Consider the following 288,358-nt stretch of genomic DNA (forward strand, 5'->3'; position numbering starts at 1 on the left):
AGAATAACATATTATGAAAATAATATGTGGAAAATAAAATCGATTTTATTACAGCAGTGCTGCCAATTTTGATGATTGTCAATGTACTTTGATAGGTCTTCTAAGAATAAAACAATTGTGTTTCTGTTGTGCTTTGAGTGTGACGTGGGGACTTACTAAGTAACTCTATGAAGGCGTAAGTTATTTTTCATATTAATACTATATTAGGACTTCCGTCAGGACGTACTTTTACACAAAAAATTCTACTCATATCAATTCCCATCAAATTTAAAAAAAATTCTTTAAAAATATACGGGAAAATTGATTTTATCATATCTGTAAAATTGTTGCTCCACAAATAACTTGATTTTTTCCATCAGGCTTCTGATTGCTTTCGAAGAACAAGCCTTTTTTGAAAATAGAAAATATAAATTGTCGAATTTTCCAGCCAATTTCTTACAATAATTGATTTTGATAACTTCAAAAAATCGACCGATCTAATCGTTGTTCCATATTCGTTTGAAATTTAATTATTTTGGAGAATTTTTATAATCACAACATTGAACAATACTAGTCGAACGATGTGCAAAAAACCGATTGAAATTTCATTGATTAATAAGAAAGATACAGCATGCACAAGGTGTCCACTTTATGAAATGAACAGTCCTTATTGATAATTTCATGAATATTTAGATTTTAGCGAAATTGTTCATTTACTAGATACAATCTGTACAGATCTGTTAGTGAGTGTTAACACTAGTAGGCGTGGGCTATCAAAGCTGTGACGTTTCAAAATTATTCAAAACAGTAAGATTGATTTTCTCAAAACTTGTATATTTCCGCGCACGATTTAACTTCGACAAGCTTTTCTAAGATCGTATTGAGCTCATAATTGGCCACAATACGCATTGTATTGAGATTGGTACATGTATGGCAGGGCATACCATTGATACTTCGCGTTCCTGCAGGATAGAATAGACCCCTTTGTGTAGTCCTTAGCATTCTGCCCAGAAAACCATATCCTTACCTCCTCGCGGTATTGGCCGGGGTATGAGTAACCTTAGAGAAGCTCGGGTAACCAACCCCGGTGAAACTTTACTCGTATGCTGACAGGGTAGGGGGGTTCGCTTCTTCAAACCTAGAATGTCTGTAATCCATGTCAAAATCAGCTCACAACACGTCTGTTCCCCATAAAGGGGCAGCTGATCATCGTTCGCGTACTTAGAATTAGTTCCGCTTCCCCGTTGCCAGATTCTGGTCGTTGTCATTGCTCACAATCATCCGGTAGCGTGGTGGAGCTCCTGACAATGTTCGGATAACATTCCGAAATGAATTGTGAGAGTCAGAAATCTCGATTGATCACTCAAAACACATGGAATTTCAAACGAAGCACTTACCAGGGATAATTTGTGGACGAGTCATTTATATTTTGATGGAAATCTCTATTACTGCACCAGTTTTTGCAAAAACCTATGACTTATTTGTATAATGATAATCGTTCGCACAAAGAAAAATCAAATACGAAAAATGTTGGTATCGAAGCAGCTGTCAAACTGTTATGCAGGAGTATGTGTGAGGTGTGAAAATATTCACTGTGCAAAAATTGTTTGCACAGTAGTCTAAAAAGGTGCAAAATGCTCAATATCAGAATTTCGTTAGTGCTAATCTGAAAGAGAGCAGACATCTCACCGACAACTGGCTTGTTTTCTTGGCTTCTTTGATTTCTTCTTCTCATGTTTGGGTTGTGCACAATGGATCAGAGAGCACAAACTGGGTCAAAACCATTTTCACATTCCATTTGCTATCAAAAAGGTCATAAAATTTAAAAATTTCAATATCAATTTGAGTCCAATTGTCAATGTTTAAATAATCAATTATTTTATATGCGAGATCAAAGGAAAACAACCTGAATTTTCAATCATACCCTGTTTTAGTTTGGCCAAATTTTGACGGTTTTTCACGCTCTGCCCTTCCAATGTGCGGTTTTCCAATAGAAATATTAGATATAGAACGCTAGAGGCGCTGTTACGTCCATACTATGGTTGTGATGGGAATGAATCAACCACAGTAGCCTTGAAGCCCCAGGCACAATGTGAGCGGCAGCACGGTACAACGGCAAAACGGCAAGCCCATATTGAGCTACACTCTACTTGTCAAGTCAATGTTGAAAAGGATTTAGTCAACACTGGAATGATAAGTAAAGTGTAGATCAAGATGGGCATGCCGTTTTGCCGTTGTACCGCGTTGCCGTTCACATTGTGCTTGGGGCCTGATTTTCTCTTGGCGCGACCCACCGGTACTCAAAGTGTCAAAACACTTGTTTTGTTTTGCATCATATCTCGATGTGAAAAGAGAAGTGGTACGAGAAAAATACGGAATGCAAGTGTAACCGAAGCTAATCGCTGGAATACTTAGAAAGCTAATCGCTGGAATGAGGAATACACAATGTGAAAAACTTTGAATCAATCTCCGTAATGTTCCATTGACTAGAGTTTTATACATTTAGAAGCCTCCGTGTGACCGACTGAACGCTTCCACTTGCTGGCGGTCTTATGTAATTTGCTGCTACATAGTTTTACCGAGTATAAGAAGACAGAACGAATAAGATTCATAATACCTATTCGGTAACTGTTCGGAACACATACACGTAATAAAATGGTTTACATTTGAATAAAAAGTAAGAGGTTGTTTCCGAGATACGACCGCCAAATTCACGTTGGATAACGTTAATTTCTTCTATTTCCTGGATAGGAACCGTCACGAAACTATGAAAGATTTCTATTGTTAAGAATCAAATCAATTTTCACACTATTTGTTGCATGTCAATTCTGACCTATTATGGACGTTTTGTGTTATTATTTGTTTGGTTCGGTTAACACTTCAACAATAGAACTGGTCGACGGAAGAAGAAGCATGAGCGGTAACTTTTGCTCTTGAAACAAATATTCTGGTTGAACGTTAGATCCACGCACATTTTTGGTTTCCGCTTCCCACTACACGGAGCCAAAAATTTCGTACGAATTCCATAAGAGAACGCTTGTGAATTGCTTTCTTGACTGGGTTTCTCTCTTTCATAAGATTCTTATGAAACATAAAACGTCCGATAATCACAAGAAATTCTTGTCGTTGTCATTAGAGATCTTATGAATGTTTCTCTTTTCTTAAATTCAAAGAGCGATTCTCTAAATATATAATGGTCCTAATGAATTTCATAATTGAAATCTATGGTCCTTCATAACATAAGAGTATCTTATGATGTTATACTCATTTGTATTATGAACGCAATTATCGATGGAAGTTCACAAGCATTTCTTTTGAGTCTCATTAGGTGCTGCTTATGTCTTTATTCCATTATAAATTCGTATGAAATTTCTACGTATGATAGGAAGTTGACTCTTTTTTTGTGTTACTAATCATTGTCATACGCACACTTATGAATCTCTTTCGATAGTATAATGTTATTGACATCGCTCCTCGTAATTCACAAGATTTTCGTATGAAATTTTTACGAATATCGTACTCCATTAGATTGTCTTATGAAAGCCAACGATCAATGCGTATGATTACCAAAAAGAATTTCTTATGAAATTATATCTGTTTATGCTATGAGTATTATTTAATAAGTTTTTTTTTATGGAATATTATAAGATTCCTGAATGTAAAACAGAATACATCTTGAGTCGTTATTCCATAAGAAAATCTTATGTACCTCATACGTTCCATTTCCTCAGTGAATAACATAATATTATCGATAGGGATTCATAAGTGTGCGTACGACAATGATTAGTAACACTTGTGATCAAAAAACACGTAGGAATTTTATACGAAATTCTAATGGAATAAAGACATAAGAAGCAACTAATGAGACTCATAAGAAAAACTTGTGAACTTCCATCGATCAATGCGTTCATAATACAAATGAATATAATATCATAAGATACTTTTATGAAGGATCATAGATTTCAATTATGAAATTCTTTAGGATCATTATGCATTTAGAGAATCGCTCTTTGAATTGAAGAAAAAAGAGATTTTCATAAGATCTCTAATGACAACGATAAGATTTTCTTGTGATTATCGGACGTTTTGTGTTTTATAAGAATCTTATGAAAGAGGGAAACCCAGTCAAGAAAACAATTCACAAGCGTTCTCTCATGGAATTCGTACGAAATTTTTGGCACCGTGTAGTGGGAAGCGAAAACCAAAAATGTGCTTGAACGTGATTGGTTTGATAAGAAAGGGGTCAACATTATACGATTTTTCAATAGTTTGTTGCTAATAATCAAAAGTGGTCTCCATTTGAATCAACGCGTAGATCAATTTCCGATCGATTGATGGATAAATATCAAAAATCTATCGATAAATGGCTGAGTTATTGCGGTCGAAACCTGACCCTTTTTCGTTACATGCTCAACTTTTCGTTTTTTGGAATTGTACCCCTATATGTTGCCGAAGGACGTTATCCAGCGTCAAAACACATTTGTTAGAAAATTTTGGCACATTAGTCAAAGAGGCTGACCGTCGTACTTGTTTTCCTGCATACAGTTGTTTGGCATTTTCAACATGATGCATGTAAACTTCAATTCGTCAAAACCTTATAACAGCAAGAAAAATGTGCTTTTCTATGGAAAATAAGACATGCCTCGATATTTACCCATTAATCAATAGTTTAGTCATGAAAATCAATAGTTTTCATTATTGGAGTCGATTCGTAGAAAGATTTCCAATCGATTGATGCAAGAATCTTGAAAACCTATCCGGGCGTTAGCATGCTATTAACAGTCAAAATCTAACCACTTTTCGTGACGCGAGCGATTTTCGTTTTTCTAAATTGTACCCCAGTATGTTGCCGTAAGACGTTATCCAACGTCAAAAAAAAAACGTTTATTTGCTACATTTTCTCTTCGCCCAACCATAAATAATAAAAATCAAATTGGAATGTGCAAACATAGAAACATTTGATCTTCACGGTTTTCAGACTTCCTTACATATGGTCAAACCGTAGCAGACAAAAACTTTTTCCTGCAGCAGGTTGAAAGAACTAGGAGCAAAAGCTAATCCGCCATCCGTATTGTCTTTCATAGACATCCTCAATCTATGCGATCCAGTAACAGAGAGATATTCGTTTGTGTATTTAAATTGCGCTCTCTGCAATAATAATAATTAATTACCTGTGGAACGGCACCAATTGAAGATGTTTTCCTTTGCACACGAAAAACTTTTTTTTCTCAAGTTAACACGACTCAAGTACGATGGCAAGAACTATGACAGAGATTATGTTTTGATTTCGAAAACACGTTACTATGATTGAATTGAAGAAAAATTTGACACTTTGAGTACCACCTCTGAAACATGCAAACTAGATGTTGGTCACAACATTTGCAGCGACATTAGCGGTCTAATTTTTATACGTCTATTGGTTTTCCAGTGAAAGTTGATGACAGGTTCCCTTGACTTTTGGGAGCTCGCAATCTAAGCCAGCTGTCTCCTCTCTCTCAGGTGCTAATCAAAAGTTAGTCCTTCAGTCCATTGACAGTCATGCTTTACAGACGTGAATATTTGAAGCCAACATTATTCGTCTATAACGTTGAAGTTTCTGCATCACTGATGCACATGGTCTTATCCACCGATAGAGCCGAATCCACGTGGTCCAAGATTTTTGACACTAGAGCTGGCCAGAATACCTGGGGAGCATACGGAAGCGTGGCCGCTCGAATGTCACAATTCTTAGACTGAGTGAGTTCAGCAAGGGAGGATCTGTACTGCTACCTCAACGCGTCGCTGGTTCTAAAAAGCGAACAACCATACAAAAATACGACCAAACAATGGTGAAGGCGTAATCAATTTTCTCGAACATTCATTTTAGGCATTTAGGGTGATGTGCTAGTATCCATCGTATTAAGCATTGGTCAGTGAGAACTGAAATTTTCCCAGTATTGCAGTGCATGATGCTGATACAAACCGATGCCAAACAATGCTTTCTCGAAACGGCTTTAGCATTGTACAATAACATTTTGATAAATCTTGATCTCTTTTTGGAAATAATGCAAAGAAAATGCATCTTACCGTATTCTCAGTCCGTCGTATCGTTTTCAACTCCGTCGCAATCAGTTTCCAGATTCGTCTCACAGCTTACGGCTCACTGTGTGTATTGAATGGTTAAAACACAACATATCAACGCTATAATAAAATAATTTACTAGAATATATAGATCTACGGGCATTTCCCTCCATTCTTTCAGCATGATGGAATATACTAACTTCCTTTAAAATTAATTATTCGTCCTCAAAATTCAGCCCAAACATATGAACACAATTCCTTTTGACCATACAATAATGGCATTTGCTCACAGTACAGCGAAAACAACACAATCAAAGAAACCGTATTTTTACGTCGAGCGTCGCGCACACATTGATGCGTACAAGCTTTTTTACTCAGTACGACGGATTGAACTTTGTTTACATTCTCAATTATACGCGGCGGTTGTGGAAATTTCGTAAAATTTGGTGATTTATTGATTGGAATGAAATCCTTCAGTGAAGAAGTACGAAGGTTTTCCATAGTGAAAATAAGTGCCTGGCGAAGTAAGTCACCCACGGGGGCGGGAAGAAACTTGTGTTGGAAAGTGGTGTGGCTCAGTCGATCGCTAAGCATTTCTCTCAAATCGTGTTCGTCCATGCGATTTCGGTGAAAAAGTGCAAAGTGGATAATTGAACTGAAGTGATTTACCGAAATACAGTAGTTTTATTGCATTTTTGGTGTACTAGTGTACAAACCATAACAGCTTTCACAAAATTACACTTGGATAATGAATCTATGTTGCAGGTAAGTTTAAATATCCGCCGTAGTGGAACATTTAAAGTTTGATACGACGAATAGTAGCGCTTACGACGAAGTAGAACAAAACCCTAGTAGAATTTTCTGATTAAATTGGCAACAACGCACTACAGTAGCGCGTAGTAAACAACTGCTTGCAAACAATATCTTTCAAGCGCATTTATTACCTGTAATTTAGCGAATAATTATCTTTACTTTTCCACGTTAAGCCGTAAAACTGGTTCTGGACTTAGGTTGGCGGCTATTCAATTTTACTCTCATTCGACAGCCGCCCTTGATTATTGGAGTGTTTATGGATGGATAAGTCAATTTGTCGATGTTTCGTTCTTCTCTCCCTTCAAAAGATCATCTTTTTCATTCGAGGGCTGGCTAGAAAACAAGTGTTTTCTTCTTTTAGCCTTCAATAAATGGTATTATGGTTCATCTAAAAATGTAAGGAGCATTGCATCCGAAATAAGCGATTGTTGCTCGACTCTATAGTAAGTATCCATTGTTTTGATCTAGGCAGACCAATTTCTTATTGGTTGTTTCCTTGATGTTTCGCACATAAAAGCAATTCCCGACTAAGGAGTGTATCGAAAAGTAGTCGCAAACTTTCAAAACAGTCTCAAAAATAATGGGTTGAACCTACAAACAATTTTTTGATCAGAAATGCTTTACAATGTATTTAAAAATGATGATGTGGTGATATTGTTTCAATAAAGTGGCATTTTGCATGATAATTTTGCAAATTACTAACAGATGTCGATGAAAATCTTGCACACCTCTGAAAAAATTGATATGTTAATAAATGTGTAAAATTTTTAGAAAAAATGATTTTTGTTTATGCTAATATATTCTGTGCCACAACTCTCATGACATAGTGTAAAAAATATTTTGAAAAATTCATTAACAAGCATATGAGAGCAAATACAAAAATCGAAAAAAGTCGATTTTGAAGCACCTTGTTTTTTGATTTTTTCTTTCTACAGTTAATGGTAATATCGAACGATTGTAATGAATAAAAAGTTGTTTTTTCATTGAAAAAGTTTCTTTGCATATTTCTGAAGTAATGTAAGCGAAAAATGTTGTTCTATATAATTGCCGCTGTATATGACAGAGCTTCAAAAGTTGATTAAACAAAAGTGACTTTCTAAAATCGACCTTGTTCCAATGATTGAGCTTTTTTAGAGCAATAATTTTTTTTTTTGGATTTCTTTTCACGTGCTGGGTGAAGTTAACATATTTTCTGATAGAATAAGCTTTTCATCCTATTTTGTTTGATATACATTTTGTTCAATACAAATCATCGAATCTTCAGAAGACACTTCAAAAATGTATTTTTGTGCAAGATTTTATTTTCCATGCTTTATAAACCTTGTTGTATTTATATTATGACTGCATATTATTCAATATTTTTATAACTGCTTTAATATTTTATGACATGATGAAAATTTGCGCGAAAAAAGCTTTTAAAAAGATGAAATATTCTTTGAGATATACCGTTTTGAATGTTTGCGACTACTTTTCGATACACTCCTTAAAGGGTGTCCACGATGAAATTGCCACACTATGAAATTGCTCTAACTTTTTAATCGCTCGATAGAATTTAATGAATATTTGGGTGGATTTAGTTTATTGTGCATTATTTACATCCTGCAAGTTTTGAAGTCCTGTGATCAAAACTCGCAGAAATGGAGTCGAAAGAACAGCTCGTGCGTGATAAAATCTTGCGCATTCATCACGAGAACATGGATCTATCGCATCGTTCAATCGCTAAAACATTGGGAATCGCGAATTCCACGGTGTCGCGAGTGATTAAGCGGTTCGAAGAACGATTGACCACCGATCGGAAGCCCAGAAGTGAAGGAAAAAGTATTCCGTACAACACCAAAAATCACAACCGCGTAGTTGGGACCTTCAACCGAAACCCGAACGCCTCCGTTCGGGATGTGGCTAAGAACCTGCACTTAAGCAAAAGTTTTGTCTAGAAGGCCAAAACTAAGGCTGGCCTTCTAACGTTCAAGGTAAGACCCCTAATCGCGACGAGAAGCAGAACAAGTCCGCCAAAACCCGTGCCAGGAAGTTGTACCTCAACATGCTGACGAAAGTTGAATGCTGCATCATGGACGACGAAACATATGTGAAGGCCGGCTTCAAACAGATCCCCGGCAACCTGTTTTTCACGGCCAAGGATAAGTTCAGCGTTCCGGAGAATGTCCGCACTCAAAAGATGTCCAAATTTGCGAAGAAATTCCTGGTTTCTGCATGTGCGGGAAGCGGAGTGCACCTTTCGTGACCCAGGACACGATGAACGGACAGGTGTACATGATAGAGTGCCTCCAGAAGCGGCTGCTTCCTCTCCTGAAGGCCCACAACGTCCCAACAATCTTCTGGCCGGATTTAGCCTCATGCCGCTACTCCAAGGACGTGCTGAAGTGGTATGCGGACAATAAGGTCAATTTCGTGCCGAAAATGTTCAACCCTCCCAACACTTCGGAGCTCCGCCCCATCGAGAAGTACTGGGCGATTATGAAGCAGTACCTTCTTAAACGACCTAAGGTAGTGAAGACAGTCGAGTAACTGAAGAAAGTATGAGTTTACATGCAAAAAACTGTAGTTACGTTGTGCAGAATCTTATGGCCGGGGTTAAGGCCAAGGTGCGGACATTTGAGTATGGACTTTAAATAAAATACGAGTAAAATGGTAAAATGAAGTTTAATAGTTATTTTTCAATCCCTGAAAATTTGATGGCAATCGGATGAAAACTCGAATTTTGCGAATCAATTTTGTGTGTGTCAATTTCATCGTGGACACCCTTTAATGAGTTATTTTTTGCGAAAATATATTTTTAGTTGATCATCGTTTTCGAAGATGCCAAATTTTTCATTACTGGACTTCAATATATGCGAATAAAATATTTGCCGACTATCCCCATCATGAGAATGAATCCCGAAATAAGAAGGATTTAGGCGCATAGCTTTCTTTGGATTTAATCAGTGGACTGATATATAAGCGAATAAAATTTGTGCCCAGTAGTGCCATTTAAGTGATTTCCGAAGTAATAAGTTTCCAGGCGAATAGGTCTCATTTAGTTCTTCAACTTTGTCAAAGACACTAACTTTGTATCCAATCACTGGATTGAGATATAAGCAAATAAAATGTTTGTCTACTAGCGCCACCTTGGGAGAGTTTTTCAAACTACTTTGTTTCTAAGCGAATAGATCCCATTTAGTTGAACACTTTTGTCGAAGATCCCAATTTTGAATCTCATCGCTGGACTGAGATATAAAAAAAAATTGACCGCCAGCGTCACCTTGTGAGTGTTTTCCGAACTAATAAGGTTCTAGGCAAATAGGATTCATTTAGTTGATCAACTTGATCGAAGACACCAATTTTGTATCTCATAATTGGACTAAGATATATGCGAATAAAGTTTTGGCTCACTAGCGCCATTTTGGGAGTGTTTTCAGAATTTATAAGGTTCTATGCAAATAGGTATTATTTAGTTGTTCAACTTTGTCGAAGACACCAATTTTGTATCTCATCGCTGGACAGAGATATATATTGTACGGTTCGAGGAAACCACAGTTTGAAATCGTCATATCTCAAAACCCAGATAATATAGAAACTTGGGGTTTTGAGTATAGTTGTTCTGGAGGTGAAGCGCTATCTGATGGTACCTCATTTAATTCGGAATTTGATTGCTAGGTGGCACTTGTGGGCATGGAAGTTTTACTTTTGTTTTGCAGATATTTCAGTATCCTGACTATTTAGAAGGATGTCCTCTTCGGCAAAGTTGTTTAGTAAGTTAAGGACTATCATTTTTCGAGATAGTTGATTCAAAATTTTGCCACTAGGCAGCGCTAGTGTGCATGAAACTTTTGTTTGCAGATATCTCGGGAGCCTGACCACTTAGAAAGATAGTGTCTTCGGCAAAATAGTTCAGTAGCTCAAGAGCTATCATTATTTGAGCCAAGAAATAGGATATTTTGCCACCAGGCGGCACTAATCAATTGAATTTAATGGAAATTGAATCAACTAGCTCAAACAGTGATAGTCCTTGAGTTACCCAACAACTTTGCCGAAGACGCCATCTTTCTAAGTGATCAGGATCATGAGATCTGAGAAACAAAAGTTTCATGCTCACAAGCGCCGCCTAGTGGCAAAATATCGATTTTTTGGATATAATAATGATAGCCCTTAATCTACTGAACAATTTTGCCGAAGAAGTCATCTTTCTAAGTGGTCAGACTCCTGGGATATTCGCAAAACCAAGGGTGTTGTACAAAGTACAACGTAGTCGCGCGTTACAAAAATTTGCGCGACGACCGAAAAGTTAAAATGTTTTTGGAATTTTCCAAAATGATATTCCATAGATGTTTTTCACAGTTTTTCTAGTAGTTACTTTAGCAGATCTTTCAAATATTCCTACAGGAGTTTTTCAGAAAAAACCTTCAAAGGTTCGTTTCAGAATTTTCGAACCAACTCATTAGGGGAACTGTGGGTAAAATGAACAGGCTTGTGTTTTACGGTAATTATAATGAAAATCTATGCAAAATGCAGCACCACCCTAAATACTCAAACTAAGAAACAACACTAAGGACAACCCTAGAACAATCAGGAGCTGTCAAATGCTTAAAAAATAAACAAAAACGAAGTAGGTCTTTCAGTTTCCGCACCTGATGTAAATTTTCACTTGCAGAATTTAAGCTTTTTATTATTATTATCGGTGAAAATCAACTAACCTGCGTAGCACACCATATCTTTCAAGCATTCCTGATTAGCTGAACGAAATTGTAAGTATTTTTATCTTCTACATTCCCAATTACAATCGATTTCGTGATATTGGTTCTTCGGGGGTAAAATGAACCACTCGAAATGGGGGTAATATGAACACCGTAAGCAGTGCGAATAATATCTACCGGTTGAATTTCAGATGCCGAGAGTTTACCGGAGAAAAACCCAAAGGCAGACATGGACAGACATCCAAATGGCCGCGGATAAACGTGCCGTCAACTGCGGAATGTCCGTGAGGTCGGCGTCGATCATGTACCAGATTCCGAGAATCACTCTGGTCAGGTGGATTAAATCGCCCCTGAAGAAAAAAGGCTTAGGTTCAAAGAAAGCTGTATTTTCAGTGGAACAGGAGAACGAACTGGTGCAGCACATCCTGGATTTGGAATCCCGCTTCTACGGAATTAGTATGCAAGATATGCAAAAGTTGGCATATGAGTTGGCCGAGAAGAACTATACCGTAATTTCGGGTGAAATTGATCACTTTTCAAGGTTTTTCTTGTCCGATTTCTATAATGTTGACAGTGTCAAACAACTGAATGCAGGAAAACAAGTATGAAGGTGAGCCTCATTGACTCGAGTACCGAAATTTTCTAACAAATGTAATTTTAGTGCTAAAAAATATGTCTAAAATCAAAAATCGGGAGATCTCATTTCGGGGTGAAATTGATCACTTATCAACGCCATTATTGTTAGTTTTCAAAACAACTTTACATAATAGATTTGAGCTCCCTGAATCCGAATATGCTTGCCAAATTCTTAACAATACAATATTTATAGAAATAATGAATGTTTAAATTTCAAGAATAACGCAGAAGACGCCTAAATGTATGCAATTTCCTAAGGAATTTCTTGATATATTACAGAAATTCAATTATTTCAACCAAATCAACGAACTGGTACGAGTTTTGGTTATGAAATCTAGTTTGGGGATATATCTCTAGTATCCTCACAAACTTTCAGGATTATACCATGTCCAAATCCTTGTCTAGACCTAGAAGTTTATTGATGTTTGTCAACACTGCACCGTACAAGATTTTGAAATTTTACATTATTTTCATATAAATAAACATTTTTGAACGCAAAAAACTTCACAACAAACATTTTGGACATACTTACGACAAACAATGTTCATTCACTGCAGGTTACATTGATATTTGTGCTCCATTAGGAAGACATAAAATCGAGTGACACAGTGATCAATTTCACCCTACTGATCAATTTCACCCGAATTTACGGTATCCCGCACCCGTTCAACCACAAGCTCAAGATTGTAGGGATTATGAGAGGCTAGAAGCAAAATATAGTTGGAACAAAATATGTGCGAGGGCAAACGAACTGTTAAGCCAGTATAGAAAAGCAATGCAATTTAAATCATAGTAGGCAGATATTTTAAATAAAAAAGGATTCAGTTTGTTGATGTATTTCGAGAAGAATAAATGTGTTTTGATAATGATCGAACAAGTGCGTCAGTTATTTATTAAAATTCATTTGTAATTTGAAGAAAATCGTTATCGGGAAAGTGTTCTCTAATTTGGAAGGATGATCGGCTCTATAAGAAGGCTGGTCACTACAAAGATGGCAGGAAGAAATTGGGTGGATGGCTTCCTGAAAAGAAATCCAGTTCTCTCGTTTCGGAAACCAGAAGCAAGATCTGTAGCCCGTGCAAGAGTTTCAACAAAGTTTCCGTAAATGCTTTTTACGATCTTCTCAAGAACACTTTGGATAGCAAACAGTTTCCGCCATCACGCATATTCAATGCTGATGAAACCGGAATAAGCACGGTAGGTTTATATATGTATAATAGTTTTCTCAATAAACTAACAACTTTTCCCCTATCGTAGGTTCCACCGAAGAAACTCAAAATTGCCGCCAGGAAAGGGAAGAAGCAAGTAGGGTCAATAACTTCTGCTGAAAGAGCGGTTTTGACCACTGCCGTCATGTGCATGTCCGCGACAGGACAACATCTACCACCTTATTTGATCTTTCCCCGAGTGCCCATGCACGACGCTCTGAAAAAGGGAGCACCAAATGGCACAAAATTTAACTGCAACCCTACGGGGTATATGACCAGTGAAATTTTTCTCGATTGGTTCGATCATTTCATCGAAAATGTTAACCCATCGGAAAAAAAACCCTGCTCTTTTCATAATTGACGGCCATATCTCACACACAAAAAACTTGGCGTTTGCTGAAAGAACTCGTTCACACTTTGTCACCGTTCTTGTGCTGCAATGTAGTAATAAATTACAGTCATTGGACGTAGCTTTCATGGAGCCGTTTAAATCCTATTATGCACGTGCATCAGAGGATTTAATGCGAATATTTCCTGGCCGAGTGATTGGTCTGTACGATGTCTCCGAAATAATGAACGATGCGTTCCTTCAAGCCGCTTCAGCCACTGTAGCAATTAGTGGCTTTCGTAGAGAGAAATCTTCAATGACGAAGATTTCGCTCCATCTGAGGTTACAGATCAACCAGAAACGGTCACAGTAACGTTGATTACTCTGACGACTCCGATGGTGGTAGATGAGTCAACTGTACAACAGGTTACCCTCCCGATCGCTTCTGATATTGGCGCATCATCCGTAGAAAGCAGGAGAATGCTGATGAATCCTCCATGGACAAATCTAACCCTCCATTAGCTGTCCCAGAACCGATTTCTGACACTTCTCCGAACTCGTCGTTCAACGTCACGCCATCTGATATTTTGCCTTTGCCAAAAATGTCCACTCGAAGAGTCACAAAACGGAAACGCAAATCAGAAAAGGCAGTGGAGCTAACAATCGAGGACTGCCGTCAAAGCCTGGCCACTGCTGAAGCAACCAAGACAATCAAGATGATTAACAAGGATCGAAAACCACCGAAGAAACGGAACAAGGTTCAACGATTGAAGGAGAGCACCGAAGACACCTTATGTGAACTGTGTGGTGTTTGTTTCTCCAACTCAACCGATGGCTTGGGTTGGAAAAAATGCCTCCGTTACTTAAAATAAGTTTCATTTTACGTGCAATACAACCGATAAGTCCATTTGTCACCTCTGCGATTGATTTACATTTTTTAATTCGTGCGTTATAAATTGTATCCGAATAAATCAATATGATTCCTTTTCCTGTTCTTATCTTATTTGAATTTGTAACCGATTTTAAATATATGCCTTCTTATCTGTTGAATCGACTTATGAATTTTTATTTACTGAATTATAAATTGAGGGATTTAAACAATATGAAATCACTGTACTATAACGATTTTAGTTGAATCCATGATTAATTTTCGAATGTTGTTCGTTTTACCCCCACTGCATGTTCATTTTACCACCAACATATGTTCATAATGGGGGTTATGGGGGTAATCCCATTACATGTTCATTTTACCCCCATCACATTGACCCTGTGGTAAGAAATTTTCAATGTTATAATAATAATGATATAATTATATTTCCATCGCAATATTTTAATGTATTACTTAAAATAAACATCCTTCTTCAACTCTGAGCCATTTAGAAAAAATCTAACAACTCTATAAGGAAGAAAATTCAAAAATTGCTTAGGGTGTTCATTTGACCCCCAATTCCCCTACAGATTTTTTTTCAGAAACTGCTTTAACAATAACTGAAGGAGTACTCAGTTACTTCTTCAGTTCTTCCAAACATTTCTCGAGTATTAAGTTTTGATATTTTCAACCCAATACTTATTAATCGAATACAGCATATTTTGTGCACCACCACCAGTTTTTTCCAGAGCGAATATGCGAATCAAAATATCAGTTGGTATCTTCATTGTTCAAAAATCATAAGATGTGTTCTGATAACTAAGTATGATGCTAAGTATGATGAGAAATATTTCCACACGTTTATTTGCATTTTCGCACTTATAAACACTGACCACGCAGTACTGTAATAAAAATACACTGTCTTCTTTTTCTTGGCATTAAGTCCTCACCCAGACAGAGCCTACTTCTCAGCTGATCGATAAGCGCTTCCACAGCTATTATTGTAAATTTTGCACCTTATCGAACACGACGATTTGTAATCGTCGCCGGTGAAACCGTCGCCAGCCAACCAGCCGCTGTGAATTTGACGTTTCACTAGTCTTGCCAACATAACGGAACATCACCTGCTTTGATTTGTTTGCTGGTGACGATTTGATTGTTCTGTTTGAAAGTTGGCGGCGCGTTTTGTTGCCCATGAAACAAACAATAACTGAGAGTTTTCTTTGACAAACTTGCCATTTTCGCATTCGTATACGATTATACTCTATGCCCACGGAAGTTAAGGAAATTTTCATTACGAAAAGATCCTGGACTGACCGGAAATCGAACCCAGACACCTTCAGCATGGTTTTGCTTTATAGCCGCAAACTCGAACCACTCGACCAAAATAGATCCACAAAATACACTTCATAAACATATATAAGAGGGTTTTTTTTGGATTTAGTATCCTTTTGAATAACATTTCGAATGCATGGATTTTACTCAATATTGTAAACACCATATTTTGTTTAGATGTTATCAACATCAAACTTTCTTTTTCCTTTTAAGTTAGAGCAATTTAGATTTTTTTTTAGAAATTTAATCCAATTTAAAACTAATTTGTGGCTGTCAATCTTTACTAATAAACTGTTAGAACTCGATAATCGCGCCAAAATCACAACAAGTTTCTTCCATTTAAAGTTGCTAGTTTGCAGGCTAGTTTCTTAACACTGGTTCATCCTGATTTGAAGTTGGAACATGATTTCGCTTCTACACTATCTAGGTACGTGGCGCTCACGGCTCTCCGCACTGCTGCTATTGAACCCTAGTTACAATTGCACGACGAGATTCCACACAACTTGCTTGCTTCAGAGTTCAACGAATAGCTTGTTGTTGGAAGTTGCTTGCCTTGCTTGAAGAGTTTATTTTTTTATTTTCTCAGACACAATCTGGGAGGTTTTATCTTTGTCTAGCACGTGAACGAAACGATGCGGGAGTTGTTCTCTTTCTGGCTTGCGTTCGAGTATTCAAGTTGGTGAGTTGAGTGTCAGGGTTGCCAGAAGATATGAAATTGTTTCAGATACTCAACAACCTGAAGCTATATTATACATTATTATTTTCGTTTCAAAGCTATCTGAAAAAAAAAAACTATCTTTCAATTAAAACATTTATTTTTCAACGGTACTATCTGGCAACCGAACCCAAACCATTAGCGTGAAGCGTAGTCGTTTTATTTTCCCATTCGTCTCACCCTAATAGCAAGCTCTAATTTGAAACGCAAGCGGCAACGATGAGCTCGCGAGAGTGACTGTGCGATGTTCGTTCGGTTCGGTTTCGGTATCAAATTCAGCGGTAAGAGAAGGAGAGAACGCGTCGAAGCGTGTATTTTACGAGAGTGTTTAATAGCCAAAACCAAATTCAGCCAGCGTACGCTGAAGCTGGTAGGGTTACCATCCATCCTGATATAACAGGACATGACCTGTTATTTAGTGCGACTTCGAGCGTCCTGAATTGTTTTTAATACTTTGGAATATGTATTAACTTTCCTGATATTTTAATTTATTTTTGAAATAACTCCAATAAACATGTTATAAACTTATGCGACTATAAAATAATTCGCACAGATAACAGATATGAATTCTAGAGCAGTAATTTTTTGAAAACCCTTATAAAGATTCAAACTGAAATGCGATGAAAACACTAGCGTCACAATACAATGTGTTGTACCTCTTCTTCTTCTTGACATTAAGTCCTCTCTGAGACAGAGTCTGCTTCTCAGCTTAGTGTTCTTATGAGCACTTCCACTGTTATTAACTGAAAGCTTTCTTTGCCAAAGTTGCCATTTTCGCATTCGTATATCGTGTGGCAGGTAGTATGATACTCAATGCACAGGGAAGTCAAGAAAATTTCCTTTACGAAAAGATCCTGGACCGACCGGGAATGTGTTGTGTCTATCTGCGGTGAATATGTAAATGTAGATAAGTTTATTATTGTTAAGGGAATTTAGCCATGATATTGCCACTTGTCTTGCCATCTGAAATGGCAGTTAATTTTCTTACACATTTCAATAACCGGACTTGAACGTATGTTATCTGTAGTGTTTGTAATGTACAGTATATACTACAGTATAATATTGCATAACAAATCATGTATGACTTGAAAAATTAAAGTTTGATTCTTTGTTTCATTCTACGTCAGCAATGTACTACTTTTGTCTTGAAACGAACATTTTCTTAATTCTCCTGAAAATTTAACCAAATTTTGATCTAGAAATTTGGTTGCAAATTGTTTGCAAATACGATATATCTGAGACTCTTGTTCGTGAAATAATAATTTGTCTTTTTCCTACAGAAAAAAATGGACCGATTATATTGTGTTGTTTGTTTTGATTTTGAAACTCAGCCAAATGGTAACCCTAGTTGCTGCTGACCGTGGAAAACGGTTGGCACCTTTAAAGAAGAGCGAGTGAAGCGAGCGAGCGTGTAGGCATTCCTACGGCATCGGACTTGAAGCTTCGATGCTGTCATACACGAGCGCAACGGAAAGGTATAGGAAGGAGCGAGTCTCGGAAGGGAGAAACATACGAAGCTGGCGTCTGTTTAGATTTTGGCGGGATTTTTTTGCATGGTGTATGAATGTTTTTTACAGCTATGTGCGATTAGGAGTGGCGTAAGGTTAAAAGTGGAAATAAATTAGCTACCAGCTGATGTCACGGTTTGTGGAAATGATTTCAAATGTTGAGCAATTAGGTGTAGGTAATGCATAAGCAGCAGATGTACTGAAATAAGCTCAGAATGGTAGAAATGTGAATGATTTTTTTTTGCATTTAATGTTATGATGATAACTTAATGAATTATTGATCTGACGGCATATACATAACGATAGTTCATTTATAAAGGATAAGATAAATCCAAGTTCTCTGAAGATTTATCCTTCAATGGAGCCGGTAAAGAGCTTTGCGTATTTCTTAAATGTAATACGCTAAACGTGGAATGCTTAGTCAAAACGCTTTCACCATGGCCGCGATACCCTCTCATTGCTCCATTAAGGGCAATGCAAACGCCCCGACGACCCAAGGCCGGTGATTCGTTGTGATCGATACTACTCAATTTAGTTCCTGACGGTGAAGCTAGCCTACTCCGATGGAGAGTTCCCCGACGGCGGAATATCTCCCGAAATTGGTAACGTTAAGCGTTTTTCTTATTCTGTTGTTGACCGGTAGAGCGCTGAAGTTCGGATGGGGATGGCTTCCGGTACACTGGCGCTCCAACGACTCGAGCCGATGACTCGCTACGCTCAGAATAATCCCCGACTATGGATCTATCCTACACCGACCAAGATCTCTCTAAACGGCGGAAGATCTCCCGAACCGATGTTATCCGGGCAGATGCCGAGGTCGGTCCTGTGATTCCAGCGGGGGAAAACTCCGGCTAGCAGGCGCTCCGACGGCCATTTGCCGGTACTGTTTCGTGATCTTCTCAGCTAGTCCCCGACGGAGGATCTAGCCTACTCCAATCGTGGCCCGACGCCCTCTGCTCGCTATTTCTGTTGTAGCGACGTCATGATATGCGTTATCACACGTGTACTTATGTGTTGACACACTTTCTGCACGATATTGTCGGGGTTTAAATCTCCGTCGCTGCTTCCGAGCATTTCGTTCCGCACTTCCATGTATCTTGAGCAGTCAAAAACTACATGTTGCGGTGTCTCCTCGATGTTTGGACAGTGTGGCGACTCTGCGTGCCCGAATCTATGGAGATACTTTCTGAAACATCCATGACCTGATGGGAACTTTGTCAGGTAGAAGTTCACTTCTCCATGCTTCCTATTCATCCACGTCGACAGGTTCAGGATGAGCCAGTGGGTCCATCTTCCTTTCTCCGCGCAGTCCCACTCATGCTGCCACCTTGCAATAAATCCGACTCTGGCCATCTTCCGTACGTTTCTGACGTCTCTTCTTTGGTAGCACTCGATATCCTCCGCCAAAGTGATGCAAATGGAGATCATACCAGTTCTAACGCATACAAAATCTGACAATATCGTTATATACGCACTCGCGACTCGCACTACCGACGCCTCGTATTGCAGCTTGTACCGCCTAAGTTTGGCATGATTCTCGTTCATTGCCTTCTCGGACTTTTCGCATGCATAATCAACGTGTCAGTTGAAATTCAGCCGATCGTCGATCATTACTCCCAGGTGCTTCAACACGCGCTTCAGTGCAATCACATACCTTCCGACGTTGAACTCCATCAGCTGAACCGCCTTGCAGTTGCTGACTAGCAGGACCTCTGTTTTGTAGTGAGCTATCTACAGTTTGACTCCGCTCATCCAGCCCTCGATTGCGTCAATTGTTTCCATCACTGACATTTCCACTTCTTCCAGTGTCTCGCCCATCACCGTTAGTGACACATCATCCGCAAAACCAACAATCTTCACCTTTCTGGGTAGCCGCAGTGTCAAGTCCGTCGTACATCCCGTTCCAAAGAGTTGGACCCAAAATTGAACCTTGAGGAACGCCCGCTGTCACTTGCATTGACTTCCGCCCTTCATTTGACTCGTACACAAGGATTCTGCTCTGGAAGTAACTCTTCAGGATCTTGCAGAGATAGACGGGAACCTGCATTCTGTGCAGTGCTGTGATGGCCTCCCAGCTGGCGCTGTTGAATGCATTTTTCCCATATATCGTGACCACGGCGCAGTATCGATTTCCTCTTCGTTTCTGCTTCGACGCCTTTTCGGCACACTCGAGTAGTGCTCGAATTACGTCTACCGTCGATTTGCGGAATCCAAACTGCATTTGCGCAGCCTGTTAAAGATGATTCTTTCTAAGAGCTTTCCGAGCGTATCAAACTGTGGACCCATCGACCATCAACGCTATCAACAAGCTTAGGGGTCATGCACAAATTACGTCACGCGTCGTCGTCGTCGAGTCAAGCGTGACAAGCCTTACAAAAACTTCGGAGGACTCATACAAAAAACGTGACAAAAGGGGAGGTAGGGGGTCAAAAAAGTTGAAATTTAGCGTGACATAATTTGTGTACCATCCTTTAAGAAATTTAAGTCTGCTGGGAAGCACACCCTGCAAATATAATATTCATCAGGGAACTAGATGGATGTCGACTACTACGAGGAAGACCACAAGTTCGCTATACGCAATAAAAGAAGCCTTAAACGTTCAGGGCAATTGGGTAGGTACCGCCCAAGACCGACGAAGACGAATCTCTAATACACTCGATAATGGCCTGGTGCTATGCTGTTGCCATCGAGGTATCAAGATAGATAAGGAACAGTCCATAAAACACGTAGTCATTATTTTCGAATTTTCGAACTTCATGACTATGCTTCTGAAGCATTAGAAAAAGAAATATTAGAAACAACGAGCTGCACTCTTGATTACCAGGCCTTTTGAGCCTTATCATAATTTATACGATAATTCCACACCAAAATATTCGAGTCCCAGTTGCCTCCCTTCTTGGTTGTATCTTACACTTGCCAAATTCTACAGCTCATAACCAACGCATGCTTCCAACGTTTAACTCCTTTTGTATTCTATGTTCGTCATCGATTTCAGGGAGCTCATAGCTCTTGCAACACTGCCACATCTTCCGCTACATGTGAATTTATTATTACAGCGTTACTTTTGAATCGTCACGCTCCAGACAACACCTGCCATTGATTCAAATGTCAACTATAACATTCATGTCACTAGTCTTCTTCTGTCTGACATTACGTTCCTGATTCTCGTGAAAATTTCCAACACGATAAAATCCTCGATTGGTGTGATTCTAACCCAAGATCCTCAGCCTGGTCTCGCTGAAAAGCTGCGCATTTACTGCTACGGCGGGCTCGTGTTACTAGTGTAATAGGCAAATTAATCGATGTTTACAAAATCCGTACTCTGAATTAGGGCTAACCCTCCGCACTGCACTTCTTAGTGCAGGGTTGAACAACGAGCACAAACGATAATCAAGCACGAACGATAATCGGCAAAATTCTAACTAAACGAATTTTTCGCCAGAGATCTTCACTCAAACACCTTTCATAGCTTTAGCTTTTATCAACTTAAAAATTCTGAAATATGGATTCTCATATTAGAATAATTTAAATTATCGACCTGATTTTTTTTATTACCCGTTTATCCCACATCAGACGACATTTTTAGTCGAAAGGTCAATCTACCCTGTGTTCGCGTCGTCAGCCGACTTCAACCGAAGCAAAGATATTTGAGCTTTTCATCATTCTGCGTCACCTTGGGAAAAAATCTTCAAATCCACGTATGCTACACACAATCGGCGTATTCGGCCTGCCTTCGGCTACCCGATCGAGATGCAGCCGAAAACGAATTCGAAAAACACCACACGCGAAGCTGGGCAAAGAAAACGAACGGAGGCGAACCCACCCGAACGGGCAAAGAGTGGGAAACGAACGAGGCACAAAATGGATTTCGGCACCGAACCAGCAACGAGCGTGAAGCATTCGTGTGGCTTCGCTCGACGACGGCAGCACCGACATCGCCGTAGATTGGACGACGAAAAAGGAGGCGCGGTCATCCTAGGCGGGGTTGATAAGTTTTTCCCTCGCAGCGAACGATGATAGCTCGCTCGGTACTCTGGTTAGTCGAGTACTAGTAACCAGCAGGAGAGGTCGTGTTTTTGTCTCGATTTTCGCCTTGGTGGATTGAAACAGCGCGTGCTAGACTTGATTGTACCCGAAAGTTACTGCGTAACATGTGTTTTGGTAACAGTGCGTACGGTACGGCAATTGATTGCGAACTGTAATTGAAACTGTGCGTGCGTATGTGCGTGTGTGTGTGACACAGTGTTGCCATCGTTTTACGATTTTGGATTATTAGGTACGTTGATTTTCCTCTTCCGGATTACGACAACCAGAGGAGATTGCGGTAAGTTGATCAATTTTCTGTTTTGCTTTCCTCTGTCGTATTTTAGTCGTGATGGCACACTCTCATCCGAGTGCTCTCCAGCCGATTTCAGTTCGCTGTTTCGGCCAAGTTCGGCGGGAAGCAGCCGCGAGATTATGCTTGATTCAATGTATGGGTGCAAATGCGCACGTACTTTCGACACGTGATGCGCTCGGATCGATGTCTGTCTGTGGTGGGTGAATATTTGATTCGGTTGAATGCGTGGTTTGGATTACAATAAAAACAGGCAGGAAGGGTAGAAAGAAAACTCGCGATGAGCGGCATATTTTCGCTTTAATATTGCTCTCGCTGCATGTTGGGAATTTGTACGCGGAATGTTTCCTCTTTTGGAAGCAGGGAAGTATTATTTTGATTTGGCCACCATGTCGCAGCTGTACTTCAGTTTATGATGACATCTTTTTGGATAAAAGGGGTTGGCTTTACTTTTGATGCGGCTAAGTTCTACAAGACATGATCACCCAACAAACATTTTGGTTGAAAAAGAGTTGAACAAATCACTCTCAAGCAGATTTCAGCTGAATAAACTGTTGTTTAGCTATTAATGTTACTTGAGCATGCCATGATACGCCACAAAGTTACGCCAAAAAACTCGATCCATGGCTGCTAGCCGTTCCAGCTTTTGCGACTTTCTGATTACTGCGTTAACCGTAGAGTTACGCAAGCTCGTGATTCATTCTGCTCCTCCATACGCCATTCCCACATACTTAGCCAAATATGGTGAGCCCGGTCCACGTCTCACACCCGTAGATGACTATCGGTAAAGTTTACTTGACCTTAAGCTCTTGTGGAGTCCATAGTAAGCACGGCTCCCGGCAATGATACGTATTCAAATTTATCTGTTTCAGCTATTATCTGACATTACCAATATTGAGTATGATTGACCACCCGCATTTGATATAACGGAGTATCAGAACAGATGGACTTACAGAAAATCAACAGACGCTACTAAGGGTTAGCACACAACAAACATTTTTTGCTAAATAAGAGTTGTACAAATCAGTATCAAGCATAATTCAGCTGAATAAACTATTATTAAGCTACTAATGTTACTTTCGTAGCCTCCTCAATGTGCAAGTACTGTTGCTCTCATTAGAATAACAAACAATAATGGCGCTGGTTGCGTTATTGCAGGTTAATTTGGGGTTGGGAAGGAAATATTGATGTGTTTCTTGCTTTAAGGAAGTCCGCTGCACTTCCACAAGAAAACACTGGGAGTTGTTAATCAAGTGGGAATCACCGCCATCACAAGCATTCTCTTGATCAAGGCTTTGGACCTATACTTCTGGAACTCAAGTTTTTTTGGACATACTAAGTTCTAATCGCCACTGTTGATGTTGCAGAGGTAGTACTTGACTGAAGTGTTGACGATTCTACAGTTTAGTTTACGAACCAGGCAGGGTGGTGTGCTAGTATCCATCGTATTAGGCTTTGATCAGTGAGAACCTGCAATTTTTTCAGTATTGTACGGACAATTCTTTCCCAAAAAAGCTTTTACAGTGTGCAATATAATTTTGATAAATGTTGATCGTTTATTGGAAATAATGCAATGAAATCATTACTTGCCGTTTTCTCTATTCGTCGCACCGTTTTCATTTCTATAGCAAACAGTTTTCAGATTCGTCTCGCAACTAACGGCTCACTGTGATATGATGAGTGGTCAAAATACAACATAGCAACGCTATAATAAAATGTTTTACTAAAAAATACAGATCTATGAGCATCTGCTCCATTCATTCATCATTATGAAATATATTAATTTCCTTTAAAATTCATTGTTCGCCATCAAAATTCAGCCCAAGCATATAAACACAATTCCTGTTGACCGAACAATCATGACAACTGCTCACAGTGCAGCGAAAACAACACAATCAAAGGAAGCGTTTCCTGTACGACGGATTGAACTTTGTTTACATTCTTAATAATCCAGCTTTTTACGCTAGCTATAAAACGACTGGGGGTGATTAGATTTTGACATTTATTTGCTACTGATTTTATAGTTTGATCTAAGTAGGCTGTAATTTGAGATTGTTGATTCGACTGGCAATAATTTTCACTCGTGCTTCCACAGCATTTGTTTTGCAGCTAAGTTTCATTCGAATATAAATTCTTAAAATTCACCATTTATTAACAACTATTATTGTACAGTTTTAGGCATCATCAAAAATCCTGAAGCTTGTAGAAAGAACAAATATGACAGAGCCAAAGGCACAATATTCTACCAATAGCAAACTCCACTAAACAACAGTGTTGTTTCATCGTTATGTCTATTTGCCATCTCGACGTTTTTGCTACCACGGACAGCTGTCTTGATATAACTAAAAAAAATCGCATACAAACCACAAGACTTGCGAATTAAATTGTAAGAAAAAACATAGAAAAATTCGTAAATACACCATTCAGGTGGTCAAAACCTGGTCAATCTCGATTTACAGCTATATTATAAGCAGCGACACACATTGGTTATTCTTATATTACGTGTCTTTTACCACGTCAAATTCGATGATTTCCGGGCATAGGCCTTTTCATATGCTTTTCCTTTTGCATTTCCATTTGCGTTGCACAGAAATGTGATTGTTCATATGTTGAGTACAAGGAAATACGCAAACGATGGTACGGAACCTAGCGGGAAATATCTCAGTAATAGCAGCTTAATAGGTATCAGACTGTTGAATTTATTATTAAATTATTAGAATAAAATAGTATTCCCGATTGGGGCTTACCGAGGAATTGTTCAGGTTAGGATGTAGAAAGATGAGGAAAGGTGTTATAAATTGCGTTGCTAACAGGACCGCTTATTATTGCGAAATCGCATATAAAAGTGCGAGATAACGTCGGATCGGTCATCGGATCCGGAGTCATAATACGTCAATTGGATCCGGGTTCATTATATGTCTCAGTGAACGAACCAACTCAACATTTCGAGCGCATTACAGTCAGGTCTCCTATTAGACACATGGTTGGGGGGCGTAATAGGAATCTACGTTATAGGAGACCCAGGGCTTATGGGATTTCATCACTTTGGGGGAGTTGTTGAATATCTCGTATGCCAAAAGAGATAGCACAGTACTGTCTTCGGCGAAGTTTCAGTGCTAAGTACGATCTACCTTTAGAAGTTGAGGATCATCCTTTTAGTTGAGAACTTGGCCGGTAGGGGCGCTTTTTCTGATTTGCACTATATGAACCATGAGGGATAAGAATGCAAAATTTTGTATCATATGATATCTCTAGATCCTGATGTTTTGGAAGGTTGGTGTCTTCGGAAGAGTTGTTCAGTAGCTCAAGGGCTGACATGCGGTGGTCATTCTGATACGGAATTATGCCACCAGGCGGCGCTAGTGGACATGGAATTTTTGTTTTGCGCATAGCTCAGTAGCCTGACCACTTAGAAAAATGGCGTCTTCGGCAAAGTTGCTCAGTATCACAAGGATTAACATTATTTGAGCCTAAAGTTTCGAAATTTTGCCACTAGGCGGCGCTAGTGAGCAAAGAATGTTTGTTTCGCGCATAGCTCAGTAGCCTGACTACTTAGAGAGATGTCGTCTTCGGCAAAGTTGCTCTGTATCACAAGGACTAACATTATTTGAGCCCAAAGTTTCGAAGTTTTGCCACTAGGCGGCGCTAGTGAGCAAAGAATTTTTGTTTCGCGGATAGCTCAGTAGCCTGATCACTTAGAAAGATGGCGTCTTCGGCAAAGTTGCTCTGTATCACAAGCACTAACATTATTTGAGCCGAAAGTTTCGAAGTTTTGCCACTAGGCGGCGCTAGTGAGCAAAAATTTTTTGTTTCGTGGATAGCTCAGTAGCCTGATCACTTAGAAAGATGGCGTCTTCGGCAAAGTTGCTCAGTATCACAAGCACTAACATTATTTGAGCCGAAAGTTTCGAAGTTTTGCCACTAGGCGGCGCTAAAGAGCAAAGAATTTTTGTTTCGCGGATAGCTCAGTAGGCTGATCACTTAGAAAGATGGCGTCTTCGGCAAATTTGCTCAGTATCACAAGCACTAACATTATTTGAGCCGAAAGTTTCGAAGTTTTGCCACTAGGCGGCGCTAGTGAGCAAAGAATTTTTGTTTCGCGCATAGCTCAGTAGCCTGACTACTTAGAGAGATGGCGTCTTCGGCAAAGTTGCTCTGTATCACAAGGGCTAACATTATTTGAGCCGAAAGTTTCGAAGTTTTGCCACTAGGCGGCGCTAAAGAGCAAAGAATTTTTGTTTCGCGGATAGCTCAGTAGCCTGATCACTTAGAAAGATGGCGTCTTCGGCAAAGTTGCTCAGTATCACAAGCACTAACATTATTTGAGCCGAAAGTTTCGAAGTTTTGCCACTAGGCGGCGCTAAAGAGCAAAGAATTTTTGTTTCGCGGATAGCTCAGTAGCCTGATTACTTAGAAAGATGGCGTCTTCGGCAAATTTGCTCAGTATCACAAGCACTAACATTATTTGAGCCGAAAGTTTCGAAGTTTTGCCACTAGGCGGCGCTAGTGAGCAAAGAATTTTTGTTTCGCGCATAGCTCAGTAGCCTGACTACTTAGAGAGATGGCGTCTTCGGCAAAGTTGCTCTGTATCACAAGGGCTAACATTATTTGAGCCGAAAGTTTCGAAATTTTGCCACTAGGCGGCGCTAGTGAGCAAAAATTTTTTGTTTCGTGGATAGCTCAGTAGCCTGATCACTTAGAAAGATGGCGTCTTCGGCAAAGTTGCTCAGTATCACAAGCACTAACATTATTTGAGCCGAAAGTTTCGAAGTTTTGCCACTAGGCGGCGCTAAAGAGCAAAGAATTTTTGTTTCGCGGATAGCTCAGTAGCCTGATCACTTAGAAAGATGGCGTCTTCGGCAAAGTTGCTCTGTATCACAAGCACTAACATTATTTGAGCCGAAAGCTTCGAAGTTTTGCCACTAGGCGGCGCTAAAGAGCAAAGAATTTTTGTTTCGCGGATAGCTCAGTAGCCTGATCACTTAGAAAGATGGCGTCTTCGGCAAAGTTGCTCAGTATCACAAGCACTAACATTATTTGAGCCCAAAGTTTCGAAGTTTTGCCACTAAGCGGCGCTAAAGAGCAAATAATTTTTGTTTCGTGGATAGCTCAGTAGCCTGACCACTTAGAGAGATGGCGTCTTCGGCAAAGTTGCTCTGTATTACAAGGGCTAATATTATTTGAGCTGAAAGTTTCGAAGTTTTGCCACTAGGCGGCGCTAGTGAGCAAAGAATTTTTGTTTCTCGGATAGCTCAGTAGCCTGACCACTTAGAAAGATGGCGTCTTCGGCAAAGTTGCTCAGTATCACAAGCACTAACATTATTTGAGCCGAAAGTTTCGAAGTTTTGCCACTAGGCGGCGCTAGTGAGCAAAGAATTATTGTTTCGCTGATAGCTCAGTATCCTGATTATTTAGAAAAAAAAAGTTTTCAGAAAAGTTGTCTAGTACCACAAGCACTAACATTATTTGAGCCGAGAGTTTCTAGATACAGTTATGTCCCGATTTTGTCAGCCCCATGTTGCATTTAGGGTTGAATAAAACGGGAAAAAGCTAAAATCGGGAAAAAAAATTCGACTACTTTTTGTATTTATTCTCATCTAAAGACTTCGTTTAATATTTTTGTTGATGTTTAAGCGTTTTTTTATATTTTTGTATGACCCTTAACAATATACAAGATCCCTAACGTAACTGCATTCTGTGACAACTGTGAAACAAAGTGAATTCATACTTAGGATGATGTCACACCTGACTTTTTACAATATGGTTGTACCTAATATTTCCACATTAAAATAATGTATATTTTGAAGGTTGACAAAATCGGGTCAAAAGGGTGTTATAATCGGGGGTAGACAAAATCGGGTCTTAAAAGGTGCTAAAATCGGGGGTAGATAAAATCGGGGGTAGACAAAATCGGGGGCAGACAAAATCGGGTCATTACTGTATTATAAATACGAAGAAATCGGGAGAAAAAGTTTTTTTTATAGAATTGAATTATCGTTATGAAAAAGAAGGTTTATATTATAAAAATATTCAAACAAAAGTGTTGTGTAACTGAAGAGATAAGGCCAGTCCTAGTAATCTCATTAAGATTATTAGCGAATTGATTTCCCAATTTATAAGTAATGACTGACATTCCAACCTAACTTCATTTCTATCCAATCCATATCTTGGAAAATGTGGAGTTCATACAATGACGAAATAAAAATAAAAATACATATTTTTTCTTTGGTTCATATAAATAGCTAACGACCACACATTTAAGTAGTAAACGGATCCTCGCTCTTTCTCATGTCAAAAAATTGATCAAAAATTCTCCAAATCCGTCGAAAATACTAGGAAACTAGCCACACTTTTATCCGAATGTAAAATATAATGTATGTATTTTTCTCTAGGCATTTTTACTTAAACGTGACCATGCCAGAAAAATCGATAGCCCTTGTCATACTGAACAACTTTGGTCAGGCTACTGAGCAATCCGCAAAACAAAAAATATTTGCTCACTAGCGCCGCCTAGTGGCAAAATTTCGAAACTTTCGGCTCAAATAATATTAGTCCTCGTGATACTGAGCAACTTTGCCGAAGACGCCATCTTTCTAAGTGATCAGGCTACTGAGCTATCCGCGAAACAAAAAAAATTTGCTCACTAGCGCCGCCTAGTGGCAAAACTTCGAAACTTTCGGCTCAAATAATGTTAGCCCTTGTGATACAGAGCAACTTTGCCGAAGACGCCATCTCTCTAAGTAGTCAGGCTACTAAGCTATGCGCGAAACAAAAATTCTTTGCTCACTAGCGCTGCCTAGTGGCAAAACTTCGAAACTTTGGGCTCAAATAATGTTAGTCCTTGTGATAATGAGCAACTTTGCCGAAGACGCCATCTTTCTAAGTGGTCAGGCTGCTCAGCTATGCGCAAAACAAAAAATCATTGCTCACTAGCGCCACCTAGTGGCAAAACTTCGAAACTTTCGGCTCAAATAATGTTAGTCCTTGTGATACTGAGCAACTTTGCCGAAGACGCCATCTTTCTAAGTGGTCAGGCTACTGAGCTATGCGCAAAACAAAAATTCCATGTCCACTAGCGCCGCCTGGTGGTGTAATTCCGTATCAGAATGACCACCGCATGTCAGCCCTTGAGCTACTGAACAACTCTTCCGAAGACACTAACCTTCCAAAACATCAGGATCTAGAGATATCATATGATACAAAATTTTGCATTCTTATCCCTCATGGTTCATATAGTGCAAATCAGAAAAAGCGCCCCTACCGGCCAAGTTCTCAACTAAAAGGATGATCCTCAACTCCTAAAGGTAGATCGTACTTAGCACTGAAACTTCGCCGAAGACAGTACTGTGCTATCTCTTTTGGCATACGAGATATTCAACGACACCCCCAAAGTGATGAAATCCCATAAGCCCTGGGTCTCCTATAACGTTCTGGTGTGTCTTATAGGAGTGAGCGTAATAGGAGTGCACGTTATAGGAATGCGTTTAATAGGAGACCCGACTGTAGTTCGAAAAAAAAATGCTGTCAGGAGTCGTCACGGCCGCGTTTATTTATTAATTTCAGTAAACACGATTAAGCACTCTTTTCACAGGCACAGTTACAACCAAAACCCTAGTAGATGAGTTTTAACCAAACCTGAAAGAAAAGAACCATTAGTATACAATAAGAAAATAGAAATTTTTTTTTCAATTTTCTCCAAACCCAGCTAACAACCTAAGACAACAACACAACAACATAAGCGTTTCTTTGACAACATAACAATAACTAAAAATCGCAAAGCTTACTGCGACCCAGCTATAAAAATTATAGTGTACGCAAGAGATGTCAGAAGGGGGTGATTCAAAGTTTATAGCAAGCTAGCGTAAAAAGCTGGATAGGCGTTCGTTGAGGAAATGTCATAAAATTTCGCGAATTATAGAAGTTTTACGAAGTGTGATTGGAACGAATCCCTTCAGTGAAGAAGTGCGAAGATTGTCCAGAGTGAAAATAAGTGCCCGTTGAAGTAATTCACACAGGGGGCGGGAAGAAAGTTGTATCGAACAGTGGTGTGGCTCAGTCGATCGCTAAGCATTTTACTCAGATCGTGTTCGTTCATGCGATTTCGGTGAAAAAGTTCAAAGTAGATAATTGGACTAAAGTTATTTATCAAAATACAGTAGTTTTATTGCATTTTTGGTGTACGAACCATCACAGCTTTCATAAAACTACAATTCGAAAACGAATGTTTGTTGCAGGTAGGTTTGGATATCCGCCGCAGTGGAACATTTTATGTTTGACACGACGAATAATAGCGCTTACGACGAAGTAGAAGTTATTCCTATTCCAAAATGCGCAAGACCATGAGCCATTTTACGAAGCTGGTCAAATGACAGGAGATATGAGAGAATTCTCGCGTAACTTTTCAAAACGTCCTAAGTAACAAATGTAAACAAATCGAGATTATCATTGCAAATCATTTGCGTTGCACCACTTAGCAGCACACTAGAACACTCGTTCTGATATATTAATAACAAATTAATCTATTCAAAGCTTAACAAAATGACCAATGTTCAAAACTGCATCGCTTTTAATCAATTGTTACATTGGACCTTTGATCAGAGAACCAACCACATGTCCTATGTAACATTTATGAATAAACACGATTCTAATGTTACATTGGACATTCCTGAATAAAGCTTTGGAATGGAGTTTAAAAGGTAGAATGATTTGTAGAAGCGTGTCTGAGACACTACTTAGATGCATAGAATGCCATAATAACTGCTTCTCAATCATTTCAGTCGATATTTTCAGAGTCGCACTGCCTCGCAAAATTGAAAACGCTCAAGTGACAAAAAGAGAATGAGTTACACAAAACTGTATTTTGGTCTTTTTGCCAAACCATGTTTTACCGTTTCGCTGGATTGGATCAGCTGCAACATCTCTTTTCATATTATTAGCGCATTGTGTGCATATAGGGGAATGATATTGAGCACAAGATTGAGCATCATGATGTCATTGTATCAATCTGATTCAGATGCATGGTCGATCAAGCATATAAATATACTTCCCGGCAGCAACACGAGCAACGTACATGCGCGACTTGCTCACACATATTTGCAGAGCGATCAATCACCGAAGAGAGGAGAAGCTGTATGTATTTGTTAGACGTGGGCTCCTTTCTCGAGTTCCTACAACAAGATGGACGGCGTCGTCATCGTCATCATTCCCCACCGCAACTTCTTGTTTCAACCGACGGCTGGTGCTGATTGCAACACAGCCGTCACCACCACCACGTCATGCAGTGGGAAACTCTCACATGATCATGTGGGCGAAACCGTCATAAAAACGGGGGGAAAATTGAGGGAGAATCAGTGAGAGAGCAAAATGTCCTACATACAGCTCAACGTTTCCCCTCCTTCTGTTGTTACATAGGACACATAGACGGATGGGAAGAAGTGATGTCGTGGGATTGCATGAATCAAAACAAAGCACAGCTGGTGTCTCCGATTAGCACACCGCAACAAAATGTCGATTATCAGCTTATTGAGTGCATGTAGGGAAATGATATTAAGCATCATGATCTTATTGTATCAATCTGATTCAGATCCAGGGTCGATGAAGCATATACATATGCTTAACGGCAGCAACACGAGCAACGTGCGTGCGCGACTTGCGCACATATATTTGCAGAGCAATCATTCACCGAAGAGCGGAGAAGCTGTATGTATTTGTTTGGCATTGGTTTCCTACAACACAATCGACGGCGCCGTCATCGTCATCATTTTTCACCGCTATTTCTTGTTTGCGCCGACGGCTGGTGCCGAATGCAACACAGTCGTCACCACCCGTCGTGCAGTGGGTAACTCACACACGAACAAGTGTGGGCGAAACCAGCATTGAAACGGGGGGAATATTGAGAGAGAAACAGTGAGAAAGCAAAAAGTCCCAAATACAGCTCAACGTTTCCCCTCCTTCTGTTGTTACATAGGACACATAGACTGGGGGGAAAGTGACGGCGTGGCATTGAATGAATCAAATTGTTGTTGTTCGTGAGAGAGTTTAACCCGAAGGTCATTCGTCTCTTCTTCAAATGAATAAAAACAAAGCACAGCTGGTGCCTGCGATTATCACACCGCAACAAAATGAGCAGTTCAACTTGAATGTTGAAGCAGTTCAACGCACGTGGATACAAAATGAAATAAAACATGATTGTTGTGTGCTCAAATCAAAATATCCGATGTTACTATAACTGAAAAAAATGACAGAAATGAATGTCCAATGTAACAATTGTTGAAACAGAACGACCTATGTGATTTATCCTATGTACATATTTTTGGTCAAAACGTCCTATCTGATGTTTTTATAGATTTCAGTGTAATTTCCAAATAAATTGACAAAATTCCATTTCATACGTTGAACTCTATTACACTGCTTCCCTCTACAAGCAACACAGTGGGGAAAAATTGTTTCATTTTGATACAGTTTCAAAATATATTTTCACAACCTTCAAGCTCGATTTACTCGAAATGTGTGAATTGTTAGATAGGCCGTTTTGAAAAGTTACGCGAGAATTCAATCATTGTCGTCAGTTTTCGCGATGATGATGGTTGATGACTGTGCGCATTTCTAGCGTAGCTTGTCATACAGGTGAAAACTTAAATGGAGAAAAATTGTTAAAATATTTATGATCCCAAAAGTGCCTTTTTATGTGCCATATGGGTAACAAAGAGGTAGCTGATACAACAACTAGGTGTAATGTTGCAGTAACGAACATTTTTGGATTTTTTTTTGTCATTTTCTCCATGTCCCCGTTTGGTAAGATGAGACGTTGTTAAAAATTACGCTGGATTTAATCCCAGATCTCCTGTCAATTGATGCCGTTACGGCGATCAGCTGTTCCGAAACGTCTCGTAAAATGGCTTATTCAAAGCTAGTCTGTTAATCTTTGTCTCAAGCTGTCATGAGTCTGAGCACCCTGTACAAAAGGTCATCGATATTTTTGATGACCGTCCATTTTTCACTCGCAGTTTACTCTGGCAACAGCTAACAGCTGATTTTGCGCGATTTTATGTCCCATAACACAGCGAGTAGCACTTATATTAGTGTACAAAAACAAGCTTGTAAATTATCTCCAGTAAGTGACTCAACCATGCACATTTTCCAATATGTTGCAAGTCAAGCGAAATGATTTCACAACTTCAGTAACGAACGCTGGATGACCTACGACGGGACGGGGTTCAAGTGAAATTAGCGCTTCGTTTATAGACGGAAGAACTCCGCCGAGATTTCCTCCAGCTGTCAGTCAGCATGTGATTCTAATTAGCGCGCATTGCCCAGCCAAGTCAGAGCTGCCTTTGGTAGAAGCGCAATGTATAAACTAGCTATCGACTGAGTGGCAAAAATGCGTGACTTGTTTTAACGCGAGCGTCCATCGATCTGGTGCTAATTAGCGATTTCAGGCATGGGCCGTGCATGGTGTGGTGTAGGCAAAGCGGTACATGTGAGAAGTTGGGCCAATGTAACAGTTTGGTATTACATGATGCAGTAAAAAGTGCTTTATTTAATTAATGGTGTTTTTCTGTATGGCATTACGTCCCTACTGGGACAGGTCCTGTTTTTCAGATTAGTGTTCTTATGAGCATTATTAAGGTGAAAATGAAACAAAGCCATACCTCAAAATTCAATTCGATGGTCAATTCAGCTGAAAACCTTCAGCATGGCTTTGCTTTATAGCCGAATGAAGGGCCCTTTTAAAGATAAGCGTTATGTATTTCTCTATGACGATACTAAGCAAAACGGTGTTGATAGTTATTGACAGTTTTTTTTTTTTTATTTATGCATGCTGTTTCAAAGAATTACAATTTATATTTTTAAAACAAGTACTGACATCCTAGCTATCGATTGCACTTGATAGATTGTCAAAAGATTTATTCTGAAGAGATTTATTACACTGCGGAACACGTTTTTGTCTCCAAAACCAAAATACCGCTATTCACTTAATTAAGGGTTGCTGAATAAATTGCCGTTTTCAGAAATATCATAGCACGTCTAGTTTTATAGATATTGACTGTTGAAAATGCAAAAAATGACTATTTCAGCCAACTTGCATGCAAGTTTGCCAGCTTGTAAGGTAATTTATTGGCTTAGTTTGCCACAGAATTCAAACTTTATGTGCATAACAATACTTATCATCAAAGTTTGTATTACTTTCGATAATTAAAAGTTATTTTTTGATGGTTTAGAGAATTGTTGTATTTTGCCATATAGAAGAAACGAAGAATTTTGTATGGAGACTGCAAGCATGTTGAAAAAATCGGTTTAATCGAAATTTTATCGCGCAATTTCAATCAAATTATGTCTGAAATGAAAGCTCAAGTTCTATTTTGAATGTTTGGTGGATTAGATTACAAAAAAGTATAATAAATTGTACTTTAAATTTCATGTAAACATTAATAAAACCAGTGTTTTATACAACTTTGGCGACCTGTAGCTAAAAATTGTGACGTGCTGGAACATTTCTGAGAATGGCACCAGATTCAGCAACGCCAAATCTACTAGAGACACATAATTTGATCCTTGAGACACGCTAAAATGTAATTTTTGTTACGCTGTGTTATTTTTCATTTAATCGTAAGTCGGTTTCCTGTTTTGGGGTAACTTTGATAATGGAGTATAAATCGAACAAAATTGAATGCAATACGGAACATTTATAGGGCATTGCATACCTCTAGGCGTTTAACGCTATATAGAAAATTCTGACTTAGATTACAACAATGGTCCCAGTTTGTAAAAATGGTTTTCGCTAAGAGATTTGAGACCGAATTCATGTTCTACTATAACTAGGCTGTCAAGGATAAGTGACGAACTCATTTTGACTTTATCAAATAGTGATCGTAGAACAGATTGTTTGTAAGCGTTGCAAAAGTGCTAAAATCTTGTAAATTTTTAACCCGTATTGGCCTGAGTGAAAGCAAAAATACTAAAACCCTCACCGCTCAGTGAATTCCTAATGGATTTAAATGATTTTTTGTCAGTTTACTGGCCCACATATCTAGTTTCTAGAAGTGGCCAGAGGAACTCGGAAATATTCCTGTGGCCGGAGTTATTCCGGTGGGTCCCTGGGTCAAGTCGGGTAAAAAACGGCTATTTTTTGACATGCCAAGTTACCTTTATTTATTTGCAATGACAATCATTTTAATTTGCATAAATCATTAAGATCTGATATTCAACATTATAAATGAAGAGTTTTGTACCATTTAAAATATACCGAATGTGGACATTTGGACGTAATGCCTGGAAGAACCGGCTATATATTTGTTGGATACTGAACCGTTTCAATTCTCGAAAAATAGAAATCAAACATAATTGTGCACTATAATGCGTTCCCATATGCTTGGCACAGATGTTCAGATACAAATCGGCCACTTTATCGTAAGTTTGAGGCGTCCCGGGACCCGAAAATGGTCATTTGTAGGATCAATCAAATGCAAAACTCATAGGTATCCAATTCAATCGTTTCTCAAAAGGTTTACAATGATGCAATTTTCTTAAAATTCCGTAATATAGTGGCCACATTATAGCCAATTCCGCGGAAAATATCTGTGACTTCAAATTTGCCTACTATTCTTGCCTATTCTAAAATAATCAACGCAAAGGTTCTCTAGACTGAATAGCCGAAAAATGCCCTTTAAAAAATCATTTGAATCCATAGAGAATTCGCTGAGCGGTGAGGGTTTTAGAATTTTTGCCTTCACTCAGGCCTATACGGGTTAATATTTGCATATAAATCCTCAAATGCACTTGATTCCAACGAAAATAGCTTTGACATGAAGGGCCCAGATAGCCGTAGCGGTAAACGCGCAGCTATTCAGCAAGACCAAGCTGAGGGTCGTGGGTTCGAATCCCACCGGTCGAGGATCTTTTCGGGTTGGAAATTTTCTCGACTTCCCAGGGCATCAAGTATCTTCGTACCTGCCACACGATATACGCATGCAAAAATGGTCATTGGCATAGTAAGCTCTCAGTTAATAACTGTGGAAGTGCTCATTAGAACACTAAGCTGAGAAGCAGGCTCTGTCCCAGTGGGGACGTAACGCCAGAAAGAAGAAGAAGATGAAGTGTCATACTAATTCTTTTCACTTTTGCATTCGTTTTGCTAAACTGATTATCAGGAACTTGAAGTTTCTGGTTACTAGCAAAAAGTCGTTTGGATTGCCGTATCGATAGCCGATAACCAGAACATCATTTACACTGGAACCTTTAACTATAAAACGGGGCTCTTGGCGTGATTTTTTTTCGTTAATTATATTTGTGCATCGAACTGTGAAATTTAATTCGCACAACGAGATTTACAAAACATACTTTGAATCCTTTGTTACGGAAATTAAAGTGTGTTTCAATAGAAAAAAAAAGAAAAGTTTTGATATTTTCGAAACTTGAGTCTAGGTTAATTAGCCCGGACAAAAGGTGAGCAAACCTCTGTCCCAGCTCGGAGAGGATCCTTTTTTCCTTTAATTTAATACATAGCTGAAAAGTTGGTACAAACTTTGTGCAGCTAGTTAGCTAAGAAATTCAATTAGGCGATGTGAGTATCTTATAACTTCACTAACAATAATATCTTAATTCTATTCCTTAATAAATTTTCTTTACTAGTTTTCAACCCTACATGTTTTTAGTTTTTTTTTAAGTTCAGTACAATTGTTTCGTTTCAAATGCTGTTCGGTAATAAATTGTTATTCATTGTTCCTGCATGAAAAAATGTGTCTAGAAGCTAATTCAGTACGAGGTCTATTGGTATAAAACCAATTTCTGTTTCTGGTACCATGTGAATGTATATTGGTTGATGGTATGATTTCAATATTGCTTTAAATTATTCCATTCTTGATCTTTTAAATAATGAAAATCACACTAAATCTGTACAGATCACTCAAAGATAAATATTTATAGGTATAAAGTGCAATAGTTAGACTCGATTTTCAAGAACTTTCAATACATACAGATGTGTGCTTGCTGTGGAACCCCATATCCAATTAAATATGTCAAATGAGAAAAGATATAAGTACTGTAGACATCTACAAACTTGTTTTATAGCAAAATTGTACGGCGATTTTTTTTCTTTACCTTGTTAACCCGCCTAGGCCTGAGTGAAAGAAAAGAAAAAATAAAGCACTCACCAAGATAATTTGTAAGATAACCTAAAGCTTCAAAATTTTCACTAATACCCGAGGAGAAACAAATTGCTGCTGAATACCAAGCTGAGCTTTTCCAAACTAAATAATTTTTAATGCTGACTACCTGATTGAGGTATGAAATAGCCCTGCATAATAGGTAAAAAAACTCAAATAATATCTTATGCATATTTTACCAACACCAAACTGATATTTGGATTAGGTATTGCAATACCTCAATATCACATGTTGAATACCCGAGAAGGAATAAAAAACTTGCAATTATCTATGAATACTATATGTTGGAATCATACCATAATTAAGTATTGTTCAGTAGTCAAAACCTCAGTTCGGTATTACAATGGTGTTGGAAAAAATGTTTAAAACAATTAAACATATTTCATTTGGCTATTCTACTGCTATTGAGGACTGCTGAAGGTATTGAACTACTATTGAACCATTTTACTTTTGTATGAAAATCCATAAGGTATTATTTAGGTATTACAATCCTTTATCTAATTATTAGTTTGGTGTTTGTAGAATATGCATGAGATATTATTTGATGTATTTTACTTCTTATACAGGGCTCATTGATACCTTATTCAGGTTGTGAGCATTGGAAATTATCTGTTATAATCAGAACACCTCAGTTTGGTATTCAGTAGCAATTTCCTTCTGCTCGGGTAATAATTTAAAAGTGAAATTTTTCAATAGTGGTTCAATACCTCAAGCAGTCCTAAATAGCTTGCGAATACCTCAATGAGGTATTTTTAAATGATTTAAAAATATTTTCAATACCATAAAAATACTATCTAAACTACTTAACAATGCCTGATTAAGGTATGCTACCAAAATATGATATGCACAGATAGTTGCGAGTTATTCGTTCCTGCTTGGGTACAGTAATAAGAATATTAATTTTGAAATGGTTACCTCAGTCAATTACTCTTCGTGCATAGCAAAACATTTTGCTGTCAAATCTTCATAACTCGATATTGAAGCGACTATCGAGTTAGTACAACACAAATCTGTAAATGCAAAGGTATTAAAAATGTTTCTCTTTCTCTCCTATGGGAAATCTGAAAACAACGGTGCTAATACCTGTCAAAGTTGACAGGTACTGGCACTGTTGTTTTCAGGTTTTGTTGAAGAGCGAAAGAGAGAGAATTCCGCCGTGAAGTGGACTATTGATCATGATAATTATTTTTCATTTGTTTGCCGTCATATCGGTCTATTTTGCTCGAAGTAAAAGGGAGCATGGAGAAGAACGCAATGCCTTGGTAGTGTAGTTTGAAGAACACGCCAAGCCAAAAAGAAGGAAGTCTAAAGCTATTCTGTTTCGTATGGTATGGCCTCTTTAAGGCGAAGTAGGCTGTCATTGAAATTTGTATGTGTCGTTTATGATTGTTGCTAAATCACGTCATATATTTGAAATAAAGATAATTAATTTTTATTGCACTTACGTAGCTGTAAAATTATCAGCATACTTTCTAAAAGTCAGCGTAAATAGTGATACTTTTCCAGATCAATGTTAACTATGAGGAGTCCTCATAGTTAATATTGATCTGGAAAAATTGTCATTTTTTTATGTTGATAAAAACGGAATAACTTGTTGACAAAATCGGAATGTGACAAAAACGGAACATACCTGTAATAAAATTTAGTCCTCAATGAAGACTAAATTCTAGACTCAATGAGGACTAAATTTTATTACAGGAATGTTCCGATTTTGTCAACAAGTTATTCCGTTTTTATCAACATTAAAAATGAAATTCAGATACTTTGCCGCATAAACCACACAGATATGGGCGAAAAAATTCTATACCTACTTTGTCACGCCATGCACCTGATATCCAAACAACCAAGACAAACTCGCCAGCTGTCACTTGGCATTTAAAAATGGCGGAATAGGAAATCTGACATATTGGACTAACTCCCTTCTAGATACCTTGTGCCAAACAGTGGTCAGATTTTATGAATCATGGCAGAAATTGAACATTTTCAATTCTTCTTCTTCTTCTTCTTTCTGGCGTGACGTCCCTACTGGGACAGAGCCTGCTTCTCAGCTTAGTGTTCTTATGAGCACTTCCACAGTTATTAACTGAGAGCTTACTATGCCAATGACCATTTTTGCATGCGTATATCGTGTGGCAGGTACGAAGATACTCTATGCCCTGGGAAGTCGAGAAAATTTCCAACCCGAAAAGATCCTCGACCGGTGGGATTCGAACCCACGACCCTCAGCTTGGTCATGCTGAATAGCTGCGCGTTTACCGCTACGGCTATCTGGGCCCCAACATTTTCAATATTTTACTAATTAAGTCATTAAAAGTGTTTCTAAACATGATTTAGGATTGAAAGTTCTTTTTTCAGCTGTCACATCTTTTGGCTCTCATAGAGCAAAATACTAACAAAAATGCTTTTTTTCATTCATTTTTGGCTCTCAACCTTTTCAAAAATCTATCGTTTAGGCAAACTGAGGCAAGAAAAATTTTCTTCCATAGATTCCTTAGTCTAGAAAGCGCGTTTTAGCAAGACATCCTCGTGGAGAGTGGTGGGGAGCGAGTTTTACGGTATAAAGAAGTTCTTCTTTAATTATTTGAAGTATCTACGACACGAAGTGTTAAATAAATAAGGTTATCGACATTTTAATATAAATTTGTCTCCAGAAAAGCTGAATCTATATTAGAATGAATTATCGAGCAGAAAAAACTAATAATCTGAAATCCAAATGGTAACAGATTTTGAAAAAAATTAATACGCAACTAATTTGAAGCAATAAACAAAGTTTTTGTGCATGAACAGCTATTTAACGTCCGAATACGTAGATTTTTTTTCTTTTTAAATTCTTGTATGTGTTCTGATATTATCTGCTGAATATTTCACTTTGCTTTTCAACTCAAAAGTAAGTGTGGAAAATGTGTTTTTATCACTGGACCTCTCTGTGCATGCTAATTCATTTAAACTATCAACAATAGATTTTACAACCAAAAAACTCAAATTTGGGGATGCTTTTTAGTTCAAAAAAATTATCGGTTAAGGCATTTCTCGTTAAGTGAGCGTTTCAAATCCCGGCCAGGCGAGAATGTTTTCCGGTTGGTAGTTTTCTCGACTTTACAGGGCGTAAGGTATCTTCGTGTGACTATAAATGCATAACAGATTATACATGTTGCAATGAGAGCTCTCAGTTGATCTGTTGATGTGTTTATGAGAACAGTGAGCTGAGAAGCAGGCTCTTTCCCAGTTGGTAACTTATGAGACAAAAAGAGAGAAAAAAAAATAAACGATTGAAATTTTCTTTAAAAAAATAATCTGCTTGATACACCTTCTCGTTTTCGTTTTTTACATCTCAAAGTGCATAGTACATTTATGTGATTATCTTTCTTATATTTCATAATACATCTATTAGAATATTAACCAAAAGTAAAGCTTTAATTATTAAGGATTTATCGCAAAGTCATACTTATTGATTGAGACTGCAAATCAAATTCCATTACGAACCTATACGATTGAAGGATCGAAAGAGGAACCTAAACATCAATAGTAAATATAAATAGTACTTTATTGTTAAAACTGCCATTTTCTAATCAGATTTGTAAAATATTTTATCTAAAAAAAATATTCCGTTTTTGTCACGGTCTGTTTTTATCAACTGAAAATATCCGATCGTGTTGATAAAACGGAACATACCTGTACATTGAAACTGTGAACTGCAATGTCAACATGGCTGCCAAAACAAATGACCGGCTACTTAGCCTTAACATCTAATCCAAGTCCTTCCGCCGTTCCCGTACGGTACCTATCCATTTAGTATTCATTGCTTTCTTCTACATGCCCCTTCTTACTTCGAGCAAAATTCGCGACTACGAAGATGCTGATGTTTTCTTCGGTTTTCTGTGAGAATAACAAGGAGAGATATATATTTTTTGCTTTTTTCTTTTACACACACGATGACAGTTTCTTACGATTCTTGTTTTGTGATTTTTTTTTGTTTCGTAGTCGCGAATTTGTAGTAAAAATATGGATAAAAACACAAAATCTGTGCAAATGCGATTCAAGGGGCCATCGAGTAAGCCATGAAACCCAACTTTTACTATGGTTCTTTAACTCAATATTGAGATAGGAAATATCGAGTAAGGAAGAGTTGTCTGTATAATCATTCAAACATCTTTGGAAAAATCTTAAATTTGTAAACTTCAAAAGAGTTCTCTGAAAATAATTTATTTTCTACTGAGCCAGGAAACACTCCACAATGATGTCTTTGGTAAAAGTATAATAAAGAACATGCTACAAAATGAAAGTTTAAGCCTTTTAACTTTCCAATTAATCTATTCCGAGTATTTTTTCTCGTACTGTGATTGTTTAACTGTAGAATTGCAGATTTCTTTACGTTTTATTATTATTTTCATTAAGTACAAATGATAGTTTTAATTTTTGGTTGTGAAGTGTTTAATTCTACGAGAAAGCTTTGGATGCGCCACATAAACAACAGTAAACAAATTCTAGTACTTATTACGAAAAAAAAAACTTGCTTGGGCAAGAGTAAGACCTCTTGGTCGAGAACATAGTTTATTTCTCCCGCATCTAATTGTATATTATTGGTTGTAGTATACTCAGAGATTAAATTCGGATAAAATGGAGAGTATCTTTCAAAAGACAATTTACACCGTCTTCAGCCATAGGCTGCACAGACTGAACATAACTTACATTAGACAACGGACACACGGAACGACCAGTGGACCAATGAAGAATTTTTCGTTTGACCAAAAGTTTTATCCGACTGGGCGAGAATCGAACCCACACTCTGTAGCACAATACGCATAACGACTGACGCCGCTAACCGAACGGCTACGAAGCCCACTTTCACTTATCGCTTTTCGTAACAATCATGATCCGCAGCACATCATGAGAACCTGTTTATCATCAACTGCTACAGCTATGATTGAATAGGGTCCTAAAGCCCTGTCTCAATTTTAGTGCCAAACGCTTAAGTTTAGGCCAAAAACACATGTTTACTCAATTTTCTAATGTTTTCCGTTGGTTTAAGCCCGAAAAAACATTTTTTTTAGATTTTGTCACATCCTTTGGCTTAAACTCAAATTTTGGGTGTATTTTGTTCTCCGTGTCCCTTACGAAATGTCAGATAGGAACAACCCCAGTGGTCGATCTAAAACCCCTGTGGTGTTTTTGTCGACTAAGCAAACGTCAAACATGATCAAAAGTGTCAAGGTTCATTTATGGACCAAATTTTTAAATTAAACTTTAAACATGATATAGCCATTGTTTGAGCGGAAAAAATTGCTAAAGTAGTGACAGTAACATGCTTTTTCGTGTTATTAAATAAAAACAAGATTTCATTAAAAATTTTAGGACCCAATTAGGGGACTAACGCTGAATGATAAAACCCTGGGAGGGAGAAACCGATACAAAATTTATGTACGTCAAGGTGAGCCGAGATTTCTGCTGTCACGAACTGTCACTGTGAGCCCGGATCTTAAAGAGTGGACAAACATGAAAAAGCGCGTAATTTATCAAAACATATTTTTGCATTTCATCCAAGTTGATAACAATCCGTTGAAAATCAATTTCTGCACGTCCAAAAGCAACGTCACGATAGCACCTTTTATTTTGATTGAATATAAAGTATTGAAACACGCATTTTTTGCACTTTTCCAATAAAAATGAAAATAAAATGCGCAGAAAACTATGGCCCTTTTCCCATGTTTGTCCAGGAAAATCGAAAGTGCACAACAAATGAAAACTAGCGATTTTCCCCAAGCCTGCCTTGATTGTTGTTGGGGAGCTGGAGTTATCTTGCAGTTTAGAAAAGTTTTGTTTCGTTTTTCGTGTGTAGTATCTGTGCCTCCCTCCCAGATAAAACCCATCTAAACAAGCTCCAAACCTGGGGTCACTATTGCTATCAGATGTTTGGGGATTATTTGTTATGCCAGGGAAATAAAACCCTAATCTCTACAGGTGAATGAACAAGTAAAATGGGTTTATCATCGCTCTCTCTCTCTTCGGAGCTCACGTTCGCTGCTGCTATTTATCAAGCTTGCCACAACTTGCGAAACTTTGCCGATCATGGACCGATACATATGCGATGTTTTTCTTCGCTTGCTTTCATCATGCTTCAAAATCAAATGAGAGCGAATTCTGCAATGCCTGAGCATTGTTGTCCCTACCGTTTACGGAGGCGCCTTGCGTGGATTGCCTCGTTGTTGAACTTGCGATGCACAAAGACCGATAAAGCATGTAACCAGTTCCAGTGATCTGCTTCCTCTTTGGCCATGACGGACAAATTGTAAGAGCGGATCTTAAGATGACCGATGACATTGTTTACAAGTTTCAAGAGGTACATGATTTTTTTCCAACACAGTATCTAGTATGGGCCTTTAGTCTTATGAGATGTTTTTGATTGGGTTAGCGTAGTTTCGAAGAATTATTGATTTTGTTCCTGGTTTTATAGAATTTGTGTTAGAGAACTCATCAAGAATAGCATTGCATTAAAAAAATTGCTTATATTTTGTTAAACAAAGAATGGAATTAAACAACTTTAATGGTTGGGATTTGATGACCTAGATGTAGATATTTAGATAGCAATCAAAATGATTCGAAGTTATTTCCGAAATGACGGAAAGTATTTTATTTGTTTTTTTTTTTAGTTAATTCTATTTATTGTTTTAATTCGTTTGTTAACCCAAAAATATCAGCGAAATATTTTGAATTTGACGAAATGAAACTTTACTGAAAAACATAAATATCGCCTTATGCGATATCGTACTATCCTGTGGAGTTTCGTTTTGAATGGTATATGATGGAATCGTTCGAACTATGCTCTGGGAGTAGTAAAACATTTCTAGAAAAATCCATCACCCTCAAAACTCATCCCGTTAAGTGTCTCAAGGCGTGAAACAAAACAGTTGTTTACATGCTTTCCACTTCCATAAATCATTCCCGATCAAGATCTTAAAACCACAGCAAACATAAATCGAAACAAATTCCACTTCGGGCGTTCGGTTATTCCCAGCGAGCCCTTTTCCCAACCCATCGTCATCCCATCCCACCGTCGTCCCCCTGCTGTCGAATCCCCTCCGGCCTCGTGTAAATTTCGCCACCTGTTCTGATCAATCAGTTTTCCTTCACTCCCGTTGATGACTTTTTCCGACTTTCGACTTTCCACTCGCACTTCCCGCCACTCGCTCATACTGGTCTGAACTGAACCAGGCGCTGGTAGTACAGTCGCAGCACTTCGCTCTTAAGTGTATGGGTGTTGGTTTTATGTTTATTTGTTCTTCGAATCAAGCACACCAACTTGACTTCAGTCAGCACACGACTGCCGCTTGACGACGACTATGGTGAAAGCGAGTGACTACCAGCTGGGTGTGCTGCTCAACAACGAGAGTGTCTTTTCAATTGTAAAGTGGCTCACAAGAGAGTACCTCTGTATGAGAACCGGAGCCGGAGATTTTCCCCCACTGCCAAGATTTTCCTGCAGTCTGTGGGGGAAAGAATCTGCCGGATCAGGGAATTTCACTTGAAGTGATTTTTCAATTTTGTTGCTTCGACCCGTCGTCGCATCCACCCAGATTCCGTGAATGCTTGAACACGGAAAAAGTTTTCACACCCTCATCCAGTCCTTCGATTGAATCGGCGTCGATGCTCCGGTTTCTCTAAGTCCACGTTTGGCAAAAAGTTTTTGCGACTTGGTATAGAAAATCAAAAACTGCTCCGTGATAATGAAGCTTACCAATTATCATGTTCCATAAGTATGATGTGTGTTATTTTCGCACATTATAAAAAATCGATTTTGTGCGGATTTCTTTTTATTCTTTTCAAAATTCACGACACACATAGAGGCCTAGTTTAACGGAACATTGAGAAGTTATAAAATAAGCAAACATAAAAAAATCGCTCTCTATAACAATCATGATCTGCTACACATCATGCGAGCATTTTTGTTATCTTCTGTTACAGCTCTGATTTGATCGGGGATAACAGTGCATGATAAAACCCATCTAAATCATCTCTAAACCTTGGGGCACTATTGCTACCGAATGTTTGGGAATTGTTCATCCTGCCAGTAAAAAAAAACCCATACCTCCAAAAATTAATAAGCGAGAAAAACGGGTTTTATCACATAAAAGTTAAAGTGACGACTTCCTTCGGAAGGGCAGTAAAGCCGTTGGTCCCGAGATGAACTAGCCCAAGGCTGAAAATCTCGGTTATGAAGATATATACATATAAAAAAGAAGATAATGTGATCATCTATCAAGACTCACAAAAATGGCCAAAGTTCGCCCGCACTATATATAGCACGAGCTATCTCAGTCTGTGATGCATCATTCTGTTTCGGACTAACGTTCTGCGCAGACGTGTTTTTTCGATTCACGCGTTTTTTCAAAGTTCGATTCTTGTTCGTATGCGAAGTGCACTTTTTCGCGATTTCGCGTACCCGAGAGTGCTCCCCGGCGCTAACATACGTGCTTGGTGTGGCCAACGAGAAAGCCATTCTGCAGCAGCAGTCCAATCGCGGCCCATAGCATTTGCGATGGGTCGCAACCGCAAGCAGAAGGCTTATTCCGCCTCGATCCCTGCCCCGCTGGACGACAACGGGCAAACAAGTGCCCGAAGCGAGCCCGCAATGAAGATGCCAACCCGGTAGCTTACAACAGCAGGTTTCTTGCAAACAACCAGTTTGCCTCCCTGCCAGTGGACCAAGTCCCCCAGAAGGCGAAGGTTGCCCCCTGTCCGTGGCGACGACGGACATCTCAGCACTACGGTCGGAACTAGCGGCCCTCAACATCAAGCCGCTGTTCAAGCTGTGCCACACCAGCACGAAGGTCATGTGCGACTCTCGTAATGACTACGACAAGACCGGCATGCTACTGAAGGCAAAGGAGTGGAATTTTACACCCACGATGCCCCCGGTAGCAAGCCGATGAAGGTGCTCATTCGAGGACTTCCGGAATATACTCTGGAGGCAATAATCGAGGAGATGGTGTTAGCCGGACTAAAGCCGACGAACGTGTTCCCCATCCGGCGAGTGCAAGGAGGAAGGCTCCGGGACAATTTGTACCTGACCCACCTGGAGAAGGGTTCCATCACCATGGTGGGCCTGACGAAGGTGAGAGCGCTCTTCAACATCGTGGTTGAATGGGAGCGCTACCGCCCAAAGAAGAGAGACGTGACGCAGTGCGACAATCGCCTCGCGTTCGGTCACGGGACGAGGAACTGCCACATGAAACCCCGCTGTGGCAAATGTGCCGACAACTTGCCAACCAATGGAGGAGGGCATCGAACCGAAGTGTTCCAACTGTCGTTCCAACCACGAGGGCAGCAGCCATAATTGCCCCAAACGAGCGGAGTTCCTGGCGATCCGCCATCAAGCATCCGCCAAGAAGCAGGGACGACAGGCCGGCCACCCCCGCCGCTGACTGAGGAGCACTTTCCGACTCCCCGCTACCAGGTGCCCAATCTATCATCGCTTCCACCAACCTACCGGCAGGCATCCCGCCAGTCGTCCCCCTCCGTTCAGCATCGCTTTGCGGCCTCCGCCGCTGCTCCAACAGTGCATAGAGCGCCCCCTCCTAGATGGGAGAATTCTGGACCCAGTGCTCCCGGCACTCCTCCTCGCGACGACGGCTCCCTGTAAAGCAAATGTTGGAATACAACCAACAACACTTTCCTCTCTAAATATGGCCCGTGAGGCCATCACCAGGATTGCAAACTGGAACGCTTGTCCCCTCAGAAACAAAGATAGTGAGTTCGTCGATTTTCTCGAAGTGAAATGCATCGACATCGCTATCATCACGGAGACGCACCTCAAGCCTGAGATGAGCGTCACCATTCCCAACCATCGACTTGTGCGGCTAGATCGGACTGGCTCTGAAGGAGGGGGAGTCGTCATCGCTTTTTGCCTCAACATGAACTGCCGCCTGCTGCCGAGCCTGCAGCTCAAACTCATCGAGGCCGTAGGAGTAGAAGTGCAAGCTTCGGACGGCCCGATCACCATCTACCCAACGCAAGCGAACCTGTACGACGGGTCGGTAACGGCCTTACGACAGGACATCACCAAGCTAACTCGGTGGCAACGCGAAGCACAAAGCCTGGGGGAACTCCCGAAGAAACCGAAACGGTGTCATCCTGCAGCAAGGCTTGGAGAAAGGTACCTACAACATCTTGGGCCAGATGCTGCCACCCGGTTGAGCAGATCCAAGCCCATGCCATCATCGACCGGTTCATCAGCAACATGGTAAGCATCTCCCAACCGGTTGTCTACCAGGAGCTTAGCTCGGACCACTATCCGGTGGTGGCTAAAGTTGGGTCCTCAGTCATTATGAGGTGCGACCCGAGTCATCCGATGACGTCGATCGGCAGTTTCAGGCCATCGAAGAGGCGATCTCCCAGGTCAGAGATTCCTGCTCGATGTCGAAAAAGCATTCGACAAGGTGAAACAGTGCATAACTATCTGTCAGCGAGGACATTCCGGAGCAATTTCCGATGCGCACGACATCATCGCAGGCGTTCCCCCGGGCAGTAAACTCGGGCCCCTGCTATTCAACCTGTTCGCCTCCGATATGCCCGCACTCAAAGGAGGCGGCGCGCTGTCTTTGTTCACAGATGACATCTCCATCGTCTACAGTGGAAGAGTGATCAGAGCGCTCACGGCAAAACTCCAACGAGGCCTGGATGCCCTGACAGAATACCTAACCAGTTGGAAGATATGTTTTAACGCGGCGAAGACCCCACTCCAAATTACCCAGACTTGTTCTGGCTGAGGATTGCAAAATCACCCAACAAGGCTGATTATCAAGGTTTGATTTTCGACAGCAAGCTGATCTTTCGACAACAAGTTGACAAAACGGCCACGAGGTGCAGCACGATGCTGCGAATGTTGTATCCACTTTTTCCATAAACCGAAGGTAGACACTGTCCCAAAAGAACAAGCTTGTTGTCTACAAACAAATAATTCGTCCCGTGATCGAGTACAGCATACCGGTCTGGGAGAGCTGCGCAAAATTACACCATCTAAAGCTCCAGAGGGCTCAGAACAAGTTTCAGAGAATGGCTCTGAACGCCCCTTGGCGAATGCGAAATTCTGAGGTCCACCGACAGGCCGAGATACAAACTCTGGATGATCGCTTTAGTGAGTCTATCGAGAGGTACAGGGCTCGTTGCCGCACGTCAGACCAGCAGGTCGTCCGCGCTATAGTAAGACCAAAACAAAATGAGAAAAATAAACACGAATTAAGTGCAATGCAGACTATAGGGATTTTCCCTACTTTATTTGAAACATTATTCTTTGTAGTTTAATTGGTCTAGTAATTGTTGGAATCCATCCACTTTGAGCTAGAAATTAGTGGTTCAACCGGTGCCTACCTCTGAAGCTATGTACGGAGCAATCTTATTCATCTGTGGTACATGCGACAAACTGTGAATAATTGCTTTTTCTATGATGCATTTTCCCTTTTTATTGGTGCATCAAATAGGCTGCCTCCATGTTTCCAAGCGCTATACCAAGGAATATGCGGCACATGCCTCGTATGCAATCATCCGTCCCACGAACAGGATAGCATTTTCCAACGAATGGAAAAAGCAAACAACAAAGATAAGAGGGAAACACGTAACGAAGGGACACAGGAAGAAGGTGTACTCCTTGGCCCATGAAGATAAATGTATGGCGGAAGTCGAACCGATTTATCAATATCCCTTTAGCCGGGTTTGTCCCACTTTACCCTTTCCTCCGGGTTAGCACATGGGATGTGTCTATAAGGAAGACAGGCACTCGTTTGATTCGAAACCACTTTAGTGCCGTTTGGATCTCATGAATTTTTCAAATTGCTTTTCCTCAATTTCGCCTACAATGGATTAGAAGCTAGGGGCAACAGTCCTTTGGATGACGTTTCGTAATGGAAGGGGCGTTTTTCTTATTTGTTAGTGGTCCGAGTCCCCGGCTTCAAAACATAGCCATGCTGAGGGTTTCTGGGTTCGATTCCTGATCGGTCCAAGATTTTTTTAGTGAAGGAAATTTCCTTGACACCCCTTGGCATAGGGTATCATCGCACTTGAAAATGGCAACTTTGGAAAAGAAAACTCTGAGTTAATAACTGTGGAAGAATAAGAACACTAAGCTGAGAAGAGGGTTCTGTCCCTGAGTGCTACAAAAACAGTACTTTCCAGTACTATTATTATAAAGCACTACTCGTACTTTTTAGTGCTATTTTTCTACTATTGATCCCTTTACGATCCTTGTTTGAACCCGTGCCTTCGATTTTTCGTTGGACCCGTTGGCGAAAGCTAGCGGTGGTAATCCTTCTTGGACACCGTCTTGGAAAAAAACCTCTTAGGAGAGCTCGCTTCTTTCGTTTATTCACTAAACATGGTGGCTACTACAAACAAAAGAAAGGGTGAATCTCTGAAATAACAACTTCCTTCCAAAAAAGTGGGATTTAAAACTGTCACTAAACGTGGCAAGAATGGAAGAAAGGACGTTTCTCCGGAATGCGAACTCTCTTCCAAGGGTGAAATGGATAATGTTGATAATTGCATCGAAATGAGCAAACAGTTCGATGCTCTAGATAAATTTTCCGAACACCAAATCGAAGCAGTCTCTAGTCCAGGCTCTTTGATTCAAGCGAGGAAGCAAAGAGTGCCGCCTATCGTGGTCAGTTGTTCCAGTAGAAGCATTAACCTAAGAATGCTAATGTCGCTGCTGTTCGTGTTACCAACATCTAGTTTGCCACGAACTGACAGCCTGAGTACCGGGCATCAAAGTGTCAAATTAATTATAAAAACATAAACAACGACAAGGCATTGAACAAACAATGAAAAACCATAATTAAAGGTAATAATAATTAAAATCAGTTTTGTGACAACAGCGCTACTAGCGTTCTACTACTAATATTTCTATTGTTGTTCCGCATTTGGGGGATTTAGGCAGGAGATCTTGACCTCCATTAGTGGAATCAAGGTTTCCTTCCAAAACGCAAAGAAAAGAGACTATCGCGTTTTGCCGGAAACTCTTAAAGATCGCGAACTTCTTCTCAAACATCTTGAAGAGAAGAAGCATATTTTTTTTTACTTATGACGACAAAACTGAACGCTTGTTCAAAGTTGTCTAGAAAGTTCTCTCAAGTGACTATAAGTCACCTCAAGAGATCAAAAATGGAATAAATGACTTACTTGGATTTTCCCCAGTCCAAGTAATTATTATGAAAAAGAGTAACCAATCTGGCATTGTTCGGAAAGGGCTTTCTCAAGAATATTATTTAGTTCACTTTAACAAAAAATAATTAAATAATATTTAAGCCTTAGAAAAAGCTAGACTTATGTTTGATGTCCGTGTGACATGGGAACATTTCCAGAAACCTGGAGGAAATTACCAGAACCCCACTCAGTGCCGTCGGTGCCAAAAGTTTGGTCATGGAATAAAACATTTCCGCATTGATGCTAAATGCATGATTTGCGGAGGTCTTCTCACGCTAAGGACGTCTGTCCAGTGAAGGAGGATACCGATAAAATCATATGTGCAAATTGCGGGGGCAATCATAAGTCAATTATTTGGGCTTGCCCTTCGCGTACGCGAGTCGTCGATACTCGTACCAGGCAGATAAAAGATCATATCCGTTACGATAACGGTCGTTTCCGGAATTTCCATCTCTTTTGAGTTCAATCAAGGTTTCAAATAAGTTTCAGTAATAACTGCTATACGTATGTCGTAGGCTGTTAGAAAATTTGAAACTCGAAGAGCAGTGTTTGAAAAGACCGGTCAACATATATGGTTTGACTTTACAAATATGTTGATGTCAAAAATGTGTCAAACTTACTGCTAAAGAACAACAGGAGTCCAGATATCAAAACATGTGGGAATACTCAATTTATATTTTTGGTTACATAGAGGCAAAACTACGAATCTTCAAGTCATCGGCATGTTCCACTTGAAGTTTTTTTTTTCCAAATAATTACATGACCATTTTATAAATTTTGCTACATGCTGTGCTATCATTGCTTCAAATTCATGTGAAGCCAGCTCTGGTACAAGGAATTCTACGTACATTGCAAGGAAACACTTATTTGAAACAGTCCCTCCTAAGGCAACTGTGAAATAATCATCATTTGGATTAATAATGCTTCCAATTAAACGATTTCTCAGCAGACAGCTTGCCTTGCCGCTATAGAAAATCCCGAGGGAATCAAGGGCTTAAGGTTTTCCTGCTACCCTCACTCAATTCGACAAGTTACCATACCGTGGAAGGGGAATCGTTTTATTAGACGAATTATTTCAATTCAATACCTACCGTCATCGACGAAAAGTTGGTCGGATGTGCCGAGCATGGCCCTTTTCCAAAGTGTTGCTGTGCGGCAGATAGATATAGTGAAAAGCGCGCTTCTAGTGTTAGTGACACTCACACAAACGTGATCCGTTCGTGTTTAAAGCAGTGATGCCATGTGAAAAGATGTATCTGTAATTACACAGATTTTTTTCCTGTTGAGGACTACAGATACCTGTGATGTTTGCAAAAGAACTTGTGATTAAATTGGTTGAAATTTTATATGCTAAACAGACTTTTGGCAACACTGGTGTAAATTATCGGAACTAAATGGATGGAGAGCATTGGAATGGGTAGGAAGCATAAAATTGCTTCGCTTGTTTTGGCTGTGATGTGGCTGGGAGAATCTGAGGAAACGCTGTAAGGTTGCATGAGTGGCGTTGGCAATGTGATGTTGTGATGATGATATTGTTGGTATTACTTTTGCACGACGCACGGCTCGTAGGGTTACCATCCGTAGGTGGATCCTAAATATTTACTTGGTAAATTAACTGACACGGATAGTCGAATTGACTATTATTCTAAAACAAATTTAGTAAAACTTAGAGCAGAGACCCATCCTATCCAGATGGCGACCCTAAACGACATGGCGACCGGGGGACAGGACAACGAAGAAGGTGAAAACCGACGAGAGCAGAGCAGAGATTGGAAGTGTGCGATTTGGAAAAGCGTAAAAATTAAATTTATATTCATAAATGCTTTAGACAAATATAGTCCGGATGATGAGGTGTAAGAGGATTGGCCGGGAAGCAGCGGACGTCGTTGGCGCTGGTTGGGAGCGCGTGCTTCCTGGTTGCCTTTTCCTAGAAGATTAATCCGCTGCGGAATCAGATAAGGTGGTTGGAATTTGGAATGCTTGGCTTTCGGTATTACGCTCGGTAGATTTGGAGTTTTGATTTACTATTTTAATACTATTTAAGTGAGCTATAATATAAGCTTGACAAGACTGTTATGAATATTTCTAAAAACCTTTTAAGTATCAATATAAACACATTTAACTCATTCGACAGTTTGCAGTCAGACCAAGCATAAGCCTAATCGTGGCAGCGGTTATGGAGGTTTACGTTAATTGCAGCTTTTATCTTTTTCCTCGGAAAAAAAAATTACAACATTTCTCGGAAACTTTATTTAGCAAGTCTTAACAATGATGACTTTTCAGCTTGCATTTCAAAGTGATAAAACTCAGTCTTGATAGTTTATATTGACTTGAAAAAGTATCACTGTACGCGCTAACATGCATAAAGTATGCTGATACTTTTTTAGCTGTGTCAGTGCAAAACCAACTGATTTTTTGATGAATTAGCAACAATCATCAACGACTCGTACACATTTCAATGACGGCCTACTTCGCCTTAACACAGCCTTCAATGTTAAATATAGGTTATTGGTTGTCGGGTACATGATTTCAACATCGAATATCTTGTTAACCTTATGGCATAGAACGTCAATATCTTCGATAATGTTGTTCAATGATTATCCGACGCCATTTCGGAATCCCAGATTGCCGAACGATAGCAATATGGCTACTTCCAGTGTGATTTTTTGGGTGCTCGAGCAATATCGTTATTTTCAGAACGGGCTCGATGAGTGGATGTCGGAAATTGATGGTTAGTTACTTTAGGAACAAACCCATACTGTTCTTGATAGCAAGTGAAAAAACGGATTCATTTATTTTTGAGCAATTCTGTGTCAATTTCAACTTACATTAATCAGTGCATAATATAGTTCAAGCGATTAATTTATTGGATTGCTCTTCTTCTGTAGGTATTCTGCTTAGATATTCATTGAAACATAAATAATCTAAAGCATAAAGCAATCTCTTCTTTGGCTATAGCGGTTATAAGTGACATTTTCTGCATGAAATTTGGCTATTTCTAAATAATATTGTGTTTTGCAAACAGTTTGTAGTGTTTTAGGATTTCACTTACAGCGTTATAACTTAAAATTCTAATTATTTACTTGATATATAACATTCAAACAGAAGATCTATACAACACAAAAAATAAGCCTCATTGAATGCAGAACAGAAATTACAGGAAATTACAATGAGTGGAAAAAAGGTACCATACCTGAACGATCACTATCGTAATTTGGTGGTTACCATTTTATTCCACGTCTGGCACCATTGATTTCAATGCAGGTATGTTCTATTTTTATCAACACGATCGGCAGTTTTAAGTTGACAAAAACGGAATAATTTTCTTAGACAAAATATTTTACAAATCTTAACAGATTATTGCACACAGTATTGATGTTTAGGGACAGTGAGGAGTAATTAGATTGTTCAAGCGTATAGATTTATTATGGAAGTTGATTGCAGATACTAGTCAATCAGTATGATTCTGCGATTAATCATCAACAGTTAATTTTTTTTAGGTCAGAACATCAATAAAGATAATATGAAATATTATAACGATAATCACATAGATGTATTCTGATCATGAGATGGGTCATATTTGTAAAAATAGCGAATAAGGAAAAGGTTCAAACCGGTCATTGTTTTTTTTTGACGTTAACTACGTCTTACGGCAATACTGGGTGTCAATTGGTCGGCGTTAAGTCAGAGGAGACCAAGTACAAAACATTGATTATTCTTTCATTAGATGTGAAATTACCTTACCTTCATTTCACTTTGCTCAGATTTGATGAATGTTGTAAACTGCGAGAGATATGTAACAAATTTACTTTGACCGATCAATAAAAATCGATAAAAGTATGCAGTCAGAGTGGACCAGGCGCTTATTGCCATAACGGCAAAAACGATCAGCGCACAGTGGCGCATGGCCGGACAAAACCTCAAAAATTCATGTTCTGAAAATCACTTGTCAATATTTTTTAGAGACTTCTTTATCATTTAGTGACGGTTTCTCAAAATTTGAGAGTGATTTGTGTTATTTTCGATTTTTGGCAGCATCGTAAGTGCGGGAAAGTCAGCAAAATTGGACTGCTTCAAATGCATCAACAATGGTTCACGGTTCTATCCCATTTGGCATAACGCCACTTGGCATAATGGAAATTAGGCATAATGGCCATTTGGCATAACGACCATTAGGCATAATTTGAAGAAAACATTTCCACAAATTGTTTTTCTCCATTTCGAACTAGATAAATCCAATGTTTGTCATCTTCGACTCTTAACAATACCGTGAAAGCACCTTATTTGACGCGGTTAACAAAATTTTGTATTTAAACGTGAATAATCAAATAAAATTAAGATCAATTTTTCATATTTAACACCGGAATAGTTAAACCATTATTGAACATGATAAAAACAGAAAGAAGTTCATGTGTTTATTTATTCTTGATATGAACAGTTTTCGTATCGCACTCCGTGTTCCTAACTTGACGCACCATTTTCACAGTGTGCCTAATTTGACGCATTATGTTCCTAACTTGACGCATTTTAAAAACTCCGGAAAACCAACGAAAACAACTCTATATTTAAGAATTTAGATAAGGCTGATACAAATATTAATTTTCTTTTATGTCCGAGATCACTTGGAAGGTACGAGGGGGGGGGATAAAAATAAATAAGGAACAAAATAAAAAAAATGAAAAAAAAGTTATTTTTTCAAATTTTTATTTGTAACGATAGTTGCTAAACTTGTTCCAATAGTCATCTGGATCATTATTTTACTTGGTTTTCATTCTAAAAATTAAAAAAACCTAACTAATGTAAAAGAAATGATGAGTCTTTTTTTTCTCCCCTTCAAAACTTTCGGATTTTTGAGGGGGGGGGGGGGGGGTGGTCGTAAGGCTGAGGCTGCTTTCTTGGCATCTCTGGCTGCTTTCTTCTCCGCACGTATTTGTTCTTCTTCCTTTTTGTCTAACTCTATCTTCTGGAACCACGCTCTGTACTCATCGCTTGTGGCGACAGCTGGAGGACGAGGTCGTTTGCGATCTTTCGGAGGGTTAGGAATAGCTTTGGGCAAAGCGAAGGCAACGCTAAACAAATTTAGATTCATTCCTGCCAGGGCCGAGCTAGACAAGGCTTGTGACGGAAATTTTTGATCTTCTGTCGAATTTTGGTTGACCGGTTGTTGTCTCAAGATTCCGACGTCGGCTGGATTTTTTGGAATGCCTGTTACAGCCGCTTCTTCCAAATTTTCGTTCACAAGATTCCTTCCACGTTTTCAGCAGTTGATGGGCCTCCCGTTAGCTCAGTGATGCTCCCTGTTTGCTGCGTAGTTGTATCCCAAAATCTTCCGACAGTATCCTTCCACTGGAGCATGTTAATCCGATCTTCTGTAAATTAAAGTAGTGAAAGATAATAGAGTAAAGTGGGGCAAAAGTTCGAGTGGGGTAAGAGTTTCTTTTTAAGATTTCTAGCTCAATTCAAAACAAATCTTATAAATGTCATGGTGGTTCGAATGCTATTCAAGTAAGAGACTTTCACTCCAAATATCATAAAAATTGATTGAGATTTAGAAAAGTTATGGCTATTTGTTGTTTTTCGACGTGAATATTGTAATTTTTAGCCAAACTTTCGGAACCAATTAAAGATAAAATCTTTTTCAATATTTTATGTAAGGGCGTTTCTAGGCCTATCATAAGGTTGCTTTGAGGTGTATTAGTTGTTGCATAAATGCTTGAAAACAATTTTTGGCCCATAGTGGGGCAAAAGTTCGAATCAGCGGGGCAAAAGTTCAACCCATGTATAAATCACGGAAAAAATTGAAAATTGCCTAAAATCCACATATTATCTTCAAATTTAGTTAAATTTGTCTGATCGTGCGAAATCTGTCACCAAAAATTTACATTTCTACTTAGTTTTGCGAAAAACTGCTATTTTTAAGTATATTACAATTAACCCGGTTTCGGGCATTTGTTTTTGATGAAAATTTAGTGTGTATTTTTCGTCAATCTTAAGTACACGGCTGGTGTAAATTATGCCTGTCATAAAAGGATCGATATTTTGTGTTTTAGCCAGCGAACTTTTGCCCCACACTAGATTCGATCTCTTGCCCCACCGGTGGGGCTAAAGTTCGAATAAGACAATCAATTTTGAAACTGTTATAACCTAAAAATGGGTAAATATTTTGACACAAGTTTGTTCAGCAAAATTATAGCCAATATGTTGAAGGTTCACTGTATGGTATTTGTTTTGTTTTAACTGCTATTGTTTACCTGGAAACTTTGATTATACCACTAAGGTCGAACTTTTGCCCCACCTTACTCTATATAATTTTATTTCATTATTCTACAGCGCACTTACCCTCGACATCATTTGTTTCAAATCCATGGAAGTCATCGGGATCGTCTGCTGGGAGATTTAAGTTCACTTTCCTCTTAATGTCCTGTCAGGTATAGAACAAATTGGTGTCTCCTACAGGACTCGGCCAAATGGAATCAGATCGATGCTTTTCAAACATTTTTAATTGACCAACTTTGAGACAAGATTCCAGATATTGCAGACAATGTTGAGCTTCTGGTTGGGTCTCAGTAATGTCACGGCTGTCCTGTTCACCAGGTTCAACAGCTTCACGCGTGTCTTTGGCAGTACTTGCAGTTTGTCTTTTCAACAAAATGCCATAGTTGATTCCACACATCCGTAACCGTTCATGATTAATGAATGAATGAATTGTCTTTATTAACGAGACTTTCAGCCCTTGGCTGGTTCGTCTCTATTGTTCATCATTACAGTTTTCATGTTTTTGATGTCATCGACAGCTTTTTTCAAGAGCGGTGCAAATTCATGTTTCGGCAATGTTTGTCCGGCATGAAAAGTTCGATATTCAATCAAACGTTTATTCCAATGGACCTTCAATGGCCTGAAAAAAGCCACGTCCAAAGGCTGGAGCACATGAGTGGCATTAGGGTACAACGAAATCAATGTAATCTGATGTGAACAGCAGAATTCAGTGGTCTTGTAGGACACATGCGAGGTATGACCATCAACAAATATCACTATTGGGAGTGGTATTTTTGCCTCTTCTACCCAAAGAACGAATACCTTCTTTAGGTAATTCAAGAAGGTTTCACGCGTCATCCATCCTGGTTGGTTCCGTCCAACCGACCAGCCTGAGGGAGCATTTTGCGCGATTACTGCCGGGAGTCGTTGTTTATAGGGAAAAAGAACGATCGGCGGAGCAAGAGTACCGGCGGCGTTAGCTGCAAACAGGGCCGTATAGCTTTCTTTTTCTGAGTTTCCGTTATTTGTATGAACATACTTTTCACCAGTTTTTGGCGAAAACGTGTTCTTTGGTCGGAACCATCCGTACCGTGGACTCGTCCATATTGAATATGCACTCAGGCTTCTCCAGAATCTGCCGCAATTGTTGTTTGTCAATGAAAGAACCGACTTCATTGAACCAGTTCCGGATTGTTTTTTCCGTGACTGTCGTACGTTGTTTAGAGAGAGCACTTGGGACGCGACGCGAGATTTCAGGATTGCGCCGGAGGAACAATTTCAGCCATTTACGTCTTAGAATCCCTGCTGTAAACGGGTTAGATTTACCGGAAATACGAAAAAAGTAACCAACAGATGTTTGTAACCGCTGAGCATTGACCGGAACCCCGATTGCGCACCCAAGCATATCCATTCTCCTCCTCCTTCGATAGCACGGTCGGCATTCCCGGTGAGCGCAGTTTTTGTAATTTCAGCTTCCGGCGAACGGTAGGCTCTGGAGCACCAAACGAAGCGGCAGATTTCGGATGGATACACCTCTACGTGCCATGTCCACGGCATTTGCGAGTGCAGTCTTGGAATAAGTTACATACTTTGTTTTTTGTTCCAAGTTTTGCCTGTAAATAATTAGGAACACAGTGAGCCTAATTTGACGCAAAACGTTTTTGCTCAAAACATTGTCAAAATACACTGATAGGCAAAATAAAGTGCCCACCTTACCAGTTTTCGAATTTCTCATCTTGATTTGGTTCAAATTAAAGTTAACACACTTAAATCTTTTTTGATATTTTATTTGGGATATTCTTTTAAAGTTGCACTTACAAAATTTTGATAAAAAAAAATTACTCAAAGAAAAAGAAAATCAATTTGTATTGAAAAAAATAAAAATTATGACAAAAAATAAAGTGCCCACTTCCTTCTTGGCCCCCGAAAAGATGATTTAAGAAAAATAAAAGCAATTTAATAGTTAATGTGTCCTCCTTTGGCCTTAAGGACTTGCTGGAGGCTCTTCGGCATGCTTTTCACCAGGTTTTGTAGGTGTTGTTGACATGGGCGTAAATAGCCATCAGACTTGAGGGGGGGCACGGCCCCTTCTCATGAGAGATAAAAGTCGTAAAGGATTTAGATAACTTAACAATGCTTGTTTCGATAATATTTGTGAACCGATTATAGTCGCGTACTTTCATACTGAGGTAGATTAAAACCTAAAAATCGTCCAAAACCAACTGATCAACTTTCTTAGATACCAAATGTCACTTTTATGGAAAAATAGTAAAAATTTATTTAAATATCTATGTTTTCGTTTTATATTGCCAAGATGACGTATTCAACCCAATCTTATATTTAGATCTCGATTAGAATACAAGGATTTAAAAGCAGATTATAATCAGGATTTACCTTTCCAATTCGATTTGAACTAGATGTTTGCAAAGTTATAAAACAAGATAAAAATGTAAATGTATCACCCAAGCCTTTGAAATAAAAAAATGCTTGCTAGTTTGAAAATATGGATTATTGTTGCTCAACATTTCTGAAGCAAACGATTAATTTCTCTAAACCTCTCGAATACAAAATTTGAACATAGGATTGAATAATACCTCTTTTTGTTAGAGTTAAAAACTTTAAATCCTAAAGCTGCTTGGCTACCATCATATTGAATGATTGAAGTTTTTTTTGTATTCAAATAAAGCTGTGTCAGAAAATTCGTACGATAACAGTTATTTGAAGAAAAAGGATGGAAGGTATTTTGCTCATGGATTTATTAATATCCAATCATAGTAAGGCAGAGCAAAACTTCGACCTTAGTGGTATAATCAATTTTTTTATAAAAACAATAGCAGTTGAAAATAAATACCATACAGTGAACCTTCAACATATTTGCTACAATTTCGCTGATTGTCTTAAACAAACTTTTGCCTCATCGGTGGGGCTCGACACTTTTACGATAGACATACTTTATATAAACTTATGTTTACAGATAAATACACTCTAATTTTTCATCAAAAAATTGCCCAAAGCCCAAAAAACGTTTTTTGCAAAACTAGCTTAGCTTAGCTTAGCTTAGACTGACTACACATATCAATGGTTGCTATTCCGTGATTGACCGAAGTCAGTGAAAATGCACAAAGAATCAACTAGAAGTTCGGCTGGGATTGGCCATAATCTTCTTCAGTGTGCATAATTCAGTGCCTCTATTTATAGATGGTCAATAACGGCGCCGGCCACGTCCTTGCAGTCAGGTGGGATTGGGGGAAGGAATGTTAGTGTGTAACCTTTGCTATTTGGAGACCGTGTTTGCCTCTGCATCTCCACAAAGGTTACTGGGAGGGATGTTTGTTAATGGGAAGGATCGTTGGGTCACAGGATTCACTTTGATAAGCGATTAGACCATGATAAATAATTATTTGTGAGATATAAACATGCTTATATGTAAATATAATATTTTCATTTGATATGAACAATATCTATGTAGAGAAAAATTATGCCGCCACTTGAGGTGACGAACCTTTCAAAGTTTGTTGAATAAAGTGAACCTTTCGGAAGTCTACACTTGAAGTGTCGAACCATAAATAAAACTTTGTATTTTTAATTACAAAAATAAAGGTAAAAATAAGAAGGCGTATTGAATAAAAAAAAATTAGACATAAATAATTTATGAATCAGAGTTTATGTCGACACTCACAGTGACGAACCATTCATATTTTTTTGAAACATCATATTTACATCTCACCGTTGTAACGATTAACGGTACAGTCATACATATTTTATAGATTAGGAACAGTAGTATGAAACGAGCTCACCAATTGATCCGTCATCATTGAGCAGCAACAATCCTCTTTCAGCTTCAGTCGTTTGCTCGGCTATATAAAAGCACTCAGAGAAAATAGGCGCGCGACCCGTGAGGGAAAACAACTGACGACTACTCGGGCTTTCTTGAAGCACTGCCCAGGAGCAAGCGTCAATGTCGGAAGATCATAAAGAACTAATCGAAAGCGGCACTTTTTCACTTTACTCGATCGACGCGCGACATGTTTGATCCTGCCCTCATCGCCGGCCCCCGCAGGAGCAAGCGTCAAGGTCGGAAGATCAAACACAACTGAGCGATCGCGGTTTTTTTTCACTTTCACTCGACCGACGCGCGACATGTTTGATCCTGCCCTCATCGCCGGCCCCGCAGGAGCAAGCGTCAAGGTCGAAGGATCAAACACAACTCCCAAAAAACGTTTTTTTTGCAAAACTAGGTGAAAATGTGAAATGTTGGTGACTTTTTCGCACGATCAGGCAAATTTCGCTAAACTTGAAGATAATATGTGAATTTAGGGTAATTAGTAAATTTCTCTGCTAGATTATATGGGTCGAACTTTTAGCCCGCTGATTCGAACTTTTGACACACTATGGGCCAAAAATTGATTCCAAGCAATTATGTAGTTATTAATACACCTCAAATCATCCTTATGATGCATAAAAACGCCCTTACATAAAAAATCGAAGAAGATGTTATCCTTATTGTATGCACCGGTCCTCCACCGATGTAAACAAATGCATAGAGGGACCTGTCACATGAAAAGGCCTATGAAAGGTTGATAAAAAATTATAATGTTTACGTCAAAAAACAAAAAATAACCATTATTTTACCAAATCATAATCGACTCTTATAATATTTATAGTGAAAGTCTCTTACATGAACACTATAGCATTTATAAGCTTTGATTTGATTTGAGCTAGATACCAAATCGAATCCTAAACATTCGATTTCTTATCATTATCGTTATTATACAAATAACGCAACGTCTTCTAATTACAAAAATTTTACATGAATGCATATATATTTATAACGAAAATAACATCTCTGAACCGAATTGATGTGGTTCCCATTCTGGAGATAGTCACTTATGATTTAAAAAATTATAGTGGCGACTTCATTTGGAAGCGAAGTGAAGCTGTTCTTCTCGAAATGAATTAGCCCAGGGTTAAAAATCTCGTTAACAAAGACAAACAAAAAGAATTGATGTAATGTCCAGATTCCTACATCAACATCTTGCGGGAAAATCTGGAGGTTTCGCTGATCCAAACGGGCCTTGAAGAGAAATTCATATTTCTCTAGAACAACGACCCGAAGCAGACTGCCAAGAAGACCAAGTCTTTCTTCCGGTCTTGTCGGATTGATCCGCTGGAATGGCCTCCACAAAGCCCAGACCTCAACCCCGTCGAGAATTTGTGGGCGATTCTCGATGCCATGGTTGTCAAAACTGGTGTTACCACCAAAAATAATTATTTTGAAGCCTTGGAGCGCGCCTGGGATGAACTAGATCCACAACACCTACAAAATCTGGTGAAAAGCATGCCGAAGCGCCTCCAGCAAGTCCTTAAGGCCAAAGAAGGACACATTAACTATTAAATTGCTTTTTATTTTTCTTAAATCATCTTTTCTGGGGCCAAGAAGGAAGTGGACATTTATTTTTGTCACTATTTTTTTTTTCAATACAAATTGATTGTATTTTTCTTTGAGTAAAATTCTTTTTTTATCAAAATTTCGTAAGTGCAACTTTAAAAGAATATCACAATTAAAATATCAAAAAAGATTTAAGTGTGTTAACTTTAATTTGAACCAAATCAATGAGAGAAATTCGAAAACTGGTAAGGTGGGCACTTTATTTTGCCTATTAGTGTACACAAAACAACGTTTGGTAATGCAACAGAACACTAGTAATACTTACAAATTAGTAGATAGTGGTGTTTTCTTTACAAAAAAATTCATTTACCACGAGAATTTCGGAGAAATATTTGAGTGCTTCCTTAGCAGACACGCTAAGATTGGCGAATAATGACGCATTTGTCGGATGGACTTTCACTATTATTTTTGTTTATGCTTGTGTACAAACAAAAAATAACTGTTTTGATACTTACTGTGTTACATTAGTGTAAACAAATAGTTATAGGTATAGTTTTTCATAATAATCAAAGTAAATATAGTTTTATGGTGAAAATGTTGAAAAGTGCGTCAAGTTTGGACCCGCGTCAAATATGGTACATGCACGGTATAATTGAATCTCTTCCGAGTTTCAACCGGTGCCTTCCAAGACACACTTATAGCTGCGAGTACTTATTCGTATCGTTTCATGAAAGAGTAATATGAGAAGCATAAAATTTTGCACCATAGAGTGAGCTCGCTCTTGTTGAACAGTACGTGTATTCTAATGACGAGTTCTACAATTAGCGAGCATTTTAGGCATTCAGAAATTGACGAATTACTCTATTATAAATTCCACCTTCTTTCAAAAATTAAAAAAAAAACAGCTCATGTTTGAAAGAAGGTGAAATTTACTAATCTATAGTAATTAATATGCTTCAAAGCTTGCTGATGATGCTGTATTTAAATAAGTTATCTTTACGTTACGCCTCAAATATATACTAAGAAACTTTTTTCAATGCGAAAATAGCTCAACTTGGAATATCCCTGTAATCTACTTTTCAAAAAAGCAACGAGTCTATTGTAAAGTGATTCCTTGTACTTCAGAATGGGCATTATGCCAAACGACATTATGCCAAATGGCTTTATGCCAAATGGGATAGAGCCATTTCAGCATTCAAATCATTATAATGTGTCATACCTCGTTTACGACTTTACTGAGATTACTACAAGGAACATAAATATGTATCTCTAGTTTTGGTTTATACACAAGTTTCTGCATTATAACCAATTTTTTGTAATAAAAGCCATTTATTCGATTGTATGAAAAAACTTAATTTTGACAAATTTCACTAGAAAATCGAATTTTCAATTTGACAGTTATTTCTAACGAGATGATATTAGGTATCCAAGATAGTTAATAGATTACCATTATCAAGCGATTTCGTCCGACCTTTGTATGAAGGGCCGCCATTGTGCAGCGCGCTGAGGAATACGAGGAAATGAAAGACATGTAAAGTGGTTTGTCAGATTGTTTGACATAGAATGATTCTCTTTCTCATCCACCAATATTTCTATTAATAAATATTACTCAATTCGAAGCATTTGATTTTGATGTTTGACCATTTTCTATCTTTAGATGAGTGATCAGAAATTACAATAATTTCTGTGCAGACAGAGCGGACCAACTGATTGATTATTGCATTTGTTTGAGTCGATTTCAGAGTCCGATAGAAGTTGTTGGTAGTTCTATAGTGTCTGTATGGAATATCCTAAAACCCGCCTTTTGGATCAGTACATTTTGGCCGGTACTCAAGATTTTCACTTAAGTTCCAATCTTATTGAATTGGTTGAACAATGCATTGTGAAAAACAAAAAAAATATCCATTCGGCTGCTCGTGGAAGTGAAATACAAAAGTTGTGTAGTGCTGTCCGGGAAAAAATCATAGTTGTGTTTAAAGTAAATAGTCTTAATTCTAGAAGAAATTATACAGTTCTTAAATGATGATCATTAGGTGTAAACGATATGGAAGTCACCAGAAGTATTCGTTTCGTTCGATAGCAAAGTTGACCACACACTTAGTTTAAATGACTGGGGTCGGTAAAATTTTACTGGATTTCGGAACTACCGAAAAAGGCAGTAAAATGAAAACTGTCGCCACGCGTAATTGAAAAGCGAATTCCACCATGTTTTATTTTTTATCGATGTATGATATAAAAAGAAAGCTCTCTGCAAAATTTCAGTAAAAAATCTCTATTTTCGATTTTTGAAATATTTTTTAGTTTACTGACTTTTTCGGTAGTTTCATAACCCAGTTATTTTTACCGATCAGATTGAGTGCGAAGAATAATTTGGTGAGTTCGTTCCAATACACTTTTGAAATGTGAGTGTTTTCCATCGAAACTTTTCATGATTTTCTTAAATTATTGCGTATTGGGAGGGCAAAGGATTGCAGAGAGCGAGGAAAGGCACTTAGGTTAAGGCCCTTGATCAAGGGCACAAGGGACAAACAACTATGTCCCATCCGAATAGATGTAGAAGCAACACATGGAGTGTTCATTCTTCGCAACGCCACTCCCAACGGTTTTATCTTTCTCCCTGAAATGAAACGGTTGGTACGGTTGTTCCCGTTTCTTCTTTAAAAATTCAAATATTTGTGTTTATCATGTTATTCGCACGTGGATAATCTGATCACCGTATTTTTTTGAATTATCTTCAAACTCAAGTCTGCACAGTGGGCCTGGCCTTGTTAATATTTGTGTCATATCACCGATATGCTGCATATATTAATGCTGACAAGAAAATATTGGAAGAAATTCCAGTATTTCCAGGATGCTTTTCATTATTGGCTATGCAAGCACTTAGAATAGAATAGAATAGATGGCTCGCCTCTAGTTTAGCCGATTTGCCAAATTTCGCTTCATTTTATCAAAAAGTCATACTAAAAAATAAATTCTCGCAAAAAATTGCTCCCTTGCACCAGTAGTTATCGTCATGTTCCAGTAGTGGGTACAAGCAGTTCTTCAAATAGATGTATAAAAATTAAGTACCTCAGAGATGACCCTTATGCTTTATTCGAAAGATTTTAGTTGCTGCTCTGGGAGGAAAATGCTAAACCTACGTAAAAATCAGCTAGTCTAGTCACACACAAAAAGGAATAACTTATAACTACGTCTTCAGTGTCGTGTATTAGTTGAGTCTAGTACACGACACTGAAGACGGCCTTACAGTTGAGGTCGAAATACGCGTATCTGTCAAAGGATACAAACTCTAGTGGAATTAAATTATTAATTAAATGGTATAGTACTAAAGTCGGTTTTTCATCTTCTTATAAATTTATTGCTTTTTTTATATTTTTTCCATATAGTAGAGGTCAAAATCTTTCTGCTAAGGCTTTTCGTTATTTTGGTATGATTTTTGTATTGGTTAGGTGGCACCCTATAGGATATTTGTGTTTACGATGGCATATTATGCCTGAAAAGTCAAGAAAATCTACATATTTAAGAAATCATGGATCGTCACGGAATTGAAATCAGAAACTATCTACTGGCAACATATAATATGGTGTAGTTAACGTCAAGCGGTCGTGTATTGTACACAACCTCCTTTGTTTTTTTTGCAATTTTAATTCGTTTCATATACAAATGGCGAAGGAATCTGGGTTTGATTTCCGATCGGTCCAGTATCTTTTCTTTTTGACTAACCTGGGCTTCGATTACTATCATACTGCCACGAGAAATACGAATGCGAAAATGGCAACTACGACTGAGAAGCTCACAGTTATAGTAATAACTGTGGAAATTCTTATAAGAAACTGAGAAGTAGGCTCTGTACTAGTGGGGACGTGAACACTTAGGGTTTCATTCTACTTCGTCGTAACCGTGATTAGGACCATCTTTGGCGGCTTGCAGGGAACCATGTGTGGCGGCAAAGAATGAATCACTAGCTCGCACAACTGTATGCTGATTGCTGAACCCAGTATCCAGAAGGTGGCCAAAGCTGGGAAGATATGATGGGCAGGGCATGTTGCTAGAATGGCGGACACAGCAATCCTGCAATGCTGCTGTTGATTCAGGCGGGTCAAATACACAACGATTTGGTGAGCCCGATCATTATGGCCCAAAATTTTTTATTCAGTGTTGTCTTTATTAGCAAGACTTTCGGCCCTCAACTGGTTTACCTTGAAGAATCCATCAAGTCAAATTGTAAGGAGTAGCTCAAGGAGCTTATAATTTCTTATAAGAAAATTTAAAGCTTCTGGGGGTCAAAATTTGGTGGTGTAACTTAAGATTCTTGTAGTTTTTTTTTAACCTTCATCCAGCCAACATACTTTTCACATACAAAAAATACACTAAAATGTGCATAACGTTTTTGTTTCTCGATGGATTTTGTTGAAATTTTCAGAACTTCCCGAAAAACTCTTCTAGTTTATGGTCCAGGACACTTGGGAATATGGTCTACGTGGTTCCGGAGTTATTCCGGATTGTCTTGGGGTACCAAAATTGGTCACATCGTCCATTCAACGGATATCTCAAATCCCAGATGAACTAGATGGTTGATGTCTTCGGCAAAGTTGTTCAGCAAACTAAGGGCTATCCGTCAGTAACAATCTTAATTGGGAATTTATCCGCTAGGTGGCGCCAGTTACAATTTTTCTTCAATCTTCTTTATCTCAAGATCCTGATGAGCCTGAAGGTTGATGTCTTCGGCAAAGGTGTTTAGCAGACTAAGAGCTATCTGGCAATAACAAAATTAGTTTAGATTTTCTCCGCTAGGTGGCACTAGTTACAAATTTTCTTCGATCTTCTATATTTTAAGATCCTGGAGAGCTAGAAGGTTGGAGTCTTCGGTAAAGTTGTTCAGCAGACCAAGAGTTATCCGTCAGTAACAATCTTAATTGGGAATTTATCCGCTAGGTGGTGCTAGTTACAAATTTTCTTCAATCTTCTATATCTCAAGATCCTGGTGGGCTAGAAAGTAGGTGTCTTCGGCAAAGTTGTTTAGTAGACCAAGAGCTATCTGGTAGTGATTGGAAAATTATTCGCTAGTTTGCGCTAGTAACAAATTTTCTTCAATCTCCTATATCACGAGATATTGATAAGCTAGAGGTTTGGTGTTTTCGACATAGTTGTTCAGCAGATCAAGGATTTTTGGGCAGTTGCAAACCTTATTAAAAATTAATCCCCATTATATGTCTCGAGATTCCGATAAGCTAGAAGGAAGGTGTCTTCCGTAAATTTGTTCAACAGATCAAGGTCTATTTAGCAGTGCAACATCCGGTTGAGAATTCATCCACTAGGTGTTGCTAGCAATAATGTTTTAATCTGCTATATATTGAGATCGTGAAGAGCTAGAAGGCTAGCGGTAAAAAATATTAATGATAATTCATCTGCTAGGTGGCGCCAATAACAGTATTTCTTTTCTATGTATCGATAAAGTTTATATGTTCGGCAAAGTTTTTTTTTATTTTGGCATGCTAGCAATCGTGCTAATCTCGAAATTTCTGTGAGCCGTCTTGAAATTTAACGTGTTCTATTTAATTCGTGATCATTGTCACGTTGATAGAAGTTTCAATTGAAACAACCGTTTTATTTTGCACGGTTTGATTTGGGCATCATAAAGATTTTTAAGCATGTTGCCAAAATCGAACATGCACTTTATATCTGGCCGTGAAAAATTTGATTGAATTCATCCGCTGGAAGGTTGTTGTCTACAGTATATATTTCTAGACTGCGATGGTAGGTTTTTTGCTATCCTTTAATCCTGATAAAATTCCTAATATTTTAAGAATATACTATCGGCTACGATTATCCCTATAGTTGAGCAAAATAATTAAAATCGTTTAATTTTTATTGAGAAAGATATATCACTAGAAATTTCCCGAATATCAAAACGTTTGTTTGATAAAGACGTTTGTGGGGATTTTTGTTTTTCTCCATTATGTACAACCGGTACTAAACATATTTCTCTGAATATATTTTTAATATCGTGAAGTGTATAGTTTATCTGGCCAATTTTGCCATACTAAATGATTCCATACAGCTTTTTGATTTATGTGCATATATATATATATATATATATATATATATATATATATATATATATATATAGAAATATATATATATATAGAAATATATATATATATATATATATATATATATATATATATATATATATATATATATATATATATATATATATATATATATATATATATATATATATATATATATATATATATATATATATATATATATATATATATATATAGAAATATATATATATATATATATATATATATATATATATATATATATATATATATATATATAAGTGAAGAAGGGTGTCACCCAGACTAAGTTTTAAAAAAAGAACTTATTCGATCTACTGCCTAAAACGAACTGAACCTTTATTCAATTATTGATTACGATCAAACCTCACTACCTACTGCAATGCTTATGCTGTTGCTGTGGAAGAACTGCTGATGCCGCGGGTCCAAAGGGCTGTGGCTTCGTTTAGTGGTCTCGTTCGGTGGTTGTCCACGTAAATGCTACCTATGTTGTCAGGTGATGAAATGCTGATGCTAGACTACTGTTTCCGTTCTACTAGCTGGGCTATCGTCGTCGGTGTGGTGGACGTCGTCGTTGTTGTTGTTGTTGCCGGGAATGATGAAAATGATGATACACCAATAAAGCGATTGGTGTATGGATGATTGTTGAGGATCGGTAAGGGTTCGATCTTAACTACTCCCCCTTTTGGAGACGATTCGTCCCGAATTGTACTGGTCTCAGGTTTAATTTCTGGTTTGCTTTTAGACTCCATGGATGCTCCAATATGAAGAGATATCTGTCTGCGTTTTCTCGAAATCCATGAAAGACCTGCAACGATACTTAGAAGGAAACATACGGTCGACATACTTAGAGATGTGTATGTCTGAATTTTGTGTTCCTTTGTTAATGCTTCAATCCGATGTCTATTATGGATGTGAATTTCTTCTATATTATTCTGGATTTCCAGGGTCTGTTCATTGATATGTAAACTATCTAATGGCATAACAAATGTCGGTTCTGATTTGTTTGCTTCGACATTTGAGAACTTGGTGCCATTTATTATGACAGAGCAATTGTGGAACTCTATCAAATACGTTCCAGATAAGTTTCGTTTTGAAAGACCACAATTCGATTCGATTTCTGTGTTATTGATGTTTTTAGCGACAAGGTAATTGTCCATGATCGCTTTGATCTCCGTTGATTGATAGCATTTTACGAAAGTACAGTTTCCTGATAGTCCTCTTAGTAGGTTTGAGTAGCATAGGTCGCCGGTTATGTCCTCTAGGCTGCTTAGATTGCACAGCCTTGTCCTTTCGATTCGCAGGCAATCCTTCTTGATGAAATATGTTCTGTTGTCGCTTTGCAAAGCAGCATTAGCAGGAAGTTTTAAAATTTTATCTACTACTGGAAGAGGTTCTAGGAAAAAATGTGTGTACATAGCTTTTTCTATTTTTGGAATTGACACAACAAATATTAGTTTTGAATGGTTATAAAATGCTGACAATTCTAAATATTCATAAATTTGATCTAAACTGTTCGTCCTAATGTTTTGTTCTTCTAATATATCTGAAACAAATTCTAACTCTTCAATTGAAAGTATTTGTTTGGGAATAATGTTAGTTCTTGCTAACTGAATTGATTCAAAAATGTCTTCTAAATGTGATTTAAGGTTGTCTAAGTTGTAATTGATTTTCAAAATTTCTCTAAATAATTTAAAGTTTTTGTTGGTTTCGTTTTCAAATCTAGCTGATATAATGTTTTTAGTTATTTCACTCTGTTGTTGATTTAAACGGTTGATAATGGAATTGATTCTATTTTGGAGTTGTAGATTAATTTTAAGCTGTTCGTTGTTTTCGTTAATAAGTCTTTTGTTCTTGATCTGCAGTTCAAAAATATTTTTCGAAATTTGTTCATAGTCGTTATGGTCCATATTTCCTGTAATTCTTTTTATTCCAGTTCCGAGAAAATTAAATAATCCTCTTTTATTTCTTTGCTTTGGCCGAAGATTATTGAATAAACTGTGAACGGTTCCATATTTCGATTCTAAGATTTCAAACATATCAGTAAAATTTGAGAATGTCCGTATTCCTTGGATATTAGCAAGCAATTTTCTAAAAATAGGTTCGTAATTATCCAGTTCCAGGATATGAAACAATCTGTGATTGCCTATTTTTATAAAACTGTTGCCAGTTTCTATGGTTAAAAGACCGGGGTTTTGTTTGAGATTAATGACGTGGATGGATTGTGGTTGGGATAGCTGAGTAAGGAATGTGGTTGTTATCAGGATATTCCAAATAAACGTCATCTAAAAAGAGAAAACAAATGAAAAAACACATTAGAGATTCTGTGGTGTTACTTTCGGATTCGTCGCAGTTTTTCTTTATGCAATTTTCGACTTAGGATATCTTTGTACGTGTGTTTCCGGTTAGATCGTACTCGCACTTGTTGGTAGCGGTCCTTAATTTTCGACTTCACTCCTTGGATGCGGTTGTATGCCAATTCGTTTTGTTTTAGTTTTGGCGGATCCTCTCGCTTCCTGTTGTGGTACAGATTCTGTGAGTTTTGTGTCTTGGTTAGTTGTACTTGAACTTCGTCGTACAACTTGTCACGAAGTTCAACAAGGCGTTCCATTTCTATCGGTCTCTCCTGTCCATTTTTGGCTGCATATAAAATTTCACGTGGTTTCATGTTGGTAGCTGTATGGATGCTGTTATTGTATAAAGAACATGCGATTAAAAATTTTTCTTTGTTTGACACTTCACCGTATTTGTGTTTATTAGCGTTAAAAATTTCGGTTATTGTCGAATGAAATCTTTCGACTATTCCGTTTGTTTGACTGTGGTTCGAAGGAGTAAAATATTGTTGTATATTGAGATCTGAGAGTAGTCCTCGAATTTCGATGGACTTAATTGCTGGTTCGTTATCCGAGACAATCAAGCTTGGAGTGCCGTACAGTGTTATGTATTTTATTATCGCCTTTCGTATATCCGCAATTGATCTTGATTTTATTGGGATTAATGTTCCATACCTTGTGAACTTGTCTACTACAGATAAAAACAAATTTGGTTGAGCGATGTAGATATCTATGTGAATAATTTCAATGGGTTGTTTCGGTATAGGGGTTTCACCAAGTTTAATTTTGTAAGGTTTTCTCTCGTATTTTGCTTTATTACAAGTATCACATAGGATGATGTACTTCCTAACTTTCCTTTTCATATTAGGAAAAAAGAATCTCCTTTTTATCTCCTCCAAATTTTCACGAATACCTCTGTGAGCTGTTTCGTGGGTATCCTCGATAATTGAGTTTTGATCTTCTAAGTTTGGTAGATCAATGAGAATTTTTTGTGATATGCAGAGTTTGAAAGTTTTGCATCTACTAAAATAGTTTTTGTATACAATTTGTAAGGATTGTATCACGTTTTCAGGACACATAATGCAGTTTGATCGTCTGGGATCCATGTATTCTTTCAAAATTCGAATTAAAAGTGGTACACCAAATGTTATTTTCGTAATAGTTCTTCGGTACACACGAGGGAAAATTTCTTCGTATGTCTCAGATTCGTTAGGGTCAATTTTTAAAATAATTTGGTTGTGAAAAAAATTTATTGGTTTTTCTGTACATTTGATGAATTCAGAGTCATCTGTATCAGCAGAATGCACTGAACAGTCGTCTGAGTCGGAATCATCTTCGTTCACGTTGATATCATGTGTTATCCTCGATAGAGCATCAGCGACAACGTTTTGCTTACCGGGTCGGTGTTTTATTTCAAAATCATATTCTAATAACTGTAGACGCCATTTAACTAGTTTTGTATTGGGTGTTTTGAGGTTTAGTGCGTATGTTAAAGGTTGGTGATCCGTGTATAATGTAAATTTTCTACCAAAAAGGTAGGGTCTAAAATATTGAGTTGCCCATACGATCGCTAATAATTCTTTTTCTATTGCTGAATATCTTTCTTCGGTTTTCGTCAATGTTCTAGACGCATATGCTACGGGTCTGTCTTGTCCAATAGCACCTTGGGATAGAACGGCACCTAGAGCAAAATTACTAGCATCTGTGGTTAACACGAATGGTTTTTCGAAATCTGGGTATTGAAGGATATCGCTTTGAGTTAAAAGTTTTTTGCATGCAACGAATGTTTTTAAAAAAATATCTGTGTGCTCTACGTGTTCGCCTTTCCTCAGTTGAGCAGTGAGAGGTTTTGTTATTCTGGCGAAATCGCGAACGAATCTACGATAATATCCTAAAATTCCTAGAAAGCCTCTTAGTTCTTTCTGGTTTTTGGGGATAGGCCAATTTTGAATTGCTTCGATTTTGCTTGGATTTGGTTTAACGCCATTATCTGTCACAATATGGCCTAGAAATGCCACTTCTTTCTTAAGGAATTCACTTTTATCTAGCTGTATTTTGAGGTTTACTTTTTCCAATGCCATAAATATTTTTGTCATATTTTCAATATGTTCTTGAAGAGAAACAGAAAAAATAATAATGTCATCCATATAAACAAGACAACATTTTCCAATAAGGTCACGGAGTACGTGATCCATGACTCGCTGAAAAGTTGCTGGAGCATTTTTCAGTCCAAATGGCATTCTTAAGTATTCGTATAATCCATGTTCTACGGAAAAGGCTGTTTTCTGGATATCATCTGGGTGAACTTCGATCTGGTGAAAGCCAGATGCTAGGTCCAATGTTGTGAAATATTGGCATTTTCCTAGTTTGTCTAATATTTCGGTTATGTTGGGTAGTGGGTATTTGTCATCTATAGTCTTTTCATTAAGTTTTCTATAGTCGACTACTAATCTCCACTTCTGTTGTCCAGATGCATCTAATTTCTTTGGTACGATCCAAATTGGAGAGCACCAAGGAGACGTGCTGGGACGTATGATGCCTTGAGACAGCATCTTAGAAACTTGTTTTTGTACCTCCTCTTTATGACAATAGGGGTACCTGTAGCTTTTTGCATGAACGGGTAGATCGTCTTTGGTTTCTATTCTATGTTTAATGACGTTCGTAAAGCTTAGATTGTCACCTTCCAAATAGAAAACACTTGGAAATTTCGAAATCAAATTGATCAATTTTCGCTTCTCTTCTATGTTTAAATGGTCGATTCGAAGCTGATTTTTCAATCTAGGATCTATTGATGTGTTATCAAATACGTATCCAGGTTCATAATTTTCAACTTTTTGCACTACTTCAAAATTATTCAATTCAGAGAAAATGAGTCGATTAGGGCTGATTTTCACTGGAACTTCACAGCAATTTTTCAAAAGAACTGTAGCTTTGTTGTCTTTTGCTGTGTAGAGTCCTGGTAGAATCATTACTTCGTCTGTTAGAGGAAGTGGATGTTCGACGAAAAAGTCGCCATTCGGTACATTCGTTTTTAGAGGTAATGGAATTTCTTCATATGCATTTAGATTGCAACTAAATGAATCGGGGTATTTTCGAAGCATGTTAACTGATGTAGTAGGGAGTTTGAGAGTATTAGATGAGGTTAAAATTTCTGCTTTTAGATTTCTGAGTGATTCGTATCCAATCAGTCCGTCGAAGTATGGATGGAATTTCAAAGCGTAAAAGGTTAGTGGTTGGTTAAACATTTCGATTTCAACACATTTGTTAATGTTGTGTTTCCCATTGATACTTTTGACTCCTGTAGGTGTACAGTTTTTCAGAAAACATGTACTAATTTTGTCAGGATCCACGTAGTTCTTGTTGGCACCAGTGTCAACTAAAAACTTTAGTTCGCCAAATTTAGTTTTCATTTTTATATAGGGTAGAAAATTATTACTGTTCATGTTTCTGGTATTTCGGGCAATTCCATCTGAAAATTTAAGGTATCACCCTCTGGTTCAGTAACGGGTTGTTCTTCGGAACTATTATTGATATTAACTTGCTCATAATTAGTTGCATCATATTGGTAACAGTTAGATGGCTCACTATATTGACCGTAGTAATCGATTGGTTCTGTCCAATTTACTTCATGAAAATTTGGTCTATTCATATAATTTACTTTTAAACTTCTCAACGACTGGTTGATTTCCATTGGAGTGGGTTTTGGAGGACGATAGGTTCCGGAAGGAGGTTTACTAAATTGGTTAGGAATTCGGTTGAATGGATTGGATGGGCCAGGTTGTTGTGGTCTTTGAGAATGATTTGGTTGACTGGGAGAAAATGTACGTTGAAATGGTACTTGAGGTTGGAATGGAGAGAACTGTTGAGGGGTGTGCTGTAGTTGTTGTGGACGTTGGATTGGTGCGACGCGTTGGAATGGATTAGTTTGGATTGGGTAACTTGGAAACGAATTTTGTGTTACCGGAGTTTGCTGAAATCTTGAAAATGGGTTTGAAAATTTGTTTTGAAATTTGTTCCTAGTAGGGACAGGTGGGGTATAAGATTTTTGTTTGTGATAATAAAAGTTTCTTTCTTCAATACATCGTCTTAAAGCGTCTTTCAACGATGTGGGACATTGAGCACGGATGACAGTGCCTACCGGTTTATTGAGCCCTGCAAGAAACACTTTCAGGCCTATTTCCTGGTAAAATAGATTTTTCGCGGCTCTTACGTCACTGTTGTGTTCGTTTAAATTTAATTGATTTACCATAAGGGACAACATAAAAGTTATTTCCTTATAGAAATCTTCAATCTCCTTATCCGCTTGTGTAATTTTAAACAGGTCCTTTGTGAGAGATACTTCATCTCTTTTGTCGCTGTAGTGTGTAATCAGACTGTTTTTAATTTCGTCCCAGTCTGTGCTAGTGCCATAAAATTCTAGAACATTGTCAGCGTCTCCTATAATTTTGGATCTGATGGCAAGAAGCCATACAGTGTAAGCTGGAGTGTTCTTGACCTTTGAAATTTCAGGCATAAGATCATCAATAGATCTTATGAATGAGTGTAACTTAATGGGGTTACCATCAAATGGTGGCAACATCCTGATAATTTGGGGGGTCTGAAGGGCTCGCAAGGCGCCTTCTACTGAATTTTGTTGCTGAACAACAGCGGCTTCTTTTGCAATTGATTGTTGGTGCGTAGCGAACGCTTCCAACTCTGCTATTCTAGAGTCGCGTTGTTGCATTATGCCTATTAATTCTCTGATCTGGGTTTCTAACTCCCCGACTTGGATAGTGATCAAGTCGCGGTTCTCGTCAAACTTTGCCATTTTTCACACTTGAAGTTAAAATTGATAAAAAAAAAATCCTTTCAAAAAATGGTAAAAAAGAAAAAATACAGGTGAAGAGAATTTATGTTTTCTAGGATTTCAAAAAAAAATCCTTTCAAAAAAATGGTAAAAAAAAAAAAAAATACAGGTGAAGAGAATTTATGTTTTCTAAGATTTTTGTTTTAAATAAAAAAAAAGCTAAATTAATTATTTTTCTATCACTGTAATAGATATTTTTTTCTTATATTTTGTTATTTTGATCATTCACTTAAATCACTCTGATAATCACTTATATAAAAAAGCTTAATTCTACTTACGGTTTTATCCGATGTTCCCTCGGATGGTTAAATTGTCCGATATTCCCTCGGATGGTTCGATTGTCCGATATTCCCTCGGATGGTTCGATGTCCGATATTCCCTCGGATGGTTCGATGTCTTCTAGCAGGTGTGAAGCTTCGTTAAAGATGATTTTGGTGTCTCGGTGAACCGCCGGTGCACTAAAATCTGTAGTTTAGGTGTTTCCTCCTTTGCTCTTCGGTAAGCCGCCGATGATTTCGGATAAGAACACTTTTCACTACACTTTAACTACTCCACGCTAGAACTGCCGACTGCGCCAGTGAAGAAGGGTGTCACCCAGACTAAGTTTTAAAAAAAGAACTTATTCGATCTACTGCCTAAAACGAACTGAACCTTTATTCAATTATTGATTACGATCAAACCTCACTACCTACTGCAATGCTTATGCTGTTGCTGTGGAAGAACTGCTGATGCCGCGGGTCCAAAGGGCTGTGGCTTCGTTTAGTGGTCTCGTTCGGTGGTTGTCCACGTAAATGCTACCTATGTTGTCAGGTGATGAAATGCTGATGCTAGACTACTGTTTCCGTTCTACTAGCTGGGCTATCGTCGTCGGTGTGGTGGACGTCGTCGTTGTTGTTGTTGTTGCCGGGAATGATGAAAATGATGATACACCAATAAAGCGATTGGTGTATGGATGATTGTTGAGGATCGGTAAGGGTTCGATCTTAACTTATATATATATATATTTATATATATATATATATATATATATATATATATATATATATATATATATATATATATATATATATATATATATATATATATATATATATATATATATATATATATATATATATATATATATATATATATATATATATATATATATATATATATATATATATATATATATATATATATATATACATATATATATATATATATATATATATATATATATATATATATATATATATATATATATATATATATATATATATATATATATATGTGTGCACATAAATCAAAAAGCAATCAATATATATATATATATAGATACATATATATATATATATATGTATATATATATATATATATATATATATATATATATATATATATATATATATATATATATATATATATATATATATATATATATATATATATATATATATATATATATATATATATATATATATATATATATTATATATATATATATATATATATATATATATATATATATATATATATATATATATATATATATATATATATATATATATATATATATATATATATATATATATATATATATATATATATATATATATATATATATATATATATATATATATATATATATATATATATATCAATCAATATACATTACGCGTTGAGTATCGATTTTTTCGGTACAGGAATCCCCTTCAATTTTGATTATTCATGGAAATAACTTTTCACACAATCCCAGTAAATTAATGTTTTCGATATCGAGTTAAAGAACATCAACTCACGGAGTTTTTAATAACTCAAAACTCAAAAAAAAAATCAACAAGTTTTGTTATCAGTGACATTATTTGTTATTACTTAAGCATTTACTTGTACTCAGACTGCTCTAACTTTAAACCTAAGCGGTGAGCATCAAGTTGAGCATTTAAACCGTTGTCTATAACATTTCCGATGGATTGATTTAAGGAAGATTTTTGTTGCTTGAAAAAAATCCTAAAAGACCAATATTTTAGCGTACGAGGATCTTGGAATAAAATTCTTCCTCAAAAATATACGGCAGTGCCACTAAAACTCAAACCAACTTGATCCCTATTAGGTAGATTTCAGCCATCCAATATTATTTGTCGAAAAACTAACCTTCCTGCTTATCATGTTGTTAAATTAGATTCTAAGTTCTATGAAAATATCACTAGTGATATCTAATGAATAAAATTTAAATCAATTGCATTACCAGCTCACCAAATATTGGTTCAGTTTTCCATTTCAGATTGCCCTTGATGTATTGAACATCCAGTGTTGGTACATTGACACTCAAATCTCTACCATGAGGTTCTCCCACAAAAGCCAAATCTTTTGAGATATGCTTCGAAATTCTCACGAATGATTTTTGGATGCAAAATCACTTGCTCACGCTCATGCCGTCGAAAATATTCAATCATGAAACACATTGAATGTCTGTCAAAACCCAATGTTATTGTTTACATTAGAAAGGTTCGTTATAATTCTAGCAGAAAAACTAGGAATTAGGACTCTACACAGAAAGAAAAATCCATGTAAATTTCAGCGAAAAATCATGCACATAAAGGGAATGCCAGATATGTCGCAAATTTACATGACACATCGTGTAAAATTATATCAACATCGTGTAAATTTATGCGAATTGACGCGTAATCGGTTAGAGTCCATGCTAGATTACACGATGTTTAGCGGAAACTTACATGATGTTGATGTAATTTTACACGATGTGACGTGTAGATTTGCGACATATCTGGCATTCCCTTTATGTGCACGATTTTACGCTGAAATTTACACGGATTTTTCTTTCTGTGTATGTGGAAATGGACTCGTTAAAACATACGCTTAGGACTTGGGATACGACCCATCTAAGAGATAATCATTACAAATTTTAGTGACGACTTCCTTCTGAAGGGAAGTAAAGCCGTTGGTCCCGAGATGAACTAGCACATAGCTCGTTATTTTTCTTGGCATTACGTCCTCACTAGGACAGAACCTGCTTCTCAGCTTAATGTTCAATGAGAACTTCCACAGTTATTAACTGAGAGTTTTCATTGCCAAAGTTGCCATTTTTAGTATTTGTACATCGAATGGCAGGTACGATGATACTCTATGCCCAGAGAAGTCAAGGAAATTTCTCTTACGAAAAGATCCTGGGTCTACGGGAATCGAACCCAGATGTCTTCAGAATGGCTTTGCTTTATAGCCGCGGACTCTAACCACTTGGTGAAGGAAGGCTCCACCAAAAAATCTCGTAAATAAAATATAAGGCTTTGAATGAAAAAAAAGCATATAAAACAAATTGATGATCGAACTTATGCATTGTGGCTGTTGAGCTGCGTAAGTTACAAATCAAACGTGAAAAATCTCGAACATAAAATTATGAGAATTTAAAATTTTCGCCACGATGTAAACAACTATGTCGTAGACAAACTGGAGCCACCCAACATTGATCTGATTGTTAACTTTTGATACATAAAATTGAAGATAATTTGTTACTAACGCCACTTAGCGGATGAATTCCCAATTAGATTAATTGCTGCCAGATAGCTTTTGATCTGCTGAACAACTTCGCCGAAGACACCAACCTTATAGCTCATCAAGATCTTTAGATATAGATGATTGAAGAAAAGTTGTAACTGGCGCCACCTAGTGGAGAAATCCTCAACTAATTTTGTTATTGCCTGATAGCCCTTAATCTGATGAACATCTTTGCCAAAGATACCAACCTTCTAGCTCATCAGGATCTTGAGATATAGAAGATTGAAGAAAATTTGTAACTAGCGCCACCTAGCGGATAAATTCCCAAATAAGATTGTTACTGACAAATAGCTTAGGGTCTGCTGAACAACTTCACCGAAGACACCAACCTTCTAGCTCATTAGTATCTTGAGGTATAGAAGATTGAAGAAAAATTGTAACTGGCGCCACCTATCAGATAAATTCTCAATTAAGATTGTTACTGCCTGATAGCTTAGGGTCTGCTGAACAACTTCGCTGAAGACACCAACCTTCTAGCTCATCAGGATCTTTAGATATAGAAGATTGAAGAAAATTTGTTACTAGCGCCACCTAGCGGAGAAATTCACAACTAATTTTGTTATTGCCAGATAGCCCTTAGTCTGATGAACAACTTTGCCGAAGACACCAACCTTCTAGCTCATCAGGATCTTGAGATATAGAAGATTGAAGAAAATTGTAACTGGCGCCACCTAGCGGATAAATTCCCAATTAAGATTGTTACTGACGGATAGCCCTTAGTTTGCTGAACAACTTTGCCGAAGACATCAACCTTCTAGCTCATCTGGGTTTTGAGATATCCGTTGAATGGACGATGTGACCAATTTTGGTACCCCAAGACAATCCGGAATATCTCCGGAACCACGTGGACCACATTCCCAAGTTTCCTGGACCATAAACTAGAAGAGTTTTTCGGGAAGTTCTGAAAATTTCAACAAAATCCATCGAGAATCAAAAAAGTTATGCACATTTTAGTGTAGTTTTTGCATGTGAAAAGTATGTTGGCTGGATGAAGGTTAAAGCTAAAATATACCAATTTAATTAGAATTCTGACGCGTCATACAATTTTAAGTTTATTATTAATCAAAATGCCTTATATGCGACCTACTGAATACTGATCAACAGCAACATAGCGATTTATTAACCATTTCCGGAAATACTGTAGCAGCTTCAACAACCCTAAGCGAACGCTTCTTTCCGACTTATAAAGCATCTTGTATCAATTAAAGTCTATCATATTGATTCCCCCCTCCGATTTCCCATCACATTCCGAACGTTTATCGGGGGGAAAAGAACATCGAGAAACTCCACAGGGTAGCGGCCCTTGCTAACTGCATCGAAAGAGGGCGTGGAGGAACGAACATCGTCGACGTGCAATTAACTAATTTATCTCCGGTGGAATTAAAGTTAATTGTCCCCCCTCCCGCGGCACGCAACAGGTTACTACGCTAACTCAACGATACAAGAGCTACGGCTCCCCATCAACATCATCATCATCGTCATTAACGTGGTCGTCATCGTCATCATCTAGATATGTGTACAGTCATTGGAAGACGGGCAAGCGGCTAGCGGACGGATGGCTACTAGGGTGGCCCTGAATGAAGAAAGAATGAATGATATGCTTATATATAGTATTTTAACAGAACAAACAAACTTGAATCATTTCAGAGTTCCGTTGGATCAAATTATAATAAAATGTAATTCTTGCAAAGTTTTTAATGCATGTTATTGAGTTTTTATGCGATATTAGTTTTTGGAAATATTTAGTTTTTTTGTCCACAGAACTTTTCTAAACCCATGTTAAAAGTTTTCATGTCATTTAATGCTAATTACACAGTCAACCTCCATGAGTCGATATCTTAAGGGAAATGTGCCATGAAAAAATGTTTGTGTAGTTATCATGATGTTTTGTTTTTTTTTTTTTTTGTATTATTCCATTAGTCGATATCGAGTCACTTTATCGAGGAGGTTTCACTGTATAACCTAAAATATATGTACATTATTGCGATTCAAAATTTGAAAATGTTTGAAAATCAAATCTCCCATATCTACTATACCATCCTTACCATAAAAATAGTGTTCTGTGAAATTTTCAGCTTTCTAGGTGGCGATTTAAAAGTGGTTCAAAGACGATGTTGGTTCATATGGAAATTACGATGAAGAAATTTTGAAAAATGTTTCGAGCGCATTATTATTGTAATGTAAGTATACATAGTGAAAACCCATTCTTCAAATGTTATTGAAGGATGTTGCTGAAGGAACAAGTCTATTTTGAGCTAATTTCGCTTGAGATTTTTGATGATGTTTGCTGAGCTATAACCTCACATGAAGCTAACGTACTAACGTGGTTGAAACATTCATCAAAATTTCTTCATAGTAATTTCCATATAAACGCTCCATTTTGAGCCAAGCGTGACAAGCCTTACAAAATTTTCGTAGGACTTTTACAAAAAGTGTAAAAAAGAGGGGGGGGGGTCGAAAAAGTTGAAATTTAGCGTGACATAATTTGTGTACCATCCCTAATTAACATACGAGTTTTTATTCCAAATCTTAAATGTTCTATCGTATAACAGTATTCACAACGAACATTTTCGAGAAAAAATATTGTAAGAGGCTCAGATATATGAAAACATTTCTAACAATGAATCATTCGTAACGTTGAGTTGGTATCGTTGTTTACTTGTGTTTAAAATGTTTTTTTACCTATGCTTACTTATACGTAATGCCCAATCCCAAAACGTCGAAAGGACAGAACGTCGAAAGCAAAATTTCAACAGCGATTAAGAATTGTTCTCCAGATCTATTTTTTCACATTGTGTTCGTTTGGCGTACACTGAATTGATATTCTTTCGGAAGAACATCATTCTTCCAATCCGTTTTCGTTTCTTTCCAATTTTCTCATTCAGACGTTTTGGTATTCAACGTTTTATCCTTTCGATATTTTGTCACCCAACCGGTTCGTATTCAAGGGGGTTCGTATACAGAACTTATTAGTCCTTAGGGGGCGATAGCTATTGGTTCTAATTTGCTACTTGTAATGCTCCTGTAATGGTATATAGGCGTCAACATATAGCTAAAAAATAAATTTAGAAAAATCTGATATTTTAACATTTATTCAAATGTCAATTTCTCAAGTAAATTTTGGCAATTTTCTCCAAAAATAATTATTTTTCATAAATCGATCTGGCGGATCTCTATACCATGCTCTAGAAAGCTGGTTTGTCCTTCAAAAATGCCACAAACAACTCGCGTTCAGTATCATAAGGGCGTAACTGCAATGATCGTTTTTCTTCATGGATTTTCTTTTATACTAATTACTCGACCGGGAGACAGATTTCAACTGCTTTATTATTCTGTAGAAAAAGCTGATCGTCCTTCGTCATGTTCAATCGTTAAATGTTACCAAAACTGATTGCATTTCTTGTATTGATCCAAAGAGAAATCGATCACTGCGGATACTCTTGTATGATACTCAACGCGAGAAATATATCTTCAATTCTACGGTTGGGCATCATGATTTTTCAAACATTTTTTTCTGGGCCACCCTAATAACTACGTGGAGCGTTAAATCGTGTCTCACGGCAAGGCTTTCAAGTCAATAGCCCCGTTCTCTCTTCTCCCTCCCCTCATTCCTCTGCTGATGGCGTGTATGTTTATCGCTAAATTCAATCTCCTCTCTACACACTCGCATTTTAATAGGACGGCGCCCCCAGTTCGAATCGTACGCGCCAACCACGTAATACCAATCATCATCCCGAAGAACGTGAACCTCTACTGTGCATAAGTGAGGGGGAAATCTTGCATGAAATCGTTAGCACGAAAAAGCAACTTTGCAAACTGGCCAATCGACCCCCGAGGAGATAGGTAGGTTTCCTACCTTACCTTTCATACGTCGAACAGTGAAAGGTGCCAGGGAAACGAAAATCGGTTTCACCATCGACCCGATATTGATTTCGATATCTGCGTCCTTCGGGGTTTACTGGTAGTCGATGTTGTAATGGGGGCCGTGGGAATTACTGCGTTGCTACGTGTATTGATGAAAGAATGTAATTTTATGGCTTAATTTTAGTGTTCACTCGATGCTTTCAAGAAGATGACCGACAAGCGTGCAGAACTGAGATTTTGAAGTGGTAAATACTTTCAACAGCATGAAATATTATGTTAATTTTTTGTCGATGCTCGGATATTACTGTTCACTACTGGAAATTTAAATTGATCGTTTATCAACGCCAAGTACTTAATCTTCTCTGAACACAATCCAGTGATGGTATAACTACGGCCAGAAATATTTGTTCTCAAAAATGTTCGGTACCGACAGTCTCCACGGTATGACGATGAAGATGAATCGAAGCCAAACCTCGAATTTTTAAGAGGACAAATCTGGAGAACCAAACACCCATTAACGCTGAAAATTTAATCGATTGGTCACTAGCTGGGTGTGACCAAACCTTTAAGTTTTCAGCTTAAACGGGTGTTCGGTTCTCCAGATTCATGCTCTTGAAAATTTGAGGTTTGGCTTCGATTCATCTTCACCTTAAAGTAACTGGAATGCTGCCACTGCGTACGTGCAACAACTCGAGTCTGCATTTCCCGAAGTAGGTAAGCCCAATGAAACTTTTCTTGAGGACTGCTGGAGTACAATAAGGGCTACCATCAACGATGGAATCAACAGCAACGGCGGGCACGCGAGAAGGAGTCGACAAAACGATTGATTTAACTAGGGCTTCGTGGCCGTATGGTTGTTATCAAGCATGAGCCATATCGATCCAAAGAGTGTGGATTCGATTCTCACTGCAGCCCGAAAAACTTTTCGTCAGGAATGGATTCCGACAGTGCCACTGGGCGTTGCATGTTAGTCCTTTGTCTAGTGTGGTGTTTCTTGTAAAAGGCAAATCGTCCACTAGAAGCATTAACGTGAAGCTGTCTTCTAACAACTTGATATACAGGAAGTTACTGAAGAAGAATGCAGTGCGAGCAGTGCACATTGTACCTTCGTGCTGTGCGTACACGAATTCTCTCTGCTCTTGAAAGTTTTTTAAAAACTACCTAAAGTAATAAAACAGTACTTTTTAGTGCTGCAAAAACAGTATTTTTCAGTACTTTTTTTCTACTATTGATCCCTTTACGATCCTTGTTTGGACCCGTGCCGTCAATTTTTCGTTGAACCCACAAAACCGTTGAAATGAGCAATCAGTTCCATGCTCTAGACAAATTTTCCGAACGCCAAATCGAAGCAGTCTCTAGCCCAGGCTCTTTGATTCAAGTGAGGAAGCAAAGAGCGCCGCCTATCGTGGTCAGTTGCTCAGAATTTGGAGGATTTATTTCTTCTAAAACATGTTGAAGAAAAGAAGCACAAGTTTTTTTTTATGGCGACAAAACTGAACGTTTGTTCAAAGTCCTCTTGAAAGTTCTCTCAAGTGACTATAAGTCACCTGAAGAGATTTAAAATTGAACAAATGATTTACTTGGCTTTTCCCCAGCCCATGTAATCATTTTGAAAAAAGAAGCACGCAACTTGGCATTGTTAGGAAAGGGCTTTCTCAAGAATATTATTTAGTTCACCTTAACAAAAAAGATCTAAATAATATTAAAGCTCTAGAAAAGGCTAGACTTATGTTCGATGTCCGTGTGACAAGGGAACATTTACAGAAACCTGGAGTAAATTACCAGAACCCCACTCAGTGCTGTCGCTGCTAAAAGTGGGGTCATGGCACAAAAAATTGCCGTATGGATGTTAAATGCATGATTTGCGAAGGTTTTTCTCACGATAAAGACATCTGTCTAGTGAAGGAAGATACCGATAAGTTCATATGCGCAAATTGCGGGGGCAATCATAAGTATTTTTTGGGCTTGCCTTTCGCGTAGGCGAGTTGTCGAGGCTCGTGCCAGGCAGATGAAAGATAATATCCGTTACGTTAACGGTCGCTTCCGGAATTTCCCTGGTAGAGTTTCAAACAATGCTCATTTTTCAGTTAGCGATCGCTTGATTAGGAATCATACCCATCAGGAAGATTATAATCATGCTCATTCACAAACTAATTTTAATTCGTCCGGTAGCCATTCGAATCTTCTAATTTCGAATGTATCTAGCCAAGGAAAATCCTTTGCCGATATCGTAGCAAGTGAATTGAACTTCTCACACTATGAGTACTCACTCTAATTGTTTCAAATCAAATGGAAAAACCCTGCCTCCGCAGGAAACTTCTACTCCTCTTTGTCTGCCGAAAATTCTAACGGAAAATCATCAGATAATGTACCCACTTCAAGTGATAAGTCTGCCTCTGATTTTAATTTTCTTACTGAACAACCCAAGTTGGTGTGAAATTTACAAATCAAATTGTTATTGGATTACGTTTTTCTAATGCATCCTATAAATAATAATTTAAATATTTTAAATTGGATTGCTCGTTCTTTGAATTGTAAAGAGGACGAGCTGTTTAATTTTCTTACAGCTAATAACGTGCACATAGCAGTTATTACTGAAACGTATTTGAAACCTGGATCTTAACTCAAAAGAGATCCTAACTGTTTTGTTTATCGTAATGATCGACTTGATGGGGCATGTGGGGAAGTTGTAGTCATTATTCATATGAGTATAAAACATCAACTGTTTCGTCATTTGAAACCAAAGTTTTTGAAACTTTAGGTGTTTCTGTTGAAACATAGTTTAGTAAATATACTTTCATAACTTCTCTTCTAGAAACCCATCTTTTTGTAGCCAATTAGTTACTTATGCTGATTTTGATTCTGCTCATGTCCCTGATACATTTCGAATAAATATCCCATGAAGCGATTCTCAATCCTCTCAGCTCCACTTTTTTTTTCTTATAAGCAGGTGAAATTAACTCACCTGTAAAAAATCTGAACTGCTAAGGCGTAATATGTTGTTAACAAAATGTCAATAAAATCTTCAATTTGTTTTACCAAATTAGGATGATAGTATTGTTCAATAACACAGAACACCTAGATATAAGAAATAAATGTTATGTTTAAAATGATACTAATAAAATAAATTTAAAAAAAAATGCAGTTTGAACGGTCAGGCTACTACAATGGAGATGGAAACGGCAATAGCAGAACCGTCCAGGGAAGAATGCCGCCTAGTGAAAGCGGAAAGGAGCAGCTTTGCTGGTTTCTTGAAACGTTGAAGTTGGACCAGAATCTCAACGCATCCCGAAATAGCTTCGTGGCTCAAGCCGAGATGTACATGGATAAAGATGGAAGCATCTTCAGCACAGAACGCAGTATTCGAAAGTTAGAAGCAGCTCTTCTATGGACACATGAATAGTGCTGAGAATGGAGACAAATAGAGTCATGGCTACGGAGGATATGTATACGTTTGTACTGCGGACTTTGCTGGATGTTAAGGATGCATACTATTCAGTAGCGCAAGAACATTGAAACAGCTGGCAAGAATAGTTTCGGAGCTGCTATCATCAAGATGAACACGGAAAAGTTGGACATATGTCTGCACCAGCAGATAAGCGCAATCTGGAAAACAGAATAGCTACTGGAGAAGTGGAAGGATGCGCCCTATTTACAAGAAAGGCAACAAATTGGATTGCGAGACCTTTCGAGAGATCAGCATTCCAAATGCGGCGTACAGAATGTTATCCCAAATTATCTTCCGTCGTTTGTTACCTGTGGTTACCATCCAATTATTTTCCGGAGATTTCGTTTTTTCAAAAAGCGTGAGCGATTCGTCTGGTGATTTTTTAACGATACAGCATTTGCAATTTATTCTTGAACTCCTAAACAAATCTCCAGGGATTCTACCAGGTATCTCTTAGGTTCTAGAAATTACTCCATAAATTCTTCTAAATGTTAATCCTGGAATTCTCGGAAAAACAACATCTAGAAACCTATCCACTCTCCACTTTTGATTCAAAAGCTAGTCCACGAAATCCTCAATATTTTTTTACGATTTCTTTACAAATCACTCCACATCCAATTTATATCAAATTTTTAGAGTTACACATATAAAAGTTTTTGAAAGATTTTATAAAGAAATTTGAAGAACAATTTCAGCATATATTGAATTTGGAGAATGCCGGAAACTTCAAGAATTCACCGTGGAATTTTTGAAACTTTTTGACGATATATTTCACAGAAAAGTTTAACGTTCAAGGATCCGTCATCGTTATCATCGTCATCATCAAAACTTGAAGAGCAATTTTTCTTTTCAAATCTAAAATTTAGTCCACGGAAATGTGTTTACTGTATTTCGGTTGAAAAAATGAATACAGTCAACACATTTCTATGAAAAGTTTCATGATTTGAACGAAAAAACTGCTTTCAAAATTCTCAAATTGATTAGGGATCCTGCCACCTTAAGTGATTTTTATACAACTTACTCCAAAAAGCCTTCTTCTGTTTTCATACATTTATATAATGGACAATTGATTGGCGTTGAACCGGATGAAATTTTGATTGAAGTTATTTGTATCTAACAGCATAAAAATGTTTGACATGATCTCCGATGTTCCATGATAATATGGGGATCAGCTTGATGTAGAAACATTTTTCCTTGCTGCAGAAATTTCAAACAAAGTTTTTTGGAGGGACATGCTTTAATTATTATGGTAGAAAGTTCATCGCGAAAGTATTGGCAGTTTTTTAACATTTCCAAAGATGTTCTCTGGTAAAATTCTTAATGTTATATTTTATTGATACACTTTCAGAAATCAGTAACCAAACGTATAAGAATTCTGCATTTTTTCAAACTTCTAGAGTTTACCTTTTTCCTTAAAAATCTTTAAAGTGTTGTCTTTTGGAGTATGAAAAGGTTTTTTTTGGAAGATCAAGCAAGTGCGTGCTATGCGAAGGAAGAAGAAACAATAAAATGTCGAAACAGGTAAAAACAATCGATGGACAATGGAATGAAGAAAGATAAGTGGTTATCTTAGGCTAACCCGTAATAAATTGAAAAAGCGAATTTCCCTAAAAGTTCAATCTTCAGAAATTATCCTTGAAATCTAGCAGAACTCTTACCAGGAAGCCTCTAAGAATTCCCCCTTGAAATTGCACAAGAATTCAATATAAAGGTATGGATTCTGCCAGTAATTGATAAAACTATTTCTAAAGAAATATTTCAAGGCAGGTCCTAACAAATTCCTCAAAGATTATCTTATTAAATTCCTTTACCCTTTTAAGTTATTCTGCTGAATGTTTCTCCCCAGATTTTTTTACCGCTATGATAAATTTGAAAGCAAACACATTTCTGGGTTCTTTCAACAATTTTCATTTGAAGGCAAAAGACGTTTCAAGAACACTTTCGTAGATAAATCTTGTATAATCCGGGAATTTGAAATAGTATTTACAAACACATTCTGACGCAATTTGCAATTTTGAAATTATTTATGAAGGACTTTTGATGAGCTCCGCGAATGAATTTGTAATTATTCTTTGGGAACTATTTGGAGGAATTCACAGAAGAATTTTCAGTAGACTTTCAGCAAAATATCTTAATATAATATTTGACACAATCAATGATTTTTTGGAGGAATTGCGAGGAAAAAATTTGAAAGCTCAAGTTTTTTTTAGTTAAATCTGAGAATTTGTGGATTAAAAGCAGACATATGTATAAAGAATGGTTGTTCTGCAGGAGGAATTCACGTTGAATGTACTATCAAATTTCACTTATTTCCAAGAAATTCGAAGCAAAATTTTTAAAGCCACCCTTCAATATTACTTGAAGATAAGAGTCATGTCAGTTGATTCAAAAGATTTTTCTTCATTTTAGAGCCAGGTAAATTGTTTTATATTAATATTTATTATCATCCAAAAATCTGAAAGGGACCTGGATGATTCTGGGGGATGGGTTGAACCCCTGCCCAGACTGTTTCTACGCCAAGGGAAGTTTACTATTTTACAGAAAGCTTTGACTTATTTTAATAATGTATGTTTGAAAATTATAATTTTTATATCAAAATTCCAAACCAAGCTCTGTTGAACGCTTTCACGATGTTAAAAAGACCTTTCAGTTGAATAACCTTCAGATTTGTGAAGTATAACTTCACATTGTTGTATTGCAATGACGCTTGTATCAACAATGGAAGTTACTAAAGATTCAAGAGCAAATTCAATTTCAAATTCGAGTAAATTTTCAGCCGGACAAGATTCTCGACCGGTGGTAGTTGAACTTACGACCCAAAGCAGAATCTTGCTGAATAGCTGCGCGTATACCGGTACGGCTGTTTGGTCCCTTTCATTCAACATCTGTCATCCTGGATAGGACCGTATCTTCGATGTTCATAATTAAAATATGGAAATTCCATCCATTAAAGCGGCGTGGAGCATCCAACACCTTTATCAGTCCACGGATAGCGATATTTACCCTGTGCACAAAGCTTCGATGCCAACAAATAATTATGATAATAATGCCCATTTATGTTTTTTTCTCTCACAAATGGAATAAGGGCTTGTTTTTATATGGACTTAATTGACGTATTGCAGTTGTTCATTTGCACCATATTTACCCACCTTGCAGAGCACTCTACGTCTGCCTTCCACCTATAACTACTGTTGGTAGCCTTCTAGCGAAGCTGTTTCTGGTCACACCACCCTGGGTCCCCCTCCCAGTTTAGCTAGAAGGGTGGGTGTTCTCATAAACTCACGGGTGAACGGACAGCAGTGGGATGGGGTTCCAGGGCACTTGGGCAGGGAATGGTGATTATGTACATAACCATATACAAACAGTGTAACCTCGGTCCGAGTCTCCATCCTCACATGTCGTTTTCGGTGGGTATCTGGGAGAGGCGGCAAAGCTGTACACAGTTCTACTGCTACCTCATTGAACGTGGATCCGATTGTGAGGTTTCGGTAGTAGGTGCTTGCTCTCTCTCTGTACAGCAAAGCAAATACGTAATGTTGGTGCTGAGCGTGTTTTGCACACCCGTTGATGTCGTTGTTGTTTGGATTGAAATTCTTGCTCTTGCGGTGAACAGCAGCAGCACACGGGTGGAGCGGAATGCAAGCGGGTGAATGCAGCGACAGAGAAATGGTTATTCGTTTTGTTCCTACTGTGTGCATAGGCGTAGGAACAGGGGGCAGGTGAGGTCAGCCCCCATCAGAATGCTTCAGGGGCATATCCAATTTATTTTCAAATATGAAAATGAATAATAAATATACAGAGTAAGGTTGGCAAAAGTTCGACATTACGGGTAGGTATAATCAATTAAAAAAAATTACAGTTGAATGTAATGAATACCACACAATGCATCTCCAACATATTGGCTACAATTATACTGAGAAAACTTGTGCCAAAATAATAACCCAATTTAAGTTATGTTCCTTTCAAATTTTAAAGTCTTAAACGAACTTTTACTTATGGGTGCTGACTGGGACATATAGCTACTTTCGATGGCTTAAACCTGTAGTACTCTGGATATGCATCCTAGAGGTTTCGTAGCTTCGACAAAGTGTTTTGGAATAATTTGTGCTACATTTTTATTCATTCGGATTTAATCTAGATAAGTTAAAACTGACCTAGATCAGCTTTATCTTTTGATATAAACGTCCTAGCAATAAACTTTAAAAATAAATAACAATGTTTTTAAGGCATTTTTGACATTTCATTTGTAGACATTTATGCTCTATCACTAAAATGAATGTCATACAGTGCACTTTATGAAAAATAGAAAAAAAAAATTGATTTTGATCATTTTTGACGTAGAAGTACGTCTCTCTTCTCTATACAGGAGTGAAATTGGAATTTCAAAACCAAGAGCGTTACGTTGGCATGAAATATTTTAAACGTTTATAACTTTTCGCTGGCTTAACGAAATTTCTTGATTAGCATCTCAATCGAAAGCCAAGACATCAAAGCTTCATGTCGTTTACTTACTGAATCCCACATACCTGTCCAAATAGTTTAATAACTGTTTTAAAAGAGAACGTTGATTTCAAGCAGATCTATAAATAGGGGTGGCTAGAGAAAATTTGACGTCATTTGCTTTTCACTCTCCGATTGGCTCGCATCTCAGCAGGCGACAGATCGACTTTTTCTGACCGGGCGTGCTTCTCAGGCACAGACATCGATAGCGAAGGACGCCCCCGTTTGTCTTGCTTCGCTCAAATCAAACTGTCGAGCGAGCGAGAGAAGATGCCGTCCGAAGATAAAGCCATCACCGCTGCCGCCGCCAAGAAGAAGAAGAGGAAAAAGTCCACAGGAGAAATTGCGGTCGAACTGTGAACACGGTCGGGCGAGTCATTCTCGCTTTGTGGTTCACCGCTTGTTTGCGTTCACCCAGCCATCGTCATCGCCGCCGCAAATTTCATCGGCCGAGGAGCTGTTGACCCGCGCTTCAAAATTTCGACTCGTGATGAAATCATCATTGGTGGTCAAGAAGCAATCCCGTTAGGAGCAAATACCAGAAGCCCCCTGAGTTTTGCTGGTCCGAGCAGTGTTATTTATCCGTAGAAACATCGAAGCTAACAAAGCCATCGGTTCTTTTCAGAGCCATCAAATTTGTGGAAAAGAGTTAAAAGAGAAATATTTCCGACTTTATTTATAACTTCTAGTATTCCTGAATCAATTTCACGGCCTCATACAAAATTTCATTTGTCGTGAATAATTTATGACTCAACCATTTGAGATTGTACTCGCGGACGCTGCTGCAGTGCCGTCGGGGTGAGTGCTCAACATTTCACAACGATTGCAAAATAGAGTGGCTTTTCCAACAGCGCCTTATATGTTCCATATTTTATGGGAACACTTTGATTAGCAAAATTATCCCATGTGACAAAATTGCGACATATTTAGAATGCTTTTGAAAAGACATTCTCATTGAACAATTGTAATAATTTTGGCACCCATGGATCAGAAATTTACCGTCATAATAAAGAAAACTATTAATTATCAATAGCTCGTATTGAATATTTAGGGAATGCCAATCATTGCAACAATTCATGTTCGACCAATTTCTCACGTATTAGTATTCTCCGCAATTTTCAAATAATTCCAAGCAAACCACATTATTGGCACATACCCATTTCACAGATTGGTCGATCAGAAAGCGAAGAGCACAAAAGGGAGGAGCATCATCTGCTATTCCAAGGTTATAAAACATGCTGCCTTCGTTGGATTCAGTTTCATTCCATTTCCGCTTTCGAGCTGGTAAGAGCTCCTCCGAACTTGCTTAGCAAGAAGTACCTCGCTGCTAGAAGCCTGCTGAGCTGTTAATCCAGAATCTGGTTTGTGAAATCGCTCAAGATTTCAAGATTGAGCTACGTTTCCAGATTTCAACTAAATCCCTGTGTACGCTACTCTGTTGCTGTTGTGTACCCATGAAATATTAAGCTTGTTTGTCGAATAAACAGAGAACTTATTCACATCTTCTTCTTCTTCTTCTTGGCATTAACGTCCTCACTGGGACAGAGCCTGCTTCTCAGCTTAGTGTTCTTATGACACTTCCACAGTTATTAACTGAGAGCTTTCTTTGCCATAGTTTCCATTTTTGCATTCGTATATCGTGTGGCAGGTACGATTATACTCTATGCCCAGGGAAGTCAAGAAAATTTCCATTACGAAAAGATCCTGGACCGACCCGGAATCGAACCCAGGCACCTTCAGCATGGCTTTGCTTTGTAGCCGTGGACTCTAACCACTCGGCTAAAGAAGGCCCCAACTTATTCGCATGCATTTGCAACTTTTTCGATTTTCCATACAAAATGACCAACTTTGGTAAGTTAGATCTCAGTTATTTATGGAAATATTTTCGAATGAAACATTCACAGAACATCAGATGTAACTTGAATTTTAACATATATTTTTGAAAATTTTTCCAATCACAAGTTTATAAGTAATAACGGTTTGACTAAACTGTAATTTTCGACGAAAAATTCAAAACTTTTTATCTTAAAATCTGATAGCCTTACACTAAAACTGTCTTCAACAAACTTATTCATCTCGTCAAAATCTACAACTTTTCTGAAGATTCCATGAAGCTATTCCTTCAATATGTTTAGTTATGTCAATCATAAAAAATCGTCAAAAAATTCTTTTTAGTCAAACCGTTACTGCTTTTCAACGTGTGATTGGAAAAATCACTCAAAAACAAATGTTAAAATTTAAGTTATATCTGATATTCTGTTAAAATTTCATTCAAATCAGTCCATAAATAACTGAGATATAGTTTATCAAAGTTGGTCATTTTGCATGAAAAATCAAAAGAGTTGCAGTTTTTATTTCTCAGCGAAGAATCACACCATCAACGAAAATAGCGCGAAAGCAATACCGCGTGCGAGTAGCGAACGAAGTGACGAAACAACCAAGCGAGAGCCCCACCACTCGCCATCGGTGAACGGAGCTCGAGCAAATAAATCCACTGGTTGTTCTGTTCCCAGCTCATTCACAAATCGAACGGCATAACGAACGGATCAAGCAGCGGAGCAGCAAAGAAGAGCGCGTGAAAGTCACAGCAGTGTGCGAGTAGCGAACGGAACCAGAGAGCGAAAGCAACAACTGAAAATCATTCAGTGGACGGATTAAAAGTCAGCACCAACCGGCGACCTGTTGGAAAGTAACGCCAGCAAAATATACACCATCTGCCTCTCCTTACCATTCATATTCTTGTACTTGATGAATTCAATGAAATGGTTTGGTTTGGCGATGGAGCAAAGAGTTATTAAGGATGATTTTACTTAACAAAGAGTTGTTGATAAATATTTCAATCAATAAGAGTTGTTTTGAAAAAGTTCACTTTTATCAGAAATTTCTGCTTTACCAAAGAGTTGTTAATGAAATTCCAGCAGCAAAGGGTCGAGTTTCTCCCCACGAATATTTCCAGCCAGGACCAGTCATGGAGGACAATCCATCCCGAGCATCACGGCCCCCGCTTCTAAAATTCTCGAGTACGGAAATTGGAAAATTAATACATAATGCTCATCTTGTACATCCCTTGCCAAGACATCAATTTCATATAGCCTATTTCTCATATTAACGCAATAGACTAACATGTAGAAAAATTTCAGATCAATAGTTGCTTATTACAATTGGTCAGGAAACAGTTTATTGAACAGTATTTAAAATCTGTCGCAATTTTAATACATTTTCCAATTTAATACTCGAGAATTTAGGAAGTGTTTCCCCATTATATGATAAATCAACGATGCTGTTAGAAATATTGCTGTTTGCGTTTGACGTGCAAATCCAGTCTAACTGAACTTCAAATGCGGTAACACCAAGTAACCAAAGGATACTTAGCCACCATGATGCATATCACCGCCAACCTAGCAAAGAAAATCAAATTTTGACTTCGCCTTCCTTGTTGAAAATCTTACCGCATTTGGTGTTCCCGCATTTGGTATTTGCATTTCAAATGCACACAGCAATACCATACAATGCTGAGTAGCATGATGTTATTACGGTCCGACGGCGCTGCAGTGGTAAATTCTCAAATTCATATAATTATGTGGGGTAAATTATGTGAACCAAATTATAGTATACCGCGATATTTAGATCATTATAGATAAATCAGTAAATATCATCCAATAAACCCTTTTATGAACGTATGTTGGCCCAGAAAAGGGCCGATTGAGCTTGGATGCTGTGACCACGAGTTTACCACGAGGCGAAATCTAGAAGCGCGGATCGGTCAACCTAGAAATCTTAAGCGATTTCACAGACCAGATGCTGGATTGGCAGCTTGAAGAATGACAGCTCAGCAGATTTCTAGCAGCGAGGTACTTCTCGCTGAGCAAGTTCGGAGGAGCTCTTACCAGCTCGAAAGCGGAATTAGAATGAAACTGAATCCGACGAAGGAAGCATGTTTTATAACCTCAGAATAGCAGATGATGCTCCTCCCTTTTGTGCTCTTCGCTTTCTGATCGACCAATCTGGGAAATTCCAATTTCACTCCTGTATAGAGAATTTTTATTTTACTTTCAAACTGTGCGGCATAATCAAATGCAAACGCATTCAGTTCCCAATGGTTAGTGCCTGTGCTTTAACTGTTCATAAGTCGCAAGGTGGAACTTTCCCCGAGGTCGTGTACGGCTATGACAAAAGCCAGGATCAGCAATTGGTATATGTTGGTTTGTCGCGGGTTACTTCACTGCAAGGATTATTTTTGACAAACTCTACCAATTCTTCCCAGTTCCATCACGCCAAAGGCAGCAATTCCAAGGGTTGACTTGAGGAATGAGCTGCAGCGCTTAGGCAATCATCGATTAGTGACGCTTTGAGACGTGAAATACTGGATCATATTGGCCCAGTCTGCATATTGATGAGTATCAATGTACAGAGCCTAAATGCTCATGCAATGGATATTGCTACAGACCAAAGCACTGGACCGATTCAATCGATTATCACGATCGAAGCACCCGAGCTATCAAACATCTAATCTACTGGAGGAGTTTGGCGAACTACAGCTGGAGCCAGAAACCGATCACCCACCAAGCAACACAAGGAAGCAACGACCAAACAAACAAATTCAATCATCTGGCATTATTCCTGGAACACCATACACTGGTTCTCGAAACCACAGAACGACAAATGGTTCTTTTCAGGACTACCAAAATGAGTCCAAGAAGAGTTAACTTCTGAAAACTTCATCCGATCAATAACAACACAAAACTAGTACACATACAAATTCATACACATGACAAATCAAATTATTAATCATCGTAGTTCTACGTCAACCCCGCGGTAATGTAATAGACATTACCCACCCCAATTTTTTTTTTAAAAATATTTAAAAAAAGACAATTTACACCGTTTTCAGCCAAAGGCTGCACAGACTGAACATTCACTAACATTAGGCAATGGACAACACGAAACACCCATTGGCCCAGCGATGAATTTTTCGTTTGACGAAAAGTTTTCACCGACTGGAGCGGAAATCGAACCCACAATACGCCAAGTGGGCCACGAAGCCCCACTTACTTACTGCCAAAATTTTGAGATTTTGATGATACTTTTAGTAAAAAGTAATTTAGTAAAAAGAGTCCGAAAACAGTGTTCTACAAAATCTTGGATGACACAGATGGTGGCAGTTGATTTTTTTGTGTAAGACTAGTCATGAACATTGGCTTCATTGTCGTGAAGAAAAAAAGTGGGGCCACGAGGGGCTTTTTTGTTGTACTTATCCTTTTGAAGTTTTGATGAAAATCCCACGTGGCCCCACTTCCCTTCTTCGTGACAATGAAGCAAATGTTTATTTTTTTGCTGATCGTAGTCGTTTGCCGCTTCATAATTGATCCAAGATTTTGAAAAACACTGTTTTTGGAATCTTTTTACTAAAAAAACATAAAATCTGAAAATTTGGCTAGTAAATTTTATTTTTTTTTTAAAGTCGAGCTTTAAGAATATGATGACAAACTATTTTTTATCAATTTTTTCTATTCAAAATTAAGGTCAAAATCGATTTTTAAGCTTATTTCAATATTATACAGCGATGGATGGCGTCAGTGAAAGAGCATAAGTGGAAGAAATTGCAAAAGTGCCTTAATGAACAGCTTTGCAGAAGAAAGTGTTTTGCTAGGGTGATCTAGATCAGTTCTGACTTATCGAGATGAAAACCGAAAGAAAAAAATTAGTAATTTGTAGACTTCAAACCTCTAGGATGCATATCCAGAGTACTAGAAGTTTTGGCCATCGAAAACAACGATTTGCCCTAGTGTGCGGTGGAGAAAGAGTTTACAACTTCTTAGAGGAAAAGTTCGCTGACCACGAAACAAAACTGGGTACAATGAACACCGTGCCTCTTACGGTTGAGAAACAAATTTCAATTATATTTATCACGCACGGACGATTTTGAGCATAAATCAGAGTGTTCGGATTGATACAGAAGTCAACTAAAGTGAAAACATCAACAAAAACTACAATTTTAGAAAACTCAGTTATTTTGCTCAGAGGTCTTGAGGTTTTTCAGTGAGGTGAATATCGTTATGGCATGTTGTCAAATCTGTTACCTTGAGATTTCTTTTCGAATGGGTTACAATTGTTTATGGATGTATGGATATATTTTCGCAAATGCAATGGAAATCGTCAAATATATTTGTTTTGCTTACGTATTTTGTATGTTGTTCATTTTAACAAAGTGCAGGTAAAATGAACATTTCCATCGTTTTTTTTTGCTAACGATAAAAATTTGTGAAAATTTAGCTATATTAGTCTGAATTTGTGTCGCTTGTTCAAATAATATCCCTATTTTTGATTTTGTTTGATTAATCGTTTTTCAATCAGAAATAAAACGATATCCTTAAGATGTTCATTTTACCACACCTTCCTTTATTGATACGCTTGTACCGAGAATACCTTTAACTCGCTGTAAATTGATGTTTGCATAAAAATATTCATGTGAAACTTACGTGCCTTTTTTGAGATGTCCAGGCATACTAAGCTAAATTGATTGGTTATGGTTTGGTACTATTTAACTTTTATGCAATTTACAAGTATTTTCGTGATTGAATATTTGACTCAAACTTTTACCCCACTATGGTTCAGAATTGGATTCCGAACTTTTATGAAATAAACTAATATAGGGAGACTTACGGCTTCAGCACCATTCGACTATTATCGGCAACCAAATTTCAAACGCCAAATACACAGTATTTTTCTATCAAAACACATCAGTGGAAACATTCAGATGATTCTTTGTTCTGCCCGCTTCCCGCTGGCGAGATTTCCGAGACTAAACAAACGATATCGCTGGAGATGTCATCAATTCAAATGAGAACGTCTCAAAATGTGACTGATTCGGAGCTGCCAAAGAGATTCACCAGCAGTTGTTATGGGAAAGTTGCCGAAGAGAGTGAGGCTGCCGACAATAGTCACACTGACAAGGGATGTTCACAGCGTTGTGAAAACATTTCCAAAAGTATTTTGACAAGTTTGTCGGTGTGAGTCGATAGAGGATTGAGCAACGCATAAAAGTAAATAGACAAACACGGAATTTGTCTGCTGATGTCCGAGAAAATTACAAAAGAAGCACGGCATCGGCTTAAGCTGCCGATAATACGTAAGTTCCCCTATTTGAATTTTTTTTTCTATCCTTATTAACGAGATTTTTAGCCCTGGGTTAGTTCATCTCGGGACCAACGGCTTTACTTCCCTTCCGAAGGAAGTCGTCACTGAATTTTTTTAGTGACTATCTCGGGGATGGGATTCGATCCCAGGTCCTCGGCGTGAGAGGCGTGTGTTCTTACCACTACACCAGGTCCGTCCCCTATATTTGAAATTATCCTCTTACATAAAATATGTAAAAATAATCTAATTAATTTTGTTCCATTGAAAATAACAAATATCACGTCGAAAAACCGTTTATAACATTTGTTTTGGATCGAACTAGAAAACTTAAAAATAAACATTTGCCTAGTGTATTGATGCAAAACAACGTTATATATCTAATTGAATAATCACCGTTTTAAAAAGCAAGAGAACATACACAAACCCCAATCAGCTTCTTCAAATGATCATGATTGTAACAAAGGTTTAATCTTAGTTTTTGACTGATGTTGCCATATCAATTTTCTGATATATTTCTGCCATTATACACAATTCATCAAAAAAATTAGCCGAAACTGAATCGATTGAATGAATTTCTGAAAAACTAACAAAACGTATTGGATGATGACAAACTTCTGACATTCAGATTAACATACATCATCGACATCATTTAATTCCAAATAACTCTACCGAAAATTTCCTCTATTCCTAAAACTAATATCCTCGTAGTTTTGTTCAAAACAATCACACTGCGGAACACATTTTTGTCTCAAGCACCAAAATACCACTTTTTACTCAATTAGGGGTTGCTGAATCCATTGCAGTTTTCAAAAAATATCATAGCACGTCTAGTTTTTGAGATATTGACTGTTGAAAAAGCTGAATTTGACGATTTCAGCCAACTTGCATACAAGTTTCCAAACTTGTATGGCAATTTATTAACTTAATTTGTCTCAAAATTCAAACTTCATGTGTTAAACAATACTTTTCAACAAAGTTCATAATGCTTCCGCTGGTAAAATGTTATTTTTTGGTGGTTCTGAAAAGTATTGTCTTATGCCATATAAGAGAAACGAAGAATTTTATATGGAGACAGCAAGCATGTTGAAAAAATAGATTTAAACTGAATTTAATGGTAAAATTTACAATCAAATTATATCTTATATGAAAGTTCAAGTTTTATTTTTCATGATTGGTGGATAAAATCACAAAAAAGTTTGATAAATTACACTTGAAAATTCATGTAAACATTAATAAAGCCTGTGTTTTATGCAACTTTGGCGACCAGTAGCTAAAAATTGTGACGTGCTGGAACATGTCTGAGAACGGCATCAAATTCAGCGACCCAAAATCTACTAGAAACACATAATTTGATCTTCGAGACACGCAAAAAAGTCATTTTTGTTACGCTTTGTCATAAATTTTATGAATTTTAGCCAAAAATCCTAATGGGATTTTACTAATATTCAATTATTCATAATATTCATAATGATATTTTGATCCTTTTCAGAAAAGAACTAAAAAATTATATTTGAATTTCTCTATGAGTTTCAACAAAAAAATCGTACCGTTTTGATTCATATTACGGACACTTAAGGCCTCAGTGAAGTATAACTCATCAAAAAGCATATAAAACAAATCATTCTACATGATACCTTCGCGTTATCGAGCCTTCTAAACACTTAACTTTCGAATGGTGGGTGAAGATTTTGATTCTGCAACATGAATAATTTAAAATAAACATAAATGTGTGCGCCTTTTATGATCCTCATTCCTCATATTCCGGACACTTTCAAATTCCGGACAGCTCATGAAAACCATAACTGTTGAAGTCAAATCATCAATTGAAGTTGTCAAACCACTAAAAAGACGTCTAAGGTTGCTGGATATTATAAATTTTAATTGATATTCATGAAAAATGCTAAATAAAACAAGGCTCGAAAGTGAGAACTTTTGAATGACAAAAATTGAAAATTTCATGTGAAATGTTTCCTATACAAAGTAGAGTGTCCGGAATTTGAAGCTGCCCGTAATATGAATCAAAACGGTATATACCTTCAAAAAATTCAATGTTATTTTTCTCGTGATTGGATCATGATCCCTGTTAAATTTCCTTGCTTTTTCGAATTCCAGAATAAAAATCATCAATCAATTCTAATTTAAAAAAAAATCAAACTTTGTAGTTTGTAAAATTTTTTGAAAACCTCAAAAATTTGTTCGGAAATTTTTCAGGGAATTCTATCAAAATCGAAGAAATCTATCAAAAATTTCAACTTAAACTACTGGTTCGGATAGAAATACCTCAAATGATTCTTAAAAAAAACTCACCTTCAAAATTGCCTCTGGAAATTGAACCGTCTAAAAATCTGTCGAAGATCTTTCTTAATTGCTACCTAGAATCTTTCAAAAGTTTCACACAGATTTTTTCAGAAGCATGCTTGGAAAAACTACTATAAATTTTGACAGTTATTCCGGCAAAACGTGCCTAAGGATAAATTTTGCACAACCACAGGATTGATTGCACGTGTATTGAATACCGCAAAACGTGGTATCTTTGATAGTAGGAGACTCACAACATACTAAACGAAATAACGTAATTTCTGTTTATCAGTTAAGCAAACCAAATGCAAATGTAAAGATAACACTTCATGTCAGAACTATTTCCGTTGGATTCTAGTACATTTGAAGTTTTATATTCGAATATTAGAAATCGATGGAATTTTAGCATTATTGAAACCAATCGGTTCGAAGATTATTATTTAATAACATTTTAAAGAGTTTGTCACTTATCTCTGACACCTCAGTTATAGTAGGACATGAGTCCGGTCTTAAATCTCTTAGCGAAAATCGTTTTCACAAATTATGGCCATTTTTGTAATGGAAGTCGGAAATTTCCATATAATGTTAAACACTTAGAGGTATACAACGCCCTATTTGCTGTTTGGGTATTGTTTGAAATATATTTCTTTATATTCCAAAAACGTTCTATTTATGCTCAAGAAAATGTTGAAAAGTGAATATCAAACAATATATTTTCTGAAATATTATATTATATCAAATTGTATAGACTTATAATAGTATTTATCATGGAAATTTGAACTCAAAAACACTTTTGTTGTTGAATGTTTCTATAAATTCTGTTATTTGATAAACAAAATCTAATTCACGTTCTCTTTTTATATTCCCCAATCAAGTCCCAACTGCAATGATGTCAACCAGTAGTTTGGTTGTCGATTGTCATGTTTTTACATACCCATTATCAAAGTTACCCCTAAACCGAAAATAGACTTTCAATTATTTGAAAAATTATCGATCCATTCAAAATTAATCGCTGGGCAATCTTTCAACTGCAATCGATAAAATCTTTCAAACTGAATGCAGATAGTTTTAGATTTTCTTCCAAAAAAGCTCGGCTGTGATACACAGCACAGGCGGGGTGATGCTGATTATGGTCGATGGTGGAACCGCTTTTAAGTTGAGAAAATCTGTCAGAAGTTCTAATTTGTCAAAAGTTGTGTGCATTGATTTATCCATCAATTCCGACAAACATTATATCACGAGTTAGACCACAATTTTCTCTAGAAATCCTTATATTTTTTTGTTTCCATATGTTGCTCCAAAAAATCTTCAAAAAACGTTTCCCAAAAATAAGCTCTGCCACAAGAAGTCCTTTATTTTAAAAATTGAATCATATTCAAACAATTTATTACCCCTGACATATTTGAAACAGAAAAACGTCTGAAGAATGAGTTTTCACTATATTCCTGTGTTTGAAACATTTTCCAAAATTTCTCCATAGTAATTTCCATACAGCCATTCTATGAAAACCCGATCTCGTAGATCGTGTAAAAAACAATTTTTGTGAAATTTTATATTTTTCTTGAAAAGTCAAATTCTCAAGCAAATTAAAAACTCCGGCAAAGAAAATTGAAAATCTGTCAAGTTATAATTTTGGAAAAAAAAAATCAAAATTTTGCAAAATCGCGATTTTTTTGGTCACCCTTTTTTGGAAATGGTTACCCTAATCAAAAAATCCAAAAACACGTGTATCCTTATTTCGGATAAGAAACAAAATAGCAAATATTCACAGTATTCGGTGTCTTCTGGAAAAATATCTCAAAAAATATCGCAGACAATTAGTCAAGAAACTCATGAGAAATTTTCAGGAGCTTTTTAAGGAACTGCAGGTGGAATGTGAAATTCCAGCTTGCAAAGATTTCGCAAAATTAAATCGAGGATTTCCTGGAGGATATCTTTGAAAATGCTTTGTAACTCGTGTTTTTTCAGTGCTTTTTCCTATTTATTCAAAAATATATTCATTTTATAACTAGTTATGAAATTCCGGAAATATCTATGCCAATTTTTCAGAAAAATCATCAAAGCAATGCAGGAAACACTCCTAAAAAAGTCCCTGGAGAAATTCCTCGAAGGAACCTCTAAAATTGGTAGTCCAGAAAACATAAGTTATCTCCACCAAAACCTCTGAGAAATCTCAGAAAAACCTTTGGAAAATCGCTAAAGGTTTTGAATTATTGAGTTTATGATCATTTCCTAGAAAACTCCTGAAAAAGCACATAGACTAGTGTTGGATCTTTTGGCATTGTGTCGCTTGCTCCTGCGGGGGCGTGTGATGCAATCAGGATCAATTGTGTTGCGAGTAGCTCGCGTAGCATGATGGAATAGTGTCACGGATTCCGGATCGCGTCAGTAGTGTTTGATCTTTTGATCATATCGCATGCTCTTGCGAGGGCGAGCGATGCACACTTGTTCGGCGTACAATTCATTTATCGAATAATGCCGCGAATTCGCTTAGGCGTGATTGTATCATGGATCGCATCACCATACATTGGTGACTCCCAGATCTCTACCCAAGTAACAATTCCACAGCAACTTGGCTTTCGTGTGGATTTATTGATGTTTTATGACAGTTACGTGATTGCTATAATACTTAGAGGCGACATTTAACGTTGCCAAAAGATGATATTTTGTAATTCGGCTCTTGGCTGTTTTCAAAACCTTTTAGAGCCAAAACATAAAGTCAAAATTTTGTGGCTACAAAACCAGCTTTATTGCAGCATACAATACCTTATTTCAACTGCTTGCCGTGGCTGAACGACTCTTATTTGTTACGGCTATGATAAAATACGCATATAATACAGCTTGTTGTCAATAAAGCCGCTTTTAAGGTACATGACTTCCACTTGGTTTCGGATGACTTACCTTATTTATGCCTCCAAAATCAGTATTTTGACTCATAGGATGCGAAAACTAGCATAGCAAATTAAATACATGTCACATCAATATAACGTCACCAATATTGCGTTATTACTAAAGAACACTTATTCCTAATGGGAAAACTGATATCCGTTTTCATTTTTTTGGGTATGTTTTTCGAAACAGCACGCCCGAACTGTCAAATTTTGATAAATGCTGCTGAGTTTCCATAATAAGCGAAAAAAAGCTGAATCATCTTCAATCAGCATTTAATGAGGCAATTTTACATCCACAAATGCCGAATCATAACAGTGTGTCCTTATTAATGTAATTATGATAACAAAACAGCATTTTTCAATAACAATCAATCAATTATGGTTCCGCCATATTAATTTCACTCCGGTTGCCACAATTTCACTATTTTCAAATCAAATTTTCTCCATGAATTCGTTCATAAGATGCTACGGTTCTATGATTAAACTGACTAAATATAACTTGTAGCACAATTACTGCCTAAACAAACCAAGAAATGCTGAATATGGTTTATTCTTCTCCTGGTGGTTTCTTTTAGCAAATGCTAAATAACATAAAATATATTACTTTCAGAGGGGGGACACGTAATTTGATTTCTTTTTCATCACATTTCACAGTAAATCTCACGCGACACTAAAGATTTGAACACTATATCAAAATAAATCACTTCAAATATTTAGCAAGCACTACGAAATAAATTATCACAGATGTGTTTTCAATCTTATTTTGTTTTGTTCACGTTAGAACAAATCCGTCAAGATCGACGTTACGTTACGACGACGATACGTCATTTTCAAGATGAAGCGACATTCATCTAGAACAGGTGGCCTCAAAATAGCTACCATAAATGCTATTTTGCTTTATTAGTGTGGCATAATTATACACTTCATAGCTTCTTTTAGAGTGGGCCAACTAGTCACGTTCTAATCTGCAAGAGATTTTGGGGGATGCGATGAAGGCAACAATGCCTTGCCCGTGGTTTTATAGACGTTTATTTATAGCACCCTGGAAGTAATTCGTAAAACTAAAATTGTTACTTGGGTACCTTATCCCACTAACCCATTATCCTTTCCATGACAAACGTGGAGATGCAGAGGTGATCTCGATCTCTAGTTACAATGGTTGTCTAACTAACATTCCTTCCCTTCCCCGATGACGGTGAGGACGTAGTATGCTAGTCCCAAGTCCCATTCATTAAATCACTGTGCTTCTTCGATTGCTCTAGTCAATCACGGAGTAGCAACTACGAATTATGCTTACGCTAATTCATATGAGAACCCCTGGAGAAGCACACGGAGAAACTGCTGTAGAAATTCTTCTTCTATAAAGTTTTTTTTTCGACATTCCTGAATAAACCCTTAGAGAACTTATTCTAATACTCTCAAAGGGTATTCTTGGTGAATTATGTTGATATTTTTTGGAACGATTCTTTTTTTTTATTGCACCGCCAACATTTTTACTTCAGTATAGATAAAGTCTTGAAAAAACAATGACCAAAATATTTATGCGAACTCTACGAAATATGTGATCATTGCGACCAATATAACATTACTGTAACCACAAATGCTTCCCCCTTGGTCCTCATGAGAAAAATCCTAACTACGCTATGGTAGTGTACTGTGTATTATTGCCTCTGCATGCCGGCCGGAGAGATGTCGAAGAAGATAAGGCGCAGAGAGTGTGATAATGAAAGATGACGAAGGTGATGTTTGTTGTTGCTGGCGAAATTTACTGCTGAGTGGACGGGGACGCTTCGAGAAAGAGGGGGGAGGGGGGGTGTTTGGCATGTGCTGCACTGGTTGGGTGGCATGTGGCAGCTCTTGTGCGATTGTGACGTTGGTTGTTGTTTTACTGTTTGAGTTTTAATTAAAATAAGTGGCCTGATGAGATGTTTTGCTTCCAATTAGGTATGTTGCATGCTCTGTCAACGAGCAATCTGTACTGCTGCAATTGCTAGAACTTTTGAAATAGTAGGACTAAACTTTTATTTATTCTTGAACATTAGTTGTGCACGGTGCATCAATTTTGAGCCCAGGGTTCAATTCCTGAGGTAATTTTGCACCTCTGGGACAATTTTCAAAAAAAAAATCCCAAGGAGGAATCTCCAGAAATCTTGATTTGAAGTTTTTTACTAAAAAAATCAATATAATCCTTATTAAAACTACGTAATAACACTCAAAAAACCTACAACGCTCAAAAAGTTGGCCAAACTATTCTCAATTAGTATGCAACTGTTACGGTATAACAACCGTAAAAAAAATATTTACTACTTAACTCGCCAGAGTGGCTTAAGTATGCTTTTATATGGCCTAAACCAGTATGCTTAGTTCAAAACAATAAAATCTAAGAAACCAAATGTACAGTCAGTGACATAAGTTAGTTACCAAATGCTGTTTTTCCATACAAAAAGCCCAAGTTTGGGGTGCTGTATCTCAGCTTCTGGTAGTCCGAATTGACTTTTTTATTTAATTCGAAAACGGAAAGTTGTGGGTTGTTGGTCTGTTCCACAAAGTTGTTTGATTTCAGAAGTCACACAAATTTGCAGAACACACCAGCTTTCCACGACTTACCGTTATCGAATTAAAATAAAAAGTATCTCGGTTACTTACTCTTGTCTTTGAACAACCCTCTGAAACTCTATGTAAAATGACTGCAATGCAATAATTCCCTTACAGGCAAAATTTCAAGTTATTTGTAGTTCGTCATCTGAATTTCAGCCGATTCGGACCACCTGAGATACAGCCCATCAAACTTGGGCATTTTGTATGAAAAAACAGCATTTAGTTACTAACTTATGTCACTGACTGCATATTGCATGTAGCGAAGCAGGATCAGTTGTGTTAGTGCTGAGGCAATGCTTGATAGAGATGTAGTCGTTTTTCTTGAGAGCCATATAACATTTGTGACGTATGATAATAATGTTTCTCGTGCAATTGAAACATGTGTTCTGGCTGCGGATATCTCCTTTTACGGATTACGTAACCAGCTTAGGGACCCGCAACTTGCAAAGGGAACGTTTCTACACTGTTGATTGATAAAGGCTTATCTGACTTCATAGATCCATTATTTAGTTAACAACTTTGCCAAAACACCTCGCGATCGAACACTGAAAAGTGTTTTGAAAACTAAATCAGTTTTCAATAATAGGGTTTTGTTCTACTTCGTCGTAAGCGCTACTATTCGTCGTATCAAACTTTAAATGTTCCACTACGGCGGATATTCAAACTTACCAGCAACATAGATTCATTATCCAAGTGTAATTTTGTGAAAGCTGTTATGGTGTGTACACTTGTACACCAAAAATGCAATAAAACTACTGTATTTCGGTAAATAACTTCAGCTCAATTATCCATTTTGCACTTTTTCACCGAAATCGCATGGACGAACACGATTTGAGACAAATGCTTAGCGATCGACTGAGCCACATCACTTTCCAACACAAGTTTCTTCCCGCCCCCGTGGGTGACTTACTTCGCCGGGCACTTATTTTCACTATGGAAAACCTTTGTACTTCTTCACTGAAGGATTTCATTCCAATCACACGCTGTAAAACTTCAATAAATCACCAAATTTTACGAAATTTTCTTAACCGCCGCGTATAATTGAGAATGTAAACAAAGTTCAATCCGTCGTACTGAGAAAAAAAGCTTGTGCGCGTCAATGTGTGCGCGACGCTCGACGTAAAAATACGGTTCCTTTGATTGTGTTGTTTTCGCTGTACTGTGAGAAAATGCCATAATTGTAGGTCAAAAAGTAATGTGTTCATATGATTGGGCTGAATTATGATATTCAAAGGAAATTAGTATATTCCATCATGCTGACGGGATGGAGGGAGATGCCCGTAGATCTATATATTCTAGTAAAACATTTTATTATAGCGTTGATATGTTGTGTTTTAACCATTCAATACACACAGTGAGCCGTAAGTTGTGAGACGAATCTGGAAACTGATTGCGACGGAGTTGAAAACGATGCGACGGACTGAGAATATAGTAAGATGCATTTTCTTTGCATTATTTCCAAAAAGAGATCAAGATTTATCAAAATGTTTTTGTACAGCCGTTTTGAGAAAGACTTGTTTGGCATCGGTTTGTATCAGCATCATTCACTGCAATACTGGAAAAATTGCAGTTCTCACTGATCATTGCTTAATACGATGGATACTAGCACAGGGTGATGCAAATAGAACAACGATGAATGCAAGCATGCCTAAATGAAACATCATTGTCAATTCTCCCTGTATAAAATGCTTATTCTTGGTTCTCTAAGCACATTGATTTGAGAACAAAAGCGAAAACTATCAAGAAAATAAAAGAGGCAACTTCAGTGGGGTAATTTAGTGCGAATGCCGGAAGAAAAAGTTGCATCAATCAGGTGGAGGTCAGCGGCACCGTGGAAGGCGGATGTCTTTCTTATATTATGTTGATTCTTATTCCATTCTTCTCATTCTTCATTCTTCTTCCTGCAACGGATTTTTTTCCGTGTATGATTATTCGTTTCATTCATGTCAATCGGACCTTCTATAGTCAGGTGGTTAGAGTCCGCAGCAATAAAGCCATGCTGAAGGGTTCGATTCCCGGTCGGTCCTTTTCGCAATGGAAATTTTCTTGACTTCCTTGAGCATAAAGTATCATCGCATCTGCCACACGACATACGAATGAGAAAACGGGGACTTTAGCAAATAAAGCTCTTAGTTAATAACTGTGGAAGTTCTCATAAGAACACTAAGCTGAGAAGCAGGCTCTATCCCAGTGAGGACGTTATTCCAAGAAGAAGAAAAAGAAAAAAAGAAAAAGAATCAATCGAAGCTTTTGCGTCGTTTTTTCTATGGTAGCAGAAGGCTTTGCAGCGCTAACCAGTGAAGGTCTCATGCACTTCTGGGGGCTTCGTCGCCTAGATCATCTAATTTGGGCACCAATTTATTCGTTGTCACTCTTTATTATGCAATTTCCCTCCCATTACGGCAATTTTAAATCAGTTTATTTCCCATCCACTGTTGGGGCACTTCCGGAGCAAACCCTTGATCTCGTTTCACGTTTCGCTCGCTCCATGGCTACCTTGCTTCATAATGATACGGCCAGTGATCACCGAGACCACTCCACCTTTTGGATTCTCTTTCGAGGAGAAAAAAAAAGTTCCATGACATAACTTTTGGCACCATTCCAAGAAAATTTTATAATTTCCATTTAACAAATTGCATCGTTGTTGTAGGTTGGTTGCCATTCATCTCGGTCAGTTCGGTGTGAGACAGTATGAAACTTTTGGAAGGTAACCTTAGATGGTGTAGCAGCCACCCACCGAAATGGTTGTGCCACTTTTTCCCGAATGTCGATTCCCCCAATGTCGTTTCCCCAAATGTCAGTCTGCCGAGTACGAATAACAGATGTTCGCATGTCCAACGAGTTTGTTATTTGGTAATGAATGCACACCAATGAAAGCAGTGCATTTCGGTCATATTGGCGCTTATATACGTCGACTATGCGAACATGGGCAGTAGGCCTATGTAGGTCTAAAATTGGTAAATTTTGCGTTACGTAATATTTGAATCATCCCAAAGTAAACAAACTTATATGCTGATTATCAACGCTCGCAGGACAATTTGTTACTGCTCGAGCTCGATTTAGCACACTGGTTCATCTACGTCTAATACCTTTAGGGCCGTTGGGGGACCACTTAGCGTCTACGCACGGACTTCAAATTTTTACCTGATTTTTTTCTTACCAAAACGAGCACTTTAAAATGACGAACTTATATACATTTCGCATTTTCGAAAAATAAGGGACGGCCTAATGGGCAGTCTAGTTCATCATCCTGTTGCTCAAAACTATTTTTGCACATTTTTTAGCTGCATCACTTTTCGGGGTTGAGGGTAATTCGGGGAACTGGCATTCGGAGAAATGACATTCGGGAAAACGACATTCCGGGAAAAGTAGCATAATCCATCGAGAGAGCAGTCCGAAGAGAACTGCTCCCGTAAATGTGATTCTCGCCTCGATTTACCGACCGACGACCGGCGTATAGTTGGAAAATAGAAAGAGGGCAAGAGAAAACTAATTTTAAACTTAATTAATATTCATGCTTTGATTCATTTTGCTGCTCGTAACTCACTAGGGCTCCTAGTTCTTCCCACAGCCCCAGTCAGTGGCGGTTTCCTACCAGCAACAACAACGATTCGGTATGGTTGGTTTGCGGGAGCTGGCGTTTTTTTTTTTGCTTAAATGTGTTGAAATTGTGCAGAGTGGGGATTGTTCGGCGGCAATGGATACTAGTAAGGGTGCGGGAACAATTTAGTCCACTGTCGACAAGTTTGTGGGAGTGTTACTTGATGTGCGGGAATTCCAGGCTGAATGCCGTTAGAGAGGTTGTTGGCATCTAGTGAGAAAAACTTTGTCTCCATTGGGCTGGATTATGGGGGGAGGCATAACTGTGGACTGATTTAATTAATTTACATATATCACAGTTTGTTGAGGGCATTATTATTTGAGGAATTAAAATTATCACGAATTACCGTGATGCATCAATACCCGGACATTTAAGCAAGGCCAAATGTACAAATGCTATTTTGATTAGGTTTCCTTCAGTTTAAGTTGAAGTTAAATTGTTCTACTAACGGTCTAACATCAGATCTTGAGAGTAATGATGAATTTCATGGTAAAAACTACTTTAATACAATGAAATTCGTTTAAACAATGTTGTATGTCTTGTCCATAAATCCGGACATCTGAAGCAAGCTTTGGCTTTAAATCCGGACACAACTGAATCAAAATCTGGACAGTAGCATTTTACCACTTTAAACTCGTGAATTAATTCGTAAAACATGTTTCAATTTAGTTAATATAACTGCCATATGAGTTTCAACCATGCATGGTCTCTAGAATATATTATAGAGCAGTAAGTAAGCGAATTTATGTCGTAATTACCTCTCATGAAACTAACGGTATCCGATTGAGGGTATCTTGTTCAAGCTGCTACCGTGCATCAATACCCGGACGCCTAAGGTGATACGCATATTCAAATGCTTGTATATAATTGGGTAATCGTTGTTTTATTGTGTATTGCTTTTGGACGATAACTATAAGGATAGAACTTGATAATTTTCACAATATTTACAATGAATTTATTTAAAATACCGTAAAAATTAAGATAAATCTGCACCATGTCTTGTCCACAAATCCGGACACATGAATCAAAATCCGGACATCGTTGCATCAAATTCCGGACATTCAAATAAGTACAGCTCTTTTTCACATTAAACTTAAAAAAAAATTAAATATACCTCCTAATCACGATACACAGGTTGATAGATTTGTGAACATAATATTTTTTCTCTGTTGGATGATCCTGAACATCATAAAACGTTGTTTTTGAAGTCTTCAAAATATACTGTGATGTGTGCATTATTCCTCATGGCATTTACACATTATTTACACTCATTTTACGTTTATATTGTTTAAAATCTCAGTGGTATAGCTTTTGACCACTTTTTCCAGGTTTTCGAACAATTATAATGTAATATTTTCTTGGTGAAGCTTGGAAGAATTGATGTTAAAGCACTGTGTCCGGATTCAAAACCACACGTATAGATATCCGGACAGTCTTCTTCTAGCACTAAATTATATGTATTTTCAGTAAATTCTTCAAAACTATTGAATTTATAAAGAAAAAACACAAACGAATCACTACTGAACATGTATCACAAATGATTAGCACGTAAAAAACGCGTGAATAATTGTCGAATTGCGATGACGCATTGAGTAGAATTCCTTCGGTTTTCTTTAATGGATCATTGAAGGTAGTTTTTGCCAATGTTCACCGCATCAAAACAAAGGCGCCGCTGTATATGGGATTTAACATTGTGACAGCATTGCTGTTCTGTCAAACACACAAGGCTACGGTGGCGCTATCTATGCTTTCCGAAGCGGTCGTTTTGGTTATTTTAATGATCCATTTTGAAAATAAACGCATCCGACTGAAACTGACTTTTGTTTTTGTCATTACCGTTGTTTTACAAGGCTAATTTGATGTCAATTCACGTTACAATGGTCAACAGTAGCGAACATCAATCGTAGGAATAATATTCTCACATTTTTAAAGGATATTTAACATTGAAATAATTGAATTCCACCAGAGTGTCCGGATATTGGTCCCGTCCGGATTTTGACTCATCACGGTACCACGAAACTACATTCACATAGTTTATTTCGGCATTAAACAGAATTCAGATAATTTATAACACTTTGAATAACTATTTCTCAAGCTTCTACATAGAGGTATTGAACAAATATTCACAAACGCAGGCAGAACACAGGGTTTTAGAATGATGCCCGGATTTCAAGTCACTTGCACATAATTCCGGACAGTATTTTTTTGACGCCAATTAATGTATATTCACAAATATTTCACTGCAGTTGTGTTGTCAGAATGTTAAATTATAACCTCGTTCATTTTTACGATGAAAAGGTTGCCAAAACTGTATACTTTTTTTAGTTATCATTGATTACACGATAGAGTACTATTGCGCGAGTGATAAGCACATGTAGAAGAATGACGTTCAACTGGAGGAACATTTTTGTATTTATTTTCTATTATTTATTTTGCAATGGTAACTAGATTAAAAACGATAGTAAAATGATCAACATCATCATAAGTTGAAATTATGAGTATATCCAAGCACTTTAATTTTCAATTATACCTTCAATTAATGAAGAATAACGAGTGTCCGGATATTGGTACCGTCTGGATTTTAATTCACCACGGTATATCAAAGACATGAGAAGTTTGATTATTGAACAACAAGCGGTTAGGAATCAGCGCTGTGCGTACACGAATTCTCTCTGCTCTTGGAAGTTTTTTTTACTACCTAAAGCAATAAAACAGTACTTTTCAGAGCTACTAATCCAGTACTTTTCAGTACGATCCCTTTGGACCCGTTCCTTCGATTTTTCGTTAGACCCGTTAGCAAAAGGTAGTGGAAAGCTCCTTCTTGGACACCGTCTTGGGAAAAAAAACCTCTCGAAGGTCACGTCCTTTTTCGTTTATTCACTAAACATGGTTGCAACTATAAACAAAACGAAGGGTGAATCTCTGAATTCAAAACTTCTTCCAAAAAAGTGGGATTGAAAACTGTCACCAAACGTGGCAAGAATGGAAGAGAGGACGTTTCTCCGGAATGCGAACTTTCTTTCAAGGGTGAAATGAATAATGTTGATAATTGCATCGAAATGAGCAAACAGTTCGAGATACCAAATCGAAGTAGTCTCTAGCCCAGGATCTTTGAGTGAGGAAGCAAAGAGTGCCGCCTATCGTGGTCAGTTGTTCCGAATTTGAGGGATTTAGGCAGGAGATCTTGAACTCCATCAGGGGAATCAAGGTCTCCTTGCAAATCGCAAAGAAAGGAGACTGTCGCGTTTTGCCGGAAACTCTTAAAGATCGCGAACTTCTTCTCAAACATCCTGAAGAGAAGAAGAACATTTTTTTTACTTGTGACGACAAAACTGAACGTTTGTTCAAAGTCGTCTTGAAAGGTCTCTCCAGTGACTACAAGTCACCTGAAGAGATCAAAAATGGAAAAAATGATTTACCGTCAAGCTACCATTCACCGTGCATTTAAGACAAATCTGCACTTCAAAAAATATATAACTATTCCAAATTATTATAAGCGTACTAGAATACCACTACGTAGCGTGCAATTATATCATAATTCAGGGAAAAATCTAAAACTAGTGATGCATAACAAAAAATTACCTAAAAATTATATTTGAAAATGTCATGTTAAGGTCGCCTCGTACCTTTCTATGTCACCATTCACCGTGCGTGTAGTTTTCGTCATGATTTTATTTCGTATCTTGAAAAAACGTTGTTGATGGAGCAACTTTGTTGCTAGTAGTGTGCGCACTCATTTTTAAGAGTATTCAAATCTTAATTTACATTAAAAACCTTACAAAGCTTAAAAATTGGCTAAATCATATTTTTTTCATTAACATCGTTATAGGAGGTTTGACTGTATTGTCCAAACCATTCCATATTCACTCAAAAACTAAAAGTAAAGTTTTTTAATCACGACATAACAATAAATCTAATATTACCGAATAATTTCATGCCTTTTAAACTAATGCACGGTAATAGGAACCATACATATTGAAATGGGTCCATTCACCGTGCATTTGGGTTTCGACTGAGACACAATATTTTTTTTAATTTGCATAAAATCTCATTGCTCATACGATGAAATACATCTTACTAATAGTATCCACAGTGAAAACTTGTAGAAATTTTGAAAAAATTCATACTCTAACGTTAAAATGAGAAATGTGATTTTTTTGCGTTTCCACTAAGACTGTTGAAAAATCTCATCATCGAACAGAATTCACATGATTTTGACTACATAAACTAGGTTTTTCAAAATGCTTTGTGACAAAAACTACTTCATTATATCGGTTTTATCTTATTTTGCTGACAAAAGAATAATTTGTGAAAATTGTATGAATATTCTGTAGGAATTTGTATATGTGCACGGTGAATGGAGGCCGCACGGTGACTGGTGATTTAACGGTACTTGGATTTTCCCCAGTCCAAGTAATCATTATGAAAAAGAGAAGCCAATTTGGCATTCTTGGGAAAGGGCTTTCTCAAGAATATTATTTAATTCACTTTAACAAAAAAGATCTAAATAATATTAAAGCTTTATAAAAAGCTAGATGTCCGTATAACATGGGAACATTTTCAGAAACCTGGAGGAAATTACTAGAACCCCACTCAGTGCCGTCGGAGCCAAAAAATGGGGTCATGGTACAAAAAATTGTCGCATGGATGCTAAATGCATGATTTGTGGAGGTTCTTCTCACGCCAAGGACGTCTGTCCAGTGACGAAAAATACTAATAAGTTCATATGCGTCAATTGCGGGGGAAATAATAAGTCAATTTTTTGGGCTTGCCCTTCGCGTAGGCGAGGCGTCGAGGCTCGTACCAGGCAGATGAAAGATAATAGCCGTTACGATAAAGGACGTTTTCCGGAATTTGCCTGGTAGAATATCGAACAATGCTCATTTTTCAGTTAACGATCGCTTGATCAAGTATCGTACCCATCAGGAAGATCATAGTCATGCTCGTTCACAAACTAATTTTAATCCGTCGGGTAGCCGTTCGAATCTTTTAATTTCGAATGTATCTACCCAAGGAAAATCCTTTGCCGATATCGTAGCAGGTAGTTCGAACTCCTCCCTTATTCATACTATGAGTACCCATTCTACTTGTTTCAAATCAAATGGGAAAACTTTACCGTCACAGGTAACATCTATTCCGCCTCTTCGTCTACCGTAAATTCTAACGAATAATCATCAAATGTACCCACTTCAAGTGATATGTCTGCCTTTGATTTTAATTTTCTAACTGAACAATTGAATCTAATAATTGATGCAATGTTCAAAGCCACCACTATGTATTTTGTTTATCGTTATGATCGTTATGAGTTGCAATCATCATTCATAGGCAACATCAACTGTTTTCTTAATTTAAAACTAAAGATTTTGAAACTTTAGGTGTTTCTGTTGAAACACAGCTTGGTAAATATACTACTGCATATTTGCCATTTCAGCCTGGACAGCAAGTTAATTTGCTCCAAACTGACTTGCGAAAATTAACTCGCAATAAGTCATTTTTTTTTGTCATTGGTGACTTAAATGCCCAGGGGCCCAGATAGCCGTAGCGGTAAACGTGCAGCTATTCAGCATGACCATGCTGAGGGTCGTGGGTTCGAATCCCGCTGGTCGAGGATCTTTTCGTAGAAGAAATTTTCTTGATTCCCAGGACATAGAGTATCTTCGTACCTGCCACACGATATACACATGCAGAAATGGTCAATTGGCAAAGAAAGCTCTCAGTTAATATCTGTGGAAGTGCTCATAAGAACACTTATCTGAGAAGCAGGCTTTCTCCCAGTTGGGATGTAACGCCAGAGAGAAGAAGAAGACTTCAATGCCAAACATCGGTCATGGAATAATTTTCAAAATAATTCCAACGGCAGAATATTATTTGATGAGTGCTCTTCAGGATATTTCTCAATTCAATACCCTGATAGTCCTACGTGTTTTCCCTCTTCTAGAAATCCATCTACGATCGATTTGGTCGTAATCGACTCTAGTCATCTTTGTAGCGAATAAGTTACTCATGCTGATTTTGATTCTGATCATGTCCCTGTTACATTTCAAATATCCCATGAAGCGATTCTCAATCCTATCAGCTCCTCTTTCAATTATTTTCGCGCCGACTGGAATATATTTGAAACATTTATTGACTCTAATCTTGATGTTAACATTTGTTGACAAACAAAACTTGATATTGACAATGCCCTTGAAACTTTAACAAATTTCATTGTTGAAGCCAGGAGCATTACAAATCCAAAATGTGAAGTAAAATTTGAATCCGTGATTATAGACGATGATCTTAAACTCTTGATCCGTCTTAAAAACGTGAGGAGAAGGCAATTTCAACGCACTCGTGATTCTGCTATGAAAATTATATGGCAGGATTTGCAGAAAGAAATCAAGAAACGTTTTGCAGATTTAAGAAACAAAAATTTTGAAAATAAAATTTTTCAATTGGACCCCGGCTCTAATCCTTTTTGGAAATTATCTAAAATCTTGAAAAAACCTCAGAAGCCAATACCGGCATTGAAAAAGGAAATCAAATTATTACTAACTAATTGCGAAAAAGCTCAAAAACTTGCTATGCAGTTTGAAAGTGCGCACAATTTTAATTTAGGACTTACTAGTCCAATTGAAAATGAAGTTACTCAGGAGTTCGAAAATATTCTCAATCAAGAGAACGTTTTCGAAAATGCCTGAGAGACTGATTTGGAAGAAGTGAGAACTATTATTAAAAAATTCAAAAATATGAAAGCTCCTGGCGATGATTTCAATTAGCATATTTTCCTGACAAATGGAAAAATGCTAAGGTTGTTCCAATTTTAAAACCAGATAAAAATCCTGCAGAAGCTTCTAGCTATCGTCCGATCAGTTTGATTTCCTCCATCAGTAAACTTTTTGAAAAGGTTATTTTGAACAGAATGATGGTACACATCAACGAAAATTCAATGAACAGTTCGGATTCCACCATGGACATTCGACTACTCATTAAATTTTACGTGTAAACTTCAGTTTGTAAGAACGGATCAATTCTTACAAATCTGAAGGCTATTCTACTGGTCTTGCTCTTCTAGACATAGAAAAAAGCATTCGACATTGTTAGGTATGAAGGTTTGATTGTGAAATTAAGATATTTCAATTTTCCAACATATATTGTTAGAATAATCCAAAGTTCAATCGTAAACTTCAGATTTATTATCAGAACTGCATGCTTGATAGACTTCCTGTCAGATTTGGTGTTCCTCAATGCAGCATTTTGGGATCAATATTGTACAAAATTTCACATCTGACTTACCAGAGTTAATTCCAAACAATATTGATGCAATTTTAATATTGACTTCCACGACTATCCATCCATAGTCTGCAAATATTACTTTCGGTGGAGCAACAATCATTTCGAGCATTTCTTCCTAGCAGACAACTAAACCGCAACGTCTTGGTGCAGTTCCGCATATTATTCATCCCAACAGCTCGAACTGCATCTACGGTACATAAATCATGCCACCCGAATGGGCAAAATAGTCTAGCGAACACCGACATTGTGCCCATCATTGCAGCACTGTATTCTCCCTTAGGGCCCACTTTGTGTACGTACAGTACAGAATCTATGAAACAGAGAAATTATGGCTATGGACCAGCTGAGATTCCGCCGGCTACTTCATGCCAAAGGAGAATGGGCCAGAACGATTCGCATCTAGATCCTACTTACACGCCGAACCGAGAGAAGCCCGAGTGCATTTTGATGCAGCTATGCTTCAACGGAGTCTCTGTGTGGTGGGTTAGGACAGCAGGATGGCAGTAACATATGCCGGGGCAATGTACTCCTGGGGTTACGATGTGTTCATGTATGTCATGAATTTAATGACTCTCGTAGGGCTTAGGAATGGGAGGAATGTGCCTCAATCCTCGGAGTGGTTGCCAACGAGAGAAGTATGAGTGAGTATGGCACGTAATAAATTATCCAACAACTACAACTGGTTTAGTTTATCCAACATTTAAATGCGAATATTATCAAGTTGCGAGCGTTATGTAACAAAATCAAACGCCATGGTATGATTTCCTTTATGTGTTTGTTCTTCTTCAGAATTACGTTCCAAAATAGACATAAGTTGCTTTTATGTTTCGTTTTATAAAAGTACTTCCAAAGCTTGCGTATCCGAGCAGAAACAAATTTCTGTTAACTACCATTCTAAAAGGGTAAAAGCACCGGTTTTGGCCAGCCGGAGAGAAAATGTAAATAAAAATTTTACGGGGAGCCGTAATTCCACTACAAATATGTCATGTGATAGCTTTCAATTCATATTATGTGTGTAAAGTGTCTAAACTGAGCTAAAACCATCGTTTCGCTTCGGAAATATAGGTAGTTGGTCAATATAGGCCACTAGAACCAATTTTGGCCAGAGATTCAACATCGGTTCCCAAAAGGGGCCAATCACATTGATTTCTTATGAGAGTGGCCAAAATACTCCTAAATTAGGTGTATGGAAGTGAAAATTATAAGGAAAATGATATGTTTTTCTTATGTTTAGAATCAATTCGGACGAGTAAATGTATGTAGCTCTATGATGTGTATGTGATCTACTGAACACAAAATGTTATATGCTGATTGGCTATGTAAAACGGTGTATAATCCACTATGGCTACAACTGGCGTATGGCCAAAACTGGTGTTTCTACCCTATAAGAGATAAAATATAAAGAATCTTAGGCATACTCTACGAATACAACTAAACTTTACACCTGGAATTTACGGGAGCACATATTCAGAGAACCAAACATTCGATCACGCTGTCATTTTAACTGTAAGTCTTCTTACTTCGCAGTCATCTGGTTGGTTCCTTGTGTAACTGCAATTGATCTGGTGATACTGGAGAAGCAATCACCAAAGCTCAAGCTCATCATAGTTTTTATAAAAATATTGATTTCAACACCAAGGTCGAACTTTTGTCCCACTTTACTCTATGATTATTTTTGCAATTCCACCCACGAATATTCAAAGCTGCTATTGATTTATCTTTATTGAAGATTCTGAATACGTTCTCAAATACGTAAAAAAAATGTTATATTTTGCTTGTTCTAGGAACATGGATAGAAAATACTGCACAAAAAGAAAAGTCTAAGCGTAAACCTACATTTGCTTTTTTTTTGCAATTCTTCGTCCCTATAGTTACGTCTTCAAAGAAGAAAATCCGAATGATTTACTCAAGCGGCAATTATTACGCCTAGGGTCCTGAAATGCGACGCCACTTGCAACGATACTATATGCACACATTTATCAAAAAATCCGATAGCTTCAAGCTGCTACGGGAAACACCAACGATAAAGCCTCTTATCGACGCTCGTGCAACGTAATCATGCTTCGTGTGGCAAACCAATCGGTTAGATAGACCCCATCCTCTGTGCAGCTAGCACCCTCTCCATCCATCCCGTTTAGAACCCCTCGGGCGTTCACATTTACCCACGACTCAGCAAAAAAGTTTTGCAACCAAACAGAGACAGGCGACAGTGTGATTGGCAATAGTCTGTGTATTTAAACCCTGATAAAAATATTATAAAAATTCAGTAGGTTTTATGGTAACAATAACTTATTATCGAATAAGTTAATCATTGAAATAAATACATATTTTACAGTTCACTTTCCATCTATTCTATTGTTTGATACCATTAAATTAATTGTTAATGACTTTTAACAATAAAATTGGTGGTCGTTATATAACTTCACACAAGAAATTTTCCAAATTTGTTCATGCCTAGACTAAAGCAATAAAATAGATGGTATGTATATTGTTTTTCTATTATGTTCCCTAAAACTTTCATTTTTTTATAATACGTGACATAAACAAATCTCGCGAAGTATGACTTGAAAACCACTGTATTCACTGCAATTATATTTAAAATGTAGTTGATGATGTCTGCGTGATAATTTCTTAGATAATTGAAACCTATAGCGCAAAAGACACCAAAACTATTTAAGATTACCGAAGATAATCTTGTAGATATCTGCGGTTACCTTAAATAGTTTTGGTGTCTCTTTCACGCCACTATTTGAAATAGTTTTATTCATGTATAAATTTATTTACCCATTTTGACAAAAACGAGAATTTACAATTGTTTTAATTATTATTCAATTGTTTTTAACATTTGTTCAAATAACTTCTTGAAATTCAGAAAACCCTCACAAATGAGAAATCCTTTAGGGACCTTCCTTAGCCAAGTGGTTAGTGTCCTCGGCTACAAAGCAAAGCCATGCTGGAGGTGCCTGGGTCGGTCCAGGATCTTTTCGTAATGAAAATTACTTTGACTTCCCAGGGCATATAGTATCATCGTACCTGCCACACGATATACAAATGCGAAAATGGCAAGTTTGACAAAGAAAGCTCTCAGTTAATAATTGTGGAAGGACTCATTGAACACTAATCTGAGGAGCAGGCTCTGCTTAGAAGAAGAAGATGAGAAATCCTTTAAAGTATAATTTTAAATTTGCTTATAACAGTTAAGTTTTAATTTAACTCCACTAAATAACCAAATGTTGTGGAAGACGGAAGATTTTATAAATATAATAAAAAAAATGAATTTTCTGTTAAAACAATAATTGTTGCAACTTGCTGAAACATTCATCAATAAATAAATTAGAGAACTTATTGTACACCATAGGTGCTATGGTGTTTTAACGAGTTCAACTGTTACATTAATTACAAAGTTTTATTCGGGTAGTGTTTGCAGAGACCGTCCAAAGCCGCAAGGAGATAGTATCAGAGAGTGAGTGAGCGAAAACCGGTGCGATTGAAATTTCAATAAAATTTATGATGATGACACGATAAACCGATATAAATATGTACCGGGCGCTAATCTCGTTCGAACGAAATAAAATTATAAATTTATGGATGAGGAGCGATTGTTAATTATCGTTATAAAAGACACCCACGCGCGCAAACAACGATCCGCCTGGAGTTCACCGTGGTGAGGAAGGGGTTGGTATTGCATGCGAAAGCGGGCGACTGATAGGGAGGGGAGTGGTGCAGGTACTGTGTGTCTGGAATGATAATTTTAATGGATAAGCATATTTTACTGTCGTGCGGTTAATGCAATTTGGCTGTAAATAGTGATTAATGATGCTGGCCCATAACGAACTAAGGAAATAATATATGGTGAAGTAATGGTAATTGTGTCACCTAGTGAAATCCGTTGCATTTCAGATCATATCTAATAACAAATTTCACGACATTAACACTACAACATTGCTAAGAACCGTCTGCCCACTCAACCCGCAATACACTCCGCCATCTTGAGAAAAGGTCGAAAGTCGTAGGATGTGATGAAGGTTGAAAGACATATGTCCTTTAGGTCTTATGCCACATACTAAAAAACTCAATTTTGATACTAGAGGAAGTGAAATAACTGACGTTATTTTCCAGACCACTCAAACAAAACCAGTTATTTTTCTGAACTAAGTGATAAAAACATGGAAGCAAATATTGTCAAATTAAAATTCTGTCATCATACACTTTTGGTTTAGTAAGTTTATGACATCAATGACTCAAACACGCTATGCTTTCAATTGCCGAAGATGCAATCGACTTTAATCAAATCGCGAATCATACAAAAAAATGTGCATAGGTTGTGTATGATGATCGCTTTTACGTGAAATTAGTGAATGAACTATAGATATTGCTGGCTCCTCCCTGATGGAAATCCTGGCTAAGTCCATGATGATACCGTATGGGGGGGACGAATTTTCAACTTTTTGTTATATTATCCAGAAGAATACAAATATTATCAAATGGTTTCGACAAAATAAGTACTTAAATGAACTCTATTGGGTCACGTAATCGTTTATTTATGAAATGTCGTTATACTTTACAATTAACTTGAACATTTAAAGAAATAAACAACAATTGGGACGATATTAATCATCATACATCAAAACAGCTTTTAGAATTGAAAAATCCTCAGTAACAAAATTTGGGTCTCCTGAATCTGAAAACGGCGCCCAAATTCTCAAAATTCGTGTATTTAATAATTTTATAGCTAAATTAAAATATGTAAATCGGCATTATACGCTTAAATGTAGGCAATTTCACTTGAAATAAGCACGGTTTAAGGAGCGTAAAACTATGCTTCCGAAATCAATTAAGCAGTTCACACTTTAGCGTACACAATATTTCAAACACAAAGTTTGCATGTAGGCTTAGCACGAGCGGAATGTTTAACACTGACTTTTCTAACAGTTTTTTTTTATCTTTATTAACGAGATTTTTAAAATTGGTCTAGTTCATCTCGGGACCAACGGCTTTACTTCCCTTCCGAAGGAAGTCGTCACTACTGAAATTTTTAGGGACTATCTCGGGATTCGATCCTAGGTCCTCGGCGTGAGAGGCGTGTACTCTAACCCCTACACCAGGTCTGTCTCCTCTTTTCTAACAGTATTCCTTACACTTTCAAAAACTAAATATTTATAATCTAGTCTAGTCTGTAATCCTCCTCGGACACAGCCAGTGCTTAAAAGAGTCCTGGAAAATGTTAGAATTTACAACTTCCTAGACAACTTCTATCATTTTTCTTGCGAATATTAACCTTTCGGTCGTTGCGCGAATTTAGTAACGCGAGTAGTCGCGCGTTGTACTCTGTACAACACCCTTGGTTTTGTGAATATCCCAGGAGTCTGACTACTTACAAAGATGACGTCTTTGGCAAAATTGTTCAGTAGCTCAAGGGCTATCATTATTTGAGCCAAGAAATTCGGGATTTTACAACTAGGCGGCGCTAGTGAGCATGAAACTTTTGTTTCGCAGATCTCTGGATCCTGGCCTGGAAATATGGCGCCTTGGACAAATTTGTTCGGTAACTATAATTTTTAGAGCTAGTTGATTCAAAATTTTGCCTCCAGGCGGCGCTAGTGACCATTAAACATTTGTTTCGCAAATATCTCAGGAGCTTGATCACTTAGAAAGATGGCGTCTTCGGCAGAGTTGTTCAGTAGCTCAAATTCTTTCTTTGTTTAATCCCCCAAGTTCGAGATTTTGTAAAATAATGATAGTCCCTGAGCTTCTGAACGACTTTTTCGAAGGTGCCTGTCTAAAAAGTGAGGATCCTGCAGTATGCGCATTAGTTGGGACAAAATTCAGATCCTCGCTCCAGTCCACTTTTTGGATTGCATTTAGGTCCCATAAAAACTGTGCAAAATTTCAGCTCGATCGGTGAAATAAATTCTGAACGCAGACCTCGATAGGTATTTCTACGATGAAGAATATTGCCGAAGACCGCGAAACAATCCGACACTTGTGAAAAAAAAGTTATTCAATGAAAACCTATTTGCAAGTCGACGTTGATTAACACGTAAAGGAATAATAATAATAACAAAATTGGGCAAAATTTACAAATAGTATTTGTTCAATAACTTTTTTCACAAGCATCGGATTGCTTTGGGGTCTTCCACAACGTTGTTCATCGTAGAAATACATATCGAGATCTGTGTTCAGAATTTTTATAGAGCTCAATGCGTGACCTCTGACGATTTTTCTTTGCAAAAGTATGTTTTCTCATAGTAAATCCCATACAAACTTTGAACGGCTGGCGCGTAAATATAGTTTCACCGATCGAGCTGAAATTTTGCACAGTTGTTATGGGACCTAAATGCAATCCAAAAAGTGGACTGGAGCGAGAATCTAAATTATTCATATAACTGTGTCCCAGGCTAATGCGCATAACAAAAATTGTGTGCTCACTAGTGCCGCTTGGTGGCAAAATATCCTATTTCTTGGCTCAAATAATGATAGCCCTTGAGCTACTGAACTACTTTGCCGACGACACTATCTTTCTAAGTGGTCAGGCTCCTAAGATATCTGCAATCAAAATTTGCATGCTCATTACCGCTGCCAGTGGCAGAATTTTGAATCAACTAGCTCGAACAATGATTGTCTTTAACTTACTAAACAACTTTGCCGACGACGCCGTCCTTCTAAATGGTCAGGATCCTGAAATATCTTCAAACAAAAGTTAAAGTTCCATGCCCACTAGTGGCACCCTAGGGGGTGCGGACTAGAACATTTTGGTTGCTCAAATTGAACACAAACTTTTCCACGAGTGCTAACCGTTGTTTGTTTGGTTGTCTCGCAGGAAACCACAGTAAAAGGGCACCCTTGAAATACTTCACACAAATATTCAACATTTCGCTGTAGGCAATTAATCCAATAAATATACTATATCAGAAAGTTGCCAGTCGTATGTTCGTTAGAAACATATTTTAGAAAAGTTGGAAAATAGTCATGTATAATTTAGACCAAGTACAACTTTTCTTAACAGTTGGTGGTCTTTGTGTTATATAAATTATAAACATTTTTTTAGCGTGACCGTGCATTTCTAGGCAATCTCAGATCATTTTTACGAAAATATTAGATTGACAGCAGCCTGGCTGCTTGTTGATTTCCACTTCGCATCCCTCAGGTGCCACCTAGCAGTCAAATTCCGAATTAAATAAGGTACCATAAGATAGTGCTTCATCTCTAGAGCAACTTTACTAAATACCCCAAGTTTCTATGTCATCTGGATTTTGAGATATACCGATTTGAATCTGTGGTTTACTCGAACCGTATATAGTACGTTCATCATTATGCGATCCATGTACATTTGTTGATTTTACCGTGTTATAAAGGGCCATACTGTACATAAAAACTGTTGAGTATTGTTCTTAAGAAGATTGATGCGAAATACATTCTGGTTTGGTGTTGATAGATATCTATGTTGCAAATGATAGCATATAAATCGCAACTGTTGTACAAAGTACAACAGCACGACAGCCCGAAGGTTAATATTTGCAGCATATCTGTAATATGACACAAATATTCAAACCAAGATTTATTGAAGGGAGGCTCAGCAATCTAAGCAGTCATATAACCATATTTGCCTGCGTCGTGATAGAAACATCTCATCTGTGCACATACATTTGTCCAATTTATCGAAGGATATTAAACCCCTAAAGTCAACGTTTCTGGTGAAAAACCGAGGTATAGGCAAAAGCTACAGGTAGACGTATAATTCCTGGGATTTGAGCTACATATGTCGAGAAAATCGGTCAAATACGTGCAGTCTCTCATCGGTTCAACTCAGTCATTCTTCCATGCTTCTATATGAAGTGGACCTAGCAAGCCATTTGTTCTAATTGCTATTGTTGCGGATGGTGTTTTGATTTTGTTGCTATTGCTTGTACCTGAGTGATCGTTCATTAGTGCGAAATGTCGGATGATGCGATTATCTGTGTCAAATGCCAGAAAGAAGAAAGTGATGCTCGTAAGGTCATCGAGTGTGCGCATTGCCATAAATCCGAGCACTTCAAGTGCAAAAACATAGTTGGGAACGCGATTCGCAAACTGCGTGCACAAGATTATTTTTGCTCACTGGAATGCCATGATTTTTACCAGAGAACCATCGCAAACTCTAATGTTGAATCACGAGTTATGAACGAGCTGCACACGATCTTGGCAGAAGTACGTGAAACCAGGAGCGAGATGGATACCGTTAAACGTACTATCGGTGAGGTAGAAAAGTTCCAGAATTTTCTGTCGGATAAATTGGACACCCTACTGTCCGAGGTCAAGTCTGTGAAGGAAGAACATGGCACTCTCAAAACCAATGTACGATCCATCGCAGAAGAGCAGAAAATACTGAAGAGCCGTGTGGACTATCTGGAGGAAGAACTGGATCGTGTAAACCGTGCTGCTGTTTCTAACAATGCAGTGATCCTTGGAGTTCCTTTATCGAACGGAGAGAACACAATTCAAGTCGTCTACTCTATTGCTGCTTCGCTAGGATGTCAACTACCCTCGGATGCAGTGCTCGAGGCTCGTCGCATGATTGGTAAGAATATTACACCAAGCCAAAGCAAATCGGCTCCAATCAAGGTCTGCTTCAAGGACGCTCGATCCAAGGAGGATCTATTTGCCAAAAAGAAAAGTCATGGACAATTGCTTTCATCCGCTATTGATCCATCGCTGGAGGGACCAGTTAGGAGAATTGTGCTGCGTGACGAGCTTACTTCATATGGAATGCGATTGCTGTCGGAGACTCGTGAACAAAAGGAATTGTTGGAGTGGAAGTTCATATGGCCTGGTCGTAATGGTACTGTTCTTTCCAAGCGCTGCGAAAATTCGAAAATTGAAGTGGTTCGTAATCACTTTGATTTGGAAAAGCTGAGTAAATCTGGAATGAAAAGACTACGATCTGCGTCGTCAGGCGGCTCAGGCAGTCCGTCACCACCGGGACCTTCAATGAAACGTTGATTTATTTGCTAAATTACTGCGACTCAACATAATCCTAAATTTTTCCATGTATTGTACAAATAAAGAATATCAATGTATAGATGATTGGATAAGCAATAAATATATTTTAAATCCTAAATCATCCTTCAGAATCCTTCAACTTAATGTACGAGGTATGAATGAACTGAGCAAATTTGACGTCATAAAAGAGACACTCCAACGGTATGGAGAGAAGGTAGATGTGCTTGTGTTAGGAGAAACGTGGGTAAAAGCGGACCGTGTATGCTTGTATGCGATTGCTGGTTATAGAAGCGTATTTTCGTGCAGAAATGATTCACATGGAGGTTTGGCTGTGTTTGTACGTAATGAACTACAAATGGATGTGTGTAGAAACATCGTTATAGAAGGATTCCATCACATTCACTGTCGGTTCAAATTTGAAGCAAATGCCATTAACTTACATGCAGTTTACCGACCACCCAGCTTTGATGTTAGGCGATTCCTCCACGAGATAGAAGGCATGATATCTCTTTCAAAAAACAACGAGAAATGTGTTCTTGTTGGCGACTTGAATATCCCGTTGAACATTACCACGAATAATATTGTAGGCGAATATATCAGGTTATTGGAAACCTACAATATGCTGCCTACTAACACAGTCGTATCTAGGCAAAGTAGTAACAACATATGAGACCATGTGGTTTGTTCAACCTCAATGATTGAGGATTTATTCAATGAAACTATCTTCACTGATGTGAGTGATCATTGTTTGATTTGTTCTTCAATCAATATGAAATGCCATACCTCAGAGAGCACTTTGCATAAACGTATCATAGACCATTCTCGACTAAACGAATTGTTTGAACAATCGATCCTCAATATACCGCAAAATTTGTCAGTTAACGAAAGACTGAATTATGTTATTACGCACTATAACGAAATACTGAATGACTGTTCAAGACTAGTAACACAACGTGTGAAACTGAAAGGGTCGTGCCCTTGGATGACATTAGACCTGTGGAAATTGATCAAGATCAAAGATAAGTTACTTAAAAAGAAACGAAACAACCCAAATGATAACCATACCACAGAACTTTTCGCACATGTTTCAAAAATACTTCAAGACAAAAAAGCTAAGACAAAGCGGGACTATTACGAAGGACTTTTGAGTGGAAACAACCAGAAGGCAGCCTGGAAAATCATCAAAAACGTGATGGGCAACCAGAAGAGCAATAGTAAACCCACGGCAATTCGAAACGGGGCGCAGCTAATAACGGATCCGCAACAAGTATGTTCCAGCTTCAACGATCATTTCTGTGCAATAGGACCCAAGCTTTCTTCCACGATAAATACAAATCGGAACATCAATCGCTTTGGAACGTTGGGCTCGCTACAGTCAACAATCTTTTTGAAACCTTCTACAAGAAACGAGATCATATTATTGATCAATCGACTGGATCCCAAGAAGTCAGCAGGACCGGATGGCATACCAGTATCATTCATCAAACATCACCATAGTTTCTTCGCATCGCTACTGATGGAAACTTTCAATGAAATTATCGTCAGCGGTGAATTTCCCGACTGTCTCAAGATTGCGCGGGTCATACCTGTATTCAAGTCCGGAGATCCAAAAGACATGAACAACTATCGTCCGATTTCTACATTGTCGATCATTGATAAGTTACTAGAAAAATTACTTGTCTCCAGAATACTAGAGTTTTCAACAAAACATCATCTCATATATGGCCAGCAATATGGTTTTCGACAAGGATCCAGCACACTCACTGCGTGTCATGAACTGGTAGACGAAATATATGACGCTTTAGACAACAAGCAGATAGTTGGAGCTTTGTTCATCGACTTAAAAAAGGCCTTTGACACGGTTGACCATGACCTGCTGCTACGAAAGTTGGAGTCATATGGAATAAGAGGGATTGCCAAAGATCTGCTAAAAAGCTACCTTACTGATCGCCATCAGTATGTATCAATAGGAGAACATAAAAGCCAGCTTCGCCTCGTGACTACTGGAGTCCCACAAGGAAGTAATTTGGGGCCCATATTATTTCTTTTGTTTGTCAACGACGTCGCCAGATTGAACCTTCATGGAAAACTCCGTCTTTTCGCTGACGATACCGCAGTCTTTTACCGCGGTACGAATTGCGATACTATCCTCAACCAAATCAAAATGGATCTTGAAGTGCTATTAGAGTATTTTGGGGAGAACGTGCTGTCTCTTAATCTCAATAAAACCAAATACATGCTGATTCACACTCCACGAAGAAAAATTCCTGCACACGGCCCGATTTCTATCGGTGGTCATAATCTGGATAAGGTGTATGAGCACGAGTTTTTGGGCCTCACTATTGATTCTGTAATGAGCTGGGCAGCACACATCAACAAATTGAAATCAAAAGTTAGCTCTCTCTGTGGAATACTACGGAAGATATCCAGCTTTATGCCTCAAACCTGTCTCAAGCAGATTTATTTTGCTTTGGTTCACTCACGACTGCAATACGTAACAGCTGTATGGGGTTCTGCCAGCAAGTCTCATCTACGCGAACTTCAAGTTTTACAAAACCGCTGTCTTAAAATAGTGCTACGCAAACCTTTGCTGTATCCCACCGTCAATCTATATTCGAATAGAAATGACTCACTGTTACCAATAAAAGCCTTATACGAATATCAAGTATTGGTACAGATGCAAAAAATCGTCAAGGGAACTTCGACGCACCACAATACGGTCCTCCATATGAGTCAACAAAGTCGCTCATCACGGCAGGCCAACCATATTTTTTTATTTCGACCCAATTCGGAATTTGGGAAGAAAAAAATCACCTATTTTGGTAGTAAACTCTACAATGCCCTACCAGAAAACTGTAAGAGCTTCCAGAATATGTTTCACTTCAAACGTTTTGTACGCAATGCACTAAAGCAGAAAGTCGAGCAATTTGTATTGTAATATGCATTTTTTCTAATGCCACTTCCGTATCTGTTCTTTGTCATTCCACGCCACCACCACCCTTCGCCACCACCTACCGCCAGCCACCAATCACCACCACCCACTGCTAGCCACCCGCCGCCAGCCACCCGCCGCCATCGCCACCATTCATCACTTCACCCATCGCTTGCCACCAACTTCAGTAAAGATCAATGCTCATAAATATTTATAATGTGAATTGAAAGTTTGTGAAAATTCTAAACTATAGCGCTTCCTTCAAAGAGCTACGCTCATTGGAAGTGCAGTTATCGCTCAATCGTTGAATTATACTTATTTTTTTGAAAAGATGAGAAGGTTTTATGCCTATGGGAGAAGTGGCTTAAAGTAGCTACACTCTCACGGGCTTTTCCCTTCTCCAAGAGAAAAAAAAAGCAGTAAATAAATAAATAAATAAATAATAAAAAAGCAGTCAGTGGGTGCGAGGTGAGGTCAGCTGCAAGGGAGGTGGAAGTGACAGCTGGGGACACTGTTTGTGTTGAAAGTACCGGGTTTGTGTACATTGTTTTCACTCCACGGTTTCTATAGCGTAGTTAGGGATTGTTCACTGGAAGAAACATAAATACATAAAATTTTCTCCTGCATCTATGAAGTTTTTCGTTGCAACTCGAACTCTCGTCATTAATGTAATATTCCAGTGTTCTAAATCGCAGAAAAAGATGTTCTGTTAGAGAACCATATCTGCTCAAATTCGGAAAAACAAAGCATGGACTGTTCGGTGTTTCCACAAATTTGAAAAGTTGTAGCTGTAAGCCTGTAATGTGTACCCCGTTAAAGTGAAAGGAACATTCTAAACCTGCATCTGATATCCCTGAATCACAAAAACGATTTTGTGAAAATATACCAAAAACCAGTCAAAGTATGGGTTTGATAAGCAAACTTATTAATATTTTTTTATGATATGTTGATTCTATTTAGTATTAGCTCGCAATCAAAACAAACTTGCCAGCTATCATTTAGTATTTCAAAATGGCGGAATGGGAAATTTGCCACATTGGACTACCTCTTTTCTAGATACCTTGATTTAAACGGCCAGGCCTACTGTTCAGAGTTGTGTTTGTGTTTTGTAAAGGAGTAATCGAAGACAATCGTACCAACCATTTCAGATTTAGAATATATATGAAATCATTGGGAGTGACGGGGCTAAGAAAGTTAATGCCACTTCAATAGTGCTGATCTTTCTAGAATAGTAGTTCCATCTCCTAGCTCGTACCTAGGCTTAAGCGCCATTGAAATCAAATAACAAAGAGCAAGCTCGTGGAGAATTTGAAATTCGAATAGATTTAAAAGTCGAAAGCTTTGTTACTTTATTTTTTTTTTACATGTGCATGCACGCGCGTTTAACAAAATTGTGAGAATACTTGAACATAACGTTACAACGCTTTAAATGGTGTCGATTCTTTAGTTTCTGATTAACCTCATTGTGTTTTTGTATTCAAACAAATAAAATGGATGCTGCACATGAATATTATTGTGCAGCACATAATCTTGAACACAGCTAAAGTGTTAGCATTCATCAGATCATAATTGTTAATAGAACAATACAGAAACAAGTTCTTGCGATGGCAAGAGTACGATGAAGCATTGGGATTTTAGTATCAGTATTAGGTGAGGTCTGAGAGAGAGGAGATAGCTGGCTTAGAGAGCGAACTTCCAAAAGACAATGCGAAACTGTCATCAACTGTCACTTAAAACCAAAAAATGTGTCAAAATTCAATTAAATTTAATTGAAATTTTAGGGCGTTTCCAATGATCTTACTTTTAAACCGTTAAATATTTAAATGCAGTTGAATACCGTGGTGCATCAATACCCGGACACTTAATGCGCCACAAATGTCGTAACTTCAATATGAGCGTATTGTTTTAGAAAATCCTCAATGTAATATTGCTTCATAGATTGTTTCAAGCCAAATCTTCATGAAAGTGTCGAATTTTATGGTAAAAATCTTGATTTTTACACAAAAATCAATTAAATAGTGAAGCATGTCTTGTCTATATATCCGGACACCTTAGGCAAATGATGTTTTTAATTCCGGACACTTTTGGATCGAAATCCGGACAACGGTGTAATAGCATTGAATATCCGTTAAATTTTAATGAAAATAATATCAACACGCTATAGAATAACAATCTTTAATGAATTTGATGTCCACTTATGTTCTACAATGGTAAAAAGAATAACACGTTCGTAATAATAGTAGTTTGATTACCTGAGCTGAAGCAAACGTAGCTTGAACTGTATTAGATGCGGCTCGAACAGCTATTATTGAAGATAAATACAATTTACTCAATAATCATTTGCATTCTGAATACTCACTATTGTGCATTTAGACAAAAATTGTCGAGAGGTCACTGGCAAACTGGCAGCTTTGCTTACTTCCGATACTGTTTTCTGTTCAAATCATATAATTTCGCAGCACTGCAGCTAGCAAATCAAAACAAAAACATCGTGCAGGATGACACACAAATGATTGTGAAAAACTTGCTGTGGAACTTTTGCCTAGCCTCTTCAAGGATCAGGACAGGTTCACGGCTGTAAAGGTCCACCAGCCATTCTCTCATTCCGCCACTGAGTATCTTTAACACCTCCTTTCACTGTTTTTCTATAGATTCCATTTTATTCGTAGGCATTTTGTCGGCGCACTGTTCTCGGAATTTACTTCCCTTTTCTGCTAGCCAAAACAAATTCATTCTCATCACAACGTAGCTGCCAAATTCAAATGTCAAAAAACTTCGGAAGTAAGTTCGGAAGTCGGAAGTCTGGACTTCCGAACTTCAATTTAGTGGCTGGCGACATAATACACTTTCCGTAGCTGTTTTTAAAGTTTTCACTTATTTTTTCTTTCGGGAATCTCACTCACACTAGTAAAAAGGGAGTCCATTACGCGATGTCCGGATCTGAAAACATTGGCTCATAATCCCAGACAGTCTTTTTACACACCGATAAATATATATTTTAAACATATTCAATGATAGTGGAGTCACCGAACTTCCAAAATATCGCTTTTTTAATCAGTTTTGAATAAAACATTCTATAAAGATATATTGCACTAACTTTTACATGAACAAATAATTTGTTTTTATTCTTGTTAATTATTTATTTATTTATTTATTTATTTTTATTTCAATTCATGTAACGTAAGGATAATCCTTTTTAAAATGTTACACTGTGGTGTATTTAGTTTATTAATGAACAATTTTAACTCTACATCTAATTTAAGTTCCTGAATTTGACTATTTGACCTTTTCACCGCATTCGTTCGATCTCACTGAGTAGACCCTTTCTGAAGACTAAGATTGAGGACGAAGATTTGAGTAATGGAGATAAACAATTCCAATTATGAATGCCTCTCACAAACAAAGATTGGCCATAATATGCCGAAGAATGGTGAGGTATGACTAGACTTAATGTTCTTGTGTTTCTCAAGAACTGAAGTTTACTGTATAGATAGCGAGGTGAATTAGTTTTAATAATTTTATATATTTGTACGCAAGTTCTGAGAGTGTAAAACTGGCTAAACTGGCACCCAAGAAGAACATCTTGTAAATGGGTAACATGTGAGAACCTATTAAGGTTAAAAACATATCTGATACACGCATTTAGGGCAACTCGTAACTTATTTAATGACAAAGCTGAAGCATGACTATACACGAACTTCCCGTAAGTAAAATGAGGTAGTATTAGCGACTTAAATAGCTTAATGTTCATAGATGTGTCAAGGTGTCTGCTAATCATGTTGAGTCTTTTAAGTGTTCCATAGATTTTACCACATTGACCATTAATAAAAGCAGCCCATGATAAGTTTGTGGTAAATATCACACCAAGATTATTTAGTCGATCGAAAAACTGTATTATCTGTCCGTCCATAGAGATGATTGGAGGGTTGGGAGGATTTTTACGCTTGCTTATAAGCATAGCCTTAGTTTTAGATGGATTTATCTCAAGTAAGTTATTACGTGACCAATGTGAAATATTCACCAGATCGTGATTTATTTTCCTGGCGATTTCGTTCATATCAACTTCACCGGAAATACTTATATAAATTTGCACATCATCCGCGAACATGTGTATGGAGCAATATTCAAGAACAGCAGGCAGGTCATTTATGAACAGTGAAAATAATAAAGGCCCAAGTACAGACCCCAGTGGTACTCCAGATTTTATTTCACTAAATGTAGAAAGGAGTCCATTATGGAAAACAGCTTGCTGCCTTCCACTCAAATAAGACTGAATCAGTTCTGCTGCGGTTTGGGAAAAACTAAACTTAGTAGATAATTTTTTCACTAGTTTTGAGTGTGAAACACGATCAAACGCTTTTGCGAAGTCGATGAGGAGCAAGATGGCTAATCCTTTCTTATCAATTACGTGGGAAATATCGTCATGTACCTTGATTAACGCAGAGTTCGTGTTATGATTACTACGGAATCCAGATTGATGTGGATGCAAGAAATCGTTGTCGGAAACAAATTTGTTAATTTGACATTTAATCAACTTTTCGAACACTTTTGACAAGGCACAAAGAATGCTGATCGGGCGTAAATTTGAAATTGCTGAACAGTTTCCTTTCTTTTTGATTGGAATAATTTTTGAGTTTTTCCAAGCCCGAGGAAAAATAGAAGTTTTAATTATGGAGTCAAATAAGTACTTATAAATTGGCAGAGCCAGAGGTAATAAAATCTTAATAAACCGTATAGGAATATTATCTAATCCAACTGCATTGGACTTGACTGAAAAGATACAGTTAATAATATCGTGTTCAAGAAATTCTAGAAATTTAAAACCTTCAGTAGAGAGATTTTACCGATCAATATGAAACTTTGTTGAGTTGTCATTCAATACTAAATATATGAAGGAAAAATATCGGTGAAGGAATTTGCAAACTTTCTTTTTTGGACTTTTGACCAGCTTTAGGCCACTGTGTGATTTGGTGAAATTGGAATCGTTTTCACTAAGACGATGTTGCGGCTCAGTAGTTGGCCTCCTCAATGGGTAACACTTTTAGTACTATAGAGGTGTCCCATAAAGTATGGGCACGACTTTGATAACGGGAATCACAATATTTTTTCAAACAAATAAATATTTTAATCTTTTTGTATTTTTCCTTGGGGCATTTGAAATGTTGCCCGTAAAAATTTTGATTGATAGAATAACTTTTTAAATTGATTTTTTTTTAGAAAATCAATTCTTATCTAGCCAGCACTCACCCTTTTTTGTGTTTTGTTGCAATTTAACTAGTAACGAATGTTTTTATCAAAATCCTTCGATGTGGTGAGTTTAAGCATATTGTATATAAGATGTTTCACAGGAATTTTTGTTTAAAATCTTACTTGGCTTTGCTAGGAAACATTTGACAAAACGGTAAAATTATTAAAAACCACAAGTTTTCCTCTCCACATAAAGTATTTTCACGAAATCATAGCTTTTCAGGTACTTTTAATATAAATAAAAAATATTATTTTCAAGTTTACTTATGTCAAACATTTATACCTTAGGATGAACAACAGAAATTTTAGATTTTACAATGTTTTAACGAACAGACAAGGATTGGTTTTGACATTTTTTAAAATCGACCTCGGTTGAAAACGGATTTTTAGTTTCGATTCAAATTTCATATACGTAAGTTTCTAATTTCCAATGAAATAAGTGATAGTGTGATCGTTCATCGTATCGGCAATGATAAATAGATTATTTCAGATTTTTATTGAACGTACTTAATGACCCTGCAAAACCTCATACTACAAAGTCGATCAAAAATAAGGCGATTTGTGCAAAGCTGATAAAAGAGGCTTCCAGAAATATAACATCATCAACAAACAGATACCGGGAAAAATCGCTCAAAATTCAAAACCTACTCTTAATAAATGCAAGAATAAAAGCATCTCTAGTGAGTATTACAAGCTAAGGACCACTTCTGACCACTTTCAAAGATTGATGTCTTCAACAACTCTCTAAACATATATGTATTGTATTGTTTTTATTCAGCATTTTTTATTTTGATATCAAGATATAGAATCAATTGAGCTCTATCAAAATTAAGCAGCTTCAATTTAATGATCTATATAGATTATAATTCTACACATTTTCATGTGAGAAAATGGCAATGTTTCCGCAATACAGACTCATAGCATATAAAAGCTACTTTTAAACAGAGCTTGCTTATTAATACTTATTGAAAGAAAGCATTCATAACTCTTCCTTTGCCGAGTGGTTAGCGTCCGCGGCTATAAAGCAAAGCTATGCTGAAGGTGTCTGGGTTCGATTCCCGGTTGGTCCAGGATCTTTTCGTACCGGAAATTGCCTTGACTTACCTGGGCATAGAGTATAATCGTACCTGCCACACGATATACGAATGCGAAAATGGCAAATTTGGCAAAGAAAGCTCTCAGTTAATAACTGTGGAAGTGCTCATTGAACACTAAACTGAGAAGCAGGCTCTGTCCCAGTGAGGAATTAAAATGTCCCTGAAGACTTGAACATTACCTATAACTAAACGAGGGAAGATTGCAGCCTCAGAAATTATCTTAAACGAGCCCGACATCCATTGTTGCTCTGAAGTTTTGGAGTATATTACAGTTGACGTATTGAAGCGACCATCGTGGTAGGGTCATAAACGTTACTTTTCACTATGACTCTGTATCTTATTATTGAGATATACAGTCAATTATCTATTACTCGACGGTCTGTACATCGATATCGAGTTTTGGATCCATGACGAAAGTTGACTGCCACGCTGGCTCCATCATTCGCTGTTGAACAGATTTTGTGCTTTCTCCAATCGAGTTATAGAGACTTGACTGTCGAATATCCACGTATAAAAATTTGACTGTACAAACAATACAATCATTAGTATGGTAATTCCAAAAATTCTCTCATTTTCTGCTTATTTCAGTTAGTTTTACAAATTTTCATAAATTTTCCAGAACCTTCCATCGAAGACCAGATATCTGATGAAATTTTCCTCCACCACAGGTCTTGGCCAATTTCCGTACTTGTCATAGTAAAAAACGACACACTCCAATCCACACATACACAGTCACCTGTTTCTATCTCGTGGAATCTATCGCTGGCTAGCTGACCATGAACACCGCACCAACACCCTACATCTTCGTGCTACGCATACGTCGCCACATTTTGCCACCCGAAATGGTGAAATTTTCCTGCTCTGGCATCTCTTTGGCGTCATAGTAGTTGTCGTCGTCGGTGTATGGGTGGCTAAGGCTAGATGATGATCGGTACCAAACCAACAACGACGTAGTTTTCTCCCGATGTCGACCTTCTATCGGTAGGTAACTGTAGCTCACCACATCGGCTGTATGTAGCTGTCCATATCGAACGATTGCACGAAGCGGACGCATTTGGAAGAGCGCGCTCACTCTTGTGAAAACATCAAATTATTCTCGTTCTCTTTTTTATCGATTTTCTAAATACGGCTCCCCCAAAACTGTCCGACTTCCAACGGTGCCATGTGGGCAAGGGTGCCAGACGTACAGCGATTTCCGTAATGCGACGTAGGGTAAATGATGGCTTCGGCACCCTGAGGGTATTTTCGGCAACACTAACTTATCGTCCTTGTTAGAATTTATCTACGGAACAAGGGTTACCTTAAATGTACTCAACATGTTCCTTGAACAATAATCTTCCATATAAATCCCATTCTTGATGAAAATATTATATAACATAGGTTTTATTATTAAATGAAATAAATGCTTACGAAATCATCGTTATTCGTGAGCTGCCGAACAGAACAACACAAGAACAGCTTAGGAAAAACTCACCACTTCGAAATGTCCAATTCTCCGCTCCAATGCCAATTTTTTCACAAAATCTACGCACCGATCACTTATGCACAATTAATCTTTTGATTGGTCTATAAAGCACTCGAAAAAACTTAATTTTTATGCTTCAAATCACAACTAAAAATTAATGAACTTTGTTTTCCTCGGCAATCATTTTTTATTACTGCACCAGGTTGCCAGAAAACCATATTCAATTGCGGTGTAATTATTATTCACGATTTAAATTCACAGAAAAGATCGAACACAACTAATTAATTTATTGGAATTGTGCAACAAAACATGCATGGCTAATAATTGAGTCTTTCAATGCCTTCCTTATTTGAAGATTGTAGCGCATAAACTTCAAAATACTGAGAAACATATAAAATAAACGTCTTCTAATAGGTTAACTATTTTGGCAACACTCCTGTTGTTCTACAGGCAATCAGTGGATGATGTAATTGTGTCAAATCAAGAGTGAGTAGATTTGAAAAGGGTCTATTCAGATTTTCTCATACACTGAGAAGAATATGAACCTTAAAAATTACTGGCAAGGTTTGGATTTTGATCCGAATTAGCTGATCGAACCATATTCGGAGAGTGATATTCAAAAACAAACAAAAATTAAATCCTGGGACATCGCAATCGGATTTTTTTTAATACACCTCAACCTCTTCTTACGACCGTTATCGGGGGCTCGTAAAAAAAATCTGGGTAATAATTATGTTTTTGAAAAATGCAACGTCTATATGCGGAAATACTGATTCGGGATATTCGGCAAAGTTGAAGCATGGGTTGAGAACTTTCCAAAATGGCCGTTCAAGTTTTCATATTTTGGTAATAGATGACAACACTGCTCGATTGTTATCAAAAGAGCCAATTTTATGGGGGTGTGATATGCAAATACCAAAAAATTTCAAAGATGACGGTACCGAATGTTGACCAAAGTTGAAGGAAGTGTTGCGTGCTATACAGTCGGCCGAATCACAAATGTTCATGGGGCTGGCAGCACTGTTCAAGAAGAATAAAGAAAAGATCAAAACCATAAATCATGAGCGGAACTGAAAAATAGAATGCTTAGCAACATAGCAATACTCTTCAACTGTAATCCAGTTTTTCATGAAGGGTTCAAAATTTTGTCGTAGCTGGCAACACTGCTTAAGTGAAATTGCGTCACCGGCAGTACAAGTGTGCATGCAACTTTTGTTTTGCGGATATCTCAGGATCCTGACCACTTAGAAAGATGGCGTCTTCGGCAAAGTTGTTCATTAGCTCAAGCGCTATCATTATTAAAGCTATGAGACTCAAAATTTTGCCACCAGGTGGCGCTAGTGAGCGTAGAATTTTTGTTTTGCGGATATCTCAGGATCCTGACCACTTAGAAAGATGGCGTCTTCGGCAAAGTTGTTCAGTAGCTCAAGGACTATCATTATTCTGTCCAAGAGATTCGAGATTTGGCCATCAGGCGGCGCTATTGAGCGTAGAATTTTTGTTTTGCGGATATCTCAGGATCCTGACCATTTAGAAAGATGGCGTCTTCGGCAAAGTTATTCAGTAGCTCCAGGACTATCATTATTCTGGCCAAGAGATTCGAGATTTGGCCACCAGGCGGCGCTAGTGAGCGTAGAATTTTTGTTTTGCGGATATATCAGGATCCTGACCACTTAGAAAGATGGCGTCTTCGGCAAAGTTATTCAGTAGCTCAAGGACTATCATTATTCTGTCCAAGAGATTCGAGATTTGGCCACCAGGCAGCGCTAGTGAGCGTAGAATTTTTGTTTTGTGGATATCTCAGGATCCTGACCACTTAGAAAGATGGCGTCTTCGGCAAAGTTATTCAGTAGCTCCAGGACTATCATTATTCTGGCCAGAGATTCGAGATTTGGCCACCAGGCGGCGCTAGTGAGCGTAGAATTTTTGTTTTGCGAATATTTCAGGATCCTGACCACTTAGAAAGATGGCGTCTTCGGCAAAGTTGTTCAGTAGCTCAAAAACTATCATTATTTTGCCAAGAGATTCGAGATTTGGCTGCCAGGCGGCGCTAGTGAGCGTAGAATTTTTGTTTTGCGGATATCTCAAGACCCTGACCACTTAGAAAGATGGCGTCTTCGGCAAAGTTATTCAGTAGCTCAAGGACTATCATTATTCTGGCCAAGAGATTCGAGATTTGGCCACCAGGCGGCGCTATTGAGCGTAGAATTTTTGTTTTGCGGATATCTCAGGATCCTGACCATTTAGAAAGATGGCGTCTTCGGCAAAGTTATTCAGTAGCTCCAGGACTATCATTATTCTGTCCAAGAGATTCGAGATTTGGCCATCAGGCGGCGCTATTGAGCGTAGAATTTTTGTTTTGCGGATATCTCAGGATCCTGACCATTTAGAAAGATGGCGTCTTCGGCAAAGTTATTCAGTAGCTCCAGGACTATCATTATTCTGGCCAAGAGATTCGAGATTTGGCCACCAGGCGGCGCTAGTGAGCGTAGAATTTTTGTTTTGCGAATATTTCAGGATCCTGACCACTTAGAAAGATGGCGTCTTCGGCAAAGTTATTCAGTAGCTCAAGGACTATCATTATTCTGTCCAAGAGATTCGAGATTTGGCCACCAGGCAGCGCTAGTGAGCGTAGAATTTTTGTTTTGCGGATATCTCAGGATCCTGACCACTTAGAAAGATGGCGTCTTCGGCAAAGTTATTCAGTAGCTCCAGGACTATCATTATTCTGGCCAGAGATTCGAGATTTGGCCACCAGGCGGCGCTAGTGAGCGTAGAATTTTTGTTTTGCGAATATTTCAGGATCCTGACCACTTAGAAAGATGGCGTCTTCGGCAAAGTTGTTCAGTAGCTCAAAAACTATCATTATTCTGGCCAAGAGATTCGAGATTTGGCTGCCAGGCGGCGCTAGTGAGCGTAGAATTTTTGTTTTGCGGATATCTCAAGACCCTGACCACTTAGAAAGATGGCGTCTTCGGCAAAGTTATTCAGTAGCTCAAGGACTATCATTATTCTGGCCAAGAGATTCGAGATTTGGCCACCAGGCGGCGCTAGTGAGCGTAGAATTTTTGTTTTGCGGATATATCAGGATCCTGACCACTTAGAAAAATAACGCCTTCGGCGAAGTTGTTCAGTAGCTCAAGGACTATCATTATTCTGTCCAAGAGATTCGAGATTTGGCCATCAGGCGGCGCTATTGAGCGTAGAATTTTTGTTTTGCGGATATCTCAGGATCCTGACCACTTAGAAAGATGGCGTCTTCGGCAAAGTTATTCAGTAGCTCCAGGACTATCATTATTCTGGCCAAGAGATTCGAGATTTGGCCACCAGGCGGCGCTAGTGAGCGTAGAATTTTTGTTTTGCGGATATCTCAGGATCCTGACCACTTAGAAAGATGGCGTCTTCGGCAAAGTTATTCAGTAGCTCAAGGACTATCATTATTCTGGCCAAGAGATTCGAGATTTGGCCACCAGACGGCGCTAGTGAGCGTAGAATTTTTGTTTTGCGGATATATCAGGATCCTGACCACTTAGAAAAATAACGCCTTCGGCGAAGTTGTTCAGAAACTCAAGCGCTATCATTATAAAAGCTATGCGATTCAAAATTTTGCCTCCTGGCGGCGCTAGTGAGCATGAAACTTTTGTTTTGCGGGATCCTGACTACATAGACATGGCGTCTTGGGCAAAGTTGAGCTTCTCAGCAAGTTTATCGAAGACGCCATCTTTCTAGGTAGTCAGGATCCTGATATATCCGCAAAAGTTTCATGCTCACTTGTGTCGCCTGGTGGCAAAATTTTGAATCTCATAGCTTTTATAATGATAGTCCTTGAGCTAATGAACAACTTTGCCGAAGGCGCCATCTTTCTGAGTGGCCAGGATCCTGATATATCCGCAAAACAAAAGTTTGATGCCCACTAGCACCACCTAGTGGTAGAATTCCACAATTCAGTGATGGTGGTGCTAGACCTTGAACTATTGAACAATTTTGCTGAACATCATGATCCTCTATTTTGAATACTTTGTAAGATATTGGTAATTTATAAAAACGGTCGTTAATCTGAATTTCGGTCGTTAAAAAGTGGTCGTAAAACGAACCGTCGGTAAAAACGGTCGTAAAAAGAGGTTGGACTGTAATACCATTCATTCTCTCAGTAATAACTTGGTGATAGAGCGTTCAAGGGCAGCAACCTTTACAGACCAAAACCATATCGAGCCATTCAGCTTGTCAGTGAATAGTTCAATTCACGGTGAAATTCTTGACATTAAAAAAAATGAAAACAACTATGCAAATACCATCGTGGGGGGTGAGATTTGGCCAAAAATGCGTAAGTTCTCATTTATTTTTAAATAACTTTCGCAATTTGACTTGATATGTTCGGTTAAATATGAGAATACGTTGCAAATGCTGAACAAATAATTTAAATCTTTTTATTTTCAATCATTTGAAAATTGGCCCAAACTCACTCCTTCGAGAAAGTGACATTGGGCCAAACAAACTACACTCAGGAAAACGAACTATCGATAAACATAGAAACCCCATATGAAAATTCGCCACAAGAAATTGGATTGAAATTCATAAATTTACGTCATGGAACCGAAATTTGAAAACAAAAATAGTTTTCGCGGCAACCTGGAATCGAACCAAGGACCTTGCTTAGTTTTGTAACAAAAACTACCCAAAACATGATTTTTTAAAGAAAAAATCGAATTTCTTTGGATTATTTAAGTTTTTTTTGCCGAATATTACATGTTTCATATAAAACTTATGTTTCTAAAGCATTTTGTTTGAATTACAAGTTGAATAGTGTATTTTTTCAACATGTGCAAATATATCATTGTTTCAAAATTATTTAAAAAAGGTTGCCAAGTCCTTTTCAAAGGTTTAACAAATAAGGAAAACCAGTTTCAGCTTTAAGAATATTGTTTGACTGATAAAAATTAAAATGTTGAATAACTTGGCCAAAACAGTAAAATGCGGTGTATGCAAAGTTTGAACACAATTAAATAAGCTTCAAAACCATGCAAAAAGATTTGGAATCGGTTGAGTATTCATGAAGTTATGGTCAAACAAAGATATTTTTTCAGTAAAATAAAAAAATTGGAGTAAACTAGTTTTTATTGAAACTAGTTTTGATTTTACACAAATTTGATGTTCTACAAAGTTTTCAAAAAAATAATTTTAAGGTAATGGTGCTGAAATTACCGAAGTTATGGTGACTTCACTGAAGGCCATTTTGTATAACTTGAAAATTCACCTCCAAGACGCTCCTCTAAATTTAAATATTTTTGGCTCAAACTTCGAGGTTTCGCTACTAATATGATTCGAATTCAGAAGAGTACACGAATTTTTGGTTTTGAGAACTTTTGAAAAATAAGCCGCACCCTAAATAGACTGTAGCGCATGTGCGAGTAGCAAATAGGAGCATGCATGTAACTCATTCAAACGCAACTCTGAAATTCAAGTACCTAATCCGATAATCGCGTTCCGTGGATTTTTCTTGCAGAGCACAATATTATGAATCAATTAATCATGACGTCACGCTGCAACTTCTAGGTTGGATTCGCACCTGCTGCGAGTTTATTACCATGACATGGCAATTTTTACAGCCGAAATGCTGCCGTAGTGAGATTGAATACAAAATTTATTCGATAAAATAAATGAAAATGAAATTAGGCAGTGTTCATTTATGACATAACGTTAAAATGTACAATTTTCGACCATTCCCCCTCCGCAACGGTCTTTGCATGAAAAAAAATGTATTTGAGCCGCAACGTTTGAGCCTACTCCCCCTCCCCTAGAGCTTTACGTAATATGTGGACGGCGCCTTAGTCTGCATAAATTTAGTGGCGTTGTGTATTCAATTTGAATCTCCGCTATTTTATTTCTAACTGCAATTCTTTTCTCAGTGTAGTCTGTTTTTTCTGCATTGGCCCTCTCAACGAGTAGAACATAATGAGTGACGTTTAATTTCAGGAATTGTCAACAAATACGAAATGTTACCAATACTTAAACTAGTTTTTGCGCAGTTTTGGATTGCCGAAGTGAACATTTTTGTTGCCGACAATAGTAATTGCATTGCCGATAAAAGAACAAGTGCCTCGTGACTTTGGTGAGGAAAAATAGAAGATTAAGAGAACAAAATAGTGTTTCATGTATAACAATCAATAAACGAAGAGTGCTCAAGTGTAGTTCAGGTGTCTCCTGCTAATTGTTGTGCTCCATTGTTGCGTAAAATTGCCTTCTTAAAAGTTCAGCTGCTTAGGCTGCCGACAATACGTAAGTTCCCCTATTTAAAGTTGACGGATTCTAATGGCGTGTGGGTGGTCTATTTGCACCTTTGTGTTTGTTATTCTCATTCATATGTTAATCAAGTACTGTAGGTATATGATATGTTGCTTGGTAGTGAATGTAAGCAAATAAAAAAAATATTTTGTGGTTTATTAACATACGAATGCGATCAATTCATTCTTCTTCTTTTTGGCATTAACGTCCCCCCTGGGACAAGGCCGGCTTCTCAGCTTAGTTTTCTAATGAGCACTTCCACAGTTATTAACTGAGAGCTTTCCTTGCCAAAGTTGCCATTTTCGCATTCGTATCTCGTGTGGCAGGTACGATGATACTCTATGCTCAGGGAAGTCAATGAAATTTCCATTACGAAAAGATCATGGACCGACCGGAAATCGAACCCAGACACCTTCAGCATGCCACTTTTATTTCCAGTTTTTCTGTTCGGTAATATTTTTTTACATCTGTAAATCGCTAAAATTACTGAGTTTTCAGCACTTCGATGTAAGATCACCGATGTACAGCAATATTTTTTCCATTTTACTGAATTCGGTAGCTATCACTACTGATCATTCAGCTATATTGAAATTTTACCGGAACGACTCAGTAAGATTCAAAAGTCAGTGAAACAGAATTACTGAATTTCGGTGCTCATATTTTTTTAACTGAGTTTTTTCGGTAAAATAAAATGATAGAAATGAGAAATAAGAACAACCCAGCCGCAGTGATCTGCTATGTTGATGATTTCTTCCGGAAAAGAACTTTGCTTTTTAGAAGCAGTTTCCTGCGTTTTTATTGCCTGCTATTGTACCTACGTGGTAAGTAATCGAATATCGGCAATAGATTGGTAATTTCAATTAACGAGAACAATCAATTCGTGAAGCGTTCGTTGTTTTAAAACTACTCTGATTAGGGAGCACAACCCCTAGAGCAAACATGTTGAGGTTAGGGCGGTTATTTCCATATAAATTTGCAGTCTGTTTAATATTCCTTGGCTTTACAATTCTGCACCTGATTCTTTATTAGGTAGCAAAGACCCGTACTTTGAAGTGATTAATATTTGTTCTTATTGATTGACCATGCATGAATAAAAAAACATTCAGGGAAGAGTTAAAGGAGCTCCCGGAAGGGCTTAGAAACTGAAAAACTCGTCAATTTGAGGTAAACAAATATTTTTGCTGAAAAAATCAGTTCAAAATGTACATTATATTTTACTGACTAAATCGGCTACTAATGACAGCTGGTAAGCATATCGAATTACGGAGTTTTCAGTACGAATATGAATTACCGAGTTAACTTTGCTGTTCAAAAACCCAGTAAAACTTTACCGACTTCGGTAATAAAATCTTAGTGTGTGGTTTTGCTTTGTAGCCGCGGACACCACTCGGCTAAAAAAGGCCCCCCAATTCATAAAGAAGGCGATCAATTCATAAAGCAGGCAAAACAATGTTTTTTTTATATATATTTTTTTTTACGAAAATTATAACCTGCGATTCAATTTAAAAATTTGAAATCATTTCAACAGAAGGAAAAATAAGGAAAGTGTACCAGTTATGGCTTGGTTGTGGGGCCCAGATAGCCGTAGCGGTAAACGCGCAGCTATTCAGCAAGACCAAGCTGAGGGTCGTGGGTTCGAATACCACCGGTCAAGGATCTTTTCGGGTTGGAAATTTTCTCGACTTCCCAGGGCATAGAGTATCTTCGTACCTGCCACACGATATACACATGCAAAAATGGTCATTGGCATAGTAAGCTCTCAGTTAATAACTGTGGAAGTGCTCATAAGAACTCTAAGCTGAAAAGCAGGCTCTGTCCCAGTGTGGACGTAACGCCAGATAGAAGAAAAAAGAACCAGTGATGGCTTTAGTGGTTCCCTATTTAGCTATAAGTGTTTTCTCTAAAACTTTCACATTTTCAATATTTTTGAATGTTGTAACATCAAGATATATTTGATATTAAAGGACTTAAACATACAAAATTGTTTAAAATTTTATGATACCGTAATCCGGGGTAACATTGATCATTTTTTTGAATATTTCGTTTGAAAATGCAAATGCTGCCAATTTTATATTTTTAAAACAAGTACTGCCACCTATAGTTCGTGACTGTATACTGTATTTTGTTTTTTGAAAGATTTAAGCATCTTTAAAAATATGTTTTGAGCGTTTTTTTGGTTTAGCTGATATGGGGTAACATTGATCACCTATGTAAACAACGTTCGTTTTTTTATGCTATGTTGCAGTGAAAAAGTGCCGAAAAATAAAAGACACCAAACCGATCCTACGCAATCCCGCACTTTAATTCCCGATTCCGCACTTATCGGGAGTCCAGTTTCCAATGCATATATTCCAAACTACATATGCTCAACTTATTTTGAAAACTTCAACTGTCGTAAATCGCCAGTCAATCCCATTTCTGATAACTTGACAAAATTCTCGATACTCTCAGTATGTGATACTGTTAGAAAACTCAACTCAGAGCCGAATCTTATTTTTGGCACTTTTAATTCACTTTGGCAGGTAGGGGGGTTTAAAATTAATGAGTTCATATTTGACCGCAAAGTACGTCGTATTGCTGATGTCATATAGTTTCAAATGATTGGACAGTGCGAAACCTCCCATGCCAAAGTGTATCATGGAAGTGCTTTATAGTGTATAATACAAATATTCATTCAAGGGGGAGATTTTAGGAGACGGGGATTTTTTTTTATTATCGTACAAATTGGGCCGAAGGGTCTCAGATTTTCATGAAACTTTTTCCACAGGCAGGGCTCATGGATATATGAATAAAAAAAAATGAGAAAAATTCAGGGTCGCCTATTTTTCCGGAAAACTCAGGTGGAATTTTTTTGTTTTCCCTTGACACTACTTACTTTGAAAAATCATAACTCAAGAACGAAGCATCGTAGAAACAAAGTTTTTTTATGAAAATTTAAGAAAATTTCCTCAAAAATCCAAAAAAAATATGAGTTGGAAAAAGTTTTCCACAAAATTTTTCACCGTTGGGAAAATTCGTAAAGAAAAGCCGGAAAAACTATGCCCGAACTCGTGGAAAATTTTCAAAAAAATATTTTCGAGAAGGTAATTTTATAAGCTTTAATCACTGAAATTTTTGGAATGCACTTTTTTTTCGTTTTTGAGTTATGGCCAATATTGTGAAAAATGTCCAGATGTGCCATATAAGACTTTTCTTTGAAAAATCATAACTCAAGAACGAAACATTGTAGAAACAAAGTTTTTATATGCAAATTTAAGCAAATTTTCTCAGAAATCAAAAAAAAATATGAACTGGATAAAGTTTTCCACAAAATTTTCCACCGTTAGGGAAATTCATAAAGAAAAGCTGGAAAATCTATGCCCGAACTCGCGGAAATTTTTTATTAAAATATTTTTGAGAAGGAAACTTTATAAACTTCAATTCTAGTAACTTTTAGGATGTACTTTTTTTTTTGTTCCTGAGTTATGGTCAATTTTGTGAAAAATGACCATATTAGCCTTTTCTTTGAAAACAAATCTTTGCATTTTTCACAAAATGGACCATAGATCAGGAACTAAAGAAAAGTACATCCTAAAAGTTACCAGAATTGAAGTTTATAAAGTTTCTTTCTTAAAAATATTTTATTAAAAAATTTCCGCGAGTTCGGGCATAGATTTTCCAGCTTTTCTTTATGAATTTCCCCAACGGTGGAAAATTTTGTGGAAAACTTTTTCCAGTTCATATTGTTTATGCAAAAGTTATCAAATTAAGCAACTTCTGTAAATTTTAAAGTCGAGCAGATACTTTCTCGTTAGGATAATCCAATTAGATTATATAACAACAGTTTCTTGGCCATTGTAGAAACTTTCGGGCTGCTTTCGGCTTTCCCGCTAATTTAGGATTGTTCTGGAGCTATAAAAGCTAAACAGTGGCCTCACAGGGACCCATTAGTAGTTAATAGCTAGTAATTAACAGTTGTAATAATAGTAAACATACCTGACCAGAAGATAAGTGTTTTATGTACCTTGTTTTAACTACAATAAATTGCTGTGTGTTTCTCGCCTGTGCTTCTTTGGATTTGTGGTTACAGTGATCGTCTATACCTAGACCATTTCACGGCACCAAACCTACAATCGCTTGAATGTGCGTCAACATTTTTGGTCCTTCGAACCGGATTTAAAGTGCCGTGATGAAGTTGAATTACGTCGTTCATTCTTTGTTGGTCCATTTTGTTTTGCGATGGTGTTGTTCTGTTAGTGTACCACAAAATGAAATCCGATATTCTGACCACCATATCGCAAGAAAGTATCGGAAATTGGATGAAATAATGTTGCTCGACCATGTTAAGAACACTAAGTTCACCAGAAGATCCAAAAGTACAGCAAATAGTGAATTATTGAATTGTAATCTTATCACTTGTGAAAAATTCCGAACTAATGAATCGATGACATTGACATTGAAAACTTAAGATAGAGAAAAGGAAAAGTGACAGAAGAACACACAGATCGAGCCAAATCTGTTTAGTACAACTTGGTGGGATAATATGGAAACGGAATGCGATAAGGCCCCGTTGGTCGTTAGCCGTACTATTGTTGGAATACGCCTCGAAATAATAACAGCCAATTCAAACAATCAGAAGCCGTATAACAGTTTTGTGGTGTACTACAAGGCATTTTCCCTTGTTATTTTGGTGTTCGGAAGGTGTCTCTCTGATCATCAGTGATCTCTCTCATGAGAATAAGGAAAACAGAAAACCCGGAACACAACAAACCGAAACAGCTACCATCAATGCTGTTGGTCGAATTTGCAACCTACAGACGTGAGCTCATCGATTTGTTCTGTCAGGTAAATATTACCATGTATATGTCCTGCCGAAGCCAGGACTTCAGATATTGCACTCTTATCCAATCATCCTTTGTTTCGACGGTACGCCAATCTACCTAGTGCAACCGCACTCGATGATCTTCAACATCCGCTGTTGACTACCCAGAGTCGAACAGCATCCGAGCCATTGGTATAACGCCCGATGGTGCCTCACGAGCTACTCAGTTAGCCAGCAGTTTAGCGGTAGAGATCGCTGAAGCGTGAGGAAAATGAATGTTCGCTGTTTCAACAGTATCCGAGCCATTGGTATAAAGTCCGATGGTGCCTCGTGAGCTAGCCGTTAGCCATCAGTTCAGCAAGCCGTATCGCTGGGGCGCGAGGAAAGGCACGATTCAAGGGCTCAGCTTACACCTCAATGTTGGAGGTTTGGATAGTCGGAGTTTTTAGTGGCGTGCAATCTCCACATCGTGCCTTGTAGAGTTGAAGATCATCTCCAGCTAGTGGTTAGAGTCGTCGAAATCAGCGAAGTTATTGGAGCCAATCAGAAGGCTCTAGTACTCGCTACTCATCGGTGGAGCAATCCTTCAAGGACATGGATCAGTACAGAATTCAAACCTATTGGTCAAGAGATATCTGGATATGCGATATGCGGAAGTGGCAGCAGTATTTGGTAGTTCCAGCACCAATGTGACGTCACGTCCTCCCGGAGCTTTCGCTCCGGGACACAGTTAAGCATTAGTTTTCCAGTTTGCATAATAGTTGAAATACAGCGTGTTGATGCGTCAAACTTTTACAGACACAATCGTAAAGCGAGGACGTCGACGAAGCTGGACAAACCATCAACGAATGCATCGTTGTCTCTACAAACAACAAATCCAGGAGCATCACGGTAACAAGCAAATTGGAATAGCAGACACAATAACAGCCGAAGGTTTAATTGACAATTCCATAAGGACAGCAGCGAATGTGACGTTAAAAATAATATGCAAAACTGCCAACGCCTGAAGAAGACATTGTGGTTGTAAATTTAACAATCATTTTATCAGTTCTGAATAGTAACTACCATCTTTAAACGAAACATGTGCAATGGAATAGTTGGGGTTGTTGAAAGGCTAAGCCTCTCAAGGGGGGCGGTATGTTTATGCAAAAGTTATCAAATTAAGCAACTTCTGTAAATTTTAAAGTCGAGCAGATACTTGCTCGTTAGGATAATCCAATTAGATTATATAACAACAGTTTCTTGGCCATTGTAGAAACTTTCGGGCTGCTTTCGGCTTTCCCGCTAATTTAGGATTGTTCTGGAGCTATAAAAGCTAAACAGTGGCCTCACAGGGACCCATTAGTAGTTAATAGCTAGTAATTAACAGTTGTAATAATAGTAAACATACCTGACCAGAAGATAAGTGTTTTATGTACCTTGTTTTAACTACAATAAATTGCTGTGTGTTTCTCGCCTGTGCTTCTTTGGATTTGTGGTTACAGTGATCGTCTATACCTAGACCATTTCACGGCACCAACAATCGCTTGAATGTGCGTCAACACATATTTTTTTTTTGGATTTCTGAGAAAATTTGCTTAAATTTTCATATAAAAACTTTGTTTCTACAATGTTTCGTTCTTGAGTTATGATTTTTCAAAGAAAAGTCTTATATGACACATCTGGACATTTTTCACAAAATTGGCCATAACTCAAAAACGAAAAAAAAGTGCATTCCAAAAATTTCAGTGATTAAGGCTTATAAAATTACCTTCTCGAAAATATTTTTTTGAAAATTTTCCACGAGTTCGGGCATAGTTTTTCCGGCTTTTCTTTACGAATTTTCCCAACGGTGGAAAATTTTGTGGAAAACTTTTTCCAGTTCATATTTTTTTTTGATTTTTGAGAAAATTTTCTTAAATTTTCATATAAAAACTTTGTTTCTACGATGCTTCGTTCTTGAGTTATGATTTTTTAAAGTAAATAGTGTCAAGGGAAAACAAAAAAATTCCACCTGAGTTTTCCGGAAAAATAGGCGACCCTGAATTTTTCTCATTTTTTTTATTCATATATCCATGAGCCCTGCCTGTGGAAAAAGGTTCATGAAAATCTGAGACCCTTCGGCCCAAACCCGTACGGTAATAAAAAAAAATCCCCAGACGTCAAGGTGGCGAGAGTCATAAAAGTTTGGGAAACATTGTTTTAGACTAACAAGATCTACAATTTTGCCGGTTGGCTGACCAGCTACGATGTTTTTGACATCGGATTTCGGCCAGCGATCGATACGATATGGGAAAATTAAGTAGACTAATAATTTGCATTGGTTTGAGAGATATAACTATATCTACGCTAACTGTTAGAATCGGACACTAGTTAAATTTGGAAGTTCATTCAATAATTTGCTCAGAAACCACATAACTGGCTATAAGGACGTTATCATCAATTGTGCGAGCATTAATCCTTTAAGCATCGAAATAAGTGCAATTAGGGCTGTCATGTCTATTACGACTTAAACCAGCCGACGCACAATGGTCCGAAGGCGCCCAAAACCTCAAAAATCAAAGTTGTTTTATCCGAACAGTTATATTTTTCCCGACTTTCTAAACACTTCTGTAGTTCAAATCCAAAGTTTGAAGCAGATTCGTTGGGTTTTGAATTTTATACAGCTCCTTGAGTGGACCGTGGACATGATTTTTCAAGAAAATGAATATTTGCAATCCATGTTTCACAAGCTATTTATGAATTTAAAAAGAGCTCAAACCGCAATGGTATCTTCAGAGAAGTTGTGTGTATATACATAAAGTACACCTGAGTTGAATAAAAATTTTCATAAAATTCATACAAAGCGAATTAAAGTTAAAATTGTTCAAAAATCATATTATTTTTTAGAAAAGTGCCCTAAGACATTAGTAGCCCGCGAATGCCCGCGATGAAAATAAGTTCATTCGAAAGCTAAAAACAAGAGCTTTCAAGTAGGGTACAAATTATTTTGCGAAAACTTGCGATAGACCACTTTCAACGCGTTTGAAGGTATACGGAGTGCAATTCTAATTAAATAATAATAATCCTGTGATACGCTAGTACTTGCATTGCAATCGCAGTAGCCATGAATTGCATACCGAGAAGAAACGAAGAACTCGCTGCTATCTTCTTCTTCATTTTTCTGGCGTTACGTCCCAACTGGGACAAAGCCTGTTTCTAAGCAGGCAGGTGTTCTTATGAGCGCTTCCGCAGTTATTAACTGAGGACTTTCTTTGCCGATTGACCATTATTACATGTGTATATCGTGTGGCAGGTACGATGATATTTTATGCTCCGGCAAGTCGAGAAAATTTACTTTACCAAAAGACCCTCGACTAGTGGGATTCAAACCTCGATTCTCAGGTTGGTCTAGCTGAATAGCTGCGCGTTTACCGCTAGGACTCTGGGACCCTACGTGTACAATATTTTAGTATTATATTGAGGATTTTGCCCTCTAATAGACTCACACCGAAATAATTTTGTCACACCAAAATATTCTCCCACCATGTTTGCCATATATTGGATGGCGTCGTAGCTAACAAAACTAACACGTAACGCACATGTAACGCATTATGTTGGATTGTACATTGAATGCAAGTTGCGTGCTTCTATGAAAGTGCCATAGAAACTGACGTGTGAGTATTTATTTTTCCACGTTCAAAATGTGCACGAGAATCTATTCCTCAACAAAACGAACAATACTTTAATTAAATATTGTCCACACCTATATTTGATATTATTAGGATATTGAAATACTTTGAATTCAAATTTGAACTGTCGCTAAATAATAAAACACAAATGTGGGCTTCGTAGCCGTGGCATTTAGCCGCATCGTGCAAAGGAGTGTGGGTTCGATTCCCGCTGCAGGCCGGAAAACTTTTCGTGAGGAATGTTCTCCAACTGTACCATTGGGCGTTGCATGCTAGTCCGTTGTCTAGTGTGGTGCTTCCTTCAAAGGGCAAAATGCCCACTAAAAGCATTAGTGTGTCGGTGCCTTGTAAAAAAAAATTCTCGGCTCATTTAAATAATTGAACGAAACTATTTCCTTCGACGTGCAATCTCCAGGTAAAATGAAACAAATTGAAAAAATCATTCCCTACGTGGATTTGCTTTTGCTTTTAAAACAAGTATGGTAACAGACTGAAGCTATAGACATGACAATCATTCTGAAACTGATTAAATGGATGATACTTGCATCAAGGCAAGGTTAGATCTGAGATATTTATGGACAAATGTGCATGAAATTTTTACATTTTTTTCAGACATCAGATGAATTTCAACATATATTTTTGAGTGACTTTTTCAATCACAAGTTCATTGTAGTGATTTATTTTACAAATCTGAAAAATTGGCGTAATAAATAAATAAGGTGGACATTTAGACGATCATATTTACTTATGTTGGTTTTTGTGTAGAGCTTCCATATATTTGGATGAAAAGTTTATATTTTTTTTTGTCAAAAAATTCACTTTAGTCTAGTTGTTTTTACTATTGGAGTTGTGCCCGGAAAAATAACTCAAAAACATATTTTGAAATTCAAGTAATGTCTGGCATGCTGTGAAAAATTCATTTCAATCCGTCAATAAATAACTGAGAAATAGCCTGTCCAAGTTGACCATTTTGTATAAAAGATTGAAAAACATGAAAATGTATTGTCCAAACCTGAATATTCTAATCATTAGTCCAAAACAAGGAAAAAATTGAAAACAAAAGTCCGTAATAGTTAAATATGGCATAACATATCTCAAATATATGATTTCAGCTATATAAAAGAGAGTTTGAGGTTTTGTCCGACATTTGTTCTAGATCGAACCACTGTGCGACGGTGTTTTGAAGTACAATGCCAAATTTTACAAATCAAGAATATTCGTCGTCGTAAATACGACACCTCTGGCCGAATAAACCAAATCCCATTTTATGTCTAGATTCCAGTACTGAGATTCTGGGCATGGTATACCATTGGTACCTCACGTATCTGCAGGAATAAAATAGATTCTTTTGTGTCGTCCTTAGGCTCTTGCTCAGCAACTCCTATCCCTACCTCCTCGTGATACTGGCCGGGGTACGGGTAACCTTAGGGAAGATCGGGTTACCAACATCGATGGGAACTCATATGCTGACAGGGAAGGGGGGGTTTGCTTCTACAAACCTACTCCATGTTAGGAGCGGCTCCCAACAGCGTCTGATCATTGTCCGACTGCCAGAGAAGGACTCTAAGCTAAACTGCGCACTATGGTTCATCGAACATTTAGGGGAAATAATCCTCCAGAAATCTAGGGGCTTGGTGTCAGACCCTGCAAGCCAACCGTAAAACCACATCAGCACAGGAACGTCAACGAGAGATTATGGACCAGAACAATTGACAAAGACCACAGCTATGGAAATGGACTAGCGATTGGAAAATCGTTACTGCAAATCTCTCAACTTCATCGGAAGCACACGCATACTCTCCGATGTACTAAAGATTGGCATCGTAGCGCTACAGGAGGTGTGCTGGACAGGTTCGATGGTGCGAACGTTTAGAGGTAATCATACCATCTACCAGAGCTGCTGCAACACACGTGAGCCGGGAACAACTTTTATAGTTATGGGTGATATGCAAAGGCGCGTGATTGGGTGGTGGCCAATCAAAGAACGAATGTGCAAGTTAAAAATCAAAGAGCGATTGTTTAACTTCAACTTGATTATGTGTGCATAGCCCACAATCCGGAAGCACTGATGATGACAAGGTTGCATTTTACGCGCATCTCGAATGCGAGTCACGAAGATTTGAACGCTCAGGTTGGGCAGGAGGAGGAAAACAGACCGACAATTGGAAAGTTCAGTGCCCACCGGCTGACGAACGAGAACGGCCTACGACTGATAGATTTTGCTGCCTTCAAGAATATGTCCATTCGTAGCATCTATTTGCAGCACAGCCTCCCGTATCGGTACACCTGGAGATCACCTCAGCAGACAAAATCGCAAATCAACGGCGTTTTGATTGATGGACGGTACTTCTCTGACATAATCAACGTCAGAACCTATCGTGGCGCCACCCACCAATACCTGATGATGGTAAAAATGCGCCCAAAACTATCCGTCATCAACGATGTACGGTACCGACGCCCGCCTCGGTACAATCTAACGTGACTGAAACAATCGGATTTCGCCAATGCGTACGCGTAGCATTTTGAAGCAGCGTTGCTGGATGAGGGCGAGCTCGATAGTGCCCCTCTTGAGGACTGCTGGAGAACAGTCAAAGCAGCCATTGACGACGCTGCCGAAAGCATTGTCAGATATGTGGAATGGCGATCAAGAAACGATTAGTTCGACAAGGAGTGCCAGGAGGTTTTGGAGGAGAAGAATGCAGCGCGAGCTGCGATGCTTCAGCATGGTACGCGGCAAAACGTGAAACGATACAGACTGAAGCGGAAACAGCAAACCCGCCTATTCCGGGACAAAAAGTGCCGCATGGAAGAAGCGGAATGCCAAGAGATGGAGTTGTGATACCGTTCTCAAAAAACGCGGAAGTTCTATCAGAAGCTCAACACATCTCGCACAGGCTTCGTGCGGCGAGCTGAAATGTGCCGGGATAAGGATGGGAGCATCTTGACGGTGGCAAAAGCTAGAAACATACGCTGGACAGGGCATGATGCAAGACTGCCGGACAACAGCCAGACGGTAGAGCGAGCTAGGTGGATTGACCAGGTGCACCAGAACCTGGAGAGCGTTGGTTGCAGTCGAGGATGGAGAGAAGCGGCCATGAACCGAATGAATTGGCGAAATATTGTTGGTGAGGTTATATCAAGCTAATTGATGTCAACCAAATTAATAAGGAATAATACTGAGATTCTGGTGAAATTGCTGTAGATTTTTGAGGTCTCAGACTTCCTCTGCGATTCTATAACAGTATGCTGAATTCCAGTGATGGATACGGGATCCTAAGAATTTCTGTGGAAATCTCATAAGTTCGTTAGTATTGCTGGAATATACCTGGAATTCCTATAATTTAAAATCCCCCAAGTAACCATGGTGCACAAGCTGCAAGATAAGCCCTCCTGCAAAAAAAAAAAAAAAATTTCCGGATACATCATTAAAACAGCCCAAGCTACTCGCTACTTTGTACCTTTGATGTCACAAGCCACGAATGTCACAAATGAGACGTAGCCCAACGCTTCGGAATTTTGATAGTAAAAAAACTATGAGCTACTGATCTGGCTCAAGAAAAGTTGACTGAAGGCATCAGTGAAACATAATTGAATCAATATTTGCGGGTGGTGTTTGGGAAGTATAAACTTTGTGTCTCTTCTCTTCAAAACTTTCGAGTAGCAGCTGTTTAAAGGCTCTTGGAAAAACACGACCGTTTTCTTTCTCTGTAAATCGGAGGAAATCCTTGATTCCTCTAATGTGTAGAATCTATGTTCAAATTCAACTATAGTCAACTCTTCCTCACTCGATATCTCGTTTATCGTTATCGAATTGGAGAATCTTAGTAAAAGTTTATTTTCATGGCTACCATGATGGTTCCTTGGATCGCATTTGCACTGTGTTCTTTACAGGTCTACAAGCAAAATGCCATGATGACAATCGCACGATCAATCTTACACAAATCGATTTCCTCATAATAAAGACGTATCGATGTTTGTTTGACGTCATGTGAGCTTTCGGTCAATGTCATTCCAACAAGGAAGTTAATGCTTAGCAGCGATTCTGTTTATATTAACTTTCTCACAGCAAACAAAAGCAATGTTGTGACAGTACTCACAGCATACAAAGAAAATTTTGTCAACATTTCACTACTACGCAGGCAATTGGATTGATCTATATACAGTGATACCTCCATGAGTCGATGTTCCATGACTCGATATCGACTCATGGAACCATACTAAAAACACAATTCCATGGTTACTATGATGGTCCCTAGAAACAGCTTTCCAAAGGATTGCTGTTCCATGACTCGATATTTCCATGAGTCGATGGTCCCTTCAATATCGACTCATGGAGGTTTCACTGTAACTTAATATCTCCCTAACTCGATGTTCCCTTCATTATCGAGCTATAGAGTGACGGTTGGCCAGTGCAGGATTCTATACACAATAACTATTGCCTTTTTTTTGGGATGCGAAATCTCAAAATTTGAACAGCTTTTCATAATGTCCCATGCGCTAATACAGAAATGAATAAATAATGAATAAAGACTAAATACATAAATGTACTTACTGAAATGAATATAATTTAAAACTTGAGCCTCCACGCAAATATTGTCTAAATTCGTCTGGCAACCACATCGCATAACATCCATGAGAGCATTTCGGGGCACCCGAGAAGAACCAAGCGCACTCTCCCCCTAACCACGCATGGCCCGCCAAACCTCGCATCGTGTGTACGATTGTGTGAGCTCCCTATACCCACGAGCTCGATTCCGAACGGCACGAGCCCGCGTTTGCGGTATCTCGGTGATTGTGTGGGTGCCTAGCTTGAAGTGTACGATACAATGATGACGACGATTACTCTTCGCCCGTAGGAACGAAGCCGTCGTCGTCGTTTTCGCTCGCCCTGCGCGGCCACTGGGTATAGTCTCGGGCACACACACGGCCAGCCAGCAGTCAGTAGTGAGATAGTCCGCGTATCGGAGAGTACCCGTTCCGAGTGGAAAGCGTATTTATTGTACAACCCAACACTCACAGGCCAATTTTGTTGGGTTTGTTTTCATCGGGCCAAACGTCGGTGATCATCGTATCGCAAACGGTGTAGAATGGTTGGATGGAAGGCAAGCAGTGCTGAGTGTTGCCTTATTTCGTGTAGTTGGATTATGTGACAGAGCAGTGGCACACACGGGTGATATTTATACCGCACGTTTCGATAATTGTTCGAACAACAATAACAACAACGATCCAAGAGTCAACAGTGGTGATAAGAAGAAAGGGAAGAAGAACAAGAAGAATATCAGCGGAGTGTTTCGCAAGCTTGGCAATCTCTCGCGTTTCTCGTGGCCGTATTGTTGTCGTCGTTGTCGTCATCGTCGCATTTTCGGTTCGGCAGTGTTTTCAAGTCAAAACTTGGAAGTATCTCGCGGCTCAAGTGTTTTGCTTCTCCCCTGTTTTCCTGGTCGGCCTCGCGGGTGCGTGCCTGTTTTATATTCCTCTCCTGGTTTTTATTAGGCATTCATTAAATTTTATGTTTGGAAATTAATTTTAATTTAATTAAATAATATTTTCAGCGATTCCGACTTATAAGGTCTTTCGATGTTTCTTTCTTGTTCTTTACAGAGACACGATGCAATTAGCGCTGCTGCTAATGAAATCCACTGTCGAGTGGAAGAGCGGCAACACCAGCATCAATCTCATGCGACGGTCGGACGACACTCATTAAGGGGGTCCAAATCCGGTAGATAAGTGCGCGCGCGCAACCCGAGTGAAAAAGCTAGAAGATATAAGAAAAAATATACAAAATTTACTCGTGCTAGCAAACGTAAATACAAAATGACAACCACTTCCGCGATACATACCAGAACGGCAACGGCGGATCCAGGAACGACGCTGACCGCCACCAAAGTCACAACAACCGGCAGTCGGATAAGCCGTACCAATAGGAGGAAAGTTAAGGATTTTAACGACAGCATAACCTGTTCGCTTTGCAACGGTTACCTGATAGAGGCTACAACCATCAACGACTGTCTGCACACATGTAAGTACATTTTTTTCTCAGAGATTTTGTAGTACAAGTCAGCTAATTATCTATTGTTTCCTACATCTTCTTGAAGAATATTAATTATAAGATATCAATTATAAAATTCGTTATCTTATCCATTCTATTACTTCCAATCATTCAAGCGATGTTACGTTTGTTTTTCACTCACAACTTTATCGGAAATAGCCAAACACTATTTCAATATCTCTGAAAAAAGACAACAATTGGTAAATGTTTGTTGTTATTTCAGCACATACAGGAAACCAAATAGTTATTCAGATGCGATTACCAGCATTCTTTCTATCAAGTATTAATAGATAAGAACATAAAGCTCCTCATCATCTTCTTCCTCGACGTTCTCTCTTACTTGATACTTGATGGGCCGCAATTTGCTACTATGAATCACAAAATTGCCAATTTGGAAACCTTTCTCCAATGGAATCTCTCGTGAGACACACACTGCTTGTCGCCCTGAACATTTAGTGCTCTTAACTGCAAGATCCTAAATGAACTCTGACGGCCTCGAAATCGATGGCTTCATCCGAGTTCCTCGATTATTGCTATGTTTGCAGCACCGTATGCTCCAAAACAACCCAATCGATTTAGTCTACATCCTTCAATATCCTGAATTCGTGGACATATTTCTTTACTAGTAGAAAATTTGCAGACAAACCGTAGCCGATTACTCAGGAAGTTTGTTTAAGTCGAGTAGGTGATGTAAATATGTATCCACCATGCAGAGAATGGTACTGATTTTAGTAGGTCGACAAAGGGGAATTATCCACCTCTGTCGACTTACTAAAATCAGTACCATTCTCTGCATGGTGGATGCATTTTTGCATCACCTACTCAACTTAAACATTGTTATTGTAAACTAGCCTTGACAAGGCGAACCTTCTATAAATCTAGAGCCGAGTATTGGTCGGCCACCATAGACGCTGCACTCCCAGTATAATCTGAATGATAGCCGTAAGTAGGTAATGTATTCCTGCACTTGGTATCCACTCACATCCTTCGGATTACATTGTTCTGAAACGTGCCCTTTCAGTATGTAGCGAGCATCCAATCCTTCACAATAATGATGCGCGGGCATTCGAATACGATATGCTTTGCTGTTTCATCTACATCAGCACAGTTGAGCCATTCAGCCTTCCGGAATCTGTGTTGATACAGTCTATATCATCCATGTCCTTACATGAACAGCGTTTCTGATTCCATGGTTTCTTTTATACCAATGTGTCACATTTAGTATTAGACAATGGGTCCATCTACTTTGGATGAATCATTAGATATCTTCCTTGATACTAAACGGTGTCATCTCAGCTGTGATCTACATTACCGGCTATGATGCGCACTACTATTTGATATTCTCAAGCACATCTTCCTAAACGAGCTTTCCAGCCACTTTAAGTTTCCGTTCGTTCTAAGCGCTTTTGATCAAATTGGTCCCCATTTCTACACGCTTGCTAGGAACTAACTTTACTTTTGAAGATGCCACAAGGCATGACCTGTGCCACAATGCTAATAAATCGATCCATGACTGTTAATCTTCAGTTCCTCGATCGTCCCACATCTTCTGGTCTTGCTCCACTTAGCTCTTGTACCGATTGAATTCAAGATGAACATAACTTTTCGACATTGTTACCCGGCATTATCACAACGCGCCTTGCTCATCGTATCCTCTCAGCTTTGACGACTTTCTGGATACTGAATTCACCGTAGGGTTGCGCAAGCTCGTGATTCATTCTTCTTCTCCATACGCCAATCCCACATACTTACTCCATAGGCATGGACTCGATATATAAGTGATTAGTAAGGTATTGATGTTCGCGACACTTTTTGAGGATCTGCCGCAACGTAAATATTTGATCATCCACAAAACTGGCTAGATAACTATCCTCAAATAGATTTATAAGGTTTAATCACCGCATGACTTTATTATTATGAAAATTTATTGGCTTTTTTCGGTGAATACAAATACATATGGCCCTCTGTTAAAACAAATTTTCAACTTCTATTAATTTCTCTCGTCGCTCGCTTGCGATTCTATCCATCTTGTCATTTCATTACTTTCGTTACTACTTCATTCTGAGTATAGGTATTGTATTCACCGAAAAAAGCCAATAAATTTTCATAATTATAAAGTCATGCGGTGATTAAACCTTATAAATGTAGAATATAATTGGCAAAGTAAATCTAACTTCAGTTCGTATGATCACTTGGGCAAATTAGGGGTATGCGATATTAGACGCGAAAAAATCCAATAAGTAACGTCAATTTCGTATCAATCTCCGAAAATATGCCAACGATCGATAGAACTGTTACATACGCCAAACAATATAGTTAACAGGTCGAGGCGACAAATGTTTGCCTGTCTAGTGCTAGTAGTGACCAACACTACAACATTTAGTTGTTCGAGACCAGGACGTTAGGCAACGATTTGTCGTTTCGATTGTGTTGTTCATACATATGGCCCTCTGTTAAAACAAATTTTCAACTTTCATTCATTTCTCTCGTCGCTCGCTTGCGATTCTATCCATCTTGTCATTTCATTACTTTCGTTACTCCCTTTCACTCTGTGTATAGGTATTGTATTCACCGAAAAAAGCCAATAAATTTTCATAATAATATCCTCAAATAGCTAGTAGCGAAAAACGGTGCAAGATGCTCTGAGAAAGCACTTAATAGGCTTTGTATGCGTTGAAAATAGAGGTCGCTCCATAGTTTTCACATTCTAACTTTGCAAACATTTTTATATATTCGGTATATTACTCCCTCCTTCCATTCTTCCGGTAGTTGTTCTATATCCCAGATCCTGGCTATCAATCGGTGCAGACTAGTAGCCAACATGTTAGGGCCCATTTGATTAAGTGTCACTCCAATACCCTCATACTTTACTGCTTTGTTGCTCTTGAGCTGTTTGACTGCATTCTTAACTAACTTTAGTGTGGGAGTTGGAACATTTTCCTTATCCGTCGTACCATTGAAGCTATTCCTTCTTCCGTCTTTGGTGTTTCATCTCCCGTTCATCCGTTAAGATACCTGCATCCTTATCCCGGCAAAAAGTTTTCATGGTATGTGTTGGGTTTCTTGTAGAACTCACGCGTTTTTTTTGAGAACGATACAGCTGCTACACTCACTTTGCGCTCCAACTCTTCCAAGCGCCGCTTTTTATCTGACACTCCTCGTTGAACCAACCGTTCTGTTGCTTTCCTTTCATGAACCCAATGCCACCTTTTGCTGCTTTGTTAATGGCTGCTTCGTATCCTGCAGTCCTTAAGAGGAACTCTAATAAGCTCTCACTTATCTGGCAAAGCGGCTTCCAGACTTCGGGTAGCTTGAGTTGTTCCAGATTGTACCGTGGCGGGCGTCGGTACTGAATGTTGATCTCAACCGACGCACAAAAATCAATACAAGGTAGATGAGTCGATGTATGCGCCTCGATGTAAGTCCTGACGTTGAAAATATTCGAGAGGCGTCTTCCATCAACCATGTTAACTTTCTCAAAACGATTACCTTTATGGATTTTCTTTAAGAACGTCCTGGCATATATATTCCAATACCGCCTACAAAGAAGTGCGCTTTGCGGAAATGGATCACATGATTGTTGAGTTGAAATGCGTTATTTTTATCTGTTATAATTTATGAGAAATAGCATCAAAACAAAATTGGAAAAACTGTTCTTAACGTAAACGGCAATTGATTACAAGATTCATCTTTTTCACTATCTATTATTTGAGCTTCTGGCTATTATCTTTCTCGCTAGGAGAGTTTTGAATCGCTTCAATGCAAACAACCTCGCATACTTTACATACTACCTTCATTTGAAGGACAAATTCCATTCTTTTATAACTATCTTTCGAGCGCCATCCCTCCACCTACGCCATAGAATCGTCCTCCCTACCACGCTAAAAGTAGTAAAAATTCGCACTGGTGACGTCTCTGCGCTCACAATGTCAGACGACTGACATTCCACATATGCGCCGATTCGCAACGACCGTCTACCACGGGCCAATCATCCATTCGTTCGTCCTCGAATCACCGTCGCGTTGCGTCTTGCTGCCGTCCATCACACAACTGTCTGTCAGAGTGTCTTTCGTGTTCCAAAACGCATAGAGAGCAATCGAACGAACGCACAGTGGTCCCATTTGTTCTAAGAGGCTTACGAAACATCTAAATCAAAAATTGCAAAACCATATAGGTATGTTTTGACTACCAAATACACTCTAGAGGTTGACACTGACATCGCTTCAAACATTATGATTAAGGATTTCTTCACGTAGAGTAGATGAAATGTTAATAAAAGGTTCATACACTGAAATGAATGTTTTTGCATGAACTACTGAATCCATGGTAAAATTAGGAACTGTACCAACGATTTTCAACCGACTACATTAATCTGTTAACCCTATAAAAACATAGTTAAAATTACTACATAAGAAAATATATTCGGTTTGTTTAACCAGAGTTGCAGTATTATGCGTGGCGCGAAAAATTCTCGCGCCGACTATCTTTGAAACGCTTGTATATCGCCGCAGGTACTTCAAATCGTTTTGGTGTCATCTGCGCGATCATGCATTGGCAATCAGGAATAATTGCGCAGAAGACACCAAAACGATTAGAAGTACCTGCGGCGATCTACACGCATTTTAAGAAGTTTTCAAGATCGCCGTCGCGATAAATAATCACGCAATGCACAGTATTTATGACTAGAAAGATTATTTATTTGACAAAGCTGACAAGGTTGGCATTACACTTTTGACTACACTTGTACAACACACGGTGTGTGTGTCACGGATTTAAATACTTTGCTTTGTAGTGAATGCTACTATCGACATGGTCACATTTACTGCACTGCTCAGTGATTTTTACCAGATTGTAGTAAACTTAACATATTTTTGTAGTCGGTTGAAAATCGTTGGTACAGTTCTTAATTCTACCATGGATTCGGTGATTATACAACAAAATTTGTTTGCGTGTATGCGAAAAAAAGGACTTTGACAATATTGCATTTTCCGAGTTCACATAGAACTAAATTATTAGATATTTTGTTGTATATGACCATGAAGCCTATACATTAAAACCAGGAGTATATCAGGATTATCATTTATTCTTCTTTCTTTATGGCAAATACCTTCCCACTGGAATAGAGCCTGCTTATCAGCTTAGTGTTCAATGAGCACCTTCTTAGTTATTAACTTTTTCGTGTAACAAATCTGATTCGATCCAACAAATCTGAAGGCTATTCTACTGGTCTTGCTCTTCTAGACATATCAAAATTGATTTTGGCCCATGTACACTCCCACTGTAGAACGCACCGCCGATGATGACTGAGCATTGTTGAACGTCCTCCACATCAGTTCGGACGACTCCGGAGTTCTTATCGGCTTGGACGAATCTTGAATAATTGAATCCTCGTTCCGTTTTGTGACCGAGAAGACATTGAAATTATGTCCCGGTGCCTCTTGGACGACACACAAAACTTGCGGGGAACACAATTGAAAAGATGTTTCGAAGCGAATGGCACCTACATTTTTCCGAACTGAAGCGAGTGAGATTTAACAACTTTTGGCGATTGATGTTCGCCTTCGCGCTTCTACCGTAAAAAGAAGTAAGTCGAAATTTCGTCATTGGTGCGCGTATCACACGTAATGGCATAACAGCATTTTAATAACTGGATTTTTTGCCGGCGCAGTATTGGTGCGTTCTAGCAACGTAGAAGCAACTCATGTTCTGTTTTATTAGTCGTAAAATAGCGAAAACTGTCGTAAATGGTAATCTTTTGCTAACTGATTTTCTGTGTGTGATTTTGTCGTCGCTGTTTAGACAGGAGGCGTTTTTACTTTGTGGTACTGGTGCTCAGAAGATTTAAAAAAAATGCCAATCCCACATTTCTTTCAGTCGACTTCGTTTGAACATATTTGCAAGTGTATTTCTTATACAGGCGAAAAAAAATATGGCATATGGATGACGGTTACTTTCTGAAAGTTTCAATAATGATTGCTGGTATCAAAATGGTGTTGTGGAATGATTTAAGATATTAATCTAGAAAACATTCAAAAAGGTCTTCAAAATACTTAAAAAAAACGTAACGCATAAATTTTGAGCTTATTTTTTTTATTCTATGAACGGGTGTTCAGTAAAAAATGGGAATGATTTCAATGCCTTTCTGTAATTAAAGTAAAAAGCGTATATTTTCTCTCTCCAAGAGAATTAGGCAATCCACTGCGAAATTCTCTCTCTTTCGCTCTTCAAGAATGGACAATTCTCGCTGAACATTACTAAAGGATCTATGTACAAATGAGAGATTCTCTCCTCTCTCGCTTTCTTTCGATTACAATAGTGGAATACTAAAGTTTTTGGGAAGTTGTTCACTATAGATCGAATGGCAGTTTCCTTTACTAGCGTTTCATACAAAAAAACGCAACAGAATAGGTTAATGTGACTCAGTTAATAATTAAAGAGAAAGTAAACAAAGAGAGCCTCTCAATGCTATATAGGTCCTTTAGTAAAGTTTCGCGATTATAACAGTTTTTCACTACAGATCGAAAGACAGTTTCCATGACTAGCGTTTCATTCAAAAAAAAAAAAAAAAAACGCAACAGAAGAGGTTAATGTGACTCAGTTATTGATCAAAGAGAAAGTAAACAAAGAGAGCCTCTCATTTGTACATATGTCCTTTAGTAATGTTTCCCGAGAATTGCTTTCTAGACTCCATAAAAATGGGCATGTTTTTTTCGCTAGGGTGCTGTCAGTTCAATCGAAGATGACGTCGAAACAGCAAGCACCCCGCGAGCGTGTTTTACAGTTTTACGAAACGCCGGACATCCCATTTAGAATTTTTCCGGCTCACTCAGTGCCCTCGACGGGCCAAGGATACGAAGCAATTGACCACGTGGATGCTGAAGATGGACGTCAGTGCCGCCCAGTGCTCTTGTGAGTGCATCGCCACTTTGTTGCGTCGTACGGCTGATAAGGGCCCCTTCCCCAATATTCATTGTTGTTTTTTAGAATAAATGTTTGAAGGCTAATTAGCCCGTCATTCGTTTTGGCAGCCATCTTGACGTTGCAGCTCGCAATTTCAGAGTAATATAACTCAGTACTCATAGTTAATATTGTTACGAAAAAGTATCACTTTATGCGTTTACATGCAAAAAGTATGCTGATTTAGCATACTTTTTGCATGATTTAGCAACAATCATCAACCACGCGTACAAATTTCAATGACGGCCTACTTCGCATTAAATAACGAATACTGAACTCGTTCAATTTGTTTTATTGCTGTTTGCGTTTGACGTGCAAATCTTGTTCAAATGCGTTCCTAATGCGGTAACACAAACTAATCAAAGGACACCTAGCAACCTTGATCCATTACCCGTAACGCGGGTAGATCACCTTTTCGTGGTGCGTTACAGGGTAAGATCTACCAATTTGAACACTAGTCTCATCTTGTTTGTCGGGCTAGGGAATTTTGTTTTGGTGATTCAAGGATTCGCGGTACAAATTCCTTGTTACTGGCAACAGTTTCTAAAAAATAATCTATTTTACCTAGCAGATGGTTAAAGTCTCGGAGTTGGTCAGTCCCGAGACTACACTTGAAGCCAGGATAACAACCATGAGTTTTAACTCAACAAGGACTGTAAGTACTGGTAATTCAAGGACTCACGTGAATTCTGATTACTAAACAAATTTTCTAGCTTGATTCGGTTTTGCTGCTAGCATAAAGCCCCTTTTTTCTAGTATTTTTCTGGGACTAAACTAAAAGCGAAACAAGGATGGGACTAGAGTTCCTCAGAAATTTAATCGATTATGTTTGCTAAGGGGCGCGCCTTCGCTGAGATGTAAATTTATATGAAGGGTGTAAATAGCGGGACCTTTTCATCATAGTCGATTTGTATCAATATCTGAGGAATCAAAACAAGAACTGTACATAAATCGATGCTTCATTACCTGTCAATGGAAATGGAGTAATGCGACATGCACTATACACTAAGGATACGGGTAATGCCACAATAGATCTAAATACTGGTCGCAGTGGCGCATCCGAACAAAGAAAAAAAAAAACCTTGATCCATATCACCGCCAACCTAGCAAAGAAAGACTATCTTTGACTTCGCCTTACTTGTGAAAAATCTTACCGCATTTGGGGTTCCCGCATTTGATATTTGCATTTCAAATGCACACAGCAATACTATATGACTGAAAAAAATCCCATTTTTTAATTGAAGAACACCCGTGAGAATTAAGAATTTATTATTGCGAGAATTTATTATTGAGAATTAAGAATTGCGAATCTAAGAATTCTTCTTTTTTCAAGTTCATGAAGTACTTAGAGAAATTTAATGCACAACCATTGATTTGTTTGTGCTGTTCACACTTCAATTTTCTAAAACCAGTATACATCTTAAGAACACTTGAGTATTTAAAGTTTTTTAAGTAATTTCTTCGGGAACCCCTACCTAGGGAAATGGTTGGAAATGTTCTCAGTGTAGTATCTAGTCGAATAGATGAACAATTCGTAGAACGATTCTTGTAAAATTTCTCAGAAAAAATAACAGTTTGGTGTAAGCTTAGTGACGATTCAAATATGACGTCCATTGTTTTTCGTGATTTCTAGCCCCCCCTCCCCTCTCTGTCACGCTTTTCACAATACCTTATACACGTACTGTCACACTTTCGTAGACTCCCCTCCCCCAAATGATGGACGTTATATTTGAATGACCCCTTAGAAAGAATGACAAACGGAAAATAAGGAAATTTCTGCACAGAAAAAATAACAGTTTATCTAATTTTTTAATTGACTTAACCCAAAATTAGGTGTATCGATTATTCCCTAAACCCAAAATTTCTTGGTATTCTCTCTCTTCCCACCAATGTTGGCAAAACAGAGAGAGCTGCACCTACCAAATGGGGGTAAATTGGCCCAATAAGCCAAATTCGGGTAAATGCATTATTCTCAAGCTTGGGTTGAATGAACTCAACTTTGCGTTAAATCATACCAAATTTAAGGAAATTTTTCTTATGGCTTCAAAAGCAAAGTACCTAATGGAGGTCTTGGAAATTTAGCCAATTCTGGATTATTCGGCTCAATTACGTTTTTTTTTGTTGAAACAACTTAGGTTTGAGTAGTTCCGCGTTACCGTGTTGAAAACCTCTAGGGTGCTGGTGCCATTAGTGGACTACCTAAGCTATAATAAATCATAACATAATCACGAAAAGTCTTAACAGAGATCTTTTGGCGTCAACAGAAGGATTTCAACCCGTACTATGCAGGAAAAAAAATAAAAGAGTGATAAAATTATTGTTCACCATAAAATTTCTTCAGTCACTATTGATACACGTGTTACAGTAATTGCGCTAGTGCTCCAGTAGTAGACGTGCAGGAATGATACAAGGAATTTTACAAAAAAGTTTATTTTCATATTGATTTAACACTTCCCCTCGGATCAGCAACTAATATCTTTCGAATGAAGCATAAAGATCATCTCTGGGAATTTGCTTCATTTTTATACATCCATTTTAAAAACTGCATTAATTCGTTGATCCACTACTGCAACACGACGGAAACTACTGGTGCAAGGGAGCATTTTTTTGCGTTAACTTAATTATTTATATGACTTTTTGGTAAAATAAAAAGCTTAAATTTTCGGCAAATCGACTAAACTAGAGGAGATCTATCCACCAAAAATATCGCATGTCGTTTTTAGCGAAAAATGTACGTTTTATTCCATAGTCCAATCTACTGGTACAATACAACCATTGGTACCGGTACCCTAATAATGTTCTTAGAGGAGTCTACAAGATACCTCTGAACAATTAGTTTTATTAGCCTCAGTATAATTTTACAAGAAATCACAGAAAAAATTGAAAAAAAAAAAGAATTTTTTGATGAGATGAAGTATTTACAATTTTATTTATGGCCTTCTTAGGAGGAATATGTAAAGGAATATCTTGAGAAGTAACTGAAGATATTTGAAGAAAAAAGTTTACGCATTTAACAAAAAAAAAAACTAAGTGATTTTTAATAAATATGATTTCTGCAGTACGATTCCAGGTACAATTGCTGGCCGATGGCCGATGGAATTTATTAAGAATTTTCTTTAGAAGATACAGTATGGCCCATAAAAAAATGCGAAAATCGTCATATCATGTTTTATGGTAGTTTTTACATAGAAAATGTGAATGAAACATAAATATTATTATTTTCTTTTGTTGTTTAATCTATTCAGACTCAGTTTTTCGCTTTGCACATGATTTTTATCTGTTACTTTTACCTTATCAGAGAGGAATTGGAAGCATACCTTCAAATGTTATCATGCGGACGTCGAGTTCAATATCTGTGTGATGAAAGTTTCTTAAACATCAACGATGGCGTGAGATTCTTCACAGGCCTTGTCTCCATCGTACGCCCATATCAAATGATAGAATCGGTTCATACCTGAGTAATTGGAGTCTTAAATATATTTTCGAAAAAACGGCTCATTTTGCTCAAAACCTATGAGCTAGTATTTATATAAGTTGTCTCTGACCCAAGGAACAAATTTTATCCTCAAAAATCTGTTATAGTCCTCCATATTCATTTTTAATCAACTTTGACGAACAATAAAGGCATATCAAACCTATAAGACGCAAATGCCCTCAGAACTATCACCCTGGCAAAATATTTTATTGTGATCATGAAGAACACGTTCTCTAAGAACTCCTCCATCCTCTGATACCAAACAAACTAAAATTTTCAACAATAAAGCGTAATTTTTGAAGGTGGAAAGTTTATCACCAAAGTATACGACAATCAGACGCTGTTTCTAGCTTTGGGCGGAAAAACCTTTTGAACTTATTTGCATCATTACATTATTTAGGACAGTAAGAAAAATATGACAAAAATTGTCCTGGATAGCGAAGTTATGTCAGAATAAACCACAATAATCAGATATTACATTCACTATCAAAAACAATGAAAATAACGCCTGTGGGCTCAAATAATTTTCGCATTTTTTTTTATGGGCCATACTGTATATAGAAGAATTCCCGACGGTACTAACGTATACGAATACTTGGAGGAAAATTTATAATTTTCTCAGGATGTTAAACCTTCGCCAGGATGCTTTAGAGGGATTAATCGATAAAATATTCGTGAATCTTTTGTTGTAATTTCTTGGAGCATCTCGGAGAAATTCATGGATTAACTTCTGTAAAATTTCAGAAGCATTCCAATTAAATAATTTGCTGAGGACTCACTGGGGAAATTCAAAGTATGGTAGGTGTACCATTATGACCATAGAGGTTACCTATTTCGCAACTTGTGACAATTTTGATGTTTCCCCATTTCGGAAGGTTTTGTATGTTTTAGACGTAATGTAAAGGATACTTGGGGCCCAGATAGCCGTAGCGGCAAACGTACAGCTATTCATCCAGACCAAGCTGAGGGTCGTTGGTTCGAATTCCACTGGTCAAGGATCTTTTCGAGTGGCAAATTTCCTCGACTCCCCTGGGCATAGAGTTCTTCGTACCTGCCACACGAATTGTGCTTCTTTTCCCCGCATTTCGTTTCCCTAAATGTCGGTTCCCCGAACGACAGTTCCCTGAATGACCATTTTCCCCGAATTCCATTTCCCCGAAAATTGGTGCAGTTCAAATAAGTGCTATAATTGTTTCCATTGGCAAGATGGTGAAGTAGAAAGAGCGATAAGCAATAAAAAGAAAGAGTTTTTTTTGGTTATTCTCGACTGTACACATTTTGCCAAAAATGTTGAGGACGGTAAAACTTGAGAGAACCGAAAATCAAACAAAGAAGATGCATATATGATGATCAGTACGTTCACCACCCTGAAATGTATAAAGTCATGACACTTATGAGTGCCAGAAACTTTTGGGGGATGTGGGACATTCGGGGAAACGGGATATTCTGGGAACTGACACTCGGAGAACTGGCCTTCGGGAAAACGACATTTGAGTAACCGACTTTGGGGGCACAACCACCGCACAATATACACAGGAAAAAAGGGTCAGTCGGCAAAGAATGCTCTCAGTTCATAATTGTGAAGTGCTTTTGAGAACACCAAGCTGAGAAGCAGGCTCTGTCAAAGTGGGGACGTAATGCGAGAAAGAAGAAAGTGTAATTCATCGATTTGGTGATTTTTTGGACCTTCCAAACGAAATGCATTCCTGAAATCCAAAATATCATTGAAAACTATTTAAAAATATCACCAGCCTTTTGCTAACACAATAGTCTATCACTTTGCCGAAGACACTATGGTGTTTTGACCGCTGCTACATTGGGTTTATCACGTAATAAGCCAAAGAAAAATAAAACTATATATTTTTCCAGTTTGTCATATAAATTCCTAAAAAAATCTTATTATATTTTGTATCCAATTCAATTATCTCTTTCGTCTGAGAATTGCAAACATATCGTTTGTATATCATTTTTTGTATACATCGATTTTCACTGTAAAATAATAGAAAGCGTATCACTCTATGCCATAAAATCTCATAAGGTTGCCAACACGAATGCACTCTAAGAAAACCACAGTTACCCATGATTTAGACGTCATATCTTTGAACCCTAGAGTTCATCACCTTTGGCTCAAAGTAGAGTTAACTTGAGTCATCACTAATAGTTGCCTTTACATATTGCAAGGTAGTTCTTCTTGTAGCGTGCTTTTTTAGAACGATGTTGTAATGAGGAATGAAAGAATTCATTCCGTGTGAGTGAAACTAAAAAAACTTCTATGCAAATGTTCTAAATTGGGTCAAATAATTACAAACGATAGCTTGATTGGTGTAAAGGCAAAGCAAAAAAAAGATTATCCCTTGTATTTGAACCGTAGATCTTCTGATCCTCAGGTATAAACTTTACCATCAACTCTATTTTGAGCCGATGCACAGTGGCCGCATCCCATACAAATGCTGGCCAAAAGTACAATTCTTACTCAAAACGTTCAAAAATTCTAATTATTTAACAAAATATGATTTCTAGAGGTAATTTGATAGAAATAGTCGCTGGAACAGAAAATCGATATTTGCGGTACACTTGACAGAATAAGTTTAAAATAACAAATTGTTTTAATTCAATCAATGAAATACGTATCCGGATCAAAATCAAATGAAATGTTATTATTTCGATGTAAAATTGAAGTTAAATATCGTGGGCAAACACGAGGTGGTTTTTGAATCTATTTAGGAGCTTATAATGGTAAAAATGCGATATTTATAACAAGTATGATGGTTAAATGGGCTGATTTGCAGTAATAATAAAAATATTTCATGACATTTTCAAACGTTAAACATGTCAAGTATGGTTCAAAATATCTTCAAAACAAAGCCTAAGGTATATTCTTTCAAATGAGACTGGTTGAGGAAGATTCGGCCATGATTTAGTACAGAAACTGCAATTTCTATAGAACAACTTTCACGAAATTTGAAAAATTCAAAAGGGTTAATTTCAGCTGACATCTCTTCAGGTCACATGCTGTAAAAAATCGAAATATACACCGATCGATCTGAAAATTTGTGGAATTGTTATTCAATACTGAAGAAATCAAGAAAAAATATTCGAGATAGAATTGGCAAACTTTATTTTTTTTACTTTTGGCCAGCTATGGGCCACTGTGCGATGGCGATGGACTGTAGGGTTCAAAGATATGACGTCTAAATCATGGATAACTGTGGTTTTCAGAGAGTGCATTGGTGTTGGCAACCCTATGAGATTTTAGGGTATAGAGTGATATATTTTCAATAATTTACAGTGAAAATCGATCCCTACATAAAAATGATGTATGAACGATACGTTCGTTATACTTATAAGAAACATTCTGTTGAATCGGATACAAAATATAATACAAACTGGAAAAATATCCTACCTTTTTCAAGATATTTTGATTAATTACATTAAAAGCATAACGAATAAGCGATATTAGCAAAAGACTTGTGGTATTTTCGAATCATTTTCAAAATAATTTTTGAGTTTCTTGAAGGCATTCCAGTAGAACGATAAAAAATACAAAATCTATTTGATGCACCTCTAAAACTTTATCGAATTGGTTTAATTTTGGACAGATAACTTGTTTTGATAAATAAGTTCAGAATTTGATGTGGCACGGAAAGTCGGAGAACTTTTTTTTCCAAAAGTGAACAGGTCTGATAACCATAACTGATACACTTTCCCTACTCCCAAGATTGATTTTAGTTATACACCCTGTAGTTAAAGAAATTTCTTGAACGAAATCATCTCTATCATTTTGTTCATATTTACATTGTTGCATTTTATTTTATTTTATTGGTTTGTTTTAGCATATTGAATGTTACATAATTTCCATAGGTGAGATATGTAGTGCATTGCAACAGCTCAATAGTTCAGTTAGACAACAAATTCATTGATTATGAATAGAAAATAGTTTTGTTATGGTCTTACTGAACTGAGTTGATCATTGAGTATCTAATCTCGACACAGTATAAAAGGGTCCTTATTTTAAAACAAAATGCTTAAATTTCGGCCATAACCCTACTGACAACTCTAGCCGAGTACAGAGTCCAGACTTGAGTCTTATTTTTATGTTCAGTTTTTGTTCGGAAGTTTAGTATTTAAATTCTCTTGTCGTGTTGCTTTCGGTAGAGAACAGAGTTAATTTTCTTAGGAGCATAAAGTTTTGATGGGGGAGTGTTGAGAAATGAAGAAAAGGGTGATTATTATTGGTGGGAAAATGGTGGCTGCTTCTAAATCACCTCAAGGGAATGTAGAAATATGTGCTTTACGCACAGATATGTGCGTGCAATGCGCGTTCATTGACGCTTCGTTTAAGATGTGCTTGAGTAAAACCGACGCGATAACAGAGAGTGTTTTTTCGTGTGTTAAAGGAAGTCAAAGTTCTGAATTTTCAACTAGAACTGAAAACTAGAAGCTATTGATACTGTTTCGCGTCGCGTTGTGCGTGTGGTATTAAATTTATACGTTTTTCATTTGTCCTCGTTCCTTGTGCTGCTTTACGAGATTTAGAAAGCTTTTGATGGCGCTTAATCCTAGGCTAATCAGCCCAGACAAACGGTGGAAATACCTTTATCCCAGTTTTTGAGAGTTTAGCACCAATGAAGTGAAATTAACTTTGTTGGCTATGTCACTGCACACATATATACTGTCTGTGTACAATAGACTAGACTAGACTTCATCCTTAATTAGTAGTTCATTTGGTAGTTTAATGCTCTTACACGAACTGTTATGCCCTGATTCTTCAATATGAGATTTCATTCACTTCATGTTTCATATTTTATTCACAAATTTCCAAAGAAAGAAAGAGGTATAGAATACATGGTAAAATATCTAGAAATAATTGCTCTACATTGGAAAGAGGTGTTACTTCAAAAATCTATATGAAATAAGTTATGCTTTAATGTCTCTTTATCCTGAACAAAATCTATTTTACGATAACCAACTTGACAACAACGGAATTATTTCGTCACATTTTACAAACCACAATCTTCTCCTCAATCGTTATGAGCCGCCATCGCTAAATCAAAGACATCATCACCACTATCGCCCATAATGAAATCGTTCCGAATGCTTGACCTCCTCGGCAACCAGTTCTCTAAACGGATCTCGGTGTCGAGAAATCATAATCCAATCAGTTTTGTGACACCCCACACATCCCATTTTTCTCACATCGTTTCGGGTTGTTTTCGTGCATATACTATTTATAAAAACCCCTCATTAAACCGAGAAGTCAATCTGTTCGTTTAGTGCCCAGTCGGCAACCGGTGGTGCTCTCCTTAAATCCGAGAACCGAAGTGGAATGAGAACACCCAAAAGAATGGGAAATGTGTTTGAATTGCAGCAGGCAGGCAGGCAGCGAGCACAACTACGAACACGAAGTAAAAGGTCACACGGGCCAATTATTATGAATGGTTCTTTCATTTCTCTGTCGTCGGATCATACACGCACGGCGTTGGCCCCCTTTTTCCCTCTCGCACTCCCTCGTCGTTGTTTTCTCGTGCACTTCTTTCGTCAATGCTCGTTTTCCACAATGGACGGCATACCTTCCTACGAATTGGGTCCAGCGGCAGCAGCCACGTTTTGTGTTCTCATTTCGAGCACCATAATCTAAGTCCAATGCGGGAATTTACAGGACTATTAGAAGATAAAAGCTTTATTTTATCAAAGCAAAAAAGCTGTAAGTTCAAGACATTATGTCCTTACTGATACAGATTCTGCTACTCAGCTCAGTGTTCTATGAGAACATTAACAGTGGAATAATCATCATTTCCCGAAAAACTGTTAACACTTCGGTCGTCGCGCTGTTGTATTTTGTACAACATTGTTGAAAAAACCTCGCCTTTCGTTCACAACAGCAGCGTGGTGGTTCTGACGGCGGCAAACCGCGCGACGAATGGAAGGTTTAATGTGAAGGAAATACAGTGAAACCTCCATGAGTCAATATTGAAGGGACCATCGACTCATGGAAATATCGAGTCATGGAACAGAAATCCTTTGGAATGCAGTCTCGAGGGGCCATCATAGTAACCATGAAATTTTGTTTCTAGTATGGTTCCATGAGTCGATATCGAGTCATGGAACATCGACTCATGGAGGTATCACTGTAAATACACAACACAAAAACTTATGGAAAAAAATCTATAATTTTGCTAAACACACTTTTGTCACAATATATTTCCGTTTTAAGTTGTGATAACACAATTTAAAATATTTATTGAAAGAAACCTTCAGCCCCACCACTGCACAGTGGGAAAAAAGAAAGCTAACCATCGAAGAATTCTGTATCTTATGAATGCAACGCATAATTCTTGAGAAAATACCTGTATTTTATGTAAAATTGTCTAAAGATTTGAATAAATGACCACACGGATTGTTGTCATGCCCATTTTATCCGAATTCCCCATTTTTTATTAGGCTTTCGATAGAATTTCTCACATAATGTGAAGGGAAACTGTGTATGAGCTATGGAAATAAAGTTTTTAGACGATAGGAGTATAAATATGTGAAGTTTTAACTGATTTCACGGATCGGTATTAAGCCAATTCTACCCAAATTCCATATTTCATCAGGTTTTTCATATGATTTATCATATTATATGTAGGAAAACCGTTTAAATGTATTAATATTCTCAAATGTGTGCTACTTTACTACTTAAAAACGCTAGTAACCGCTAACCTTTGACTTCCATATCTAAGGCTCATTTTTCATTCAAAAATGTTTCGCCGTATTCGTAGTGTCATTTATTCCCTTGCCGTCATCGATCGTCGTTGCGTTTAGCCCGTGCATGCCTGCTTTTCGGGGACCTCTTTTCCGTTTTTTTTTTCGTTTTGGTTGGTCCCTTGTTGCCCAAAACGAACCTCTCGCTTGGATGAGGACGGCAAACTCCATTCTAAAATCTGGCGGCTAAGCAGCATCTTTCGGCCGTCTTTTTCCAATCGCTCTGTGAGCTTCTCGTTCACTCTTGTGGCTGGCAGAACCAATAACAATAATAATAACAGTAACAGTAGCACCGAGAGCGGCAGCAGCAAAGAAACATCATCAGAAACAGCCTTCGTCCATTGCGTGTGGGTGGGGTTGCGATGTTGATTGGGATCGGTGCTTCTTTGTGTGCTTTTGGATGTTCCTTCATTCCGTTTTCGGGCCTTTTTGGTTGGGATTATGGATTGAGAGTGGAAGGTCGATGGTGAAAGTTTTTCAATGAAGTTGGAAGAATGTGATTCAGAAAGGTACCCACCAACTGATTTTAAGGGAAACACATTTATTGCTTTTCCTGATCTGAAGAATTCAAACTTATTCTTCTTCATCTTGGCAATACGTCCTCACTGGGATAGAGCCTGCTTCTCAGCTTAGTGTTCTTATGAACACTTCCACAGTTATTAACTAAGAGCTTCATTTATCAAAGTTGCCATTTTTCGCATTCGGATATCGTGTTGCAGCTACTATGATACTCTATGCCCAGGGAAGTCAAATTTCCATTACGAAAAGATCCTGAACCGACCGGGAATCGAACACAGACACATTCAGCATGGCTATGATTTGTAGCCGCGAAGTTCAACCACTTGACAAAGGTCCCAATTCAAGTTATAAATGCATTTGATTTTTTATCATTTTCTAGTGTAGTTTCAAAAATTGCATTCATATCTTATATTTAGATGTTGTATGTTAAGCAACACTACCATTGTTATATGGAAAACTAAATTAGGATACTACTAACTTTTTGTTAAAAGCATATTATTATTATTCCATTTTAGCCATAGCAGTTAAGAATTTTCATAGATCACATGAATTCATCTGATCATATGATAAAAATTACTTTTTAAATACTTAATCGTACTTAGCCTAAGTATGAAGCACTTATCATGGCAATAGAAGTTTTGTCTAAACATATTGATATATTTCTCCGACATTTGCCCAAATATTGATTTTTTGTTAACAATAACACATATATTTATGTTTTTCCTTGTTGATGAATATGAAGCGTGAATCTATGACAAAAGGTCGAAGAACAAAAGAGAAGGGACAAAAGGTCGCAAACTTTTTTTGAAAGAAGGAAAAAATTCCCACCAAGCAAGCCTGTTCGACATTTTGTCTTTCGACTTTTTGTCCATAAACCTTTTTCAATACACTGGATAGCCTGTTCATCTACTTTAAACTAACTTGCGGAAATTAACTCGCAATAAGTCTTAAGTTTTATTTACCGGTACGTAAGCTTTTAACGCAGTGCGCTGATGTACAAAAAGAGAGTTTTTTTCACCTATGCTAAACAAGATACAATATCGCGATTACTGTAGTGTTGATTCCGAAGCAGGATATTTCTCCGTTCAACGCCCCGATTGCCCTGCCTATTTCTGTTGTGGTATAGTTCTGGATTAAGCATAAGCATAGGGGTCGTCCATTAATTAGGTAAGGGTTTATGGGGGGAGGGGGGGTTTGGGATTTCTTACGCGCCATACAAATTATTTTTAATTTTCATACAAAAAATCTTACTAGGGGGGGAGGGGGGGTATAAAAATCGCCAAAATTGTCTTACGTAATTAATGGATCGCCCCATAAGCATAGATGACCGCACAATTCGTAGTTGCTACTCCGTGATTGACTTGAATTATTGAAATTGCACAGAGAACCAAAGAACGGGGCTTGGAATTAGCTAGTCATTCTCAATGTGCACAAATCGAGAGCTCAGAATATAATGAAGTCAATAACGGCGCCGGCCACGTCCTTACGGTCGCCGAGGAGGGAATGGGATGTTAGTGTGACTACCGTTGTTACTAGAGACCGAGATCACCTCTGCATCTCCACGATTGTCTCACGAAGGATTTTTGTTAGTGGGAAAGGTTAAAAAGTTACATGATCAGGATTCACCTTGGTAAGTGATGCGATTCATGAAACTTTGATTTTAAATATAACTATTTTCATGGCTTCATTATAAACGTTGACAAATGTATGTCGACACCTGTGGTGACGAACTGTTCAAAAATTATTGTTAATTCCAAAAAATATGGACATTTTTATTTTCATTTGATGAGTGTTCTTGATGAAAATTTTGCCGACAGACGAACCATTCATCATTTATTTATTTAATTCGCAAATAGTGCATAAAGATAAATGGAACTATAACTTTCACCAAGTGTCTTTGCAGTTGCAGCTGCTAAAGGAAGCGTTGTTCAACTCAGCCACAGGCGATTCAAATCTTGCTTTTCTTGATTTCACGAAGGTTTTCATTTATAAAATTCACTACACTTTTGAATAAAACACAGGTATTATCGTCAGTTAAATATCAGCCCAGAAGCAAAAACTTTAGAAAACCTTCAATCAAGAACACTCGTGACAGAAGCAAATTTGCGATAAGTCGCTAGTCAATTACCCATAGAAATTATATAGTAAAAAAGGAAATCTCTCACCAAATGTGTCCACGACATGGCTGAAATTAAGTTGTACAGGTAGTGGCGAATGATTCCGCTGATAAATCCCTAGATGATTGCTGATCCAGAAACAGCGGGAACACAATCAACACCCACTAAAGAAAGAAACTTCTTGATGCACAATCACACTTTTTAGCAACCAGCAGTTCAAACAACACTTGAAACTACAGTTTACACACATATAATCATGTTTTCATTTTGCTAAACCACTGTTGAAATGGAACAAAACGTTTGAAAATTTAATTATTTTTTTTTTTTTTCAATATTCCACGAGCAAAAACTTGACAGACGGACGAAAATCCCAACCGGTCGGTATCACCGCTTACTGCGATCCTCTGTTGTGGAATTGCTCTGTATTTCTCACTTACTCAGCCTATTAGATTCTGATTTTACATCCATTCGTCGATCCGAATTTGACTCAGGTGAGACTCGATTTTTTCAGCATTTCTCATATTTATTCGATAAATATACTACTCGTGCTAAAAAAATTTCATTTTGCATCTTGTGTGTAAATATCTAATTCAAAATTTCAACTCAGAAAAACTGGTTCGCAGTAGTTAGAGTTTTCGAGGCCCGGTGTGGAGGTAGATTCAGAGGCCCCCAAAACAGAAATATGTACCACAGTGGCGGTGAATGAAAGTAAGAAACATAATTATATAAAGTAGATTTGTGCCAAGCTGTGCAGTGACAATGCGTTGAAAAATCAAGGCTCATTCAGAAGAAATATATCCATGATTACCGAACTTTCATGTTCTTTCTATTCTTCTAATCAAACGGAGGAGGAAGAGGAATTTTTGGTTGAAATCTTCTAGTACTTTTGAAATTATTTTGTGGAAGATACCATGAAAAAAATTTGCTATGTAGTAGAAATATCGTTTCTACTTCAACCGTCGAAATTTTTCAAATACTTGAAAGAAACTCTTTGTAAAGCTGTTAGAAGAACTTTTTCAAAAATATTAGTAAAAATCTATGAAAATAAAAGTTGCAGCAATACCTGCAGTAAGTCCTGCAAGAACTACCTCTAAAAGTTAAAGGACGAGATTTTTGTAAGCTTCTGAGATTGATACCAGAAATTCTCAGAGAAGTCACAAGTGGAAAACTTAAAATAACTAAATCAATTTGTGGAAGCATCCCTGGAGTTATCTGTAAGTGAATGCGTAGGACATTCTTGAACGGAGCGAAAAAAATTTGGGGTGGGTAATGTCTATTACATTACCGCGGGGTTGACGTAGAACTACGATGATTAATAATTTGATTTGTCATGTGTAGTTTTGTGTTGTTATTGATCGGATGAAGTTTTCAGAAGTTAACTCTTTTTGGACTCATTTTGGTAGTCCTGAAAAGAACCATTTGTCGTTCTGTGGTTTCGAGAACCAGTGTATGGTGTTCCAGGAATAATGCCAGATGATTGAATTTGTTTGTTTGGTCGTTGCTTCCTTGTGTTGCTTGGTTGGGTGATCGGTTTCTGGCTCCAGCTGTAGTTCGCCAAACTCCTCCAGTAGATTAGATGTTTGATGGCTCGGGTGCTTCGATTGTGATAATCGATTGAATCGGTCCAGTGCTTTGGTCTGTAGCAATATCCATTGCATCAGCATTTAGGCTCTGTACATTGATACTCATCAATATGCAGGTTGGGCCACTATGATCCAGTATTTCACGTCTCAAAGCGTCACTAATCGATGATTGCCTAAGCGCTGCAGCTCATTCCTCAAGTCAACCCTTGGAATTGCTGCCTTTGGCGTGATGGAACTGGGAAGAATTGGTAGAGTTTGTCAAAAATAGTCCTTGCAGTGAAGTAACCCGCGACATACCAACATATACCAATTGCTGATCCAGACTTTTGTCATAGTCATCCAGACTTTTGTTGCTTTCAATTCTCCGCTTCGATCGCATCTCAGCAGGCAACAGATCGTCTTGCTCTGACCGGGCGTGCTTCTCAGGCACAGACATCGATAGCGAGGGACCTCCCCGTTTGTCTTGCTTCGCTCAAATCAAACTGTCGAGCGAGCGAGAGAAGATGCCGTCCGAAGCCAAAGTCATCACCGCTGCCGCCGCCAAGAAGAAGAAGAAAAAGAGGAAGCAGTCCACAGGAGAATTTGCGGTCGAACTGTGAACACGGTCGGGCAAGTCATTCTCGCTTTGTGGTTCACCGCTTGTTTGCGTTCACCCAGCCATCGTCATCGCCGCCATCATCAGATTTTGACTTAAGCCCGGTGATCCACTACCTGTTACTGTTGTGCGCCATCCACGTCACGAAACTTTCGGTTCGTCGTTTAAGCAAATAACTTGCTCAAATTTATACATTTGAGTTGAGGATTCCCCGTTTGACCATGGCAATCAACTGATAACATCCCGCAGTGTTATTTATCTGTAAGAGCATCAAAGCTAACAAAGCCATCGGCCCTTTTCAAGGCCATCAAATTAGTGGAAAAGAGTTAAAAGAGAAATATATCCGACTTTATTCATAACTTCTAATATTCCTAAATCAATTTCACGGCTTCATACAAAATTTCATTTGTCATAAATAATTTATGACTCAACAATTTGTGACTGTATTCGCGGGCGCTGCTGCAGTGTCGTCGGGGTGAGTGCTCAACATTTCACAACAATTGTAAAATAGAGTGGCATTTCCAACAGCGTCTTTGATGTTCCATATTTTGTGGGAACACTTTGATTAGCAAAATTATCACATGTAACAAAATTGCGACATATTAAGAATGCTTTTGAAAAGACATTCTCATTTAACAATTATAATAATTTTGGCACCCATGGATCAGAAATTTACCGTCATAATAAAGAAAACTATTGATTATCATTATCTCGTATTGAATATTTAGTTAATGTCAACCCTTCCAGCAATTCATGTTCGACCAATTTCTCACGCATTAGCATTCTCCGCAATTTTCAAGTAATTCTAAGCCCAACACATTATTGGCACATACCCATTTCGCAGATTGGTTGATCAGCGAAGAGCACAAAAGGGAGGAGCATCATCTGCTATTCTGAGGTTATAAAACATGCTTCCTTCGTCGGATTCAGTTTCATTCTAATTCCGCTTTCGAGCTGGTAAGAGCTCCTCTGAACTTGCTCAGCGAGAAGAACCTCGCTGCTAGAAATCTGCTGAGCTGTTATTCTTCAAGCTGCCAATCCAGCATCTGGTCTGTGAAATCGCTCAAGATTTCTAGGTTGACCGATCCGCGCTTCTAGATTTCGCCTCGTGGTAAACTCGTGGTCACAGCATCCAAGCTCAATCGGCCCTTTTCAGGGCCAACATACGTTCATAAAAGGGTTTATTGGAAGATATTTACTGATTTATCTATAATGATCTAAATATCGCGGTATACTACAATTTGGTTCACATAATTTACCCCACATAATTACATGAATTTGAGAATTTAACACTGCATCGCCGTCGGACCGTAATAACATCATGCTACTCAGCATTGTATGGTATTTCTAACAGCATCGTTGATTTATCATATAATGGGGGAACACTTCCTAAATTCTCGAGTATTAAATTGGAAAATGTATTGAAATTGCGACAGATTTTAAATACTGTTCAATAAACTGTTTCCTGACCAATTGTAATAAGCAACTATTGATCTGAAATTTTTCTACATGTTAGTCTATTGCATCGTTTCCCAAACTTGGGTTTCGCGACCCCCCAACGCCTCGTCACCTCGCTTTTTATTGTACGACCAAAGCGAGGCACTGACAGGTCGGGGGGTCGCGAAAGCCAAGTTTGGGAATCGATGGTCTATTGCGTTAATCTGAGAAATAGGCTATATGAAATTGATGTCTTGGCAAGGGATGTACAAGATGAGCATTATGTATTAATTTTCCAATTTCCGTACTCGAGAATTTTGGAAGCGGGGGCCGTGATGCTCGGGATGGATTGTCCTCCATGACTAGTCCTGGCTGGAAATATTCGTGGGGAGAAACTCGACCCTTTGCTGCAGGAATTTCATTAACAACTCTTTGGTAAAGCAGAAATTTCTGATAAAAGTGAACTTTTTCAAAACAACTCTTATCGATTGGAATATTTATCAACAACTCTTTGTTAAGTAAAATCATCCTTAATAACTCTTTGCTCCATCGCCAAACCAAACCATTTCATTGAATTCATCAAGTACAAGAATATGAATGGTAAGGAGAGGCAGATGGTGTATATTTTGCTGGCGTTACTTTCCAACAGGTCGCCGGTTGGCGCCGTCCACTGAATGATTTTCAGTTGTTGCTTTCGCTCTCTGGTTCCGTTCGCTACTCGCACACTGCTGTGGCTTTCACGCACTCATCTTTGCTGCTCCGCTGCTTAATCCGTTCGTTATGCCGTTCGATTTGTGAATGAGCTGGGAGCAGAACAACCAGTGGTTTTATATGCTCGAGCTCCGTTCACCGATGGCGAGGGGTGGGGTTCTCGCTTGGTTGTTTCGTCACTCCGTTCGCTACTCGCACGCGGTATTGCTTTCGCGCTATTTTCGGTGTGATTCTTCGCTGAGAAATAAAAACTGAAACTCTTTTGATTTTTCATGCAAAATGACCAACTTTGATAAACTATATCTCAGTTATTTATGGACAGATTTGAATGAAATTTTAACAGAATATCAGACATAACTTAAATTTTAACATATGTTTTTGAGTGATTTTTCCAATCACACGTTGAAAAGCAGTAACGGTTTGACTGAAGTGATTTTTTTGACGATTTTTTATGATTAACATAACTAAACATATTGAAGAAATAGCTTCATGGTATCTTCAGAAAAGTTGTAGATTTTGACGAGATGAATAAGTTTGCTGAAGACAGTTTTTGTGTAAGGCTATCAGATTTTAAGATAAAAAATTTTGAATTTTTCGTCGAAAATTACAGTTTAGTCAAACCGTTATTACTTATAAACTTGTGATTGGAAAAATTTTCAAAAATATATGTTAAAATTCGAGTTACATCTGATGTTCTGTGAATGTTTCATTCGAAAATATTTCCATAAATAACTGAGATCTAACTTACCAAAGTTGGTCATTTTGTATGGAATATCGAAAAAGTTGCAAATGCATATGAATAAGTTGGGGCCTTCCTTAGCCGAGTGGTTAGAGTCCACGGCTACAAAGCAAAGCCATGCTGAAGGTGTCTGGGTTCGATTCCCGGTCGATCCAGGATCTTTTCGTAATGGAAATTTTCTTGACTTCCCTGGGCATAGAGTATAATCGTACCTGACACACGATATACGAATGCAAAAATGGAAACTTTGGCAACGAAAGCTCTCAGTTAATAACTGTGGAAGTGTCATAAGAACACTAAGCTGAGAAGCAGGCTCTGTCCCAGTGAGGACGTTAATGCCAAGAAGAAGAAGAATAAGAAGATGTGAATAAGTTCTCTGTTTATTCGACAAACAAGTTTAATATTTCATGGGTACACAACAGCAACAGAGTAGCGTACACAGGGATTTAGTTGAAATCTGGAAACGTAGCTCAATCTTGAAATCTTGAGCGATTTCACAATCCAGATTCTGGATTAACAGCTCAGCAGGCTCCTAGCAGCGAGATACTTCTCGCTAAGCAAGTTCGGAGGAGCTCTTACCAGCTCGAAAGCGGAAATGGAATGAAACTGAATCCAACGAAGGCAGCATGTTTTATAACATTGGAATAGCAGATGATGCTCCTCCCTTTTGTGCTCTTCGCTTTCTGATCGACCAATCTGGGAGATGGGTATGTGCCAATAATGTGTTTTACTTGGAATTACTTGAAAATTGCGGAGAATACTAATGCGTGAGAAATTGGTCGAACATGAATTGTTGGAATGATTGGTATTCCCTAAATATTCAATACGAGCTATTGATAATTAATAGTTTTCTTTATTATGACGGTAAATTCCTGATCCATGGGTGCCAAAATTATTACAATTGTTCAATGAGAATGTCTTTTCAAAAGCATTCTAAATATGTCGCAATTTTGTCACATGGGATAATTTTCCTAATCAAAGTGTTCCCATAAAATATGGAACATAAAAGGCTTTTCCAACAGCCACTCTATTTTGCAATCGTTGTGAAATGTTGAGCACTCACCCGACGGCACTGCAACCGCGTCCGCGAAAATCAATCTCAAATGGTTGAGTCATAAATTATTCATTACAAATGAAATTTTGTATGAAGCCGTGAAATTGATTTAGGAATATAAGAAGTCATATGTAAAGTCGGAAATATTTCTCTTTCAACTCTTTTCCACAAATTTGATGGCTCTGAAAAGAACCGATGGCTTTGTTAGCTTCAATGTTGTTACGGATAAATAACACTGCTCGGACCAGCAAAACTCAGGGGGCTTCTGGTATTTGCTCCTAACGGGATTGCTTCTTGACCACCAATGATGATTTCATCACGAGTCGAAATTTTGAAGCGCGGGTCAACAGCTCCTCGGCCGATGAAATTTGCGGCGGCGATGACGATGGCTGGGTGAACGCAAACAAGCGGTGAACCACAAAGCGAGAAAGACTCGCCCGACCGTGTTCACAGTTCGACCGCAATTTCTCCTGTGGACTGCTTCTCTTCTTCTTCTAGGCGGTGGCAGCGGTGATGGCTTTAGCTTCGGACGGCATCTTCTCTCGCTCGCTCGACAGTTTGATTTGAGCGAAGCAAGACAAACGGGGGCGTCCTTCACTATCGATGTCTGTGCCTGAGAAGCACGCCCGGTCAGAACAAGCCGATCTGTCGCCTGCTGAGATGCGAGCCAATCGGAGAGTGAAAAGCAAATGACGTCAAATTTTCTCTAGTCACTCCTATTTATAGATTTGCTTGAAATCAACGTTCTCTTTTAAAACAGTTATTAAACTATTTGGACAGGTATGTGGGATTCAGTAAGTAAACGACATGAAGCTTTGATGTCTTGGCTTTCGATTGAGATGCTAATCAAGAAATTTCGTTAAGCCAGCGAAAAGTTATAAACGTTTAAAATATTTCATGCCAACGTAACGCTCTTGGTTTTGAAATTCCAATTTCACTCCTGTATAGAGAAGAGAGACGTACTTCTACGTCAAAAATGTGTGAAGTTAAATACAAATTTTTGGAATTTCTTGAAAAAGTCACAAGTACATCATGTTTTAGAGAAATCTCGGGATATGTTTAATCAAAAATTGTAGGCATAATCTAAAATAAATAAATAAAATAAATTTTCGAATAAATTTCTTGATGAGATACTGAAAGACCCCCAGGATATATTTGGTTGAATATTTAGAGGGATTCTTGAATTAATCAAAAGAAATACTTGATGAAACTTCGATTTACGGGAAACTTTAGGGTGAAGATGAATCGAAGCCATAGTTCAAATTTTCAAGAGCACGGATCTGGAGAACCAAGCATCCGTTTAAGCCTAAAGTTTAATCGATTGGCCACCAGCTGGTGGTGACCAATCGATTAGGTTTTTAGCTCAAACGGATGTTTGGTTCTTCAGATCCGTGCTCTTGAAAATTTGAGGTTTGGCTTCGATTCATCTTCACCTTAAGAAGCGAAAACTGGGGATTTTTAGCGAAATCCGTCTAAGAATCATCAAAATACATCCTAACACAATTTATCAGAAGAAGTGCTGCTTCTTCTTCTTGGCATTAACGTCCTCACTGGGACAAAGCCTGCTTCTCAGCTTAGAGTTCTTATGAGCACTGAGCTCATAAGAGCTGACTGAGAGCTTTTTTTTTGCCAAATTGCCATTTTTGCATTCGTATATCGTGTGGCAGGTATGATTATACTCTATGCCCAGGGAAGTCAAAGAAAATTTTCATTACGAAAAGATCCTGGACCGACTGGGAATCAAACCCAGACACCTTCAGCATGGCTTTGCTTTGTAGCCGCGGACTCTAACAACTCGACTAAGGAAGAAGTGCTATGAGGTAAAATTCGTAGCAGAAGCGATCAAGTTATTTCTAAAGAATCAATTTTGAAGTAAATCTATCTTCTATATAAATAAAAAGGGAATTATGTTTGTATGTGACAAGTTGACGGGCTACCTAAGAGTTCCAACGTGTTTATGTGAAATTTTTTTTGAAATTTGCCGGAAAGTAAGAAAAACTGAATGAAAATAAAGCTGTCACTTAGTATGGGAGTCTTTATAGCACTATAAAAGGGCCTACTGGACGACAATGTAACTTTTGCCTGGCCAACAAGTAAAAGGAAGTCAAGAGCACTCTTTTTTTTTAAATTCATTATTGTGAAAATATTTCAAGGGTTGAAATCGAAAATAATTTGTGCAAAACATTGAGACCTGTTCGGTTCCGATTGTGAAAACATGGATCGAAGCCCATTCAAAGCTCACCAAAGCTCCAGATTTTGTAAGCACTACAAAACAGGATTTATTAATCAAAAGCCTTAATTTTAGTTATGTTATCTTTATAATATGAACCTGAGTCTACTGTTTGGTTCTATTGATTGAACAATATTAGTTTAAATGAAAAAAACCTACAATTTTTTTTTGTGAGGCGCCATAAAATGAGATAGCTAAAAGCCACGGTACCGCCGGGCGCCTCGGCCTACTTTCAATGAGACCCTTAATGATCAAGCATGTGCAATAATCTAGGGGCCCTGATACATGGTCGATCTAGGTCTCCTCCAGAAACTTATTCTTACTATGTTAATTGTTATTCAGGGGCCTTACGAATTGTCAGTTTCCTACAAGGGCAAGCTATGTGGAACTTTTATTACTATGGGGAATTCTTACCCCAATTTCGGAGCCCCTAAGAGCTCGGGGCCCGGTGCGGTCCGCACCCACCGCACCCCCTAGCTACGCTATTGCTTAGTCGTATTGTGATTGCCACGAAGCGTGGGTTCGATTCCCGCGCTCGGTTAAGATTAAACTAATCGTAAAGGGTTTCAAAGAAAGAAAAACCCAGTACGGCAAACCTAACATTTCGAGAGGGATTGCCTATCTGACAAATCAATAACATTGAGAAAATAAGCAATGAAATTCCCATGTACAATTTTTAATCCTAATTAAAGAAAATATACTCAAACTTAAACCTTTTCACTTTATTTCATATATCATAAACCTAGTTTTAAAATCTTCATGAATACCACACACATCTTCTACAATTTCCCTAGCTATTTTGTACTCAAAAAATCTTCAAAGGTTTCGCCTTAAACGCACCCTAGAATGCCAGTATCGCCCAATGTTATGAGCCTGTAATCGATATTATTTTCAGTGTCGCCTATTACTTCTGCGCCATGTTTTCATTCTGGTTTCAATTAAGCCCGCCATGTACGCCTTGTTTATTTTTTGTTTGCAGTGTCACCGTTTACTATCGCCGTGTTTTGGTTTCGATTTCAGATGCGCCCATCACTTTGATAAACAAAAACACAGGCGTAATCAATACAGTGTGTGGTTTTGCATGAGGTGAAGTTTCGTCTTCTACAAATTTGCGTTTTTTGAATAGTTATATTATCGAAAGGGGAAAAGATCAAGTGCAGTAAATAGACAATCAAGCTGCAATTTCACCGCTATAGTTTCTTAAATTGTGTACATTTTGTTAGTTTCGCCTAATTCGCGAATCTGTCTAGATTTAGACGTTTGAATTGCTTCGAGAATTGTTCTACGAGCGATGTTTGCGCTCAACGTCTCTAATGACAAAAAATATCTGTTTCAAATAAATGTAAAAATTTAGGTTGCAATTTAAAAGGTGCATCGAAGCCAAACCTCTGATTTTCAAGAGCACATTTTTTTTGTATACAGAATTTGAAAATCTTGTAAGGATCATCACGCTTCCTTAAACCCTGCTGTATTTCAATACAAACACCCAAAGTTGCATAACTTTCAGTTGAAAATAACGAAAAATGTTGATGTTTTCTAGGTCTATGAACGGTGCTAGCAACTCTACCAGATTCTCTATCCATGTTTTCATCACGTTATAGGAAAAAATTGGATCCCTTTTGGGTTTTAATCCAGGTTTCGAACATGATCCAGTAATATAGGGCAGCGATGATATATATACAGATTTATTTGTAATTACACAGATTTCTTTTCCTGTTCTGGCCTACAGATGTCTGTGATCAAAGATCATAGTTTTTTGTTTAAATATGTTTCAGATTTTTTTTAGCTTAACACGAGTTATGGGCTCGATTTTTGAACCTATAAAAAAACGTGTTCTTCTGTTTAGTTTTTTTTTTCAAATATTCAAAAAAGTGTTTCAAAATTCAAGGAATAATTTCTCATTATCTTTTGGTTTGTTGTGATGGTTGCGTGGCGAGGTACGCAGTTTACTTGCTAGTTATTTTTTTTTCTTTCTTTATTATTGAGACTTTCAGCCCTAGGCTGGTTCATCTCATATGCTAGTTAAATAAAATTGCATTAATAATTGTTAACAATTAGATTGTTTATCATGTTAGTAAAATAAAACACCTTCCCCAATGGTAAATAAGCGAGAAAATGGGTTTTATCATTGCTCTCTCTCTTTGGGGCTCTTTTTGGCAGCTGCTATATATCAAGCTTATTTACAACTTGCGAAACAATGCTGATCATGAACCGATACAGATTGCGATGATTTTCCTCACTTTCTTTGATCGTGCATCAAAATCAATTGAGAACAAATTCTTCAATGCCTGCAATATGTTTGTTAATAACTGTCAAATAGCTCGTCCACGTTACAATTTAGAGAACGAAAATTCAAATAAAAAAAATCAAATAAATTAATTTATAGGCTGTCCAGGAAACTTGGAAATTCTGGTTCTGGAGTTATTCCAGATTGTCTTGGGGAACCAAAATTGGTCATATCAAAGATCATAGGAATCATCCATTGAACGAATGTCTCAAGACCCACATGAGCTAGAAGGTTGGTAAAAATATTTATCAGCAGATCAAGGGCTATCCGGCAGGGATAAATCCAATTCAGAATTTATCCGCTAAGTGGCGTTAGTAACACATGTTCTTCAATATTCTATAACTCAAGATCCTGATGAGCTAGTAGGTTGGTGTCTTCTGCAATGTTGTCAGCAGAGAAATTCTTAACTAGTTTTTCTGTTGCCAGATAGCCCTTAGTCTGTTGAACAACTTGAAAGACATCAACCTTCTTGCTCATCAGAATTCTGAGATATAGAAGATTGAAGAAAATTTATCACTCGCGCCACATAGCGGAGAAATTCCCAATAAGGTTTGTTACTGCCGGATAGCTCTTGGTCTGCTGAACAACATTGCCGAAGACACCATTCTTCTAGCTCATCTGGGTCTTGAGATATCCGTTGAATGGATGATGTGGCCAATTTTGGTACCCCAAGATAATCCGGAATCACTTGGATCATATTCTCAAGTTTCCTGGACCATAAACTAGAAGAGTTTTTTGGTAAGTTCTGAAGATTTCAACAAAATCTATCGAGAAACAAAAAAGTTATGCACATTTTAGTGTGATTTTTTGCATGTTAAACATATGTTGGCTGGATGAAGGTTAACCAAGCTTGATTGAAGCGTGAGAATTGTTGAAAATTCTGCTTAGAGAATTACGGATACGATAAACGTTTCCGTTAATCTGTCTGATATGAAAGGCTGTTACGAAGGTTGGACCATCGTAATTTGAACAAACCAATTTTTTGATATTCCATTTCACATGACACCCGTCCTTGGCGATAGAATATCTCGCACAAATCATGAATTTTTCATCCATGCTGCCAAAAACCTTTTCGACGAATGCCAGATTGGGCTCTCTTCTTCATCGATTAAGCGGACTGTGAAAAAGAGAAGTAAATCGTTTTTAGTCAGATCTCATCCGGGTAGTAATAGTCATCTGTTAGACCTTGAACAAGCATTTAGTTTTGTCGTTGTAAGTTTGAGATTTGGAAATGAACCTCAATTCACCTAATGGAATTCAAAATATCCTGTCTAAATCCTCCATATTCGGAAATGCTGGTCACAATTGGCGACACTACGTCAGTATCGACCGTGTAGAGCTATGAAAAATCATGGACGAGAATAGCTTTCCCGGGAAGCTCACAAGATTGATCAGAGCAACGATGGACGGTGTACAAAACTGTGTGAAGATCTCGGGTGAACACTCCAGTTCGTTCGGGTCTCGACGGGGACTACGACAGGGCGATGGACTTTAATGCATGTTGTTCAGTATTGCGTTTGAAAGTGTCATGCGGAGAGCCGGACTTAACAGTCGAGGCACGATTTTCACGAGATCTGGCCAATTTGTTTGCTTCGCGGACGACATGGACATTACTGGGAGAAAATTTGAAACGGTGGCAGAGTTGTTCACCCGCCGTAAACGCGAAGCAACAAGAGTCGGGCTAATGGTGAATGCGTCGAAAACACAGTACATGCGGTCGAGAAAGATTCACCCTCGAAACCAAATGCACGATGTACAAAATGCTCATAAGACCGGTAGTCCTCTATGGGCATGAGACGTGGACTATGCTCGAGAAGGATTTGCAAGCTCTTGGGGTTTTCGAACGCCGAGTGCTTAGAACGATCTGCGGCGGCGTACAGGAGAACGGCGTGTGGCGGCGAAGGATGAACCACGAGCTCGCTCAACTCTACGGAGAACCCAGTATCGTGAAGGTAGCTAAAGCTGGAACGATACGCTGGGCGGGGCATGTTGCAAGAATGCCGAGCAACAGCCCTGTAAAGATAGTGTTCGCTACGAATCCGGTCGGAACAAGAAGGCGTGGGGCGCAGCGAGCTAGGTGGGTTGAGCAGGTGCACCAGGACCTGGAGAGCGTGGGTCGCAGTCGAGGATGGTGAGAAGCGGCTATGAACCGAGTAAATTGGCGAAATGTTGTTGGCGAGGTTTTCATCAAACTAATTGATGTAAAACCAAATAAATAAATAACTGGCGACACTCTGTGCTTGCTCATTTTAATGGAAAAGTCTGGGCCGGAGGCTGCTAAGATTTGATTCTTGGAAAATATATGTAAAGCATCGAACTGATTACTTATTCAAATGCAATTTCAACAATGCTCTTTTAACATGTTTGAAACAGTTTTATATCTCCTTTATTTTTTTCAAGGAAGTTGTGAATTCAGAGATGCACCCACTTGTCCTTTTCTTTTAAGACTGTATCTAAGCATACTTTTCGCTGTTAACTTCCGCTGAATGCACGAAACTTCACACTCCCGAAAAATCAAGCGATTTACCTCTTTTGGGATGCACACAAAAGAAGCGAGCCAAATGACGTTAAGTTGTGTCGAACTTTAAATACGTTAGTGTCTGATTCAGGAAATGTCGATCACATTTTTATCGGTTTCCATGTCCTTTAACATGTAAAATTTAATTTTTGTTCCAATAAGACACGGTTTTGTGTCGTTTCATCAGTTATATCATGTGCCTTTCAATTATGATGAGAATTACATCCACCGTAATTTTCATTATTTTTAAGAGTGTGTAACATATAAGTATCAAACACGCACTGGAACATACTAAGGTAAAAGCACCGGTTTTGGCCAGCCTAAGAATTATAAAAATTAAATGGGAAGCCGTATTTATACTACAAATATGTCAAATGCAAGCTTTCAATCCATATTATGTGTGTAAAATATCAAAAGTGAGCTATAACCATTGTTTCGCTTTGAAAATCCCGTTGGTCAATATAGGCCGACGGATCCAGTTTTGACCAGAGATTTATCTTCGGTTCCTAAATTGGCCAATCGCATTAATTTCTCATGAGAGTGGCCAAATTGGGAGTGCCCTGGCCAAATTAGGTGTATGGGAGTTTAAATTATAAGGAAAATAATTTGTTTTTCTTATGTTTTGAATCAATTTGGACGATTGAACGAATGTAACTCTGTCATGTGAATGTGATCTACTGAACACAAAAGGTTTCATGCTGATTGGCTATGTAAAACGGTGTATAATCCTCTATGGCTACAACTGGCGTATGGCCAAAACCGGTGCTTCTACCCTATATTATTGCTTTAATTAGTAGCAAAACTGGGAAAATTGGGTGCACATAGCACAAGAGCGCGTAGCGCAATTCAACTTGTTCGGTTCTCATTTCTATTTTAGGAAAACAATTTGCAAATGTTTGTGGGTAATAAAAACTTACACTCATTCCCAATTGGTTCATCGCGTCAGTGATACAAATTACACTAAATTAACAAGCAGGTGGGACACATGAAGTGGAACTTCTGAGCAATAACCCCTCTTTTCTGTGAATATATTTCAATAACAGGGTTGAACTCTAGATAGCCTCCGCCATGTCCGCAGAAGAGAATTCCCACCCAATCCATCAGCCCTGCCTGGCCTAGCTACACAGGAGAACCCTTATCCTTCCGGAAAGCATTTGCTGCGGCAGAGTCGATTTTCTGCAGCATAATCTCGGGCCGTTCATAAACAAGCTCGTTGAGATGAAATATTGCGGCAACTAGAGCGCAAACAGAAAGAGGCCGTCTATCTACAACTTTTCCCTCGGTAGCTATCGTTGTCTGTGGCTATGAAGAGTAGAGCATGGACTTGCAGTCTGCCCATGATCGTATTGTAGACGTAAGCGCCAATATGGATAAACTGTATTTTTTTTATTGCTATGCATGTTTTACCTAGTATCCTCGTTGGCAATGCGAGAAGCGCTTCTTCATTCGTAATCATTTGAATTATTAGAGGAAGACGGATTGACATAAATACAGTCAACTCTCTTTAACTCGATATTCTGTATCTCGATATCGATTTAGAGAACCATATTAAAATTTGTGTTTCATGGCTACCTTGATGGTCACTTGGATCGCAATTGCACTAGTTTTGATTTCTATAACTCGATATCTCCCTAACTCGATGGTTCCTTCAATATCGAGTTATGGAGAGTTGACTGTACATTCACCAACTTATACAAACAAACACATATTTTGTCTAGAGTTTGTTCTGATAGTATGAATAAGATTGCTATGACAATGATCAGGTGTTCACGTTTGGTCGTATACAATGATAAATGTGTTTTTAGTTGACAACAGTATTGCATGTAACAAAAAATCTTCCCCAGCCAACTTTTGCATTTCAATCTTCAGAAAATGTACAGGATATTTGACCGAAATTGTTAATAGATGGTAGAATGTAGCCGGAAACACGAAAACGTATTTTCCCAGCAATGATAGGGCTGGTGGTTACGTCGTTCACGCCAACATGAACCGAGCAGTGTTTTCCCCCTTCTTGCAGTTGGTGCCACTTATGCTTCCCGATGTCTGACGTCGTTCATCGTCGTCACTAGCTAGCTGGCCGGCGTCTTTAGACAGGGAGAGTAGTAATGTTTAATATAACTCTCTATAACTCCTATATCTTACGATTTCATAAAATAACGCAAAGCCCTGGGTCCCGGCCTGAGAGGTTTGCGGTGTATCGGTGCGTGTGGATTCATTTTATTAAATCAAAGCCAATAATTTTTTATTCCTCGCCTGGGATTTTGGAACGTACCTATACGAACGACGGTATGGCATTGGATGTAGAGAGATACGGTAAGATATTGCTTGGTCTGCAGCCCACGTACGCCAAGAATTGCGCGCCAGGGAAGGATTTGTTGATATAATAAAGAATGAGATTTGATTATGGGGCGAACGGATATCGGTTTCTGGTATTGGAAGACCATTTTTTAACGGCAAATCGGTCGGTTGGTGGGTGACGACAGGAGTGACAAGGGTTCCCCGAGGCTTCCTTTTCTGGAATGGTGCGGCAAAAGCAATTCGGTTATTACGACCGGAAGAAACGGTGGGAGCTGCTGGGCAGAAAACTTTTGACAGTACAGGTAATCCGTTTTTCTCTTCGATTAAAAATCGTCTACCGCGAACCACATTTTCCAAATCTTGTTACACATAGGGACGTTCCGATATAATAAAATATCAATATTTGATTCGATACAACTATCGATCAAAGAATCAATAACACCGATATATTTAACCCGCAAAGTGCCGGGACGAACCTAAAATTTTCAAAATGCTCGTTCTCAGCAATGCTTCAACCGATTTTCGAGATTTTTGGCTTTTAGTGAAGGGGAATAGTTGTACTAACTTTCTGCGTTGGTGCCGCCCCGCCAAAACCCTCCCCGTTTTTTGGAGATGCAAATATGTCTGTGTTTTTCCCGTTTTTCACGCTGAGCTGACCAAATAGATCTGGTTCTTAAATGAATTCGTCGCCCAGCTACCTAAATCTTATCAGAGAGGTACCGTTCAGTGAGGGGATGGTTACACACATCTCGGGAATAACTTGGCTCCGATGGTAAGTAACCTGGTTCTCTGGAAAATCCGGAATATTCGTGAAAATGGTCAATTCGTGAAAGTCGTCCTAAACAGCTGCGGTTTTTTGCCAATTCATCAGATTTCATTATCAAAGAACGTAATAGATGATCGAAATTGCTTATCGACATGAGTGGCCACTATAACGGCCTCCGGAAGATCTGGAACATCCGTAAAAATGGTCATTTCAGCATTTACGATATTTACGATATTTATTTATTTATGCCAACAGGTAAAATATTTACCCCAGTGACTAGTTTAGCACGACATTAAAAGTAAAATAATAAAATTACGAACAGGAGAAAAAAAATAACACAAAATTCTACGGAAGTTACACTTATTTGCTACGCGGGACATATTGAAGTCAAAGACACGATAACATTGATTGAAAACACGGCACATGCTACGCATAGGTTCATGCTATCCGTGGCTGGAGAAATGGTCAAAAACGAGTGCGAGCGTAGGTTGCGGCTGGGTATGTTGATATTCACCAGACTAAGCAGCGTTGGACAATCACTGTTGCCTTGCTTTTTATTCCAGACACTCTACTTTGTATGGGAAACATTTCACACGAAATGTTTCAATTTTTGCCGTTCGAAAGTTCACAATTTCGAGGCTCGTTTTAATAAGCTATTTTGATAAATATCTATGCAAATTTCTAATGCACAACTGCCTTAGACGTCTCTTTAGTGGTTTAACAATTTCATTTGGTGATTTGACTTTTCTATTGATGATTTTCATGAATTCGAATCAAAGTGTCCGGAATATGAGGCAAAAGTGAGGACGATTTATTTAAAATTGTTCAAGTTGCGGAAGCGTATTCTTTACCCACGATTCGAAAGTTTAGGATTTCCGGCGCTCGATAACGATGAGGAATCATACAGAATGATTTATTTTGAATGCTCTATGCTGTGCTATACTTCCCTGAGGCCTTAAGTGTCCGTAATATGAATCAAAACGGTAGTTGATTTCGAATCTTTTTTCCTTATCTTAAGATCATTCTCAGCTACTGGAAAACCGAGACTTGTAACTTTTAACAAGGTTTAAAATGTAACAAGGACTAATAGTGTTCCTTTTTTTTTTAATTTTTTTATTAGTATCATTCCAAACATTACATTCATTATTTCTAATATCTAGGTGTTCTGTGTTATTAGACAACACTATCATCCTAATTTGGGAAAACAAATCTAAGATTTTGTTAACATTTTGTTAACAACATATTACATTTCATTTGCTGTAGCAGTTCAGATTTTTTACAGGTGAGTTGATTTCATCTGCTTATAAGAGAAAAAAACGCTTTGAATATATTTAACCTAACTTAACCTAAACATATAACGCATTAATCGTGGCAATAGAAGATTGTAACGATTTTTGCCTGAAATTATTGATTATTTTATTTGAGATTTGTTCCAATGTTTCAACATTGGATATTCTATGTAACTCATTGGTACTATACCAGGGAGGAAGCCTCAGAATCATTTTCAAAATTTTATTTTGAATTCTCTGCAGAGCTTTCTTCCTAGTATTACAACAGCTAGTCCATATTGGTACAGCATACAACATGGCTGGCCTGAAAATTTGTTTGAATATCAAAAGCTTGTTCTTAAGACAAAGTTTTGATTTTCTATTAATAAGGGGATAGAGACATTTTACATATTTGTTACATTTGGCTTGAATGCCCTCAATGTGATTTTTGAAAGTTAAACTCTTATCTAGCATGAGCCCTAGATAATTAACTTCATCTGACCAATTTATTGGAACCCCTCTCATCGTGACAACATGTCTACTTGAAGGTTTCAAATAAAGAGCTTTTGGTTTATGTGGGAATATTATAAGTTGAGTTTTGGAAGCATTAGGAGAAATCTTCCATTTTTGCAAGTATGAAGAAAAAATATCCAAACTTTTTTTGCAATCGACTACAGATGACACGCAGGCTTCGTCCTTTGGCGGAGAGGCCTGTGTCATCCGCAAACAAAGATTTTTGACATCCCTGAGGTAACTCAGGTAAGTCAAATGTGAAAATATTGTATAATATTGGTCCCAAAATGCTGCCTTGGGGAACACCAACTCTTACAGGAAGTCTTTCAGATCTGGAGTTCTGATAATTAACCTGAAGTGTACGATTTGACAGATAACTTTGAATTATTCTAACAATGTATGTTGGAAAATTAAAGTTTTTTAATTTTAGGATCAAACCTTCATGCCAAACACTGTCGAATGCTTTTTCTATGTCTAGAAGAGCAAGACCAGTAGAATAGCCTTCAGATTTGTTGGAACGGATCCAATTTGTTACACGTAAAAGTTGATGAGTGGTCGAATGTCCATGGCGGAATCCGAACTGTTCATTGGCAAAAATTGAATTTTCGTTGATGTGGGCCATCATTCTGTTCAAAATAACCTTTTCAAAAAGTTTACTGATGGAGGAAAGCAAACTGATTGGACGATAGCTAGAAGCTTCTGCAGGATTTTTGTCTGGTTTTAAAATTGGAACAACCTTAGCATTTTTCCATTTGTCAGGAAAATATGCTAATTGAAAACATTTGTTAAATATATCAACTAAAAATGATAAGCTACTTTCTGGAAGTTTCTTGATGAGGATGTAGAAAATTCCATCATCACCAGGAGCTTTCATATTTTTGAATTTTTTAATAATAGTTCTCACTTCTTCCAAATCAGTCTCCCAGGCATTTTCGAAAACGTTCTCTTGATTGAGAATATTTTCGAACTCCTGAGTAACTTCATTTTCAATTGGACTAGTAAAATAGTGTTCCTTTGATTACTATAACATCCTGTCCTCTTCGTTCATAGCAGTCAGGACTAGAGTTCATTGGTAGATCTTTACCCCATAACGCACCACGGAAAGGTGATCTACCCACGGGTTAAAACAACTTAACTCCACGTAAACTCGAAAGAACCCAAATTTGGCTCATTCCATTGAAGTTCGACGCTGGGTTGGTGCGTCTCTATGTTTTTTTTCCATTGTTTAATCACCGCATGACTTTATCATAATGAGAATTTAGTTGGCTTTTTTCGGTGAATGTGATACTATTCAAAGTGGAAGGTTATATGGAAAGTAATGAAAGAATAAGATGGATAGAATCGAAAGCGAGCTATGAGAGAATTGAATAGAAGTTGAAAACCAACAGAGGGCCATATATGAACAACATAATCGAAACGACAAATGATTGCTTAATGCCTTGGTTTTGAACGGCTAGATGCTGTAGTTTTGGTCACTACTAAGACTAGACAGACAACATTGCTGTTACGAGAGAGGCAAAACAACCCTACCGTGGGTAAAAACTAAATGCAATTTACCCAAATTTGAGTTTATAGAATTTATTTTTTGGGTAGTCTGATTTGGTGCGAAATGGGTTAATATAAGCCATATCTAAAAGTTTTTTCAATGATTATTTCAATTTCTTACGAATTCGAAATCAATGTCATTTTTTATAATTGATTTCTCAGACAAACCAAGAAAGCAAACCCATAACCCATCTACGAACATCACTTGGTGGCATCATCTGTTTCCAATTCAGTCGACATCCCAAAACAAACAACCACCCTTCACTTCCCAAAACACACAAATGCGCGCACACAAACATCAACTTCCACTGTACCATTGCTTGGGGACGATACAAAAATTATGTAAAACACCTGCTGGAAATATTTGACCTGTTATTGAGAGGTCGTTCTACACTTGTTTGAAATATGTGTTGATCACTAATTCTGCTACATATCCCATAATCAATTGGTCGTTAATTTTGAACGACCCCCTGCCAAAATCCCGTAAGCGGAAACCTCTGTCAAAACTAATCAACGGAAAGTGTGATAATCACTCAGCGCGTTAATCTTGGTCTGTGTAGAGCTCTGCGTCGTCATTTCCCCGTTTCATCTTTGAGATAGGAAACGGCCGACCAAAACAGAATTGGTTCTCACCTTCTCATCTCTTCGGAGAATTTTTCTCGCACATTACTATGCCGCATTCGTTCCATTGTTTCTTGTTAGGGAATGGTGGAGAAATATTTCGAGCTTAGAGGAGACATCAACATTTGTAGGAAAATTATAAAAAAAATATAGGGGCCTTCCTTAGCCGAGAGGTTAGAAGCCGCGGCTACAGCGCAAAGCCTTACTGAAGGTGTCTAGGTTCGATACCCGATTAGTCCAGGATCTTTTCGGATGGAACTTTACTTGATTTCCCTGGGCATATATAATATAATCGTACCTGCCACACGGTATACGAATGCAAAAATAGCAACTTTGGCAAAGAAAAGCTCTCAGTTAATAACTAGGGAAGTGCTCATAAGAACACTAAGCTGAAAAGCAGGCTCTCCCAATGAGGATGTTAATGCCAAGAAGAAGAAGAAGAAGAAGAAGAAGAAGAAGAGAAGGAAAATTATAACAGTTGAAAGGAAATGAATACCATTCCACTTTGTGATCTCGATTAATTAATTAATCGATTAATATATTGCTAAACAAACTTGTGTCAGATCATTCATCTATTTTTAGTTTTAGCAGTTTTAAAATGTATTGTCTAAATCAAACTTTTATCCCATCGGTGGGGTAAAACCATGAAATTAGTGAGGGGCAAAAGTTGAGTAAAACACGAAATATTGATATTTTTTGTGACAGGAATATTTTAAACTAGTCATGACGTGATGTTTGGTTGAAAATACACAATTATCGAAATTCGTCTAATATTAGGTTAGGTGTTGGGTGTATACCCATAGAAAAGGAGTGTTTTTGCAAAACTAAGGCATAAATTGAAATGTTGAAAACTTTTTTTTCGCGTGATCAAGCATACTCCGCTAACTTCGAAGATACTGTTTGCATTCCAAGCAATATTCTAGTTTTAATATAAAATGATCCCTTCTGTGTAAAGTCTCTCTAAACATAAAATGATAAATATCTCGAACTTTTGTCCCGCTGATTCGAACTTTTACCCCAATATGGGTCAAAAAATGAATTCAAAAAATTCATGCGAAAGCTAATACACCTCAAAGCATTCTTACGACAGGTCTAACTATGCTCTTACTTCGAAATTAAAAAGACTTTCATTTCAATTTTTTTCATACTATGTGAGTTAGATCGAAAATCACAATTTTTTCGTCAAAAAAACATTAAATAGTCATAACTTTTTTGAATCTAAATTGATGTATGTAATTTTTTGAGTTACAGTCTCTTTCTTCAATAGCATTCGAACCACCATGACATTCAAAAGATTTGTTTTGAAGAAACTAGAAATTTAAAGAATAAACTTCGTTTCCATTCGAAATTTTACCCCAATATACCCTACATACCATTTGCTAGATGTGATATCGGAAACGATAATGAAACAGAGCAAGACGGTCGAAGAGTTCCAGTCCTCATTCACCTGGGCCAAAGTAAGGCTCATCGTACTGAATAAGAACCGGGCACGATGAAAGAGTTTCGCCGATTCACGTGATTGAGAAGCTGTGCGGCGACGAAGACAACGATTGAAATCCAAACCGCCCAAGACGAGAAGGGCGACAGAGAGAAAGAGACTTGAGAATGGGGAACTCAATCCGTCCGGCGACGACGTTTGAAGACGTAAAGCCGTCCATTCCGTTCATGCGGAAAGCTACAACTTTATAGCTTGGATGGTTTCTATCCACCCGGGCTGGTCCGATGATTGATCTATTCGTTGGCGAAGTGATCTTTGATAGGTCATCGAGATGAACTTACTAATTCGAAATAACGTGATTTATGGCCAATAATTCTACCCTTTCAAAGTTAATACGACGATCGAACCTTGTACCTCTCATGGTTGAGGGACGCTTCAGTCCGTATGGTCCAACTGAAATCAAAGCGCCGCTATCTAACATTTTCTTAAAGCTTCTTAGAACGTAGACATCTCTATTCTTATTGTCACATTGGTTTGTCTCTTTGATCTGTAGATCCAATAACAGTAATGGTTGCAGTTGAGAATGTATTTGTATTCGGATTGAGCTTGGATTGAATTTTGATTTGATATGGATTGGAATTGGATTTGATTTGGATTGGATATGAATTGCATTTAGATTGAAATTTGGCTTCAATTTTAATAAGACTGGATTGGATTGAATTTGGATTGGATTTCGGTTGGATTTGTGTTGGAATTTGAATTGGATTTGGATTTGATTGGAATAAATTTGGATTAGATTTGGATTGGAATGGATTTGGATAGGATTTGGATTGAATTTCGATTGGATTTCAATTGAATTTGAAACGGATTTGGATTGGATTTGGATAAGATATGGATTAGAATTAAATTGGCATTAGATTGGATTGAATTTTGATTGGATTGGATTTGAATTTGGATTGGATTTAGATTTGGATTGATTTTGGATTGGATTTGGATGTAATGTAGATTGGGTTTGGATGTAATGTGGATCGAATTTGGATTGCATTGTGATTGAGCTTGGATTGAATTTGGATTTGATGTGGATTGGAATTAGGATTGGATTTGGATTGGGTTTGGTTTGAATTTGGATTGAATAAAGGTTGGCTTCAGATTGAATTTGAATTTGATTTGGATTGGATTTGAATTTGATTTGGATTGGATTTGAATTGCATTTGGATTGAAATTTGGCTTCGATTTGAATTAGACTGGATTGGATTTGGATTGAATTTGGATTGGATTTCGGTTGGATTTGGATAGGAATATGAATTGGATTTGGATTTGATTTTATTGAATTTGGATTTGGATTTGGATTGGATTGGTTTTGGATAGGATTTGGATTGGAATTGAATTGTATTGGAATTGGATTGCAATCCAATTCTAATTTGGATTGGATATGAATTGAATTTCGATTGGATTTCAATTGAATTTGAAACGGATTTGGATTGGATTTGGATAGGAAATAGTTTGGAATTAAATTGGAATTGAATTGGGTTGGATTTGAATTGGATTTGGACTGAAATTCGGATTGAATTTTGATTGGGTTGGATTTGAATTTGGATTGGATTTGGATTGATTTTGGATTGGATTTGGATGTAATGTGGATTGGATTTGGATAGGATTTGGTTTGGGTTGAATTGAATTTTGATTGTATTTGGATCGGATTTGGATTGCATTCGGATTGAACTTGGATTGTATTTGGATTGAATTTGGATTGGAATTAGCATTGGATTTGGATTGGATTGGATTTGGATTGGGTTTGGATTTCATTTGGATTAGATTTGGATTTCAATCTGAATGGATTAAGGTTGGTTCCAGATTGAGTTTGGATTTGATTTGGATTGGATTTAAATTGCATATGGATTGGAATATGGCTTGGATTTGGATTAGATTGGATTTGGATTGGATTTAGATTGGATTTGGATTGGATTTGGACTGGATTTGGATTGAGTATGGATTGAATTTAGATTGGATTTGGATTGGATTTGGATTTGATTGGATTGGATTGAATTTAGATTGGATTCGGATTGAATTTTGATTGGATTGGATTTGAATAGGATTTGGATTGAAATCCAATTCTTATTTGGATTGGATATGGATTAAATTTCGATTGAGATTGGAACGGATTTGGATTGGATTTGGATAGGATATGGATTGGAATTGAATTGGAATTGGATTGAAATTAGATTGGAATTGGATTGGAATTGGATTGGATTTGAATTGGAATTGAATTGGATTTGGATTGAAATTCGGATTGAATTTGGATTGAATTTGGATTGAAATTTGAATTGGATTTGGATTTGATTGGATTTGGATTGATTTTGGATTTGGATTTGGATTTAATGTGGATTGGATTTGGATAGAATTTGGTTTGGATTGAAATGAATTTTTATTGTATTTGGATTGCATTCGGATTGCATTCGGATTGCATTCGGATTGAACTTGGATTGGATTTGGATTGAAATGAGGATTGAATTTGGATTGGAGTGGATTTGGATTGGGTTTGGATTCGATTTAGATTCCAATCTAAATGGATTAAGGTTGGCTTCAGATTGAATTTAGATTTGATTTGGATTGGAATTTAGCTTGGATTTGGATTGGATTTGGATTGGATTAAGATTAGATTTGGATTTGATTGAACTGAATTTGGATTGGATTCGTATTGAATTTTGATTGAATTTGGATTGGGTTTGATGTGGATAGAATTTGGAATTGAATTGGATTGGAATTGGATTCGAATTGTATTTGGATTGGATTTGGATTTGATTGGATTTTAATTGAATTGGAATGGATTTGGATAAGATATGCATTGGAATTTAATTGGAATTGGATTGGATTCGAATTGAATTTGGATTGAAATTTGGATTGGATTTGGATTTGATTGGATTTGGATTAAATTTGGATGGGATTTGGATTGAATTTGGATTGGATTCGGATTGAATTTGGATTGGATTTGGATTGGATTTTGATTGGATTTGGATTAAATATGGAATGGATTTGGATTGGATTCGAATTGAATTTGGATTGAATTAGGATTGGACTTAGGATTGAAGTAGGATTGGATTCGAATTGAATTTGGATTAGATTTGGATTGGATTTTGATTGGATTTTGATTGGATTTGGGTAGGATTTGGATTGGAATTGAATTGGAACTGGATTGAATTTGGATTGGATTGGATTTGGATTTCATTTGGATTGTAATTCGACTTGGATTTGGATTGGATTTGGACAGAATTTGGATTGGAATTAAATTGGAATTGGATTAGAATTGAATTGAATTTTAATTGGATTTGGATTGGATTTGAATTGAATTTGGAATGGATGTGGATAGGATATGGATTGGAATTTAATTCGAATTGAATTTGGATTGGATTTGGATTGAATTTCAATTGAATTTTGATTGAAATTTGGATTGGATTTGGATTTTATTGGATTTGAATTAAAATTGGATGGGATTTGGATTGAATTTGGATTGGATTTGGATTGAATTTGGATTGGATTTTGATTGGATTTGTAATGGATTTGGATTGGATTCGAATTGAATTTGGATTGAATTAGGATTGGAATTTGGATTGAAGTTGGATTGGATTCGAATTGAATTTGGATTAGATTTGGATTGGATTTGGGTAGGATTTGGATTTGAATTGGAATTGGATTGAATTTGGATTGGATTGGATTTGGATTTCATTTGGATTGGAATTCGACTTGGATTTGGATTGGATTGGATTAGTATTGGTAGGTGTTCCTATAGTTGCGGTAGTGCCGTTTTTAATGATTTTTTTTTACATTAGCCACAGAACTGACACTGCCAATCGACGTATTGGCTTGTTGATACACAGAATACTTGAAAAGAGCGTTAAAATTGCTTAAAAACTGATGAAATATCACTACAATTGCTACAACTTTTCTTACTTGAACCAATAGTTGTAAAGTGTTCCTATAGTGGAGGATCCCTTAAGAAAACCACGGATACCGCAACTATAGGAACACAAATAAATATACCGCAACTAAAGGAACAGCGTACCAATAGTGGAGGTATTATTTTTCACTGACATGCCGTGGATTACTGCGATGAAATTATTTTTCTCATTAGGTGAATAGTCCTTACTTCCCGTTACAGCATTAACATGTACATTAATTGCACTTCTTGAATTTAGGCGATTAAATGAAGTTCAATCGTGCTCAGTACTTCCACTATTGGTACATCTACCCTAGATCAATATACGATCAATATGACAAATTCAACAAACATTTCATCCCCGATGAAACTCACCAAAAATATAGTATGAGGCAGTTATGCAAACAGCTTTTTATAACAACATTTCGTATGACCTGAGAACAACCTGAGAAGCAAAATTGGAAGGCAAACAAAGTGGTACGCGCTCGACTTGCCAACATAAAAATTACCATAAAATGCTCCAAATCATATTTCGCTTCATCGTTAATTTTCGAGCGTCACTCTCCTCGAAACCGTTTGAGAACGTGAGCATTTTCGGTTTGTTGCAGTATTGCCACTCTCAATCGGGCTCCACTATATTCATTTATTTAGCGCAAGTCACGCAAAAGCTGACACCAGAGTGACCCACGAATCTAGCAACCCGAAAAACACTCAAAAGAAAAAGAAGGATCTCATTCTCCGCTGCGAAGTGGCCGACGAACCGACGTTCGTTTCGTTCTGCCACCGATTCTTCCCGTTTTGTTTGTTTTTAGGTGCGCTCAATTCGGAAGCTTTGGCCGCTGTCTGTGAATCTTTTTCTTTTCTTTTTGGGTTCCCTCTCACTTTACCTACGCCTTAGTTTACGACCGTGTTAGAAGGTATGCCTGACTAACCGGGCAAGGAAATGCTTAAATCTTCTTTTTGTGTGCTTTGGGTCATAAATTTGTATAAATTAGATTTGAATACAGTAGCTTGATTAATTAATTATGGCAAACCGCGAGAATGGGACCCACTGCTCGTATGTATTCAGCGGTCTGTGGTTCAAGGGGTTAGAAATATATTTCGGTGAATTTCGGTGAATATTTTCTAATGCTGTGTAGCTTGTGGTGAAAAATGCTGCAATACGCACCGAAAAAAAAGATCGATTTTATTCCAGCAGAATTCAGAGATATTGATTTATGAATATATCGTTGAGCTCATGAAAAAATCTTTCTTTTGCGGTAAAAAGATCGATTTTATTCCAGTGGAATCCAAAGATATTGAATAATGAATATATTATTTCTATTGAAAATAGGGTAAAATGACCTTTAATAGGCCGAAACCATAGGAACATATAACGTGCAGTGGACACTCACCTCCTTATCGTTTAGCACATGAAAAACTCTTTCTTTTACGGTAAAAAGATCGATTTTATTCCAGCGGAATCCAGAGATATTGAATTATCAATGTATCACTTCCATTGAAAATAGGGTAAAATGACCTTTAATAGGCCAAAACCGTACGAAAAAATAACGTGCAGTGGACACTCACCTCACTATCGTTTAGCCCATCAAAAAATCTTTCTTTTGCGGTAAAAAGATCGATTTTATTCCAGCGGCCTCCAGAGATATTGAATTTAAAGACATTTTTTGCAGAAAAGTCCACTGTGCGATGTAGGGGGACAAGGGGCAGTATGGACACCCTAAGGCTGACAAGACATAAATATTATATTGTTTCTTATATTTAGTATGCTCTTGTATTTAGTATGAACATTGAAGCATTTGTTGAACATTGTTGACAAAAACTTTTTTGTCTTCAGAAAAAGGTTTAAAAAAGCTTATATTTGGTAGTCAGTGACAGTGACGCTCACCATTAAACTCACGAGGCAAAGTGGGTGTACTATTCTTTTTTGCTAAACGGGCTCAAATGTACTCTTTTTCAGTTATTACTGACGATAATCGTCAAATCAAATAACCTGTTGAAGAAATCATATCAACTTTTTTCCCAGGATAATACAGATAATTCACAGATTTTTGACAAAAACTGGCACACAATCAACCTACTAATTATTTTCAATAAAAAAAAGTCAGTCAAAATTCAAAATCACTTTGTTTCGAATAATTTAATCTTATTGAAGCAACTTGTGTTGTCAAACGCTTTTTAAAGACACGTCATTTTGGCGATGCAATTTTTGATGAACGTGGGAAAAAAGATGTGGGAATGAAAAGATTTCAGTTTGAAGTGTAGTATGGGAATCATAAAAAAAACTATTAAATCAATCAAGTTCCTTAGTTTCATAATGTTTTAAAAAGTCCTTAATAAAACTTAAATCAAAAACAATGCTTGAGGTTCTTTTTACACATTTCACTCTTCTTAGTTCTTCTAGTTTCTTCACATACTCAAATTGTTCTTCATTTTCTAAAGATTTTTTTCAACAAATCTCATTTGAAAGACAATATTATTTAAAAACAATCGATCGACTTTTGGTATAGTAAATATAATAAAAAAATTGATAGAAAAAATCGATTCACTTAGAGTCAATGTTCAATATAGTAAGAAAGTATGGCATGAGACAAATAAGAGTTAAATTTCGTAAAATATTTGATAAAAACTTGAGAGTAGTGTCTCCCTGAAAAACTTAATTTTAATTTATATGTAGGAAAAGTGGCTGTGATTAAAGGCCCAAACGCAATGATAGCGGAACGGCAACGGAAAGCGGAAACGGTTCGCCAGCATGAACTATAGCATGTCTGTCGACTCAGACTTGGTTCACTTTCGTTCGTTCAGGACGGTGTGTTTCATGCTGACGAACCGGTTTCGCTTTCATTACGTTTGGGCCTTAAGAACCAAACAATTTTTTTGCGAAAAAAAAAATCGAAATTATTAATTAATAGTACATTTAAAAATTTTGCAGGTAGGCTAAGGACTCTTAAGTACTCTTTTACAGAGTTGAAAAAATGTACTCTTTTCAGTAAGAAAAAACATGGTAACCCTACTTGTGGGGCAGTATGGAAACCTTAACATGTACACTAGGGCGATTCAAATTTTTTAAAATGTTTGAAAATCCAATCTTCCATATGCTCCTTACTATCCTTAACATAAAAAGAGTATTCTGTGAAATTTTCACCTTTCTATTTGGTGATTTAAAGGTGGCCCAAAGACAATGTAGGTTTATATAGAAATTACTATGGAGAAATTTTGAGTAATGTTCCAAACACCCTAGTACTGTAATGTGAGTAGAAACTTATCATTTCATATTGAAAACTCATTGTCCAAATTTTAATGAAGGATGTTGCTGAAGAAACAAATCCCTTATGAGCTAATTTTGTATGGGATTTATGTACATGTCAGCAGGGCTAAAATCCCGTATTGGGCTAAATAATAGCAAACAAACTCATGTATATCCCTTCTGCTATCCTTAGGATTGAATTTCTCTCTTCAGCATATTTCTTTGTTACGGTTTGAAGATTGAGTTTTTGATACGGGATAATGAGTTTGTGCTCACATTACAGTACTAGTGTGTTTGGAATATATCTCAAAATTTCTCAATAGTAATTTCCATATAAACCTATATTATCTTTGGGCCACCTTCAAATCACCACGTAAAAAGCTGAAAATTTCACAGAACACTATTTTTATGGCAAGGAGAGTAAGGAACATATGGGAGATTGGATTCTCAAACATTTTCAAATTTTGAACCGCCCTCATGTACACACACCAAAAAAATCTTAGATTTACATGTACCGTAATTTTGGCTTCAATCATGCAAAGCCATTTCTCATGTATTATTCAATGATAAAACCTATAAACACATATATTATATCCAACATTGTTACCAAAATCCTTGATATTGAACGCGAAACGTCTTCTCTCAAAGAATGTTGCATGAAAACGGCTCGGTTTACATGATTTACACGCCTAAAATTCAATCATAAATAATGCACATGGAATGACAACCCGCCGATTCATCCATGTGCATTATTTTTGACAGAATATTTAGCATATAATCGTGTAAACCGAGAATTCTTGTTTGCAATTTCACTTTCAAGTTGCAAGAAGGCATGCAATATTGGCGAATGTTGGATGAAGGATCATGAAATGTTTCACTTTCACTCAAGATTGCACGGATTTTCGAATGCAATGAGACAGTTAACATTATTTATGCTTGAATATTCAGTTATAACTTGATTATTGATTATCATAAAAACTTAAGTGCCATGTGAATTTGAGATTTGATACCTCCAATGTTGCCTTCAGGTTAGTTTAAATTCACTGTCGATGAATTTCAACCGATTTGTGGCTTCGCATCGTAATCATTGCATCAAACATTGAATGTTTTAGATTAGTTTTGTATTTGGAGGTATTTTTCTTTCCATTTAAAGTGTCAGCTCTACTCTGTCACCCGGTGTTCTTTTTGCCCCAACAGGAAAAGATATTTTCATATAAGTTTCTTAATGGTCTGAAGTAGCAGAAAAAAATCAACTAAATCTTCGAATACAACAAAAATAGTTGAAGATTCTACCAAAAGTTAAATTGTCGGGCAACTTTTAGTCATTCGCCTCTCAGACCTTTTTAAGGCGTGAAAGTTATAATTTTCGAGCCCAATAAAATCATGTTCAATTTTTCAATTTTGTTAAATTTTGAAAATAAGTGATGATTGGAATTTTTATGGAATGTTAGCGGATAACTTACTCTTGAGACTAGTTTTTGAAATATTGTTCGAATCGGAAGTGTAAAATTATTCGCATTTGCAAAGATACAGGGGGTGTCTATTCTTCCCTGGGTTTTGTGAAAAGGTCTAGAGTAGAAGCACCGGTTTTGGCCAGCATAATTGAAATTTCTGAAAAATATACGGAAAGCTTACGTCAAATTAAAGCTTTCAATCCCTTTGACGTTTGAAATTTATCGGAACTGAGCACAACCCTCATTTTTGCATTGTAAATCGCATAGGTCTAAATAGGCCACCAGAGCCAGTTTCAGACACACTTTCATTTTTGGTTCCTAAATTGGCCAATCACATTGATTTCTTATAAGAGTGGCCAAATTAGGAATATACTGGTCAAATAAGGAGTATAAACGTTCAAACTATGAGGAAAATTACGTTATTCTTTTGGTTTTTAAATCATTTTGGATGTCTAAACAAATGTAGCTCTATCATGTGAATGTGTTCTACCAAACACGAAATGTTCCATGCTAATTTTCTGCTTAAAACATTGTATAATGCTCTATGGCCACAATTGGCGTTGTGACCAAAACCGATGCTTCTACCCTGTATATTACGAAAATCATCGAATATTCTTTTAATAGACTGTTATAGTACTTTACAATTTATGTCGTAGAGCTTGATGTAATATTTCAGTGAAACATTTCACGCGTTACTGACAGACAGGCAATTCTTGGATTTTATATTATGTATCCGGTAGAAATCAAGACCAACATTTATTTATAATTACCGTGATAGTTTTTTCGAAGAAAACTTGAATATTTATGCATACTGTTTCAAAGAATTATAGTTTATATTTTTAAAACAAGTACTGGCATCCTAGCTATCGATTGCAGTTGAAAGATTGCCAAAAGATTTATTTTGAATGGATATATAATTTTTCATATAATCGGCTTTCTGTTTTGGGGTAACTTTGATAATGGAGTATATATCGAACAAAATTGAATGAATTCCGGAACATTTATAGGACATTACATACCTCTAGGTGTTTAACGTTATATGGAAATTTCTGACTTAGATTACAAAAATGGTCCCAGTTTGTGAAAATGATATTCGCTAAGAGATTTGAGATCATATTCAAGTTCTATGATAACTAGGCTGTCAAAGATAAGTGACCTACTATTCAAAACTTCATCATATAGTGGTCGTAGAACAGATTGTTGGTAAGCGTTCCGAAAATGCTAAAATCGTTTCAATTTTTAAAATTCTTATATCAAGCCTCAAATGTTCTCAATTCATATGAAAACAGCTGTTACATGAAGTGTCATACTAATATTCTTTAGTTTTGCATTCGTTTTACTTAACCGATTAACAGACATTATAATATTTGGCTTAGTATGTGGAGGGTCTCGCACTATCAAAGTTACCCGCATTTTCAAAGATACCCCGTTTTACGGTATTGTTTTCTCGAGCCCCGTGCATCGTAGCTAATATGTGCACTGTGTTCATTAAAATCGTAAGAATACAGCGCCACACTAAAAAACTGATTTCAAAATGCGGCGAGTTGAGGCGCATCGCGAGTCTCACTGGCGCGATCCGGTTTGGTGGCGGTGCGACAATATATTGTTCAATAAGGCAATTTGACGTTTAATTACCTCTCTCTTTCCTGCACACGAAAGCATATGGATTGTTTTCATACGGAAACCGCTTCCGTATGAAAACAACAAACAAAAAATTCCATTTGACTTTGTTGTCGGAAAAAGAAGGGTGCCAGAGCATTATACATGGGGGCGGTCCATTAATTACGTAAGGGATTATGGGGGGAGGGGGGGGGGGTTGAGATTTATTACGCGCCATACAAAGTATTTGTAATTTTCATACAAAAAATCTTATCATGGGGGGAGGGGGGATGTTCAAAATTCCGCCAAAATTGTCTTACGTAATTAATGGACCGCCCCGTGCTGATGCAAAAAATGCGAATTTGTAAGTTTCTAAATTACGCGTAACTTATGTGTGGCAGTATTTTTGGTGAAATTCGAATTCAAATGGCTGTATGGTTGTTTTTGCTGCACTGTGAGTAAATGCCATAATTGTTCGGTCAAATTTGGGATAATTGTTATAATTGTTCGGGAATTGTGTTTATATGTTTAGGCTAAATTTTGATGGCGAACAGTGAATTTTAAAGGAAACTAGTATATTCCATCATGCTGAAGGAATGGAGGGAGATGGCCGTAGATCTATACATTCTAGTAAAACATTTTATTACAGTGTTGATATGTTGTGTTTTGACCACTCAATGTATCACAGTGAGCCGTAAGTTGTGAGACGAATCTGGAAACTGATTGCGACAGAAATGAAAACGATACGGCGAACTGAGAATACGGCAAGATGCATTTTCTTTGCATTATTTCCAAAAAGAGATCAAGATTTATCAAAATCTTATTGTACAATGCAAAAGCCGCTTTGAGAAAGAATTGTTTGGCATCTGTTTGTATCAGCATCATTCACTGGAATACTGTGAAAATTGCAGTTCTCACTGATCAATGCTTAATACGACGGATACTAGCATATCACCCTACTACATTAATAACACTTTTTTTTTTCTAATAATTGCCCAGGATCAATTTCGAGGTAAAAACAAGGATCATCAGTGAACGATTGGCACTAGATCCAGTTTGCTATTGGAGTAGGAGTCGTCTGTCATCCCGACTTTCGATAAAAACAATACCTTCTTTAAGTGGCATAAAATTTTGACTAAGTCAATAATAAATTAACACAACACCGTTTCAATCACCATCGAGTAAGGATTAGCCGAATGTCTGGAGAACTGTTTTTTTTTTGCGTTGGTTCCTCTTATACAGACACGAAAACTGAAACTGACATTACGGACATTGGGACGATGGAGCGAAACGAGAGTCGTTGAAAAAAGTACACTTCAAATGCTTGACTGCGGCCATAAATTCAGTTAAATAATTACTTCCCACTTGGTGCAGTACCGAAGTGAAGCTTTGGCTGGGAGCAGGGGCGAATCCAGGTATACGTTCCCATTTTTTGAGAATAATGAGAATAGTACTGAATCATACTGAACAATTCTGACTTCAACCCTGTACGTGAACACTCCCTCCAGGGAATCCATCGTTCCAGACAGTTCCAGTATAGTGCAAAAAAGGGGAGAACCTTGTCAGGATCTGAACCGAAACTTTTTCCTTCATGTTTTTTGTCGCCCATATTGGTGCAGTTTTTATTCGCTTTTCTTTTTCCTTTCCAACGTCGACGATGATGACATCGGTGTTCGGGCTCTCTCATGTTGAGCTCTACCGCCTTCCATATGCTAATCCTTGGTAGCATTATTTTTTGCCCAATGTTTGTTCCTTTTAGCTCACACCCTTCTATTTTTTTTCTTTTCTCTTTTTCTCTCCACAGTTTGCCGGTCCTGCATAGTGCGACACTTGGAGGGCAATAAATACTGTCCCAAATGCAAATCGTACAACAACAAAACGATCACGGTGGCTAATTTAAGGTAATTTCCACACTTGACTTTTTCGCCTGAACGAGCGCGCCCCGTTAATAAGGGGAGGGGAATATGTCTGCCTCCGGGACCCATTGACTGCAATAAGGACGGGGCGTGCAGAAAAGAAGCCAAAAACATCACACCGCCCCTTGCATCAAGTTTCATCATACCCTCATGGAGATCGGAGATGTGGTCCCGACACCGATCTGCTTAACGACTGTCAAAATGATGAATATTTGAGCGGTTCAAAATTAATATTCAATCTCTTGCTGTTTCCTCATTTTCGTCGCTTGGGGCAAATCATCTCCGTTGCTTCAAAGTCAGTGATGTGTCCAGGCCCAGGAATGTAGAGCATTAAAGGGACAGGATCCTTAATCAATTTCAGAATTTTCGAAAACAGTTTTCAAAATTCACGAAGTTTAATGAAAATATGTTCACTGTATACTATTTTCCAGCCAAAATACAGTGAACATGTGATTAGCATTTCGGTTGGTTAGAAGAATGCAGTGAACATATTTTAATTTGTAATTTGCTTATTTTAAACGAAAATACTAAGAACAATGACGGATCTTGCCCCCTTAAGATTATTTGGATTTTTATAAGTTTCATGAGGAATTAGGATGTACAGTTGTTCATCGCTAAACTAATTTCTGTTGAAATTTTTAAAATTCTGTTACCAATAACCCTTAAACAAATTAAAAATTAGTATGGACTAGGCACACGATTTTGTATCTAGTCGCAAGGGAATACAGAATCCTGTATTTTATAGGCGGTGCTTTTGTAACATGAAGTTGAAAATTTATAAAGTAAGACAGGTCCCCCTCCCTTCCCTTGAGCATGCTCCTGAAAAATAACCAATCTTCATTTTCTCGTGCAGGCCGGATCGGATACTGCGATCGCTGGTGTACAAACTGGTACCGGGATTGCACCGGTCAGAAAATCAACGGGCGGCCAAATACTACGCCGATCAGTGCAGCCAGGATGAGCATCCAGCCGGCGGCAGTCGAAAACCTCCGGACCACAGTTATCTGGACGATCAGAACTTTTTCTCGCCGGATGAATTAATCAAGTAGGTACCGACGACGACGGTGAAGCCAAACAGACAAACAGACGTGATACGGAACAAATTTCCATCGACCACTTATTTGACGTTCATACTACCGCCGTCTGCAGGTCATGTTGCAAAAAAAACAGCATTTCGTGCAACATGCTCACCAGATGGAGTGAACTGGGAAATGTGTTACGTCTGTTCATCTGTGGTTAAGCTCTCACGTGCTTTCACGAAACCCCTCGCTCGCTTCTGGGCCGGAAGTATTGTGCCACCACGACATCGACCTAATCGATATTTTTCACCCTCCCATTCCCATTCTCTCACATCGGACCAGTCTCTCACTGGAGTACCACTACGATTCGATTGTGGACTACGATCCGAAGAAGCAGGAACTCCCGATCACATATCTGTGCTGCCCGGCGGCGGTCACCATTCACCATCTGTACAAGTTCATTCTCACCAAGAACGGGCTGCAGCTCGACAACGAGCGCATCCAGGTGGACATCATCTACGAGGACGAAATCCTGCCGCACGAGTTCACGCTGATGGACGTGGCGTACTGCTTCAACTACAAGCGGGTAAGTGATTAATGATGGCGGGGTTTTTTCATTGATTATTTTATTAGTATCATTTCAAACATTACATTCATTTATTATATCTAGATGTTCTGTGTTAAACACCACACTATCAACCTAATTTGGTGAAACTAAATTAGGCTTTTATTAACATTTTGTTAACAACACATTACATATCATTTGCCGTAGCAGTTCAGAATTTTTACAGGTGAGTTGATTTCATCTGCTTGTAAGAGAAAAAACGCTCTCAATTCACTTATCCTAAATAGACCTTAACATAAAGAAGAAATAGAAGGCAATAGAAGATTGCAACGATTTTTGTCTAAATTTATTCATTATTTAATTAGCCATTTGTTCCAATGTATCAACATTGGATATTCTATGTAACTCATTAGTACTATACCATGGAAGAAGCTACAGAATCATTCTAAAAATGTTATTTTGAATCCTCTGCAGAGCTTTCTTCCTGGTATTACAACAGCTAATCCATATTGGTACAGCATACAACATGGCTGGTCTGATAATATGTTTTAAGATCAAAAGATTGTTCTTAAGACAAAGTTTCGATTTTCTGTTAATAAGTGGATACAGACATTTAAGATATTTGTTACATTTGATCAATGTGATTTTTGAAAGTTAATTTTTTATCTAGCATGAGCCCTAGATACTTAACTTCATCTGACCAATATATTGGAACCCCTCGCATCGTAACAACATGTCTACTCGAATGTTTCAAATAAAGAGCTTTTGGTTTATGTGGTAATATTTTTATTTGAGTTTTGGAAGCATTAGGAGAAATCTTCCACTTTTGCAAGATGAAGAAAATATATTCAAACTTTTTTGCAATCGACTACAGACTTCGTCCTTTGGCGGAGGGGCCTGTATCATCCGCAAACAAGGATTTTTAACATCCCTGAAGTAACTGCTGCCTTGATGAACACCAGCTCTTACAGGAAGTCTTTCAGACCTGGAGTTCTGATAATTAACCTGAAGTGTACGATTTGACAGATAACTTTGAATTATTCTAACAATGTATGTTGGAAAATTAAAGTTTTTTAATTTTACGTTCAAACCTTCATGCCAAACACTGTCGAATGCTTTTTCTATGTCTAGAAGAGCAAGACCAGTTCGAAAACTTTCACTTGATTGAGAATATCTTCGAAGTCCTGAAGTTCTAAATTAAAATTGTGTGCGCTTTTAAACTGCATAGCAAGTTTTTGATCTTTTTTTGCAATTAATTAGTAATAATTTGTTTTCCTCTTTCAATTCCGGTATTGGCTTCTGTAGTTTTATCAAAATTTTAGATAATTTCCAAAAGGGCTTAGAGCCAGGGTCCAATTGAGAAATCTTATTTTCAAAATTTTTGTTTCTTTATTGGGCAAAACGTTTCTTGATTTCTTTCTGCAAATCATGCCATATAATTTTCATCGCGTTGATCGCGGAGTGCGTTGAAATTACCTTCTCCTCACGTTTTTAAGACGGATCAAGAGTTTAAGATCATCGTCTTTAATCACGGATTCAAATTTTACTTCACATTTTGGAATTAAAATATTCCTGACTTCAACAAAGGAATTTGTTAAAGTTTCAAGAGCATTGCCAATATCAAGTATTGTTTGTAAAGCAATGTTGCCATCAAGATTAGAGTCAATATATGTTTCATATATATTCCAGTCGGCTCGTAAATAATTGAAAGTGGAGCTGATAGGATTGAGAACCGCTTCATGGGATATTTGAAATGTAACAGGGACTTCTTCTTCTTCTTCTTTCTGGCGTTACGTCCCCACTGGGACAGAGTTTCTCAGCTTAGTGTTCTTATGAGCACTTCCTCAGTTATTAACTGAGAGCTTACTATGCCACTGACCATTTTTGCAAGCGTATAGCGTGTGGCAGGTACGAAGATACTCTATGCCCTGGGAAGTGGAGAAAATTTCCAACCCGAAAAGATCCTCGATTGGTGGGACCCTCAGCTTGGTCTTGCTGAATAGCTGCGCGTTTACCACTACGGCTATCTGGGCCCATGATAAGAATTAAAATCAGCATGAGTAACTAATTGGCTACAAAGATCACTAGAGTCGGTTAAGACCAAGTCAATCGTAGATGGATTTCTAGAAGAGGAAAAACATGTAGGGCTATCTGGATATTGAATTGAAAAGTATACTGAAGAGCAGTCATCAAATAAACTCCGTTGGAATTACTTTGAGAATTATTCCATGACCAATGTTAGGCATTAAAGTCACCAATGACAAACAAATTTGACTTATGGCGAGTCAATTTTCGCAAGTCAGTTTAAAGCAAATTCACTTGCCGTCCAGAGCATTGAAAAGGCAAATAGGCAGCTATGAAAGTATATTTATCAAGCTGTGTTTCAACAGAAACACCTAAAGTTTCAAAAACTTTAGTTTCAAATGACGAAAACAGTCAATTCGATCATTACGATAAACAAAAAAGTTAGGATCTCTTTTGAGTTTGGATCCAGGTTTTTATGTTTCAGTCATAACTGCTATATGTATGTTATTAAATGTTAGAAAATTTAACAGCTTGTCCTCTGTACCATTCAGAGAACAAGCATTCCAATTCGAAATTCTTAAATAATTATTTGAATCCATTAGAAAAACGTAATCTTATAACAATGCTTCAATCATTAGATCCAATTGTTCAGTAAGAAAAATAAAATCAGACGCAGACATATCACTTGAAGTGGGTGCATTATCTGATGATTTTCTATTAGAATTTTCGGTGGACGAAGAGGTGGAGTAGAAGTTTCCTGTGGCAGCAGGGTTTTTTCCATTTAATTTGAAGCAATTAGAATGGGTACTCGTAGTATGAAAAGGGGGAGGAGTTCTTTTTACCTGCTACGATGTTGGCAAAGGATTTTCCTTGGGTAGATACATTCGAAATTGAAATACTCGAATGGCTACCCGACGGATTAAAATTAGTTTGTGAATGAGCTTGACTATCATCTTCCTGATGGGTATGATTCTTAATCAAGCGATCGTTAACTGAAAAATGGGCATTGTTCGATATTCTACCAGGAAAATTCCGGAAACGACCGTTATCGTAACGGATGTTACTGTTCAGCTTTCTGGCACGAGCCTCGACGACTCGCCTACGCGAAGGGCAAGCCCAAAAATTTGACTTATGATTACCCCCGCAATTTGCGCATACAAGATTTTTGGTATCATCTTTCACAGGACAGATGCCTTTAGCGTGAGAAGAACCTCCGCAAATCATGCATTTAGCATCCATGCGACAATTTTTGTACCATAACCCCACTTTTGGCACCGACGGCACTGAGTGGGGTTCTGGTAATTTCTTCAAGGTTTCTGGAAATGTTCCCATGTCACACGGACATCGAACAAAAGTTTTGCTTTTTCTAAAGTTTAAATATTATTTAGTTCTTTTTTGTTAAAGTGAGAAAGCCCTTTCCGAACAATGCCAGATTGGGTTCTCTTTTTCGTAATGATTACTTGGACTGGGGGAAATCCAAGTAAATCATTTATTCCATTTTTGATCCCTTCAGGTGACTTATAGTCACTTGAGAGACCTTTCAAGACAACTTTGGACAAACGTTCAGTTTTGTCGTCATAAGTGAAAAATTTGTGCTTCTTCTATTCAAAATGTTCGAGAAGTAGTTCGCGATCTTTAAGAGTTTCCGGCAAAACACGATAGTCTCCTTTCTTTGCAATTTGGAAGGAGACCTTGATTCCCCTAATGGAGTTCAAGATCTCCTGCCTAAATCCCGCAAATTCGGAACAACTGACCACGATAGGCGGCACTCTTTGCTTCCTCATTTGAATCAAAGAGCCTGGACTAGAGACTGTTTCGATTTGGTGTTCGGAAAATTTTTCTAGACCATCGAATTAATTGCTCATTTCGATGCAATTATCAAAATTATCCATTTCATCCTTGGGAGAAAATTCGCATTCCGGAGAAACGTCCTTCCTTCCATTCTTGCCACGTTTAGTGACAGTTTTAAAGCCCCCTCTTTTGGAAGGAAGTTGTGAATTCAGAGATTCGCCCTTCCTTTTGTTTGTAGTTGCAACCATGTTTAATGAATAAATGAAAGAAGAGAGGTTTTCTTTTTCTTAGAGGGTTTTTCTTATATCGACACTTATTTTTCAGTTTGAATTTCTAGGTACAAGTATTCTTACACATTCAGCAACCACAGTGCCATCTCGTTTCCTACCCAAACCAAACCGAAACACTGATGGATCATCATTGACGTAATGGGCTTCGAGCTTTTGTTTCTGCTTCTCTCCGTCTGATTTGAGGCTTTGAAAACGCAAAGCAATCGATTGAAAGCCAATGTGATCTTTGAAATTTTGACGATTCATTGTTATTCCAGCAATTATCACGTCGTGGTATTTTCCTACAATCTTCTCCGTAAATTAAAAGTAATCGAGTAAACTGCTGCTGTCGGCGCGGCAGTAAGACACAAATTTTGAATTGAATTGGACTTTCCACCTTTGTGACTATTTGCTGGCCTATTCACTTTTACCAGGCATGTTTTTTTGTTGTTGTATTTCAATGTGGCACTGAAATTATAAGCTACTGTTGGTCCGATAATGAAGAGTGACTGCCGTGGATCGTCGTTTTTTTTTTGCTTCCAAAGCCGTACCTATCCCCCAACAGTCCGGGAAGTGGCGGAACGAAAATAATTAATAGTAATTATGTTGAAAGATTGCAGTGATAAAGTACTCACGGCGGGAGTGATTAGCGACCTGGGTTGGGGCCAGTAGGTGAGTGAGACTTACTGGAAGTGTAAGTGTATGTGGTTTTGTAGATGTGGTTGTGGAAAACATGATAAACGTTTTAGCAAGAATATAATGCCAGCGGTGGTCGTTTCGGTTCTGTTGCTGTGGGTCTTATGGCAGTTAAGGGAACAGATCCTTGAAAATGGGAGGCAATGGTTGCATGTCGTAATTGTGCAAAACGTAATTGTGCCTTGAGCGTATTCCGATGGGAGGAATAATTGTTTCAGTGGACAATAAAAGGCAGTGTAAATGATGTATCAATTCAGTCGGTTATGATGTGATATTATCTAATTGTTTTCGAAAATCTTCTTCTTCTTCTTGGAATTACGTCCTCACTGGGACAGAGCCTGCTTCTCAGTTTAGTGTTCAATGAGCATTTCCACAGTTATTGACGAGCAAACATTTTCTGAGTAGCACTTGCCAAAGTAGGACCATGGTACCTAACATTGTCGCATGGATGCTAGGTGCATGTATTATAGGCTTTTCTAACGCTTAGATTGTTTGTTATGTGGAAGTTGATACATAATAGTTTGAATTAGCAAATGTCTGGGCTAATAAGAGGCCCAAACGAGATTGCCATTCACAAAAATGGGTTGAGGAGTCTCATACCTCATACTTATGATACCTTACCATTTAAACATACCACAACTGTTTCAACTTTTTCCGGTGTACTTTATTTTAAAGTTGCATGCGTACCTTATATGATCATAAGGATAAGGAAAACATTTCAAATGGTAAAAAGAATTTCAAACCTGGATCTCAAACTTGAAAGTGATTAAGTTTTTTTGTCCATCGAAACAATCGTCTGGATGAAGCATGTGATGGAATCCCAACAAACATTCACCTATTTAGTTAACATCTAAACAGATTACACTGAATCAACAATTTCACGCCACAAAACTCGGTTCGTGGCCGCATCTCTCCATCCTCGGTTCTGCCCCACGCTCGCCAAATCGATACGCACTTGATCCGCCCACCTAGCTCGCTGCGCTCCACGCCTTCTTGTACCAACCGGATCCGAAGCGAACACCATCTTTGCAGGGTTGCTGTCCGGCATTCTTGCAACATGTCCTGTCCATCGTATCCTTACGCTTTGGCCACCTTCTGGATACTGGGTTCGCCGTAGAGTTGGGCGAGCTCGTGGTTCATCCTTCGCCGCCACACACCGTTTTCCTGCATACCGCCAAAGATCGTCCTAAGCATCCGATGTTCGAAGACTCCAAGTGCTTGCAAGTCCTCCTCGAGCATCGTCCACGTTTCATGCCCGTAGAGGACTAGCGGCCTTATGAGCGTTTTGTACATCGTGCATTTGGTGCGGCCGTGAATCTTTTTTGACCGCAGCTTCTTGTGGAGGCCATAGTAGGCCCGACTTCCACTGATGATGCGCCTCCGTATTTCACGTCTAACGTTATTGTCAGCCGTCAGCAAGGATCCAAGGTAGACGAACTCATCGACCACCTCGAACGTATCTCCGTCTATCGTAACACACTCGTCGCGCTCGGCCCCACCAGGTAGCATGTACTTTGTCTTGGACGCATTCACCACCAGTCCAACTTTCGCTGCCTCGCGTTTCAGGCGGGTGTACAGGTCTGCCACCTTTTCAAATGATCGGCCGACAATGTCCATATCATCCGCGAAGCAAACAAATTGTCCGGATCTCGTAAAAATCGTACCCCGGCTGTTGAGCCCGGCTCTCCGCATAACACCTTCAAGCGCAATATTGAACAACAGGCACGAAAGTCCATCACCTTGTCGTAGTCCCCGACGTATTCCAAACGATCCAAACAAACATTTTCGCTGAATAAGAGCTGAATAAATAACTAAAGAATGCTTACATTTAAGATGAAAGTTGCTTGATTACGTTAACCTTGTCGATATGAATTCAACAACAACTTAACAACATAAAAGCTCAAATGTATTGCAACACTTGTGACATTGTACATTTTTTTGAGAGTTTTGAAATTGTCGAATACGTGGTTAAAGCATGCATATGAATGTCGAAACAATTTTAATTAAAAACATAAAAACTACGCATCCGATTTATAAGCAATAGTGGCTCAGAGAATTCGCCGACCGATGTTGTTTTTCGAGCACGAATCGATGAATTTAAGTGATTTATTGCTGCCAGGAGCACGGCGCGAGGAAAATTAAACTGTTTCAATTACAGTCGAAGCTCGTTATAACGACAACTTTTATAACGACAAAAGCTCTCTATAGCGACATTTTTCGGTCCCATGAAAAATATTTCAATGTTATATCTATTCTCTATAACGACTTTTTTCTATTGCGACGGTCCTGTGCGATGTCGTTATAACGCGCTTCGACTGTATCACATCAGATTTTTGAATTGCTACGGTGAGTAGAAAAACCATTAAAAGTGAATTTAAGAATTGGCACCGAAAAGCCAGCAAACAACATCACAGTGCGTGAAAAAGAAGTGATTCGGTAGTGAGTGGTATTTTACAACACTAATCACTAGAGATGGGCAAAACGGCTCATTTAAGTGAACGGATCCGATTCGAATCACTCATTTTAGTGAATCGGATCTTTTGAACGGTTCAGAGGCTCAGCGGCTCGCAAACGAAGAGCGTACTGAACTGAACAAAACGGAATAAAAGACCTGCTCACTACTTTTGCACAACATGCGTCGTATTTTTAACATCTTTCGCTCTCTTATTCTTAGTACAACACTCACGATATACTCGGCAGATTTCCACTAGCCAAACTAAAAGGAAGAAGTACAATGTGCTTTGCCATTTTGGGAACTTTTTCTCTCTACCTTCCATCTGCCTGTCACAAGTGGGCGGGGCAAATTAGTTGTTTGCTTGTGTATGCTGAGAGTGCGGAGCTACAAGGAGCTACGAAGGAGAATAGGGGAAAAGAATCGATTCGTTCTTTTTGACGTAGGACTACGTCTTTGTTTTCTATATTGGGGTGCACTTTAGAAGTACGGAAAATGAGGCATGTAACGAAATTAGGGGAGATTTTGAACGTTAATAAGTCAGTTGTTTATGAACCAATTATTACGATTTTAGTATCATTCGATCAGAAATGTATCTACGCATCGTAAGTAATATATCCGATAAGTGAGTTTTGTTGTTTAACTATTGAAAATTTGATAAATGTTAACCCCTTTCTTATCCAACCAATCACGTTCGAGCATTTTTCGACGGTATCGCTTCCCACTATAAAAGCAAACGGGTCCCTGCTTCTTCCCTCAGTCTTCTTTTTGCGGTCGGACTGTGAACACGATCGGGCGAGTCATTCTCGCTATGCTTTTGCACCCGCGTCACAGTCCAATTTCTGTCGTCGGAAGAGGAAGACGCAAAATTGATTTGCGGCGGCGATGACGATGGCTTGGGCGCTCGGAGAAGCGTCCAAGCCATCGTTATCGCCGCCGCAAATTTATCCGCGCTCCCAGATTTCGACTCGTGATCAGTGGTCAAGAAGCAAGCCCGTTAGGAACCAGAAGCCCTCAGAGTTGCTGATCCGAGGAGATGCTGCTAATCGAGCGTCGGACTGGTGAAATCGCTCAAGATTTCAAGAGTGAGCATCGTTTCCGGATTTGGACTTGTTCCAGGGAATCCACAACCCGTTGCTGTTGTGCACCATCCACGTCACGAACCATTCAGCTGGTTCGTCGTATAAGCAAATTCCCCGTTTAACCATTGCAATCAACTGATAACATCCCGTAGTGATATTTATCTGTGACCGTATCGAGGCTAAGAAAGCCATCGGCCCTTGTCAGGGCCATCAAATTTGTGGAAAAGAGTTGGAGGAATAATATTTCCGACCTTATTACATCTTATATTCCTCAATTAATCTCGCAGCTTCGTACAAAATTAAATTTGTTATGAATAATTGATGGCACGATAATTTGAGACTATTCTTGGACGCTGCTGCAGTGCCGTCGGGGTGAGTGCTCAACATTTCACAACGATTATAAACTAGAGTGGCATTTCCAACAGTGTCTTTGATTTGCCATATTTTATGGGAGCACTTCGATTATGAAAATAATCACATGTAACAAAACTGCGACATATTTAGAATGGTTTTGTAGAGAAATTCTGATAGAACAATTTTCATCATTTTGGCACCCATTAATCAGAAATTCACCTTCATACTAAAGAAAATTATTGATTATCAATAGCTAACTGTAGAATATTTAGTAAATGTCAAGCATTCCAACTATTCATGTTCGATCAATTTCTTAAGCATTATCATTTTCCGCAATTTTCAAGTAATTCTTAGTTTAACACATTATTGGCACATACCCATTTTCCATATTGGTCGACTAGAAGAGAAGAGCACGAATGGGAGGAGCATTATCTGCTAATCTAAGGGTATATAGCATGCTTCCTTCATTGGATTCGGTTTCATTTCGTTTCGACTTCCGAGCTGGCAAGAGCTCCTCCGATCCTGTGCAGCGACGTCCGCACCTGTTGACCTTCAAGCTAGCGATCCAGCGTCTGGAGATCGGTAGTCAAGAAGCAAGCCCGTTAGGAGCCAAATACCAGAAGCCCCCAGAGTTGCTGATCCGAAGAGAAAAGAGCAGCGAATCGAGCGTCGGACTTATGAAATCGCTCAAGATTTCAAGAGTGAGCATCATTTCCAGATTTCGCCTTGTGCCCGGTGATCCACTACCCGTTGCTGTTGTGCGCCATCCAGGCTAAGAAAGCCATCGGCCCTTGTCAGGGCCATCAAATTTGTGGAAAAGAGTTGAAAGAATAATATTTCCGACCTTATTACATCTTATATTCCTCAATCAATCTCACAGCAGTTTCGTACAAAATTTAATTAGTCATGATTAATTGATAGCACGGCAATTTGAGACTATTCTTGGACGCTGCTGCTGTGCCGTCGGGGTGAGTGCTCAACATTTCACAACGATTGTAAACTAGAGTGGCATTTCCAACAGTGTCATTGATTTGACATATTTTATGGGAGCATTTCGATTATGCAAATTATCACATTTAACAAAATTGCGACATATTTAGAATGATTTTGTAGATAAATTCTGATAGAACAATTTTCATCATTTTGGCACCCATTAATCAGAAATTCACCTTCATACAAAAGAAAACTATTGATTATCAATAGCTAACTATAGAATATTTAGTAAATGTCAACCCTTCCAACAATTCATGTTCGATCAATTTCTCACGCGTTATCATTTTCCGCAATTTTCAAGTAACACATTATCGGCACATACCCATTTTCCAGATTGGTCGACTAGAAGAGAAGTACACGAATGGGAGGAGCATCATCTGCTAATCTAAGGGTTTAAAGCATGCTTCCTTCGCCGGATTCGGTTTCATTCCTTTTTCGCTTTCGAGCTGGTAAGAGCTACTCCGAACCTGCTTAGCGAAGAGCATCTCGTAGCCAGAAGCCTACTGAGCTGTTGATCAGCATCTGGTTTATGAGATTTCGGCTCGTGATAAACTCATCTTTGGTGCAGTCAAAAATCAAGCCCGTTAGGCATCATTACTATTATTATTAGACAAATCGAGCGTCCGGCTTGGGGTATCGCTCAAGATTTCAAACTTAAGCTACGTTTTCAGATTTCGACTTCAGCCGTTTGATCTAATACCTGTTGCTGATGTGTGCCATCCACACCACGAAAAATTCAACTGGTTCGTCTTATAAGCAGAGAACTTACAAAAATTTCTACACTTGCGTTGGGGATTCTTCGTTTAACCATGGCAATCAACTGATAACATCCTGTAGTGCGATTCATCTATGACAGCACCCGAGCTAACAAAGCCTTTGGCTCTTTTCAGGGCCACCAAATGTGTGTAAGAGAGTTAACAGAGTAATATTTCCGACTTTATTTATCACATTTCTCTCAAACCATAAGATCAACAAAACGATGACTGAAGCTTTCATTATAATCCTCGAATAACTTCCTATAGACACATTGCTGTTAAATATTCTTTAATTAGAATTACTTAGATTTTGCTCCAGCATGCTGAACAAGCCTCAATCACTACTGTTCTTTCCAATGCTACCATATATTTCATAGGAGGTTACTAATATATTTTCAAAATGATCATACAACCTGAAGTGAAATTTCACATTTTCATAGATAAATATGACGAATTCATCGGATAAAGATAATGTATATTTTGGACATGATTAAACGTACACTTGGCTGCAAATCGTTATATGCATAAATATTAACGAAAGTTTCGAGCACTGAAAACAATATGAAGTCAAAACGAGCAACAAGAACGACATCAAATTCAGTTAAATTAACCATCGTGGTCCTACGTCACCAGTTCGTATAACCCCATAGGGATGAAACCTTATAGTTTTTCGGCTTACTTTATGTCTGATCCGGGATGATCAAATGAACCGACTCTCGTCACAAAAAGAGCCCCGGATCACTCGTTCTTTTGAGTGATCCGGATCTTTTGAACGGCTCCAACTCTTTTTGCCCATCTCTACTAATCACATCAATAACTACGTGTTTGCATTCAAAACTGAGAAATTGTGAATAACACATTATTGAAAGGTTTCATTTAAGAAACCACCCCTCTACGATAATGTTAGTAACTCCAAATAATCTTTTTTTTTGTGATCGCTCTCGAAAAGACTGCGATAAGTGTGGGAGAAGGGAGCGGAAAGTGATGGGAGAAGTAAGGTGCCATATAAGAGGCCATTTTGGTACTCAAGCAAATATTCCTGAATAAACTGTTATTCAACTATAACTAGAGATGGATATCATCGATCCAATAACAACAACTTATTTCGTCGTGCGAATCCTAAATTTTTGATGTTTCTGTTGTATATATGTCTTTTCGATACACTCATTCCTTTTCAAAATTAGTTGCATTGTTATTGAAAATTTTAATAATCCACATAGCAAACAGCTAGATTTTATTTGACTCTTTAAGATGTTCATAACCCTTGAGAGCCTCAAGTTGCTGAAGCAAGTGTCTTGTACCAAAATGTGAGGTGCATTTCGCTACATACAGTTCAAGCATGTGCTAGAATAAGGGTGTAAGTTGCATGATCGATTTCTCTACATCGATCCTCTCTTCTGTGAATAAAGGTGACAATATGCGGGTTTGTCAGCATTTTTTCACCTCAGGACGCAAGATTGCAACGCTGCCTAGCGTCCAGAACTGAAAAAATGCTAACAAATCCGTATCTTGTCACCTTTGTTCACAAAAGAGAGGATCGATCATGAGACTTACGCCCTTATTCTAACACACGCTTGAGTTATAAAAGAACACTTTTGAATCGTCACAAGAAGTCGCGTAAGTGACAAAATAATCTGCATTTTTCAGATTCCGACATGAACCAATGAATCATCAACTTTTAAGTCTAACGAAATTGGTTCGTTAAAAAAACTGAATGCAATTTAACTCTTCTATAAATAGAAAGAGCATTCAGCATACCACACATGAAGGTTTGAATGTTCAATTGAAAAATTATTTGTAAATTAGGTCCACTGCTACACTCAGCTGAATATTGAATCACCCTGAAAAGTTTAGCATCACCTCGTCACAAGAACATTCATGATGTTATATCTCGAGATGCTGATGGTCTATAATGATGCTGCAGGTCAAGGACATTCGGAAAGCAAATATTTTTGTTCAGCATGTAAAATTGAACATTTTAAGCAAGTTTTATCTCGTGATCCATATGAGATAGAAAGTTCAAGTCTTCGGCAAAGTTACATAGAATGTCAAGGACATTCGAAAGGCAGTTTATTTGGTTCTCTAAATTTGAAAATTTTTCTGCTAGGTGGCTTTAGTGAGCAGATGAAAATAAGTGTCTACCTCATCATCCAGCAAAATAGAAAGTTCGAGTCTTCGACAAAGTTGATTATAAGGTCAAGGACGTCCGAAATGCGAACAATTTGGTTCTAAATTTTGTCTCTTGGTGGCAGTTTAGTTCTTAATTTTGCCGTGAGGTAACATTAGTAAGCATATTTAATCAAACAAATTCTATCTTGGGAACCAGATGAGATTGAAAATTCGACTCTTCGGCAAAGTTGTTCAGAAAGTCACAAGGACATTTGTTGTTGAAGTTGTTCAAACAGTCAAAGAAAGCAAAGTTGTTCAAACAGTCAAATAAATCCGGACGTCAAACAGTTTGATTTGTTGTTCTCCCGATTGGTGGTGCTAGTGAGCAGGAAGTTGAGCATCTTGAACTTGAAATAAAAGCGATCGCGTTATAAAAGACATAATCAGAGTTACTGAGGACACGAAAACCAAATTTTACTCTGGCACTGCAACTCTTTGTCGAGATATGGTACATCAAGTTATAGAGGGTTGACTGTTATTAAATATCATTATTTAAAAAGATAAAATGTCCAGAATGTTGTTCAAAAAGCCTTTGGCATTTGGGAAGGGAAGTTATTGAAGTCAGTATCATATTACATTCAAGGGATTCATGTCTGAATCATTACATATGCAAATGTTTCAGATCTGATGCATTACAGAGCCGATTACATTCCAAATTATTTTTAATGAAGAAATACGTTCCACAAAAATTGGATGAGGTAGCAATTAAGATAACGTGGTTATAGCCGATAATAAATGAACTGAGAGGAGGGAGTGGGTTTAACGGGACGTGACGATTCATAAAAAAGGAGTTCCTCTGCAAAAATTGTTACTAAAGGTGTGGGGGAGAGTGTAAATAATTTTGAACGATCTATAAAAAGACAATTTTTAAAATGTTTCATGCAAAACAAACCGTCTAAACGCAAGAATATTTCTTGAGAAAGTTAACATGAACACGATTAAAATGTGGCTCATCGTCTGTGGATCAACCCTTTTTCAAGTGAATTTTGTCAGATGCTGCATTATTCAGTATGAAGCGTTGTCATATCCCCCGAAGTAGGTTCCGAACGACACTCTCTTAGATTATTGCAGAGGCTTATCGAAGTTCTCGTGGAGCTTTTTTATGGCTAGCAAATGAGGTCGTTTTTTCTCAATGTTATAATTTTGCAAAATAAGTGTAAAGTGTATAGTATCAAGTTATATTGTATCTCTTGGATTGTATGTTTTTTATGTTGGTACCAAAAGATTAGAAGATTTTTCACCCATTTGAGATAGAGGTTTTCCCTGCTCCAAACAAAAACTATGGTTCCATGCTTCAGGCAATGTACTTTCTTCACATGATCGTGCCGCTCACATAGAGCAAACTTCACAGCTGTAAAGACTATCAAGAAATTACTGAAGTTTTGTAAGCCATAATTTATACAGTCCCAACCCTTTATATGGTTTTCGAAGCCCTCAGAGCCCAAGGCAGCAAAAAATGCTAAAAATCTTTGGATAAACTTGGTCGTTTTAAGCTTGCTCTCGATTTTGAAAAAACTGGCTCGATGGCTTCTTCCAGGAACCCAACTCAATATTTTTCCATCTCATTCCATCTCAAAAATGTCTCTATACTATCATAGTTCATCTTCATGATTGCTTTTCGTTGGTAAGTGGCTACAACCACATTAACAGAATGCTGCCTTAGTGCTAAAAAAAAGAAAATATAACTAAAGAAGAGATAATTTAAGGTGATTATAAAACGTAGCCACACTTGGAATTTTCAAATGCACAAGGCTGGAGAATCTGGCAACAGTTCGCGTTGAAAATCAATCAAATTGCTTGCATGCTGGTGGTGACCAATGGGATAAATTTTCAACGCGGAGCGCTGTTTGATTCTCAAGACTTGTGCTTTTGAAAATTGGAGGTGTGGCTTCGTTATATAATCACCTTAATGGCAGCCTTATCCAATTATTATTACTACTGCCCTTATTATAGTGGATTTTAGTCCTAGGCGAGCTCGCCACTTACATAACGCTATTGTCAAATGTTTTCCTAAACGTCGGACACACCAACAAGAAACATACTTTGCTTAGTTACAAAGATATTATAAATAATTTTAAAACGCACTTGGCTCCGTGATGCCAAGCGGCTTATGAGCCCTTTATAAAATTCAACATTTGTATAATGTGTAATGATATTATATTCTTCAAATCCTACTTGTTTGATTGTTTCACTTTGTGTTTTGAAACTGATAATTAATACTGAAGAAAAACTAAATCAATGGTGTACGATGTTTCAATAAAGGTTTATCATTGCATTGGAATGACATGAAGAAGGTTCTTCAGGGGTTTCAAAATAAATTTTGAAGATGATGCTGAAGCTGCCTACCTTGTATAGTACTAATAATTTTCATTGAATATCCGATATTGAAACATTGAAGCAAAGTTCAAAAAGAATGAATATTATTTTTCTATTGCCACGATTAGTGATTTGCATATTTACACACTTAATTTAGAATGCCGAATGTCGGCCAATTTTAATAGAGATCCGCACAGCCAAGTAGTCGGCAAACATATTTCTTGGGATCTCAGGAAATTGTAGCCGAGTGTCAGTAAATCGTGCTTCGTTGCTAAGCAACCGGACAATTTGTTTACTGAGTCACGGTTTAAATTGGAAAACCGAGATTCGCACTGCCGAGCTCGTGAAAAAAATCTAAGTGTGTGATAAGTCTATAGAATTACTTTTATCTCATAAGAAGTTGAATTCATTTCACCCTAGGGGGTGCGAACTGGATATCAACAAGCAGCCAGGCTGCTCTCATGCTAAAATTTTCATCAAAATGATCTGAGTATGTCTTGAAATGTATAGCCATTACTTCGCCACACTAAAAACTGGTATGCATTTTATGTGACACAAAGACTATCAACTGTTGAAAAAACGTTTACTTGGTCTTATTGACACGCAAGTTTTTCAGAACTTTTGTATAATATATTTTTAACAAAAATACGGTCAGAAACTACCAGATTCAGCTTATTAATTGGACTTATTACCTGCATCAAATTGCAAAAGCTTTGTGTGAAGTATTTTAAGTGTGCATCTAGAAAATGGTTTCCTGCGAGACAACGAAACAAATAACGGTTAGCACTGGTAGAACAATTTGTGTTCAAATTGAATGACCAAAATGTTCGAGACCGCACCCCTCAGATGTCACCTATTTAAATTCTGAAGGCCGACGGCAAATAAAACGTGGTGTGTCAGAAATAATCGTACCTGCCACACGATATACAAATGCGAAAATGGTAACATTGGCCAAGAAAGCTCTCAGTTAATAACTGTGGAAGTGCTCATAAGAATACAAAGCTGAGAAGCAGGCTCTGTCCTAGTTAGGACGTTATGCCAAGAAGAAGAAGAATGACACAAGTAAAACGTTAGAAACAACTTGTTAAAGTTTTATGTAATTATTGTATGTTTGGAGATGTTTCAATAAAAAAATAAAAAAATAATTACTTTGGAACTTGAACTCATGGAACTTTGAATACGACAGACAACTTGATTATTAGCAGAATGCAATCAAATAGAATGATTCTCACCCAGCATACCTTGCATAACTGATAATTGTATTTTAATTCTCCATTTCCAGAGCTCCCTTATGCGTCTCTACTATCGGATATTCATCCATCCAACCGCAAAACCGACAGCAACTACCACAACTTACAACGTGGGCAGCGATAAAAATAGCAACGAAAACAATAAATATAGCGGAGGCGAGCGTGATGCTAATAATAGCACCGGCAGAAGCAATGATGCCAACCACAACGAGCCTAGTCAAGGTAGTGCGGCGGAATCATCATCGTCATCGTCTCCATCATCTTCTTCGTCGTCGTCGTCGAAGCCAACGTCGACGTCACCGAACAAAAACGCTTCAGCCGCCAGCACAAGTGACGCCAGTGACAAACCTTCAACGAGCTCAACCACAGAACCCAAAGAGGCTGACAGCCAGATCAAAGTGCAAAATGCCGTCAAAAGTGTAAACAATGATCCAAGTAAAGTGTCAACAGAAACCAGTGTGAAGCAAAGCTTTCAACCTTCCGAGGCTAGTTGCTACAGTAAATACGATAGCAAATTGATTATCACGAAAACTAATAAGACGGACAAAGGTGGAAGTGACAACAAAGAAAAAGAATCGTTAAAGTTGGTGTTGGTGCCGAAGAAGAGCGATAAAAATGATGCAAAAATTGTTTATTCAAAAAGTGATTCTAAGGCAAGCAAATCTCCCAAACAAAATAACCCAAGCGCAACGGTCAGCTTCGGTGATTTCAAACGGCTTCGGAGCAACGATATTCGATACAGTGACTATGAATCGTCGTCGGGTGCGGGCTCAACGTCCACAAAGGTAGTGCCAACTCCAAGCAGCAAAAATGGAACCGTTCCGGGTGATGATTCGAAAAAGATAGAGATACAAAATACTAAAAAACACAATAAAATAAATGATTATAACAGTCCCAGTGATTCTAGTGGCAAAAAGATCTCCGAAGACAATAGTCGGAACAAAGTGTACGGGAACGGGGCAGCCACCAACCAGGTTGGAGGTGAATCGGCTGCAGCTCAGCAAGTATGTGTAGCAAAAACCAAGCATGAAAAATCTAAAGTTTCGCCACGGAGGGAAAGCAACGGTTCTCCGGTGGCAATAACGGCTCCAGGTATCGTCGCTGCTGTGAGCGAAAAGAGTGAAAAGTCATCCGAGTTGAAGTGCTATGTAAATTTGAAGAAACAAACGGTTGTTTCTCCACTTTCAAGCAGTGCAGAATTGTATCGTAAAGAAGTTCCTAAGTTAAAAATTGAACTACCTAGTCTGAAAACAAAAATTACAATCCCTAAACCGGATACGGAAAAGTCACCGAAATCAGTTCATTCCTCATCGACGTCCTCTTCGGCAGCGACGTCCCCAACGACATCTTCGTCCGCATCTGGCAAATCTCCAATGTGGCCAAAGCCGGATGACGCTGTTAAATCAGTCGATGTGCCCTCGATAGACATAGAAGAGTACGCGAAAACAATTGGCCTGAAACCAGTTCATAAGATTTCTACTAGCGATAGTGGTCAAAAGAAGAAGAAAAAGAGTTCAACTTCATCTTCCCCAGACCTATCCTTTCACCGCAAACGCAAGAAAGCAAAACACTCCAAAGAGTCCGGTGGCAAGCGAAGAAAATTACATGCCGAAATTTCATCGCAGCACGATGAGAGTTTGAAAATGAAGGTCAAACTCACCGAAAAACCATCAAAACACGAACGCAAGCCGAGCGAGGAAATCACACCGAAAGAGCCGACAAAACACAATACGGAAGTTACGCCGTCATCATCTCTACCGGCTCCGACAGCACCTCCACCACCAGCGTTGTCTTTTCCATCGCCGGCCGCTGTTCCCACAACATTGTTGACGCCACAGAAAGAAGATAGCTCAAAGGTGATTGACATTACGAAGGGAGACGATGATGATGATGTGAAAATTATCGAGCAACCCACGTTGGATGTGTGGCCAATGGCATCGGAAAATGTCACAGAAAAATCGACAACTGTGGCAACGAGGGTAAACGAGCTGCCAAATTTGCCGTCCCTTAGCGGATCGGACAGCTCCACCAAGGCAAAGATTAATGAGATGCGAGCAATTCGTCACAAGCCGATGGTTTACATTCCAAATCTCGATAAGAACCTATCAGATAACTCCCCCACAATCAACAATCTCATCCAGAGCGTTCAAGCGAAAACTGGATTTATTGATAAGGATAATGATGTACAAATTGTTTCAACCAGCAGGCTTGAAGGGAACACGATATCCATGTCCAAAGTGCCAATGCCTCCTCTGGTTTCTACTAAACCGATTTCAACTGTGCCTAGCATGAAGCCACCAGTGGCGATTCCCTCTACAGCAAGCAATCGAATGGTTTCAACCAATAGCATTCCAAAGCCTCAGCAGAGAATGACGGCACAATCACAGCAAGTATTCAGCCCTAGGCATACCCCGAGCTATCCGCCGTTAGCATTGCAAAGTGTGCCGAAAAAAGTCATAACCCCAACCACCAGCAACAGTACAAATGTCTATCAACCGAGAAACGTAAATCCATCGCTTAAACGGTCGATCAGTGTTGATAACAATTCTACCCACAGCGTTCCTCCGAAAACCCCTCGCGTGGATTTGATGGAGTTAAACGCACAGAATCAGTTTCTTAAGAAACCCATCTATGCCCCAATGTTTAATTTTGTGAAAGGAGCCAGCTTGGCTAAAAATGGCAACCCAAATAGACTACCAACCTCGGCAAACGATGTACCTTACAAATCTCCCATCAGTTCTTCCTACACAAAGGAAATGAACACGAAAAAGCCTGTCCCAAGTCTACTACTACCTCCATCGTCGATAAGTGTCACCAAAATGACGGATACCGTTCCTCAACCAATGCCTGTTGACAATCGACCTGCTCTGGAAATCGTCCGGATACCATCCACCGCACCAGTTGCCGATAAGCCTCAAACTTCCCCGAAATCAACGTCCGTTACACCGAAAGCAAGCCGACCTCCTCCGCCCACAATACCTCTAATTAAAATAAAAAAATCTGCCTCTGTGCCTGAGCAACCCACGTCACCAATTTCACCTTCCGTTTTTCAAGTCACTAGCTCTAGCACAAACAGTTCCTCGAAGCTTTCCACTACGTGCGCCTCCCATCAAGACACTGGCGGTGCTCTAGATTTGACAACACGTGCAAACGACGATTTAATTATCCTGGAAGGAAGCGACAGTTTGACGCCAAAACTGAATGGAAACGAGCTCAAACCAAAAGTTGAGAAGCGAACCGACATTGATAGCAGTCGCTTAGAATTAATCAATTCGTTGATCCAAACATCTGCTGCCTCCATGATCAAAGCAGGGTCAGGTGTGATGGCAAAACTCCAGAGTAGCATTCCGGGCTTGAAGCTTCCACCTGAAATGATTGGGTTTGCCATCACCAGTAGCTCTAATGTCATCCCCAAGCAAACCGTCAGCAGTCCTTCATCCAGCTCAACGATGACGACAACAACGACGGCAAAATCGATCCCAATGCCAAAACTGGCCGAGATCAATCGCAATCGGAACCCCACTGTCCGTCAACTAAACCCATCGGTTCGAAGCATACCGAACCCATCGGCTTTGGCATTTCGTAATCAAACGATTGCGATAAGCAGCTCCTCCGCCACACCAGCAGCATCCTTTTCCTCTGCAGTTGCATCCATTCCCAGTGGGGGCAGCACGATAACATCTTTCTCACCCACGTCACTAACGACGGCGGCAAGAATCATGAACGTTAACATGAAAACAAACACCGCGAATGCAACGGCAGGACAGAAATCAAGTGTGAATAATAACGGCATCGGCTCGGCAGTCGATACAATTCCGCCTATCGTTCCTCTGTTGAAAACCAACACAAGCACATCGATCAGTACCTATGGCATGAGCAAATCGACCACTACCAACGGCACCGGTGCAACGAACGCAGTGTCAATTTTGAATGGAAACAACATCGGCAGCAGCAAAAACGATAACGTAAGCTCAACAAGCAACGGCAATGGTGGTGGCAAAAAGACCATCGAGAAAGTGGCTGCCGGATTGAAAGCGGCCGCGGATGCAGCGGCGGTGGTGTCGAATGGGGCAAACAGCAATCGTGTAAGTAGCAGCAGTAGCAGCAATGGGAACGCCGCTAGTGGCGTCAGTAAAAACGGTGTGAATGTTGCCTAACAAACGAAACTGCGGTAAAGGAATCAGCTAAACCCAACCGCAATCAAAATCGATGAACTGTTAGGAAACGTGATGATCTGTCGACAAGAAAAGGCCAAAGCAAAACTCCTACCAGAACCATCCTACTTATCTAAGTGGAAATGTATCACACGGCGAAGCTGAAAATCATCGGAGAAAACGCATACCGGGCCGGCACGAGCAAGACAGTTTTGATTGACAGACAACCCGGAATCTGGATGGTAGGCTTTGGGGAAAGGGAATGAAACAAACTGTGACAATGTCACATGTGTCAAAACGACACAAAAATGTTGTTTTTTGTTATAGAAATTAGTTGGTAGCGAAGCGATCGAGATTGTAGAACATACTGGTGTCATTCCGTGTGAAATGTCTTGTAACAAATTTAGTTATTTATGAGCAGTCTGTTACGCTGGGAAATTGCATTCAATTTGACTGAAGCTGGAATTGAAGTTAAAATGTTTATTTTTTTCTCGTTCAGTCACTGCTTCACAAAGCATGCTTAACCTTCTGTCTGTGTGAAAATAAGTTACTCTTTCTGTAACACCAAATTAAAATCGTAATAACTTCGCGAAATTTCGATCTATTTTCGGTTCTCCTGTGGTTTTTTTTTGTTTAGTTTGAATCCGTTTTACTTGAAAAAAGAAGAAAAATAATGAAGGGGGTTTTCATCGCGAAGAGGGGTTATTGCGAAAAAAGGTTAAAACCATACATTTTGGAAACATTGGACACTTATATTAAAGAAACAGCTTAACGTAAGACTATACCTTTTTCGATAAATATTTACAACAGACGAAGGACTATTATGTATGATCTCCAACAGAGACTCCTCCGGAGATATCCCCTCAGAACTCATCCGAGGATTTTCTCCAAGAATTTCTCAAGGGATATTGCCCAGGAATTCTTCAGGGAATTTCGTCCAGATATTTTTCCGGGGAAATTATTAAGAAATTTCTCCGGTTATTTTTTCTATGAGGATTCACATGAGGATTTCCAGGAACCCAGAAATTTCTCTTGGGATTTGCACCCGGAATTCCTCCGGGGATTTCCTACATAAATTCCTCCGGAGACTTATCCCAGCAATTCCTCCAGAGATTTTTTTCAGAAATTCTTCCGAAAATATTTTTCCAAAGAATTCCCGGGGATTTCCTCCTGGAATTCTTCCGAAGATTTGCATCAGGGATTTCTCTGCAGAATTTCGTCCCGGAATTCCTTCGCAAAATTGCTGGATTTTGCCCAAAAAACTCTTCCGGGGATTTCCTCCACGAATTCCTTTAGCGATTTCGTCCAGAAATTCTTTACTTCAGGGAATGTCTCCTCGAATTCCACTTAACATTCAAGAATCTGTCATTGTAGTCATCGTAATCATTTAGACTTCGAGAGCAGTTTTTTCTTCTTTCAAAACGAAAATTATTCGATGAAATGTGTTCACTATGTTTCGATTGGAGCACTGAATACAGTGAACGAAACTGCGTTTGAACGAAACTGCGTTTTAAAATTCCGAAATCAATAACGGATCTGACCCTTAAGATTTCCACGAGGAATTCCCCAGGAATACCTCTTAAGATTTTCTCCAGGAATTTCTCATGAGATTTCCACCAGAAGTTACTCCGTGGAGCCCTAAAGCACTGTCCCAATTTTAGTACCGAATGCTTAAGTTTAGGCCAGAATTAACTTAATTTTTGAATGATTTTCGTTCGTTCACGTTCAAAAAACTTTTTTTTTTCTCATTTTGAGATTTTATCACACCCCTTGGTTTATACTCAAATTTTAGGTGTATTTTGTTTTCCGTGTCTCTTCCGAAATGCCAAATAGGAAAACATAAGCCTCTGTGGCGTTTTTGTCGACTAAATGAATGTCAAACATGATCAGAAGTGTCAAGATTAAAATTTGGATCTGTTTTTTAAATTAAATTCAAAATGTCACATAGCCGTTGTTTGAACAGGAAAAATTGGCAAAGTGGTTGAAAGAACATGCTCATTTGTGTAATTAAATAGAAACAAGATTTCATTATAAATTTTAGGACCCTATTTCTCAGGGGAATTACTCCACAAATTCCTCCGAAAATTCCATCCAGGAATCCCTCTTGAGGTTTCCACCAGGAATTTCTCCAGAAATTCCTTCGGGGATTTCCCACTGGATTTTTTCATGGGGTTTCCACTAGGAATTCCTGCGAATTCTTTTAGAAATTTTGCCTTGGATTTCCACTAGAATTTTTCCCGAGCTCCTTCAGGAAGTTCTTTGGAGATCCTAAAAATTATTCCTCCGGAAATTCTTTCGAAGTTCATACAGGAATTTCTTTGAAAGTCGCACTAGAATTTGTTCAGCGTTCCTCATGGAGTGTCTTCGGAGTTCCTCAGGGAATTTCTGAGGATTTCATCCGGAAAATTTTGGGGCTCCACCGGAAATTTCTTCAGATTTCCTCTGGATTTTTCCGGGATTCCCTCAAGAGTTCTGCAGAGTTCTAGTTATACTTCGAAAATCCTCCGGTTTTTCACAAGGAATTTTTCATGAGTTTCTTCGAAGAATTCTCTACATTTCCTCCGGGAATTCTTCCAGAGTTCTTCAAAAAAAAAAAAAAATCTCAAGAGTTTCTTCGGCAATTCCCTCTAGATTTTCTCCGGGAATTCCTCTAGAGTTCCTCGTGTAATTCCTCCGGAGTTCCTCTAAGATTTTTTTTAAGTTCTTCCTGAAATTTTTCCTGATTTAATACGGCAATTCCTCTGGATTTCATCCAGCAATTACTCGGAACTTATTCTGAATTTTAATCAGGAATTCTTACAGAGTTCTTCCAGGAACTTCTCTAGAGTTGCTCTGGATTTCATCCAGTAATTTCAGGAAGGTTCTTCCGGTTCCCGTAACGCGGGTAGATCACCTTTTCGAGGTGCGTTACGAGGTAAGATCTACCATATTGTACGGAAGAGTATAAGAGAGTAACAAGCCACCATGACCCACCTATTTGTCCTAGATGATGAGGAGGTCGATGTGGAAAAATGGCTCAATCAGCATCTGAGGTTGGTTTCAACTCATAAGACAATTTCTTTCCGAGTTTAAGAGTTTATCTTTCGATATCTAGGAGGGAAACAATTCAAAATCAGTGGAGTAGCAGACCTCTTAACTTCTAAAATAAGCTTTTTGTTTCAAGGAATCTAAATGTCTCATGCGATGAAACCTGTTCACAGTTTCAAAAATCGACTTTGAAACTTATACGTAGAAGCAATAATTTGATACGCTAGAGTACCGATGCATGGTCAAAATCAGTATCATTCAACCAGCTTAGTGGTCGAACCTGATTAAGGGGCGTGCTTTTGAGAATTTAATGGTGACAAAGTGTTTTCTCTAAATGGTATAAATAGTGGTATCTTTTTCTAAAAAGGCTCTATGCAAAATGGTAAAGAATGATATTTGTATAAAAAAAACGACTACTTCATTATTTCTCAATAGTGATGGAGTAGAACGACATGCACTTAACAAAGGACACCACAAAAGATCAAAGAAAACTGGTTGCAGTGATTCATCCCGAACAGAAACAGGAAGGTTCTTCCAGATATCCATCGGGAATTCTTTCGAACATCCTCCATAGTTTCTCCAGGAATTTCTTCGGAGTTCCTCAAGCAATAACCCCAGAGTTCTATCAGAAACGCCTCTGGAGTTCTTTCAGCAACGCATCCGGAGTTTCTCCAGGAACGCTTCCGGAGTTTCTCCAAGAATTGCTTCAGAGTTCCTCCAGAGATTCCTTTGGTGATTCTCTAGGATTTTGTACAAAGTTCCTTCAAAATTCCTCCGGAAATTCCTCCGGAAATTCCTCCAGAGTTCCTCCGGAAATTCCCTCAGAGTTCCTCTGGGAATTCTTAAAAAAGACTCCTACACGTTAATGTTTCCAGTGGACGATTTGCCCTTTAAGATGACTTGCCCTTTCGGAGCTTCATCGGCAATTCTTCTTGAGTTGCACCAGAAATTCCTTTGGAGTTCTTTCAGCAATGCTTCTAATTTTCTATAGCACTTCTTCCAAAGTTCCTTCAGAGCTCTACCGAGAATATTTTTGGATTTTCTTTGGAGTTACTTTTGCATTTTTTTCGGTAGTGTTTTCAAGTTCCACCAAGATTTTTTCCCAGATTCCCCTCATAAATTCCTCCGCAATTTCTCCAGCAGTTCTTCCGGAGTTCTTTCAGCAATTTCTCCGGTGTTCCTCCAGAAATTCACCCGGAGCTCCTCCAGGAATACCTGAAGAGTTCCTACAGGGATTCTTTCAGAGTATCTCCGAGAATTTCTTCAGTGTTCCCTCGGGCATTCATCTAAGAATATTTTCAGAGTTCCTTCAGCCATCCCTACGGAGTTCCTCCAGAAAATCTTCCAGAATTCCTCTGGGGAATCCTCCAGAGCTCTGATGAGAATTCCTCCAGATTTCCTACAAGAATTGCCTAAGAGTTACTCCAGATTTGCTTCGAAGTTTCTTCAAGAATTTCTTCGGAGTTTTTCTAGGAATACTTCCGGAGTTCCACCAGGATTTTTTTCCGGATATCCCTCCAGCAATTCTTCCAGGGTTCCTCGAGAAATTTATCCGGAGTTCCTCAAGGAATTCCTTAAGAGTTCCTCCAGAGATATCTTCAACGTTCCTCCGGGAATGCCTTCAGAGTTGCCTCGGATATTCCTTCAAAAATATTTTCAGAGTTTCTCCAGCAATTCCTACGGAGTTCCTCCAGGAATTATTTCAGACTTTCTCTGGGAAATACTCCAGTGCTCTGATGGGGATTTCATGCAAAATTTCCTACAGAGTTACTCCGGGCATTCCTCCAAAAAAATCTTCTGAATTCCTCCAAGATTTGCTTCGAAGCTTCTTCAGAAATTCCTTCGGAGTTTCTCGAGGAATACTTTCGAAGTTTTTGTTTTATTTATTGTATAATCCAACTGATCGTTTAAGTCTCATTGAATGGTTTAAATCTATGTGAACATAATACTACAGTATTTCATCAGGAGCTACTCCTGATGAAATAGTTCTTCCATAGATTTCACTAGGAATTTTTCCAGCGATTCTATCAGGAGTTCCTCCAAAGATTATATCACGAGTTCCTCTAGGAATTCCATCATAATTTCTTCTAGGGATATCATCAGGAGTTTCTCTAGGGATTCTATCAGAAGTTCTATCAAGAATCTTATCAGGAATTCCTCCGTTATGAGTTGCTCCAGGCATTACATCACATGTTCTTCTAGTGGCTCCATTAGGAGTCCTTCTAGGGATTTCAATAGGAGTTCCTCCAATGATTTCATCAGGAGTTCCTTTAAGAATATCAAAAGTATCTGTAGAAATTCCATCAAGAGTTTTTCTAGGGATTCCTCCAGAGATTACATCAAAGGTTCTTCCAAGGATTACATCAGAAGTTTCTCTAGGGATTTCATCAGCAGTCTTTCAATAAATTTCATTAGTAGTATCTGCAGGGATTCCATCAGAAGTTCTTCCGTGGATTCCTTTTGAAATACTTCTAAGATTTCATTCATCCTCATGGGACTCCATCATGAACACCTCCTGGAGTTCCATCAGAAGTTTCTTCATGGATTCTATAAGGAATTCTTCTAAAGATTCGTTTGAGAATTCCCATAGGCTTTTTCTGGGTTCCATCAAGCTATTTACTACGGGTTCCTCCCGGAATTTATTAAGGGATTCTAACAAAATTTCTTTCCAGGGATTTTTCTAGGGAGTTCTTCAAGGGAGTCCTGCCGGAATTGATCAAGGGATGACTCCCGAAATTCTTTAAGGAATTAATGTCTTCAAAGGTTATCAGGAATTCCTCCCTGGGATTTGAACAGACATTTCTCGTAAGGATTTGATTAGCAGATTTAATCAAGAGATTCCTTCCGGAATTTCTCGTGGAATGTCTCCTGGGATTCTTGGGGTTTTTAGGAATTCCACCAGCAATTTTACCAAATATTTCTTATAAGGAACCACAAGTAATTCGGGAATCCACCAGTATATCCTCCAGTGACTCTATGACGAGTTCCTCATGGGATCCAAAAAAAGAATTCCGTCAGGGATTCCTCTGTGAAATCCTTCAGTAATTCCACCTGGATTTCCTTACCAAATTCCAGATAATTCTCCATTCCATGATTTCCATCAGGAAAATCTTCAAGAATTCTAGCTGAAATTCTTATAGGGATTCCACTAGAAATCCTTTCAGAAACTCCACCTATATTTTTCCAGCGATTTTACCGGGAATTCAAAAATTCCTCTAGAGGTTTTTCTAAAACATTCTGGAAAAATCCTCCAAAGGTTTCGCCAAGCTGATCTCCAAGGATCTCATAACGATGAGGATTAAACATAGCATTCTTCTGAATGTCTTCATGTTGAATCCCTGGAAGGATTGATTGGAAAATTTCTTGAAAAATCCATGGAACAGTTTATTGTGAAATGCTTGGAGGAATCACCAAAAAATCACTCGAGATATTCCCAGAGAATTCCCTGGAGAAATTCCTTAATACATCTTTGAAAGAATTTTCAAAGCAATCCTACAGGATTCTCTAAGGTGATTCCTGGTTGATTCCTTGGAAAAAATCCTTCAAGAAATACTGAAAGATTAAATTCCTTAATGAATACTCGGAGGAATTTCGGGTAGATTCTTGAAGTAATTCCTTCGAAAATCCCAGGTCGAAAGCCTCGTAGAGTCCCTTCAGTTATACAAGGAAGAATCTTAGAAAGAAAAAACTGGAAGAATTTACAAAACAATTTAGTGTAGATTCCCTAAAAAATCCTCTGAGAATAACCTGGGGGAACCTCTAAAAAAATTGCAAGCAGAATCTCTAAAGGAACTCCTGGTGGAATCCTTGGAGAAATTCTGGGTAGAATCACTGTAAGAATCGTGGAGTAAATCTCGGCATGTATTTCTGTGGGAATTTTCGAAGGAATTACTAGCGAAAATCGTGTATGACACCCTGACCCTCCCTGCAAAAATGTTTGAATTAATCGCTGAAGGATTTTTTTGAGGTATTCATAGGGAAATCACAAGGAGAATCACTGGAAGATGTTTAATAGTAGCAATTCCTGGACGAATTTTTGATGGAATTCCTATGTTAATTTCTTGGGAGGGATTCATTAAGCAATCTCTTCGAGAATGTCTAGAGGAATTCCTGGTAGAATAGCAGGAAAAGAATCCTTATTGAATCTGTTTAGAAATACCTGAAATTTCGCTGGAGGAATTCCCAAATAAATCTTTGGAGGATTTTTTGGTGTAATACTTTAAGCCCTGAAAAAAGTCCTGGTGAAATCCTTGGGGGAATTTCTGGTGATGAATTTCCTGAGAAGTATCTGAAAGAATGCGTGATATGATTCCTGAATAATTCTTGATGAAATCCTTGGAACTAACTTCTAAAAAAAAATCCTAAAGGAATCTTTGAAGAAATCGTTATAGCAATCTCTGGAGGAATTTTCGAAGGCAGCCTTGGAGTAAGGTCTGTAAAATTACTGCAAAAATCACTCGAGGTATTTATAGGATTGATCTTTTCCCGAGATGAACCAGCCGCGGGCTGCAAATCTCTTCAATAAAGATAATACTAATATAAATTGATCTTTGACGGATCCAGTGGAGGAAATCCTGAATAACTAGTAGAGGAACCTTTGAAGAACTCCGGAAGAACGCTATTTGAAGGTATACCTGAAGAAGCAACATAAATCGGCTTGACTAACTTTGGGGCGGAGTCAATGTTGGTCAAACCATCTGAGTGTCTGTGGGCTGCATAAAACAAAATTTTTTGAGCTAGTTTTATTCTCAACAACCCCAGTTGCAAATCTACACGAAGGAAATTGTTGTCCTATGTAAAACTGCCTCTAAGTTAAACGCGTTCCAAATTTTTTGGACCTTTTGATCCTGATTTTTATTTGGGAAAAACAAGCAATTTTGGCAAGAATATTTGAAGGAATTCTCTCAGGAATCTTTTGTGGTTTTGCTGGAGATATAACTTAAGAAAATTGTTAGAACAATCTTCAAAGAAATTTTTGCTGTAGTTTCTGGAGTACTCATAAAAACAATCTTTACAAGATTGTTCGATGAACCTTTGGAGAAATTTCAGAGTCATCTGGAAAATTCTAACAGGAATATGAGGAATTCCCTTGAAACTCCCTGAAAGTAATCTTGAAAAATCCCTGGGGAATACCAGAGCTTATCCCTGGAAACGCTTGTGAGAATTATTGCAGATATTACCGAAAGAGTTTTGGGATGAACTCTTAAAGTATACTATAGAGGCGTTCTTGGTGGAATTGTTGTGAAAGGCTCGCTGGAATAACGCATTTTTTAAGTAATCCTTGAAGTAATATAAAAAAAAAACCCGGTAGAAAAAACCTTGAAAGTATTTTTAAATCAAATCTTTAAAGAAGTTCCAAAAAATGTGCCCTGCAATATTAAATAAATCGTAATAAGATTTGTCAATAAATCTCTTGGTGAAACCCTTCCACACGAAGCTCTTAGAGGAAATCCTACGAGATCTTTTCCGACCGTTTTCTGGAAATAATTGTTTTTCAATTCAAATCATTTTATAATGCATTTTGATCAGTGTTCGTCAATTAAACATGTTGTCGCAAAGGTGATATTCTTCTATTGCATATGAAAGGGATGATAACTCTGAAGAATTTTTTGCACGAACCATTAGAAGATTTCTTAAGGAGCCTTGGGAGGAACACTTAGTTTACAGCAGGCGTTGCAGAATTCGCTCTCATTTGAGAATGAAGCACGATCAAAGCAAGCAAAGAAAAACATCCCATCTGTTGCGGTCCACGATCGTCATTGTATCGCAAGGTGTAACAAGTCTGATAAATGGAAGCAGCGAGCGAGAGCCCCAACGAGAGAGCGATGATAAAATCCCTTTTTCTCGCTTGTTTACCGTTGGGGATAGGTATTTTTCTTTACTGGCACGATAAACAATCCACGAACTTCCAATAACAACAGTTTCCCCCAGGCTTGGAGCATGTTTAGAGGGGTTTTATCATGCACTTCTATCCCCCCAATCTGATCAAACTTGTAGCAGTATACGATAAACAGTCTCTCATAATGTGCAGCATGTTATGATAGTTACAGAGAGCGATACGTGAGAGATTCTCTCAATTTTCTCAGGATTCAATCCCTGGTTTACAGTGAAATCACAGAAAAATTTATTTTTTTTAAACGTTTCCTAAATTCCAGGTCAAGTTTGAAAATAAATGCCTAAAATTTTAAAGAGAAAAAGCAGGATTCTTTATGAAAGACTACCTGGCTGATTAATCAAAGGTTTAATAACTTTATGAATCTTTCGGAGGAGTTTCTGACAAAAATAGAAAAATCCAAAAAAGAATAAATAGCATCTCATTCACAAATGTTTCAGAATTTATGAAGGAATTTTCGCAGAAAATTCTTAGGGTATTCAAATAGGAATCATCAATCGTATTTCGAATATTAACTGATAAAGATTATTGGACGAATCCTAAAGAAATACAAAAAAAAAACCCTCGGGAAGACTATTGGTGGAATCCGTAATGAAATGCGTAACAAATTCATGACGTGATTTATGAAGCTTTTAGCTTACATGAAATCGTATGAGATGCCACTTTTGTGTACATTATGGAGGAATAATAAGTATGTATTGAATGAGCTACCAGCATGTACGATCAAAAACTATAGAGTTGCAATGAATTTTCTCACGGGATGATCCAGTATTAAAAAAAAAAAAATGTATGGCAGCACATTTCAGTGTAGTCGTTGTGAGTTGAAAGTTTTTTTTAAACTAAATTCGTGGATTAATGTTTGCCAACACAGTAGATTTTGTTTGCAAATGACTTCACTATCGCGTATTGGTTTTGTAAAATTGTATATATTGTTAGGTAAGACTAAGTTGTTTCCTAGTGCAAAGGCTATGCTTGATCAACCTTATTTATTCGACAAAAAACATTAACAGAGAGAAATTGTAAATTTCTATAAATACAAATTGAAAGATATTACAAAATAATGGATAATAATTTATTCGCATCGATGTGCATAATCTAAATATAATTATAGACAAACTGGATTAGACCAATACCACCCAATTTCCCTCTTAAGAAATGAGAGTGTTTTCTCAAATGTAATTAAATCGAGCGTACAGTACGCACATTTGATATGTGTAACATCCCGGCCTCTCATCCCAGCAAAGCTCTTCATGACTCTCGATATCAGTAATAAAACTGGGTAAATCACCTCTTTTTCTGTCCGTATATTCCCATTATACTCGATGTTGTGCAATAGTGAACCAGAAGACATACATACAGCATAGCTATACCGTACTAATACCCACACTGAAGCAAAAGAGAAAAACAAGTAGAAAATAATCATTTTACGGCTAAACGAGAAAATAACAAGTCTGTGAGAAATGACCAGATAGGTGGTGGACGGAAAGAAAATAGCATTTGCGAGAGCACGTGAGCGGACGGAAGGGGACTCCGAATCCACGATTTGCACCGATCCGTTCGGACAACGTGTCTTAAATTTGAGAGCGCAAGCATTGAGATTTCGAGAAGATCTAAACGCACTCAAATCGCCACGAACGAGAGAAGCAACACAGTCTCGCTTCTTTTCTCCGTTTCAAGCTGTTCGAAATGATATTTTGTTCTCAGTACTTTATGTTTTCGACGGTCTACTCACAGCCCTCACCCATTAAAAATGAATACAAAAAATACAGTGGCAGCAATAAAGCAGCTCGAGAAGCAGAATAGAAAATTATGGTGAAGACGAAAATGATGATGATTGAAGCAACTATAATGAAGATAAATTGAAAATTGAAAAGAATCAAACTATAAAAGCTGGAAAATCTATGCTGGATTGTTCTCACGCCGGCAGATATAGCAATCGAGGGTAAAAGCAGAGACTAGGCCGAAAATGATTTGTACTGGGCTGCTGTCGGTAATGGTAAATTAAGGCGATCGTCTAATGGGTTTGAGCGATTTGAAATTTGTATGGGAGCGAAGGCGTTATGCTGACTTTAGACCATTGGGCTGCTTAAACCTGGCCGAATTGGGTCATATAAAACCTTTCACGCTACGAGGGATCATGTTTCCTTCAAATCGTGGAAAAAACTTTTCCAGAATTTTCCATCGTTTTTCCAGCTTACTTCGGCGAAACAAGCAAAGTCGGGAAATTTTTTCCACCAATTAGGTATTTACGTGATTTTCAGGAAATTTAAAGCGGTGACATATACTTTTTTTTTACTCAGAAAGGCTTAAATGATCTCAACCATTGTCACTGAGGCATTTTCCGGAAAATCAGTTCTCGATTTTCCCGGAAAATTTGATACTTTAGTACCGTGGAAATGTGCCTAAATATGGAACGACTGGGCTGGATATAAATTTACAAAATATTTTCAATTACTAAATAAAGGGTAACTAACTGGATTCAGGTGATAAATTGAAAATATGAACGTTTTTCCCAAGGGTTTTCCCCAATTTTCCACAAACTGGTTCAAAAAATTGAACGCGTAACGCGTGCGTATACGGATCAGTGTATTGAAATGAATGATTTTTTCACCCTCTCATTCAAAGCTCAGAAACCAAAAATATACCCATATTTTTGTATATCCTGCACCCTCATATTCCCCTGCAGGTCATAGGCATAGTCGGGGGCTCTAATTTGAGCATTTTTGCACCAAATTTTTGAAAAATTTGGCGTGACCCCACTTAGCAGCGACATATTTTTCCAGCCAGCTGCCGTGCGGATAGAGAAACGTCATTTGAGAAGTAACGCTGCCACACACGCCTGAAATAGGCAGGGCCGAATCATGTAGAATGCAGGATGCTATCGTCAGATCGTCCCCAACCCGGATGGCGCACAACCAAATCGCGACGCGGCTCGACTCGTAGCAATATAGAATCATGTTTGAAACATTACGCATCTATCACATAATCTTTGAATACGCAGCGCGCTGTTATTATTAGATTAGTCGCGGTACAAGGGACTGGAAACATTATATTGTCATATGAAATGCCTGTCTTACGAGTCTTTTCGGATCTGATGATCGCTCATTTTATGAATGAAAATTTGATAAGAAGCAGTCGCGTATCGCGTAAGAGTAACAGCAATATCAGTATTGTTGAAGTTTTGCCAAATGGAGTATCAATCATCGATTTAGATGCTTGATATAAACTTTGTTCAATACAATGATGTTTTCTTTGCTTGTATGATGTTGAGTCAACATAAAAAATCACAGTTATTCCAAGAGGAATATGCAGCTATGTGTCGATAAATATCAGAGAACCACGTCTATTTAGCGTTTTGTTCATTATTTCCATTCAATATTTCGTTATTTCATTCAATTATTTCGTCAGATGTTTTTTTTTTGACAAGAAAATGTTATAAAAATTCGGATTCCTAAACCTTAAATATTTTATAAAAAAGATTCTTAAATATTTAAGAAGAATGATCTGAGAAGTTAGTACACATTATCCCAAAATTCGTTCGCTAGATATATTTTGTGACCAGGAAAAATATTTGAAAAAAATCTGACATCATTCAAATTTTAGGAGAAGCATACATACTTCACGAAAGTGGCTTAGTAGGTCGTGGGATAAGAAGATAGAAACATATTATTCCGATATTCGATCTTAGACATCTTAGCCTATTTCGATAATTGAAAATCGAATATTATTTTAGAATAAGGTGCAAAATTCATTTTTTCAAACCCTTAATATTTTAAAGCGAAAATTCTTCCCAGGGCTTATGAGATTCCATCAATTTGGGGTGCAGCACAGTATAATCTCCCGCGAAGTTTCAGCACTCAGTACGATTTACATGTAGGAGTTGAGGATCATCCTTTTATTTGAGAACTAACTTGTCCAGTAGGGGCGCTTTTTCTGACTTGCCCTATATGAACCTTGAGGAATAAGAATGCAATCTTTGTTACCTATGATATCTCTAGATCCTGATGTTTTGGAAGGTTGGTGTCTTCGGAAGAGTTGTTCAGTTGTTCTGGCTGACACGTGGCGGTTATTCTGATACGGAATTACGCCACCAGGCGGCGCTAGTGAGCATTTAATTTTTGTTTTACGGGATAGCCCAGTAGCCTGACCACTAAATAATACCTTGGACAGACATCTGATACCTATACCATGGTACAAGTTGTCAAGAAGATTATTCCAAGGCTATCTTGAATGAAGACAATTATCAGTATGGAACGCATTTCAAGATAATTGTACCATGGTACGTATACCACAAGTGTGTCATAAGTATATGATAGCGTCTTTGACAAAGTTGTTCAGTGCTAACATTATTCGAGCCAAAAGCTTCAAGATTTGCTCACCTGGTGGCGCTAGTGAGCATGAAACTTTTGTCTCGCGGAAAGTTAAGTAGCCTGACCACTTAGAAAGATGGCGTCTTCAACAAAGATGTTCAGTAGTACAAGAACTATCATTATTTGAGTCAAGAGATTTGATATTTTCTCACCAGGTGGCACTAGTGGGCATTGAATTTTTGTTTTGCGAATAGCTCAATGGCCTGACCACTTAGAAAGATGGCGTCTTCGGCAAAGTTGTTCAGTGGTACAAGGGCTAACATAATTTGAGTCAAGAGATTCGATATTTTCTCACCAGGTGGCGCTAGTGAACATTGAATTTTTGTTTTGCGGATGGCTCAGTAGCCTGACCTCTTAGAAAGATTGCGTCTTCGGCCCTGACTAGAGTGTCCATTTCCCGGCCATTTTGCTCGTCCCGGGATTCGGGACAAAAATCTATGCTTGTCCCGGGAAATCCCGGGATCCCGGGATTTATCAAATTTTCAATAAAGGTAGCATTTCGGTTGAAACGGATGTACAAATTTATTAATACATTTTTTTTTCAATGACATAGACAGATAATGTAACTTTTCAAAATAATATAAAATTATAGCAAATCACATTTTAGATAAGACATTCTTATTCTGATGAAATAATCTAACAAAAATCATAACTTAGCTTGACTAATTACGGGTTTGCTATGGATTTTTTCAAATTCTCTATAAAACTTATGAATGGAAGTATGATAAAAACTTAAGTCAACATTTTAAAGCAATTTGCTTCAAACACTTGAAAAGTCATAAAAACTTTAGAACAAAAGAAACGATTAAAGATCATCGAAGGTATTGTAGATCATGCTAAAGGTTAATTACTGAAAATTATTGACTGAAGTTTACTGCCGTGAATCGCTAGACAGTCTGCATTTTGGTCAAAATTGAGTTGATATCAGTTTTCATTATATCTTCTAATGATCTTTCAGCTGCACTAACGAGAAATCACTTTTTATTCAGTAAAATTAGGAAAAACGCCAAGTCGAATTGTCCCATAATGAAAAGTAAACGCATGTCAGTCCCACTGCAGATTTTCGCATCGTGTAATACAAAAATGAATTATTACCATCTTTAAATTTTTCTTGGAAAGGTAACGGAGTAAAAACCAAATTATGAAAGTTTCATTGAAATCGAAACATGTTCCAATCTCCTGAATTTTTTTGAATATTTGTATGGAAAACGAGGTTGAAAACTTCTCAGTCAATTTTCTCAATGCCTACTTTTTACAGATGGTACTGACTTTTGATTTGCAGCAGTTTAGGTGTACTTTCAAATTTTTTATCTCAGCATAGGCTTATAAAAACGACTTATGTTGAAAAAAAGCATTAAAACTTTCCAACTAGACAAATAAAAGTATGTGTTTCTTACTTGGTAAATTGATCTTTTCATGAAAATAATTACTCATTTATTATTTTTTCATTATGCTTTACTACTTTATAAAATAAGAATAATAGTGATGAAAAATGTCATTTTTTTTTCATTGAAATTTAGTGGTTTTCATCAAATTCTACGTACATTTCGGGAATCCCGGGATTCCCGGGATGTCAGACATAAAATCCCGGGAAACGGGAAATCCCGAAATTTGTCAAATCCCGGGATTTTTTGTCCCGGGATGTCCCGGGATGGACACTCTAGCCCTGACCACTTAGAAAGATTGCGTCTTCGGCAAAGTTGTTTAGTGGCACAAGGGCTATCATTATTTGAGCCAAGAGATTCAATATTTTCTCACCAGGTGGCGCTAGTGGGCATTGAATTTTTGTTTTGCGGATAGCTCAGTGGCCTGACCTCTTAGAAAGATAGCGTCTTCGGCAAAGTTGTTCAGTAGCACAAAGGCTAACATTATTTAAGTCAAGAGATTCGATATTTTCTCACCAGGTGGCGCTAATGGGCTTTCTAAGTGGTCAGGCCATTGAGCTATCTGCAAAACAAAAATTCAGTGCTCACTAGCGCCACCTGGTGAGAAAATGTCGAATCTCTTGACTCAAATAATGATAGCCCTTGTGGTACTGAACAACTTTGTCGAAGACGCTATCTTTCAAAGAGGTCAGGCCACTGAGCTATCCGCAAAACAAAAATTATTTGAGCAAAAAGATTCGAGATTTTGGTGTTAGCGTGAAATTTTTGTTTTGCAGATAACTCAGTAGGTCGACCGCCTCGAAAAATGGCGTCTTCGGCAAAGTTGTTAAATGGCACAAGGGCCAATATTATTTGAGCCAAGAGATTCGAGATTCTGCCACTGTACTTAACTCATTACGCGTGGTAAAGATGAATAAATTATGGGTGAAATCATGAGAAAAATCACGTCCTCGTCTGGAATTTGAACCCAGGACTCTTGTATGCTAGACGAGTGCTTTACCAACTAAGCTACCTAGCCACTTGGTGACTCAATAACTCAGATAATTGCAAGTTTCGAATTCAAGTCCCCGGATTACCGAACATCTCAATATTCAGTCGACTCTCCATAGCCCAATTTTCAAGGGATAATCGACTTATAGAATTATGGAGTTATAGAATATACCGACACCAAAAATTCCAAAATCGAAGGAACAAATTTCTGTACTTTCAATACATATATGATCACCTCTGTAAGAAAGTAATATTATTTTGTTGATAGTATTTAAAAAAATATATATGAAAACTTTTGCGTAATGCTCGACGAATAATTTTCTACCAACAATATTTTTTTTGTTTTTTAATGTTTTTCATTTTTTAAAACAATATGCAAATATTTAGTCCCTCCAAATAAGAATTGGTTCAAGTTTCCCCGAATACGAAGAATTTTAGAATAAATATCGAGTTATAGAAAAAAAAATTACCTCTCACGTGATAGTGGAGATATCGACATATGAAAAGCAATGTATGAAAATTTTAGGGTATTGAAAAATCCATCAATTTTTAGAGTATATCCATATATAGAATATCGAGTCGTCAACTGTTTGCGTCAATATATATATATATATAAGAGTGTACCGTAATCCGGGGTATCATTGATCAGCGGGGTAAGATTGATCGGAATGGCTCATCTCGTAAAAAGTTCGTATCATCATTTATTGATGGAACATTTCGAAATTACGAATGGTGCTTCTCTTTCTTATATTCATAAGCTAATGTAAGTGAGGATTTTTGCGAAAATTGCTTTTACATTATGCGTAAATTTGTCAAATTTTCGAAACAATGATTTCAATGGGTAAGGATGACACTACCGAAAATTCATGTCTCACATAAGTTCTGCAAACGATATGAGCAAGGAAAATGCGATTCTTACTAAAAATGGCATCGCCGAAAACGATTCCGTAGTCAAAACTTTCATAAGTATGCTCAATTAGGCAACATTAATGAATTACTGTAAACAATATAGAATTCCCATAGGAAATTGCCTACCTTTAGGCGTATTCCGTGGTTCGAGGTGTTTTTAATTTTAGAATAACGCAAAAAGTAAATGATTTGTAAGCGTTTGGCCTTTATATTCGGCTTCAGGGGCCATGATTTAAGTAAGTTACGATATTTTCAATATTACCGAACGTTGTTTTCATAGATGATCAATGTTACCCCATATCAGCTAAATAAAAAAAATCACCTAAAACATTTTTTTGAACATGCTTAAATCTTTCAAAAAACAAAATGCAGTATATAGTCACGACCTATGGGTGGCAGTACTTGTTTTAAAAATATAAAATTTGCAACATTTGCATTTTCAAACAAAATATTTGAGAAATATTAAAAAAATGATCAATGTTACCCCGGATTAGTACTCTGTAGCAGACTGAACCAATTGATCCGATTCAATTTATCTGAAAAATCACATAGATATTCCACGATTGAAATATGATCAACTTTATAAACATCCAATGATAACTATACGATTTCCTAATGCATCGTAAATAAAATTCAAACGAACATTGTATGCATCAGATATCAATTTTCATCTGACTGTGTGTTTTCATCAGGCATTACAAAATCAGATAGACGCTATATGATTGTCTAATATGAAAAAAATATCGATGATAATCAAGTCAATGATATCCGGAATGTGGGGTAATTTCTCGTTCATTTCAAAACATAATAGTGATGTAAACTTTATGTTCTCATTTTAGATTGTAGCAGAACACTTTACAAAGAAGTGATCTATTCGTCGTAGTAAATGCTAAACGCCCAGAGGACATATACTTCATGGCCGAAGCGACAGTTGATAATGTGCATAAATGTACCCAGATAAAATATGGCAATTAAAACAGATTCGAGCAATATTATAACTGTGTGTCTATTGTATTAGAATTATTCCATAAAACTAAATATTGTGAATAATATTATATTATATTACTATGATATGAATATTGTAAGAGAATCCAATACGTTCTATATGCGCATAAAATAAAAAAGTATCTGAATTGGTATATGAATGCGATTTAAATTGATTCTGATTTCCATATATGATTCAGATATAAGTTATCTGATACAAATATTGAGCGCTCTTTATGATATTAATATGAATGTTGAGTGTAAAGCAATATGGAAAAAAGCTATACATTTTTGATAATGATTTAAATCTGATGACTTCTTTGAGTGTAGTCATGTCGTCACTTGAATGTGAACAACACGTACAGTTGTTGTGGAAGCGATGTAGGTATGATAGGCACACAGTTTCAACACCAAATAAATTGCTCTCGCTCTGCGCGCGTGTGTAGTATACATGAGATGGATGAATATGGGTTATGAAAAAGGTCTGCGTGATCTGTGGGGATTAGAATTCGAAACATGTAACCTTTTAAGTTATTTGGTCATAAAGTGGCTCGGTAGCTTAGGTGGTAGAGCGCTTGTCTAAAAACCCAGGACTCTCTGTTCAAATCCCAGCAGAGAACGTGGATTTTTTTCATAATTTCACCCATACTTCATTCTTCTTTGCAACGAGTGATGTGTTAATTAATTTAATAACCATTCGGATGAGACTACCAAACATCTCAATAGTTCCAATATATAAATGACAAGCTCACTAGCGCCGCCTGGTGGCAAAATCTTGAAAATTTTGGCTAAAATAATGTTAGCCCTTGTACTACTGAACAACTTTGCCAAATACGCCATATTTATGAGTGGGCAGGCTACTGTGTTATCCGCAAAACAAAAATTCACTGCTTGCTATCCAGTCAACATTTTGGTTGATATAATTTTTGCAATACATCTTTCTATGAGAATCAATCCACTCGTATAACATGCATGAAGAGGCTATATACATACCAAAGTAGAGGCCAAATACCAACTTCGCACGATTTTTTTTATATTTTCTGCGATCAGAAATAAAATGCTACAAAATTTGGATAAAAATTAAAAGAAAGTTTTCTTCTTGTCTCGAATACAGAACGTAGAGGAGAATGATATACAATTTGTGCTAATAATTATTCATTTTAATTTCAAATATTGTGCTATTCTGATTTTTGACGTAAGAACATGTGATTTTGAGCGCACTTTTTATACGATACGTGGTTCACTGGGTAGCGCCACCTGGTGAGAAAAATCGAATCTCTTGACTCAAAACTTGTTAGCCCTTGTATTGCTAAACAACTTTGCCTAAGAAGCCTGACTAATGAGATATCCGCAAAAAAAGTTTCATGCTCACTAGCACCACGTGGTGACAAAACCTCAAATCTCTTGGCATAATTTCGTAACTTTTGGCTCAAATAATGATAGCCTTTGTGCTACTGAACATCTTTGTTGAAGGTGCCATCTATCTTAAAGGTCAGACTACTGGGCTAACCGCAGAACAAAAATTCAATGCTCACTAGCGCCACCTGGTGAGAAAATATCGAATCTCTTAGCTCAAATAATGTTAGCCCTTGTACTACTGAACAACTTTGCCGAAGAAACCATATTTCTAAGTGGTCAGGCCACTGAGCTATCCGCAAAACAAAAATTCAATGCCCACTAGTGCCACCTGGTGAGAAAATGATCTTTTGCCTCAAATAATGATAGCCCTTGTACTACTGAACAACTTTGCCGAAGAAACCATCATTCTAAGTGGTCAGGCCACTGAGCTATCCTCAAAACAAAAATTCAATGTTCACTAGCATCACCTGGTGAGGAAATATTGAATCTCTTGGCTCAAATAATGTTAGCCCTTGTACTACTGAACAACTTTGCCGAAGAAACCATCATTCTAAGTGGTCAGGCCACTGAGCTATACTCAAAACAAAAATTCAATGTTCACTAGCATCACCTGGTGAGAAAACATCGAATCTCTTGACTCAAATGATGCACTGCTACTGAACATCTTTGTTAAAGACGCCATCTTCGTAAGTGGTCAGGCCACTGAGCTATTCAAAACAAAAATTCAATGCCCACTAGTGCCACCTGGTGAGGAAATATATAATCTCTTGGCTCAAATAATGTTAGCCCTTGTACTACTGAACAACTTTGCCGAAGAAACCATCATTCTAAGTGGTCAGGCCACTGAGCTATACTCAAAACAAAAATTCAATGTTCACTAGCATCACCTGGTGAGAAAACATCGAATCTCTTGACTCAAATGATGCACTGCTACTGAACATCTTTGTTAAAGACGCCATCTTCGTAAGTGGTCAGGCCACTGAGCTATTCAAAACAAAAATTCAATGCCCACTAGTGCCACCTGGTGAGAAAATATCGAATCTCTTGACTCAAATAATGCACTGCTACTGAACATCTTTGTTGAAGACGCCATGTTCCTAAGTGGTCAGGCCACTGAGCTATTCAAAACAAAAATTCAATGCCCACTAGTGCCACCTGGTGAGAAAATATTGAATCTCTTGGCTCGAATAATGTTAGCCCTTGTACTACTGAAAACCTTTGCCGATGACGCAATCTTTCTAAGAGGTCAGGCTACTGGGCTATTCGCAAAACAAAAATTCAATGTTCACTAGCACCACCTGTTGAGAAAATATCGAATCTCTTGACTCAAATGATGCACTGCTACTGAACATCTTTGTTGAAGACGCCATCTTCCTAAGTGGTCAGGCCACTGAGCTATTCAAAACAAAAATTCAATGCCCACTAGTGCCACCTGGTGAGGAAATATTGAATCTCTTGGCTCAAATAATGTTAGCCCTTGTACTACTGAACAACTTTGCCGAAGACGCAATCTTTCTAAGAGGTCAGGCTACTGGGCTATCCGCAAAACAAAAATTCAATGTTCACTTGCGCCACCTGGTGAGAAAATATCGAATCTCTTGACTCAAATTATGATAGCCTTTTTGCTACTGAACAACTTTGCCGAAGACGCCATCTTCGTAAGTGGTCAGGCCACAGAGCTATTTACAAAACAAAAAATCAATGCCCACTAATGCCACCTAGTGAGAAAATATCGAATCTCTTGGCTCAAATAATGTTATCCCTTGTACTACTGAAAACCTTTGCCGAAGACGCAGTGGCGCAACCAAGGGGGGGTTTTGGGGGTCAAAGAGCAGAACATTTTTATAATAATTATCAAACATATTTTTGATATTCAACCATAAAATCCACAAACATCGGAGCAGTAAGTTGTGTTAAATATAATGTTGTTCTAAACTTTTAAGATGTGGCTCTCTTATCTGAATACCTTCGATGTGTTAAAAAAACTTAAATTTCTCGCTTTATTTTATGAAAAATCTACAGGTTTCTTAAAAGAAGTCTGTCAAACAAACAAGCAGATATGTATGCATATCGAGAACGTTTAAAACAATGATAATTGTAAAATTTGATGTTTTTAAAAATCTTTCAGATGGCTCAGCAATTAGTCCAATTGTATGACCTACAGAGAACACGTGCATTTCCGGAGAAGCAATTCCTTAGTTTTTAATGGTCACAAATAAAAATCTTAGGAAAGATTAATGGAGATCGTGGTTCTGTTGCTAAGCCAAAAATTCAAAAACTTTCGTCTAAAATCTAAAAATGCTTCGATATTTCCAATGCTGATATGCCTTCGACAAACTGCTAATGATAGTTACAATGCTGATGTATGGAAGCGACAGAAATTGGTGCTACTACCAAAGGCGGGGAAACCACCAGGTGACCCGTCGGCGTATAGACCTATCTGTCTACTGGATACGACGGGCAAGTTATTGGAGAGGTTGATTCTCAACAGACTAGTACCGTATACGGAGAGTGCGGACGGCCTGTCCAACAACCAGTTTGGATTCAGAAAAGGTAAATCTACTCTGGACGCCATCCAGTCGGTCGTTCAGACAGCTGAGGTGGCAATCGAGCATAAAAGGAGCGGCATCCGTTACTGCGCGGTTGTCACTCTGGATGTGAAGAATGAGTTCAACAGCGCAAGCTGGGAAGCAATAGCACACGCGCTTCACCGCCTCAAGGTACTGGTGCAGTTGTGTAAGCTTCTAGAAAGCTATTTTGATGGAAGGATTCTACTGTATGACACAGAGGAGGGACAGAAAAGCGTTCGAATTACCGCGGGAGTACCTCAAGGTTCAATCCTGGGCCCGCTGTTATGGAATGCGATGTACGATGACGTACTGAGGCTGCCCCTTCCGACGGGTGTTAAGATTGTTGGCTTCGCCGACGATATCACCCTAGTGGTCTATGGTGAATCGATGGAGGAAGTAGAGTTGACAGCAGCGCACTCTATTTCCCTAGTTGAGGAATGGATGAAGTCTAGGAAACTAGGACTGGCCCGTCACAAGACTGAAGTGGTGGTGGTCAACAACCGCAAGTTCGAGCAACGGGCGCTTATCTCGGTAGGTGATTGCACCATAGAGTCCAAGCGATCCCTTAGGCATCTTGGGGTAATGATCGATGACAAGCTGAGCTTCGCTAGCCACGTTGAATATGCCTGTAAAAGGGCATCTACGGCTATAGCGGCGCTTTCGTGGATGATGTCTAACAGCTCTGCTGTAATTGCCAGCAAACGCAAGCTACTGGCAAGCGTGGCGCTATCCATACTAAGGTATGGAGGACCAATCTGGTCAAAAGCGCTTAAAACGAGCAGAAACTTAAAGCGGTTGGAAAGCACGTACAGGATAATGTGCTTAAGAGTAGCAAGTGCATACCGGACGGTATCTAAAGAGGCCATGTGCATCATAGCCGGGATGACGCACATCGGGCTCATCATCAAGGAAGATGTTCAATGCTTCAACCAAAGGGGTACCAGAGGAGTCCGCGACACGTGTAAAGAAGAAACGCTTAGAAGCTGGCAGCAGGAATGGGATAACTCCACTAAGGGTAGATGGACTCATCGGCTAATACCAAATGTGTCAGATTGGTATGGTAGAAACCATGGGGAAGTGAACTTCCACCTGACGCAGTTTCTGTCAGGACATGGTTGCTATAGACAGTACCTGCATAGGTTCGGGCACTCAGAATCTCCTGCGTGCCCCAATTGTGCTGGTGTGGAGGAAACAGCGGAGCATGTCGTGTTCGATTGCCCCCGTTTCATTGTTGTGAGAGGTCGCATGCTCAATACATGCGGAGGGGACACGTCCCCCGACAATATTATAGAGAGAATGTGTGCGGATGCCGAGTGCTGGAATGCAGTAACTACGACTTTCACTCACATTATGTTAGAATTGCAGCGCCTATGGCACGCCGACCAAGAGTTGGCTGAAGAGGATTAGCCCTGCCGAGGCTGGTCCCTTGTAATATTGTTTAGGTCGGCTAGGAGAAGCAGTTTGCCTAGGGTACTTCTGCTACACGTGTTGTGCTATATGCACAGGCCCCTCCCCGAAGAAATACCGTACGGTGGTTCCGGGGAGATAAGGGTCTGAGGCCAAGGGTAATGTCAATGCACTGTTCACCATACTTTTGGAAAATTTCAACAGGTGCAACAGATGTCCTTAGAGGAGCGTTGTAAATTCATATAAAAGTGGATGCCCAGGGTGTATAAGAAAAGCTTAATTTTGCATATGGTGTTACGATTTTTCCTTAATGTGAAATTTTTTACACCCGTTTTACTTTCCCAAAAACACATCATCTTCAAGTTCACAAAACCCCCCCTAGAGTCAAATCCTGGTTACGCTACTGCGAAGACGCAATCTCTCTAAAAGGTCAGGCTATTGGGCTATCCGCAAAACAAAAATTCAATGTTCACTAGCACCACCTGGTGAGAAAATATTGAATCTCTTGACTCAAACAATGTTAGCCCTTGTACTACTGAACAACTTTGCCGAAGACGCAATCTTTCTAAGAGGTCAGGCTACTGGGCTATCCGCAAAACAAAAATTCAATGTTCACTAGCACCACCTGGTGAGAAAATATTGAATCTCTTGACTCAAACAATGTTAACCCTTGTACCACTGAACAACTTTGCCGAAGACGCCATGTTTCTAAGCGGTCTGGCCATTGAGCCATCTGCAAAACAAAAATTCAGTGCTCACTAGTGCCACCTGGTCAGAAAATATTGAATCTCATAGCTCAAATAATGTTAGCCCTTCTACTACTGAACAACTTTGCCGAAGACGCAATCTTTCTAAGAGGTCAGGCTACTGGGATATCCGCAAAACAAAAATTCAATGTTCACTAGCGCCACCTAGCGAAAAAATATCGAATCTCTTGACTCAAATAATGATAGCCTTTGTGCTACTGAACAACTTTGCCGAAGACGCCATCTTCCTAAGTGGTCAGGCCACTGAGCTATTAGCAATACAAAAACTCAATGCTCACTAGTGGCACCTGGTGAGAAAATATCAAATCTCTTGACTCAAATAATGATAGCCCTTGTGCTACTGAAAAACTTTGCCGAAGACGCAATCTTTTTAAGAGGTCAGACTACTGAGATATCCGCAAAACAAAAATTCAATGCCCACTAATGCCACCTGGTGAAAAATATCGAATCTCTTAGCTCAAATAATGTTAGCCCTTGTACTACTGAACAACTTTGCCGAAGATACCATCTTTCTAAGTGGTCAGGCCACTGAGCTATCCACAAAACAAAAATTCAATGTTCACTAGCGCCACCTGGTGAGAAAATATCGAATCTCTTGACTTAAATAATGATAGCCTTTTTGCTACTGAACAACTTTGCCGAAGACGCCATCGTTATTAGTGGTCAGGCCATTGAGCCATCTGTAAAACAAAAATTCAGTGCCCACTTATACCACCTGGTGAGAAAATATTGAATCTCTTGGCTCAAATGATGTTATCCCTTGTACTACTGAACAACTTTGCCGAAGACGCCATCTTTCTAAGTGGTCAGGCCATTAAGCCATCTGCAAAACCAAAATTCAGTGCTCACTAGCGCCACCTGGTGAGAAAATATCGAATCTCTTAGCTCAAATAATGTTAGCCCTTGTACTACTGAACAACTTTGCTGAAGAAACCATCTTTCTTAGTGTTCAGGCCACTGAGCTATCCGCAAAACAAAAATTCAATGCCCACTAGTGGCACCTGGTGAGAAAATATCGAATATCTTAGCTCAAATAATGATAGCCCTTGTAATACTGAACAACTTTGTTGAAGACGCAATCTTTCTAAGAGGTCAGGCTACTGGGCTATTCGCAAAACAAAAATTCAATGTTCACTAGCGCCACCTAGCGAGAAAATATCGAATCTCTTGACTCAAATAATGATAGCCTTTGTGCTACTGAACAACTTTGCCGAAGACGCCATCTTCCTAAGTGGTCAGGCCACTGAGCTATTAGCAATACAAAAACTCAATGCTCACTAGTGGCACCTGGTGAGAAAATATCAAATCTCTTGACTCAAATAATGATAGCCCTTGTGCTACTGAAAAACTTTGCCGAAGACGCAATCTTTTTAAGAGGTCAGACTACTGAGATATCCGCAAAACAAAAATTCAATGCCCACTAATGCCACCTGGTGAAAAATATCGAATCTCTTAGCTCAAATAATGTTAGCCCTTGTACTACTGAACAACTTTGCCGAAGATACCATCTTTCTAAGTGGTCAGGCCACTGAGCTATCCACAAAACAAAAATTCAATGTTCACTAGCGCCACCTGGTGAGAAAATATCGAATCTCTTGACTTAAATAATGATAGCCTTTTTGCTACTGAACAACTTTGCCGAAGACGCCATCGTTATTAGTGGTCAGGCCATTGAGCCATCTGTAAAACAAAAATTCAGTGCCCACTTATACCACCTGGTGAGAAAATATTGAATCTCTTGGCTCAAATGATGTTATCCCTTGTACTACTGAACAACTTTGCCGAAGACGCCATCTTTCTAAGTGGTCAGGCCATTAAGCCATCTGCAAAACCAAAATTCAGTGCTCACTAGCGCCACCTGGTGAGAAAATATCGAATCTCTTAGCTCAAATAATGTTAGCCCTTGTACTACTGAACAACTTTGCTGAAGAAACCATCTTTCTTAGTGTTCAGGCCACTGAGCTATCCGCAAAACAAAAATTCAATGCCCACTAGTGGCACCTGGTGAGAAAATATCGAATATCTTAGCTCAAATAATGATAGCCCTTGTGCTACTGAACAACTTTGTTGGAGACGCCATCTTTTTAAGTGGTCAGGGCACTGAGCTATCCGTAAAACAAAAATTCAATGCCCACTAATGCCACCTGGTGAGAAAATATCGAATCTCTTGGCTCAAATGATGTTAGCCCTTGTACTACTGAACAACTTTGCTGAAGACGCCATCTTTCTAAGTGGTCAGGCCATTGACCTATCCGCAAAACAAAAATTCAGTGCTCACTAGCGCCACCAGGTTCATATAGGGCAAATAGGAAAAAGCGCCTCTGCTGGACTAGATAGTTCTCAACTAAAAGGATGGTCCTCATCCCCTCAATGTAAATCGCACTGAGTGCTGCAACTTCGCTGTAGATAATACTACGCTACACCCCAAATCGATGCAATCTCATAAGCCCTGGGAAGAATTTTTGCTTTAAAATTCTGAGGGTTTGAAAATATGAATTTTGCAAATATGTAATTCAAAAATATTATTTAATTTTTTAATATTGAAACAGGCTCAGATGCCTAAGATTGAATTTCGGAAAAATACGTTTCAATTTTCTTAGCCCATGTAGGGACGTTCCGATATTTTGAAGTATCGATATTTGATTCGATGCGATTATTGAATCAAAGTATCGATACCACCGATATGTTGAATCAAAATATCGATACATCGTAATATCATTTGATATATTTGAGGGGCGCAAAATTCTTGTATGTATCGTTAAGTTACCTAACGTTAAGTTTCCTACGATTCGCAAACAATTCTTTGAACCCTCATATAACCGGCATTTTGTTTGATATGGACTGGAAAATCTTCTTTTCTTGATAAATCATATAACAATTGGTATGTGAACCGCTTTCAAATATTTAAAAATTAGTTGTACTACAAGAAAACCCTTCAATTGTTATCCAAATATTAGTTTACGATATATCGGAAGGAAATATCGATACCAAAATATCAAATATCTAAAGCAAAATATCGATATTCCGATATATCGAAGGTATCTGAACGTCTCTAAGCCCATGACCTCCTTATTCGACCCGAATTTTTTTAAATAATTTTTCTTGGTCAAAAAATAAATCTAGCGAACGAATTTCGGTTGTACTTGTTTCTCAGATCATTCTCAAATATCTTTCTTATATGTAATTAATTCCTTAAATCTTTCTTATAAATATTCAAGATTTAGGAATACGAATTTTAAAAACATTTTTTGTTATCAAAAAAAAAAAAACATCTGATGAAAGATATAGGGAATAATTTGTACCTGTTTTCGCAGACCATATATGAATAAAACGTGGTTCTCTGATATTTATCGACACATAGCTGCATATTGCTTTTGGAATAACAGTGATATTTATGTTTACTCAACATCATGCAAGCAAACAAATCATTATTGTATTGAACAAAGTTTATATCAAGCATCTAAATCAATGATTGATTTGACAAAACTTCAACGTTGCTGATATTGCTGTTACTTTCACGCGATACGCGACTGCTTCTTATTAAATTTTCATTCATAAAATGAGCGATCATCAGATCCGAAAAGACTCGTAAGACAGGCATTTCATATGACAATATAATGTTTCCAGTCCCTTGTACCGCGACTAATCTAATAATAACAGCGCGCTGCGTATTCAAAGATTATGTGATAGATGCGTAATGTTTCAAACATGATTCTATATTGCTACGAGTCGAGCCGCGTCGCGATTTGGTTGTGCGCCATCTGGTTTGGTGACGATCTGACGATAGCATCCTGCATTCTACATGATTCGGCCCTGCCTATTTCAGGCGTGTGTGGCAGCGTTACTTCTCAAATGACGTTTCTCTATCCGCACGGCAGCTGGCTGGAAAAATATGTCGCTGCTAAGTGGGGTCACGCCAAATTTTTCAAAAATTTGGTGCAAAAATGCTCAAATTAGAGCCCCCGACTATGCCTATGACCTGCAGGGGAATATGAGGGTGCAGGATATACAAAAATATGGGTATATTTTTGGTTTCTGAGCTTTGAATGAGAGGGTGAAAAAATCATTCATTTCAATACACTGATCCGTATACGCACGCGTTACGCGTTCAATTTTTTGAACCAGTTTGTGGAAAATTGGGGAAAACCCTTGGGAAAAACGTTCATATTTTCAATTTATCACCTGAATCCAGTTAGTTACCCTTTATTTAGCAATTGAAAATATTTTGTAAATTTATATCCAGCCCAGTCGTTCCATATTTAGGCACATTTCCACGGTACTAAAGTATCAAATTTTCTGGGAAAATCGAGAACTGATTTTCCGGAAAATGCCTCAGTGACAATGGTTGAGATCATTTAAGCCTTTCTGAGTAAAAAAAAGTATATGTCACCGCTTTAAATTTCCTGAAAATCACGTAAATACCTAATTGGTGGAAAAAATTTCCCGACTTTGCTTGTTTCGCCGAAGTAAGCTGGAAAAACGAGGGAAAATTCTGGAAAAGTTTTTTCCACGATTTGAAGGAAACATGATCCCTCGTAGCGTGAAAGGTTTTATATGACCCAATTCGGCCAGGTTTAAGCAGCCCAATGGTCTAAAGTCAGCATAACGCCTTCGCTCCCATACAAATTTCAAATCGCTCAAACCCATTAGACGATCGCCTTAAGGCCGCACGGGACGTCATCAAAATCACCCTATCCATTTCGAGAAGCAAATCTCAAGAACCACTCCATATATCGATGCAAAAATGTATCACTATGATTCTATATATGTAGTGCACAACCCGATAAATTTTCAGCTTCATCGGTTCACTAAAACTCGAGATTTGCTTCCACAAAGTTTTGATGATTATTGTTAGAGTGAGACGAAAGATAGGGAAAATAACACGGTCTCCCGTGTCCCCTTAAATATTAATTATGGTGTATTTCTTATTCAGTGCTGTAGAGTTTCGTTTCAGAAGTCTTTGTACTCTTCATCTATGATATTATTAAGTAGATTTTGACTATATAAGGGTGAGCTTTGTAAAATACGTCTTCACGACTGTCGATATTTGTCTGTTTACTATGTGCGAAATGTAAATGGATTCATTAAGAAAGAAGCAAACGTAGATTGTTTAGAATCTTTTGAAGAAACAGTGGAACAATAAGTTATCAATTCTGCAATGTTTGTTTTAGAAAATGTCCTGTATGTATCTAGTGCAATACTAATCAGAAAGAAAAAAAAACTGTAGAGAAATAAATCTGATAATCAATATTTAAAAAAGTTGGAAGTTCGACCATTACATCCATATATCACAATCCATGAAAATCAAATGCTTTAACACCTGTACACTAGAGTCCTCCCAAAATTTTAGCTCGTTTTGGGCAAAACTGAGACCGCACAAGCCCTTCAAAGTTTGTATGGGAATTACTAAGGGAAATGCAAGCAGTTTATTCAATCAGTCATATTGTTTTCCTATGCTGGGGGTTGGTGGTTCATTGGCTACCGCTCCTGCTTCATATGCGTCCCTTTCCTCATACTTTGTAGATGTACTTTTCACTTGCTTCTATCTTTTACTCTTAATATATCACAGTTGATCGATCACAGTTCATAGCATTTGCTAGAACCCGAGACGGACAAAAAAACATTCCCTACGGTTCCATTCTTCAATCATTATAGCACACCTTTTCTTATGTCTGATACATAACCTTACCTAACCAAGCAGCAAGCTGGCGTATAGCCAGTTTAATGCATAACCAATTCCTCCTCCTTCCCCTCATTGGTCTGCATTCTGACGTCACAGGCGCCATTGTTGCCTAAAAATAGAAGATCACCAGCACTTATGCACTGAGGGTGTCTGTTAGTCCCAAGCAGTCAAATACACCCGATTCTTTATTTGCCCAGACACCTACAGCATGGTTTTGCTTTGTAGCCTTTGTAGACTGGAACTTTAACTCTCGACCCTGCAAGCTGAGAAGCAGGCTTTGTCCCAGTGAGGTCGTAATGCCAAGATGAAGAAGAAGAAGAAATAAGGTAAGTTATCAAGAGTCAAGATGAAGCAACTTCTATGACAACAAGATATCATTCAACAACAAGGTATCGACAGTATCATTCAGCAACTACAAGAAGCTTATATAAGTCTTATTAAAACACTCACAAATTCACACGAAAACCAAAATGCTTCAACCAAATGTTGAATTGTTACTTTAGGATAGAAGTGTGACAAAAAGACAGTTTCTCCGCGGATGGACCCCAATATAAAATCGAAAAATAACGCTAGCGTCATTATTTTTACATCATCTGAAAGCTTTTTTTCTTGGTTTTGTGAAAAAAATATGAAAACTACGAAAACTCATATGTTTGTATTTATTATCGCTTGTGCCACTATAGGGACACATGTGCATATAGTAGCACTATTTCTAATTTTTGTTCCTATAGTTGCACTAGCATCACGGCGATGGCAAAATACAAATCAAAAACATATTTTTACAAAACTTTTACATTTTTCCTTTAAAGAGTGGATCAGAAGCTTTCGTTTGATGTAAAAATAGCTCTTGATTTTTCAATTATTTCGTATAATAAATCATAATTTCTCTCAGTAGTGCTACTATAGGAACAATAAGTTTACTATAGGCGCAAGAGAGCTCAATTTTTAAGCAAAACCAATTATTTAGATCATATTTTTGAACAAAATCAAGCTGTGTATCAATGGTACTTGTATAAATAGCTCCTGATCTATATGTCAAAAAATATTTTGAAACGATTTATAGCAAAATGGCCGTAAAAAGCCGCTAGTGCAACTATAGGGGACTGTCTACTAAGGGAACACCGACCCTAGCTGTAGTGGAAGAAGATCTTTTCGAATAATCAATATAGTCGGAGATGCACCTAATACCAGTGGCTTTCGAATTAAACCCACTCCTTCTTATCCTCATAAATCATTGTTTTCCACCATCGTCGAATCGGATAATCTTCCCTAATTTTCCAATATTGATTGTTTAAACAAAATAAATCGAGCGCTATTGCATCACATTACCTATCCCGTACCGTCGTCAAACATGAGCAACGTGGGTTAAACTAAAATTGATAGATTGTTATACAATTGGCTTTCTTCACAAATATTAATAGAGTCAACATCAACTCAAACTACAACCACAGCAGCAGCGTTATGGCAGACAATTAAGCCGATGCCAGTCACTCGTCTTTTGCTGCGTCAAACTGGTAAACTCTCACTCCGCTTAGGATAGAGGTGCCACCCCTCCCTGGTATTGCTAGCAATAACGCCACAGTGAACAGTGCTGCCCGAAGCCAAGTGTATATCTATGAATATCACTCACTAACACTGAAATCGTCGTCGTCGTTGTCGTTGTCGAGGGGTAGGGAAGGAATTGCAAAATGCACCTTACCGCGGAAAAAAAGATAATGGTTAAAATAAACATATTTGAGGTAAACACAAATGAATCATTGGAAATCTAGGAACTGGTTCCATATTGGACTGAATTCTCAGAGAATTTACTCCAGTAGCTTGTGCCTTATTGCAGAGAATATTTAGCCAAAAAATATCCATCAACCAAAAAGTACTGATGATAATTACATGTAGAAGATTGTGCGATATTTGCCAGAAAACCATTCGCCAGAAAACTCTTCGCCAGAATGACATCCGCCAGAAAGTACCATATGCCAGAAAACCATTCGCCAGAATGTACCATTCCCCAGAATAGACCATCCCCTAATTTTTTTTTTTCAGTTCAACCAATTGTAGGACAAATAATCGAGCCGGAGCGTTAAAAAATTTGTGAGATTGTTTTTGTTAGTTACTTAAAAAAGTACAGGGCATTTTGGACACCATCTCCAGTTAACTTAGTGAGCCAGCTTAGAATATCCGTTTTGAGTATTGTGGTTTTAGTATTCTAATTGTTGGACAAGGAACACATGACTTCCTTACGGTTCATAAAAAAATCGTTTTCTCGTGCATTCAACGACCAACATCAACATTTGAAGCTTTATAAATATGAATTGAAAAGACAGCACTTAATCTTTGGGACCGTGGAACTAGAAAGAAGAAAACATACAATAGAATCACAATTCTATTCATTGGAAGCTGTTCCACTATGCATGAAAGATACTGCTTACTGATGTAAAGATTCGATATTCAGAATGACGGATAATAAAGTAATGTTTTTTTTTTTAATAATATATGTAGTCCCAGTAAAATGGTATTATGGTTTGGAAGACTTCACAAGAGATTCGCCATTCTTTTCAACCTAAGTTGTTCTTCAAAGTTTTGTGGCTTCTCATGGATGAATTCATTGAATATTTACGAGATTATTATATACGTTGCAACTATTGTTATACAAATGTTATAGCATGAGATTGTTATTTTATAATTAGTAAATTCCATACGATTTTCTTTCCGATTTTTTCAGTTTCAATTAAATATTTTTCTATTCTAATATTATCATGTTTTAAAGGGGATTTTGATTTGGAATATTTCACAAGTGGTTCTCTCTTCTTTTCACCATAAGCTGTTCTTTAAAGTTTTGTTGCGTCTTAAGGGCTAGTTCATTGGATATTTACAAGATTTCGATATACGTTGCAACTAATTGTGCCGTCTGTTCTATGAAGTAATTAATGCCTCCACTCGCAAACCAAAGTTACATTTACAACTTTCAGGAACTTTCTGACAAACAAGACAGTTGAAAAATTCATAAGAACATCCTATATATGAAGAATGGAGAATTCTGATTTGGTCCAAACCATATCAAGAAGCGATAGACAATGACTCTTTTTTGAATACTTTTTCATGTACTGAAATGTAAGTGACCATTATCACTAAAAATCTTTGGTTTATTTTTACCCGAATGTTGTACCCCCGAATATCATTTCCCCGAACGTCAGTTATCCGAATGACACTATTCCCCGCAATCTATTCTCCCAAATGACCCGAAATTGTGGTATTAGGATAGAACCACCCACTTATACATACCCCTTCCCCCACCCCTTAAACGACCACGTGGTTTATGGCCGGCACCAAAATAGATGCAGTTCAAAATGAATAAGGAACAATCTTCAGAGACAGAGTGGTAAACTAGAAAAAACGATAGAGAAAACAAGAAAAAATGCTGATTTCGGAGAAACTTTAAAGAACCGCTGATCAAAAAAGAAGGTTGCATATCATATAAACGGTTCATAACCATGAAATATACAATAAGTTATGGTAATTATGAGAGCCAAAACATTTCCGAGGAAATAGTCCTCTTCAGAAAACGGGGTATTCAAGAAACTGGCATTTGCGAAACTGGTGTTCGGGGAAAAGACACTCGGGGTATCGATATTCGGGAGAAAGTAGCACAGCCCCAATAAACTGCCCATTGAAAAGCAAAAATTATCTGGTAGTTGTACAATAAATTCTGTACAATACAATATTCTGATGAAGAAAAGCTTGCGGTGACAGAAAATACAATTTTCTCGAAGTTGTAATTAGGTAAAACAGCTTAGAATATTGTATCAAAATCTAATAGGCAAAAATTTCGCAACAGATGTAGAATAACAGTGTTATATTGTCTCCACTCTGTGCAGTAGCAGACAGCTTAAAATGAGAAGAACGAGATTGTTACCATACTACTATTTCAATTTAGTGCTCTTGAAGATGTGAAAAGTGACACAAGTCGAATATTGTAACGGCCATCTTTGGATTCCGAGATATTTCACCATGCATTAATTGATCAAAATCGACAAGAAAAATAATTCTGGGGAATGGTACTTTCTGGCGAATGGTACATTCTGGCGAATGGTTTTCTGGCAGTTGTCATTCTGGCGAATAGTTTTCTGGCGAATGGTTTTCTGGCAAATATCGCACAATCCATGTAGAAAACTAACATGGACACCTGCATTTCGGATGTTCCGGGTTTCCGGAACCGGGTATGAATGCAGATTTGATTTGAGCATCTTCATTCACAGTCCACGTGAATACCTATTCAACCATATATGGAAGGTTCATATTAAGGTCCGATGTGGTAAGTGGATACAGAAAAATCAGTAGTAACTTAATGTTTAGTTGATGTGGATAACGCAATTCTAGCTTTTTTCTGTGAATGGAAAAGAAAGGACCAACAAGCATTGCAGAGTTTGACCTTATTGTATTTTGATTCACAATCAAACCAAGTGATGAAAAACATCCCATCTCTAGCGGTCCATGATCGGCAATGTATCCCGACTGGAGGATTCTAACAGAAAATTGACATGTTAATAACACATTGTGATATTTATATCTTCGTCTGATATAATTCAGTTGTGATTCATTGGCGTTCAGTGAATGATGTACTCAATTGTAAGAAATCATGACAGGAAACATTTTTACAGTGAAATAATGTTTATTTTCACTCTTGAACTTCCATACCTTATGATTTCTTGTTTATGAGTTCGACTTTGTCCAACTTAAGTTAACGATTTGCTAAGCGAGATGTACTTATGTATGGAATATTTATATTCTCACCAGAAATGTCTATCTATATGCGTATTATTGATGCCACATAACCTTGACTGATTAGAAGTTATATACATGTACATTTTTAATTTCGATGTGGATAATAATACCCTACGATTTTATTTAACTCTACGTCTCTCAGTTCCGATTGAATATCTGCATTTTCTGGTAACATTATTCGTCTTTTGTTATTGAATTCAATTTTCTGATCCGGGGGTCTAGAGAGCTTCTTAATCTAATATTTAACGGATGAGTTTTCCAGTTAGTTGACATTATATTCAAAACGAATTTGTTTGACACTTGTAGAACAGGATTGTTTTTTGAGGTTTGAATCCCTATATTCCATTTTCATATGGGTATAATAAGGAGTTCCAAAGCGCTCTGAGGTAGCGAACGGTATTACACTAATAACTGGTCAAATGCACGTGTTACTCCATATTTATTATTTTTCACTCAAGTAGTATAAAACGTGTGTGCTCAAAAGCAGAGTCTATGAATGGAGAGTTGCGCGAAGAGTGAAACCAAATCTACCTATCAAACTGTCAAACCGTCTACCTATCGATCAGACCAGCAAAACAGATAGTGACAATTTTCGAAGACGAGGAAGAACAATCATTGAAAGAAGTCTCTCCGCGCAACTCTCCATTCATAGGCTCTGCTCAAAAGTACATGCTGGATGGAAGCAGATCATTCAAGAAAGTATAAACACAATAGAAAAGTATTGTCTCCCATTCATTGGCCTTGAATTTGGAATATATTCAACAAAACTCCTGATTATTTTAAAAGAAGGCTTTGAACACTGTTACAAACAATTATCTTTTTTTTTTTCTTGCGTCTTCCCACTGAAACATACATTGCTTTCCAGCTTATGAGCACTTCCACAGTTATAAACTGAAAACTTTCTTTGCCCATCTACTATTTTTGCATGTGTTTATCGAGTGACAGGATCGAAGAAGTATGCATCTGCACTTCTATTATCCCTTCTCGATTCCTTCTCCTCCTGACCTCCCCCGGCGTCGAAGGAAGGTTGTCACCAGTACCGGTTGGGGAGATGTTCTCACTGATGGTGCCCCGACTACCGGCGGCTATCGCAGGGGAGATCTTCGGCTTCTTTCTTCGTCAGCCTGACTCGAGAGCCGTGGTCGGTCAAACGATTCCGTTTGGGGGTTGACTTCCGGTCTGTGGCGTAGCTAGGGTTTTTGGGGCCCGGTGAGGTGTTTCATTTGGGGGCCCTCAAGAAAGTAATGTGAACGCCGTTCAAATGCGAACGCTAATAAGAAATCAACTGTTGAAATAAACGATGACCAAATAGCTTTTTATAAAATTATGATTTAAGTGATGGAACTTATGTTGATAATGTTGCTGTAGTCGTTAAATGACACAAATGTCAGTTAATGAGCCTACAGATCTTCTTTTTCAATTCTTGTTCAAAAATACATTAGTTTACTTAAAATTATCGAGAGGACTTCCAGTGAATTGCCATGTAAGTTGATATATTAGCTGGCGGAGTAGCTCTGGAAAGCAATGATCCATAAACAGCTTATATTGGGAATTCTAGCATAATGTTGACATTTACCGAATTTTGTGTTTTGTTCTATTTTGAAATTCTTGATGGTAGAAAAGCCTTAAATTATGCTAACTAATTACAAAATGAACACCAAAGATTTTCTCAAGAGTTCATTTTGTGATGTTCACGAACTTCTTAAAAATCAATAAACCCTAAAAAAATCCAATGTAGAATTCTCCTTAGGATAACCATAAAAGTTACCTTAGAGATTCCAGCAAAAATTTCTTCAAAAAACCTTCCTGAAATTGTTCAAGAAAATAAGTACTCCTGTAAGTGAATTCCGGCGTACAATTTCTTCGAAGAGAAGAAAATTTCTTTCATTACTCACCAGCAAGAAAATTTTCTTTTCTTCGAAGAAAATACGTGCTGGAATTCACCTACTGGAATATTTACAATGATTTCACGTTTTTTCATAACTTCCACCAGGATTCCCGTTTACAATATCTTTATGATTTCAAATAGTGTTCTCTCAAAGGATTTTCTAGAATTTTTTTTTCAAATTATCGTTCAGATTTTAACTAGTGAATTTCTTCAGGAATTACTCCAGAGATTGTCCCTGAGATTACTTCGGGAATTAAAGAATATAGAGTTCTTAGAGATTTTTTTTTTTAAATTGCGACAGTGATCTTGTAGTCATTCCACTAGTTAATCCTAATGCTATTTATACATAAAAACTTCTGAGATATTCCTCAAAAATAATTCCAGGGATTCCACCAGATTTTTATTTTCAAAGCGATTTCAGAGATTGCTCCAAGAGTTTCTAGAAACATTTGATCAGTATTGACTAAACGGATTCCCGTCCCAAGGATTTCTTGAGAAATTTCATAAGAAAATTGTAATTTAATTCCTCCAAGATTTTATCCAGAATATGTCCAAGAACTGTTTCCAAAGAATTCCGGATTCAAGGGATTTTAAATTCAAGGATTTTGAATTTATATCTATGATTTCTTCTATGCCTTTGATCAAGAATTTCACCTAATGATTTCTCCAGGATATAAAAAAGATTCAACTATAAATTCTTTAATCTTTAAAGTTTTCGTCTATAGAATATCCTACTGATATATTGTATTACAAGATATATTCAGCACTACTGAGAGAAACTATTGTTTTATTTTACGAAATAATTCATGAATTAAGATTTTTTTTACATCAAATGATAGCTTTTGATCCACACTTTGAAGGAAAAATATAGAAGTTTTGTAAAAATACTGTTTTGATAAGTATTTTGCCAACGACGTCATCGTAGTGCTACTATAGGAACAGAAATTAGAAATAGTGCTACTATAGGTACATGTATTCCTATAGTGGCACACGCGATATTAAATACAAACATTTGAGTTTTCGTAGTTTTCATATTTTTCCCATAAAACCAGGATAAAAAGCTTTCAGATGATGTAATAATGACGCTAGCGTTATTTTTCGATTTTATACGAATTTTTGTTATTAGCTATGCGGTTATTGGTACATCGACCCTACTAGAACTGTTAATGGACGGCTCAACTTTTTAAGGGTTTCTGAAAGATCTCGTTAATGAATTTCTTTCAGAGTTTTTCTGAATGTTCAAAAATTCCTCCAAAGAAATTTCTGGAATACATTTCTTCAAAGATTGCGTAACAATAAAAAAAAAGAAAATTGAAAGAAAAATAAAAAAATAAACACGCAAAAACATGTAAGAAAGTTTGAAAATGCTTGCTAGGTCAATAACATCAATTCATGATCCATTTTCCAATAAAAGTATACATCTTGAACGAAATTTTGATACAAAAAACCTTGCTTCGATATAACGTAACCTCGATGTAACGTAACGAATATAAAAATCGAGTTATGTTATATCGAAGTATTGCTGTAAAAAGTCCTGTATGGCAAACTGGAGAAACTGGCATAGGAATTCTCTTAGGAATTCTTTGAAAAATCCTCAAATGCAAATGAACAGTATAGTATTTTTTAAAGAGCTCCTTTATGAAGCTAGGGAAGATCTCCTATACCGTTCTGATTCATATTACGGACACTTAAGGCCTCAGTGAAGTATAACTCATCAGTAAGCATATAAAATAAATCATTATGTATAATTCTTCTGCATTATCGAGCCTTCAAAACACTTAACTTTCGCATGTTGGGTGAAGATTTTGATTCCGCAACAGGAATAATTTTAAATAAATGGAAATCATTAATACCATTGATTATGGAGCCCTACACATTGCCGATCAAGGTCACCGTCTAATTGAGTTTTCATCTGCTTGTAACCTGTAAGTTTCCTAGAAATCAAATTCTTTATAGTAAATGAAACACTTACCACGATTTGGGGGCCCGGTGCGGACCGCACCCACCGCACCCCCCTAGCTACGCTACTGCTTCCGTAGGGTAGGGTTTAGCTTCTACGTGGCGGCGCCCTTCTGCAGCAAAGATTTCATCGTACTGCTTTTGGAAGTAACGAGCCTTTTACGTCGATGATCCGTTTATTTTCTACGTTTGAAAATCTCTATGACTTCGATGGTTCGTCCAACCAATTCGTTTCGCGTGTGAGGAACTCGGACTTAATATAGGATTAATTTCAATTCATGTAGACAAAAGTCAGATGGATAATATACAAATATACAGATATAAATATACAAATATGTCCCCCGACAGTAATCTCAGAGTGTTGAGAAGGTGAGGTGAAGCGTGTCAGCTTGTCTTCAGCTTTACGACTAGTAGCATCTCCGTTTTGTGGTGGGCTATCTGCAGCTTGGCTCTATTCATCACTCCACAGGGTGGCCAGTGAAAAGTCAATTTCAAATTCCCGGTTTTCTCCCGGTTTTTTCCCGGTATTTCGAAAATATTCCCGGTTTGATGATATGCTGATTGCGATTTTTTTACCATTTAAAAAGACTTTTAAGTACAGTGACTCCACGCAGTTGAATCACTCACAATTTATGAATCAGCAGACTCCAAAAGATAAAGTTATTATCAAACTTGTCACAAAACATCACAGAATTATTTTTACTGATAAGAAACTAAGTGTAAAAGTAATTCTGTGATGTTTTGTGACAAGTTTGACAATAATTTTGTCTTTTGAAATCAGCTGATTCATAAATTGTGGGTGATTCAACTGCGTGGGGTCACTGTACGAGTTTTTTGGTCATAAAACAAAACATTTCTATTAGGGGTAGACGGAAATCAGATATTTTGCTGCGCATTCAAATTTTCTGGGCTTATACTGATTCTGCTAAATTCCAGTTTGATATAATAGATCCGGCAGAAATAAGGACAAACCTTTTTTTAATTATTATTTTGTCAATTTTCAAGCGTCGCGACTAATATTTCAATAGCGCGCTGTGTTCATAAACATCGTAAGAATGCAGCGCCACATTTAAAAACTGATTTCGAAAAGCGGCGACTTGAGGTGCGTTGCGAGTCTAACTGGCGCGATCCGGATGGGTGGTGACGCGACAATATATGAAACGATATTTTACGACGATCACAATAAGTAATCGTGGAATTCGTTATAAAAAGTTCAGTGTTAAAAAAGTTTGACCCCTTTTTATATGATGGGATCGAGTCAATCTTTGAATGAATCATAGTTTAAATTTCAAACGGTCACAGATTTGGTAGATATAAAAATGAATTTATCAATTGTTCAACATTTCGTTCCATGGTCATCAGCATAGAATTTTCTGTTATGTTCGATCCCCACAAATCTGGAACATTTTCTCAGGGCAATTATTTCTGATAAAAAATCAGTCATAATTCTGAAATGAATTAGAATTTTACCAAGTTGAGCAAGCCATTTTAAATTCAGTAAGCATCGAAGCGTCCTGTATTTTGCCTAGCTTCGCTACTCTACCCTTTTCCAGTAGAGATGCTAGGTAAAATACAGGACGCTTTGATGCTTAGTGACTTTAAAATGGCTTGCTCAACTTTCACCACCTAATTAAATTTCAATCTTGTCGCTCCCTTGCGACGCCTATCTACCTATTCATTTCCATCATTGGCTTTTATAGACTTCCTTTAGTTTTGAGTCGCATGACCGCTACAGCCATGAAACAAAATAATATATAAAGAATATGTTCCTAACTTTATTGATTTATTCGAATTCAGAAGCTTTCGTAAATATCCACTAAAGTTTAGATCGTGCTGGTTAAAACATTACTTGGTATGCAAAATTTTCCCGGTGCTAATTGAAATTCCCGTATATTTCCCGGTTTTCTCCCGGTGATTCGAAATTCCCGGCTTTTTCCCGGTTTTCCCGATTTCCCGGTGCGCTGGTCACCCTGACTCCAGTAACTCCAATGGTAGCACCCCGTTTTACATCCCATTCCACAGCGTCGGACCCAGTATGGACCCTTGCGGAACACCCGCCGTTACTCTTAACTCCTTTCGGCTGGCGCCGGTTGCATACACCAACACCCGATTCTCTAAGTAGCTCTTCAGAATCCGGCACAGATAGTCAGGAACCCCATTCCATAGCATATAGGCCTGTAAGATGATGGATGGTTTTCCAGGCTTCAGTAACAGCACCGCTACTGGATATATTTGGGAAGTGGCTTTCGTCCAGGCATTTCTGCATCACCTTCCGGAACATATCCGGGTACGCTAGGATCACCGCTTTAAGTACCACATTCAGTAAATGTGATGGTAAAATGATGGAATATTCCATCCGGTCCAAGGGCCTTTCTCACTTTCAATGGTTTTGCCGCTGCTACAAGCTCATCATTGGAGGCCTGACGATCTTCGGCGTTTGCTCCTTCCTCGTCGACATATGGTGTCGATGGTGGCCGGTGGCCACGCTGTCAGATCATGCGTTGGGAAGAGACTCTCGATAATGCGCCGCGTTCAAACGTTTTCTCCGAGGTCCTGCGGATTCGGATCGTCCTTAACTTTACGAAGGATATCTGCATCGTTTGCCTTAACAAGTATGGCAGTTCCTTTCGACCACTCACGCTGCGGGCATCCCTTCGCTTTCTTCGTCCCATTCTTTTTCTTCTCCACCAAAGAGCAGGTGTTTTTTTTTGGGGTTGACGACAGTTTGCCATACGTCATCGTGTCCATCCTTTTCTGGTACACTTTTTCCTTGCTCGTTGCGCTGCTTTTTTGGACTTCCTCTTCTCCTGGTTCTTCGTAGGTTTGTCACCTCATGCCTTCAGACTCCTAAACTTGTCAGCCACTGAGGCGGCATCCACAAATTACGTAACGCTCTAGGGGGAGGGGGGAGTAGGCTCGAGCGTTACGACTCATACAAAAATTTGAAAATTTTCATACAAAAAGCGTTACGGAGGGGAAGGAGGGGGTCGAAAATTTCCTTTTAGCGTTACGTAATAAATGGACGCCGCCTGATTGCTCCGTAATCTTTTTGAGTGCCTTTCCGGCAAGCTCTGCTCTCATGCTCAGCGCTTTCTGTTTGTTCAAGGCAGCATGGGATTTGATGCTCGTCAGCTTGCTCTTGATCGCGGTATGCACTGCACATTGTGCCGGTCCTTGACGAACTGGATGTGTTCTTCACCTCAGTCAACCTCGCAACCTCGAGTTTTCAGGTTGTTGCTCGATTTCAGTGTGCCCCTAATCCTCCTTGGTGTCCTTATGTCCCACGTTGTATCGAGCTAATGATATGCGTTGGTAGATTTTCCGTGATATGCACCGGCGATCGTGGCACCTTTCCGCTTTTTTGCTGTTGTGTTGAACTCCATTGTATCGGCATTGTTTTGGGAATTCTCCATTTTAGTGGGTCACCCTATAAGTCCTCGTAAGTATTCGCCTTCGTGATCTCATGGTGATGTATACAAGCAGTGACGCTATGCTAGAGTTGACGCGGCCCCTTCAACGGGTTTTAACGGGACGGGCAACGGTATCATTAACCTACTCGCCGTTTGAGGGAGGTGTCATTCATCCTTACAAAGGGTGTAGAATAGCACGGCTGTCAGCTCTGCAGCGTGGTTCCTATGCATGGTCCGTAGTCGTGTCCATGCTCTTATGGTGTCAGTCTTCCATAATCTGGATCTCGCTGGCCCGGATCCTAATGCACCGGGTGGCGCTGCTGGTGATGGGCTAAATCTTATAAGAGCTTTACTGCCCATAACTCCATATTTGTAACATTCGACAAAAGTAGGCATTGAGTAAATGGAATACCAAGTTTGTATTTTACTGCAGTATGGGAGGAAACTAAAATTTCAAAAAATCATATTAAGAATTCAAAAGAGCTTATTTGAGGCTGACATTTTGTACAACTCATATCGCATATTGGGTGAATAGTCAGAAAATAATTCTGATAGAAATTTCGTTGCTACTACATTATGAGGCTCATGTATAATCTCAATGTGACTGTTATGCGGCTAAAATTGCCAATGTGACAAAACAACTTGGTATTTCTTTCGAATTTTCTAGAACAAACTCACAGATTTTAGTAAGTTGATCGAAAGTATTTATCATTTGATGACTCTCCATGGTATTAAATCCAATTTGTCAAAAATGTCGAATGTGACTGTTATGCAGTTATGGGCAGTTTAGCAGTACACGATAAACAGGCTCTCATAATGTACTGCAAAATATGATTGTTACAGATAGCGATAAGTGAGAGATTTTTCTCAATTTTCTCAGGATTCCATCCCTGGAGACCAATATACCTCAAATCGTAATTTGTTTCGATTTTTCTGAATGTTATGGGTTGAGGGACTTGGAAATTTGCAAAAAAATTATCCATGGCGTAGGTTGCAAGTTTTATATTTTAAAAACCAGTTCTGACACTCATTGTTCATGTCCATATACAGTATTTTGTTTTCTGAAAATTTGAAGCTTGTTTAAAAAAAAAAAAATTTAAGTGTTTTTTTTTTATTTAGCTGATATGGGGTAACATTGATCACCCATGGACGGGGTTGGTGCTCTAATGGCTACCGCTTCTGCTGCATATGCAGAAGATCATGGGTTCAATCCCTGGTCCGTCCCTTTTCTCGTACTTTGTAGCTGTATCTTTCACTTGCTTTCTATCTTCCAATCTCAATCTATCACACTCAAACCCTATCCGTTCATAGCAAACGCTAGAACCAGAAACGGTCAAGAAACCGTTTCCCTACGCTTCCACTCTATCTCATCATTATAGCTCACCTTTCCTTACGCCTGATACATAGGCAGTCTACTAACAAAAATGCAAACCTCTCTGCCATGTCTTTCCCCCAACCCATACACTCACTCATGAACTGGCGTAGACGCAGTGGTATTTACGGTCTACCGTGGGAGCCAGTTTAATGCATCATCAATTCCTCCCCCTTTCCCTCATTGGTCATCATTTTGACGTGGCAGGTGCCATTGTTGTCTTTTTCCAAAAAAAAAAACGTTTTGAAAAAAAAAATACTTTAGAACAAGATATTTTTAATGTTCTTTGTAAGATTTTCTCATTATCAGAATTAAAACTATTCGAGAAAGGTTTTACATTATTCGTCGGGCTTATTCGTCACCAACAAAATTCATTTGCTGATTCCCAATAACAAGGTGACTCAATTCCAATCATGCTGATTCTATTCATGTTTCAATATTCAAATTCTAAAACATACATATCTTCTTAAAAGTTTTGAGTTGAGGAAAATGGTGTGAGCTATGGTTTTTATTTCAATCAAAATGGACTTTGAAGTCTCTTCTTTTCCTTATTCCAATAGCAGTGAATTCTGATGCAAAATTCAACAGGGTCCAGAGAAAATTTCAAAGACTTTAACGTAGCTATTCAGTCGGTTCTTCAAGAATTTCAGGCTTGGTAGCGAGTAACTTTTTAGTGACTTGGTCACTTTTCTTGACCTGGTCACTTCTTCTCTTCTTTCTGGCGTTACATCCCAACTGGGACAAAGCCTGCTTCTCAGCTTAGTGTTCTTATGAGCACTTCCACAGTTATTAACTGAGAGCTTTCTTTGCCAATGGACCATTTTTGCATTTGTATGCAAAACATTTGTATGCAAAACAGGTGTGACAGGTACGATGATACTCTATGCTCTGGGAGTCGAGAAAGTTTCCAACCCGAAACTTGCCATTGATGACAAAGAATATTGTCATTGTTGGATATCATGTCCTCTTATCTGTGGATTGTCACCCATCTCTCACCAACGTAGTCACTCGACGATCAACCATCGATTGGTCAGTACACATAGACCAGGCGACCCTACATGTGTGAGACGAAGTTCTCTGTTGTTCATCATCCACATCTACTCAATACATGACCGGCATGGACGAGAGGGATGACACACTACACTCTTGGCTCTGATCAAATACCCCAACCGAACCAGTGCAGATCGATCCTCCGTCGACGTAAGGCGTGTTACCCACAGTTATCGTGTCGAATCTACGTTTTCGTTAGTTTGTTGTGATCAATGTCAAAATTCTCGTTGTTATGTTGCTAGACTAAGTTAAAACAATAAATTAAGTTACAAACATTTAATCTTAAGAATAAATGCGCGAGTGCTAGTGAATAAGAATAAAACATTTGTTTGAATCTACCGTGCAAGCAATTCTGTGTTGAAAGTGTGAATCCATAGAAATAGACCATCAAAGGAAAGTGAAGGCAGAGTCCGCTAGTTCCCTGAAGATTAAACATTGGTCCTTCGAACCGGATTGAGCGTCGAGAAAATTCCGCTCAGACCAGAAATGTGGAATTGTCTTCATTGGTCATCTAATTATTAAGATTCTGCTAGTCATTTTGTACAAACTGTATGGCGAATGCGCCATCTCACAGTCCACACTGTTTCTTATTGGAATTAATACCAGGCATTTTCATGCCTCACCCAGGTGAGTGCAATTCCATGCAATCTAACGTTATGTGGAATGTTCTACCGTGATCCTTTTTTGCATGTACCCTTTTCTGCTGTTTGGATGCTGTAATTCTCGTTTGGTTGATGCGCTGAGCAACGAAATTTACCCACTGATAACCAGGACTCGCAGTGGCCTGCAGAAATATTCTACAATCAACAAACAGCTAAAACAACTTCCACGACGATACCAATAGAAGCATAATTTTCCGTCAACTGCGATTGGCGCAATCGGCGAGGAGCCATTCTTAAAAATCAAGGCAATATTTGCCTGATATCAGATTTTCATCAAAGATTGCGAATATGTCAGCTGCTGAGAGGAAACTGCGAGGCTTGAAAAACCGCAAACGCAGCATCCTTGCATCCCTGTCCGCGATTGGGTCATTCCTCACTAGTTATCAAGCCGATCGGGATAAGCGCGAGGTGCCAGTGCGCTTAGAAAATCTCATCGCATTGTGGAACGAGTTCAATGAAGTACAGGGTGAACTTGAGACGCTGGAAGAAGTTGATGAAATTTTGGAAGGATACCTGAAAGAGCGCACAGACGTAGAGCGGTTATACTATAAGGCAAAGGGTACGTTACTTCAACTGAACCAAAACGATTCGTTGCCGGCAGCACGACCGTCAGACCAAAATCAAGTTTGCCATGTTAAGCTACCCGATATTAAGCTGCCCATTTTCGATGGAAATTTTGAGAGCTGGCTCAACTTTCACGATTTGTTTGTGTCACTTGTGCATACTTCAACCAGCTTATCAACTATACAAAAATTTTATTATTTGCGCTCCTCGTTGGCTGGAGAAGCACTGGAATTAATTCAAACGATTCCTATTAGCAATGAACAGTACCCAGTTGCCTGGAATCTGTTAGTGGGCCACTATCAGAACACTCGACGCCTGAAACGTACTTACGTTCAATCTCTTTTTGAGTTCCCTTGTATGAGACGAGAAACCGCCTTAGACTTACACACGCTTATTGACAAGTTCCAAGCTAATGTAAAGATTCTAAAGCAGCTAGGAGAGCAAACAGAGCACTGGGATGTGTTATTGATTCATCTACTCAGCACAAGGCTGGATGCAGTTACTAGACGTGATTGGGAAGAGTACGCTGAGGCAAACGACACGACCAAATTTCAGCAGTTGATCGAGTTTTTGCAGCATCGAGTCAATGTACTGGAAACTATGAGCAATAAATCAACGGAAATGTTAGTACCAGCGAAAAAACCCAACACATATCGTTCAGCAAATTATGGAGCACCACAGCAAGAATCATGGCAGTGTCTAGTATGCTCTGGCAAACATTTTCTATACCAATGCACAGATTTTGCCAAAATGACAATCGATGATAAGGAGCAAACCATTCGACGCAACAGGCTTTGCCGGAATTGCTTTCGGCGAGGACACATGGCCATGGAGTGCCCATCAGAAAGTAGCTGTCGTAAGTGCAGAGGTCGACATCACACATTATTGTGCTACGCTTCAAGATCGGAGGGCAGTAGTCAATCTGTATCCGCCGTCCAGTCAGACCCGTCATCCAGTAACAATGAAATAATGTCATCCACTCCCGCAGCACACATGGGCGTCACCAGCTGCATTTCTCTGCACAGATCCCGAACGAAGGTCCTGTTGGCTACAGCGATTATCATCATGGTAGACGAAAGCGGGAAAGAGCATCCAGTACGCGCCTTGTTGGACTCAGGTAGCGAATGTTGCTTCGCAACGGAGCGTGTAGCTCAGCAAATGCAAGTGCGCTTGAGCAAGGTTAATTTGCCAATCGCAGGAATCGGTGAAGCGGCCACCAAGGTCCGCTGTAAATTCCAGTCAACCATTAAATCCCGAATCACTAACTACTGCGCCACCATCGAATCTTTTGTCCTACCCAAAGTTACTGTCGATTTGCCATCAATTTCTGTCGACGCGTCGAGTTGGTCATTTCCAACGGGTATCCAGCTAGCCGACCCGTCCTTCTATCAATCCGGAACCATCGACGTTGTATTGGGAGCGGAAGTGTTTTTCGATTTGTTCAGCGTTGCGGGACGTATTCCATTAGGCGAGTCGCTTCCTTGCCTTGTTAATTCTGTGTTTGGTTGGATAATTAGCGGTAAAACATCTCAAGAACACTTAATGTCCCCCGTAGTCTGCAACGTCGCTACAACTGCCGAGCTGCAGCGCAACATGGAGCGTTTTTGGACGATTGAAGGTGATTCGGCAGTTGTTCCTTCTCCATCCGAAGCCTATTGTGAGACGTTTTTCTCTGAGACTGCAGTTCGCTGTAAAGACGGACGGTACATGGTGCGCATACCATTCAAGGAAGACGTGCTAAATAAGGTGGGAAGCAATAGGCGCACTGCACTTCATCGCTTTCGATTGATCGAAAATCGACTGGGACGAGACCAGCTGCTTGCTGCAGAATATACGGAATTCATGGATGAGTACGAGGAGCTAGGCCACATGGAGCGAATTGATAACGTGGAAGCAACGTCCGAGCCTGCTTACTTTATTCCCCATCATCCAGTGATTCGAGAGGAGAGTACCACCACTAAGGTTCGTGTCGTCTTCGATGCATCGTGCAAGAGCGCTAGTGGAGTTTCTTTGAACGATGCTATGTTAGTTGGTCCAATCGTACAGGAAGACTTAAGGGCAATCACGATGCGATCCCGCTTGCACCCGATCATGCTAATTGCCGACATTGCCAAAATGTATCGGCAAATTTTGCTGTCTCCAGAAGACTGCCAATTCCATCGAATCTTCTGGCGCCGATCACTAGCAGACCCGATACAGATCTACAAACTGAAGACTGTAACCTACGGAACGGCTTCTGCTCCATATCTTGCTACAAGAGTATTGAAACAGATCGCACTCGACGAAGGAACAAACTTTCCAATCGCAGCTCGGGCGGCCAGCGAAGATTTTTACGTCGACGACTTCTTTTCCGGAGCAAGCACTGTCGACGAAGCCATCGAACTCCGTGAGCAGATGGACGCCATGTTGAATTCAGCTGGAATGCAACTCCGGAAATGGGCGAGCAACTGTCCGGAAGTACTAGAAGGCGTTTCTCCTGCTAATCGTGCCTTAGAGCCGTCGGTAGATTTTGCTAAAGACCAGTCCATCAAAACCCTGGGTCTGCATTGGGAGCCCGGCTCCGATCAGTTGAAGTACGTTGCTCCCAAAGCCTCCTTCAACACGGATACTGTAATTACAAAGCGCAGTTCCCTCTCTAGCATCGCCAAATTGTTTGACCCACTCGGTTTAGTGGGACCTGTCGTAGTCGTAGCCAAGGTCTTCATGCAAGCACTCTGGAGCCTGAAGGACGAAAATGACAAGCCATACGACTGGGATATTGAGCTACCAGATAACATGAAGCGCCGCTGGATGGAATACTACTCTGAACTGCCTCGTTTGAATGAATTGCGCGTTGATAGGTTCATCTTGGTTCCAGATTCTACCTCTGCTGAGCTGCACATCTTTTCTGATGCCTCTTTAGCCGCTTACGGAACATGTGCTTACATCCGATCGTCAAATACCTCCGGGACAGTCAGGGTAGCACTTCTGACGTCTCGCTCAAAGGTCGCACCACTCAAGCAACAAAGCATTCCCCGATTAGAACTTTGTGGTGCACTATTAGCCGCTGAACTTTACCTTAAGGTCTCCGCTGCGCTGCGTATTTTTTCTAAGGCGTACTTCTGGGTTGATTCGACGACCGTTTTAAATTGGCTCAAGGCAACACCGTCGACATGGTCCACGTTCGTCGGCAATCGCGTTTCCAAAATCCAGCAAATTACTGAGAACAGTGAATGGAACCACATCGCTGGTCGTGAAAATCCCGCCGATATAATTTCAAGAGGACTGCCAGCGGCGGAGCTTCTCCTGTGCCAAAGATGGTGGGAAGGACCTTCATGGCTCCGACACGAAAAGGAATCATGGCCAATTCAGATCACTGAAAGTATTGATGAAGAAGCGGCAAAGGAAGCACGGAAGGCTTCATTTGCAACTGCGTTACCATCGCCAACATTCGTTGAAGATTACGTTGGTCGATTCTCCAACTACCAACATATGCTGCGGATCACTGCGTACTGGCAGCGGTACTTCAATAATCTACGTCTACCAAAATCTACACGAGTCATTTCCTTGCCACTATCTACCGCCGAGATTCTTGGCGCTGAATTGACTCTCGTTCGTTTGGTCCAGAAGGACAGCTTTCAGGCGGAAATGAAGGCTGTCAGAGCAAAACAAACTGTTTCTCCACACTCTCGTCTTCGTTGGTTCCACCCAATCATTGACTCGGATGATGTTCTACGTATCGGTGGACGTCTTGATCGCTCGGCACAACCTTTCGATTCCCGCCATCAGATTCTGCTCCCAGGTTCACACCCGTTCACGGAACTTCTTGTTCGTAGTCAACATGAACGTCTTCTTCACGCAGCAGTGCAGCTACTCACCAACACTCTTCGGCTGCGATTTTGGATCCTGGGAGGCAGAAATACTACTCGGAGGATTGTTCACAACTGCGTGACATGTTTCCGAGCAAAACCCAAAGCCATCGAACAGTTCATGGCCGAACTTCCGTCACAACGTGTCACAGCATCGCGACCATTCTCCGTAGTCGGAATCGATTTTTGGGGTCCGATCTATTTGAAGCCACGCCATCGTCGAGACGCGTCACCGAAGGCCTATGTTTCAGTATTCGTGTGCTTCAGTACAAAGGCAGTCCACTTAGAACTTGTAGTTTTTTTTTTTTTTTTTTCTTTATTTTCGACACTTTACACCTTTAAGGTGCATTCGTGTCGTTTTGAAGTTCAACAGAACTAACGATAAAAAATACAATTTGTTAATTCATTATTCTACCTATTTCAACAGAAGTTTCCATTCTCTTACACTTTCTAGATCGGGTAACTCTCCATCCCGATTCCGCTGGTACGCATGGATCTTTTCCTTCTTCATCTTTTGCTATCTCCGGACCCTTACGCTCACGGTGTGTTTGATCATTTTCGTCGCTAGATGTTCGAGTTGACAGTCGCCGCTTCGTGGTAGTTTGATGGTCATCGTTGGTCGTACTATCATCGATCGAACTATCGTCGTCGTCGTCGTCTTCGTCATCATCGTTCATGTCATGTGCTATTGTTGTTGTTGGGTTATCGGGCTTCGCGTGGTTGATAACAGCCGAGCTGGACGTTTGCTGTTGTTCATCTTTTTTCTCGTGTACAGATGCTGTTTTTTGTTTCTCGTTTTTTGGGTACGTAACGAGGGACGGTTGGTTGTCGATTGTAATATGCGACGGCACCGGCTTATTCATCTTCATGCGTACCACTCTTACCCCGTTCGGTACTCCGGCAAAATAGTTCTTCCACACTTCGTTGGTGATGGAGACAACTGTGCCGTACTCCTTCAGATATTCGGTGATAGTAGTATTTGCCATCTGCGGGGATAAGTCGTGTATCCTGATGGTGGTAGTAGGGCCATCCACGTAAATTGGGATGTGGTAGACAGCTCCGTTATGCTCGAGCCAATATCGTAGATGGTGCTGCTTTGCTAGGCGAGGGGGTAAACCAGCGTTGTGCATTTCAATGTATACACAATTTCGCAGAGTGTGCAGCTGGAGGTTCCGTACATCGGCCATATCGAGCTTAACGAAATCCCGGAGGAACTCCTCCACCTGATCCGTTGGGGGACGTTTCGGCAAGACGCTGAAATCCACTACAAGAGTGTTCTTCCTGTACGAAGACATCTTGTGTTTCACTCAGTAGTCGCGAGAGGCTTGTGCTATGAAAAAGACGTCGTTCGCGCACGAAAGGCAACTGTCAACTGAGAACTTGTAGTGGATCTCAGTACGGCCAAGTTTCTTCAAGCCTTCCGTCGTTTTGTTTCTCGCCGTGGTTTGTGTGCAGATATTTACACTGACAACGGCAAGAATTTCGTTGGTTCTGCCAACGAGCTGCGAAAACTATTGTGCGCCGAAGAGTTCAGGCATGCTGTCGCTAATGAGTGTTCGAGTTCCGGCATTCGCTGGCACTTCAATCCTCCTCGTGGATCCCATTTTGGAGGACTATGGGAAGCGGCGATTAAATCAGCACAGAAACATTTTGTTCGTGTATTAGGAGATCGAAAATTAGCCTTTGACGACATGGAAACGCTTTTGGTTCAAATCGAAGGATGTCTGAATTCTCGTCCGTTAACAAAATTATCGGATGATCCGTCGGATCTCCAGGCCCTAACACCGGGTCATTTCCTAGTCGGATCTTCGCTGCAGTCAGTCCCAGACGTCGATTACGAATCGATTCCAATGAACCGTCTTCAACAATGGCAGCAGATCCAAAAAATGCTTCAGGACGTCTGGAAACGCTGGCACGTAGAATATCTTCAAGCGTTGCAACCTCGCAGCAAATGGATTAAACCACCGGTAGAGATGAAGGAAAATCAAGTGGTAGTCATTGTGGACGAAAATCAACCGCCAATGCGTTGGCCCATCGCTCGAATCCCCAAGCTCCATCCCGGACGAGACGGTATCGTTCGCGTCGTTACGCTGCAGACCAGCTCTGGCTTGCTCACCCGCCCTGTGGCCAAAATTTGTGTCCTACCTGTTCCATCGCCGAATAATGACCAATCAACCCCCATCAACCAACCGCCTCCGCAGTCTGGTAAAACGTTTCTTCAGACAAACAACTGAGCATCATCGACTTCAGCATGTCGATCAACGTCGAGTACAATGATGTAGACGACTTTAATTCAAGGCCCTCAAAACGTAGGGTCCAGGTAAGGACCTTTCCAAGATCAACCACCCGTTCGTATCAAGCTTCCGGGTCTTACTCTCTTTTGCATGTTTGGAGCCTAATCAACACTGTCGAGAACTACAACAACCAACGGATTACTGCCCACAGCTTTCGACAAGGTTTAGACGAATTTGACGTTAGTTTGGCAAGGCTCTCTATCCAGAGGGTCTAGGTGAGGACCTGTCCATTTCTCTTTACTTAGTAGAAAGGGTCAACCGTCTGATTCCTTCTTTACATGTCGCTCATCTACGAGATCTTCACCACCATTCATCGAGGTCTTAAGTCGTCGTGGTCCAGAAATAGTTATTTCTGCGGAGGGCAGGATGTTGGATATCATGTCCTCTTATCTGTGGATTGTCACCCATCTCTCACCAACGTAGTCACTCGACGATCAACCATCGATTGGTCAGTACACATAGACCAGGCGACCCTACATGTGTGAGACGAAGTTCTCTGTTGTTCATCATCCACATCTACTCAATACATGACCGGCATGGACGAGAGGGATGACACACTACACTCTTGGCTCTGATCAAATACCCCAACCGAACCAGTGCAGATCGATCCTCCGTCGACGTAAGGCGTGTTACCCACAGTTATCGTGTCGAATCTACGTTTTCGTTAGTTTGTTGTGATCAATGTCAAAATTCTCGTTGTTATGTTGCTAGACTAAGTTAAAACAATAAATTAAGTTACAAACATTTAATCTTAAGAATAAATGCGCGAGTGCTAGTGAATAAGAATAAAACATTTGTTTGAATCTACCGTGCAAGCAATTCTGTGTTGAAAGTGTGAATCCATAGAAATAGACCATCAAAGGAAAGTGAAGGCAGAGTCCGCTAGTTTATTTATTTTTTTTAAGTTGGTGAATTTTGAATTTCTAGGTGCTTCTCTCTACTGACTGGGATTCTAGATTTAAAATTGTAGCGTGAGTCTAGCTTTTATACGTACAAGATCAAGATGTACAGGGGATAGGCTAAATGATTGAGATAGGCAAAATTTTGCCCAAATTCAAATGCTTATAACTTTATGAAAAATGGATGAAATTGGATGCATCTGGAAGCAGTCGACGGCAAATTTGGTCCAGTTTTAGGAACTTCCTTGGCCATGCATATTGGCCACTGGACACCGGATATGTTCCGGATTTTCTGAGGTCATGTCCAAATGTCATTTTTTCTGTCGCTTGTATTTTTGTGCGGTGTAAAGTTAGATAGATGTTTGCAATTTTCCTAGAAACTAGAACTAATAGGAAGTTGAATGCCACCGGACGCATTAAGATTGGTTGGAAATCTTCAGAAATATGACCATTTCCGTAAAACTGGTTCCGGAAAGCATGGTCAGTCATGTTTGTATTTCCAATCATGTAAATATTATCCGGAGCTTTATCCAAGCGGACACCAACCTTAAAAATGATGTTTCCTGCAGCGTATTCAGAACCATTAGATGCACAGACCACTCTATAGAACGTTCCAGGTGCCCTGGGGGAAGTGGTCAATTAGGAACATATCCGGAACCATATCAATATGGGCATCAAACTTCATGATTTTCAAAGGTTATGTTTTACGAAGCATTTCCAGCATCACCGGCTGCCATAACCACTTTATAGTAGGTTCCAGGTGCCCCGGGGGATGTGGCCAATTCGGAACATGCCCGAAAACACATCTATATGGGTAAAAACATCAAAATATGATTAAAAAACATGGTGAAGCTGTACTAAACAAAATTACTCCCCTCACTCCTACTCCTCAAAATACCCGGTTCTTTACGAAAAAGTGTCGATTTCGATAGAAATTTCCAACGATGTCCACCCCACAGATGTGGATCAGTGGGAGAGCATAACAGCAATTGAACTGCGAGGTAAACGAATAGTATGCTAGTAAAAGCATACATTTAGTCGTTTCTTTCGGAATTGTTTTATCTTTGATTCATAACTGTAGTATGCTGTCCATAAACGTATAATTGTCCCATGTGAATAGGAAATCCAGCAAACGTGAGACTGATATGCATTTATGGGTAGTATGGGTTTCAATGCCCCACAGTTATGAATCAACGCTTCTGGGAATACGTTTGACATTTTATTTCCTACGGATGGAAAAAAATATGCTTAAGCATATTACAATTGATTGCGATGCTGTACAGATTTATGGTTCACGTAGGTAACATGTGTTCTGCGTAATTGCAACTCTATGAGATATTCCCGTTTTAATCCAACTCTGATCCATATCTGTGTACTATCCATAACTGTGGGGTGGGTTGGTGGGTGTAAGCACCATGTTTTCTTTTAAGAATATTAATTTTGGAGTTATTCTTGTAGGTTTGAAGTCACTTTTTAGTCACTATTTGGTCACTCTTCTTATGATTTTAGTCACTAAAGTCACTATTATTTTGCTGTTAGACCGCTATCAGCTCTGGAATTTCGTCTAACATGTCTAGAGAAAAAAACTTCAAGAAACATCCTAGTGATTTGTCCAGAGATTCAATTTGAAATACTTTCAGGGATTCATGCACAGATCTCTCTCCCAAAAATTCTTCCAGCAATTTTTCCAAGACACTCCAACGATATATCCTCCAGAAATTTCCGCAGTGATTACCCCGATTTTTTAAAGACTATACGAGGAGTTCCTCCAGATATTTTTTTCACTAATCCTATAACGGAATTTTCCAGTTGTTACTCTAAGAAATCTTACAACGATATTTTGAAGATGTTCTAAACGTAAATCTTGGTGGATATACTAAGGGAATAGATGGAATAATAAACGGAAAAATCCTGGCAGACTTAGGACTTCCATGAAAAACATCTAAAATATGCTTTAGAGAAATTCCTGATGGTATTTGTTTGGTAATGTCTATGCTTATCCTTGAAAAATCCAGGTTTTATTCTTGAGATATCTGAAACAAAATTTTTGAATGAAAGGTAAATTCTTGGAGAAATTCTACGGGAAATAATCACTTCATGAGCTAGAGAAATGTTTTGAATAATCTCTGATAATAAAAACATTGCTAAATGTTCAAGCTCCACTAACATATTTCCTGAGGCAGACTCTTCTAAATACGCCATTATGTTTCGTTTTTTTGTACTTCTCTCAAGTGCTGTGAGTCTGTGAATTCAGATCAGCTTTTATGTAGCACTGTTTTATCAAAAATCGTTTGTTTCGAAAATTTCTTCATGTGAAAAATATTTGAAATACGCTTGCCCTAGGCATTAGGCTGTCCCTTATTTTTCGAAAATGCGAAATGTTATAAGTTCGTCATTGTAAAGTGTTCGTTTTGGTAAGAAAAAATCAGGTAAAAATTTGAAGTCTGTACGTGGACGCTAAGTGGTCCCCCAACGACCCTAAAGGTATTAGGTGTAGATAGCCCCCGTGCGCCAAATCGAGCTCCCTGCTCTAGTGTACGCAACATGGGTACGAAAAGCCACTAGTAACAAATTAAAAATCAAGCGTCCACGTACGGACTTCAAATTTTTACCTAATTTTTTTCTTATCAAAACGAGCACTTTACAATGACGAACTTATAACATTTTGCATTTTCGAAAAATAAGGGACGGCCTAATAGGCATGTTTACTTAAGGAAATTGTGCAATATCGCGAAGAACGTAAAATAGCACAAGAAGCATTTTACATCACTTTCTCCTTAAATTGCAGCCAACCTTCGCTGCTCTCGTCGAGTTTCCCATCTGTGCAAACAAATAGACTCAACTCAATCCCCCCACACCACACACCCAGGCAATATCGTTTGCGTTGTTGCCACAGATGAAACTGGCAGACGAAACTCGGCGGCCTCGCTGCTTTCCTTATCCCCAACTTGTGCCACATTCACCACCACTCAATGTAGCCCATGAAGGGTGCATTGATCAACCACGTTGTATTTCTGAGGGGGAATGGGTCCTAGTCATAGTTTGCAAACATTTTTTGACAGTTTTGCGTAGTTAAAGATTTAACAACTTAAGAAAGAACCTATGAAGTCTTAAAACAGTTTACGTTGTTCATGAACAACCCCATATATGTATGAATGGATGAACAAGTTTAGTAGCATCCCTTTCATTCGTAGAGTCTGTGACGGTCGATTCGTGTCTCGGTTTCTGCGGTCTCGCACTACATACTTTACTGGGTGGTGGTTTGAGAATAAATAACGTGCGATCGAATGACAGCTTTATGGTTATTTTGTAACATGTACAATTGTCATATTAATTATTCATTAGCACCAATTATACGGTGCTGTGTGCAGACAAGTGGCGAAAGTCTTTCACGTGTGCCGCCGTTTTCATTTATTGTACGACG

The 288,358-nt window shown here is 38.2% G+C and overlaps 1 protein-coding gene across 2 annotated transcripts; it reads left to right on the forward strand.

Moving 5' to 3' along the window:
- The first annotated feature begins 22,195 nt into the window (after positions 1-22,195).
- Positions 22,196-232,952, forward strand: LOC5574462 (protein suppressor 2 of zeste). 2 transcript variants are annotated; one of them, XM_021843334.1, is made up of 6 exons: positions 22,196-22,465; positions 156,963-157,380; positions 210,864-210,960; positions 211,829-212,020; positions 212,337-212,580; positions 228,744-232,952. In XM_021843334.1, exons 2-6 carry the CDS (start codon positions 157,176-157,178, stop codon positions 232,866-232,868), a joined length of 4,863 nt encoding a protein of 1,620 aa, XP_021699026.1. In that variant the 5' UTR covers positions 22,196-22,465; positions 156,963-157,175; the 3' UTR covers positions 232,869-232,952. The 2 variants fall into 2 exon arrangements, with proteins under 2 accessions (XP_021699026.1, XP_001661477.2); XM_001661427.2 differs by lacking the exon at positions 22,196-22,465 and adding an exon at positions 156,302-156,814.
- The last annotated feature ends 55,406 nt before the right edge of the window (positions 232,953-288,358 follow it).

Source organism: Aedes aegypti, chromosome 2, assembly GCF_002204515.2.
Source record: "Aedes aegypti strain LVP_AGWG chromosome 2, AaegL5.0 Primary Assembly, whole genome shotgun sequence".
Classification (NCBI taxonomy): domain Eukaryota; kingdom Metazoa; phylum Arthropoda; class Insecta; order Diptera; family Culicidae; genus Aedes; species Aedes aegypti.

Bases quoted from the DNA above. Each gene is read 5' to 3' on its own strand.
- LOC5574462 (XM_021843334.1), top strand. From the start codon at position 157,176: ATGACAACCACTTCCGCGATACATACCAGAACGGCAACGGCGGATCCA. The intron at 212,021-212,336 runs GTAGGTACCGAC...ACATCGGACCAG, and splicing joins TCGCCGGATGAATTAATCAA to TCTCTCACTGGAGTACCACT. The intron at 212,581-228,743 runs GTAAGTGATTAA...CTCCATTTCCAG, and splicing joins ACTGCTTCAACTACAAGCGG to AGCTCCCTTATGCGTCTCTA.